We start from the raw sequence: 243,793 nt of genomic DNA, 5'->3' as shown, positions 1-243,793 counted from the left end.
GAGCAAGAACGAACCCTGGTGCTGGAGGAGGAGCAGAAGCAGGACAAAGAGAAGCTTGAGTAGTAGGGAGGGGGACGGGCTCTTCTCAGCTATTCCTGGGCCCAGGTCTAGGCCAGACCAGACGGGGCCTGACTAATGTAATAAAAGACTTTTCTACCTTGAAAAACAACAATAATAATAATAATAATAAAAGGCACATTGATTTATCCCTGTTTCATGAAACGCCGGGGTATGTGTGGGGTTGGGTGAAGCTTTCAAAGAAGGCTTTTTTAATTTATTTATTTATTTAAGCTGCGTCCTATGGCATATGAGATCTTAGTTCCCCTACCAGGGATAGAATCTGTGCCCTCTGCATCAGGAGTGTGGAGTCTTAACCACTGGATTGCCAGGGAAGTCCGCAAAGAAGGCTTTTTAGGTAGTTATTGCTATATCCAGTCTATATGGTATTCAGGTATTGCCCATATTTTAAAAAACTGCCTGCGACATCCCTGGTGGTCCAGTGGTTAAGACTTCGCCTTCCACTGCAGGGGGTGCAGGTTCAATCCCTGGTCAGAGAGCTAAAATCCCACATGCCTCATGGCCAAAAAACCAAAACATAAAACAGAAGCAGGGGCTTCCCTGGTGGTGCAGTGGTTAAGAATCCGCCTGCCAATGCAGGAGACACGGGTCTGAGCCCTGGTCCAGCAAGATCCCACATGCCACAGAGCAACTAAGCTCGTGCACTACAACTACTGAGCCTGCGCTCTAGAGCCTGTGAGCCGCAACTACTGAAGCTCGCATGCCTAGATAAGGGACACCTGCGCACCGCCACGAAGAGTAGCCCCGGCTCACCGCAATAAGAGAAAGCCCGCACGCAGAAACAAAGACCCAACGCAGCCAAAATAAATATATAAATAACTTTATTTTTAAAAAGAACAACAACAACAAAAAAAACAGAAGCAGTATTGTAACAAATTCAATGAAGACTTAAAAAAAATAAATTTATTTATTTATTTATTTTTGCTTGCGTTGGGTCTTCGTTGCTGCACGTGGGCTTTCTCTGGTTGCGGCGAGCGGGGCCTACTTTTCGTTGAGGTGTGCGGGCTTCTCATTGTGGCTTCTCTTGTTGTGGAGCACAGGCTCTAGGCACGCGAGCTTCAGTAGTTGTGGCTCGTGGGGCTAGTTGCTCTGCAGCATGGGCTCAAACCTGTGTCCCCTGCATTGGCAGGTGGATTCTTAACCACTGTGCCACCAGGGAAGTCCTTTCAATCAGGACTTTAAAAATGGTCCACAAAAAACAAAAACAAAAACCTTTGCCAAACCTTTGTCCTTTGGTATTCTGTATATTTTCATTTTTACAGTTTGTGCTAACATAAACCAGTCCCTCTTTCTAAATCTATCTATCTATCTATCTATCTAGATATCTATCTATTTATTTATTTATGGCTGTGTTGGGTCTTCGTTACTGCGCGCAGGCCTTCTCTAGTTGCGGTGAGCAGGGGCTACTCTTTGTTGTGGTGCGTGGGCTTCTCTTGTTGCAGAGCTCAGGCTCTAGGTGCACAGTCTTCAGTAGTTGTGGCGCATGGGCTAAGTTGCTCCGTGGCATGTGGGATCTTCCTGGACCAGGGCTCGAACCCGTGTCCCCTGCATTTGCAGGCAGATTCTTAACCACTGTACCACCAGGGAAGTCCCAAACCAGTCCCTCTTTTTGTTTTCTCTCTTCTGTTACTGGTCCATCAAGTCTTTTAAACACCCTAGCAAAAAACTGCATCAGTTTTGACTTATCCTATTCCTTGCCTTCCATATTTAATTCCTTAGCAAGCCCAGAAGGTGCTATCTCCTCCATCCATTTTCTTTCTGATTATGTTTTCATGCTCTCACCAACTCTCTTGCCTGGATTATTGCAAAAGCTTCCTAACTGGCTTCTTTACTGTCAGATCTGTCAGTGACTGTCTTCCCAATTATTGTATTCATCTCTCCCAGATTAATTCTTCTAAAACATAGCTGTCACCAGTTTCTTATTAGCCACTAAATTAAGTCTAAACTCTTTAGCCCAAGATTGAAACTGTTCATGATATAACCTTGACCTATTTCTCTAATGCTGTTGGTCAGTGGTCTGTCATACAAGTGTTGGGGAGTCAAGGAGAGGGGGTCAAGAATCTTAAGACAGGCAAACTGGACAATTCTTTGTTCTTTGACCAAGCTGAGTTTCCTTATTTGTGTGTGTGTGTGTGTGTGTATGTGCACCTGTGCATGCATATGTATACATGTATGTGTGTTTGCCCTGGCCCATGCTTGGCTGTGTCAAAAGCCTGTTCAATTACCTTCTTCCCTGATGATCTCTGACAAACATGGTCTGTTTTCTGCATCCCTACTTTTTATTTGTGTATGTTATTTATTTAACTATTAGATTCACATTCATTCCATGAAATAGTACATTCATTGAGGGAAGGGATTCATTTTTCTCCATTTCTTTAGCCTCTGGCCACTTGTTGCTAGATATTCTAGCAGTGAAAGACAGATATAGAAAGACTTGGTCTTTAAGTAGAGGCACCACTGTATATCATCTATTCAGTGTCAAGTGACATATCAAATGAACAAAACAGATAATTCCTACCTTCATGGAGCTTACATTCTAGTGGAGGGAAACTAATAATAAAAACATTTTATATATATTATAAGCACTGGTAAATACTGTGGAAAAAATTAAAGGAGAGAAAAGAGATAGTGAGTTTTGGTAGGGGTGAGGGTGGAGTGGGTAGTAATTTTAAATATTACAGCCGAAAAGGCCTCCTTCAGAAGCTTACATTTGTGTAAAACCTGAAGAAGGATATAGAAAGAGGAAGTTACATGGAATATCTAGGGGAAAAGTAGTACAGGTGGAAAAAACAGCATGTGCAGAGGCCCTGAGGGAATCATGCCGGGTGTTTATGAGGAACAAAGAAGCTGGTGTGACTGAAGGAAGTTCGAGGAGTTGAGGCCAGAGATATAACAGGAAACCAGTAGACCATTTTAAGAATTCCCCCAAGTGATATGGGAAGCCATTGAAGGGTTTGGGGATAAGGTGTGACAAGATTTGTTTTAGGTTTTAAAGAATTGCTTTGGCTGCCATATTAGGAACAGAAAGTAGGAAGCAAGAGAAAGCAGGGAAATGAATTAGGAAATGACTCAAGGTTTATGGACTGAGGTTGGAGATGTGATTTAATGAAATGAGGAAAGATAGCAGGAGTAGCATGTTTGGGAAAGAAGATGAGGAATTTAGTTTTGGATATGATAAATAGACGCCAGTTAGATATACAGGTGGAGATGTGGGAAATATGGATCAATAGATTTGGAGAGTGGGTGGGAAGGGCTGGAGATTAGCAGTCAACCCAATGACTACATATAAATATATTTCAAACTCTGAGGTTGGGTAAGATCTCTGAGAGTGAGTGTAATAACATCTGTAGGTTGAGTAGCTTAGTTCTAACCAGCTGAGTAGAGAAGAAAACATTGGATGTTTAAGTCACTAGACTTGTCGGTTATCATGTATATAAACTTTCCATCCTAGGTCTGGATTGAGTTTTGGAGTTGAGGGCCATTACGTGATAAATTAAATCTGTAAGGTGCATCTCATTTGAAACGGAAATGGATTAGAGGAGATACTAGTACAGCTTACAGGACAGATTTTTAACCATTTTTAAGTGCACAATTCAGTAGTATTAATTACATTCACAATGTTGTGCAACCATCCCCACTTTTGGGAGCTTTCAATTCTTCACGTTAGACATGCAAATTATAAATAATGATATTATTATATGAGTCTGTATTTTCTGGTAGAAATTGAATATTGGGAACATGGGAAAAAATAAATTTGAAATCTGGACTCACCATTAATGATAAATGTCAGCTAGAAACACCTTGCAGAGGCATATCCATAGAAAGAGAAAGTGGGGACCAGTGTCAATAATAGGGAAGATTGGAGTAAGTATTAACAAAAATTATAACAGGGAATTTCTGAAAAAGAGGAAAAAAGTTCAGAACAACTTTGGTCACAAAGAATAGGAATGAAGTTTGCTCAAGTAGGAGGTGATGAGGGACGCGCAGTAAGAGAATAGGGCTGGGTAAGGGGTGGTTTGAAAAAAATAGTCTTGTAATACAGCGGGGTCAGGGAGAAGAAACTGGGAGGTTCCTGAGAGTTTAGGAGTTGGTGGGGAGTAGAGCGGTGGAATTTCACAGCTAAGCACAAAGCACAGATTCAGAAAGTCCTGGCAAGGCAGAAGTATTTGTGTAATTCGTAGCGCCCCAAAGAAAGAAGAACTTGCTTTAGCAATTATTTCTTTGGCAGAGGGGTTGGGGGTGGAATAGAAGCTTAGTTGGCGGGGGGTGGGGGCGGTTAGGGAGGCTGAATGTGAGGTTCAGCGAGAAGATCTGAGAAGGCAGAGCTGATCAGGTGGGAGACAGTGCAATTTCAGAAGTTCCTGGAAAGAGTGAGGAACCAAAGGTTGGTTCTGGAAAGGGTTCATTTTGGGCAGGTCAGAAGGCAGCCCGATGGACGGTTACATGTCGATCAATGATCAATATGGGTTGATGGGCGGGGTAGAGCTTTCTGAGGTGGTGGGTTTTGGAAAGACCTTCTCGCTGGCCATGCTTCCCTTTTTCCGCCTGCACAGCGAGGCCAGAAGTAGAGATGTGGGGCGAAGCTGGGGAGAGGGGGAGGTGTCCAGCCCCGGCGACTCTCACTTCGGGCCTTGACCCAGGCCCCGCCCCTGGCCTACGCCATCAACCAGCGCCGCGCCGCCCGTGGTGTTCTGTCCCGCCGTGCGGCGGTCGGTACCCTGTCACCGCCTGCTCTGGCCATGGCTAGGGCGCTTGGGTTATAAATTGGCGACCAAAGCTCCCGACGCGGCCCTGGTCCTGATGGCGGCGGCGGCGGCCCTGGCAGCAGCCGAGCCACCTCCCGCGATGCCGCAGGCGTCAGGAGCCGGAGGGCCAGCCGCCCGCAGGGATTTCTACTGGCTGCGCTCCTTCCTGGCCGGAGGTGGGTTTCCGTCGGGAGGACCTGGCCGCACACGGAGTGGCCGGGGCGGGATCCGGGGCAGGTCGGGTGTATGCGGCCGCGATGACATTCTTGGACTCTGGCTGCTCCAATGCCCTGCCAGGTGTTTGCCCGGACCCGCTGTAACCTCTAAGAATCACTTGACTAATGACAGCAGGATCCTAGGGAGGAAGGGCCTCAAGCTGTCGAGGAGCGGCTGGAGCCGTGGAAGGGCTGAACCAGGCACCAGTTCTTCAGGGTTAGATAGCAGGAAAAAGAGGGGAGTCCCTTAAAGGACGTCAGGGTTTCAGTGCAACATGCTGAGCACTCCTTTCTTTTATAAAGACTGTGCACGACCGAGAGTAGAATTGGATTTTGCTGTTTGCTTAAAAGAAAATAAACATTGGAGGTCAGCTTTTTAAGGATGACTGGGAAATTGTGCAAAACTGTCTACAACCAAAACTGGTTCCGGTGATTCTAGAAAACTGTGCCACAGGTACTTGACAGGTAGCTGGTGCAGCCCTACTATTGGTGTGACTGTCGGGCCAGAAGTTTCATATTGTCTCTCAGAAATTTCTTCTGCTTTCCCGTAAAGAGGTGTTTCAGTTTCTACCCTCTCTTAGTTGACTGTCTGGGTTGTCATCACTTAATTATTTGTAAAGGCTGGGAATTTTTTTTTTTTTTTTTCTTTTTGCGGTACGCGGGCCTCTCACTGCTGTGGCCTCTCCCGTTGCAGAGCACAGGCTCCGGACGCGCAGGCTCAGCGGCCATGGCTCACGGGCCCAGCCACTCCACGGCATGTGGGATCCTCCCGGACCGGGGCACGAACCCGCGTCTCCTGCATCGGCAGGCGGACTCCCAACCACTGCGCCACCAGGGAAGCCCAAGGCTGGGGATTTTTAAAATTCCACATTATGAGGACTTGTAGAAGGATATCTGTATGCTGCAATAGTATTAAGAATTATTTTGTTCTGCTGATAAAAAGGTCATTCATTTATTTATACAAGGAATATTTGAGTGTCTGCTACATGCTCAGTGTACATCAGGGAATAAAACAAAGATCCTAGAGTTTACATTGGTTGGGGACTTGTTGTGAGAAAGGCGATAAGCAAAATGAAAAAATAAGTTATATAGTATATAAGAACATGACGAATGGAATGGGAAGAAGTAAAAAGGAGAATGGGGCAAGGAAATGGAGAGGCTACATGGGTACAGTATTAAATAGGATAATTCGTGGTAAGTCTCATTGGGAGGATGACACTTGAGCAAACTTGAAAACGTGAGGGAGTTTAGAAAGTTGATGTCTAAGAAGGAGCCTTCCAGGTGGGGAGAAAAGCTAAAGCAAAGTCTTCAAAGTCAGGGAGGACCTTATCGGTTCAAAGAACTGCAGTGAGACCTATGTGGCTGGAGCCAGGTGGTGCTGATGGGGGAAGGAGGTTTACTTGGAGTGAAGTAGGGAGCCATTGCAGGTCTTTAGTAGAGAAGTGACATGATATGATATGTTTCCAAAGGATTACTTGGGCTGCTCTGTGGAGAATAACTGCAGGGGTGTAAATATGGAAGCAGGGAGACCAGTTTGGTGGTTATTGCAGTAATTCAGATGATAGATGATGGTGGCTTGGATCAGGTTAGTAGCAGGGGAGGTGGTGAAAAATTGTGATAATCTGGATATAGATAGAATAAATTATGTTCTGACAGATTAGAGATGGGTAAAGAAGAGAAGTCAAGGGGGACTTATTTTGGTTTGAGCAGCTGAAAGGATGAAGTTGTCATTGACTGAAATGGGAAGCCTGTAGTTGGGACAACGTTCATGATGGTTGTTGGGGGAGATCAGGAATTCAGTTTTGGACATGTTACATTTTATGATGTTGACTAGACATTGGAGTAGAGTCTTGGTAATGTGTAGGCAACGTTAGCAACCAGGTAATGCAAATTGGTACAACCTCTTTGGAGAACTGGCTGGGTAGTTATCTATGAAGCTGAACATTTGTATACCCGCAGTTGATCTAGCAGTTGTATGATCCAGCAGTTCCACTCCTAGGTATATACCCAACATATCTATTTCTGCTCTTATCTGTGATATTCATAATATCCCCAAAGCAGAATCAACCCAAATGTCCATCAATGTTAGAATGTATAACAAGGGACTTCCCTGGTGGTCCAGTGGTTAAGAATCCGCCTTCCAGTGAAGGGGACACAGGTTCAGTCCCTGGTCGGGGAACTAGGATTCCACCTGTGGGGTAACTAAGCCCGTGCTCCACAACTACTGAGCCTGTGCGCCACAACTAGAGAGCCTACGTGATGCAACTACAGAGCTCACATGCTCTGGCCACAACTAGAGAGAAGCCCATGCGCTGCAATGAAGAGCCTGCATGCTGCAACTAAGACCCAATGCAGCCAAAAATAAATAAATTAATACTTTTTTTTTAAAAAAAGGAATGTACAACAAAATATGGTATAATCATACAGTGAAATACTATGCAGCACTGAAAATGAGTAAATTCCCGCCACACCAACAATGTGTATGAATCTCACAAACATAATGATGAACAGAAGAAGCCAGATACAGTGTAAACTGTGTGATTTTATTTGTATAAAGTTCAAAAACAGCCAAAACTAAATCCATGTTTTTAGAACTCAGAAGGCTGATTGGTTGTCTCTGAGAAGGAGGAAATAGTGATTTGAGGAGAGGGACTTCTGGGAGGCTGGTAATGTTCCATTTTTTGATTTGGGTGGTCTTTATGTGGGTGTATTCACCTTACTGTAATTCATTAAGTGGCATACTTGTGATTTGTGCACTTTTCTCTATGTATCTTATACTTTACTACACAAAATCTATTAAGAGGAAGAAAGAAATGGGAGACAGCAAGTATAGGAAACTCTGCAATGGAATCTTGATTAAGCTGTGTACTTTTTAAAACCTTGCACAATATTTTTATTTGTTTTTATAGTTTTTTTAAATATCAGGTTAATTAAAGTATAATTTATATATAGTAAAGTTCACCCTTTTTCGTGTGTACAGTTTAATGAGTTTTAACAAACATGTTTTGTAATGACCACCACAGTCAAGATACAGAATAGTTCCCTAACCCCCAATTATTTCCACTTTCCTTTGTACTCATGCCTTTCCTCTCACCTCCAACCCCTGGCAGCCACTGATCTGTTTTCTGTCTCTATAGTCTTGCCTTTCCCAGAATGTTATATAAATGTAATCATACAATATGTAGTCTTCTGAGTCTGGCTTCCTTCACTTAGCAAAATGCATTTAAGTTTCATCCATGTTGTATGTATCAGTAGTGTGCTCCTTTTTGTTACTGAGTAGTAGTATTCCATTGTATGGATTTACCAGTTTCATCTATTGTGAAAATTTGCTTTGTTTTCTAGTTTTTTGTTATTTGAATAAAATGGGTATTAAAAAGTTGCTCACAGATTTTTATAACCATTATAGGCGCTCCTGGTCCAAGTGATATGAGAAAATACCATTGGGCAAGTTACTTAACCTCCCTTTGCCTCAGTTTCCCCATCCTTTAAATGGGAAAATAAGAGTACCTACCTCAGAATGTAATTGTAATGATTAAATGCGAAAGTACCTGTAAAAGCCTTGGCATAGTGCCTGCAGTTGAATCTCGTAGCCTAGTACCTGGTACAAAGGAAACCATACGTGTTTTTTATTGGTGATTAGCAGTGGTCTTTGGCAAATATCTTTTTTTTAAAATAAATAAATTAATTTATTTTTGGCTGCATTGGGTCTTCATTGCTGCATGCGGGCTTTCTCTAGTTGCGGTGAGCGGGGGCTACTCTTCATTGTGGTGTGCAGTCTTCTCATTGCGGTGGCTTCTCTTGTTGAGGAGCACTGGCTCTAGGCGTACGGGCTTCAGTAGTTCTGGTATGCAGGTTCAGTAGTTGTGGCTTGTGGGCTCTAGAGCGCAGGCTCAGTAGTTGTGGCGCACGGGCTTAGCTGCTCCGCAGCATGCAGGATATTCCCGGACCAGGGCTTGAACCCATGTCTCCTGCACGGGCAGGTGGATTCTTAACCACTGTGCCACCAGGGAAATCCTCTTTGGCAAATATCTTAAGTTCAGCTGTTCAAAATGAAGATAAAGGCTACTTGCCCTTACTCAGTGGACTTGTAATGATTAATTGAGCTATAAAGGGAGGTGATAAGCAAGTAAAGATATTATTAAAAGAAACTACTTATTCAACAGTTTCTAAATATTTTTATATGGTTATTTCATAATGAATGGGAAGATAATAATATAAAAACCTATTCTGAAACCAAATATACCTGAATGAAAATTAGTTTTAGCTTATCCTCAATTTTGAGTAGCCATGACTGTTATTTCCATTAGTTCAGATAAGAGAAGCTTGATATAGAAACTTATATGTGGATTTAATATTTGAGTACAAATAGGCATTTTATTTTTGGGTGTTTCATAATATGCATTTTAGCATCAGTTACATGCTGAGCTATTAAGTAAATGTGTGTGGATTTTGAGTGATTTTGTCTTATATTTTTAAAAGTTTGTAAAGTAAGACTCTTCATTCATTCAGTAAACAGGTATTGAGTACCTGTTAGGTGCCAGGCCCTGAACTGGTCTCTGGGGATGCAGAGATGCACAATATCCCAGTCCTCTTGTACCTTCCTTAACAAATATGCAATGATGAAGAGCTTAACATAACCATAAAAAAGACACCAAGGACTTTTTTGTCCACCTTTTTATAATAGTAACAACTCATTTGGTTGAGTGCTTACTACATGTAAGGTACTTTACAGAAGTGTCTTAGATGGTTCAGGCTACTATAACAAAAATACTGTAATCTGGGTGACTTATAAACAACAGACTTCTTTCTCATAGTTCTGGAAACTGGGAAGTCCAAGGTCATGGTGCCAGCAAATATCTGGGGAGGACCTACTTCCTCATAGCTGGTGTTTCTACTTGGTGGAAGGGGCCAGGGATCTCTCTGGGGCCTCTTTTTTTTCTTGGCCGCACCGTACAGCCTGCGGAATCCTAGTTCCCCCTGCAGTGGAAGCACAGAGCCTTAACCACTGGACCTCCAGGGAAGTCCCTCTGGTGCCTCTTTTATAAGGGCATTAATTCCATTCATGAGGGTCCTAATCACCTCCTCTAATACCACCTCCCACCTCTAAATACCATCACTAGGAATTAGTTTTCAACGTATGAATTTTGAGGGGACACAAACAGTCCATAGCAAAAAATCTTTATATATTGTCACCTTAGAAGCATGCCAAGCTATTAGGGCTCACCTGGATTCTGATTTATGCTAAAGCCCATGTATACACTTTACCGTCATCCACATGTCTGCACAGTGGCATGTGGTAGGGACCAAATACATAATTGCTGAGTGGATGAATGAATGACTGAATTTTACAGGTGAAATTTGATTATTTCAATGAGAAGTCATCCAGAAGAAGAAGATGTTATTTCAAACAGAGGCTTATAGGTGGGTAAATCCCTCCAAGTGTCTGTCTCCATAACCACATTTAGCAAGATTCCAGTGTTCATCAGGAATTAGGGGACAGATTTACACTCTTCAAACTTATTAGGTCTGACATGCTCAATAATTAAACTGTAGAGAATGGGGGCCCATCATCTACATATCCCTGCTACTGGGCAGTTCTACCCATGGAGATCAAATTAGAGATTAGAGGGTATGTTAGCCTCTAAATAATGATTTCCATCTGGAAAGAAATGGTATGGAATTTCTTCCTGATCTTTTCAAATTTTTTAGGTATTGCTGGATGCTGTGCCAAAACAACAGTTGCTCCTTTGGATCGAGTGAAGGTTTTATTACAAGCTCACAATCACCATTACAAACACTTGGGTGAGTTAATGGATGCTAAAGAGAAAAATGAAAATGTTATCCACCTGCTATCTTTGTTTCTAATTGTGAATTATAGCGGAAAGAGGACACAAAAGGGAGTTCAAGTTTGGGGGCAGATTTTACGAGGGATGTATCTCTTACCTATTTTAATCGTTTCATTTGCAATAGTGGTTATATATGTTTATCATATTAGAGTACTAATGTACTCTAAAATCTTTGAATCATTGAAGTAAGTACTACATATTTGTTTATTGAGATTAACAAATCACATCCTTAATGGACACATATAATAGCTCAGCTTGATTAAAAAAAATCCAACTAGTGATAGAGATAAGGTTTATTCCTTTAAACACTTCAGCATGTGCTGTAGATATCTTAGGGCAAGCAGAATCCAATGCAATTAGTATATATGGATAAACTTGCATTGTTAAAAAATATCGAGCCCTTAGTTGTTCCTTGTAAACATAAAAATCAGCTATTATAATTAACATGGACACTCTAATATATCATTGGTGGGAGTAAGGATTTTTTATAGCCTTTTTGGAGGGTATTTTGGTAATATGCATCAAAAGTCTTGAAAAGATACATATTCTTTGGCCTTGCAATGCTAGTTCTAGGAGGTTGTTTCAAGGAAGTAATCAGAAATGTGCTCAAATATGTATATACAAGAATCAAAGCATTATTTATGTTGGTTAAAAAAAAAAAGAGCCAACCAAAATGTTTAATAATAGGGAATTGGCTAAGTTAAATAATAAGTATTACTTAAATAAATAAGTCCATATTATAGACTATTTTGCAATCATAAAAAATTGTAAAAGAATATTAATTGACTAGGAAGAATGTTCATAATATATTAGTTAAATGAAAAAGTGTTGCAAATGGTTTAATCATATTGCATTTTATCTAAGTAAACGTGTTTAGACAAAAGGCTAGAAGGAGAAAGATGAACATTAAGTGGTTAATTTTCAGTGGTGAGATTATAATTATATAATTTTTAATATAATTATAAAATATAACTATATATAATTATATAAAATATAATTATATATTATTATATAAAATATAATTATATATTATTATATAAAATATAATTATATATTATTATATATTATTATATAATTATATATAATAATATATAATTATATAATTAAAATATAATTATATATTATATAATATAATTATATAATATAATAATTATATTATTATTTTTTTCCTCAAGGCTAATTTGTAATACATGTTGAACATATATTAAATTTTCAATTAGAGGGAAGAAGATTTAAAAGAAAAAATTTAATGTGGATAGAGACCAAGAAAGAAGTTAGGTCAAGGCAACTAACTCATACTACTCCATTGCTTTACAGTTTCATGCTTCAGTAATGGGAATGATGTGTGCTCTGCATGATCTATGCATCATTTTTAATGAGGATATTTAACAGGGTGAATAAGAATCAATTATTTTAACAATTAGGTTTTTAAAATGTGATTTTATATTTATTGTGTTTCATTTTCCTGTCAATATTTTTAATACAAAGTAAGTCTGTTCTTTAAATTGAAAGAAAAATTTTGCTAGTATCTTTGTATCCAGAAATGAATTCTATATCTTCTCAGTGTACTGCTCATATATAGAAAGAATCAGACCTTTGAACTTACTGAGAGATTATATAAAACTGGAAAGGAAGGAAATGATTTTCTTTTGTAGTCTAAATTGAGGGTGAAAAGTAGATGAATTATATTACCCAGTATCTCGTGGTGTTTGACAGTGACCCAGCATATGAATGTCTGAGCAGTATTGTTTTATTCTTTTAAACTTCTCCCCATGCTGATGTATGTTGTTTTGTTTCCTGATTTGTAATCGTTAGTTTACATATTCACATTAGATTTCACGCTCTACAGGGCTGCATGCCACGGGTTACAGTGTACCCTACAAGACATGCAAAATTTGAAACAGAATTCCTGTAGTGCAACAATGAACTCTTGGTGTAGTGTATGGAGTTTCATGTATCTTTAAAATATACAAGGCAAAAGAAAAGTATTAATGGCTTATTAATTTATTTTTAAAATATTGTTGGGCATTTTATTCTAGGTGCCTCCCTTTTTACATGCATAACAGTTTTTCAGTTTTGCTTAAATTTAAGAACGTGATTTTTCACAAATTAAAGATGATAAAGATATGCTATTGAATAAAACTTTTACTTTAGCTTCTTTTAAAAAGTGTATGGCGGGGCTTCCCTGGTGGCGCAGTGGTTGAGAGTCCGCCTGCCGATGCAGGGGACACGGGTTCGTGCCCCAGTCCGGGAAGATCCCACATGCCGCGGAGCGGCTGGGCCCGTGAGCCATGGCTGCTGGGCCTGTGCGTCTGGAGCCTGTGCTCCACAACGGGAGAGGCCACAGCAGTGAGAGGCCTGCATACCGCAAAAAAAAAAAAAAAAAAAGTGTATGGCGGGGCTTCCCTGGTGGTGCGGTGGTTGGGAGTCCGCCTGCTGATGCAGGGGATACGGGTTCGTGCCCTGGTCCGGGAGGATCCCACATGCCGCCGAGTGACTGGGCCCGTGAGCCATGGCCACTGAGCCTGCGCGTCCGGCACGTGTGCTCCGCAACGGGAGAGGCCACGGCAGTGAGAGGCCCGCGTACCGCAAAAAAAAAAAAAAAAAAAAAAATTATTGTGGCCAAATGAAAAGGAAGGGGTAAAATTAGAATTTCTTCTTCCCCAATTTGCACCGAGTGTAAAGAAGTTTTTCCTGTAATATATTAAAAATCTTTGACCTCCATTTAACTTTTTACAGTCAATGTGATATAAAAATAGGTAGCTGAATCATGATAGGATTCTTTAAAAATCCTTTAAATTTTGTTATTTTTACATTTTATTTATTTTTATTTTTTGAATGTATAGTATTTTCACAAGTTCATAATTCAAAAAGTACAAAAGCAAACATCTTCCTCCTTGACCCCTCGTTAGAATCAAGCATTTACAGTTTTCTTCCCTTTTCCTTCAGAGCTTATGTACATATACACAAGCATATGCTTATATTTTACCAACTGTTAGTTCCTTGTAATCCTATCTTGACAAAATAAAGATACAGAAAAGGATCTAAATAACACACAATCTTGATATAACATAGACAAGAGGACTTTGCACCCTGCAGAGAATACATATTCTTTCCAAATATGCTTGTAACACATGCAAAAATTGGTTCAGTGTTATGCCATAAAGAAAATCTCAATTTCCCAAAGTAAAAATAGTACAGACTATAGGTTGAAGGAGAAAAATAACGTAATATCTCAATTGATATTTAAATGCCATTTGAAAATATTCAACATTCAGTCTTCCTCTGTTTGTCTTTCTGTGTTATTGTTTTAGGTGAGATTTTTGTGAAAAACATTTGGTTAGACATTGCCTTTTAACAGAATTTGAGAGTCTTTGGCTTTTAATAGAAGAATTTATATCTTTTTTTAATATTTTTAAATTTTATTTATTTTTCACTGTGTCAGGTCTTAGTTGCGACATGCGGGGTCTTCGTTGTGGGTTCTTTTGTTGTAGCACATGGGCATAGTTGCCCCGCAGCATGTGGGATCTTAGTTCCCCAACCAGGGATTGAACCCGTGTCCCCTCACTGGAAGGCAGATTCTTTACCACTGGACCACCAAGGAAGTCCCGGATTTGTATCTTTTAGATTTTTTTTTCAATCATAGATTTCTGTTTTCTGTTCATTGTGCTTTTCTTGTATCCTCCCCAGCCACCCTCCCCTGCTCCTTGTTTCCTGGATTTCCTTTTTAAAAAAAAAAAATTATTTATTTATTGGCCCCATGGCATGTGGGATCCTAGTTCCCCCCGCAGGGATTGAACCTGTGCTCCCCTGCACTGGAAGCGCAGGCTTAACCACTGGACCACCACGGAAGTCCCTGGATTTCCTTTTTTTGAAACAACTTTATTTCACTTCTACTAATGATTTCTCTTTAAATATTTGTAACAATCAAAGAGTTTTAGAGAATAATATAATAAACATATGGGGAGCTGCACAGAACTTCAGAAATAAACATCATCAGTACAGTTGAAACCTCCTCTGTACTCTCATCGTCAGCCTTCCTGTTCCTGCTAGGTGGCCACTGTTCTAAGTTTGATTACCCTTAAATTATTACAAACACATTTAAATAAAATTAAACTGGGCTTATCATTAGTCTTCTCTTCCAGCAAGAGGATGTCTTTGATAGAATTATTTTTAGGGAGGGGTGAATATATTTAGTTGTATTATTCATGTGTTTTGGAAGAACTTTATATTACACATATAGCTGTGTGTGTGTGTGTGTGTGTGTGTGTGTGTGTGTGTGTGTGTGTGTGTGTATATATATATATATATATATATATATATATATAGTAGAATTCTATTTTTTTTCCCCCCGGCCGCTCCAGGTGGCTTGCAATATCTCAGTTCCCTGACCAGGGATTGACCCCGGACCACGGCAGTGAAAGCCTAGAATCGTAACTACTGGGCCAGCAGGGAACTCCCCAAATAGAATTCTTCTTAATACATTATTAGTCCACTTAGATATCTGCTTATTAAAAATGCTTTTAGAGTATATCTTTTCTTGGATGTTAGTAAGTACCTACAGTTTTGATTTCTGCGAAGGGATCAAAAGGTTACTTGAATTCTAAACTTCGAAATGAGCCCAGTGATTTGCTTTCATATTTGATCTAATTTTTGTTTGAAAAATTTGGAAAGGAACCTGAATTTAAATAGTTTAATATTGGAATTTAAATAGTTTAATAATGGAATGTAGAAGTCTGTACTGCAAATAGGATTAGTGATTGACATTATTAGAATAATAAACATATCAGTATATTGGATCAGAACTCAGGCCTTTGTTTATCTGTATTCCTAATTAAAGTGTACTACTAATGAAAATTTGCCCCCCAATTTAAATAGTTTTTTTTTTTTGCGGTATGCGGGCCTCTCACTGTTGTGGCCCCTCCCGTTGCGGAGCACAGGCTCCGGACGCGCAGGCCCAGCGGCCATGGCCCACGGGCCCAGCCGCTCCGCGGCACGTGGGATCCTCCCGGGCTGGGGCACGAACCCGCGTCCCCTGCATCGGCAGGCGGACTCTCAACCACTGCGCCACCCGGGAAGCCCCTAAATAGTTTTTTAATTGGTAGGTTTGTTATTTGTTTCTTTTATTTAGCAGCTTCTTTCGTAAACAAACCACACAGGTATCCGGGTCAGTCTGGGAAACCTTCCTTCGTCCTTTCAGATAGTCATCCACAGTGCATTATCTGGATGTTGAATATATTTCTATTAATATTCTTTTAGGTTGCTAGAGATTAATTAATTTACAATAATTATAAATATAATTTACTATAATTTGTAGCTGTTCTTGCTATAGTATGTTTTATATTTTTACATGAAGAATATTTACATAATTTGGACATATGATGTATTTTAAGTAGCTTTAACTGTTATACAGAAATTACTATTCATGTAATTCCTCAAGCAAAATTATATCATGAATGATGGCATAGTAATCTTTATCTGTGATTGTCATGAAAATTTGAATTTAGGTAGTTTTCTCTGTTTTAATAGTATTTTTCTTCTAAAAATCTTTCTAAAAATAGGAGTATTTTCTGCATTGCGTGCTGTTCCCCAAAAGGAGGGATACCTTGGATTGTATAAAGGGAATGGTGCAATGATGATTCGAATTTTTCCTTATGGTGCAATCCAGTTTATGGCATTTGAGCATTATAAAACGGTACTTGAACCTTTATCTTGTTTTCCTCTTTTGTGTCTTTGAATATCATACTTAATTGACAAGGCATTTGCTTTGACCTTTAAAGTTACTTTGGATGAATGGATAAAGTAATGCCTTTTTGAAAGACTAAGGCTTGTGATAGTTTAAGTTTTTAAATATAACTTGGTTTTGGAGTTATCTGTTCCAGGATTGTTAGTCATTTTTGAGTAAATTGTTTATGTTCATACTTACGAAGAAGAGCCAAAGTATCCTTCAAGTAGCTAATAATAAATCCATAAAATATTAATAGCTTTTTGATATGCTTTTTGTTTCTCAGTTGTAGGAGAGGAACATTGCAACTTTGGATTTTCTTATTAAATAAACTAGTGAGACCATATTGTGAAAGTCTGTTTTTGAGTAATGCTGTAAGTTAACAGCTTTTCCCATCATACTAAGTTTCTCTTTTCTGGCTGACTGAAAGTTTATTCTCTCAAACATCTTAACACAGAAAGGAGTTTAATGAATTAAATTTCATAGGGTATCTTAAGAATAATTTTTAAAAAATTATCATAGGGTATCTTAAAATGAAAAGTAAGCAGTATCAAGACTTCACTGTCTATAGTAGCATTTTATTCCTACTACTCCCATTCACACTTTGAGTATTTGTGATCATCAATGTGTAATATAGTACATTTGGCAAATTGCTTCTGTAAAAGTGCATAATTTGATGTTTTTGGTTTCTAGTTAATTACTACAAAACTGGGAGTTTCTGGTCATATACACAGATTAATGGCTGGGTCCATGGCAGGTAAGAGGAATGGGTAATTTTTTGTTTTTAACTGAAGTAGAGTTGATTCACAATGTTGTGCCATCTCTGCTGTACAGCAGAGTGACTCAGTTATATACACAGAGACATTCTTTTTTTAATATTCTTTTCCATTATGGTTTATCACAGGATATTGAATATAGTTCCCTGTGTTATACAGGAGTGGGTATATTTTATTTCTACAAATTAATTTTCTATTAAAATACTTAATTTGCTTTAGGTAATATGTGTGACATTGATTAAGTAGCACACATTTGTTATCTTCCTATGCTCAATTATGCAAGAAATCATTAATATACCAACTCAGAGTGTTTTACAGTAGGAGATGTAAGGAGTAGTCTAAACTTACAGCTATGTGAAAATCATATGTTCCCTTTGACAGTTCTCCTTCTGGAAATGTTTATTTTTTTCTTTCAAAAAATTAAAAAAAATTATAATGACTATAGTAATACATATTCCTATACAATGAAAATAGTTCTGCTCCCTAGAAGCAATCGCTATTAGCAGTTTCTTATGTGTGCTTTTTTCCAATACTATTTTATAGGATTAGAACTTTTATAGTTATCTTCGGACTCTCTTCTGTATCAGTACATAGATCTTTCTTAATTTTGTGAAGAACTGTGTTATATTCTAAGGTAAAAATAGCCCATTATTTATTTACTCAGTCCCCTATTGATTGATGTTTCGGATATTTAAAGTTTTTGTTTTGCAAATAACACATTGTACTTGTGTGAATGTAGAAAAATTTTCAGAAGGGAAATTACTTTATCAGAGGATATGTGTATTTAATTTTTGATAGACCTTTCCAAACAACTGATCTCCTTAATGCTTTCAGTAGCCCTTTCCCCTACATACCATATCAACACTGGGCCTTATTAAATTTTTAGTATTTGGCAATTAATTATGAGTAAGCTTGGTCAGCTTTTCAAATGTTTATTGACCATTTGTATTTCTTACTTTCAGCCTTGAATTGTTTCTATTCTTTAAATATTCATTTTTATGAGTTTGGGAATTAGGACATTATTTTTTTTTCCTGTCAAATATTGCTATTATTTTATTTCCCAGTTCTAGATTTGTCTTTTAACCTTATTTGAGATTTTTTTGGAAAAATCATCCAAAAGTTCCCCCCCCATATAGAAATATTACATAGCCAAATGGGTTATTCTTTTTCTCTGTGGCTTCAAAATTTTTTGAATTGTGTTGAGAAATGCCTTCCCCATTCTAAGATAAAAACATTTATTCATGTTTTCCACTAAAACTTTTTTTATATTGATTTTTTTAATGTTAGATTTTCATTGTTTTTTTGTTTCTCACACCAAAAGGTAATTTAAGTTTGTAGCAATAGAAGAGTGGTAAAAAAAAAAAAAATCCATGTCAGAATTCTATACTTCCAGTACTAGATTTTTTTTGTACATTTGTAGAATTGTATTTATTGACAGAGAAGGATGTTTACGTCATGTGTAGAAAGAAAGGAAGTTACAAAAGAGAATGTTTAATATGCTATATCATATTTTGATTTTTAAAAAATAAATACATATGTAAATATTCATTAAAAAAATCTGCAAGGTTATAAACCAACATGTTAACAGTTTTTATTTCTGCTAAGGTGGTATATCAAAATCTTAACTATGTGGTTATCACAAGGTTTGTAGGATTTCAGTTGGTTTTTTTGGACCTAGATTTATAATGTCCAACCTGACCTACCTTACCCATGGTTTTGCCTTACGCAATGTTTATTTAACTCTTTTTGACTTCTGGCAGACTGACCCAAGATCAATAAGTATTAGAAATAACCAGGAATAGTATCTAAAATATTTAGCAAACCAACTGTAGAGGTACTAACAAATAGGACAGGCTCTGAAAGCCTCCAACTGACTTTTTCATGGCTGGATCAGGACACAGTATGTGATGGTGGTGGGAGCTCTGGTTGGGGGAGAGGCTACCAGAGTCATGATGTGGGAGATCTTGGAAGCTGGAGCAACAGCTATTTGTCAACTGCTATAGAAATATTTTAGTATTTTACACTGGCATGGTAGTGCCGGTGAGTAACATTAGCTAGCATGTATTGTTCACTTGCTTTGTACCCTTCACAGACCTGAGCACTTGCCATGTAATCTTTGAGTACTTGACATGTAGTTCACAGAAAGATACTGTGAGGAAAGTGCTATGATTATCTCTCATTTTACAGAAGGAAAATTTTAGTAAAGTTTCCAAATCTTAAAATTTATTATTTCTTACATCACTTAAAAATTTTTTTGTCTCTTAAATTTGATTTTATAAGTGACAGGTCAAATTCTTTCTTTTAGGGTTGTAGGAAAGATGAAGTAGGATTATGAATATGAGTAAAATCCTAAAGACTTTGTATTATTTCCTTTTCATGGCACTTGATTATTTCTTGACTAGTGTGTTCAAATGGTGCTTTTAGCTTCATATTTCTGAAATGAAAGACGTGTTAACATCAAGCTTTCAATATACACTAGAAAATAATAATAAACCAAAGGAACTTAAAGTATAAATTTTAATTTTTAAAGAAAAGAGTTTAAAAAAATTCTAGCTATTGTAGATAAGACTAGTGCTTCCATTAACCAATATTTCTCTTTTTATTACCATGTTTAAGTAATTATAATTTACATTTTGCTTTTATGATTTTAAACAGTTGAAATAAATGTTCTGGTTAATTTTATTTATATCTGGTATCTTTGCTTCTGTACCTCTGGTGGTCTTTGAACATAAGTTTGGAAATTTTATATTTGCCAAAATTAAAAATGGTATGTTTTTCATGATCATTTCAACAGAGCTTATTTTAAAGCTTTTTTGAACTTCAACCTTTTCCCTCATCCTACAACTACAATCCAGTACATGTTGAATCTCAGTCATTCAAAAAGGAAAAACTAGAGACTGAGAATCAAGGTTTGTATATTTAAGGAAGGCCTTCTCCTTTCTTTCTGTATGTTTCACTTGTTTGAAATAAATCTTGATCTGCCAGTTCCTATGAAACTAAGAGTGACAGGATAGAGAAGAGGACAAAGAAGGAAGTTGTCAGAAACCAGAAGCAATGAGCTGAGTTCTGCTTGTGGCCATTTCTGGTCTACTCTAGTTTAGTGCTTGGCATAAGGCTGGGAGGTCAAATGGACAGAACACTTAACTGCCTGGGATCGTGGCTGGCCTCCATTACATACATGTCCTTTGACTATGGGCAGGTCATCTGAGCCTTCCATAATTCATTTATCCATTTGTTAAAGTAGAACTTATGATTGCGCAACTCGCTTTCTTTCCTAGTTGTTCTGAGGGTCAGAGTAAAGAATTCTGTGAAAACATTCTGAAAGATCTGAGGTCCTCCATAAGTATGGGGGAATGTTATTAAACTTTTCATGCCAGCGGCTTGTTACATTTCTTGAGCCAGCCACTTGAATTCCTTAATCCTCAGAAAATGAACAGCCCAATCAAAAAATGGGCAGAAGACCTAAATAGACATTTCTCCAAAGAAGACATCCAGATGGCCAACAGGCAAATGAAAAGATGCTGAACATCGCTAATTATTAGAGAATCGCAAATCAAAACCACAATGAGGTATCACCTCACACCAGTCAGAATGGCTATTATCAAAAAGTCTACAAATAATAAATTCTGGAGAGAGTGTGGAGAAAAAGTAACTTAATGATGTGGTATTTTTAAAAAGCATTGACACAGTCATCAGGAAGTGAATCAGAACTTGGTTGGAGGGACTTCCCTGGTGGTCCAGTGGCTAAGACTCTGCGCTCCCAGTGCAGGGGGCAGGGGTTTGATTTCTGGTCAGGGAACTAGATCCCACATGCTGCAACTAAAGAACCTGCATGCCGCAACTAAAAGATCCCGCATGCTGCAACTAAGACCCAGTGCAGCCAAATAAATAAATAAATGTTTTAAAAAAAGAACTTAGTTGGATATCCTCAAACTTACTTTACAATGCATTATTGTTTTTCATTTGAACAATATAAGATGTCATAATCTTTTCTGTATTTAGGGCTTTTAGACTTTTACGGCTTTTGAAAGTCTAAATCCAGCCTGTAGAGGGCTTCATAATTTTATACTTAGAGTGAAGGGTAAAATATGACTATCAGAAGAATAGTTCTCACCTCCCACTTATTCCAAGGATAAATAAACATTTAAAATCTTAAGGAGTTTTCAAGATTTATCGGAGTACAAAATTATTAAAAATCTTCTTGCTAAATTCTAAATTTTAAAATTACATTTAAATCACTGAGTTGCTTTTACAAATAGTGAACAACAGCAACAACAAAAAACTTTGTAAGTTTTAAACATCCTGGTTAAAAGGTTTTGTTTTTCTTTAGGAAGATTTGATTGCTCAAATTCAAAAGAAATATACCATATAAAAACATAGTGAAGTAAACTGGCCGAAAAATTGTAAAACTAGATCATCAGTTTAGCATTATAGTAATCATTGGCATTATTTTTACCATTCTCTGATGTACAATTAGGTTATGCCAGTTCCTCAGCCTGACTCATGGTCTTACAGCTTTTAAACGAATGCCTCCCTTACCTTTAGAAATTTCTGGATGTCCTCATTTTCTACCAATTTACTGTTTTGATCACTTCGTTAATTCAGTTATTTCATGTTAAGCCACTTGAAACCAGTAAGAAGACAATGAGAAGGCTTGGAGCATGTGAGAGGAAAGAAGAAATAAATGGAGTCAGGGAGAACAAATAGGAGAGGCAAGACAAAAGTGATCCAGATAGGGAGTAGAAAAAAAATATGGGAGTTGTAAAAATGTACAGAAGCATAAAAAAATAAAATGAGTAGTGATGATCTGGGCAAATCCTAGCAAAATCTGATGTTCAAATTGTGTCAGGATGATCAAGCCTTAAAATGGTCAGCCTTCTGATTCTTTTCTATATTTGTTAAACTCCTTTTCAATAAACATGGAACTAGTTTATAGATAATCTCTCCTCATTTTATTTTGTAAAATTTTCCCTTGCAAAATATTTAGCACAAGCTGCAAAAAATTAAACCAAGCTGCGCAATATGTAGTTTTATAAATATCTGGATAATAAGGTATTTGGTGTGACTTAAATGTGATATTATTGCCAAACCTTGTCTTAGGAACATCACATTTGTACTGTATTAGTTTAGATTCAGCTTCAAAGAGGCCATTTAGAAGAGTCACTGCCTTGGCTGCCAGACATGGCTGCTTGGAATACCAGTAGATAAAAAACAAGTTAAATAGTTTGAAAATGAATAGCTTGAAAACAAATGGCTCAGCTGAACAGCTCAAAATCAAATTGGCTGAAATGAGGGACTGACATTTCTAATCACTGAACTGATGGAATTTCTGAACTAAAAATTTAAGTTTAGAAAGTACTAAGTAAATGTTTGTGAAAAGAAGATTACAGGGAAGGCAGTATATGTTGTGATATGAGCCAGAAAATTTAGTCTCAAATTCTACTCTGTGATACAGAAACTGTGAATTTAGTCAACTCACTTAACTACTTTGAGCCTCAATTTTCTACCTTGTAGGATTGTTGGTGGTACTTGGTATGTGAGGATTAGAGGTGGTATTTGTAAAGTGCCTGGTATGGTGTGCTTGGCACATAGTAGACAGTCTTTATTGTTATGTGCAAACTAAAAAAAGGAAGGTTTAAAATATCACTTACAGCTAAATCACAGATAAGTTAATCATAAATCAGCCTTTCTTCTATGAGTCTAACCTGTTCTGAGTACCATTAGGCTAATCTTGATACAAAGTATTCCTTGCTTTTAAAATTAAACATATTCAAACTGACTTGCTGCTCATTGTCTAAAGGAATTGAGGTCATTCTCAAGAGAGAACTAAGGGGGGAAAAAGAGAATGAGGGGTTGCATGTGTTTGCATTAAAGTATTAACAGTATATTAGCTGTGTAGATTTTTAGCTCAGAGATAATGTTATAATCACCCAGGTAGAGATGCCGTGAGAGATACCTAGATAATAACATAAAGAACATTGTTTTCTAATCCATGTATAAGGAGTGGCGAACTGATTTAGATTTTTGGGAGAGTGGCAGAAGCTCTGAAAATTAGTATAGATTTAAGTTTGGGCTAATAAAAATGGATGCAAGTTACAGCAGCATTTGCTAAGTAAATGGGGTAAGGTATCTCAGGTCTATTTAAATAATATTAAACAAATACTAAAAATTTAACACTGGGAATTCCTTGGCAGTCCAGTGGTTAGGACTCTGTGCTTCCACTGCAGGGGGCACAGGTTCGATCCCTGGAGAGGGAACTAAGATCCCACAAGCCATGTGGTACAGCCAAAATAATAATAATAATAATAATAATAATAATAATAATAGTAATAATAATAAAATGTCAAAAAAATTAAAACCAAAAAGTTAAATTAGGTTAAGAATACAGAAATCACTTAAATTGCCACTTTTATATGCCTAGTATGCTATTGTAGGCCAAAATTGTGGCAAAAAATTATATTTTCATTTGGTAAGACTAATAAAAAGATGAAATTATCATGTTAAAAGCCTACAGAGAAAATACAGAGACAATACCTCACGCTCTTCCTTTCCAACCTGGGTCTGGCAGGATGGCTCCTGCAAAGAAGGGTGGTGAGACGAAGTGTCGATCTGCTCACCACTAACTCACCACTAACATTCACAAGCACATCCCTGGAGTGGACTTCAAGTGTGTGCCCCTCAGGTACTCAAAGAGATCCAGAAATTGGCCAGCAAGGAGATGGGAACTCCCAATGTGCTCATTGACACTATGTTTAACAAAGCTGTCTGGGCCAAAGATATGAGGAATATCCCCTACCATATCTGTGTGCAGTTGTCCAGAAAACATAATGATGATGAAGATTCACCAAACAAGCTCTATATGTTGGTTACCTATGTACCAAGGAGGTAACCACTTTCAAAAATCTGTCACCACTCTCAGAAATCTACACAGCTGATGTGGAAGGGAACTGACCACTGATGGTCAAAGAAAGTTATAAAACTGCCCCCCCCAAAAAAGAAAAAGAATGTCATATGAGAAACAAACCAAAATAACACAGTGTTTTTTTGCCCATCCAGTGTTGGAAAAATTATCTAATAATTGAATATTCTGCTTGTCTAATAATTATCTAATACTTCTGATAAGTTAGAGAAATAGGACTTATATTCTAACGGATAACATTATAAATCAGCACAATCATTCTGAAAGTCAATTTCTATTGAAAGCCTTATGCATTGTAATAATTTTATTTTAGGAATTTATCCATAATGAAATATTTTGTTATAAGGACGTTCATCAAAGCACTGTTTACTATTACAATATCATGTAGCAAATAATGGAGACAACCTAAATGTCTAAGAGGATTGTTTAAATAAATTATAGTACATCCAGGTAACGTTTTTCTCATGTGGAAAAATGTTCACAATATAATGTAAAGTAGGAAAAATTGACTACAAAATAGAATTACACCATTATCATGTTTTTTAAAAAATAAATTTATTTTATTTTATTTATTTATTTTTGGCTGCATTGGGTCTTCGTTGCTGCACGTGGGCTTTTCACTGGTTGCGGTGAGCAGGGGCTACTCTTCATTGTGGTGTGCAGGCTTCTCTTTGTGGTGGCTTCTGTTGTTGGCAGAGCATGAACTCTAGGCATGTGGACTTCAGTAGTTGTGGCACACAGGCTCAGCAGTTTCGGCTCACGGGCTCAAGAGTGCAGGCTCAGTAGTTGTGGCGCACGGGCTTAGTTGCTCTGCAGCATGTGGGATCTTCCCGGACCAGGGCTCAAACCCGTGTCCCCTGCGTTGGCAGGTGGATTCTTAACCACGGTGCCACCAGGGAAACCCATTGTCATGTTTTAAATGTGTGTATGTGTTTAGATGTGTGTAAATGCCCCTGTATAAAAGGTTTGTAATATTATATATTTAGGTGGTTATTACTGGAGGATGAATATGTTTATTTAAAATTTTTTGATTGTCTTTATTTTCTAATTTTTTTTATCTTGAGCATATGTTTCTTTGGTACTTTACAAAAATAGAAGATTATTTTTAATTTTAAAAATAACTGATACATAACTATACCTCAGTAAAAAAGATGCAAATAAAAATTCAGCTGGGGGACTTCCCTGGTGGTGCAGTGGTTGAGAATCCACCTGCCGATGCAGGGGACACGGGTTTATGCCCCAGTCCGCAAAGATCCCACATGCCGCGGAGCGGCTAGGCCCCTGAGCCACGGCCGCTGAGCCTGCACGTCCGGAGCCTGTGCTCCGCAACGGGAGAGGCCACAACAGTGAGAGGCCCGTGTACTGCAAAAAAAAAAAGAGAGAAGCCACCGCAATGAGAAGCCCGTGCACCGCAACGAAGAGTAGCCCCTGCACACGGCAACTGGAGAAAGCCCCTGCACAGCAACGAATACCCAACGCAGCCAAAAATAAATAAATAAATAAATATTTTTTAAAAATTCACCTGGATAGTTTATGGAATTTGAAATCATATATTGATGAAAATCTAGAACTTAATACTAAATTTGTTTATCAGGAGATTTTATTCCTAAAATAAATTGTTTCTATGACCTTGGACATTTATGTTTTTATTATGTTTAGTCAGTAACAAATTTATGTAAATTTTATTTATTTATTTATCAGAATTCCTGTTTGTTTGGGTTTTTTTGGCCTAGCTGCTCTGCTGGCAGGATCTTAGTTCCCCGACCAGAGATTGAACCCAGGCCCTTGACAGTGAGAGCATGGAGTCCTTCCTAACCACTGGACCACCAGGGAATTACCCTTACCTAAATTTTAAAAAGAAAATAGTGACCATGCTTTGAATTTTTTTAAAAAATGCCTTTATTTTGTTTTTAAAAGAATTCCTTAGGTAGGTTAAGCATCTCTCCATTTTAGGATTAGAGAAAAAAAGGAAAAAGTCAAATATCCTGCCTAGTGCTTTGGAGATAGTCAGTTTTTCTTTTCTGATATTTTACCTGTGAATAGGCAAGTAATAGGATTTTAAAAATGCTAACATGATCCGCTAACACTGCACTATTTTGGTGCCAACATTATAACGTCACAGTGGGAAGAACTTGAAAAGACTTTACAAACTGACCCTTTTACTTACAAGTGTTTCAGCTGATAATATTATGGTATAATTCTGTCAGTAATATTACTTTGATTTCATTGGATTTTCATCATTACTGTATAATTTGAGAGCATTACTAATGATAGGGAAGGTATATATATATATATATATATATATATACACACACACACACATAATATATGATTCTTATACATTTAAATCTCTGCTTTCTTTTCAGGTATGACAGCAGTTATCTGTACTTACCCTCTTGATATGGTTAGAGTACGCCTAGCATTCCAGGTGAAAGGGGAACACACTTATACGGGAATTATTCATGCATTCAAAACAATTTATGCAAAGGTATTTCATTTTTGCTTTTCTTGTCTATAACATGTCCTTTTATATTTAGGCAAGTGTTTTGAATGTCATTGTTTTGAATAGTTATTATTTTACTTATCATTACTGATACTAATCATAATTGTGAAAACACATCTGTGTTTCAGTGTGGGTCCAGAATAATTTTTCCTATATAATGTTTGCTTTTGTTCTTTTGCATTTATCATAATAAGCCCAGTGTAATTTCACTTCTAATTTTTCTTCACTCAAAAGGAAGGTGGTTTCCTTGGATTTTACAGAGGCTTGATGCCTACTATATTAGGAATGGCTCCATATGCAGGTATGTTTTAAATTTGGCAAAATCTTCGTTTTTCATTTTCTTGTAGGAATGATTTTAAAGTTTAGCATTTTATATTTAAGCCCCTAATCTGTCCAGAATTACTTTTTTTCCTCCCTAAGGATAGTCATTGATTAATTTCTCCTTTCCCCGGTGATCTGTAGTGCTAGTTCTTAAAACAATAATAGAATGCAGTTTTATAGTAAGCCTTTATATTTGGTAGGACAAGGCCCTTGCTCCTTTTTTTCAGGAATGTAAGGACTGTAGATATCTTGCTATTCCATGTGCATTTTAGAATCACTTTTTGATGTTGCGCAAAAATCCTTGCTGGAATTCTGAATGAAATTGCATACAGATCTTGGACATTTTTGATAGATATATTCATAGACACCTTATAAGTTTTGTTGTGTCTTTTAGAAAATTACATTTTCAGTTTATTGCTTGATTTAATTTTTATATGATTTTATAGCTAGCCATTATTCTACTTGTTGATATGATAGCCAGCTACCATGTTACTTGTAAATGCTTTGGATTTTCTGTGTGAACCATCACATCCTGTGCAAATAACATCATATTTCTTACTTCTGTTCAAATCCTTATTTCTTTGTCTATTTATGTTTATCTTATCTTACTGTACCAGCTAAGGACCTACAGTGCAGCAGTCGATAAAAGTGATGATACTTGGCATTTTGGCTCGTTACTGATTTTATAAATTTATTTATTTTATTTATTTATTTTTGGCTGCGTTGGGTCTTCATTGCTGTGTGCGTGCTTTCTCTAGTTGCAGTGAGCAGGGGCTGCTCTTCGTTGCAGTGCGTGGGCTTCTCATTGCAATGGCGTCTCTTGTTACAGAGCACGGGATCTAGGCGCGCGGGCTTCAGTAGTTGTGGCACGTGGGCTTCAGTAGTTGAGGCTCGTGGGCTCTAGAGCGCAGGCTCAGTAGTTGTGGCATACGGGCTTAGTTACTCCGCAGCATGTGGGATCTTCCCAGACCAGAGCTTGAACCCGTGTCCCCTGCATTGGCAAGCGGACCCTTAACCACTGCGCCACTAGGGAAACCCAACATTCTTTTTTTTTATATATATATTCTTTTCCATTGTGGTTTATCATAAGATATTAAATACAGTTCTCTGTGCTAGGCAGTAGGATCTTGTTGTTTATCCATTCTATATATAAAAGCTTACATCTGCTCACCCCAACCTCCCATTCCGTCCCTCCCCCAGCCCTCTCCCCCTTGGCAACCACCAGTCTGTCCTCTATGTTCATGATTCTGTTTCTGTTTCATAGATAGGCTCATTTGTGTCATATTTTATTTTATTTATTTATTTATTTATTTATTTATTTATTTTTGTGGTACGCGGGCCTCTCACTGTTGTGGCCTCTCCCGTTGCGGAGCACAGGCTCTGGACACGCAGGCTCAGCAGCCATGGCTCACAGGCCCAGCCACTCCACGGCATGTGGGATCTTCCCAGACTGGGGCACGAACCCGTATTCCTTGCATCGGCAGGCGGACTCTCAACCACTGCGCCACCAGGGAAGCCCTGTGTCATATTTTATATTCCACATATAAGTAATATCTTATGGTATTTGTCTTACCATTATGAAACTTTCTTAATATCATCTAGTATATTGTCATTGTTCAAATTCCCCCATTCATAATTTTTTTTTTGCCCAGATCCAAGTTAATATTTGCCTGGGATATCTTTTTTCATTCTTTCATTTTCTACTTTGTCATGTTTTTGTTTTAGGTATTTATTTTGTAGTCATTATATATATATAGCTGGGTATTTCTTTAATCTGGTCAGTGAAATCTTTTAATTGACAGTTAGTATACTTAATGGTTATTGTGATTATTGATATATTTGGACTTGTTTCTTTACCTTGCTTTGATTTCCACTTGTTTTTCATTTTTTTATTCTTTTTAATAAATTTATGTGTTTTATTTATTTATTTTTGGCTGCATTGGGCCTTCGTTGCTGCACGCCGGCTTTCTCTAGTTGCAGCAAGCAGGGGCTACTCTTCCTTGCAGTGTGTGGGCTTCTCGTGGTGGCTTCTGTTGTTGCGGAGCTTGGGCTCTAGGCGCGCGGGCTTCAGTACTTGTGGCACGCAGGCTCAGTAGTTGTGGTTCACGGGCTCAAGAGTGCATGCTCAGTAGTTGTGGCACACGGGCTTAGCTGCTCTGCAGCATGTGAGATCTTCCAGGACCAGGGCTCAAACCCATGTCCCCTGCATTGGCAGGCAGATTCTTAACCACTGCACCACCAGGGAAGCCCTGTTTTTCTTTTTACGTTTCTTTTTATTCCTTTCTTATCTTGTTTGCTTATTTTTCTGAATCCTTAGACCCCCCCAATATTTTATAAATATATGTTTATTTGCTTCCTCCTATGCTTGATGGTCTTTATTTAGTTAGTTAGTTCGTTGTTTGTTTTATTTCTTGTGGCTTTTTTTGAGTGGTCTTTAATTATGAGTCCATTACTTGATCTTAACCTCTGAGTTTCTGACCCAATGATTCCATCTTCTGTAGGCCCAGTGGCGGGATCTGTCTCAATGGCTTGGCTGCTATTGCCATCAAAACGTAGAGTCAGGCTTCCCTGGTGGCGCAGTGGTTGAGAATCCGCCTGCCGATGCAGGGGCCACAGGTTCGTGCCCCGGTCCGGGAGGATCCCACATGCCGTGGAGCGGCTGGGCCCGTGAGCCATGGCCGCTGAGCCTGCGCGTCCAGAGCCTGTGCTCCGCAACGGGAGGGGCCCCAGCAGTGAGAGGCCCGCATACCGCAAAAAAAAAAAAAAAAAAAAAAGTATGGGGACTTCCCTGGTGGCGCAGTGGTTGGGAATCCGCCTGCCAATGCAGGGGACACGGGTTGGAGCCCTGCTCTGGGAGGATCCTACACGCTGCGGAGCAGCTAAGCCCGTGTGCCATAACTACTGAGCCTGTGCTCTAGAGCCCACGAGCCACAACTACTTAGCTCATGTGCCACAACTGCTGGGGCACGCGTGCCTAGAGCCCGTGCTCTGCAACAGGAGAAGCCACTGCAATGAGAAGCCTGCGCATCGCAACAAAGAGTAGCCCCCACTCACCGCATCTAGAGAAGGCCCGCGTGCAGTGACAAAGACCCAATGCAGCCAAAAATAAATAAATAAAAATAAAATGAAAGATTAAAAAATAAAAACCACTTCTTTAAGAAAAAGTGTATGAATATTCTAAAGTTGTATAGCATCGTTATAAAATACTATAAGATCCTAACAATTTAATACAAAGAATAAATGCATATATTGAGGTGTTATCCTAGACTGAATTTTTGTTAGTGCTTATTTGTTCTTAAGAATCAAGTATCGGGACTTCTCTGGTGGTGCAGTGGTTGAGAATCCACCTGCCAATGCAGGGGACACGGGTTCTAGCCCTGGTCTGGGAAGATCCCACATGCCACGGAGCTACTAAGCCCATGGGCCACAACTACTGAGCCTGCGCTCTAGAGCCCGAGAGCCACAAGTACTGAGCCCACGTGCCACAACTACTGAAGCCTGTGTGCCTAGAGCCCGTGCTGCGCAAAAAGAGAAGCCACCGCAATGAGAAGCTCGCACGCCGCAACTAGAGAAAAACCACATGCAGCAACAAAGACCCAACAGCCAAAAATAAATTTAAAAAATAATAATAAATAAATTAAAAAAAAAAAAAAGAATCAAGTATCTTTTTCAATACGTTTTTTAAATTCAGTAGATAGCAAGATGTCTTGAGTAATGTTTAGTTAATAAGTATACTTGAGTTCTGTTAATTTTTTTAATGTATGACTTTAATCCTTTTATTATAAAATGGTGTAAATATTCAGTCAGCACCAGCTGCACATTATCAGTAACTTAATTCAGTATTCATTAGATTCCATGTGTCTGGTGAGTGTCTCTCTCATTGTCATAACTCTTCCTCGAAGACAGCATTAGACACTGAATTGAAATAACAATGCTTTATCACTTTTGAATTTCTTGCCTCTACCTTACATTATCACCATCATTGTTATTGTAAATATGTCATGTTTACTTAAGGTTACTAACCATTAATTTAACTTTTACTTATGTAAAACCTTGGAAAACTGTTCAATTCTATTCATGTATAAGGTGGCATTATACTCAACTACTACCTTTATTCAGTGAACTGAACATTATGTTAGTGTGTGAAAAAACAGTGTATAATTTTTTATAGGTGGTAATTTTGTTATCTTTAAGTTATTTGTAAACATTAATTAAATCTTTTTATCTTAGGTTAAGCCAAACATTGGAAATCAGGAAATGCATAGTTAGTCCCTTGAGTTAATTGGTTATTATGTAAGAATGGTGTATTCTCACAGCTCACATTCTGTTAAGCATCGTGGTGAATTTATATTTTGTTTTTCAGGTGTTTCATTTTTTACTTTTGGTACCTTAAAGAGTGTTGGGCTTTCCCATGCTCCTACCCTTCTTGGCAGACCTTCATCAGACAATCCTAATGTCTTAGTTTTGAAAACTCACATAAACTTACTTTGTGGAGGTGTTGCTGGAGCAATAGCACAGACAATATCGTAAGTTTCTTCATCAACTTAATTAAGTCAAATTACATTTATCCAATACTGATTTTTAGCATTAGTTAGTTGTCTTATTTTTTCTAATAGATTAATAAAACACAGGATCCCTTGCAAAATATAAATATTAATTTAATACATTTTTTCCAAAGTGCCTGCACTTTAAGCATATTATAAATAACTTCGTGCCAAATTGACCAAATTAGTTTGAACCTATTCAATTTCTGTGGATTTTAAAAGAAAGGAAAAAGAAACACTATAGTTTTCACCCATATTTCCTCATGAATTGCCTGTATGAGTTTTCTGAAATTTGAGCCATTTATTGTGTGTGTGTGTGTGTGTGTATGTGTGTAGGTACAACTTCTCTTGCACTAAATCTTGAAGGCCTACTTTGTGCCAGTCAGTATGCTAGGCATTGGGAGTTTCACTGAAGGAAAAACAAAAGTATTGCCTCAAGAAAGAAGCCTATACTCTTTTTTTTTTTTTTTTGGCTGCTTTGGGTCTTTGTTGCTGCGTGCAGGCTTTCTCTAGTTGCAGCGAGTCGGGGCTACTCTTTGTTGCGGTGTGGGGGCTTCTCATTGTGGTGGCTTTTCTTGTTGCGGAGCACAGGCACTAGGCTCACAGGTTTCAGTAGTTGTGGCTCACAGGCTTAGTTGCTCGGCGGCATGTGGGATCTTCCCGGACCAGGGCTTGAACCCACGTCCCCGCATTGGCAGGAGGATTCTCAACCACTGTGCCACCAGGGAAGTCCCAAGAAGCCTATACTCTTATTAAGACAGTAGCAATGCAAAGGAGTTTTATATTAATATAAATGTATTAGGGACATAGATAAATTAGATGGAAAGTGTAATTGGAAAGTTGGCTTTAGAGAATTTCTGTAGACCAAGAGAGATTGGATAGATGAGATAAAAAAAGGCTGGAATACTAAGAAGCAGGAACTTTTCAGGAACAGGAGGAAGGGAAGCTCTCTGTGACTGAGGAGTATCCTGAGAAACAGGAAGACAATAGGAAATAGTAGTGTCACAAAGGCTCAAAAAAAGAGTATCCAAAGGAAAAAGAAAACTCAAAGTAAGATAAGTACTGAAAAGTAAGGTATTCATCAGATTTCACAACGAAGGATTACTTTTGTGAAGGCAGATTCAGTATACTTGTGTGTGGGAGCAGATTATACTAGACTGAAAGTAAAGGAAAAAAGGTGTAGGGACTTCCCTGGTGGTCCCGTGCCTAAGACTCCGTGCTCTCAATGCAGGGGGCCCGGGTTCAATCCCTGGTCAGGGAACTAGATCCCACATGCCGCAACTAAGAGTTCACATGCCACAACTAAAGATCCCAAATGCCACAACTAAAAGATCCCGCACGCGTCAAGAGTGATCCCGTATGCCACAACTAAGACCTGACACAGCCAAATAAATAAATAAATATTAAAAAAAAAAAAGGTGTGTAGTTTACTTTTAGAAACATGGCTGTGGAACCTTGTTGATTTGCAGAGACATTATTACCTCTAGCTATTCTGATTCTTTTCTTGGTTTTACTGCCTCTTTTCTTCATTATTTACTTCCAATTTAGATCTTTAAAATCTGTCTTCTCTTTTCCACTTACTTCATAAGCTATATTCTACACCCACTGACTCTTTTTTTAAATATTTATTTATTTATTTGGCTGCTCTGGGTCTTAGTTGCGGCACACGGGATCTCTGGTGCTGCATGCGGGATCTTTAGTTGTGACATGAGAACTCTTAGTTGCGGCAACTTTCCCTTTTCAGGTATCTTGCTAATTCATGTCTTCCTCCTCCTACCTATCTGTGCTGATTTTTTTAAGGCCTAGCCAGGCTTTGGTCCTCTGCTCTTCCCGTAAACACCCAGAATAGCTCATCTATCTTTATGGTTTCAATGGTCACCTCTGTACAGATAACTAATTCTATTTAAATCTTCATTGCTGACTCTCATTACTTCTCTAGCAAGCTCTTGGATGTTTCTACCTGGACTTCTGTCCTTAGTTCAAGCTCTGTAATTCATATACTGCTTTCTTGTCTTCTTTTTCATGTGTGTCCTCGGCCCCCAACTTTCCTATTTGTTATTGATCACCATTAATCTTCTAGTCCTGATAATTCCTTGAGATCATTTTTCACATTGTACATATCCAAATATTTTTGTCATTTTTTTGCTTAAAAACATTACCTAGAATGTTTCTTTTTTTTTTGCGGTACGTGGACCTCTCACTGTTGTGGACTGGCTCACGGGCCCAGCCGCTCCGCGGCATGTGGGATCTTCCCAGACTGGGGCACGAACCTGTGTCCCCTGCATCGGCAGGCGGACTCTCAACCACTGCGCCACCAGGGAAGCCCTAGAATGTTATTTTCTTTCTTTCCCATTGTTATTTCCCTAGTCCTGATCCTTGTACTTTGTCTTCTTACTTTCTCTTTGTTAATCAATTCCTTCTACCCAGACACATCTTTTCCTTCTTGGAAACTGAATCCTTCAGGTTGAGGTTTTGGTCCCTTTATTCCCCATAAAGTTTTTTCCTCTCTCCACCTCCCATTGAAAGATAATTCAGGACTTCCCTGGTGGCGCAGTGGTTAAGAATCTGCCTGCCAAGGCAGGGGACATGGGTTCGAGCCCTGGTCCGGGAAGATCCCACATGCTGCAGAGCAACTAAGCCCGTGCGCCACAACTACTGAGCCCACGTGCCACAACTACTGAGCCCATGTGCCACAACTACTGAAGCCCGCACGCCTAGAGCCCGTGCTCCACAACAAGAGAAGCCACCACAATGAGAAGCACGCGTACCACAACGAAGAGTAGCCCCCACTCGCCACAACAGAGAAAGCCTGCATGCAGCAACGAAGACCCAACACAGCCAAAAATAAATAAATAAATATTTTAAAAATTAAAAAAAAGATAATTCATGGAGGGGAATTCCTTGGTGGTCCAGTGGTTAGGACCCCTCACTTTCACTGCAGGGGGCATGTGTTGGATCCCTGGTTGGGGAGATCAGATCCCGCAAGCCGTGAAGCAGGGCCAAAAAAAAAAAAAAAGGTAATTCATGGAGATGCTGCTTATATGCATAGAGCTCTTCATCTATTAGTAATGTTATTTCTTAAGCTGTTTGGTTGGTACATGGGTGGTTTTTTTATTATAATTATTTCATAGTAAATTTAAATGTATATAAAAGCATATAATTATTTTTGTCATATATCACTTATGTATATATTATATATATGTATGTATGTATATATACATATGTGTGTATATATATATATGTATAAATGAGAGCTTTGAATAGGGACGTAGAAAGCAGCTTTATGACATGGAAAATGTCTCTAAGACTCAATTTTCTTTTTTTTTTAAATATAAATTTATTTATTTATTTATTTATTTTTGGCTGTGTTGGGTCTTCATTTCTGTGCGAGGGCTTTCTCTAGTTGCGGCGAGCGGGGGCCACTCTTCATCATGGTGCACGGGCCTCTTACTATCTCGGCCTCTCTCCTTACGGAGCACAGGCTCCAGACGCGCAGGCTCAGTAGTTGTGGCTCACGGGCCCAGTTGCTCCGCAGCATGTGGGATCTTCCCAGACCAGGGCTCGAACCCGTGTGCCTTGGCAGGCAGATTCTCAACCACTGTGCCACCAGGGAAGCCCTAATACTCAACTTTCTTATCTTAATATTGAGATAACAGTACCTACTTCACACAGTTGTTGTAAAGATGGAATGAGATAATGTACATAAATTGCTTAGCACAAGACCTAACATAAGCAGTCAACATTAGCCCCAAAAAAGTAATTAAAAAAAAAAATCACCTGGGGTCCCACTCCTAAGAGATTACTTTTGTGTATTTCATTTTAGACAATCTTTAAAAATTTTTTTAAATTGAGGTATAATTAACATACAATATCATATTAGTTTCTGGTATATAACATAATGATTTGATATTAAGTCTAGTTAACATTCGTCACCATACATAGTTGCAGAATCAGGCAATCTTTTCACATAGAATTTTCTCTATCCTCTAAATGCAATTATCTGTATTGTTAATTTTAGCCCTTAAGGAGAATTTTTTGTTGGCCTACTGTATACAGGGGCGCTTGCTGAATACTCTTAGGGTAGTGGTTCTTAACTGGGGTGGTTTTGTCTCTAGTGGACGTTTATTAATGTCTGGAGACATTTTTTGTTGTTACAACTGGGGGTGTGCTACTGGCATCTAGTGGGTAGAAGCCAGGGATTTACCTAAACACCCTACAATGCCCAGGACAGCTCCCACAACTAAGAATTTTCCAACCCAAAATGTCAATAGTGCCAAAGTTAAGAAACCCTGCCTTAGGAATACAATGGAAAGCACCCTGTCTATTTCCTCAGGAAGCGGCATTTAATTTGGTTTGGGGGAATAAATAGAACTTGATATTGGGTGATGAAAGAGAAGAATCATTTAACCCAAGGGAACCTTTTAGGCAAAGGCAAGGAGATCTCTGTATTGTTATTTGATTTTATTCATATGCCTATATCCTGACTCCCAGATTAGACAAAACAGTAAGAAAATAGGAGCACATTATTTCCTAGCATGCATAGGGCTTTGTATTCAATAATTGCTGAGTAGAAAACTAAAAATCATTTTTAAGTCCTTCTATTTCTTCTTTTAGCTACCCATTTGATGTAACACGTCGGCGAATGCAGTTAGGAACTGTTCTTCCAGAATTTGAAAAGTGCCTGTAAGTTCTTCATTTGTCATTGTTCAATTTCTTTAGGAAATGTAATGTGTATAGTAAGTAGGGAGATAGGACTGTGATCTCACTAGTAGTCTAGAGCTTTCATTTTATCTCCCATAGTATTCTTTGTAAACTGAATTTAATCAGGTCCTAATCCTCCTGTTAAAGTTTTCATTTTAGGGAATTCCCTGGTGGTCCAGTGGTTAGGACTCGGTGCTTTCACTGTGGGGGCCAGGGTTCGATCCCTGATCAGGGAACTAAGATCCCACAAGCCTTGTGGCCAAAAAAAAACAAAAACAAATTTAATTTTAGAGCAGCTCTGTTAAATAGAAATATGATGTGAGCCACATATGTAATTTAACCACATTAAAAAAGTAACCTAACCACATTAAAAAAGTATAAAAAGAAACAGATGAAATTGTTTTAAAATATTTTATTTAAACCAATATATTTAAAATTTATCACTTCAACATTTCAGTATTTTACATCCTTTTAAAAAAAACACTAAGTGTTTGAAATCCAGGGTGTATTTTACACTCACAGCACATCTCAAATTTGGACTTGCCACATTTCATGTACTCAGTAGCCACATGTGGCTAGTGGCTACCACTATTGCATAGCACAGCTCTAGAGTTTTCTATAATCTGTAGAGATTTCGAATCATTCTGTTTGATTGGTGATGTGTTGTTCCTCAGGGGAAGAGCAGAATGTTTATTCAGGACCATGAATTGCCTTCATTCACCCAAAAGATTTTTTGAATATTTCAGTCTACATTGCATATTGAACGAGAAAGACAAAGCCCAAAATGTTGGTTTGAAAGGAAAGAACACTGAAACAAGAAAGTCTTTATTGATGAAATCTGGGAGATAGTCCTTCAAGCTTTAGTTCTATAACCATTTGCTCATTGTAGCATAGAACTTGAGCAGAAACTTGAGAGTTTAAAGGGCAACTGCTCATATATCCTTTAAAAAGACTACATCAATATTTCAAATATTATTATGAAATAGTGTTGCTAGTAAATGTCACAGACATAATGCAAACAAAATACATTGTCTTAATGAGCCCCGGAATTCTATGCATAATGCTTGTACTTGTTTGGAATGAATTGCTCTTTTATTATGAATTTTTAGCTTGGTTTTTTTTTTAAATTAATTAATTTATTTATTTTTGGCTGCATTGGGTCTTTGTTGCTGCGCGCGGGCTTTCTCTAGTTGTGGTGAGCAGGGGCTACTCTTTGTTGCAGTGCGTGGGCTTCTCATTGCGATGGCTTCTCTTGTTGCGGAGCATGGGCTCTAGGTGCATGGGCTTCAGTTGTTGTGGCTCTCGGGCTCTAGAGTGCAGGCTCAGTAGTTGTGGCGCATGGGCTTAGTTGTTCCGCAGCATGTGGTATCTTCCGGACCAGGGATCGAACCCGAGTCCCCTGCATTGGCAGGTGGATTCTTAACCACTGTGCCACCAGGGAAGTCCTTTAGCTTGTTTTAACACTTGCCTTCCAAAAGCTACTCAAGATGGCATTTTTAGCTTCTTTTAAAAATGCTATTATGGATCCTGAAATTGTCTCTTCGTGACTGGGCATAAAGGTGTCATCATTTAACCATTCTCTTTCAGTACCATGCGGGAGACTATGAAGTATGTCTATGGACACCATGGAATTCGCAAAGGATTATATCGTGGTTTATCTCTTAATTACATTCGCTGCGTTCCTTCTCAGGCAGTGGCTTTTACAACATATGAACTTATGAAGCAGTTTTTTCACCTCAATTAAAAAATATCGTTATTTCTTTTCCTTAATAAACTCTCAGAGGGAAAAATAAAATGTTAATTTAATTTGGGGAGAACATTACTTGAAGGGGGATATTTACCCTGTCACAGGAACCACTGGTATTTTAGTACTTGAGTTTTCTATTCATCACAAATCAAAAGTGCTTACTATACTTTTACGCCAAAAGTTATATCTTAGAACATTGCAAAAAAATCCTAAGCTGATGCTGGCTAATCAGTAAGGTTATTTGAAACCATTTTAAAGTATTATTTGGATAGAACTAACTTAAAATGGGATTCAAAAAGTTGCCATTAGTTTTATCATGCTATTCCAAGCTTTTAATTGTAATCATGATTTTCAAAGACTCTAATGTTGGTTGCTGTTATTGTTATTATTATTATTATTATTAACAGTCTTGGTTATATTGCAGCAGAATGATGAGAGCTGAAATTTTAAGTTATATAAAACATAGGTTAGAAGCCAGCATTGAAGTATTATTCTTAATATTTCTCTTCTCATAATTCTGCTCCACTGGATAAAAGGACAAACACTTTTTCTCTTCATTTTTTGATAAATGTTGTATTCAAAAAGTAACCGTGTAGAGACTCATCAGTAAGTCAAGAATTTTCAGGTATTGCTCAAATGTCATTCCCAGTTTCTGAGTGATTTAAATGTGTTTTTAAAAGTCAATGTATTTCCCAAAGGCAGTAATAGTAAATACTGAATATCTTTGCTCTCAAAACAAGTTAGCATTATAGATTTGTTTTTGTTAGATGATTTGATGTATACTAGAAAATTTATTTAAATGGACTGTGAAATATATCCATTAATATAGATGTGAATGTCAAAGAATGTTTCCGAGTATTATGTTATGACATAGCAACTAGTTCTTCCACGTAAAATAATTTTAGTGCAATATAAACTTAAGTAGAAATGTAAAACATGATCTGAATTGCTATCATTTATATTAAAATGGTTTAAAATGTAAGAATTCCAGTTATGTTTAGAGTAGTTTTTATGTTTTATTATAAGCATGACAAAAATGGGAGGGGAACAGTTATAGTTCTGTCCTCAGAAACAGCAATTTGTAGAATTGATGTGATTTTTAAGACATTAGAAAACTAAATTGAAAGTGTTATTTCTGCTTCAATTTTTATTTTTTTTGCATAAAAGATTTCTTGTCATAACTTGGTAAAAATTTTATGAACTGGTTTCATTTTCAAAGTCTTTATTTTAAAATAAATGTGTATCTTTGTATGATTTATAATGTACCCACAGGTAAAAATACATGTGTTCCTAAAACTATTTTGTATATTTTCATTTCTCGGCTACACTGTAGCTAAATACTGCTATCAAATCTCAAGATAATTTAAATGTATAAAATAAGTATCTCAGTTATGTTAACAATAAAAGAGGACTGCAAATATTTTTTTAAATAAAAATTTGCATTCTGTGTCTGTTACAGAATACATAGGTTATTAAAAATAAATTTTATTCATATTTCAACAATTATTCCTTTCTTTTAACTATTTACATATTGAAGCACAAATATTAAACATAATGGAAGAATACTTAAAATAATGACAGTATTTTTATCTGATTTATTTCAGATTGATAATGTGAAGTGAATCTTTTTTTTCTTTTTTTTTTTTTTTTTTTGCGGTACGCGGGCCTCTCACTGCTGTGGCCTCTCCCGTTGCGGAGCACAAACTCCGGACGTGCAGGCTCAGCAGCCATGGCTCACGGGCCCAGCCGCTCCGCGGCATGTGGGATCCTCCCGCACTGGGGCATGAACTCGTGTCCCTTGCATCAGCAGGCGGACTCCCAACCACTGCGCCACCAGGGAAGCCCAATGCAAAGTGAATCTTGACGGATTATCTTCAGTTTGAATATTGACTGTTTCTGTTTTGATCTCCATTGTAATACTTTCCTTGCCTTTTATTGGGTACAGCCCTCTGATCTATAGAATGGGGCAGTGATTTTGTTTAGGGATTGATGAGTGAGGTACCATTCCTAGCTCTTAATGGTGGTCTGTATGGAGATGAAAAGGTTAGTGGGTATATATAATAATATCTTATAACATTTTCCCCCAGATTACTCAACATCCATTTATGCAGCACCCATTGTGTGCCACGGATTATATCAGCATTATGGGGGCATATTTTGAGAGGTCTGTTAGCTGTACTTGCAGTCTGATTTGGATTCCCAATAGCATCTATCACTGGGTATTTCTCTAACAGGGTATGTACCATACTTTTTGGTTACTGCATGTTTACTTGTCCTCCCAATTGGTTCTTTCATGGGCAGAGTCATACCTTCATCCCCTTTAAGGAGCACAGGGTATGATATCGTAATAGTTGCTCAGTGATGTTTACTGATGGGCAGAAGGAAGGTTTGGTCCCTGTTTTTGGAGAAAATGTTCTAGTAGAGAGAAACGAGGCACAAATATTTCAGGGAAAGAGCAATTTAGAAGGAAAGTTATTTGTTTTTTCTTCACAGAAATGTCTTGTTGCTAACTTGAGCCAGGATGAATGGCAAATAATAATACCTATATTATATGAGTATGCACTGCCTTGCAGAGTTGGGCCAATGATATCTGACATACTTGTACAGCAACTGTATACTTAAACACTTATGTCAGTTCTTTGAATGTTAGACATTGTTACAAACTAGAAATCAATGACAAATAATAAGTCATGTATATTTCCTGAGGATTTACTATGTTCCATTCCTTATTTTAAGGACTTTTGATGCCTTAACTCTATAACAGTAGTATAAGATAGGCACTGTTAAATATTCCTTTTTACAGTTGGGATAATTGAGACCCAGGGATATCAAGTAACTTGCCCAGGTTCACACAGTAAGTGGTGGATCTAAGATTCAGCCTACAGCGTAGTCTACTAGCCATGATGCTATAGTTCAACACAGTAGTATCCTTCCTATTCACATAAAGCTCTAATATGTAATAAATACAAACCAATTAATAGAATGATTATAGTTTTTGGAAAGTGCTTTAGAAGTTTTTTTTGCCCCGCCCCCGGCCCCCCTCCCTCCAGCAAGTGGCTTGTGGGATCTTAGTTCCCTTAATAGGGATTGAATGCAGGGCCCTCGACAGTGAAAGCACAGAGTTCTAACCATGAGACTACCAGGGAATTCCTAGAAAGTGCTTATTAAGGAAGTAAATAGATTACATGATAGAGAATAATTGTTGGGTGTAAGGATCAGAGTGCTACTTTAGAATGGTCAGGGAAAAGTTTCTTTGATGTGCTAAACTTTAAGCCTACACATGAAAAGGAAGTAGTCCTGCAAAGAGCTGTGGGGGAAGAATGGCCCAGGTGAAGGGAACAGCACAGTACAAAAACTCTGAAACAGGAAAAAGTTTAGTTTGACACAGGAATTGTCAGAAGCCCAGTGTGAATGAAGCTCCCTGAGTGAGGGAGTAGCAATAAATAGGTTGGAGAAGTAGACAAAGGGCAGATCAATGTATTTAGGGCTCTATAGGATATAGTAATGATTTTGTCTTTTATTCTAAATGCAGTGGGAAGCCTTGAAGGTTTTCAGTAGGGGAATAAAATTGCCTGATTATATTTTTACAAAGATCACTGCTTTATCAACAATTATATGCACTTAAAACAGAAATCAGGGAATTCCCTGGTGGTGCAGTGGTTGACTCTGTGCTTCCAATGCAGGGGGTGTGGGTTCGATCCCCGGTTGGGGAATTAAGATCCCACATGCTGGCACAGCCAAAACAACAAAATAAAAAACAACAGAAATCAACAAAATTAAAAACAGACAATAGAGAATAGAGAAAATAACAAACCCCAAAATTGGTTTTTTGAAGAGATCAACAAAATTGGTAAGCCCCTTAGCTAGACTGATAACTAAAAAGGGACATAAATTACCAGTATCAAGAATGGGGAATTCCCTGGTGGTCCAGTGGTTAGGACTCCATGCTTTCACTGCCGAAGGCCCAGGTTCAGTCCCTGGTTGGGGAACTAAGATCCCACAAGCCATGCAGCGTGGCCAAAAAAAAAAAAATAATGAAAAAGATGACATTACTATGGATCCTGTGGATGTTAAAAAGATAATACAGGATCTCTAAATAACTGTTTGCTAAGGAATTTGATGACTTAGATGAAATGGCAGAGGCTTTGAAAATCACAACCAAAACTGATGTATCTGAAACAAAATCTGCATAACCAATTAAAGAAACTGAATTTATCAAAAATCCTTCCACAAAGAAAACTCCAGGCTCAGATTGTGAATTCTATTGGACATCTAAGAAAGAAATAATTTTATACAAACTTTCAGAAATTAGAAGAGTACTTTTATGATGCCACTATAACCTTGATGCCCAAACCTGACCAAGTTGTTACAGAAAAATAAAATTACCAACCAGTATCCTTCAGGAACAAAGATGGAAAAATCTTTAACAGCATATCAGCAAATCAAATCCAGCAATACATAAAAAGTTTATTGTATTGTGACGAAATTGGGTTTATCCTAGGAGTGCCAAGTTGCTTCACAATCTTAAGTCAATAGTGTAATCTCCTGTAATCACAGAATAAAGGAGAAAAACACATGATTCTTCAATAGATGCAGAAAAATCACTTGGCAAAATTCAAAATTGATACATTATAAAAATTAATCACATTAGGGTAGACCTTCCTCAATCTGATAGAACATTTTGTCAGATTAATTTTCCAACCGTACATCTCATCTCACATGTTCTTCTCATGTCATTGACACTCATCCCATCAAGAGGTAGAGACCATTCCCTCCCCTTACATCTGGTTGAGTGGGCTTGTGTCTACAGTGGAAGTGATGCTGTGTTGCTTCTGAAGTTACGTCATAAAGCTGAAACAGCTTCCATCTGGTCTTTTGGAATGCTTGCTCTTAGAATCCTCACAACATGCTGTGAGGAAGCCAGGCAACCCCTGTAGAGAAACTGTCAGCCAGCCTCAACTTGCCAGCCATTTGAGTAAACCATCTTCAAAGTGGATCCTCCAGCTTCCAGCTGATGCTTCATGGACAGAGAAAAGCTTTCCTCACAGAGCCCTGCCCAAAATGAAAATTCATAAGCTAAAAAAATTATTGTTGGGAACTTCCCTGGCGGTCCAGTGGTTAGGGCTCCTCGCTTCCACTGCAGGGGGCACAGGTTTGATCACTGGTTCGGGAACTAAGATCCCACACGCCACAAGAATAAATAAATAGGGCTTTCCTGGTGGCGCAGTGGTTGGGAATCCGCCTGCCAATGCAGGGCACTCGGGTTCGAGCCCTGGTCCAGGAAGATCCCACATGCCGCGGGGCCACTGACCGAGTGCACCACAACTACTGAGCCTGTGCTCCAGAGCCCACGAGCCGCAACTATTGAGCCCAAAGTGCTGCAACTACTGAAGCCTCGCACCTACAGCCCGTGCTCCGCAACAAGAGAAGCCACTGCAATGAGAAGCCTGAGCACCGCAACGAAGAGTAGCCACCGCTCGCCACAACTAGAGAAAGCCCACGCGCAGCAATGAAGACCCAGCGCAGCCAAAAATAAATAAGTAAAAAAAAAAAAAAAAAAAAAAAGAATAAATAAATAAATTTAAAAAAGATTGTTGTTTAAAGACACTAAGTTTTGGAGGTTTGTTTTTGTTTTTTACATAGATTAGATAACCATAGCAAATATTCATGAAAAACCTACCGCTAGCATCATATTTAATAGTGAAATACTGAATGCTTTCCCCCTAAGATCAGTAGAAGGCAAGGATGCCCAGTGTCAGAACTTCTATTTAACCAGTGAACTTAAGAAAGAAAGTGAAATAAAAAGCATAAAGATCAGAAAGGAAGAAGTAAAATTGCCTCTATTTGTAGATGACATGATTATTTACATAGAAAGTCTTAATGAATCCACAAAACAACTACTGGCAAAGTCTCAGGATATAAGGTAAATTTTATTTATCTTATTTTTTTGGCTGCACCATGCGCCATGTGGGATCTTAGTTCCCTGACTAGGGTTCAAACCTGTACCCCCTGCATTGGAAGTGTGGCATCTTAACCACTGGACCACCAGGAAAGTCCTCAGGTAAACTTTAAAGATTGTATTTTTAAATACTAGCAGGAAGCAATTGAAAACAATTTCATTTAAAATAACATAAAAAAATATACTTAGGACTTCCCTGGTGCCGCAGTGGTTAAGAATCCTCCTGCCAATGCAGGGGACACAGGTTCGAGCCCTGGTCCGGGAAGATCCCACATGCCGCGGAGCAACTAAGCCTGTGTGCCACAACTATTGAGCCTGTGCTCTAGAGCCTGTGAGCCAGAACTACTGAAGCCTGTGTGCCTAGAGCCTGTGCTCCGCAACAAGAGAAGCCACCACGATGAGAAGCCCACGCACCGTAACGAAGACCCAACACAGCCAAAAAAAATGTAAATAAAATAAATACATTTTAAAAAAACTTATAAAAATATATATATACTTAAATTTAACAAAATATATGCAAGAGCTTTACACTGACAATTACAAAATGTTGCTGAGAGACATTAAAGAAAATCTGTATAAATGGAGAGATAAACCAGGTTAATGCATTAGAAGTCTCTATATTTTAAAGAAATCAATACTTCTCAAATTGATTTTTAGGTCTAATGTAATCTCAATCATAATTTCAACAGGCTCTTTGTAGAAATTCACAACCTGATTCTAAAATTTATATAGAAATGTGAAGGACCTAGAATACCCAAAGCAATCTTTAAAAAGAGCAAAGACATACAGTACCTGTCTGTATGACTTACTGTAAAGCTGTAGTAATCATGACAATGTGATACTGACATAAAGAGTCACAAACATCAAAAGAACAGAATAGGGGCTTCCCTGGTGGCGCAGTGTTTGAGATTCCGCCTGCCGACGCAGGGGATGCGGGTTCGTGCCCCGGTGTGGGAAGATCCCACATGCCGCGGAGCGGCTGGGTCCGTGAGCCATGGCCGCTGAGCCTGCGCGTCCGGAGCCTGTGCTCCGCAACGGGAGAGGCCACAGCAGTGAGAGGCCCGCGTACTGCAAAAAAAAAAAAAAAAAAAAAAAAACAAACCACCAGAATAGAGAGCCAGAAATGGACCTATACTTATATAGTCATTTGATTTTTTTTTTTGTACGCTACGCGGGCCTCTCACTGCTGTGGCCTCTCCCGTTGCGGAGGACAGGCTCCGGACGCGCAGGCTCAGCGGCCATGGCTCACGGACCCAGCCGCTCCGCGGCATGTGGGATCTTCCCACACCGGGGCACGAACCCGCATCCCCTGCGTCGGCAGGCGGAATCTCAAACACTGCGCCACCAGGGAAGCCCATTTGATTTTTTTTTTTTTTTTTTTTTTTTCGATACGCGGACCTCTCACTGTTGTGGCCCCTCCCGTTGCAGAGCACAGGCTCCGGACGCACAGGCCCAGCAGCCATGGCTCACGGGACCAGCCGCTCCGCGGCATGTGGGATCTTCCCAGACCGGGGCACGAACCCGTTTCCCCTGCATCGGCAGGCGGACTCTCAACCACTGCGCCACCAGGGAAGCCCCTCCCATTTGATTTTTTTTAACAAGGTGCCAAAGCAATCCCATGGGGGAAGGGTAGTCTTTTGTACAGGTGCTACTGGAAAAACTGGATATGCACATGCTTGGGGGGACGGGGAGGGGGTAACACGACTCATTCTCTACCTCACACCACACACAAAAATTAATTTTAGATGGATCATAAACCTAAATGAAAAATAAAACAATAAACTTCAAGAAGAAAACAAAGGAGAATATCTCTACTTCCTAGGGGTTGGCAAGGATTCCACAGGTCACAGAAAGCGAAAAGCATAGAAGAAAAATGGATAAATTAGACTTCATAAAGATTACAATTTACACATATCTAAAGATCTTGTTACTGAACCAAACTTGGGTCTGCTCACCACTGCAGTAAAGCTACTGACACTGGGTTGTGGTGAAGGAAAGTGCAGCATTTACTATAAGGCGCCAATACAAGAAGGATGGAGGGCTCATGCTCTAAAAACCCCAAACTCCCCGAAGGGTTTCAGCAAAGCATTTTTAAAGGCCAGGTGAGGGGGGTGGGGTCGCAGGGTATGTGATCAGCTTGTGAGGTAACAGGGTGGTGTCACAGGGGTTAACATCATCAGTCAGGCTCCCTCAGGCCTGGGGGCTATGTGTTCATGATCATCAAGCAGTTAGCACCTTCCAGGGAGTTCCCTGGTGGTCTAGTGGTTAGGATTCCGGGCTTTCCCTACTGTGGCCCAGGTTCAATCCCTGGTCGGGGAACTGAGATCCCACAAGGTGGGGGGTTTTCACGTCTATAGAACTACTCAGGAAATGTGTATCAGATACTATTATCTAAGGACTTCAGAGAGGAGCTAAAGCAGAGGATTTGGGGAAGGCCCCATAGGGTCCTGCTGGGTTACAATCTTGTTAAGAAAATGAATAGGCAAGCCACAGATGGGGAGAAAATACTCACAAAACCTATCTGACAAGTCTTTTATTAAGAATTATATAAAAGATTCCTGGGGAATTCCCTGTGGTCTAGTGGTTAGGACTTCGAGCTCTCACTGCCGAGGTCCTGAGTGCAATCCCTGGTCGGGGACCTAAGATCCCATGCCGTTTGGCACAGCCAAAAAAGAAAAAAAAAAATTTGTAACTCAATAATAAAAGGACAATGCAGTTAAGAAAAAAATGGGCAAAGGATTTTTTAAAAGATTTATTTATTATTATTTTAAAATTTATTTTATTTATTTACTTTTGGCTGCGTTAGGTCTTTGTTGCTGTGCTCGGGTTTTCTCTAGTTGCCGCGAGCGGGGGCTACTGTTCATTGTGGTGCACGGGCTTCTCATTGTGGTGGCTTCTTCTGTTGTGGAGCATGGGCTCCAGGCGCGTGAGCTTCAGCAGTTGTGACTCACGGGCTCTAGAGCGCAGGCTCAGTAGTTGTGGCGCATGGGCTTAGTTGCTCCGCGGCATGTGGGATCTTCCCGGACCAAGGCTTGAATCCGTGTCCCCTGCATTGGCAGGTGGATTCTCAACCACTGCGCCACCAGGGAAGCCCTATTTATTATTTATTTATTTTATTTATTTTTGTCTGCGTCGGGTCTTAGTTGCGGCATGCAGGATCTTCGTTGAGGTACGCGGGGTCTTTCCTTGTGGCATGTGGACTCTTCGTTGTGGTGCTCTGGCTTCTCTTTAGTTGTGGCCTGTGGGTTTTCTCTCTCTAGTTGTGGCGCGGGCTCCAGGACGCGTGGGCTCTGTAGTTTGCAGCACGTGGGCTCTAGTTGAGGTGCGTGAGCTCAGTAGTTGCAGCGCGTGGGCTTAGTTGCCCTGCGGCATGTGGGATCTTAGTTCCCTAACCGGGAATCAAACCCACATCCCCTGCATTGCAAGGCGGATTCTTCACCACTGGACCACCAGGGAAGTCCCTAGGCAAAGAATCTGAACAGACATTTACAAAGGGCGATATACAAATGACTGAGCACATGATAAAATAATTTCATTAGTGATGGGGATGTGCAAATTAAGACTGAAAAGACTGATAGCATCAAATATTGTCAAGTATATGCAGAAACTGGAATTCTGAAACATCGTTGGCAATAGTGTAAAATGTTACAACCACTTGCATAAAAGTCTGGCAGTTTCTTATGTTAAACCTAAATATAAACCTACCCATGGCCCAGAAATATCACCCCAAGGTATTTATTCAAGAGAAACAGAAGCACACATCCATGAAAAAATGTATACAAGAATATTTGTAGCCACTTTATTCAAGATAGCAAAATACTGTAAATAATCTAGGTGTTTGTCAACTGGAGACTGACCAAGTAGACTACTATTCAGCAATAAAAAGGAACAAACTGCTGGTTTATGTAACAAAATGGATGAATCTCAAAAACATTATACTGAGTGAAAGAAGCCAGATACAAAATAGTACATACCATGTGATTTTCATTATATGAAGTTGTAGAATAGACAAATCAGATCTCGGGTGAAAAAAAATCAGTTTAGTGGTTGGGTTTCCAGTAGGGATGGATGTGGGAATTGCCTGGGAAGGGGTAAGAGAGAACTTTCTGGGGGTGATGATAACATTCTGTATCTTAATAAGTATTGGTGTCAAACATGTTTGTCAAAATTCATCAAATGGTACACACAAGATTTGTGCATTTCATTTTATGTAAATTCTGCGATTCACATATGAAATTTACATAAAACATTTAAAGTACCACAGACAAAATATTGAACTCTAGCTAATGATGTGCATGCTAAAGTGTTCAGGGGTGAAATGCACTGATGTCTGCTATTTTGAAATGCATTTACAAAGAAAAACTTGAATTCATGGATGGATAGAGGGGATGGATAGATAGATATACATTGTGATAATGAATGATAACATTTGCTAAAGATAGCAAATGTTAATTGTAAAATTTAGGTGATAGGTATATGGTGTTCATGATATAATTCTTTTAACTTTTCTGTACATTTGAATGTTTTTATGATAAAATATTAGGAAAGGGAAAAGAATAAATTGCAGGGAGACAAGAATGGAAGCACATGTGAGAGATAATGATTAGGTAGTGACAGTGGAAATGGAAAGGAATGAAGAGATTTAAGATAGTTTTAGAGGCAGAATCTACGGTCTGCCTCTGGATTGGATGTGGTTAGTGCTATTACTGAGAAGAATAATAGGTTTGTTGGGGAAATATAAAGTTCTATTTTAGGGAATTCCCTGGCAGTCCAGTGGTTAGGTCTCGCGCTTCCACTGCAGGAGGCCTGGGTTTGGGGAACTAAGATCCCCGAAAGCCTTGCAGCCAAAAAAAAAATTTCTTTTTCCGTTTTGGCCATGTTAAAGAAGTTTCCCCCTTCCCTCCAAGTATAGATGTCAAGCAGGCAGTTGGACTCTTGAATTTGGAGGAAAAGCCTTGCCTGTAAATATGAATTTGAGAATTGGCAGGATAGAGATGGTATTTAAAGCCATGACAGTGGCGCAGTGGTGGAGAATTCGCCTGCCAGTGCAGAGGACACGGGTTCGAGCCCTGGTCCGGGAAGATCCCACATGCCGCGGAGCAACTAAGCCCGAGCGCCACAACTACTGAGCCTGTGCTTTAGAGTCCGTGAGCCACAACTACTGAGCTCACACGCCTAGAGCCCGTGCTCCGCAACAGGAGAAGCCGCCTCAATGAGAAGCCCATGCACCGCAACAAAGAGTAGCCCCTGCTCACCGCAACTAGAGAAAGCCCGCGCACAGCAACGAAGACCCAACACAGCCAAAAATAAAATAAATAAGTTTATAAAAATAAATAAATAAATAAATAAAGCCATGAAAATGGTTGAAATAACCTAGGGAGCTAGTAGACAAATAAAATTTTCAGGACTGAATTCTGAGGACTTTCAACATTTAGAGATTGGGCAGAAAAATGAAGAGACAGTAAAGGAGATTGAAGAGGGCCTGTGATGTTGGCGGAAAACCAGTTGATTGTGGCATCACAGGTACAAAATCTGTAACTACTACAGGCAAGGATTTTCCATTCTTGTTTTTCCAGGAAGTTGATCATAACTTCTTCATACTTTTATATGAATAAACATGAATGTGAAAGATAACTCTTGATAAAGATTATTTTAAGTTGGGTGAAACCCTTAGGAAGTGATCATTATTTTTTACACATTTCTGAATTAAAAAAAATATATATATATATATTTATTTATCTTGCCTGCTCTGGGTCTTAGTTGCTGCATGCAGGATCTTCGTTGCTGCATGTTTAGTTGCAGCATGTTTAGTTGCGGCATGAGGACTTCTTAGTTGTGGCCTGCAGGTGGGATCTAGTTCCCCCACCAGGGATCAAACCTGGGCCCCCTGCATTGGGAGCTCGGAGTCTTACCCACTGGACCACCAGGGAAGTCCCACATTTCTGTATATTTTAAATATTCTGTAGCATATTATTATTATTATTATTTTTAACATCTTTATTGGAGTGTAATTGCTTTACAATGGTGTGTTAGTTTCTGCTTTATAACAAGGTGAATCAGTTATACGTATACATATGTTCCCATATCTCTTCCCTCCTGCGTCTCCCTCCCTCCCACCCTCCCTAGCCCACCCCTCTACGTGGTCACAAACCACTGAGCTGATCTCCCTGTGCTATGCGGCTGCTTCCCACTAGCTATCTATTTTACGTTTGGTAGTGTATATATGTCCATGCCACTCTCTCACTTTGTCACAGCTTACCCTTCCCCCTCCCCATATCCTCAAGTCCATGCTCTAGTAGGTCTGTGTCTTTATTCCCGTCTTACCCCTCGGTTCTTCACGACCTTTTTTATTTTTATTTTTTTCTTAGATTCCATATATATGTGTTAGCATATGGTATTTGTTTTTCTGTTTCTGACTTACTTCACTCTGTATGACAGACTCTAGGTCCATCCACCGCACTACAAATAACTCAATTTCGTTCCTTTTTATGGCTGAGTAATATTCCATTGTATATACGTGCCACATCTTCTTTATCCATTCATCTGTTGATGGACACTTAGGTTGCTTCCATGTCCTGGCTATTGTAAATAGAGTTGCAATAAACATTTTGGTACATGACTCTTTTTTTTTTTTTGCGGTACATGGGCCTCTCACTCTTGTGGCCTCTCCTGTTGCGGAGCACAGGCTCTGGACGAGCAGGCTCAGCGGCCATGGCTCACGGGCCCAGCCGCTCCTTGGCATGCGGGATCTTCCCGGACCGGGGCACGAACCCGTGTCCCCTGCTTTGGCAGGTGGACTCTCAACCACTGTGCCACCAGGGAAGCCCTGTAGCATATTATTTTTAAAGGTGGTTTTTAATATTCTGTGTATGTAAAAAAATTGACTTTTAATTCAAAAAACTAAAAGCAAAAGGAAAGTGAATAGGAGTTCAAATTGGATATACCCTTGAAAAAAATTCTTTAAAGAAATTTTCCTCAGGAGGGTGGCCAAGAGAGAAAAGGTTCCATCAAGGTAACATCATTTAAAGATGAGAGATACTGGGACGCATTACAAGCCAGGGAGCGATCCAATAATGAGGGCCAGATTGAGGATAGTAGATAATGAGGGAATAACAGAAGAAGTAATGCCCTTGAGAATGCAAGAGGCCTTGGGATCCCAAGTAGAAGTAGAGGGATTGCCCACTGATAGGAGGAACGCTCTGTCCACTGCTGAAAAAAGTGGGAAGAGGTTATAAAACGGGGAGGAGATATTAGTGGTTTTGTAGATTTAGTCATGGCATGATGAGGAAGTTCTTTTCTGACAGCTTGCATTTTCTCAGTTGAGCCAGAAAAAAAGGAGGAGAGGTGGTTTTCCAAAGAGGGAAAAATTCCGGAAGCTAACAAGGGACGCCTTGGTTTGGGCAACTGCAGTTTTGTTCATACTAAGTGCTTGTGTAGGACATGGGTCGGCGTGTCGAGAGAGTGGGAGGGAGGGGAAGGGGGAGGGGGAGAGACAGAGACAGGGAGAGACAGAGGAGCCGGAGTATTTAGTCTGGGCCAGATTACGAAGACTCCCAGTTTTCCAAACCCTAAGGCAAAGGAGCAAAAGCGCCTCACGCGCAGGGCGCGGGAGGGACTGCCCGCGCAGGTCTCTTGGGACCTCGGCTGGTCGGCGCATGCGCGCGGCGCCACGCGGCCTCGCGCTCCTTTTCCCCCAGTGTGTTGCTCCGGGTTCCCCTGGTTTCACTTGGTGGCAGTTTGAGGTCTCTGCGCTCGGGATGGAGCAGGTGGACGAACTGGAGCTGCTAATGGGGAAGAGTTTCGGAGATAAGGCTGCGCCGCCGGCGGAGCTGTGAGCGGAGCGGGGGGAGGGTCTGGGAACAAAGCGGGAGATTTGAAAAGAAGGGAGCGGGAGAGGCCGCACCCGCGCCTCCGCGGACCGGGGCTGGGGCAGAGTAACCAGGCTCACGTCCCGGGGCTCCCGACGAGCCTCCGGAGCTGGGGTCTGTTTCCCAGGGCTCTCTTTGGGGCCAAGCCCGGGCCAGAGCTTGAATACTCTCCCTCACCCAGCAGTTCATTCTTAACCTTGATATCACCACTTTCCTGAATATGGGGAGTCCTAGCCACCTTAAATGTCTTCCTAAAACGAAATTGCAACTGCTAGATGCTTTTCTTCATGTTTAATTGGAGAAAGTTATCCCAGGGAGAAATCTGTACCCTCAGAGAGACTTAAATGGTCGGGGAAATTGACCCGCAAGCCTAGTGTAGAATTGTCAGTAGTAATGATATTGAGGCTAATTATTGTTGACGGATCTTTGCGCTTTGAGTTTTGATCAGCAGTTCGTTTTGGGAGATCCTTAAAGCGTCCCAGCTGACCTTGGGAAATTCATGGCCTGAGGCTGCGTGGGGTAGGTGAATGAGGAACATAACCTAGGTGGGTAACAAAGGTTGGGTGACAAAGACAGTTTTAGGGTAATAACTGGAGAGATAATGACTTTGGACTGTCACTGATAAAGACTGCAGTCAAACTGGAAAGATTTAAGAGGGACTTAATGTTTTCTAGAGGAGATTATTTTGCAGTTTTCAGGCGGATAGGATCAGTAGATAAAAGAATTGTGAAATCGACTTGCCCATTATAAATAAGAAATTTCTGAGTTACTCTATGAAGGAATGGTTAAGGTGACAGGTATTAATCTTGCTTTCTCTGCAAAGCATAGGCTAGTTGATCCCCAATGAGGTTTTATAGAATGATTTCCTGCATTAAATAGTAGGTTGGACTAGGTGATTGCTAAGTACTCTCCTAATTGAAAGATTAATATAATAATGAAGCTCACAGTAGGTCTTCCAGCAAACCACCCACACTATATTTTTCCATAACAAACATCTTTTATTTACAAAAAGATAGTGTCCTAGACATTTCCTTTCACTGTACTTTGGGAAGGTTTGCACCAGTGGTAGGAATTTGTGTCTAATATTTTTCAGTTTACCATTCGTCCTCATAATCATAGATGTCCCAAAGAGCTCCTCATAGAGCTTATATTTGGAAAATTCCATATCATAAGTATGTTTTAAATGGCATTGCTTCTGGGAAGTTTTTATAATAGGAATTCTGCTATGCCCTTGCTCTCTCTCTCTTTACCTCTTTTAGCCAATGGTCTTGTGATAAGCTTACCGGAAGAAACAAACCTAGAAAACTAGAAGATTGGTTTGTAGATAAAAGAGATTGGATGGCTTCTTATTTCATGCTTGTGCTACAGTAGTTTTGTATGTGTATGCTTTAGATTTCAGAAGAAGAAGGTGGAAGCTTCCTTTTCTACAACAGTTCTGAGCCGAGGAATGGATAACCGGTACCTGGTATTAGCAGTCAATATTGTACAGAATGAAGAAGGAAAGCATGAAAAGCACCTAATCATCACTGCTTCGCAGTCGCTAGAATGTAAAGAACTGTGTATCCTTAGGAATGACTGGTAATTTTTGTGTGACTTTGGGCGTTGATTTGGCAGTCTTAAGGGTGCCATCTTACAAACTATCACATGGGCTTGTGTGGCTGTTGCAATAATTTAATTGTTAATAAAGAGAGTAGATATGAACCTGAATTAATTCTGCATAAGGATTGTGCCTATTACACCAGCATCTCAAGTCCCTTATTCCAAAACTTGATTTTTATTGTCATTTGAAAATCAAGTACAAGGGGATTTATTAAATCACTACTTCCTATTTCCCAGTACTTTCTGGGACTGCAGCTTAAACCTCATTTAGTTCTCACTAAGAGGACAACTAATCACAGCATAAGAACATCCTTAGGGCTTCCCTGGTGGCACAGTGGTTGAGAGTCTGCCTGCCGATGCAGGGGACACGGGTTCGTGCCCCGGTCCAGGAAGATCCCACATGCCGCAGAGCGGCTAGGCCCGTGAGCCATGGCCGCTGAGCCTGCACGTCTGGAGCCTGTGCTCCGCAACGGGAGAGGCTACAAGAGTGAGAGGCCCGCCTACTGCAAAGAACATCCTTAGACTCTAGCTGTTGCTTCTCAAGCAGTGTGTGGTATGTGAGGGGTGAAGGGGAGATGCAGAGAAGGTGGAGGTCTAACTTTGTCTAGGCTGCAAGTTGGATGGTTTGAACTAGATAAATATGATTTTGTTCTTGGTACATTGTGTTTGGCTTCATGCCTCAAGGCTTATAGAAGCTGTAGGTATAAGTCTTAAGAATGAGAGAATTATTATTAGAACAACCTCATCCATAATTGAAGCTATACACTGTTAATAATTTGATAGCTTTTGCAGTAGATGATGCAAGACCCAGAAATTTAGAAATACTTATTTCTTTACATAAGATATCCAGTTATTTGTTTATTTTTAAAAAATATTTATTTATTTGGCTGCGCCGGGTCTTAGTTGCGGCACGCGGGATGTTCGTTGCCGTGTGCGGGCTCTTAGTTGCAGTATGCGGGATCTAGTTCCCTCACCAGGAATCGAACCCGGGCCCCCTGCATTGGGAGCACGGAGTCTTAACCACTGGTCCACCAGGGAAATCCCTCCAGTTATTTTTGAAGCCTCCTTAATATGTTTAAATGTAGGAATCTAAACTATGTATACTTTAATCTTGCTTTATTTTTAGGTGCTTTGTACCAGTAGAGCCAGGGGACATCATTCATTTAGAGGGAGACTGCATATCCGATACTTGGATAATAGATGAAGATTTTGGATATTTGATTCTGTATCCAGACATGCTGATTTCTGGCACAAGCATAGCCAGTAGTATTCGATGCATGAGAAGAGCTGTCCTGAGTGAAACATTTAAGGTGAACAGTATTAACAGCCAGTGTTTCCACAGGGTCTTGAGAGTTTACAGAGCACTTTTACACTCTTACTTAATCCTCCCAACAAGCCTGTGAAGTAGATGGTATTAATCAGCTGCATTTTACTGATGGGGAAAATCAGGAAGTTAAGTAACTTGCCCAAAGTTACTGTAGCTAGTAAGTGGCAGTGTTGGGATGCAAGGCCAGGTGCCCTAAGATCCTTTGAATCTTATTCAACATTTTGTAAAATAATTAATTCTAATAATAATATAATTAATTTCAGTGATAAAAATTTTAATTTAATATATCTGGGCATTTCCAAACTTGGCTTCATGTGATTCCCAGTGAACTAAAAGTAAATGTGAGAGTCTCTTTTAAAAACATTATTATGGAAAGTTTCAAACATATGCGAAGAGATGATTATAATAAACTCCCATGTACCCATTTTGCTGTTCCCAGACATTGTATTATTTTGCAACTAAATGAAAGCTGAGGATTTAAAAAAATATATAAACACACTATCTTTATCATAGACAATAAAATAAACAGTAATTCCTTAAATTAATCTAATAGTTTTATCTCTAATGTCTTTTATCAAATATTTTTTTTATTCAGTTCGTTTGTTAGCGTCAGTATCTAAACAATATTATGTTTGGTTGATATGTCTCATAGTTTCTTTTAATCTATATTCTGCCTTACATCCACTCCCTTTGTTTCAATGCCATTTCTTTTTTATTTTTTGATTGCACTGCACGGCTTGTGGGATCTTAGTTCTCTGACAAGGGATTGAACCCAGGCACTCAGCAGTGAGAGCACGGAGTCCTAAACACTGGACCCCCAGGGAATTCCCAGTGACATTTATTTTTGAAGAATGTGAGTTTTATTTGTTAAGTTTCCTCTTCCTCCCAGGGTATTCTTTTAACTATACAATTAGCCTCTATGTCTGTAGAAAACCAAAAAATACAGCTAAGGGCTTCCCTGGTGGTGCAGTGGTTAGGAATCTGCCTGCCGATGCAGGGGACAGGGGTCTAGAGCCCGTGCTCCTCAACAAGAGAAGCCACTGCAATGAGAAGCCTGCACACCACAATGAAGAGTAGCCCCCGCTCGCTGCAACTAGAGAAATCCCGTGCATAGCAATGAAGGACCCAATGCAGCCTAAAAAAAAAAAAAAAAAAAAAAAAGCAGCTAAGCAAGAAGAGTAAAAGAAGGAAAAATACCTAAGTAGATTTTCTAATCGTCTTAGTTATCACTTATTTATAGTTTTTTTTTTAAATCAGCTTTTTTCTTCAATTGTGGGGATACTATTTACTTCTCTTTTAACCACATATTATAAAGCAGACCTGAATATTAATATTTTAAAAACCTTATTTTGAAATAATTTTAGACTCACATAGAACTTACAAAAATAGTACAGAGAGTTCCCTGTAAATTAATTTTTAAAATTCCTGATGGGTGTCTTGTGGACTTTTTCTTGTTTTTTGATAGTTTCAAGGGGATGATCCAGGCTAATAAAAGAGTTAATTGAAAACTACTGTTTCTTTTTGAGTGGCGAGAGTTTGTCAAAAATCTCTGCTGGGGACTTCCCTGGTGGTACAGTAGTTAAGAATCCACCTGCCAATGCAAGGGACACGGGTTCGAGCCCTGGTCCGGGCAGATCCCACTTGCTGCGGAGCAACTAAGCCCATGCGTCACAACTACTGAGCCTGTGCTCTAGAGCCCGCGAGCCACAGCTTCTAAAGCCTGTGCACCTGGAGCCCGTGCTCTGCAACAAGAGAAGCCCCTGCAATGAGGAGCGCACGTACTGCAACAAAGAGTAGCCCCCGCTCGCCTCAACTAGAGAAAGCCCATGCGCAGCAACGAAGACCCAACACAGCCAAAAATAAATAAATTAATTAATTAAAAAAATAAATTTGAAAAAAAATCTCTGCTGTAGAGAATTCCCCGGTGGTCCAGTGGTTAGGACTCAGCGCTTTAACTGCCAGGGCCTGGGTTCAGTCCCTGGTTGGGGAACTAAGACCCCACAGGTGTGTGGGGCAGCCAAAAAAAAAACCTCTGCTGTAAGTTTGTTTCATGTTTGAGTAGTTTACTCACATGACTTTGTGATCTATGTGTCTATTGACTTTTCTATGTGGGTTCATTATAAAGTGAAATTAGAGATGAATATGTTAAATATTTGAGACCACATTGAACTTTTTCATATAAGTTATTTTAATTTTTTTCAAAATGGAAATATACTGATTTGAAAAAAATAACTTGTAGAATAATTCAGGTAATTCTAAATTGAAGAAAGTGAAAGTCACCTATAATTTCACTCACCAGAAAAAAAATTGTTTCATATTTTGGCATTTGTCTCACCAGTGTACTTTGGTTATGGTGGTTCAATAGGTTAGGTAATAAATGTACAATCACATCTGTTGATACGTTGTGAAATAAGATGTTCGTATGATTTTTGTTTTTTTCTGGTAGAACTCTGATCCAGCCACACGCCAAATGCTGATTGGTACGGTTCTCCATGAAGTATTTCAAAAAGCAATAAGTGACAGTTTTGCCCCAGAAAAGCTACAAGAACTTGCTTTTCAAACTGTTCAAGAAATAAGGCATCTGAAGGAAATGTAAGTAGTTACGAGAGGAACTATAGATACAGTTTTGTTATATAACTTCTTTCCTAGCGTCTGTAAGGTATTTGGCTATTAGACTATTAAATATAAATCAGTATAATACTAGAATGCAGATTTCAGGGTTGTAGTGTCCCACTGCAATTCTGCGAAGAGCTTCTGAAATTGCAGAACAGCAATTCTTTGGCTAAATATCTAAATATTCTCTATATGCATAATAGGCTCCACAGCTGCACTCAGAGAGTGTGAACTTTTTGTTTTACTTCTAGAAACAATGTGACATCCTGAAAATTGTATAGGGTTGGGAGTCAGATGAACCTCCTTTCAAATTCTAGCTTTGCCAATTTTATGATTGAACTAGTTACTGAAAGATTCTGAAAAGGGTGATAATACCTATTTTGCAGACTTTTTGTGACAATGGAGATAATATATGTAAACCCACAAATGGCTAGTCATTGGCGTTTTATGAGTGGCTACCTGCAGAGGGATTGGCATATTCTCTATTTCTTTCTTGACTCCTACTGCAGTCCATCTTTTTTTCACAGAAATTCTTTTATTAGTGGTGATTTTGCTTTCCAGACTAATTGATACAAACTTACCTTTCCCAGATATAATTCTACATTTCACTGTTTAAGTGAGAAAAATGTGTTCCATAATTCTACACTTATTTACTAATGATGTACAATCTATTGTTTTAAAAACATTTTAGAGCCCTGCCCTATGTCAGGCACTGTGTTAAGTGCTTTTTAGCTATCTTATATAATCTGATAGCAACCTGTTATAAAGGAAGAAATAGAAGCACAGAGAAGTTGTCACTTGGTCACAACCACACAGCATGGCATTCAGAATATGAATAGATATAATAAAGTTTTTGCCTAAGAGTTCTACATATTGCTTTAGTTACCACTTTGGTTTTCAAATTAAAAAATTTTTTTTGTCTCACCCTAACCAGGATCTGTTGTGTATTGTATGGATCATTGCCCTGAAACAAAACACATCAAAATTTAGTGCCTTAAAATGACAAACATCTAACCTGTTATCTCATAGTTTTTGTCAGTCAGGAATTTGGAAGTAGTTCAGCTGGGTGGCTCTGGCTCAGGGTCTCCCATGTGAGCTGCATCTGAAGGCATGACCCCGGCAGGAGCATCTGCTTCCGTGATGACTCACTCACATGTCTTTTGTGGCGAGGACTCAGTTCCTAGCTGGCTGTTGGCAGGAGGCCTCAGTTCCTTGCCACATGGGCTTCTCTAGGGGGCTGGCTGATGTGTCCTGGGACACAATCTGCTTCCTTCAGATTGAAGGGTCCAAGAAAGAGAGCAGGAAGCCACAGTGCCTTTTATAACCTAGTCTCTGATTGCTACGATGTCACTTCTGCTTTTTTTATTCATTAAGTACTCATTACTAAGTCTAGCTCTCCCGTAACAGTAGGGGAATTAGGTGCCATCTTTTGAAGGGGGTGTCAAAGGATATGTGGACATATTTTAAACCACCACAAGGTATTCAGGTATCAGGTAACCTGATCAGTCCAGAACCCAACGTGAATATAAGGATGAAAGAAAACAAAGATTTTGAGCAGCCTTGCTCAGAATTCATGTCCTTGTATTAAACCCTGTGCATGTTACATAATGGAATGTCTCTTATGCCCTCAGCATCTGTTATTTTTCATTAATATCTAACAGTCTTATCTGGTTTCTAAGATGCGGGAGAAAGGTACCTTCATAGTCATATAATAGGAGAGCTGATAGCTTCATTACTGTATAGGAAAGGAGAAACTTTTAAAAAATATAAGAACCATGAAGATCAGAATTTTTTTTTGTTTGTTTTGTTTTGTTTTTGGCCGCACAGCGTGACTTGAGGAAACTTAGTTCCCTGACCAGGGATCAAACCCGTGCCCCCTGCAGTGGAAGCACAGAGTCTTAACCACTGGACCACCAGGGAAGTCCCTTTAATTAATTTTTATTGGAGTATAGTTGCTTTACAGTGTTGTGTCAGGAATGTATTCTTAGCAGATCCTTGGGTATCACTGAATTATATATATATATATATATATATATATATATATATTTTGAAGTATAGTTGATTTACAACGTTGTGTTAGTTTCTGGTGTATAACAAAGTGATTCAGTTATTTATACATATACATACATATATATTCTTTTTTTTTTTTTTTTTTTTTGCGGTACGTGGGCCTCTCACTGCTGTGGCCTCTCCCGTAGCGGAGCACAGGCTCCAGACGCGCAGGCTCAACGGCCATGGCTCATGGGCCCAGCCGCTCTGCGGCATGTGGGATCTTCCCGGACCGGGGCACGGACCCGTGTCCCCTGCAGCGGCAGGCGGACTCTCAACCACTGCGCCACCAGGGAAGCCCCCATATATATTCTTTTTTTTTTAAATTAAGTAACTAATTAATTTTTATTTTTGGCTGCGTTGGGTCTTCCTTGCTGCACGTGGGCTTTCTCTAGTTGCAGCGAGCGGGGGCTCTAGGCACGCAGGCTTCAGTAGTTGTAGCACGTGGGCTCAGTAGTTGTGGCTTGCAGGCTCTAGAGTGCAGGCTCAGTAGTTGTGGCACACGGGCTTAGTTGCTCCGTGGCATGTGGGATCTTCCCAGACCAGGGCTGGAACCTGTGTCCCCTGAATTGGCAGGCGGATTCTTAACCACTGAGCCACCAGGGAAGTCCCTATATATTCTTTTTCATATTCTTTTCCATTATGGTTTATTACAGGATATTGAATAGAGTTCCCTGTGCTATACAGTAGGACCTTGTTTATCTATTTTATATATAGTAGTTTGTATCTGCTAAATCCAAACTTCTAATTTATCCCTGCCCCCCTGCCCCCCCTTCCCCTTTGGTAATCATAAGTTTGTTTTCTATGTTTGTGAGTCTCTGTTTTCTAAATAAGTTCATTTCTATCATATTTTAGATTCCACATATAAGTGATATCATATGATAGTTGTCTTTCTCTGACTTCACTTAGTATGGTAATCTCTCTCCATCCATTTTGCTGCATTATTATTTTTTTTAATCATTATATCCTAAGTCATTAAGGGAAAATATGTTTCATTTCAGTTATGAAAATACTAATTCTCTCATGAATCTTGCCCAACCCTGTTCAAAAGGATACTTTTTAAAATTCCCAGAGCCTAAAAATAACAGATCCAAAGTTCTTTCCTACCCTCTCTCATAGGCCCTTCTACTTTATTACAGATCTTAGAGCAGATTTTTACCTGTTCATGCTCTGTCCTCTCATTATACCTATAAAAGTCTAGGCTTGAAGATGCCAAACCTTAAGTATCTCTGTAGTCTCAGGAAAGAACAGGTGGTTACATGTCATTTTGCTGTGATTTGGCTTGAAATTAAAAAGGCAGAATTTAAATGCAGAAGACTTTAAATAACCAGTGTGGATTGGTTTGGAAAATTAGAAGAGTCCTGGTCTGTAAAAAGTATAACACTAGGAAGAATCTGCCTAAGGAGATGGTGACAATGAAGAATGGTTCCAGGATGGTTCATGAAGGTTATTTAGGAAAAAGATTACCCAGTTGTGCAGGGTTTTTTTTTTAATAGTAAATTATTATTTCTAAATAGGTTATAAATTCACATACACCACGTGTTGTTGTAATAGTACAAGAGGGTATACAGTGAAAGTAAGTCCTTTCTACCCCTGCATCCCTGGTCAGTCACTACCTAGCTCCAGAGGCAACTTCTGATATCAGAAGTTGTATGTCCTTCCGTAGAGATTTCAAATATTTACATGTGATTGTGTGTGTGATTATTTATGTTTATATATTATTTGTTATATAAATGGTAGCGTACCATAAACATTATTGTATATAAATATTAAATCTTGGGAGTTCCCTGGCGGTCCAGTGGTTAGGATTCAGTGCTTTCACTGCCATAGACCCGGGTTCAATCCCTGGTCAAGGAACTAAGATTCTACAAGTCGGGCAGTGTGGCCAAAAAAAAAAAAAAAAACTTGGTGATTATTCCATATTAGTACTGATTGAGCTATCTCATTTTTAATTAAGAGTGGCAAAATGTTTCATTGTATGGATGTACAACAATTTATTTAAGAGCCCCTGGCATTTCAGTCTTTGCTTTTATTAGCAACACTGTAATAAATAACTTTGTACATTTTAGTTTTAATAGCTGTGCAGGCATATATCTGGGCTCAATACTTAGAAGTGGAATTGTTGGGCCAGAGGATATTTACATTTAAACATTTAAAAAATCTTAAAAAAATTTTTTTTCATTGAAGTATAGTTGATTTACAGTGTTGTATTATTTTCTGCTGTACAGCAGAGTGACTCAGTTATATATATATATATTTTTTATATCCTTTTCCATTATGGTTTATCACAGGATATCAAATATAGTGCTATACAGTTGGACCTTGTTGTTTATCCATTTTATAAGAGCTTACGTCAACCTCCCACTCCGTCCTTCCCCCAACCCGCTCCCCTTGGCAACCACAAGTCTATTCTCTATGTCTGTGAGTTTGTTTCTGTTTCGAAGATAGGTTCATTTATGTCATAATTTAGATTCCACATATAAGCGATATCATATGGCATTTGTCTTTCTCGTTCTGATTTACCTCTCTTAGTATGATAGTCTCTAGTTGCATCCATGTTGTCGCAAGTGGCGTTATTTCATTCTTTTTTATGGCTGAGTAGTATTCCATTGTATATATGTACCACATCTTTATCCATTCATCTGTCAATGGACATTTAGGTTGTTTTCATGTCTTGGCTATTGTGAGTAGTGCTGCTATGAACATAGGGGTGTATCTTTTTGTTAAAAAATCTTTTTATTTGAAAATAATTTTAAATTTAGAGAAAAGTTGCAAGAGTAGTACAAAGAACATCCATACACTGTTTACTCAGATTTACCTGTTGTGTGTGTGTTTTTCTAAACCGCTTGAGATTAAGTCGTATATATGTTATTTTGACCTTTAAATACTTAAATGTGTATTTCCTAAGAATAAGGATTTTCTCTTATGTAACCACAGAACAGTTATCAACTTCAGGAAATTTAACATTGTTATAATACTTGTGTCTGATCTACTGTGCACATTTCAGTTTTGTCCAGTAATGTTCTTTGTAGCATTTTTTTCCCTCCAGGACAGGATCCGGTCTGGGTACATTTAAAGTTTTGATATATATTGTCAAATTGCTCTATGCAGACATTGTTCTGTTTCTTTCTTCCATTCATTGTTTTCCAGTTTTGTTGAGATATCATTGACATAAACATTGTATTAGTTTAAGGTATACAACTTAATGATTTAATATGTGTGTATATTGCAGAATTCATTTTGCATTTCTGTAGGCAACATATGGGTCCTTGTTTCCCCCATGTCCTCACCTATATCATCTTTCATCCACTGGAAGTTTTCCAGGTTTCAAACAGCCTTTTTCAGACAAACACCCTTTGCCTTATGTGGGCTAATTGTGTTTCTGTAGGTCATTCGGGGCACTTTGGTGTCAGCAGTTGCTCCCTGGTTTGAGATTCTTCAGCTTTGCCTTCAACCTGAAGTTGCTTTTGTGCTCAGGACAAGCAATCTTGGCAGAGCTAGGATTGCTAATTTTGTCTTCCCTGCTGAACTGGCTCTCCTAGAGGACTGATAGGGCTCTGCTTTCTTAGTTCTGGTAAGACAGAGGTAGCAGAAACCTAGGAAAGTAGGAGCTTATTAAATTTGGTATTAGAAATGTTACAGAGTTATTATATGGTAAATTTGTAGCATTCTGGGTCTCAGATTTTGATGAATATGTTATTGAATATTGTGCTATCTTCAGAAGGAGAGAAAAATGGTAAGTTCTGTTTTTTTTGTTTTTGGCTTTATGCGGGCCTCTCACTGTTGTGGCCTCTCCTGTTGAGGAGCACAGGCTCCGGACGCGCAGGCTCAGCGGCCATGGCTCATGGGCCCAGCTGCTCTGCGGCATGTGGGATCTTCCCGGACCGGGGCACGAACCCGTGTCCCCTGCATCGGCAGGCGGACTCTCAACCACTGCGCCACCAGGGAAGCCCAAGTTCTGTTTTTTGAAAGGAGTTTGCAGATTGTTGGAGGCTATACCAGTACTCAGGTGAACTCAGGCCTGCAGGGAGAAAATTATGGCAGTAAATTATTAAAACACAGTGTAGAAGGGAGCATAGGGGTTAAGAACTTAGGTTCCCAAGCTAGAGCTGTGTGTCCTTTGGAAGTAACTTCTGAGCTTCAGTTTCCTTAGCTCTAAAGTGGGGTGACAATAATAGTATCTCATAGAGATATAATGAGGGTTGAAAGTGTTCATGTTAAGCACCTAGAATAGTACCTGGCCTAGAGTCAGCATTATATGAGTATTTACTGTTACTATCTTCATACCTTATTTGGTTCTTATCATAAGCCAAGTATTAATACTTTACATAGGCTGTTTTACTTAATTGTCAAACTAACTGTGTGGTAGTTATCAACTCACCTTACAGATGAGGAAACTGAGGCTCAGTTAACAGTGAATCGCCCAAAGTTACACATCTAATAAAGAGTTAGGATTCAAACCTAGGTGTGATCTGACAGAAACATGTGTACTCTTAACACCCCAGAGTAGTTATTAAGATTGTGATGCTTAAACATGCAGAAGGAGCTGGGAGAACCATCCTGGGAAGGGGACAGCAAGTTTCAAAACTTTTTGGTCTCAGGACCATGTTACACTAAAAAAATTATTGAGGACCCTGAGGAGCTTTTGTTTATGTGGGTTATATCTATAGATAATTAACTGTACTAGAAATGAAAACTGAGACAATTTTAAAATGTTTACTGGTTAATTTGAAAATAACAATAACAATCCATTCCATGTTAACATAAATAACAGTCTAATGAAAAATAACTGTTTCTGAAAAAAAATGTAATGAGACAAGTGGCATTGTTTTACATTTTTGCAGATGTTTTAATTTTATGACTTAATACAAGACACCTGTATATATAAAATAGATAACTGATAAGGACCTACTATCCAGCACAGGGAACTCTCCTCAATACTCTGTAATGGCCTATATGGGAAAAGAATCTAGAAAGAGTGGATATATGTGTATCTATAACTGATTCACTTTGCTGTACACCTGAAACTAACACAACGTAAATCAACTATACTCCAATAAAAAAAAAAAGACATCTGGTTTCTTATATCTGCTTCTTCATTCTCTGTATTGCTATATTGTATGTGTGTATGTGGACTCAGAAATCTCCACTGTGTACTCATGAGAAAACAAGAGCAAAAAAGGCAAATAATGTTGTAGTATTATTATGACATAGTTTTGACCTTGTGGGCACCCTGAAAAACTGAGACTAGATTCTGGTAGTCTTTGCTGACTTCTGACTTAAGAAGTTAACATTCCTATAAATTGTCCTTTGATTCGGTAAGGCTGATGTGACTTTTCTGTTCCTACAGTCTTTTTTCCTCTTTTACTTTTCTACTTTCCGTTGCTGGGTTTCAGGAGCAACATCTTCTACGGTTTCTTTTTTATCCCAAAAGTGTAACTGGGACCTATTAGACCTGAGATGATAGGAGTTGGAGCAGATCTGAAATTTGATGTCATGTCACTGTTATTTGGATTTTTTGTGTGTGGTAAAATACGCATAGCATTAAAAATCACAATCTTAACCACTTTTAAGGGTACAGTTAAGTGACATTAAGTACATTGACATTGTTGTGCAAACATTACCATCATCCAGCTCCAGAACTTTTTTTATCTTCCCAGACTGAAACTTTATATCCATTAAACAACTCCCCCCTTCCCTCAGTCCCTGGCAGTCACCATTCTTTCTGTCTCTATGAATTTGACTATTCTAGTTACCTCACATAAGCGGTTATGCAGTATTTGTCCTTTTGTTGTTGGCTTATTTAGTCTAATGTCCTCAAGATTCATCTATGTTGTTGCATGTATCAGAATTTCCTTCCTTTCCAAGGCTGAATAATATTCCATTGTATATACCAAATTTTATTTATCCATTCATTAGTTGATGGGCACTTGGGTGGTTTATTTGAATGTTTTTTTTCCTTGTTTACTTTTTCAATATTTAAGTTTTCATATTTAATATCTCTTACTTTGGTAGGTACCGCCTAAATCTGAATCAAGATGAAATAAAACAAGAAGTAGAGGAGTATCTTCCTTCATTTTCTAAATGGGCTGGAGATTTCATGCATAAACATACTTCAACTGACTTCCCGCAGATGCAGCTCTCTCTGTAAGAAACCCATTTTGTTTATATGGTGTTCATATCTTTAGACCAGGATCTTATTCAAGATGTTGAATTAAAGCTTTTTAGAGGTCAAGTTATGACAACTAGCCTTTTTGTTTGCTTACTTTATAAATTACAGTCCTGAGTATAATTCTTGGACAAAAAAAATAATCTACTGAATAGAAAATTCTATTTTCACTATAGTAAAATTTATAATTTTTGGATATAGGTATGGTTTTTTAATAAAATCTTCAGTTTATAAATATTTGGGAGGGCTGTCCTAATTTCATATATATTTTGCTATGTTACTATCATATATGGACTGTCTCGTGTTGATTACCATCGACTTATGCTGTATGTTTATTTTTATTTATTTTTAATAAATTTATTTATTTATTTATTTTTGGCTGTGTTGGGTCTTCGTTGCTGTGTGTGGGTTTTCTCTAGTTGCGGTGAGCGGGGGCTACTCTTCATTGTGGTGTGTGGGCTTCTCATTGTCGTGGCTTCTCTTGTTGCGGAGCATGGGCTCTAGGCGCGCAGGCTTCAGTAGTTGTGGCACGTGGGCTCAGTAGTTGTGGTGCACGGGCTTAGTTGCTCCGCGGCATATGGGATCTTCCAGGACCAGGGCTCGAACTCGTGTCCCCTGCATCGGCAGATGGATTCTTAACCACTGTGCCACCAGGGAAGCCCTGTACTGTATGTTTAAATAGTGTGTTTAGGGCTTCCCTGGTGGCACAGTGGTTGAGAGTCCGCCTGCCGATGCAGGGGACACGGGTTCGTGCCCCGGTCCGGGAAGATCCCACATGCTGCGGAGCGGCTGGGCCCGTGAGCCATGGCCGCTGAGCCTGCACGTCCGGAGCCTGTGCTCTGCAACGGGAGAGGCCACAACAGTGAGAGGCCCGCATACCGCAAAAAAAAAAAAAAAAAAAAAAAAAAATAGTGTGTTTAGGCATTCAATGCTGTTTGGCATTTGGTTTGTTTTTTACCTTTTTTCCCCTTAAAGTAGCATTGATACAAATTTGTAGGTTATCCTTTTTTCCCCCCATTATTTGCCCATTCAGCAAATATTTATTAAGTGCCTAATATGTGCCAAGTAATGTTCTACGTGCTGGGATCACAGTAGGAAAAAAAAAAAAAAGCAACTGACTTTATGGTGCTTCTGTACTACTGAACAAGTAAACAGCAGGGTGCCAGATTGTGATAAGTGCAGTGTAGAACAATGGGGAGGATAAGAAAGAGGAGTTGGAGGGACATATTATTTCCCAGGAATGGTCATGAAAGGCCTCTGTATATAAGGTGACATTGAGCAGGAGCCTGAAGGAAGTGAAGGAGGGAGCCATGCAGCTGTTTCCAGGAAGATCACTCCAGGTAAAAACCCTGTGGCTAATGCACTCCTGATGGTGTGGCTTGAGCAGAGTGAGGTGGAACAGGAGAAGCAGCTGTCCTGGGGCCTCATAAACCTTACAGGATATTGGCTGCCATTCTGAGTCCATGACCACATGTAATCTGGCTACCATGGGAAGCCATTGCAGGGTTTGTACAGAGGGTTTTGATCTGATTTCTTTCTTTCTTTTTTTTTTTTAAACAGGCAACATTTTATTTTTCTTTAAGTAGTCATAACTTCCTTTTATATCAATATTCTTATCTTTTTCTCAATATTCTCAATATTTTATCTTGTGACATTTTGTGATCTGAACTTGTTTTAAGATTTGTGAATCAGAAATCTTGGGAACAGTCAGTTCTTTGCACCAGTGTGTTTTCTCAAGTTCAAAGGACATACTGAACCTGGATGTGAATCCCAGTTTTGCCACAATTTATCTGTGCAACTTTAGTCAAGTTCCTTATTCTCTCTGTGCTACTTTCTATATTGATCTGATTTACTTTTGAAAGAATCAGTCTTTTAAGACTATGTTATAGGATAAGGGCAGAGGTAGAGACACCAATTTGAAGATTCTTGCAGGAATCCAGGCAAGAGTTGGTGGCGGCTTAGACCAGAGTGAGGGTTGTGGAAGTGATGAGAATCAGTTGGATTACGGTCAGATTTTCAACGTAGAGCTGATAGGTTTTGGTGCAGGGTGTGAGGGAAAAAAAAGTCAGTGGTGATTCCAGGGGAGAAAATGTGATGAGAATGGAGTCAAGAGAGAATGGTAGAGGAGGATTTGGAGTCAGGGAATGTAGACTACTATATTGACAGGTTGTTCTATGAAAGGGTATGTAGAAATGGAATGGCTTATGTGGGGTTAAGAGAGCTTTGTTGTTGTTTTGAAGATGGGAGGTATTTTTATATGCCAGTGAGAAGAATTCCATAGAGACGGTAACATTAACACTTAGAAGAGATGGGAGGAGTCTTAGAGCTGTGTCATTGAGTAAAAGAGACGGATTAGAGTACACAAGTGGAGGGGTGGACCTTACAGGGACAGTTATTTCTGTGCATTAAAACCTCATAACTGGACTACTTCATCCAAGGTACTTGGAAAATTTACAACCTTTTGCATATTGCTAGAATTCTTTGAGAATTTTTTAAGTCATTTTAGAAAGTTGCTAGCAATGTTTAAATGTCCTGTGTCTGCCGGTAAGATTTTATTTATTTTATTATTATAATTATTTATAATTGAGTATATTCATAGAGTTATACAACCATCACCACAATCAGTTTGCCAATAGGACTTTGATATATCTATTTTAAAAATACTTAGTGGTTGTGCTCGTTTTGGCAGCACATACAGTAAAATTGGAATGATACAGAGAAGATTAGCATGGCCCCTGCACAAAGATGACACACAAATTCGTGAAGCATTCCATATTTTTAAAAAGAATACATATATATCTATAACTATATCACTTTGCTGTACACCTGAAACTTACACAACACTGTAAATCAACTATACTTCAATAAAAAAAAAAACTTAGTGGTTAAAAAAACCCAAAGCTTATCTTGCTGTTAGAATTGGGTTTATTTATCATATTCTTTACTTCTGTTGTGGTCATAAATTTACCACCAAGTCCTTACCCTAAAAAAAATGCTAGAGTAAATTGGTTAAAGTTTCTCGTAGTGTTTTTTAAAATAAATTTATAAATGCTTTGTTCTTTGTTATTTCTTTGGAGCATGTTGGTATGTCTGGTATAGGGGGTGGATTTTGGTGCATTAGTTGTCACTGTGATAATCTGCTGTTTATTAAGCAGTCATTCTTTTCCTGGTTCCTTGCTTTGTTTTGTAGTATTTTTGTCATTCTGGTCTCTTGATTTTCTGTAAAAATAACAAACTTAATTTTGTTTTCTATTGTTCCTAATTCTTTCTTTCTTTTTTTTTTAACATTTTGCTTAGCAATATTCTTTTTATATATATATATTTTAATTAATTTATTTATTTGTTTTTGGCTGTGTTGGGTCTTTGTTCTTGAGCACAGGCTTTCTCTAGTTGCAGTGAGCGGGGGCTACTCTTCATTGCAGTGCACAGGCTTCTCATTGTCATGGCTTCTTTTGTTGCAGAGCACGGGCTCTAGGCACGCAGGTTACAGTAGTTGTGGCACGTGAGCTCAGAAGTTGTGGCTTGTGGGCTCTAGAGCTCAGGCTCAGTAGTTGTGGCGCACGGGCTTAGTTGCTCCACAGCATGTGGGATCCTCCCGGACCAGGGCTCGAACCCGTGTCCCCTGCATTGGCAAGCAGATTCTAACCACTGCACCACCAGGGAGGTCCCCCTAATTATTTCTTTTTCCTTGTTTACCTTCCCTCCCTACCTTTCTTTCCTCCCTTATTATTTCTTTTGGAGTCATTTAAATTTGCTTGAGATTTAAAATTGTGGTGGATATCCATTTCTGTGGTTGTTTTATCTTTTTTTTTTTTTTTTTTGTCTTGCCCATGGCTTGTGGGATCTTAGTTCCCCGACCAGGGATTGAACTCAGGGCCACAGCAATGAATGCGCCAAGTCCTTACCACTGGACCACCAGGGAATTCCTTATGGTTGTTTTAGATACTAGCTTTTCTTTCACTGTTGTTTTAGCATTTTGTTTGCATGTTTTTTTCTTTTGGCTAAAACTTACTTGTTGTTTTTGCAGAGTTAATAAGCTGCCATATTCTCACAGACTTATGGACTTATCTATTCAGCAAACATGTATTACATGCTGCATCTGTGCCCAGGATTGTTCTAGGTGTTACAGGGAGACTAAAACCCTCCAGGAACTCAGTGTATTGGTGGTAGTTGAAAACGTAGAAGTGGAGGGGATTGCTGAGAGAGAACATCAATCTGCTGAGGGCAGCAGAAGAGGCATAGAACCCTGGGAGATTACCTTGTATAAGGACAGAGGGAGAGAGTGGAATCCATCGAAGGAGGCTTGGAGTGGACCAGCAAGGGACTTGGTAGCTTGGAAGAAGTTATCATGGAAGCCTACGAAAGTTTGGGATTCAGAAACATCTTTGACCTGAAGGGGATTTTTGAGATTTCAGTCTTAGATTTCCAGTAAGGAAATTGAGGTCCAGTGAGGTGGTGTGACTTGTCCAGGTTTTATGTGAAAAACCAGTGGTAGAGCAGAGTCTAGAACAAGGAATTTCTTGATTCCCAGCTTGGTGTTCTCATCTCCGTAGCTTGGTGTAAGACTCTTCTTTGTTTCAGTTATTTCTGATGGGGTTTTATGTGTCTGTCTGTGAAAGGAGGCGCTTCTTTGTACTTTACTTTGCATAATTTCCCCAGCAGTCTATAGCTAGTCTTTAAAAGAAACAACAAAACTTTAGACTTTAGAGCAGAGAATGAGACCTTTAAAAGCCATTTCAAGACAGAACCTTTCTCACCCATAAGTAGTAAATGTGTATTTTCTTAATCTTCATGACCTCTTATATTCTCTATCAGGTGACTCTCAAAGGAGTTTTTTTTTTTTGCGGTACGCAGGCCTCTCACTGTTGTGGCCTCTCCTGCCGCGGAGCACAGGCTCCGGATGCGCAGGCCCAGCGGCCATGGCCCATGGGCCCAGCTGCTCCGCGGCATGTGGGATCCTCCCAGACCGGGGCACGAACCTGCGTCTCCTGCATCGGCAGGCGGACTCCCAACCACTGCGCCACCAGGGAAGCCCTCAAAGGAGTTTTATAGCATTATGTTGATGAAAAGCATAGAAGTTAAATTGAAGTACCTGTCATTTGTTCTACAGATCTAAGTCTAAAACCACATTACTTCTTTTTCTAGGGGAAAGAATTTTAATAGTAATGTTAAAAGTTTCATTACCTATCTTCTAAGTATACATGTGACATATCTAATAAAGTTTGCTTTATTTCATATAAGTATATTTAAATACATGTCATGATCAGATAACATCCATCAGAAAAAACAAATTAATATTTAAGAAATTTCTGATAAGTTGTGGCTTCCCTGAATTCCTCTATTGTCCTCTTCAAAGATTGCAGAAGTATACATATATTCCTGGAGATTATATTTGAAGCATCCTGAAAAAGTTTTTAAAAAATTACAAAAGATAGCATTCTTCCTCTTAGAAAATATTCTCATTTGTTAAGAAATAGCTGCTGATCTAAATAACATGAAATTAGCAAAACAAGTCAACTAAATCATGTATTCTGACAGCCAGAATTCTTATACTTTTTGAATCTTAATTATTATATGATATAAAATGTTTTATTACTAGAAAATTTATCCTTTTTGTTTAAGATTTACGTTACATTTAGTATTTTATATGGCTTTGAGTATAAAATAGGATTAATAAATGAAAGACTGTTCCTATCTGACCTTTCTTCTGCAGAATAACTTACTGCTTTGAAAATGAGTAAATCTTAGATAAGAGAAGCGCAAGAGGCTTTAAAAGTTATTTTCATCTCTTCTAATTCCTTTGACGTTCATAAATTCCTTTTTTCCTCCTTCCTGTGCTCTTGGCTTATTTAACAGGTAACATACTAAAATCAGAACCTCTTTTGTAATATAAAACAACAATGTTGAGTACTTAGTGTTAAATATTGATAGTGGCAGAGCTGGATTCATTTAATGATTAAGTAAAGGATATAATGAGTAAGTGCAGGAGCACCTGAGCTTCTCTGAGGGTTGTCGTGGGGTTGGGGGTAGGGGTGAAGTGCTGGGTGATCAGGGCCCGCACAGCATAGATAGTGGGGAGAGACAGCTCATTCTTACTCAGGTTAATATGGTGTTACATGGAGAAACACATCCCTTGTTACCGAGGGTGCAACCACGTGCAAGCCATTATATGTTAATCTGTGTAATAATTGTACATCAGAAATTCAGACTGTCATAGTGGCTCCAGCAGTCCAAGGAGTGAGACTTTTGCAGTAATATAGATAGACTTGAGGAAATAAAGGCCTGAGTTAGGAAGATTATTGTGGGAATGAACTGAAAGGGACAGACGATAAATATTAAGAAAATTTAAATTATATGAGTTAGCAGCCACAAAAAGGAATGAAATTGGGTCATTTGTAGAGACGTGGATGGACCTAGAGAGTGTCATACAGAGTGAAGTAAGTCAGAGAAAAACAAATATCGTATAGTAACGCATATATGTGGAATCTAGAAAAATGGTACAGATGATCTTATATGCAAAGCAGAAATAGAGACACAGACGTAGAGAACAAATGTATGGACACCAAGGGGGCAAGGGGTGGGATGGGAGGAATTGGGAGACTGGGATTAACACATACACAGTATTCATACTATGTATAAAATAGACAACTGATGGGAACATACTGTATAGCACAGGGAACTCCACCTAATGCACTGTGGTAGCCTAAATGGGAAGGAAGTCCAAAAGGGAGGGAATATCTATCTGTATGTATATGGCTGATTCATTTTGTTGTGCAGTGGAGGCTAACACAGCATTGTAAAGCAACGATACTCCAATAAAAATTAATAATAAATAAATAAATTATGAGTTAGAACTGATAGGATTCAAACTTGACTGTGCATCAGAATCACTTTGAGAGTTTGTTAAACAAATTCTGGGCCTCACCTGTTGGTCTGGAATGGGGCCTGAGAATTTGCATTTATGACAAATTCCCTGGGTGGTGCTGATGCTACTCATCCAGGAAGCATACTTTGAGAATTACTGCCATAAATGTCTGTAGACTCTTTCCCATCCCCACATTCCGTGTGTGCTGTAGAGAGTCAATGCCAGCATATAAGAAATGAGCTAAGTGTTCTAATTCAATTCAATTAAATATTTTCGTTAAATATTTCTAATTAAATATTTTTGTGTTTTGTTTTTTAGGCCAAGTGATGGTAGTAATGGTAATTCAACATGTAATATCGAAGTTATAAACTCACTGGATATTGAAGAAAGCATTTGGTCTCCTAGGTTTGGATTGAAGGGCAAAATAGATGTTACAGTTGGCGTGAAGATACATCGAGGACGTAAAACGAAATATAAGATAATGCCACTGGAACTTAAAACTGGCAAAGAATCAAATTCTATTGAACACCGTAGTCAGGTATAAATATTAATAAGAAAATTATGAGTGTGTAATATATTTAAATTTTTTTAATATGTTTGAAAAGTAGTCGCTTTATATATTTTGATTCAATTCAGGTGATTTTTAATTTAATCCAGCATTTCCTAAACCTAATTTACCACAGAGCTACTGTTTTCATGTAACATCTACATAGGATACTCTTTAGGAAACAGCAGTGTAAATTTATTCTTTTACTTCTGACCTTTAATCCAATTATGTTGATTTTTTTTTAAAAGGTCCCATTGTTCTTTTTCAAAAAATATATTTATTTATTTATTTTGGCTGCGCCGGGTCTTAGTTGCGGCAGGTGGGATCTTCGTTGCAGCATGTTTAGTTGCGGCATAAGGGCTTCCTAGTTGTGGCATATATGTGGCATCTAGTTCCCCGACCAGGGATTGAACCTGGGCCTCCTTTGTTGGGAGTGCGGAGTCTTACCCACTGGACCACCAGGGAAGTCCCAATATATTGATTTTTATTTAAAATGAAATATAGAACTGTATCGTACCATTAAGTTAAATTCCAGTTTTCTTAATCACCTTCTCATTGGTAAATATGTCTTCTGTTGTCCTTCAAAATGACCTGAAATTTATATTAATTGTAGTGAGTTAACAAATCAAAGTAACTAACATAAAGTTCTATTTTTTCTAATTATTTCCATTCCCTCTGCCAACATCCACATTGGCAGTCTATGGTATGTTCTAGACACTTTTATTATTTTTTTAAATTCATTTTATTTTATTTTGGCTGCACCCGTGGCATGTGGGATCTTAGTTCCCCCACCAGGGATCGAACCCGAGCCCCCTGCAGTGGAAGCGTGGAGTCTCAACCACTGGACCACGAGGGAAGTCCCCTAGACACTTTTAAATAAGCAAAGATAAAACTAAAAGTAGTAACATTATTGTATTTTTATGGTATAATAAGTATTAAAGGAACAAATAATATAACAAATAACCTAGCATTTGTAATATAACTTAAATTTCCTTTTGCCCATGGAATTTCACATTTTATTTCAGCAGATTTTATGTAAAATAGGTTCAGATTCAAAGTACTGAATTGTATAATCAGGGATTAACAAGATCTTCCCTTATTAAATCTTTCTTGCTATTCTTAATTGTGTACCAAGCACCAAAGTTTCTCACAAAGTTTCTCATTTGGGAATGAAAAATAGGATAACCTTGTTGTTTCACCTATCATTGGGTTTTACAGATACTGGAGGTAGAGGAAAAATTAGGCTTCCCCTATCAGAAGACTTGAATTTTTCACTTTGGTAAAACAGAAATGGCTGAAATTATGAACAAAGACTTGGCTAGATTAAAGCCTTCTTGAGAAAGGAAAATCATATCTAGATAGAAGAAAAGCTATTTTTATTTTATTTTATTATTTTAATATTATTTTATTTTATTTTTTTATTTTTGGCTGTGTTGGGTCTTCGTTGACGCGTGCGGGCTTTCTCTAGTTGTGTCGACGGGCTTCTCATTGAGGTGGCTTCTCTTGTTGTGGAGCACGGGCTCTAGGCGCACAGGCTTCAGTAGTTGTGGCAGGGACTCAGTATCTGTGGCTCGCAGGCCCTAGAGTGAAGGCTCAGTAGTTGTAGCGCCCGGGCTTAGTTGCTCTGCAGCGTGTGGGATCTTCCCAGACCAGGGCTCGAACCCATGTCACCTGCATTGGCAGGCGGATTCTTAACCTCTGCACCACCAGGGAAGCCCAAGAAAAGCTATTTTTGAAGTCAAAGATTTGAAAAAATGTGTTTTGTGTACATGAGGCTGAAAATTTTTACTTGTGTTTTTAAGGACAAGTTTGAAATCACTTCTGAATGCTAAAAGGAAGAGAAATGCAGAAGCATTTCAGCATCTAAAGTGGTCTAGATTTAAAGACCTTTCTTCTAAGGCCAGTGCTCTAAATTGTAGTGCCTTCAAGGCAAAGAATATTACTGTATTTAATTTTGTTCAGTTGGAACTTTTATCTTTGCAAGAAGAGAAGCTGCAAGAAGAACTTTTAAGAGTACAGTGGTGTTTATCATATTTAAAAACAGGAAAAATGATTTAGACAAGGCTCAAACAAATATATTGGAGTGCATATTGCATATTCATTGTGCAAGAAACAAGGAGACATTGAAAGAATAATTATAGTAATTCATTGAGATATATACATAGATAGATAGATAGATAGGTAGGTAGATAGATAGATAGATATTGTGGATGAGGAAAGACATAGATTTCCCCTTTTAGGAAATTTTTTTTTCTTCAAATTAAAATTTTAATGAATATAATTACTAGTGCATAAGCAAAAGAATATTAAATCCAGGTATAATTTTTCATAAAACGTTTTAAATCACTTCCTTTTTGTTATGTATATATATATATTTTTAACATCTTTATTGGAGTATAATTGCTTTACATTGTTATGTTAGTTTCTGCTGTATAACAAAGTGAATCAGCTATACGTATACATATACCTTTTAGGAGATTTGACTTCTCACTTTGGTAATACAGAAAAAGCTTATGTTATAAACTAACTTTAGTTAAGGAAGATCTTTATTTTATAAATGGATTGTGTTCTAAAAATTCATTTCTAAGTCAGTAATGTGGCATTAGAAATATTTTCTTTTTTCTTTTTTTTTTTTTTTGGCAGTGCTGCACGGCATGTGGGATCTCTGTTCCCTGATCAGGGATCAAACTGTGCCCCTTGCATTAGGAGTCTGGAGTCTTAACCAGTGGACCACCAGGGAAGTCCCCCTGAAACACATTTTCTAAAGGAAAAATATTATATGGAGCTGTGATCTCTAAACCAGCTCACAGAAACCTATTTCACTTGTGATATAGTTGGATTATAACAGTGTTGTAAAATTTCAGTCCGGCTTCCTTGTATCATAATATGAAGGGAATTTCATTTCAGATATTTTTTCCTTTTAATAAGTCCCAGAAGCAGAATTCTCTTCCTTCTGCCTCAGTTCCCCTGAAGGGAAAAACTTAACTTAGATGGACCATTAGTTTGGGTTGATTCCCTTGGTCCACAGCCCCAAGGCTCCACCCTGTCATTTATGAGTTCATTTTAATTTTTAAAAGTTTTATTTGGTTACTTATGCTGTATTAGGCAACACAAATGGAGTGGTTATAAGAAGACATCCCAAAACATGCTTCTACATAGGCTCAAATGTTGCTGCTAAGGTGTTTCCATGAACTAAAGGAGCTATTTCTAACTTGTCTTAGATGGTTTCTCTGAAGAGCGCCACATAAACTTAAAGCACTTAATGCTCCCTCCTGTTCTGGAAAAAAAAAACAGTAAACTGTTAGTGGAGTTAGTCTCATTTAGTTGTCACAGTAACTATGATATAAATAATACGCATTTTAGTGTTTACTCCACTTATTTTAAACAGGGAAAATAGTGTCTGAAGACAACTTCAAAATGTAAAACATAGCTTGATTAATTTCCCTCTTTAACTTATTGGAGATTATTAACCATCTAAAAAATATTCTAAATATTTCTTTTTTGTCTGTGTAAAACTGAGAAGCATATACTATGTTTTATGGAAATTGAATATTTGACTTTGAATTTATTGTATTACCTTTACTAAATTTGGATCATGTTATTTTCAAAATGGAAATAACTTGATTCACCTTTTGATTTTAAAATTATAATATGTATTGATTGCAAAACATGTATGTAAATATAGAAAGTTAAAGTTTTATTTGATGAAATATACCATGTTTTCACAGCTTGTTCTGTACACACTGCTAAGCCAAGAGAGGAGAGCTGATCCAGAGGCTGGCCTGCTCCTCTACCTGAAGACCGGCCAGATGTATCCTGTACCTGCCAACCATCTCGATAAAAGAGGTTGAGCTATTTTCTCTCAATTTTACTTCTCTGGGTTTTGTTGGTTGGTTTTTTCCTTCAATTTTTGGTGACACACATTTATACCTGACAATCACTCACTGCCATTGCTAGGCCTAAAACAGGTTGTAATTGGTAAGTTGTGGTGCTTTTTTAAAAAAAAGAATTTTAGGGAACTCTCTGGTAATCTAGTGGTTAGAACACCCTGCTTGCACTGTTGAGGGCCTGGGTTCAATCCCTTATCAGGGAACTGGGATCCTGCAAGCCGTGCGGCGTGGCCAAAAAAAAAAAAAAAAAAAAGATTTGAACAATATACTGTATAGTTGAAAATACTATTAACCTTTTTACTATATAAGTTCATTTAGGTCATATTTTAGATTCCATAATAAGTGATATCATATGGTATTTGTCTTTGTCTGACTCATTTCACTTAGTATGATAATTTCTAGGTCCATCCATGTTGCTGCAAATGGCATTATTTCATTCTCTTTTTACGGCTGAGTAGTATTCAATGGGTGTGTGTGTGTGTGTGTGTGTGTGTGTGTGTATCACATCTTTTATTTATTTTATTTTTGGCTGTGTTGGGTCTTCATTGCTGTGTGCAGGCTTTCTCTAGTTGCGGTGAGCGGGGGCTACTCTTTATTGTGGTGCACGGGCTTCTCATTGCAGTGGCTTCTCTTGTTGTGGAGCATGGGCTCTAGGCACGTGGGCTTCAGTAGTTGTGGCACACAGGCTCAGTAGTTGTTGCTTGTGGGCTCTAGAGTGCAGGCTCAGTAGTTGCGGCGCACGGGCTTAGTTGCTCCACAGCATGTGGGATCTTCCCGGACCAGGGTGTCCCATGTATTGGCAGGCGGATTCTTAATCACTGCGCCACCAGGGAAGCCCCGCATCTTCTTTATGTAGTCATCTGTCAATGGACATTTAGTTTGGGATTAGCAGATGCAAAGTATTATATATAGAATGGATAAACAATAAGGTCCTACTGTATGGCACAGGGAACAATATTCAGTATCCTGTGGTAAACCATAATGGAAAAGAATATGAAAAAGAATGTATATATATGTATAACTGAATCATTTTGCTGTATAGTGGAAATTAACACAACATTGTAACTCAACTATACATTTAAAAAATAAATTTAAAATATGTTACTATATAAAACTTTATTTTAAACTTGCTTACATTCAAGACACTCTAGATAGCTGTATTTGTCCGTAGTATTCAGCCAATAAAACACCAGCTTCACAATATTTACTACTTATGAGATTCATGGTTATTCAAAGAACTTATCAAGTGAACAAAAATTGAAGGAAATATACCAAAATGTTATCAGTGGTTATTTTAGTATAGTGGGAAATATGAATGTTGTTCTTTCCTTTTTTATGTTTTTGAATCTGAAAGTTATATATAATGGAAAAGATGTATAATAAACTTTACTTAATTCTTAAAAAACACCCATCGTTTTTTCCCTCATAGAATTATTAAGGCTAAGAAACCAAATGGCATTCTCTTTGTTTCATCGTATTAACAAATCTGCTACTGGAGGGGAGAAGACAAAGCTTGCTCCTTTGCCACAAATAATTGAGGAACAGCAAACCTGTAAATATTGTTCACAGATGGGCAACTGTGCTCTTTATAGCAGGTAAACACACTGTCTTCCAAAAGTATTAATTCCAGTTAAGTAAGTATTCAACTCAGAATGATTTTACATTGTTGGCTGGTCTGGCATTGATGGTTTCATTTTGGTTATTTAAAACAAAGGGAATAGAAAAAAAAAAACAAGCACAGCTAGTTCATATTATATAATAAGCCTATTTCCTTGGAGAGATAGAATGCTTTTAAAACTTTTTCCAAAAGTGAATATTTTAATCTTGCTGCATATAGTTCCTGAGGAAATGAAATAACTGTAGAACTTATGGAACCTATTTAAGAAAGATGTAGTATAGGCATTGTGAACACAGCTTTTCTTAAATGATATTTCAAGGAATCTTCCCTTTCTTAGTTTATGTTTTAATTTCAAACCTTTTGTAGTTCAAAATAGGGAAATTTGTTCTTCCAGACACTTTGATATGATTCAGTAGACTTGTCTTATTTATATATGTCTATTTTTCTACATATGGGAAGTTTATTAGCTGTCTTGTGAGCAATCATATGTATTTACACCTTCATAGCCAGTGAGAGTTTTGGAGGAAACAAGAAGGTAGTTAGATGTAAATTCAGACTAGGAAACAAGATCAAATCAGAACCAAAGTTCTAAATCAGCCTGAAAATTCACATAAAGGGGTTTTAAAAGTACAGTTGACCCTTGAACAACACTGGGGTTGGGGGTGGCAACCCTCCCTGCAGTTGAAAGTTTTAGTATAACTTATAGATGGCCCTCCATATACGAGGTTCCTCCACATTCCTGTATTTAGCCAACCTCAGATCATTTAGTACTGTAGTATTTACTATTGAAAAAAGTCCATGTATAAGTGGACCCATAGAGTTCAGTCCCATGTTATTCAAGGGTCAAGTGTATTGTATCAAAAGATCTCTTAATGGCAGAGACTGTGAACCATGGGAAATCTGGGCCTATAATACAAGCACGTATTTTTGAACTCAAGTTTTACTCTCCATGTTTTGTATGCTATCCTATAATGTATTTGTTTCTATATAAAAGTTCAAAATTAATATTAAGCCAAATTGATAGTCCACATGGTTCTCCATGTTTTTATGTTGACTTTCTTAATGGCACAGAGCTGGATGTACAAATATTGTGATTTTGAGAAATGCAGTCCTACAAAAAGCCGAAACTTGCTACATATAGGAACGAAGACTGGACTATAACGAAAATTCAGCACTTGTTAGGGGAACAGTCATTCAAGGCAAAATAATGCAGTATTGAGTTTCTAGTGCATTTTGTTTTGTAACAAGCCATTTGGCTTATGAAATGTTGAAATGACTTTAAAAGAAAATTAGGGGCTGTGGTTATAAGTTATGATGATTATCATATGTGTGTATTTATTTTAGAAATACCTCATTTCATAACCAGCCAGTGAAATGTTTCATATGCATCTCTGACTTGGAGCTTTATCTTTAGAGCGGTTGAACAACAGATGGATGACAGTTCAGTCCCGACCAGCATGCAGCCCAAAATAAAAGAAGAAACCCAGCATCTAAAACTTACACACTTAGAGTATTTCAGCCTTTGGTGTCTAATGTTAACCCTGGAGTCACAGTCAAAGCATAATAAAAAAAATTACCAAACTATATGGTTAACGCCTGCTTCAGATATGTAAGTGGTCCATTTAATACAGTAAAACTTCAGTAATTTGGATTAGCCAGCGGTATGAAATTTGTAATTCATGACAGATACAGGTTATGTAGCATGTTAAAGCCATGCAGTTTCGTATATTCATGCCAACTCCAGATGGCTGTCAGTGAATTGTTTCTAAGTAGAGCACCATTGTTATTTTCAGTAGATTAAATATACCTCGGGACTTCTCTGGCGGTCCAGTGGTTAAGACTCGGCGCTTCCACTCCTTAGGGGGTGGGGCGGGCGGACGACTAAGATCCCGCATGCCATGTGGCACGGCCAAAATAGATAAATAAATACACAAATACGTAAATAAATAAACCTCAAGAAATCTTAAAAAATTACTAGTGAAATTAAATCCTTTTTCATCAGTGAAAAGACTAAACTTGAGTATATCATAAGGTGAATTTTAGCATATTGGTACAGTGGAAATTAATGAAGTTTTACTTAATATTTTAAATACTAGCATTTTGAAAGTCTTTATTTTTATAAGTTTTGATAGAGATTCACATTTTCTAAAGTGGGTCAATATTGTATTTTGTGAGATCCATTTTTTTACAAGTTACTTGTAAAGTTATAACTTTATATATCTTTGCATAGTATATTTCTTTATGTAATATTTAGTTGCTTTTGATCCATTTCTTTCTTTCCAGAATGAATATTGATAATAATGTGACTTTAGACTTTAGATCGTTATTTCCTTAATACTAGACTTTAACACAAGGCACCATTAGAGTGGAGAAAGTTTAAGTTGTTTTCAACAGACTACATAACTACAGTAAATACGTCCAGTGTACGTGCCAGCAAGCTTCTTTAGTATAATAGTAATGCCTGAGAGACTGTAAATGCTTCATGCTTATTTCTAAGAGGCAGTGGACTTATTAATTTGCTTGCCATTGTTTTAGTAACAATAATTATAAATTCTCTTGTAAACACTAAAGAAATACGTTACTACTTTCTTCACTTCAGTTTCAGTCAGGTTATTACGATTTGTCTTCTGTAGTGTTACATGTGTATCAGCACAGGAGGTGGGGTGTCAGTCAAGAATCAAAGTGCTGATATGCAAGTTGTTCAGAAATCTCAGGGACTTCCCTGGTGGTCCAGTGGTTAAGAATTTGCCTTCCAATGCAGGGGATTTGGGTTCAATCCCTGGTCTGGGAACTAAGATCCCACATGCCTCAGGACAACTAAGCCCGAGTGCTCTAGAGCCCGCGCGTCACAACTAAGACCTGATGCAGGGCTTCCCTGGTGGCGCAGTGGCTGAGAGTCCGCCTGCCGATGCAGGGGACACGGGTTCGTGCCCCGGTCCGGGAGGATCCCACATGCAGTGGAGCGGCTGGGTCTGTGAGCCATGGCTGCTGAGCCTGCGTGTCCGGAGCCTGTGCTCCGCAACGGGAGAGTCCACAACAGTGAGAGGCCCACGTACCGCAAAAAAAAAAAAAAAAGACCGTATGCAGCCAAATAAATAAATAAATATTTAACAAAAACAAAAACAAATCCCAGACTGTGGTGCAACAAGGGAGGTGCTCCCTAGCACCTATCTAGAGATCTGGTGATGAGAGATTTTCTTTTTATTTTTATTTTTGGCCTTGTCGCACGCATGCGGGATCTTAGTTCCCCGACCAGGGATCAAACCTGTGCCCCCTGCAGTGGAAGCATGAGTCTTAACCACTGGACTGCCAGGGAAGTCCTGAGAGATTATTTTAAAACTAATTTCTCTTTTTCTTTCTCTCTCATAGGGAGGAGAGTGGCAGTTGCATTGGGAACCTGATTAGAACAGAACATGTAAAGACAGTTTGTGATGGACAATATTTACATAATTTCCAACATAAAAATGGTGCCATGCCTATCACAAATCTAATGGCAGGTGACAGAATTATTTTAAGTGGAGAAGAGAGAACATTGTTTGCTTTGTCTAGGGGGTACATGAAGGAGATTAACATGACAACTGTAACCTGTTTATTAGACAGGTAATGAAATGTTCCCTTTTTGGGTGGGGGGGTAAAGCTTTATTGATATGTAAACATATACCATATGGTTCATCCATTTAAAGTGTATAATTCAGTGATGTTTAGTATATTCACAGAGCTGTGCAGTCAGCACTAAAGTCAATTTTAGAGCATATTCATCACCCCCAAAAGACTCCCTGTAGTCACTCCCCCTGCCCTAGGCAACCACCAATTCCCCTTCTACCTTTATAGATTTGCCTCTTCTGAACATTTCACATAAATGGGATCATACAATATGTGGTCTTTTGTGACTGGCTTTTTTCACTTAGCATACTGTTTTTGAGGTTCATCTTCATGTAGTGGCATGTACCAGTACTCCATGCCTTTTAAAAAAATTTAGATAAAATTCACATAACATAAAATTAACCATTAACCATTTTAAATGTAGAGTTCAGTGGCATTTAGCAATTATCCAACTGCTAAACTTTTGTTTAGTACATTACATTCCATAGTGCTAATGTGGACGTAATCTTATCAGATTCTCACAACCACGTGTACAGCAGGCAGGACAGACGCCCTGTGTTGGCTGTAAAGCTTATTTCTCCTTCTTAGCACTCTGGGCACTCACCGTTTCATTCTCTCCTTTTTTTTAATATTTTATTTTTTATAATTTTATTATTATTGTTATTATTTTTATTATTTTTTGTCTGCATTGGGTCTTTGTTGCTGCGTGTGGGCTTTCTCTAGTTGCGGCGAGCCAGGGCTACTCTTCGTTGTGGTGTGCGGGCTTCTCATTGCGGTGGCTTCTCTTGTTGCGAAGCACGGGCTCTAGGTGCGTGGGCTTCAGTAGCTGTGGCACGCGGGCCCTAGAGCGCAGGCTCAATAATTGTGGTGCACGGGCTTAGTTGTTTCGCGGCATGTGGGATCTTCCCAGATCAGGGATCGAACCCATGTCCCCTGCGTTGGCAGGTGGATTCTTAACCACTGTGCCACCAGGGAAGCCCTCCTTTTTTTAAAGAACATGCTTTTTTCCATTTATAGTTGTAAATACTTTATACTTATAAAGTATAAATTAAAACAAAGTGAGTTAATTTAAAGAATAATATTAAGTAAATAGAAAAGTCGGTATGAAAATTTGTGGTAAAACTAAAATCCATGTTCGTTAATATCCATATTCCCTTCTTCCTGGACCCCCAGCCTTTCTTTCATTTAAGTGCCGGCATGCGTCACATTTCTTAGTGGATGGAGATCAGTAATTGGGATGTAGTGGAAATGTCCAGGCTTGCTCTCTGCTAATCAGTAATCCTCGTTAAGCCATAACCAGTCCTAGCCTAGGTTTCATGATATTGGAGTATCAGCTGTGATATTTCTGTTGTTTCTTAGGAATCCCTGCAGTCAGTCCTTTAGGTATTTATTTGGCACCTAACATGTATTAGGTGCTTTGTAAACCCTTAAGGAGCTCATAGTCTTGTGGGTAACAAATAAATAAATATGTTTTTGGTCTAATATGACAAGTGTTTGAATTGATGGGAACACAGAGGAGAGGCATTTAACCCAGTTTGAGGAGGCTCAGGGAAGGCTTTGTGGAAAAGGTCATTCCATATCTTCACCCTGTGGGTGAATAAGTTAGCCTGATGAAGTAGTGTGAGAGGAGTATATCAAACAGAGGGAACAGGGTGTGGAAAGACCTGATGGTGTGAAGTGGAGTGTTCAGCAAAGTACAGGTAATAATTAGTTTCTGGAATGTAAAAGATAAAGAAGGGAATGATTGGAGAGGTCAGGTCATAGAAGGTCTTATATACCATGTTAAGAAGTTTTGACTTTACTTTTTCAGATGTACTGAAGAGCTTTAAACAGAAGAATGATAATAATCAGATTGGCATTTTTCTGTGGATGCACTATGGAGAATAGAGTTAATTAATGGAGGCAAAACTGAAAGCCGAGAAGTCAGGCACCTGTTGTAGTGGCCCAGGCTTGAGGTGATTGAGGGCAGGGTAGTTTTTTTTTTTTTTTTTGCGGTACGCGGGCCTCTCACTGCTGTGGCCTCTCCTGTTGCGGAGCACAGGCTCTGGACGCGCAGGCTCAGCGGCCATGGCTCACAGGCCCAGCCGCTCCGCGGCATGTGGGATCTTCCCAGACCAGGGCATGAACCCGTGTCCCCTGCATCGGCAGGCGGACTCTCAACCACTGCGCCACCGGGGAAGCCCTGGCAGGGTAGTTTTGACAGAGAAGGTGGAATGACTTTGAGAAGTATTTAGAAAGTAAAACTGTCTGACATGGGATCCTGATCGAGTGTGCAGGGTTGGAAGAGAGTGAGGGAGAGGGAAGGATCAAGACAGCTGTGTGGATGCAAGAGCCATTAATTGAGGTCAGGACCACAGAAGAAGGATCGAGTTCAGCAGGAATAAAGAGTTGTTCGGTTTTGAAAAACTGAACTTTCATAGCCTGGGTTTTAACTAAGTGGAAATAAATATCTTGCTGCTTGCTGGATATCCAAGCCTGAAGCTTGGGTGAGAAACAGGGTGGGAGAGGAATGTGAGGTCAGGCCTGAAGATGTAGAGTTGGGATTTAGACCCACGTGGGTGCATGGGACCAGAGGGAAAATGACAAGAAAGAAGAGTACACGGGACCAGGGAGGGGACCTAGGGAACATCATGGTTTAGGGGCTGATAGAGGAGTGGGAGAAGCTGTCGGGAAAGAGACCTGTACTCCAGGCTGGAGGAGGGAGGAGCCATATGCTCAGGACCCTTCTGGGGTGGTGAGCCCAGGCTGAATTGCCCAGGTAGAACTTGCCCAGGTCCAAGTGAATTGTTAGCAAATGTTGTAGGTTCCCGATTATTAACTGCTTTGACTTTGGTGCCTTGTGCCTTCCCCTTCTCCCTTTTCCCACCAATCCAGGGCCTCATCCTGTCTTTGGTTGGCAAGTATGTATTAGGGGCTGGTAGCCATTTTAATAGCAATTTTGGCTCATTTATTCTTTTAGCAGACAGCAGCATATTTCTTATACAGATCTACTGACTATGTTAAATGAAAAACATTCATGTACATCTGTTTGCTGTTTTAGGAACTTGTCAGGACTCCCAGAATCAACTTTGTTCAGATTGGACCAGGAAGAAAAACATTGTGATATAGATACCCCATTAGGAAATCTTTCTAAACTGATGGAAAATACTTATGCCAGGTTTGTAACAATAAATGAATCTGAATTTTGTTCCACTTTCCTAAGGAACGTGGAGTAAAAAAAAAGCTTTTTTTTTCTTTTCAGCCAAAAACTTCGAGATTTAATCATTGACTTTCGCGAACCACAGTTTATATCCTACCTCAGTTCTGTTCTTCCACATGATGCAAAGGACACAGTTGCCTGCATTCTAAAAGGTATGTTATAATCAGTGTGTATGCATCCATTAATTTTTCTTGGTTCTATTTATAATTTAATCTATATTATAGTCCAGTATTTTAATACTTAAAAAAAATAAATTTATTTATTTATTTATTTTTGGCTGAGTTGGGTCTATTTTTGCTGCGCACAGGCTTTCTCTAGCTGCGGCTAGCTGGGGGCTACTCTTTGTTGCGGTGCATGGGCTTCTCATTGCTGTGGCTTCTCTTGTTGCGGAGCACGGGCTCTAGGCGCCCGGGCTTCAGTAGTTGTGGCTCGTGGGCTCTAGAGCACAGGCTCAGTAGCTGTGGCGCATGGGCTTAGTTGTTCCACAGCATGTGGGATCTTCCCGGACCAGGCTTGAACCCGTGTCCCCTGCATTGGCAGGCGGATTCTTAACCACTGTGCCACCAGGGAAGTCCTTTAATAATTTATAAACTTGTAATTACAGCTTTTAGACAGCATCTCTTTGGAATTAGTTAACCTGTGACCTTTACTGTCACCATGACATTTCCTTACTTTGAAAAGACGTATTGAAGAACAGACTAGAATAGAGTCAGCTTTTCTTGTAAAATAGTTAAGATGCTCAGTAAAATTCAACACTCTTTTCCCTGTTATTTTTAAATTTAAATGTAGGTTTGAATAAGCCTCAAAGGCAAGCCATGAAAAAGGTACTTCTTTCAAAAGACTACACCCTCATCGTGGGTATGCCTGGAACAGGAAAAACAACTACAATATGTACTCTTGTAAGGTTATTATTCTTTTGCTTAGAAACTGAATATTTAAATCAGCTTCTCCTTGGTTCAGAGAATGTGATATTGGATATCAAAAGGGCTGAATTTTAAGTCAAAAATGCCTTTATTTCAAACTAAAAGTGACATGAGAAATAGAAAACCTAAATTACCAATAGTTGTAATCACCTTGTAGATATCTTGCATGTAAGATTGTCTAAAATCTCTTTCTGTTGTTGTTATATGTATGTTTTCCTTCCCTTTAAAAAATGATAAGTTGTACAGAGGCGGTTGAAATAGAGTTTTCTTGAATTTTTTTTCATGTCAGTAAATTACTGAGCAGTCTTAGAATAATCATAATGATGGCAGCAAATATTTATTGACTGATACTGTGTGCCAGGCACTAGTCAAAGTGTATTTGTATTCAATTTTATTATGACATAATATATTATTAGCATATCTTTAATAACATGATAATAATGCCATGTTATTTTCATAAAACATTTTGGCTATATAGTTTTTTAAAAAGTTACTTGGCTCAGCTCTTAGATATGCTTCCTATTAAGTTTTCTAATTCTATTCAAAAAATATAAATGTTAAAAATTATCGGGAGTTAAAAGTAATGCTGTTTTCCTTTCTTTTATTCATTATTAGGTAAGAATTCTCTATGCCTGTGGTTTTAGTGTTTTGTTGACCAGCTATACACACTCGGCTGTTGACAATATTCTTTTGAAGTTAGCAAAGTTTAAAATTGGATTTTTGCGCTTGGGTCAGACTCAGAAGGTACATCCAGATATCCGGAAGTTTACAGAGGAGGATATTTGCAGATCAAAATCCATTAGATCCTTAGCTCTTCTAGAAGAACTCTACAATAGTCAAGTAAGTACAATTATTGTATAATAATACTGGCAGTAATTTTTGTAGCCAGAATGAGGGGAGAAATGGTACGTTGGGAAATTTAATCGCATTGACCAAATTTGCACGTGATTAATTTATATAAACCACAGGAGCAGTTTATGAGTTTATAGTTTGTTCTTTGCTTCTGAACTGAAATACGGTTTCTGGTTTATTATTCAGGGCTCCCATCTTCTAGTTTAAAATATCCTAGTAAAGGAAAACTCTGTTTCTGTCTACTCACACTTCTGACACTGACTACGTGGAGTTAGTGCAGACTCCACAGGTTAAGGACTCAGTCCCACAAGACTGCCCCCTACTTCAGTTCTCAATTGCGAGTTCAAGCCTCCTGTGTCCAGCTTGGGGGTTCCTGTGTCCTCCTCCTTGGATTCTATAATTTGCTAAAATGGCTCACAGAACTCAAGAAAGTCAGCTCATTAGCATAAACTCAGGTATGATTAGAAGGGACTTATGAATAACGAAAGATGTTCCTGTCACCCCATCAATCAGGAAATTCCAAGGGTTTTAGGAGCTCTGGGTCAAGAACCAGAAGGAAGACCAAATGTGTATTTCTTATTATATTATAGTGTCACACCTAGAAAACTAATAATCAGGATTTTTTAGTGAGTTTGAATTAGAAGTAATGGTATATGAATAGTCTTGTGATAGGTATTTTTAGGCTTTGATATAGAACCTAATTTTTATTTAATGTCTATATATTTTTACTGGGAAGTCTTAACTGATATTTTTGTCTTAAAAATTATCTAAAATAGATTTTAATAGACTATTCTTACAACTCTTTTGTCTAATGTCTATCCCAATTATTGAAAAATTTTGAAGTGGCTAAGATTATGTCTGATTTACTTTTTTAAATTAAAGTTTTTATTTTGAGATAATTATAGATTCACATATAGTAGTCAGAAATAATACAGGGAGATCATGTATACCCTTTGCCCAGTAGTAACATTTTGCAAAACTAAAGTAAAATATCACAACAGGGATATTGAAGTGTTACAGTCTACATACAGAATAGTTCCATTACCACAAAGATCACTCTCGTTGTACTTTTATAACTATGCCCACTTCTTTCCTGCCTACTCATTCCTTGACCCCTGATAACCACTTTTCTGTTTTCCATTTCTACAGTTTTGTCATTTCAAGAATGTTATATAAGTGGAAATATATGTTATCAAGCAAAAGTTCGTGTGCCGGACACACAGGCCAAACAAACTGAAACGTCAGAGTTTGGAGCAGAGAAATGTTTATTGCAGGGTCAAGCAAGGAGACCAGGCAGCTCGTGCTCAAAAACCTCAAACTCTTTTCAGGGAGAAGTTTTTATAGGCAAAATTTGGGGTGAGGGCTGCAGGGTGTGTATCTTTCTTCTGGTTGGTTGGTGGTGAGGTAACAGGGTGGTGCTCCAGGAATCTTGTGCTCAGCCTGAAGTTACTATCCTCCACCTGGGTGCTGGCCTTATTTCCTGCAGAAGACCTCAAGGGAGCAGGGGAGGGATAAATTGGGAGATGTGATTGACATATACATACTACTATATATAAAATAGATAACTAATAAGGACCTGCTGTATAGCATAGGGAGCCCAATACACTGTAATGACCTATATGGGAAAAGAATCTAAAAAACAGTGGATATATGTATAACTGATTCACTTTGCTGTATGGCAGAAACTAACACAACATTGTAAATCAACTATACTCCACTAAAAATTAAAAAAAAAAGAACTCAAAGATATTTGTAACATATTCCTTGAGGAAGAACCAGGATCCTTCTTTAATCCCTGCACTATAGTTTCTTGATTGTTCCTCCTTTGTTTCTGCATCCCCTATTTCCCTGATTAGTAGCTGTTTGAATATGCCCTTTGGAACTCTGGGAAGATCGAGGAGGCTGAAGCTTTTATCCTACAAATAAGAAATGGGGGACCCGGAAAGGCTTTTGTTCCTAGGAGGGCCCCACAAGGTCCTGCTTGGTTTCACATACAGTATGTAATCTTTGGGGATTGGTGTTTTTCACTTAGCCTAATGCTCTGTAGATTCAGATTGTTACATGTATCATCAGTAGTTTGCTCCTTTTTATTGGTGAGTATTGTTCCATAGTATGGATGCGCCACAATTTGTTTAACCATTCACCCATTGGAAAACATCTGGGTTGTTTGCAGTTTTTGGCTATTACGAATAAAACTGCTATAGACATTCATGTATAGGGTTTTGTGTGAACGTAAGTCTTCATATCTCTGGGATAAATGCTCAGGGGTGCAGTGTCTGAGTCATTTGGTAGTTGCATGTTTAGTTTTTAAAAAATCTACCAGGGCTTCCCTGGTGGCGCAGTGGTTGAGAGTCCGCCTGCCGATGCAGGGGACACGGGTTCGTGCCCCGGTCAGGGAAGATCCCACGTGCCGCAGAGCGGCTGGGTCCGTGAGCCATGGCCGCTGAGCCTGTGCGTCCGGAGCCTGTGCTCTGCAACGGGGGAGGCCACAACTGTGAGAGGCCTGCGTACCGCCAAAAAAAAAAAAAAAATTACCTATCTGTTTTCTAAAGAAGCTATAACATTTTACATTCCCACCAGCAAAGTGTGAGTGATCCTTGTCAGCATTTGGTGGTGTTAACTATTTTTCATCTTGGCCATTCTGATAGGTGTATAGTGATATACAATGTGAGAATGTCTCAACTTCCCCTTCATTCCTGAAGGATAGTTTTGCTAGTTATAGGATTCTGGGTAAATATGTAATTCTTTTCTTTTATACTGGGAAAATATTCTGCCACTTTCTTCTGGCTTCCGTGGTTTCTGATGAGAAATATGCTGACGTTTGAATTGGAATGTTTTGCCTTATAGCAAGATGGTGTTTACCTGGGCTGCTTTTCAGAATTTTTTCTTTTCTTTAGTTTTTAGAATTTTAATTATGATATGTCTTGTAGTGGATTTTTTTCTATCATGTTTGGAGTTTTCCCAGCTTATTGAATCTATAGATTTAATGTCTCTTGCCAAACTTGGGACATTTTTAGCCATGATTTCTTCTAGTGCTTTTTCAGCCCCTCCCTCTTTCTTTTCTGCTAGGACTGTGAAGACACGAATGGTGGATCCTTTATGTCCTGCAGGTCCATGAGGCTCTGTTTAGTTTTTGTTTTTTCAGTCTACTTTCTGTCTGTTATTCAGACTGTATAATTTCTATTTTTCTATGTCTTTGTTCACTGATTCTTTTCTCTGTCCCTTGCTGTTGAGCCTATTCCATGATTTTAAAATTCTAGTTATTCTAGTTTCAGTTCTAAAATTTCCATTTGGTTCTTCTTTTTACCTTCTGTTTCTTTGCCAAGACTTTTATTTTCTTGAGATTTTATATCTTTTTCTTTTCATTCAAGTGTGTTCATAATTGTTCATTGAAACATTTTTATCATGGCTGCTTTAAAATCTTTGTCATCGGGCTTCCCTGGTGGCTTAGTGGTTGGGAGTCCGCCTGCCGATGCGGGGACGGGTTTGTGCCCCAGTTCGGGAGGATCCCGCGTGCCGCAGAGCGGCTGGGCACGTGGGCCATGGCCGCTGGGCCTGCGCGTCCGGAGCCTGTGCTCCGCAGCGGGAGAGGCCACAATGGTGAGAGGCCCACATACCGCAAAAAAAAAAAAAAAAAAAACAAAAAACTTTGTCATATAATTCTAACATCACTGTCATCTATTGATTGTCTTATATTCATTCAGTTTGAGATATTTCTGGTTCTGTATATAATGAGTGATTTTTTATGAAATCTGAACATTTTTGTATTGTGTTATTTAAAACTTTTGTTTTAGCTCGCTTCCCTAACACTACCCTGGTAGGGCAAGAGGGTGTGCCACCTCATTACTGCCAGCTGGGAGCTGAAGTCCAGGATGCCTACTTGGCATCTTTTAATGCAGAAGGTGACGGGCTTCTCATTACTGTTTGATAGGGGTGGAAGGAGTCTAGGTTTCCCACGCAGTCTCCACTACATTGCTGGGTGAGGGTTACTACCAGCCAAGAGGGATGAAAATCCTGGCTTGACCTTCTCTGACACCACCCCGGCAAGGTATTGGGGTGCCTTATTCCAGCCTCAGGCAGGTGGAAGTCTAAGATCCTCCCTTGACTTTTGCTGGCATTGGTAGGGGGGCAAGGCCATAATTTTTTGTTTTTATTTTTTTAGATTTTCTAAATTCTTTATTAGATTGAACATGTGTTTCTTTTTAATTTTTATTATTTTTTTCTTTTCCTTTATGGTTTATTACAGGATGCTGTATATAGTTCCCTGTGCATACAGTAGGACCTTGTTATTTCTCTGTTTTATATATAGTAGTGCATATCTGTTAATCCTACCCTCCTAATTTATCCCTCCAGCCACCCTTTCACCTTTGGTAACCGTAAGTTTGTTTTCTATGTCTGTGATTCTGTTTCTGTTTTGTAAATAATTTCATTTGTATCATGTTTTTAGATTCCACATGTAAATGATATGATATTTGTCTTTCTCTCTTTCTGGCTTACTTCACTTAGTATGAAATCTAGATCCATCCATGTTGCTGCAGATGGCATTATTTCATTTTTTATGGTTGAGTAATATTCCATTGTATACATATACCACATCTTTATCCATTCATCTGTCGATGGATATTTAGGTTGTTTCCATGTCTTGGTTATTGTAAATAGCGCTGCGATGAACATAGGGGTACATGTATGTTTTCAAATTAGACTTTTTTCCAGATATATGCCCAGGAGTGGGATTGCTGGATCATACGGTGACTCTATTTTTAGTTTTTGAAGGAACCTCCGTACTGTTCTCCACAGTGGCTGCACCAATTTACATTCCTACCAACGGCGTAGGGGGGGTTTCCTTTTCTCCACACCCTCGCTAGCATTTATTATTTGTTATTTGTAGACTTTTTAATGATGTCTATTCTGATCTGTGTGAGGTGGTACCTCATTGTAGTTTTGATTTGTGTTTCTCTAATAATTAGCGATGTTGAGCATCTTTTCATGTGCCTGTTGGAGATCTGTGTGTCTTCTTTAGAGAAATGTCTATTTAGGTCCTCTGCCCACTTTTTTTTTTTTTTTTTAATAAAGGAGATGTAGTTCTTTTTTTTTAACTTAATTAATTTATTTATTTTTAGCTGTGTCAGGTCTTAGTTGTGACATGCAGGATCTTCGTTGCAGTGTGTGGGATCTTTCGTTGTGGTGCACAGGCTCTTCGTTGTGGTGTGCGGGCTTCTCTCTAGTTGCCGCGCTCGGTCTTCTTTCTAGTTGTGGCATGCAGGCTCTCCAGTTGAGGCACATGGGCTCAGTAGTTGTAGCATGTGGGCTTAGTTGCCCCTCAGCATGTGGGATCTTAGTTCCCTGACCCGGGATCAATGCAGTGTCCCCTGCATTGTAAGGTGGATTCTTTACCACTGGACCACCAGGGAAGTCCCTCCTGCCCATTTTTTGATTGGGTTTTTTGTTTTTTTGTTATTGAGTTGTATAAGCTGTTCGTATATTTTAGAAATTAAGCCCTTGTTGTTTGCATCATTTGCAGATATTTTCTCGCCATCTGTAGGTTGTCTTTTCATTTTATTTATGGTTTGCTGTGCTGTGAAAAAGCTTATAAGTTTGATTAGGTCCCATTTATTTTTGTTTTTTTATTTCTATTGAGACCATAGTTTTTTATGTGGTGTTTGGCTAGAGTTGAGTGATTATTGTATAAGTTTTCTGTCTGCTAGGCTATCCCTTTCCTGTTCTTTTGGCTTTTGTTGGAGCTTCTTTTGGTCTGCATACATTGGCATTCCTGTGTTCCTAGTCTTATCAGCTCCAAATCTGGGATATGTGAGGCAAAAGGAAAACCCAGGGAACTGTGGTGTTCCTCGTGTCCCAAGGTTCCTAGCTGGTCTACCTTTTCTCCACCTTTCAGTCTTTATGTTTATAGTTTTATATTTATATAATGTCCAGGGTTTTTCATTGTACTTTGTGGGAGGAGTAGGGAAAAGTACTCCATCTTCCCAGAAGTAAAGTCCTGGTTGACGTTAAAAAAATAAATTCATTAACTTACTGCTTCTTGAATGTTTCAGATTTCCATTTTGAAATATCGAAATTTGAGCATTGTTATAGTGTCTGGAAAATTAACTTGATTTAAAAATATTTATAGTAAAAAATTAAAATTTTTGCATGCTATAAGTGTTTCTGCAATCATATTGGGGGATTCCTGTTTTGGGGGACAAAGAGTTCTTTTTTGATCTTTTAATTTCAAAAATGGGAAAAACAAGGTATATTTCTTAGACATATTAAATAACTGATCTATTTTCCCTATTTGTTTTTAGCTTATAGTTGCAACAACATGTATGGGAGTAAACCATCCCATATTTTCTCGTAAAACTTTTGATTTTTGTATAGTGGATGAAGCCTCTCAAATTAGCCAACCAATTTGCCTAGGGCCACTTTTTTTTTCGCGGAGATTTGTGTTGGTGGGGGATCATCAGCAGCTTCCTCCCCTGGTACTAAACTGCGAAGCAAGGTAAGCAGACGTTGAGGTTTCAATTTTAAACTAGATTCTTTTTAAGGGACAGTTTCAGTACACTGATAAGCCTGAACTGGATTTGTTGACAGAGCTCTTGGCATGAGTGAAAGCTTATTCAAGAGGCTGGAACAGAATAAGAATGCTGTCGTACAGTTAACCGTGCAGTACAGAATGAACAGGTATTTGTAACAGTGTCAGCTACGAGTGATTTTTGTATTTGTGTTCATAACTAAAACTAAAATTATTTTGTAATTCCCATAGTAAAATTATGTCCTTAAGTAATAAACTGACATACGAAGGAAAGCTGGAGTGTGGATCAGACAAAGTGGCCAATGCAGTGATAAACCTACCTAACTTTAAAGATGTAAAGCTGGAACTGGAGTTTTATGCTGATTATTCTGAAAATCCTTGGCTGGTTGAAGTTTTCGAGCCAAAAAATCCTGTTTGTTTCCTTAACACAGACAAGGTAAAAAACAAAAAAACAAACATTTTCTTTAGTTTTTCTCCTTTTGCTCTTTTATTTGTATTCCTCAGTTTTCAGTAGCGATTGCTTCCTTAGGGCTTATCAGTTAAAACTAGTGTACTTCTCGTACTTTAACACAAAAGAATATTTTCTTTCTATAGACTCACTGTCTTTGGGAGGAGGTTTATTCTGGTGATTGATAGATGTCAGAATTGACTTTTGAAGTCAGAAAGGTGAATTCAACTGTATAACTACATTTCCTCAAAAAGAAATTGACATTGATATTGTCAAAGGTCTGGGTTTACAAATGGACAGCAGATACGATAAATTGATGTCCTTTTGAGGACCTTTTTAAAAGAATTGACTTTATTTTCTAGAGCAGTTTTAGGTCCACAGCAAAACTGAGCTAAAAGTACAGAGATTTCCCATATATCTCCTCCCCGCACCATATGCACCTAAAGATCTCTTTGCAAATCTGTCATTAAACAAAAAATCTGCACAAGGACTTTAAATGACTTGTCTTATTTCTAAGAACTAAGAACAAAGTTTTGACCCTATGTTCCTACAGTTTGTTTTATATAGTGCTTCTCATTATTGATTTGGAAGTCTATGTAAGTTCAAATAAAAATATAATGACCAATTATATGTATGCATGTTATTCTAAAATAGTTATATCTCTTGTTATTAAGATGGGTGGAGCCAGGTGGTTGTTAAAAATAGGGCCTTACCATGTGTGTACCATGGTGGGATTTTCATTCTCTTGGACATTGCCTTAGTGTTTCAGGATGAAGAATTAACACCTAGGGGCAGGCAGGCTCTGGAATATTTAGTCACATAAACTGATCTCACAAATGACTGCTTTTATAAACCAGAACTCTAATTTATTAGTTATAATTTACCATTTTTTAACCTCACCAGTGATAGTTCAGATTCTTTTTTGCTACTCACATTTCCTCCTTCTTGGCATCAGGATTCCAAATAAGTTGTATTAAAATTAATCAAGGTTACTAAGGAATGATGTAGGAGCAAAACAATCCTTTGAAAGTTCTACTAGGTGTGGTAGAGACTGGGGAACCTTATCGCTCCATTATTTGTATAAAAATCAACAAGAAAATGGAAAGGGCACAGATATTAGAGCCAGATCTAAGTTTGAATCCTAGTGCCACGATTTATTGTGAGGCTTGGGCAGGCTACTCATCTTTTCTGACCTTTGATTCCTATAAAATGGGGGATAACACAGTAAAGTTTGTGAAGCCCAGTGTATGGTCGGCTTTTATAGAGATTTTAGTCTGAACTCTATGTAGCATGTTTAAGATGGGTTGCCTCTGGGTGGCTTTCTGAAAGTGACTAACATCATTCATTTTTGTTAATTCTTTTACCTTCAACTTTAAGATGAAGATATTTTTCATCTGTTTCCACATGTGGTAGTACCATCTCTATGGCCACCTGTGTACTGACAGTACTCTTAACTTCAGAGATTGTTTTGCAAGCAGGATGCATATTTTTTCTATTTAGGTTCCAGCACCAGAACAAGTTGAAAAGGGAGGTGTCAGTAATACAACAGAAGCCAAACTCGTTGTTTTCCTGACCTCAATTTTTATTAAGGTAACATAGAATTTAATTTTGAGGGCTAATTAATATTAAGGTGCGGAGTAATAGAATATTAGAATGCAAGGAACTTTAGATCTAAAGTTAACTTTTGTTTATTAAGATAAAGAGGAATGAAGCCTGATTGTTTTTATTTTGAGAACATTTATCTAAGACATGTAATTTTTTATACAGTAATGGCATTTTGAGTTTCCATTTAGGATAACTTTTTGTAACATCAGATAATTCTGATTGTTTCAATTTAGTGCTGAAGTCAGTATGATTGGCAATTGGAAACATCTGGTGTAAGGGATAGCAGAAAGTAAAATGTATTTCTTTGTCCTTTTTTTGGTATGGCAACACTGTTTTGGTGGCATACAAACCATTATACTGCCATGGACTTCTAAATATCAAGGGAACAATGTTTGAGGAAATTATTTCATTTCAGCAAATGTGGATGTAGCCTTAGAGTGAATTCAATAATTGTATTTACTCCTTGTGATAGGAATATGTATTATAAACATCAATTGGGCACATTATGTAAACATTTAATAAATTTAGTAAAGCTTAAATAACAAAAGTCAGGATTTTTTCACTTTAAATTGTGTTCTTTTCTGTTTAGGCTGGTTGTAATCCCTCTGATATTGGTATCATTGCACCATACCGGCAACAGTTAAAAGTCATCAATGATTTATTGGCACATTCTTCTCTTGGGATGGTCGAAGTTAATACAGTAGACAAATACCAAGGAAGAGACAAAAGTATCATTCTAGTATCTTTTGTTAGAAGTAATAAAGATGGAACTGTGAGTTAATTGTATTTTCTGCTTTGTTGTCTGATTCGTATTTTATATTTGTTTGGGACATTATTTACCTCTCTTTTTTTTCTCTCTTTTTTAATTGTGGTAAAAAACACATAGCATAAAATTCACCTTCTTAACTATCTTTTAGTGTACAATTCACAAGTATTAAGTATATTTACAGCGTGTGCAACACATCTCCAGAACGTTTTCATTTTGCAAAACAAATTCTATACCCATGAACAATTCCCTAACTCCCACTCTCTCCTTTCCCTGGCAATCACTTTCTGTCTCTGTGAATCTGACAGAATTTTATGAATTCTGTGAATTTTCCATATAAGTGGAATCATACGGTATTTGTCCTTTTGTAAGTGGCTTATTTCACTTTTCATAATGTCCTCAGGGTTCATCCGTGTTGTAGCATGTGTCAGAATTTCCTTCCTTTTAAAGGCTGAATATTATTCCACTGCATGTATATACTGCATTTTGTTTAGCCATTTATCCATCAGTGGACATTTGGGTTGCTTCTACCTCTTGGTTATTGTGTTTGGAGCATTTTAAACATATAGGCTTCCCTAGATATACTTTCAAATTTATAGATAATTCCAGGCTTTGTTTTGGTTTTTTTGCGTTTTTATCTCTCCTTGACTCATTTTTCTTGACTATGCAATACCTTCGTTTGGTTTTTAAGATACACGTAGTAGAGGGACTTCCCTTGTCATCCAGTGGTTAAGACTCTACACTTCCAATGCAGGGGCTGCGGGTTTGATCCCTGGTCAGCGAACTAAGATCCCACATGCCACACTGCACAGCCAAAAATAAATAAATAAAATAAAATACACATAGTAGAAAGTCTCCCTTCTTCCCTGTTCCTCTACTCAGTTCTTACCCTCACAGATAATCACATGTTTCGTTTTTAGGTTTTGTTTTGTTTTTGTTTTTTTGGTAACCTTCTAGGTTTCTTTAAGCATATGCAAGCAGATATGAATCAGTATTCATATTTCCCTCCTTTTTTGCACAAAAAGTAATATATACACTATTTCTGGACTTTGCTTTTTCCACTTAACAGCTTGGAGATCTTTCCATGTCATTACACAGAGATTTCATTCTGTTCTTACAGATGCATAGTTTTCCACTGTATATATGGGTCACGTTATATTTAACCACTCCTCTGAGTCTTCTACTATGACGTGTTTCTATTACTGTTAAAAACAATGCTACACTGGGGCTTCCCTGGTGGGAAGTGGTTAAGAATGGTGGTGGTTAAGAATCCACCTGCCAATGCAGGGGACCAGGGGTTCGAGCCCTGGTCTGGGAATATCCCACATTGCTGCGGAGCAACTAAGCCTGTGTGCCACAACTACTGAGCCTGCGCTCTAGAGCCCATGAGCCACGACTACTGAAGCCCGTGTGCCACAACTACTGAAGCCTGCGTGCCTAGAGCTTGTGCTCCACAACAAGAGAAGCCACCACAATGGGAAGCCTTCACCCTGCAACAAAGAGTAGCCCCCGCTTGCCACAACTAGAGAAAGCCTGCGCACAGCAAAGGAAGACAACACAGCCAATAAATAAACATAAATAAAATCTATTAAAAAAAAAAAAATTAAAAAAAAAGAAACGGAGAGCTTGTTTCATAGATATTTTTAAAAATGCAACACTGAGTGGAGATAACTTCAATCTTTTTTTTTTTTTTTTTAAATATTTATTTGGCGGTACTGCGTCTTAGTTGCAGCACTTGGGATCTTCGTTGCTGCGTGCAGGATCTTTAGTTGTGGTATGTGGGCTCCTAGTTGTGGTATGCGGTATCTAGTTCCCCGACCAGGGATCGAACCCGGGCCCCCTGCATTTGGAGCACGGAGTCTTAACCACTGGTCCACCAGGGAAGTCCTAACTTCAATTCTGTATTATATATATTTAATATTTTTAATTTTTTAATATATTTTTATTATATGTATTTAATAATTTAAAATTATGGCTAGGATATCATACCCACGATAAAATACTTGAAGTTGGCACTGTGGGCAAGTTTTTCCAACTGTCTGGATTTTAAATGTGTTGATGAATCTTTTTTACAGTATATGTTTTTGAAAACTGCTCAAAAAACTCAAATAAGAAAACTCAAAGAATGAAAATTACAATTTCTTTCAGCTTGGTGAACTATTGAAAGATTGGCGACGTCTTAATGTTGCTATAACCAGAGCCAAACATAAGCTGATTCTCCTGGGATGTGTGCCCTCACTAAACCGCTATCCTCCTTTGGGGAGGCTACTTTATCATCTAAACTCAGAAAAATTAATATCCTTTTTGTTTTATATATGGTCACATTTGATTGTGCTATTGTGAGTATTTCATTTATGTATTTGTATAAGCTAAAACTCAGTGTCTCGTGTTTTCCATGGGCATATTTCAAAAGATCTGATTCTGCAAAGGAAAGAAAACAATTCACAGGAAGTAATTTTAAGCAAAAAGTGAAATAATGAATGTGGTGGAGAAGGATAGTTTGTGAAATGAGAAAGGGGAAAAAAAGGGACTTGATTTTTTGCCTTAGGAACAGGGTGCATGTTTCCTAGAATACATCTAGGAAAACTGTTTATCCCTTCTTGTTCCTCTCCCCTCAATTTATAACCTTTTTTAAAAAAAATCTAGGACAAAGTATTATATTTAAAAATGGAGATTATTACTTGTCATATTGTATTAATAGATTATTTTAAAAATAGATCATCTCTTTAAAAAATTATATGTAGGTCTCAGGCTAAGATATGTAAACCATATTGCTTAAGTATATTATTATCTATAAAATGCCATAAAAATCTTTACAATTTTTTTAGCAGCCCTGTAAACCAAATTACAGAATGTTAGATAATAATGTCATATATGTTTTTATGTAATTCCACATTGTGTTAAATATATCTTCCTTAATTTATTTTACATCATTGATCTTCCATCGGGAGAACATGAAAGTTTTTGTCATATATTGGGTGATTTTCAAAGAAGATAAAGCGTTGTTTTCCTTGCTTTCTCCAAACCATCATGACTTCTCTAACTCTTGCCTATTTATAATTCGGATATGCTGTAAAATCAGTGCCTGTTTACACTGTGAAGATAACTTTTATCCCAAGGGTAAGAAATGATGTAAATATACTCTTTCAGAGTTCCAGTTTTTTTTGTTTTATTTATTTTTCGGTATAACTTTGTTAAACATAAAGGTCTATTACCATACAAAATTTAACATAGTATTTTTTAGTACAGGTGTACCAAAACTGAAAAGTCTAAATTTATAGCTATTATAAATGTGTTTTTGTATGATCTAGAGTTTGATAAATTTCTACCACCTTTTAAAGCTGGGATGAATTTTTCAATCTGAGGTTTAAACCTTTAAGTCTACATTTTCAAGATTAATTTGATCTTTTAGATTTTGTATCATATTTTGTTTATTTGAAAGATTAGTTAAGAAAATTGATTTGCTTTTGTCATTTAAGGACAATCTTGTGATGATGAGAACATAAGTAAGACGTTTTTCTGTATTTTGAGGTCCCTGATTCAAAGGCCATTCTGCTGGTTTTTTTCCTGACTTTTGCTTTCTCATATCAGAGATGTTTTCACTTTAAACCTAGTCTTTTAAATTATCACTGATAAATGTATTATTTCCAGTTAATTTCTGATCCTCCTTACTCTCCCACTTGTTATTTTCACTTTTCAGTATTCTAGTGAAAGAAAATAATTCCTACTGTTCTTTTTTTTTTTTTTTTTTTTTTTTTTTTGTGATACGCGGGCCTCTCACTGTTGTGGCCTCTCCCGTTGCGGAGCACAGGCTCCGGACGCGCAGGCTCAGCAGCCATGGCTCACGGGCCCAGCTGCTCCGCGGCATGTGGGATCCTCCCGGAGCGGGGCACGAACCCGCGTCCCCTGCATCGGCAGGCGGACGCTCAACCACTGCGCCACCAGGGAAGCCCCCTACTGTTCTTTTGAGATGAAATTTTGTTTGCTTAATTGATGACAAATTAAAAAGGTGTATTCCTATTTTCACTTATTCATGTTCATATGCCCCTTTGTTTTAGGGCATTTCTCAATTTTCTCTTTTGGTATAAAAATGTTTTGTAAAATAGTTACCTCAAAGTGCTTGATTACTTATATTGTGACCAATTTTAACCTTAGTGTATCCATCTTTGGCAGGGAGATCTCTCATTTCTCTCAAATTTTTTCTTTTTAATGAATGTTAAGTATGTTAAAAATTGCTGCCTCTACCTCACGTTTTTTAAAAAATATTACTTGAAGATTTTATTAAATAAATTGTTCTCTTACTGTTAGATCTTACTGTGTCAATTATTAATACTAAATAATAATTAAGTTCAGGGTTGTCCACCGTTTTTTCCAGTATTGAGAACTGAAATACTGATAATACTCTAAAGCTGAAACCAAGGAGTGTTGACATTATAAAGAGATTTATGAAGGACACACAGGATGGAGTTGATCATGGAGATACTATGGATTAGACAGGAAAAACTAGGAAATTTACAGAGATAAGGCTTAAATATTGGTTAGATATCATGAAGTTATATAACAGGAAGGAACTGAAGATAATTTCAGTTCCTGGGAGTGAGATGAATAATGTAAATTCTTTTGGTTCGATCAGTGGTTGCTTTACAGATTTGTATGGCCTGCAAAGCCCCGTGGAATAAGAGCCCTGGGAGGGGTTCCGTGTTTCTTGTCATTTGGGACTCTGTCTTGATTACAAGAGTCTAGCCACTTAGTTGAAAGAGTTAGGGTTTGTCTTTTATATATAAGATGCTGTGAGTTGGAGGCTTGGGGTGAGCTGTAAGTTGAACCCAGACGGGGCCATCAGATTGCTAATAGTGCAGTTTAAGTATAACATCCATGCCAAAGACTAAGACAGCAGTGGCTACCAGTCTCTAATGTTATTGGGCAGTCACTTTGTGCAGGTCCAGATCAAAAGCACCATTAGCCTAGACAAGGTCTTCCTTATAGTGTAAAGCCAGGATGTGATGACAGTGTAGCCATTCCAGTGGCCCCATTCCTGAAAATCAGTTCAGAGTTCCTACCCCCTTACCTCTCTTGCTACCTCCTCTGATTCCTTTCTTTTCTTCCTCATCTCTCACTCTTTAGAGACGGGTCTTTCCCAGAGCTCTTATGTTTGGTCTGGTCCTGTTCTCCCTCCTTGGACAGTCACTGGCTCCAACCGTCACCTATGTAGCTGTTTACCAAATCTGTATACCCTGCCATGTCTTCTGAATTCTAGTTATATCTGTGTTCCAGCTCCTGCCTTCAGAGTCTTCTGTGAGCACTTCCGAGTCAGCACATACAAAATGTAAATTTCCATCTTCATCTAATGCCTTCCTCTGTAATCTCTATTTCTGTCAAGGACACCATCTACCTCTACATCTACCATTTTCTGAGAGGTCAAAAGTCTTGGCATAATTTTCTTTCTTTAATTTTTTTTTCTGTCTAATTATAGAGTAGTACATGATTTTAGTGAGAATTTCAAACACTACAAATTTTAGAAAATTAAATTTCTTTGTAATCTTATCATTTAGTTATAACTACTGGTAGTTTGGTGTATGATAATCTGGACTGGTGCTTAAGAATAAAAATTGCCACAACCCACAACAAGAAACACATTTTGCATCATGACTCAGCATGAACATATGTATGTGCGTGCACCTTAAACAGTACTTTAACAAAATATCTACCCTTTTTATATGTGATATACCCTAATATTTTCCACTATTCCATTAAAAACAAAGCTGGTTGCGGGGCTTCCCTGGTGGCACAGTGGTTAAGAATCTGCCTGCCAGTGCAGGGGACACGGGTTTGAGCCCAGGTCCAGGAAGATCCCACATGCCACGGAGCAACTAAGCCCGTGCACCACAACTACTGAGCCTGCGCTCTAGAGCCCGCAAGCCACAACTGCTGAGCCCGTGCACCACAGCTACTGAGTCTGTGCTCTGTAGAGCCCGCGTACCACAACTACTGAATCCCGCGCACCTAGAGCCCGTGCTCCGCAGCAAGAGAAGCCACAGCAATGAAGAAGCCCACGCGCGACAACTAGAGAAAGCCCGCGCGCAGCAACGAAGATCCAACGCAGCCAAAAATAATTAATTAATTTTAAAAAACAAAGCTGGTTGCAACCTACTAATATTCTTTCATATCCCACTAATAGGTTGGAACGTGTGGTTTGTAATGGAGGTCATTCTCCAATATTTCTTTGCATATTTGTTCTAATGTACTTTTTTTTTTCTGGCTGCACTGCACAGCTTGTGGGATCCTAATTCCCTGACCAGGGATCCACCCTGGGCCCATGGCAGTGAAAGTGCAGAGTCCTAACCACTGGACTGCCAGGGAATTCCCTAATATACTATTTTTGCTCTTCCCTATACATGTCTTTTTTCTTGTTTGTTGTATCCTCTATCTATATTTGTCTATTTCTCCAATACCATTTATGCAACTTCACCCAGACTGAAAGACTAGTATGCTACCTTCTCCAAAAAGCCTTTTCTGATTTTTTTCCTTCCAAAAAGAATTACTTCCATCTTTATATATAGCTTTATACCACTTACGCTTTTTTAGCAGCGGTAATAATATGTAGTATGCTTTATAATTTTCATAGATATTCTCTCAATTGAATTAAACCCTGCAGAGTACCTAGCATAGATATTTCACGTTAGCATATGGCTCTGGGCAAGTCATTGCTAGAACCCAGATGTTCTGATTAGTAATTCAGCAATTTTCCCAGGTACTATGTGTTTCCCATTCAGTGTTGTGTACATTTTCCAGGTGCTATACAAATGTTTAGAAGCATTACAATTGTTGGGAATTCCCTGGCAGTCCAGTGGTTAGGACTCCTCGCTTTCACTGCCAAGGGCTGGGGTTCAATCCCTGGTCAGGGAACAAAGATCCCACAAGCTGCACAGTGCAGCCAAAAAGGAAAAAAAAAAGCATTACAATTGTTACTGTAAGCAAATCACATCTCAGGCCAGCTGGAAACCTTGTGGCATGATTTGACCAGCTGGTCTGTGTAGATTCAGTGGACAGCTTTGCTCATTAAAAAGACTGCTTGTAGCTAACAGGATAGGCCCATCCAACTTCACTCAAATCACCACTGACCCTTGGATGATTGGGACTCATGATCCTGGAAAGTATGAACCAAGATGGACCCAGGGGGTGAAGTCTGCCTTTCCTGACTCGGCTCTTGTATAGATACTGCTTTGGCTTATTATGAAAGATTTTTACATAAAAAATATTTTTAAGGCTTTAACTAGCTTTCTTTTTATGATGAGATTTAAAACATTATTATAAAACTTTTAAAAACACACACAAAAGTAGTATAATGAACTCCTATATACCCATCACCCATATTCAACAGTTAGATTTTGCAGCAATTTTTTTTTTACCTTTTTTTCCTTGCTGACATGTTTTAAAGCAAATTTTAGACATCATTCAATTTCATCCCTATATTTCAGTATGTGATGAGTTTTTTTTTTTTTTTCTTTTTGCGGTATGCGGGCCTCTCACTGTTGTGGCCTCTCCCGTTGCGGAGCACAGGCTCCGGATGCGCAGGCCCAGCAGCCGTGGCTCACGGGCCCAGCCGCTCTGCGGCATATGGGATCCTCCCAGACCGGGGCACGAACCCGTATCCCCTGCATCGGCAGGCGGACTCTCAACCACTGCGCCACCAGGGAGGCCCCTGTGATGAGTTTTTAAAAAACAGTATTTTGTTACATGATTACATCCATACGTTTAAAAACCTAGGTTCTTAGTTTTAGTACATCAAGAGCTCAGAATAGATTAATATTCTAGTTTAAACCTATTAAGTGTAATAGGTTTTAAACATACACCCTAATTCCAATTCTGTTCAATACAAGGTGGCTAGAGTATCCAGCAAATATGTATTTTGGAGTTTAAGAACATCTTCCTCAAAGGAAGAAATATTTTTTGCTTTAAATAAAGCTAGTCTGTTACTGAACTAAATTTCTTTCCTACATGTTACCTATAAAGTCACTGGAGGGAAAGCAGTCCAGAAAATAAAGCTCTTTTCCTTTGTTCTCATGGTTTTATAAAATAAATAAATATATACTTAATATTATTTGCTTTTCTAAATGCACTTGGAACACAAATCTCTCCTTTTTCACTCATCATTTGGAGAAGAGAAAAATGAACAAGTCAGTCATTTCAATGTTTAACAGCAAGATGTTGGAAGGGGTTAGACTTGTCATCAGTTTTAGGCTCCTTCAAACACTGTAAAAACCACAGACGTATTTTGACATGAAAATGGAGGCTAGTTTTGTACTGGTTCAGATTTTGGCTCTGTTCCTTAATAGTACTGTGATTCTGGGCAAGTTATTTAATCTTTGAGGTTAGTTTCATCTGTAAAAGAGGTAAATATTCATTCCTCATGAGGTGGTTCTGAAGATCAAATGAGGTCTTGGCCTAGGAACTGATCTTCACATACATGCTCACTGACCTTTACTTCCATGCTCATGGGCATGGAAGATGAATGGTGAAAGGGTGATGGGATAGTTGAGGAAATGAAATTTGACCCTATCTCACATCATCACTAAAATTAATTCTGGGTGCACTAACAGGCCTAAATATTAAAGGCAAAACTATGTAATTCCTTTTTTTTTAATGTTTATTTATTTGGCTGCATCGGATCCTTGTTGTGGCATGTGGGATCTCTCGTTGCGGCGCTCGTTTGGCCGTGTGGGTTTCTCCCTATTTGTGGTGTGCGGGTTTTCTCTTCTCCAGTTGTGGCATGCAGGCTCCAGGGTGCGTGGGCTCCAGAGCGTGTGGGCTCCGTAGTTTGTGGCACAGGGGCTCTCTAGTTGAGGTGTGCAAGCTCAGTAGTTGTGGCGCGTGGGCTTAGTTGCCCCACGGCATGTGGGATCTTAGTTTCCCAACCGGGGATCGAACCTGCGTCCCCTGCATTGGAAGGCGGATTCTTTACCACTGGACTACCAGGGAAGTCCCAAAACTATGTAATTCTTAAAAGAGTATCTTCATGACCTTGGAATAAGGAGGATTTCTTAAGACACTAAGGCATAAACTATAAATTCACTACAAGAAAATTAAGAACTTATATTTAATCAACGGTTGCCATAAGGAGAGAAAAAAAAATTAGCCAGAAGATAGTGGCAACACATAACTGACATCAAATTAGTATGTAGAATATTAAGTAACTTGCACAAGCCAATAAGAAAAAGATAAGTCAATAGAAAAACAGGCACCATTTCTTTGCAAAAGTGAAATTCCAAATAGTAAACATAGGTAAAGTGCTCAATGTCATCAGTAATGAGATAAATAAAAAACAAACCTGCCATGCAATCACCTACCCACAAGACGCAAAAAATGAAGAAATCCTCAAAATTCTAAGCATTAGAATGGACACAGCAACAGAAAAACAACACTGCTGATAGGAGTGTAAATTATGAGAAAATTTGAAAACAGTTTGGCATTATCTAGTAAATCTAAAGAAAGGCATACCTGATTTCTAGTAATTGTATTCTTATTTACAAGCCCTAGAGGCTCTCCTGCATATAGGGACCAGGAAGTATGTAAACCTGAAAACACCCTAACCTGGAAACTCCTCATGGACACGGATGATGTTGGACAAAAGAAACAAGTAATGTTCGTAATGTTATTCCACTTGTGAAAAGTTTTAAACAGGCAAAAATAAACTACATTGATTAGGGGCACATACTTACGTGGTAGTAACATGCAGAAAAGCAAGGAAACAATTGCCATAGAAGTCAGAATCGTATTTATTAATACTTCTAGGGGGATTGTGGCTAAAGGCCTTTCCCCCAGGGAAGATGACTCTCCTGTTCTATGGTCTCTTGATCTGGTGGTGTTTTCCCAGCTGTTCACTTTATGATTCTTTAAATGTATATATGCGTTATAAATTTTTATCCATGTATGATTATCTCACAATAAAGAAAATTAAAAACCAAAAGAAGTAAAGAAACATAATAGAACTGTATGCTGGCCAATGTGATGAAGAGATAAACATCGCTCCATTTCCTCGAAATATCAGTCTATTTCTAACTCGGCCACCGTTTTAACAATTGCTGGGCTTCCCTCGTGGCGCAGTGGTTAAGAATCCGCCTGCCAATGCAGGGGACACAGGTTCAAGCCCTGGTCTGGGAAGATCCCACATGCCGCGGAGCAACTAAGCCCGTGAGCCCCAACTACTGAGCCTGCACTCGAGCCTGCACGCCACAACTACTGAAGCCCATGCGCCAAAACTACTGAAGCCCACGCGCCACAACTACTGCAGCCCACACGCCTAGAGCTCGTGCTCCGCAACAAGAGAAGCCACTGCAATAAAAAGCCCATGCAGGGCTTCCCTGGTGGCGCAGTGGTTGAGAGTCCGCCTGCCGATGCAGGGGACACGGGTTCGTGCCCCGATCCCGGAAGATCCCACATGCCGCGGAGCGGCTGGGCCCGCGAGCCATGGCCGCGGAGCCTGTGTGTCCGGAGCCTGTGCTCCGCAACGGGAGAGGCCACAGCAGTGAGAGGCCCGCGTACAGCAAAAAAAAAAAAAAAAAAAAAAAAAAAAAAAAAAAGCCCATGCACCACAACGAAGAGTAGCCCCCGCTCGCCGCAACTAGAGAAAGCCCGCGTGCAGCAACGAAGACCCAACACAGCCAAAAATAAAAAGTAAAATAAATAAATTTTAAAAATATATTCTTTAAAAAAAAAAAATTGCCGATCTAACTAGGTAATAGCTCAGTTTCCCCAAATTGATATAACTTAAACCTAGTGTCATCTGACCACGAGAGTTTTTACTCCCTGAAATGAGAAAACGCTGGCTTTATCTCTGCACCTTGCCCTCGATTACTGAGACCATTCCTCGTTGCTTTTTATAAACCAGTGGATTCACTGCTGGTCCCCTGCGAGCTAGTTGGTGAAGCAGGGAAGAGGTCAGGTGTGTTCGATTAAACCCGGCCGGACCTAGTGGACGAAAACGTTTGCACGTGACTCGCATCCCCTTGGAAATGCAGCCCTAGCGCTCCGGCGAGGCCCCCAGGGTGAGAGACCAGGGTCCGCCCCCCTGCTTCTCAACGTGAGGTCCTCCTCAACGTGAAGTCCTCCTCAACGCGAGGTCCTCCTCACGCTTCTTTTCCTTCTCCTTCCGCTCCGGCTGGACCCGAAGTGGCTCAGAGAGGGCGGATTTCTCCGCTGCCGGCTTCAGGCTCCGCGCCCCCCCGCCCCACTCGGGCGCCGCGGGACCGCCCGGCCGTCCTCCCGCCGCCGGGAGCGCTGTGGGCCGCAGCGGGCCTGGTCGCGGACGCCGTGGCGGCCGCCGCTCGCCTGAAGGGAGCTGCTGGCGGGGCCCAGGGAGTCCCCGCCCGAGACCGCGCCGCCGCCTCCGCCATGGGTAAGAGGAGCAGACCGAGAGCGGACGCCCGGCCCTCCGTGCTGGGCCGAGGGCTCAGCCGGGCCAGGAGGACTGGTGGTGTGGGCATGGAGGCCTCGGGGTCGGAACTGGGGTCCGAACCCGGGTTTGGGCCTGGGCGGGGGCAGCCGGGGACGCAGGGGCGCCCGCGGTCGCCATGGCAACGCGCGGCCGCCCCTCGTTCCCCCCCGCCCCCTTCCCCGTTCAGGGGCCTAATGGCAGAGGTTTGGTGGTCCGTCGGCTTACAGGGAGCGAGGACAGGGCCGGCCGGGGTGCAGCTCCCGGGTCGGGGGAAATAGTCGGGGACGGGCGATGACTTTTCAGGTTTGGGGGTGGCGGAGGGAAGCGTCTCAGGTTTGGGCTTGGGTTCCAGACGCCGAGGGCGGGAGAGGGGCAGCGATGCCAAGCAGGACCCCGGGTGAGCCCTCCGTGAGGGTGTTGGGCGCGCCCCGAGCCCTTGGGCAGCCTTGCTGGCTGGGAGGCAGGGAGGCAGGGAAGGGGTTCTACAGGCAAGATGCGGGAACCGGCCCTTGGGCGCGTGTGGGGGCCGCAGCCCGGGCGGGGCGCGGCTGGGGTGCAAACGCTCCTCGGGAGCTGCCGGCGCCCACCAGGACCTACCTTCGAGCAGTTATAAAGGCGCCCTTTGTCTGGTTGTCGCATCGTACATTACGGATTGTGATGGGCACTGTTAAGAAAAATGAGAATTGCTGCAGATTATGAAACACCTACTATTTTCGTCCCCGAAAAAAGAGGGAGTCATACCACGATGCAGATTTGAAGCAATGATGTCTTGTGTGGAGATTCTCCACCAGCTAGCAGTTGTGACTGTTTGCATTTTAAGTTGCTTAGGATTCAGTGTCACGCTTAACGCCTGGCTATCTGTGGTTAGAAGTAAAATACTCGATCATTGGGAACCCTGGACTTTTTGTCCAGTGAAGGAAAAACGGACATTTGGTTTACTTGGACTAGTAAATTTGTCAGGGATTATGAGACAGTATACTAAGTGCTTTATTTTTTTACACCTCATTTTGGCATCTGTGTTTGCTGAAAATATTTCTGCCAGTCACAACAGTGATGAGAGTATGGGGAAGCATCTGAATTTATAAGAAAACTGAGAATAAAATTTGTGGGAAAGAAAAATTTTTGTGAATTAAAAGTATCAGGTAAAATCAATTTTTAAAAATGCATCGATTACCTTGATATCCAACTGGATCAGCTGTGTGGAAGGTCAGGGAACTTTAAGGTGAAACTGCACCCTGCTTTTATTTCCTCTGGGAAAATAAAGGAGTCCTGCAATACAGAACTACAATTGCAATGAAAAGAGACAAGATAGAAAGAGGGTTAAAATGAGTGAGAGTTGAATGGCTTCTCTTGTGTCCCCCTATTTTATTTACCTGTCATGTTTGTTATGGGTGAAATTGGAATCCTAGAATTTTAACTACCTTTTATTTTATTGCCAGTTTATTCTGAACATTTTTTTGCTTTTGAATTCATCTTTGATGGTTCCTGCTGTCTGCCTTTGCATGAGACCCTTAAACATGTTGTCCGTTACTCTTATCTCCAGAGAAAGATTTAAAAAACTCATTCTCCCTGAAGAGGTACCACAAAAGTAAGATAAATACCCTAGAATAGCCAATTTGCAGGATCTTGAGAATAATTCATAAACTTTGGCTGGAGTGAGCATTGTTCTATGGTATGCATGAGAGACATAAAAAGAAGTTAACTAGGGGTGTATGTTAGGAAGACTTACTTGTCCACCAAGGAAAAACAAACCACTGTTGGTTTTACAGGGGAAGGAAAGGGTTTGTATAGTTTACAGTGTCAGTTCTTGCAAGTGATGTTGGACTCCTTTCTTGTGCTTTCAGCTACAAAAGACCCTACAGCTGTAGAGAGAGCAAACTTGTTAAACATGGCTAAACTCAGTATTAAAGGACTCATTGAATCTGCTCTAAGCTTTGGCCGCACTTTGGATTCTGATTATCCCCCCTTGCAGCAGTTTTTCGTTGTTATGGAACATTGTCTGAAACATGGTCTTAAAGGTATTGTGAGATTTTTTTTTTTTAAAAACCAACTATAGAACCTCCCCCCTCCCATCTTAAATATCCTTGAAAATGTGATTTTTTTTGAGGCCATAATTACTGTTATTTTAAAAATACTGGGTGGGTTGGTTTTAAGAGAAAATACCCTACTACTTTATGTTTTCTAATGGATGGTCTTCAGAAAATCCTTAGTTGTTAGTGTTTTTTAAGAAGTGTATTTGTATACTCTTGTTTTAAAAAAACTATTTATTTGGCTGCATCGGGTCTTAGTTGCAGCATGCCGGCTCTTTGTTGCAGCGCATAGGCTTCTCTAGTTGCGGCGTGCGGGCTCCAGAACACTCAGGCTCAGTAGTCACAGCACGCTGGCTTAGTTGCCCTGTGGCATGTGGGATCTTAGCTCCCTGACCAGGGATTGAGCCCACGTCCCCTGCATTGGAAGGTGGATTCTTAACCACTAGACAACCAGGGAAGTCCCTGTAAAAAGTGTATTTGATTTAAAAATGTTTTCAACATACTCTGAGCTGATTTCCATTTTCTAGGACAACTATAGAGTTATATAGAAAATTTTAAGCTTGGTGATTCTGGTATGAACTATAATTACTAGTTTGAGCTCTCTTGAACAAATACATTAAAATAGTTGGTTGTTGAAATATGAACCTCCTTAGTGCATGAAAACATATCTAGAAAAATTGTCTTCTGGATTGGGTTATTGTAGAAATGTGAGCGCTCCCTGAAAATGATGATAACAGTGGATATTGTATTCATCTATACATTTCATATTGAATTATTTTTATGTGTTTGTATTATATTACTGTTCTTTTACTTATAGTAACTACTTTGATCTCTGGTTCATATGATCAGAGCTGTGTAGAGGGCTATGTAAGAGTTGTGTACTAAGGTGACTATTAAAAAGGAAGAGAAGCTTGCTTTTATGTTGGTATACCAGAAGCCTGGGTAAGTTGGAAAGTTCTTTTTTTAAAAAATTTTTTATTGAAATATAGTTGATTTACAATATTGTGTTAGTTTCAGGTGTACAACAAAGTGATTCAGTTTTATATATATATATGTATATTTTATATATCTATATTCTTCTTTAGATTCTTTTCCATTATAGGTTATTACAAGATACTGAGTATAGTTCCCTGTGCTATACAGTAGGTCCTTATTGGTTATCTATTTTATGTATAGTACTGTGTATATTTTAATCCCAAACTCCTAATTTATCCCCCCTCCTTTCCCCTTTGGTAACCATAAATTTGTTTTCTATGTCTCTGAGTCTATTTCCCTTTTGTTAAGTAAGTTCATTTGTATCATTTTTTTAGATTCCACATATAAGTGATATCATATGATACTTGTCTTTCTCTGACTGACTACTTCACTTAGTATGATGATTTCTAGGTCCATCCGTGTTGCTGCAAATGGTATTATTCTATTCTTTTTTATGGCTAATATTCCATATTCCATTCTGTATATATACCACATCTTCTTTATCCATTCATCTGCTGATGCACACTTAGGGGGAGTTTCTGACTATGGCACATGAGAGTAGGGGTAAATGTGAAAAGCAAAAGAGGAGATTTACCTAAACATGGTTTTAATAAAATGTACTTTAAACTGAGAAGGAGCCTTGGCATCGAAATTTGAGAAACCGTATATGTGATGTTATTAATGTATTCATTTTTAAATAAAAATTTGTTTATATTTATTGAGATATAATTGACATATAACGTATTAGTTTAATGGGTACAACACGATTCAGTATTTTTATATATTGTGAAATGATCACCACAATAAACCTAGTTAACATCCATTAGCACACATAGTTACAAGATTTTTTTTCTTGTGATGAAAACTTTTAAGATTTACTCTTAGCACCTTTCAGATATACAATACAATCTACAATACAGTAACTGTAGTCATTATGTACATTACGTCCCCAGTACTTCTTTTATAACTAGAAGTTTGTACCTTTTGACCATCTTTACCCATTTCATCGATTCCCACCCTCCAACCCTGGCAACCACCAATCTGTTCTGTGTATCTATGAGTTTGGTTTTTTGTTTTTATTTTTTCAGATTCCACTTTTTCTTTAATTAGAGTTAACATAATTTAAAAAATTATATATAATAGTGAAATATGTTCTTTTTATACATGAATCAAACAACATAGAAGCACATGGAGCAAAAACATAATTTCCCTTCATTCTCTTCCATTCATCTCTCTAAAGGAATCTTTGTCATTCTTCCAGCTCTTTTCTGTTTTTCTTTCTTTCTTTTTTTAATTGAATTATAGGTGATTTTTTCTTTTACTCTAAATAAAATCATGCTGTATTATTCTGTGACTTTCTTTTTTTCCCTATTTAAAAAAAAGAAAAACTTAATGGTATGGTTTGGAGATTTTGCCATTTACATAGAGGTCTTTATCACATTTTTAATGGTTGTAAAATATTTCATAGTGTATGTATACCATGACTTATTTAACTACTTTCCTCTTAATGTACACTTAGGTGTTTCCAGTTTTTAATCATTAAAATTATGCTGTAAGGACATCTTTGGATATATATGTTTGTACACATGTGCTAAGATTTCTTTAGGATTCTTAGGAGTAGAATTATTGGGTCAAAGGATATATGTCTGTAAAGGCTTCACTGATTAATCAAACAACAGTGAATGTGTTTGTTTCCCCACATTTTTGCCTACTCTTGATATTCTCAGTCTCTGAATACGTCTTTTAATACATCAGGAAGTCAGCAGTCTTATCTCAGGCCTTGAGTTTTAATTTGCTTTTGGAAAACTTCCTTTTTATTAAAAAAAATAATAATAGCAGTGACATAGGTCCTTATTTTCCCCCAGCCTGCTGAAATGGAATTTGCCAAATGATGGCCACGATAGTTAACATTTTAAACTCTTTTCTGAATATATTTTCCTTTACTTCCCAAAATATCATGAGGCATACCCTAACAGTCAAATGCCTATCTTGATCAACCATTATAAAGCTACTTTGTGCTGATTGATTTTTCTCCCCCAGGGAAAAATTGCCTATCTTGCTGGCTTTTGGGTGGTGCATATGATAGGCACACTGGATCTGGTCAGTATTAGAAGGAAACAGTGATTTCATGGTTTTATATTACCCGAATCTCACATTCAAATAAAAGGAAAAGTAAAGTCACAATTTTTTGTGTTTAAAAGTAAAATAACTATTTGTCCTTGGTTTATTGAATAAACTGGTAAAGATCAGCCTGCTAGGGCCACCAGTCTTATTTTTGTACTGGTAAAGAATGAGCCCATGGGACTTCCTTGGTGATCCAGTGGTTAAGAATTGGTCTTGCAATGCAGGGGATGCCGGTTCAATCCCTGGTCGGGGAACTAGGATCCCACATGCCGCAGGGCAACTAAGCCCATGCACTGCAACTGCTGAGCCTGTGCACCACAACTAGAGAGCCCGTGTGTTCTGGAGCCCTCACGCCACCAACTACAGAGCCCATGTGCTGCAACTACTGAGCCTGTGTGCCACAGCTATCGAGAAGCCTGCACAAAATAAAATAAATAAATATCTATTAAAAAAAGAAAGTTTGGGGACTTCCCTGGTGGCGCAGTGGTTGAGAGTACGCCTGCCGATGCAGGGGACGCGGGTTCGTGCCCCGGTCCGGGAAGATCCCACATGCCGCGGAGCAGCTGGGCCTGTGAGCCATGGCCGCTGAGCCTGCGCGTCCAGAGCCTGTGCTCCGCAACAGGAGAGGCCACAAGAGTGAGAGGCCCGCGTACTGCAAAAAAAAAAAAAAAGAAAGAAAGAAAGAAAGAAAAAAGAATGAGCCTAGTTGTTCTTCTACTTTAATTACCTACTTGCATATTTCTGATATGGAAAAATGACCAAGGTGCATATTTCTGATAGGGAGAATATCAGAATCCTGATGAACAGGCTCCTGATCAACAGGGCTGTGTAGTGATAAGAGAGGAAAGGTCTGTGAATAATTGTATGTTAAGTTAGAAATGTTGAAACTAAGTATTTAACATGAGGTTACTACAGTTTTGTAAGTTGAAGTTACATGCGTTATATTTTCTTTTTAAAGTAAGAAAATCATTTTTGAGTTATAACAAAACTATATGGGGCCCTTTGGAACTGGTGGAGAAGCTGTACCCAGAAGCAGAGGAAATAGGAGCTAGTGTCCGGGATTTACCTGGTCTTAAGTAAGTAATCTTATTACTTGTTCCTCCCTCACCGTAGAAGTATATTTACTATTCCTTAAAAGTACCTCACAGTCTAGTTTATTATCTTCTCGCAGCCTTATGTAGCCTTCTTGCATTCTCTTCTAATAAACTTCTGTTTATTCTTTATGGCTCAGCTCAAATTTCATTTCCGTTATGAAATTTTTCTTAGCCCCCTCAATAAGAATTAAGTACTGTTTCTTTTATACTGCTATCATTATAATCACTCTTATATCACTTACTTAAATTCTGCATTGTATTGCAGGAAATAGGCAAGTTCTTTTAAGATAGGATGTATCAATTATGCATTTCTGTTTCCTAAGTATTAAGCTAGTTTGCAGTAGTAGGCAATTGTACTGTTTGAAGACTGATTTAAGCTAAATCCAGGGCAAAGTATCAGGAGATTTGAGTTCTCTGATAAGCCATTTATGTACCACAGGACTTGTGCAAATTACTTTTTTTTATTCTTCAAATTGGGATCTATATTGTCATCTGCCTGTTTGACTAGATGAAGGTGCAGCCAGCCCTCGATATCTGTGGGTTTTGCATCTGCAGATACAACCAACTTTGGATCAAAAATATTCAAAAAAATTTTTTTCAGAAGGTTTCAAAAAGCAAAACTTGAATTTGCCACACCCTGGCAACTATTTACATAGTATTTACTTTGTATTAGGTATTATAAGTAATCTAGAGATGATTTAAAGTATATGGGAGGATGCGCATAGGTTATATGCAAAATACTATGCCATTTTATTTAAGGGACTTGAGTATCTCTGGATTTTGGTATCTGAGGGGGTCCTGGAACCAATCCCCCACAAATACTGAGGAAAAACTGTATATGAAATGTCCTAAAAGCTGAATGTTCTAGCTAGTGACTCATGAGTGTTGAAAATTTTTTGCAGGTTTTTTGCTGTTAAGGCTAAGGTCTTATGTTCTTCAGGGTGTGATTAAAATAGAAGAGCTTACTTTAGTTTATCTTAATTCTTGAGAATGAGATAACTTTTTTTTTATGCTTACCATTTTTGTCAGATTATCAGTTTGCTTTCTCTTAGCTTTACAATTTAGGGTTTTGTATGTTATAGGGAATATGGTAGTGTTTTCTGTTGTCACAACATCCAAATGTTTGCAAGTTGTACTTAATTGAGTGATAAAAGTAAATAGCTTTTCATTGAGTACTGTATCAGGGTAACAGGATAATTGTTTTACATGAATTATCTCATTAAGCGCTTAAATCAACCTTAGGGTAGAGATTATTATCATGATAATTGTATAGATGTGAAAAGTAAAGATCAAAGAAGTAACAGTTAATAAGTGGCAGAGCCAGGATTTAAACCCAGTTTTTAGAATTAAATAGCAAGTGATGTTCACACTTCATATTTCTTATAATGGTATATAAGGTGTAGCAATTTTTAATAAAGAGAGGAAAAGGGGAATTTAACTCTCAAAAAGAGAAACATAAGATTTGGTTTCATTTTAATATGAAAATACATGTTCATATTGTTTTTAAAAAGCCAAACTCTACAAAAGTAAAAAAATGATTTCTGAAAAATAGTATTCATTAAAATGCTAAGCCCGAGGTGGGTGGGTGATAAAAATAAATAAATAAAATAAAATAAAATAAATAAAATGCTAAGCCATAAGAAATTTGTTAGCTGTTTGAAGTGAAGATTAAGTTTCCTCCCACATTACCTGCCAAAATGTTCTCTGCATAAGAAAATATAAAAGTGTGAATGATGTATTTCTCTTTAAAAAAGTCATACATGTTCTGTAAAACTTGGTTTTATTTTTACTAAATGATAAGAATTTGGATAAGAGAGATATGAGATTAAATTTTTTTTAGCAAGAGAACAAATCCACACTTTTATTTATTTACTTTTCAATAAGTTTAAATCCTTGAGGGGTATAGCATCACACCGATTCTGTGTCCAATGACCTTAGCAGGAAGGTTGCTTCAGAATTTGGTGCAAACCATGCCACTGTTACCATGAGCACAGGTCACCTTTCCCCAGATGGCTGGTTTTGTTCAGTTTGCCATAAGGAGTTACTATGTTGTTTTTTGCTTTGTACACATCAGCACATCTCTTGCCTAGATAGAATTAGTTTTCATCTTGAGCACAAACACCTTCAGGTTTTTTTTTACATCTTTATTAGAGTATAAATGCTTTACAATGTTGTGTTAGTTTCTGCTGTACAACAAAGTGAATCAGCTATATGTATACATATATCCACATGTCCCCTCCCTCTTGAGCTTCCCTCCTACCCTCCCTATCCCACCACTCTTGGTGGTCACAAAGCATCCAGCTGATCTCCCTGTGCTATGCAGCAGCCTCCCACTAGCCATCCATTTTACATTTGGTAGTGTATATATGTCAGTGGTACTCTCTCACTTTGTCCCAACTTCCCCTTCCCCTCCGTGCCCTCAAGTCTGTTCTCTACATCTGCATCTTTATTCCTGCCCTGCCACTAGGTTCATCCATACTGCTTTTTAAAATTCCATATACATGCGTTAGCATACGGTGTTTGTTTTTCTCTTTCTGACTTACTTCACTCTGTATGACAAATTCTAGGTCCATCCACCTCACTACAAATACTCAGTTTTGTTCCTTTTTATGGCTGAGTAATATTCCATTGTATATATGTGCCACATCTTCTTTATCCATTCATCTGTTGATGGACACTTAGGTTGGTTCCATGTCCTGGCTGTTGTAAATAGTGCTGCAGTGAACATTGTAGTTCATGACTCTTTTTGAATTATGGTTTTCTCAGGGTATATGCCCAGTAGTGGGGTTGCTGGATCATATGGTAGTTCTGTCTTTAGTTTTTTAAGGGACCTCCATACTGTTCTCCATAGTGGCTGTAACAATTTACATTCCCACCAACAGTGCAAGAGGGTTCCCTTTTCTCCACACCCTCTCCAGCATTTATTGTTTGTAGATTTTTTGGTGATGGCCATTCTGACTGGTGTGAGGTAATACTTCATTGTGGTTTTGATTTGCATTTCTCTTCTGATTAGTGATGTTGAGCATCTTTTCATGTATTTGCTGGCCATCTGTATATCTTCTTTGGAGAAATGTCTATTTAGGTCTTCTGCCCATTTTTGGATTAGGTTGTTTGTTTTTTGTGATATTGAGCTGCGTGAGCTGCTTGTATATTTTGGAGATTAATCCTTTGTCAGTTATTTTGTTTGCAAATATTTTCTCCCATTCTGAGAGTTGTCTTTTCGTCTTGTTTATGGTTTCCTTTGCTGTCTAAAAGCTTTTAAGTTTCATTAGGTCCCATTTATTTATTTTTGTTTTTATTTCCCTTACTCTAGGAGGTGGGTCAAAAAGGATCTTGCTGTGATGTATGTCATAGAGTGTTCCGCCTATGTTTTCCTCTAAGAGTTTGATAGTGTCTGGCCTTACATTTAGTTCTTTAATCCATTTTGAGTTTATTTTTGCGTATGGTGTTATGGTGTGTTCTAATTTCATTCTTTTACATGTATCTATCCATTTTTACCAGCACCACTTATTGAAGAGGCTGTCTTTTCTCCATTGTACATTCTTCCCTCCTTTGTCAAAGATAAGGTGACCATATGTGCGTGGGTTTATCTCTGGGCTTTCTATCCTATTCCATTGATCTATATTTCTGTTTTTGTGCCAGTACCATACTGTCTTGATTACTGTAGCTTTGTAGTATAGTCTGAAGTCAGGGAGCTTGATTCCTCCAGCTCCATTTTTCTTTTCCAAGATTGCTTTGGCTATTCAGGGTCTTTTGTGTTTCCATACAAGTTGTAAAATTTTTTGTTCTAATTCTGTGAAAAATGCCATTGGTAATTTGATAGGGATTGCACTGAGTCTGTAGATTGCTTTGGGTAGTATAGTCATTTTCACAATATTGATTCTTCCAATCTAGCAGAATGGTATATCTCTCCATCTGTTTATGTTATCTTTGTTTTCTTTCATCAGTGTTTTATAGTTTTCTGAGTACAGGTCTTTTGCCTCCTTAGGTAGGTTTATTCCTAGGTATTTTATTCTTTTATTGTTTCCTTAATTTCTCTTTCTGATCTTTCATTGTTAACCATAAGATCATCTCAATAGATGCAGAAAAAGCTTTTGACAGAATTCAACACCCATTTATGATAAAAACTCTCCAGAAAGTGGGCATAGAGGGAACCTACCTCAACATAATAAAAACCGTATATGACAAACCCACAGTAAACATCATTCTCAGTGGTGAAAAACTGAAAGCATTTCCTCTATGATCAGTAACAAGACAAGGATGTCCACTCTCACCACTGTTATTCAACGTAGTATTGGAAGTCCTAGCCACAGCAATCAGAGAAGGAAAAGATATAAAAGGAATACAAATGGAAAAGAAGAAGTAAAACTGTCACTGTTTGCTGATGACTTGATACTATACATAGAAAATCCTAAAGATGCCACAAGAAAACTACTAGAACTAATCAACGTATTTGGTAAGGTTGCAGGGTTCCTTCAGTTTTAAGAAGAGCTGTGTGCTCCCTCTGTCCCAGAGACACTGCTTATAGCCAGCAAAAATGGCCTGGTCCACAGCATTTCAGACAAATTTGTTGTTTTAAAAGTTCTGTTCCCATCAGGCCTCCACGTTAAAGAGAAGATTTAATGTTTTAAACGACAACTGGATAAAAGAAGCATTTGAAAAATAGCAAGCAGTGATTCTTTCTAATTAATTAGCATCTAGATACCTTCTTAGCTTTGTCATGATTTTTAAAATTCAGATATAATATCAGTTATTTTTTGAGAGCATTATATTGCATTTATTTATGCATTTTGCATAATCATATTTAGAGGGCTAAGCCTATTCTGATAAAATATTTCTTGTGGAAATATCCTCACTACTTAGAGAGTCATTTTTTCCAAGGCATAAATGGTACCTAGATGTCCTGTAGGTGCAGATTTATCTTAGAGACTTAAAAAGCTCCCAGGGATTGGTTTGCATGCTCAAAGAGCTGACTTGAAGCTCTAGAAACTAAGATGAAACCATGATAAATTGCCTTTTTTCTTTATTAATGTGTACTTCAACAAAGATAGAAGATGTAGTCTATAATCTTTGGGCTGGGGCTCTTTTCTGACTGTTGGGTTTTGCTTTTCAGGACCCCCCTGGGTCGTGCAAGAGCGTGGCTTCGATTAGCCCTCATGCAAAAAAAAATGGCTGACTACCTGCGTTGCTTAATTATTCAAAGGGATCTCTTGAGGTATTACCATTAAATCATGTTTATTTTCATTTTTTATTTCATTTATATCCTGTTTCCCAAAAAGGATTGAAGATATAGTATGAAAGGATATGATGGCATAAAATAAAAGGAGGAGCAAAATGAGATAGAGAAGCATGGTGGGGACATAATGTGGATCAAGAACTAACCTAAAAAATGAATACTGTAAGATTTTTATTGGCTGACAAGGTGGAAATTTATATGTCATATTTCTAAGTTTTAATTTTTTCCTAAATTACAGTTAATTCTATGAATAAAAATTTGTATTGGAATTTGGGGCTTTAATTCAGGAGGTTTCTTTTTAGATCTTGAATGTCCAAACTACTGCTTTGACTGTATTGTGGGAGCTTTTTAAACTGTCAGTTTAAATTGAAGACTAAATGTTTAAGACAGACTTTCAAAGCAAGGATATCAGTTCTCAAAAGGAGTGGGCCCATGGCAGCCCCTCTCTTCGCCCTTGTTCTCTTAGAGTGCCTCTGTGATATTTTGGAGAATCTGGTCTTTTTTTTTTTTTAATGTTTTCTTCTTTTAAATTTATTGATGGATTTTTATTTTTGGCTCCATCGGGTCTTCATTGTGGAATGAGGGATCTTTTTTTTTTTTTTTTTTTGTGGTACGCGGGCCTCTCACTGTTGTGGCCTCCCCCGTTGCGGAGCACAGGCTCCGGACGCGCAGGCTCAGCCGCCATGGCTCACAGGCCCAGCCGCTCCGTGGCATGTAGGATCCTCCCAGACCGGGGCACGAACCCGTGTCCCCTGCGTCGGCAGGCGGACTGTCAACAATTGCGCTACCAGGGAAGCCCTGAGGGATCTTTTTTATTGTGGTGCTAAGGCTCTTCGTCGCAGCGTGTGGGCTTCTCTCTAGTTGTGGCGTGTGGGTTTTCTCTCTGTAGTTATGGCGCGTGAGCTCCAGAACACGTGGGCTCTGTAGTTGTGGTGTGCAGGCTCCAGAGTGTGTGGGCTGTGTAGTGTGCAGCACGTGGCTCTCTAGTTGAGGCACACGGGCTTAGTAGTTGTGGCTTGTGGGCTTAGTTGCCCCTCGGCACGTGGGATCTTAGTTCCCCAACCAGGGATCAAACCCTCATCCCCTGCACTGGAACGTGGATTTCTTACTACTGGACCACCAGGGAAGTCCCTGGTCGTTTTTTATTTTACTTGTGACTCCATTTGTACATCTTGGTTTTCCCATTTGTTAAATGAGAATGACCATGCTTTAAACACCTTCAATTTCTCAACGATATTCTGAAGGTTAATTAAGGTGATTAAGTAATATACATGGGACTTCTTGAGGAAGGCATGAGACAGTGATAAATAGTTTTCTGAGTATTAGTTGTCAAGTCTTAGTTTTTAGGCTGTCCTATTTCTTTCACAAGTCTCTTGTTTGAACATGTTTTGGGATCTAGATATCCATAAATATCTTTAATGCTTATCTATTAAGAGCACTTGCAATAGATATACCAAATGCATTGACTTGAAAATGGAGTTGAAATGTTTCTTATGTTCGTTTCCCCACATTAGTCTTTATCCTAAGCGTCTTAATAAATCCTGGGATGAAAATTCAACTGTACTAAAAAGTATCATAATCAGATCAGCAGCAGTCACTGTATCTTTTGAGAGTCACAAACATTCCAGGCCTCAATGCTGCCCCCTTTTTTTTTTTTTAATCTCTGTTTGCTTCTCTTTTCTCTCTCTCAAAATTCCTTTTCCTCTTTTATCTCCTTCAGTCCGTTTCTTCTACGTTTTCTTTATAGACATTTAAATCTCAAAAATTTTAAGTTATTTGCATATAGAAAGGCTAATTTCAAGTTACCTAATTTATATTGGTTCCATGCTGTAATAAGGTATTGAGATTTTAAAATTTAGTTTTCGAAATAAATTTGTAATTTAAGATTTTTATTATTTTAATTTTCACAGTGAATTCTATGAGTATCATGCACTAATGATGGAAGAAGAAGGAGCAGTAATTGTTGGGCTGCTGGTTGGCCTGAATGTGATAGACGCTAATCTGTGTGTAAAGGGAGAGGATTTAGACTCACAAGTAAGTGAGAATGACTAGTGCCAAATGCAGAGTGTTTTCAGTTTGTACTGTTCCTCTTTGATCCAGGTATTACTCTAAGTTGTAAACAGTGCTGTTAAACACCAGAGGAAAATTAGGGATGAAAGTCAGTTGTATGTTAAAGGTACTTCTAGAATTTTCACCCTCTAAATAAGAATAACTTTATTTACTTTAGGTTGGAGTGATTGATTTTTCCATGTATTTAAAGAATGAAGAAGATATTGGAAATAAAGAAAGGTATGATTTTCCTAAGTTATTTCACATGTTGTATTTTATATGTAGCTCTTTACAAATCAGTATGAGGTCCATCTATTTGCAATGTGGTTTTTATTTCCTTTTTTTCTGTGTAGTTCCTGCTTTGTTTTGTTTTCACTTCCATTTACAAGGTTTACAAAGCAAAAATCACTTAGAAGGAGGTTTTAATCTGAAGTATGACTTTTGGTCATACCAGTAGTTTAGAGACCCATTTTATTTTTTATTTATTTTTTGGTTGTGCTGCACGGCTTATGGGATTTTAGTTCCCTGACCAAGGATTGAACCTGGGCCCTTGGCACTGAGAGCGTGGAGTCCTAACCACTGGACTGCCAGGGAATTCCCCGGAGACCCATTTTAATAGTCAGCTCTGTTTCTGTGATAAAAAGAAATGAAGGCTTATTATTCATAAGCTTACAAATGCTGGTTTATTTTAAGACATAACATCAATCATTTCACAATATTAAATGTATTATATTAACATGTTGTACACCTTAAATTTACACAATGTTATATGTCAAATATATTTCTTAAAAAAATAAATGCAAAAATATTTAAAAACAGGGCTTCCCTGGTGGTACAGTGGTTGAGAGTCCTCCTGCCGATGCAGGGGACACGGGTTCGTGCCCTGGTCCAGGAGGATCCCACATGCCGCAGAGCAACTAGGCCCGTGAGCCATGGCCGCTGAGCCTGCACGTCCGGAGCCTGTGCTCCACAACGGGAGAGGCCACAACAGTGACAGGCCCGCGTACCGCAAAAAAAAAAAAAAAAAAAAAAAAAATTAAAAACATAGTAATGGTATTGTTTAATATTAGCAAGTAATTTATTTAACAAAAGTTATAGTTATTTAGTACACAGCTTGCTGCTATATGATTATAAAGATTCTTGAATTTTATTTTAAAGGCAAGATAACGTTGTGTTACCATTATGGTTTAACAACAATTTTAGATAATTTAGATCTTTTGTGTGGTTTTTTTTTTTTTTTTTGGTCACCCAGTAAATACCTTTCCAGTTAGCACAAAGCTACTTTTTCCCCTCCTCTAGGAATGTTCAAATTGCTGCCATATTAGACCAGAAGAATTATGTTGAAGAATTAAATAGACAACTGAAGTAAGTATTATGGACACATGGATACTTAGAACATTTTGGATGTTGTCTTAGGTTTTTTTTTCCCCCCCTTCAGGTCATCTTAAGCCTATTCCTTTTTTCTAAGCATCTTTGAAAAGGGGTTGAGCGGATAGAGAGTGAATGGAAATTGAGAATACAGAGAATTATTGGAAATAATTGATTTTCAGCAGAAAATGAGAGTCATATTTTTAAATAGAATCTTCAGAGACATTTAAAAATAGAATTTCAGGGCTTCCCTGGTGGCGCAGTGGTTAAGAATCTGCCTGCCAATGCAGGGGACATGGGTTTGAGCCCTGGCCCAGGAGGATCCCACATGCTGTGGAGCAGCTAAGCCCATGTGCCACAACTACTGAGCCCGCATGCCACAACTACTGAAGCCTGTGTGCCTAGAGCCCATGCTCTGCAATAAGAAGCCATCGCAATGAGAAGCCCGCACACTGCAACGAAGAGTAGCCCCCGCTCACCGTAACTAGAGAAAGCCCAGGAGCAGCAATGAAGACCCAATGCAGCCAAAAATAAAAAGAAAGAAAATAAATAAATAAAAAAAAAAAATAGAATTTCAGACTTATCCCTCTACCCTTGAGAAAAAAAGGCTAGAGAGGGTGAAAGTTTATATCATTTTGGTGGAAATGAAGTAGGAAAAAAATTCATTTTTCCTACTTCAAAGGACTTCACGTGTCAGTGTGACTGTCATCTTCCATGGTGGAAGTTTTCTCCTTACAATGTCACCTGGTCATTGAAGCTGTTAGTGAATACTCTATCTGGGAAGAATTTCTGAGATCTTGTGTGTAAAATAGTGTAGTATAGTTCTGTCTAGTAGAAATATAATGTGAGTCACAAAGGTAATTTAAAATATCTAGTAACCACATTAAAAAAATAAAAAAGAAACATGAAATATGAGATATTTTATATATTTTGTTGTACTGTTTTCAAAATTCAATGTGCATTTTACACTTACAGCACATTTCAATTCAGAGAAGCCACATGTGGCTTATGGCTGCCATACCAGATAGCACAGGTATAGTGAATAATATTTACTACATTGTTAGAAACAGACTGTTCTCATTAACTAAGATGAATAATTCAAAAATGGCTATCTCTGGGTGATATTATGAATAATAAAAAATAATTAAAAAAAATTTTAAATTTCTTTATACTTTTCTGTATTTTCTGAGTTTCACTCAATAAACATGCATTACAATCAGAAAATACAGTTAAACATTTTCCCATTTTAGAAAAAGAAACTAATAAGTTGTAACTCTTGCTTTCTCTCTGAAGTTGGAGAGAGAAGAAAGATCTTATATCAGTGTCTTTTCTTTTTTTTTATCATGGAGTTTTAATAATTGGTATCGGGCTTCCCTGGTGGCACAGTGGTTGAGAGTCCGCCTGCCGATGCAGGGGACACGGGTTTATGCCCCGGTCCGGGAAGATCCCACATGCCGCGGAGCGGCTGGGCTCATGAGCCATGGCTGCTGGGCCTGCGCGTCCGGAGTCTGTGCTCCGCAACAGGAGAGGGGCTACAACAGAGAGAGGCCCGCGTACTGCAAAAAAAAAAAAAAAAAAAAAAAAAATTGGTATCATAGGAAATATATGCATATATATATATGTATTTTGTAATTTGTATTTCTGAGATTGTATATATGAATGCAGTCTTGTACTGCTTATTTATTTACTTTTAAATTTTTATTCACTATTTGGGAATGGGGAATATATTCACATGGTTTGAACTTCAAAAAGAACATAAAATGAAAAATTTCCCTCTTCCCTGATCTCCAACCATCTGGTTTCCCTCTTTGGGAGTAGTTAATACACTAGGTTCTTGTATATGCCTCCAGAGATACATAGGGTAGCATACTTTTTACACTAGTCTGTACTTTACTATTCCTACTCAACTGTTTATCTTTAGAGTTTATTTCATTCAGTTCAGAAGAGCTTTCTCATTCCCTTTTCAATTATGTGTATTATTCAGTTACAGCAATACTGGTACCTTACTTTTGTATATTTTATGTATTAACTTTTTTATTGTTTGTCTCTTTAGAAAGTAGTTCTTGTACATTTAGAATATTTCAAAAGTATAGAAAACAGAAAAAACAGAACTCACTTATTATCCTTCACTTAAAGAAAACAACTGTTGAGCGTTTATTGTTTTTAAGTGCTTTTTGATTATTATTTTATTGATTCTCACATAAAAGTAGGGCAAATATCATTGTCTGATTTTATAGATAAGGAAACTGAAGCTCAGAAAGGTTTTACAGCTTTGAAGGTGAAACAGTTAGAAAGTAGAAAAGCAGGGACTATAAACTTGGTCTTCCATCTCCTAGTCCTGTACTTATTACATATCACCATCAGGATACCCTTGTGCTGTTTGTGAAAAATTCAAGTTGTTTACCTAAGAATGATTGTATTTTAAAAATGATTTAATATGAGTAGAAAAACATTTTTCTTGTTTCATCAGTTAAACTAATATGCCATTACTTACTTCTGAGGCTAGTATAAAATTTGTTGAATCTATTATAGATTTTACTGTAACGTATACAGCATATTTCATTTTATTAGAGAAAGTTTGAGATGGTAGAATCAAGCAGGCCTTGAAAAACGACTCAGTAAAATGTACAATAATGTCCAATCTTGATCGATTTAAGTAAAAATTCACAGAACAAATTTGTTCATATACTGTAACCTGACTTTTGACTCTATCCTTGAAAGACGGGTGATTGCTTAGTTGCAGGCTGATTGGATACCTGATGCTGGGTGTCTCATATTCACATTTCCCAAACCATGGGTGACTTGGGAGGTCTTTAAGTTATTATGAAAGTGGAGAGGGTGACCAGAGGGAGCTTGTGTTGAAGACCACTATTTACAAGCTTCATTAAGCCACTTAATTATAAAGTGGACATTTAAAATTCATCCTAAACTTAAAATAATTTTGAATTTAGTTTTAACAATATTTAGTAATCTTTGTGTGGAATTTTAATTCCTAAATGTTATAAGTTAAATATAAGAAGGACCCTAAGAAGACAGCAAAATATAATGAGCAGCATCAAATGGAATTTTAATAGAAAATTTTATTCTTTTGCTACAGATTTTATTGCTGTTAGTCAGCTCAAGTTCTCCAACTTAATGAAATTTCCCACAATCAAAAATTCAGACAGGGCAGTTGGTGCATGTCAGTCAACATGATGAGTCCAGGATAACATACTTTTTCTTGCCTTTGTGAGTTTGTGTGATTCTGAATGAGTTTTTTCTTTATTAATTTCAGCAGCACAGTCAGCAGTCTCCATTCAAGAGTTGACTCTTTAGAAAAGTCAAATACTAAGCTGATTGAAGAGGTATTGTCACCTAACCATGGATAATTGCCTTTCATGGACCTAGTATTGGTGATCCTTTTCCATTTTAAGTATGAATGCATTAAACGTGCACGCACACACACAAACACATTTTCATCATTATGATGGAATACTTATAGTATAGTTGTAATTGATGATCATAAGTTCTAAAGAAACCATGTATTCTCTGGCAAATTCTTAGGTGAATCTGTGAATTGTTTGAGATACTCAGCTTCTAGAAATGAGCCCCAAAGATGAAATGCATACAACTCTTCTATAAATAAACCATGAGTCTCATTTTTTAATCTGGATGACCTGTATCACCTATAGTTAGAAATTACCATTAAAATGATCCTGTCCCTCGTGTTCTCCTATTCAGATTACTTTTCCTTACAAGCATCACTCCATGATCATGTATGCCCTTTCTCCACCCTCCCATGTGTAAAACTCATCCCATGTGCTCTGGTTTCCTGCATTGTCGAAGTAGTTGTCTGGTGGTTGCAGAACCAGAAATTTACCTCAGCTCTCTTTTTTAACTTTTTAAAAAAACTTCAAAAAAAATATTTTGGCCATGCTGCACAGCTTGTGGGATCTCAGTTCCCCAGCCAGGCGTTGAACCCGGGCCACAGCTGTGACAGTGCCGAATCCTAACCTCTAGGCCACCAGGGAACTCCCTCAGATCTCTTTTTAATACTATTTGTAAAGTTACTTTTGAGATAAGTTTTTTTTTTTAATCTATCTAACCATAGAATTATTGCTTTCCGGACTTCCTTGGTGGCTCAGTGGTTAAGAATCTGCCTGCCATGCAGGGGACACGGGGTCAAGCCCTGGTCCAGGAAGATCCCACATGCCGCGAAGCAACTAAGCCCGTGCGCCACAACTACTGAGCCTGCGCTCTAGAGCCCACGAGCCTAGAGCCCATCCTCTGCATCAAGAGAAGCCACTGCAGTGAGCAGCCCACGCACCGCAACAAAGAGTGGCCGGCACTCGCTGCAACTAGAGAAAGCCCGCGCAGCAATGAAGACCCAATGCAGCCAAAAATAAATAATAAAAATAAAATAAATTTTTAAAAAATTATTGCTTTCCATTTTCAGAATTATTTAGGCTAGAGGAAGAAATCTGTTGTTAGTGCTATGAGCCCTACTTTACATGTTAATTAAAATTCATATTTCTTTTAGAACTGGCCTAATTTTCCCAAACCAGGAAGCACATGACTGTTTGCATGACTGCATTTTCATTTTGATAGTTTAGGACCATTTGATAGTTTGATAGATTGGGACCCTTAGAGAGAGCTCCTCACTAGTTTGTGCCTCTTCTTGACCATAATAGGCACACTGTGAAGTTCGAGTTGCCTTTCTGACCAAGTGTTCAGAAATTTATTTGCAAGCCAACATTGGGGAGTAGTTCCTGCTTTCCTTTCCTAGGATCCCTCTTTTCATTCTAGGCTTCAGAGCCAAATCACTTAGTCATTCATATTTAACTCTGAGAGTGAGAGCTGTCTCATATTTGTGATCATCAGTCACTCAGCATGCCCAGATTTCACAAGGGTGTCCTATTTGATTATCATGAATGTCTGTGTTACATTTTCAATAATAGCAGAACTTTCCTTACAGATGTTTTTGTCTTTACACAAGTCTTTACAGTCTTAACTGTTTACCGTATAATTCTTCATATGCTTACTCATGCACTTTGTATTCAGGACATATTATAAATCAGATAAGCAATATGTTTCTACTAACATACGATTTGACTGGCTAACAAAAGGAAATAGAAATAAGAGTATAATTTCTTTAATTGGTATCTTGGGATAATAGGAGCACATTTTTCTTATGAAAATTTCTGTAGATGTGAGAGATATTTTACAAGTTTTCAAATTTTATTTTCGGTTGTTATAGTCATGAACATAACCTGTAAAGCAAGTACAAATAAAGATGTTTAAAATCTTTTTTTCTTGCCCCTGTTTTATTTTTAGTTAGCAATAGCAAAGAATAATATCATTAAACTCCAAGAAGAAAATCATCAATTACGAAGTGAAAATAAATTGATTTTAATGAAAACACAGCAGCACCTAGAAGTAAGTATAGATTGATTGCAGACAGATTGTCTTGCATCAGAAATAGCCCTTTTGGGGACCTTTGCATAGACTGGATATATCTGTGCTGTATTAATTAATAGTAGTGATTATAGAAATTAAAAGTTTTATGTTTTCTTCCTAGGTTACCAAAGTAGATGTGGAAACTGAGCTTCAAACATATAAGCATTCTAGGCAGGGGCTAGATGAAATGTACAATGAAGCCAGAAGGCAGCTTCGAGATGAATCTCAGTTAAGACAAGTAGGTTACATTACAGTTACATTAGTAAAAATGATAATTTACCCTTAAGCACCACTTAAAATCTCTATCAGCCTTATCTTCCTTGGTGTGGGATAGCAATCTGATCCCCTTAGTCCCTTCAAATTCTTTTAAACTCCTGTTGTGTCAGTGGTTTTTAAACAGTGGTTTTAAACTATGTTACAGTCTGTGTTTTTGAAATGAGTAGTTTGTGACCAGCATTATGAAAAATAGAATAGAATGATGTATTCAGATATCAATATTCAAATAGTAAAGTCATATTTAAAATTAACTTATTTTTTAACCTTTCTAAATTATGAAATACTGACAGAAAAATACAAATATGTAGCTTGATGGATTATAACATAAATACCTGTGTAACCAAACCAGGTCAAGAAGAGAGTATTGCCAGCCTTTCCATCCCTTTTGCTCTTTGTCTTTAATGTTAGGATCCTTCTGATGTAAAATTCTTGAAGAGAAGAAATTAAAACTTTGTGAAATGGGATTTTTGATTTATCTTTGGCCTTTACTGATATGGACTACTTCATTTCTTTGTTTAAGGAAAATTAATACTGAGTTTATGAGGCATAAGAATACATAATTCTCTAGCCATTAAAATAGTGATAATTAATATAATGTGGAAAATGCTTTCATTTTACAAAATGTGCATTTGAAAATATTTAGAATGTTCTTATAGGGCCTAGTTAATTCCCTATAATGGGGCTTATAACTCAAAAGGAGTAGTCTGCATAATAAATAGTAACTCCTTTTTGTTGTCATTAACTGTTGTGTATCTGACTTTGACATCCTGGAGCAGTGTGTGAATTGAGGCTGTATTGAATTGCAGGATGTGGAGAATGAGCTGGCAGTACAAGTTAGTATGAAACATGAGATTGAACTTGCCATGAAGTTGTTGGAGAAAGATATACATGAGAAACAAGATACTCTGATAGGCCTTCGACAACAACTAGAGGAAGTTAAAGCAATTAACATAGAGATGTATCAAAAGTTGCAGGTAAGGAATGTTCTCAAATTCTTGGAACTTCTTGTTATATAAATTGAAAATGAGGGACTTCCCTGGTGGTCTAGTGGTAAAGAATCCACCTTCCAATGCAGGGGATGCGGTTCCGTCCCTGGTCGGGGAACTAGGTTCCCACATGCAGTGGGGCAGCTAAGCCCTCGCGCCACAAATACTGGACTTAACGTGCCTCAACTAGAGAGCCTGTGTACCGCAAACTACAGAGCCCATGCACCCTGGTGCCTGCGCATCACAGCTAGAGAAGAGAAAACCAGTACCCCACAACTAGAGAGAAGCCCACGCGCTGCAACGAAAGATCCCATGTGCTGCAACTAAGACCTAATGCAGCCAAAAATATATATATAAATAAAAAATAAATTGAAATGAATGTTTGTATGAAAATTCGGTTTTTAAGAGATATGAGCCCATTTTAATTGTGCCATGTTGGTAGTAAAAACCAGTGACTTCCTAAATGGAAGCTGAAGAAATGTAGCAATGTCAAAGAACAAACAAAAAAATTACCTGAGTTTGTTTCTTAATGCTGAAAGATTAACAGATGAGGCTTAAATCTTTTGGGAAAATTCAGTCAAAATGTGCAAGACATTTTTGTAAACTTCTTTACACAGTATAGTTCTAAGAGATTTAATTTTGATTGAAATGCTTTACTATAATTGTTACAAATTTTCTAATAAAGTGACATTGCTGTTAAGTAGATTTGTTGCCAAAAGCCCTTTACAATTTAATTTGAAAAAATAGCGTATTTTACATGAGTTTATTCTGTCATCTTCTGAAAATATTGAAGGCTGAGGTTTTTTTTTTCCTTTATTACTTTTTTTTTTTTTTTGACCTTGCTGCACAGCTTGTGGGAGCTTAGTTTCCCGATCAGGGATTGAACCAGCGCCCTCGGCAGTGAAAGCTCAGAGTCTTAACCACTGGACCACCAGGGAATTCTCCCTTTATTACATTTTAAATGAAGACTAGTTGTAGTAGTACTGCTTTATTATATCTAGGAGTATTTTATTTTTAATTTATTTTTTATTGAAGTATAGTTGATTTATAATGTTGTGTTAATTTCTGCTGTATAGCAAAGTGACTCAGTTATACACACATATACATTCTTTTTAATATTTTTTTCATTATGGTTTATCCCAGGATATTGAACATAGTTCCCTGTGCTATACAGTAGGACCTTGTTGTTCATCCATTCTATATGTAATACGTTGCATCTACTAACCCCAAACTCCCAGTCTCTCCCTCCCCCACTCCCCCTCCCCCTCGGCAACAACAGGTCTGTTCTCTGTGAGTCTGTTTCTGTTTCATAGATAGTTTTCATTTGTGCCATATTTTAGATTCCACATATAAGCGATATAATATGGTATTTGTCTTTCTCTTTCTGACTTACTTCACTTAGTATGATAATCTCTGGTTGCATCCATGTTGCTGCAAATGGCATTCTTTCTTTTTTATGGCTGAGTAGTATTCCATTGTATATATGTACCACATATTCCTTATCCATTCATCTGTTGATGGACAGTTAGGTTGTTTCCATGTCTTGGCTATTGTGAACAGTGCTGCTATGAACATAGGGGTGCATCTAGGAGTATTTTAATCAACAAATAAACTCTGCTCATTTCAAAGAACAATCCCATAGCAAAATGGTATACAAAGCTTATAGATATTCAGGTTTAAAAATCAAAACCGGGCTTCCCTGGTGGCGCAGTGGTTGAGAGTCCGCCTGCTGATGCAGGGGACAAGGGTTCGTGCCCCGGTCTGGGAGGATCCCACATGCCGCGGAGCGGCTGGGCCCGTGAGCCATGGCCGCTGAGCCTGCGCATCCAGAGCCTGTGCTCCGCAACGGGAGAGGCCACAGCAGTGAGAGGCCCACATACCAAAAAAAAAAAAAAAAAAAAAAATCAAAACCACTGTAGCTTTTATGTTTTTCTAAATAGGGCTCTGAAGCTGATTTGAAAGAAAAAAATGAAATAATTGCCCGACTAGAAGAAAAAACCAATAAAATTACTGCAGCCATGAGGCAGCTGGAACAAAGGTACAGCATTTCCAGTCTTAGTTTCTTTTTTCCTTTCTTTACCCCTCTTTTCTTTATTCAACTCTGACACCTGCCACAAAGACCATTAGGAAAATTTAGATTAGGAATTTTTTTTTAAAGCCCAGCAGAATTTTGCCTTTTTTGTTTTGGTTGTTTCATGGAATCAAGTTGCTTTATATTAGCCTGATTCATTTGAACTTGCCATTTTGTAGATTATTTAGAAAGGCCTAATATCGGCAGTTTCATTTGGTTCAATGTATTACATAAAACAAATACACAAAAAAAAACCTCGAAAAAGTGAAAAATGAACAAAATCCATGGTGGAATTATCCCTGATTGATTTCCATGCATATTGATTGTCATATCCCTTGTCATTCACCATCCCTTTATGTGAAATCAAGCTTTCTGAGTTGGCAGTTTAGTGGTGTTTCTTTGAGCTAGGACCCTCAGCCTAACCCAGGAAATAATTTTGTTTAAATTGAATTGTTTTATATTGGCATTTTTCACTTTTATTGTTGGAAAGTGTAATGTATTTCCATTGACCTGTCATGTTGGTGTCAACATATGTCTTATCATTGCTTTCTTTGAATCTACTTATGAAAAACATAACTATTAATGCTTTATTGACATGAATATTCTTTTATTGACATCCTCTTTCTTCTTTTTTCTTTTTTGTTTTCTTTATCCCCATTTTTACATTTTGGACATCTTTATTACCTTTTTCTGTTTTTGATTTCTGTCCATTCCATTATGAAGTGACAATGATTTGTTAACTCAAACTAGAACAATTGCAATGTCATTGGTGAAATGTGCCAGCAGTGACACTCAGGACCAGTACAAGCTGGTCAAAGATATATCTTTCTGAAAACCACTTGTATTCAAACAGACTAAAAGAGAACCAACAATTTTATAATATATTAAATTGAAAAAGAATTTATGCTATTATGTGTTCTGAAAGGGTATTAGGAACCCTGTACACTTCTTGATCAGCTGCTGTGGTAATACACTGCCATAAAGCAGAGTGGGTGCACTTGGATTTCCAAAAATTCCTCATACCTTGTGCACAAGGGCTTATTTGAGTATTGACCCTTTGAAGGTCAGAATTTTCGAATGCAGTTTTATCTTTTTAGCTACTTTTTGATGGAAAATATAAAAATTGTTTAATAATAAGTTAATCTTTGGTTTCACAATGTGTTGGCACAGACCTTTTTCCCCATTGGCCCACTCTTTGCCTACTAGCTCCTTTACTGGTTTTTTACTATGTTTTAAAATAGTTTATAACCCAGATTGGCCATCATCTTATGCTTTAGCTCCTTGATTTTCCAGTTCCCCTTAGCCCTCTTCTGTGATAGCACAACTTCAAGGCCTACCTCACTCTGACTTTTATTTTCATTTCTGTACCCTTAGAGAAAAGCTTGGGTCTCCCATCTCTCCATCTTAATATTTTAAATTTAAATTTAGATTTAGAGATAACTTGAATGTTACATTACTCTCTTTTTTTGGAAGTGGCCTTTATACTTTTGAAATGTGTGAAGGTCGCGCCATTGGCATGGTTTTAAGGAAGAAAAGAAGAGGTAATTTTTTTGGTTAGTTGAATAGAAATTTCTCTTTTGATTCCCTACAAGGACTTAATGTCCCTTGAATACTTGGGAGATGTTTTCTTATAAAAGTAGTGACGTTAAATCTAAGAAATCCTAGATGGCCATAGGAGGCAGGGAGTGGAGCTAAGCACAGGGAGAAGCAATGACTTACAAATAAAAACAGAAAAAAAGAAATTCACATTTTAAGCTAATTTAAAAAATTCAGTGATGAGGAACAAAAATGATCTCTAGAGAATGTTGCCAACTAGTAATAAATTCTTTTGAATCTTAAAACACATATAAACACACACAGAACATTGGCATAATTTAGTAAATGTATAAAGATTCTATAGGGAGGACTTGGCTGTTATTTGAAGTAATTGCAGGTCTTTGCTCTTGGCCTCGTAGCACACTTGATTCCTAGCATACACATCCTAGCATAATATATAACAATGTGGCTTCTTCACCTAGTGTAGACATAAGTACTATACTTTTCATGGTTTTGTAAAAAGGCAGTAACACACGTATTATACTTTGAAAGTTAACTCATTATGCTTTACGTAAGTGGTAAAGGCTATATTGCTTTGCATTGTTAATTATCAACAAGAAATAAAGCACATTTGAAGATAGTATTCTGGGTATATTATGTGTTATATTGAAAAAAATCACAAAACAATTTCTAGACATTGTGTGGCTCTTTCACGTTTGAGTTTGTGAGTTTTCCCCCAAACTTTGTTTTCATTTAGAAATGTTTCTATTTCCCCATTTTTCTTTTATTTGTCTTCTTCACCCTTTTACACCCTAGTTCTAGCCTCAGTTTTACCCAAAGTTGATTTGAATTACACCAGATTGCAGCAAGCAGAGAAGGCGCAAATGGACACTGAAGATGAGGACAAGAAATATCTACAAGAATGCCAGAGTAAATTCGATGGTCTGCAGAAACAAATCTCCCAAAAGGAGAAACAGCTGTGAGTATACTTGGAAATAAATACTTGTATTAACATAATTTCCCCCTCTTCCCCCCCCCCAATTTTTTTGCACATAATGGTAGACAACCTATATTTTTATTTATTTAATGATGCTGGCTAGGTTGTGGAGTTCTCCTTCCAAAAAGAAAAAGAAAAAAAGAAAACTAGAAAGCATAATTGTGATAAAACTTATGTTTTTGCTCCCTTTATTGTTTGTAGAGTACTTTCAACTGTCTTGCTATCTTCTTGCTCAAGGAGAGTTTTATTCTTTTTGCTGTTGTTCAGCATTAAACTGATGGCCATTATGTTTCTAGATACTGAGTATAATAGGCCTTTGTAACTCAAAGGAACTTATGTTATCAAAGAAAGTGATACTTTCTGAAAACATTTTTATTAGTACTTCATATGATAGATCTATATATTACCAGCTAGGAAAGATGTCAGTATATGTCACTGAATTGAAAAAAGTAAGTTGCAGACAGTATGCTAAGTATTATCTCATTTTTTATAAAATTAAAACTGTATATGTGTGTATTTACATATACATAGAAAAGAGTTTAAAGAATACAGATTCTGGAAAATGATTATCTCAAGGGAGTGATGGTAAATTGACAGGGGTATTTTACTTTTTACTTTATAAACATCAGTATTTTTTTCCCCAATAAATATGTACCACCTTGTTATTAAAGAAAACAGCAAAACAACAATAGAAAATAAAGAGTTATATATTGGGTTGGCCAAAAAATTCGTTATATATTGGGTTGGCCAATAGAAAATAAAGAGTTATATATTGGGTTGGCCAAAAAATTAGATGCTCCCAGTTTCCTTCTTTGTGTCTGAAGAACTTCATTTAGCCATTCTTCTAAGGTAGGTCTGTTGGCAACAAATTCCCTTAGTTCTCTTTCATCTGAGAATGTCTTGATTTCACCTTATTTCTGAAGGATATTTTCAGAATATCCTTAAAATTCTGAGTTGACAGTTCTTTTCTTTCAGCATTTGAAAAGTGTTGTGCCACTTTCTTTTGGTCTTCGTAGTTTCTGATGAAAGGTAGACTGTCATTTGAATCATTGTTCCTCTAGTTACCCTCAAGATTCTTTCTTTGGATTTATCCTTTTTTGCCTTTGGTCAGCTTCTTGGGTCATTAGGCTTATCTTTGCCAAATCTGGAAAAATTTCAGCCATTATTTCTTCAGATATTTTTTTTCAGTTCCACCTGCTTTCTCCTCTTCTTCTGGGACTCTCATATCATGAATGTTAGATCTTTTTTTTAGTAGTCCCATAGGACCCTGACACTATTTTTTTTTTTCGGTCAGTTTTCTTTCTGTGTTCAGATCGGGTAATCTCTGTTGTTCTGTTTTGAAATTCATTCATTCTTTCCTCATCATCTTCATTCTCCTGTTGAGACCATACAGTGAGATTATTTTATTTTTCAGTTCTAAGATTTCCGTTTGACTGTTCCTCCCTTCTAAAATTTCCTTTCTTCCTTTCAAAACTTCCTATTTATGAATTTGTTTCAAGCATATTCTTTTTTTTTCAGAGGAGGTAAAATATAAACTATTTTAAATGATACCCAAGAGTCTAAGTCACTATCTGGGCAGGAGAGGGAATTTCCAGGTAGAGGAAATGACATTTTGGGAGTTTTTTGTTTTGTTGTTTTAGTTGAACTATAGGTGATTTACAATGTTGTGTTAGTTTCAGGGGTACAGCAGAGTGATTCAGTTATACATACATCTATATATTTTTTCAGATTATTTTCCCTTATAGGTTATTATAGGTAATTACAAAATATTGAGTATACTTCCCTGTGCTAGACAGTAGGACCTGTTGGTTATCTATTTTATATATAGTAGTGTGTATATGTTAATCCCAAACTCCCCCCTTTCCCCTTTGGTAACCATAAGTTTGTTTTCTATGTCTGTGACTCTATTTCTGTTTTGTAAATAAGTTCATTTATCTCATTTTTTTTAGATTCTACAAGTAAGTGATATCATATGATGTCTGTCTTTCTCTGTCTGACTTACTTCACTTAGTATGATAATCTCTAAGTCCGTCTGTGTTGCTGCAAATGGCATTTTATGGCTGACTGATATTCCATTGTATAAATATAACGCATCTTTATTTAGTCATCTGTCGATGGACATTTAGGTTGCTTCCATGTCTTGGCTATTGTAAATAGTGCTGCAGTGAACGTTGGGGTGCATGTATCTTTTCGAATTACTGTTTTCTGCAGGTATATGCCCAGGAGTGGGATTGCAGGATTGTATGGTAGCTCTATTTTTAGTTTTTAAAGGAGCCTCCATACTGTTCTCCATAGTGGTTTTACCAATTTACATACCCACCAACAGTGTAGGAGGGTTCCTCAAGCATATTCTTAATTGGTCATGGGAATATTTTTATGATGGCTGCTTTTAAAATTCTTATTAGTTAAATCCAACATCTTGAATTATCTGACATGTTGCCATCTGTTGATTTTTCCTGGAATCTGTTGATTTTTCCTGGGTCTTGGTATGACAGGTATTCTTCAACTGCATTCTGGACATTTTGGGAACTATGTTATGAGACTGCATCTTACTTAAATCTTACATTTTAGCAGTCCTCTACTGAAACCACACCAGCAGGGGAACGTGGACACTGACTCTTCATACCAAGTGGGGATAGAAGCCCAGGACCATCCTGGATGGAATGGAGAAGGGTGCCTAACTAGTGGGCAGGGATTGAAATCTGTGTTTTCCACTCAGTCTCCATTGACACTGTGGAGAGGGAGAGTGGTGCCTTGTTACCATCAAGTGGGAGTGGAGTCCATGCTTCCCTCTTGGTCTGTGCTGACACCATCCTGGAGGGGAGTGGGAGAGGTACCTCACTAACCCCAGGCCAGGGTTGAAATCTAAGCTCCCCACTTGGCCTTTGCTGACACTGTGGGGAGGGTGGGAAATGCCTTGTTACTGATGCATAAGGATAAAGGTCCACGCTCTCCATGTGACTTCCACTAATACCGTAGAGGTGGATGGGGAGAGATACCTCATTACTGCTGGGTGGTGGTAAAAAAGTCCGCACTTGGCTCTTTCTCTGAATCTACAACAGTGGGAATTGGGAGGGATGCCTCATTATTGCCAGGTGAGGGTAGAAACTAGGCTCCCCATTTGGCTTTTGCTGACAGTGGTTGGGGTGGGCATGGTTTTTTCCTCTGGTGTTTTTTTTTTGGAATAGGACATTTATCGTACAAAAGGTTTCTATCACGCTAGGCTACTTCTTCCTAGCTCTTTGGCAGGAGAGAGTAGGCTTTTCTTGGGGCTTTTTTTGTCTGTGCCCATTGCTGTTTGTGGGTTGTGGGCTTCTTCTACATCCAGTCGGAGCTATAAAGAAGGCAAAAAGAAGCCTCAGGGAACTCATCACCATGTTATTCCTTGAATCCTGGCATTCCTAGCTGGTCTGCTTTCTTCTCTCCCCCTTTCAGAATATTCTTATGTTTGTTTATATATAATGTCTAGGAATTTTAACTGTACTTAGTTGGAGGGATAGGTAGAAATGTGTTTACTCCACCTTGTTCAGAACCGAATTAAGTTCCTTTTAAATCTACCACAAAAATAACATTTTGAGAAATTGGTATATAGAATAAGGCTTTAGGCCAGGGAGTATTACCTTGGTTGGAAACTTACATCATTTGTAAATTGTGAAACTAAAACTCACACGCACCCCCCCCACACCAAAAAAATCCCACCACTTGGCAAACGAACATTTTCTCTTAATTTTAAGACTTCCACAAAAGCACTTTCAGGACTCCCTTGGCAACAGAAATCACAAAGAACATTTAAGTCATCAAGTTTATTAATGGTGCCAAGGGTTTTGTTGTTTAAGTCCCTATACCCTGAAATATGGAAAAATGTGAAAAGCAAGACTGGGACACTTTGCCAGTCAATAGAATACAATCTTGAAACTTCAGTACTCTGTGTTACTGAATCATTTTTCTAGAGCTTGACAAAAGGGTAGGTAAGACAAGTCTGATATTAATTCTACAATGATGCCTCTATTTGATCCCTGCCTAAAGGATGACCCGAATAATGCTCCAGGGACCTGGTCCTTCCCTGTAGGGCTAACCTACTCAATAGGTCTTGGGTACAGCTGTGGAGAGAAGATGTTTGTCCCTGCTGAAACTGTGAAAGTAATTTCATTTCTCATTGGGTGCCATTTTGGTAGAGCATAAACATGTTAACAATTTGGAGATCAAGGGGGTCCATCAGAAAAATTGGAACTGTTTCTGTAGAAATAGGCAGTTGGGACCTTGTCCAAGAAAAACAAATTCCAATTTTTCACCTAAAATGGAAATAACTTTCTTTGGTTTCTGATTATGAAAACATTACATGCTGTTGACCAAATGTAAGAAAATGTGGAAAAAAGTGAAGAAAATAAATATGGGAGATACCTTTTTTTTTGGCTGCTCTCGTGGCATGAGGGAATCTTAGTTCCCCAACCAGGGATCAAACCCAAGCCCCCTGCAGTGGAAGTGTGGTGTCCTAACCACTGGACCGCCAGGGAATTCCCTGGATATACCTTTTTCTCACATTTTGATGAACATTCTTTTTGGGTATGCATAGATATTTTTTGCTTTTTATCAGTAGAAAGAGGATCATGCTACATGCTCTTTAGTAGCTTGTTTATTGTATTTACTACATTATGGACATTGTATCATATCAGTTACTATAGGTCTACACTATCGTATCTCAGTTAACCTAAAGGAATCATTTAGCCTGAAAAATTGTGCTTTATTGTTTGAGTTTGCATATCTTTGATTACTAGTAATAGCCTTTTGTATTTCTTTATTTTGTGAATTGCCAGTTCATAGCCTCTAGTTTTTCCTCTGTGGTGTTCAGTTTTTAAATATTTATTTATATAAGAGCTCTTTATGTGTTTACTGTGGGTTTTTCACATACAGTGAAAATGTTTTCTAAGTTTATAGTTTTTTTGTGTGTGTTTTTTAAAAATTAATTAATTTATTTATTTTTGGCTGCGTTGGGTCTTAGTTGCTGCTCACGGGCTTTCTCTAGTTGCGGCTAGTGGGGGCTACTCCTCTTTGCGGTGCGGGGGCTTCTCATTGCGGTGGCTTCTCTTGTTGCAGAGCACGGGCTATAGGCATGCAGGCTTCAGTAGTTGTGGCTCGTGGGCTCTAGAGTGCAGGCTCAGTAGTTGTGGTGTATGGGCTTAGTCGCTCCGCAGCATGTGGGATCTTCCCGGACCAGGGCTTGAACCCGTGTCCCCTGCATTGGCAGGCGGATTCTTAACCACTGCGCCACCAGGGAAGCCCTATAGTTTATTTTTAAACTTTGTTCATAGTGGTTTTTTTTTCATTTAGACGTTTTACATTTTTATATAGTTCTATTTTCCCTTTTTTTTCCCTTTATGGTTTCTGCCCTTGGTGGTCAACATGTGTTTTGACAATATATTTAAAATAACTTGGGCTTCCCTGGTGGCGCAGTGGTTGGGAGTCTGCCTGCTAATGCAGGGGACACGGGTTCGAGCCCTGGTCTGGGAAGATCCCACATGCCGCAGAGCGACTGGGCCCGTGAGCCACAATTACTGAGCCTGTGCGTCTGGAGCCTGTGCTCCGCAACAAGAGAGGCCCGCGCACCGCGATGAAGAGTGACCCCCACTTGCCACGACTAGAGGAAGCCCTAGCACAGAAACAAAGACCCAACACAGCAAAAATAAATAAATTAATTAATTAAAAAGAAAAGAAAAGGAGCACAAATAAATAAATAAATAAATAAATAACTTAAAAACAGAATTTTTCCTTTGCTTTTTCACTCAGTTTTTTCTGATTCTGGATGATGCGGCCACTCAACAATGCACTCACTCTGTACTTTGCTTACTTCAGTGTTAGTAACATATACCTGTTCCTCTGTATCCCTTTTAAATTTGTGGTGAAATGGTATTTATCAACAATTTGTAAATTCCATTTTGAGGTATCTTGTCTCTTCAACCTTAATTATAAAATCTAAAATTGCTTCACTGAAAATAATTTGGCTGTAGATGGAAATGCTAACTTTATGAGGAAACAAAAGTAATCATATTAACACAAAAAATATAATGTAATACGGTGATATTCTCAATATTATGACATAACATTATAATTTAAAATGTATAGTATTAGGAACTATTGTATTATTAGTATATACCTCACCTGTTACAACTACTTATGAGCCATAATTATTGGAATTATTTTGGGGGGGGTTCCTAAAATGTAAGAATACTACTTTTGTTTTTCCAGCTAGCACCTGTTGTTTGAATGATGAAATAGAGCTTTCAAATGTGAACTGGCATTTTCAGGCAGTGTGGATTTTCCTCTAGTGTCTCCCTGGTCTTAGCTCTGTACTGTAATGGGTCAGCTTCCAACAGTAATCTGCAAAGTAGCACTTGGCACCAGGGCTGATTTTTCTGTTTCTGATGTTGAATTGATTTTGTGGTTGCTGTAATCCTTATATCAGAACAATACTTTTCATTAGTTTGTGGTAAAAATTTTCTCATGGCCCAGAACATGGTTCCATTTCTAAGATATAACCAGTCTTAATAGCATGGTGTGCCCTTCCAGGCATTTTCCATGCTTATACAGCATTTATGTATACAGAGTTAATAAATGACAAATTGTTATTTAGCAAGAGGTTTTTGTGATTGACAAATTAACTGAGACTTTGAGATCTGAAAACCCTGTGCTACTGAACTTGTTTTCTAAAAAATATTTGTGAAAGAAACTACCTGAAGAATTGCATTACAAAGGTGAAAGTAATCAACCAAAGAGATGCTGTTAATGAAGAATACGTACAACTGTCATGTGAGAAATAACACTGAACTTCTCTGTATTATTTGTCATTTAAGGGTGCAACTGGAAACCGATCTGAAGATTGAGAAGGAATGGAGGCAAACTTTGCAAGAAGATCTTCAAAAGGAGAAAGACACCTTATCTCATCTTAGAAATGAGACCCAACAAATCATTAGTCTTAAAAAAGTAAATAATGGTGGTAAAACTTTAAAAATTCTATCTTGATGACAGTTAAGTTATTTAAAAAGAGAATCAAATAATAATTTACATTTATACCAAGGAAACAGAGTATACTGGTCTTCTTTAAAAATATCAGTAAGGAGATTAAATGAATGGAAAATAGCTGATAGTTGATAGAGCAGCTTTTTTTTTTTTTTTTAGAGCAGCTATTTTTTATGAAATGCTGAAGGATACATTCCTATCCTTTAATTGTATGTATGCAGCGTGGAGTTTGTTTCTTTTAAATTGCATTTTCTGTCTTTTATTGTTTTGAAGGAGTTCCTTCACCTCCAGGATGAAAATCACCAGTTGAAAAAAATATATCACGAACAGGAGCAAGCTCTTCAAGAACTTGGCAACAAACTTAGCGAGTAATTTCTCTTTTTTTCCTCCAACTAAGTAGTCATTGACCCTTATTAAGTTATGAGTGTGCCAAACCAAGTAGACAGAAGAGTTTAAATATAAAATAGAAAGATATGAACTATTAAAAACAAAGCCAAACAACAACTTTAAAGATTAACAAATAAGGGTGTGGATTGGAGAGATTTTTTTTAAAGTTATGTTCATTTTAGTAAGTGTTAGCTCTAAACATTTTCCAGTAGATGAAATCTAAGCCTCTTGTTTAATTTCTTCCAATCAGAGAATTCAGAAGTTCATTTAATATATTTTTCTCAGAACAAAAGTCAAATTTTCAAAATATCTGGAGAGAGCTTTTTGAGACTGTTCTGAGAAGGAGCTGGCATTGTGAAAAGTGAATGGTGTTTGATGTTGTCTGGAGTTGAGGCTTGACTTCATGCATTGTGGTTGTTTCTGTCACAATGAAGTGTTACTGGGTTTCTGTGAAGACAAGAAGGAGAAATGGCGTTCTGTCGTTCTCACATTTTCCTCCTTAGTCCACATGGTCTGTGTTTTGGATTAGCTTCATCTTTGTGCCCTGATTGAACATATTGTCAACTATCTAGGGGAAACTCTGGAGGGTTTAATTTAGTATCGAATGTACCACTATGATGTTAAAAAAAATAGTGTCATTTTTTTTTTTAATACAGAAAAGTAAAAGAAAGCCACAATGACCCATAAGCCTATCACCTATATAAATCCCTTTGATGTTTTATATGGTTAGAAAATTCAGAGAGCACCAAAAGGGGACTTCCCTGGCGGTCCAGTGGTTAAGACTCTGCGCTTCCACTGCAGGGCACGTGGGTTCGATCCCTGGTCAGGGAATTAAGATCCCGCATGCCATGAGCAGCATGGCCAAAAAAAGACAAAGAGCACCAAAAGGTATAAAATAAACAGTTGCCTCCCTCCTCCCAAGTATCAATCCCCAAAGTTAGCTAACCTCAGAACAAATCTATATATGAGGATTTCATTATATATATGGATATGATTAGCTATATATATATGTCATATATATCTCTTGTAATCATTAAACTGAATAGAAATCATACTGGAATGGAGAATTAATTGTTAAAGTTGGGATTCCATTAGGAAGTTTTGAGAACAATTACCAAGGGCGTAGTAAAGAGTAGTTCCCTGGGACTTCCCTGGTAATCCAGTGGTTAAGATTCTGTGCTTCCAATGCAGGGGATGCAGGTACGATCCCTGGTCAGGGAACTAAGATCCCGCATGCTGTGAGGCTCAGCCAAAAAAGAGTAGTTCCCTAAAACCACAAAAGGAAATACCAGCTCTCAAAAAGATTTTTGTTTCTACAAAGAACAATTTGCATTGTGATTTCAATAAGCAAGATTTTTATTCTAATCTGGCATCCATTCATTGATCATTTTGAGCCAGACCAGGTGTTCATTTTCCATTTATTCATCCAACAAATACTATGTTCCAGGCACTATTCTAAGTGCTAGGGACTCAACAGTGAACAATCCCCACAACAAAATATATATTTACATTTATTTAAGATCATAAAGGTTTAATATTAAAACAGGTTAGAATAGTAAAACAAGGAATGTGTATGACTTTTCACCCATCTCCCACTCAATACTAGAGACTTTATAGTTGTATTAAAGGCATGATCATTTAGATGTCCAGATAGCTGAATTCAGAATTTCATTGTTTTCCTTTTTCCTTTATTCTGGTTCATTGATTCTCAAATTATAGTTTGCATGAAAATTACTGCTCAATGTTATTTTGAGCAGTGATTTTCAAGGTTTTTTTTGACTACTAAATTTTTCCCTTGTATACTGACCGCATACCTAATCCCTGTGTAACGGCACTGTATGCATGTTCTTTTGAAGTTTGCTGGTTTGTGTGTGTGTGTGTGTGGTAGGATTTTTTTTGTTTGTTTGTTTGTTTTACTTAAGAATATGAGTTAAAAAAAATGAGTTAGAGGTTTTTCCATATCATTACATAAAGATATTCCATAGGATGAATGTGCTTTAATTGACATTGTTTATCATTTTTTTCTTTTATAACATGCTTCTGTGTCCTTGTACATGTGTGTTGATATATCTTGATATACTTTCTTTTTAAAAATATTTATTTATTTATTTTATTTTTGGATGTGTTGGGTCTTAGTTGTGGCAGGCGGGATCTTCGTTGTGGCATGCGGGATACTCTGCTGTGGTGCACGGGCTCCTCATTGCAGCATGTGGGCTTCTCTCTAGTTGTGGCACATGGTCTCAGTAGTTGCAGTGCACAGGCTCTCTAGTTGTGGCGTGCAGGCTCCAGAGCGTGTGGGCTCTGTAGTTGTAGCATGTGGGCTCTCTAGTTGTGGCCCACATGCTCAGTAGTTGTGTCGTGAGGGCTTAGTTGCCCCACGGCATGTGGGATCTTAGTTCCCCGACCAGAGATCGAACCCGTGTCCCCTGCATTGGAAGGCAGATTCTTAACCACTGGACCACAAGGGAAGTCCCTTGATATACTTTAATGTGTATATCTGAAGAGTAAGTTCCTAGAGGTGATTGCTGCCCAAAAGAATTTAAATTTTTTGATTATAGCAATGGATGGTAACTAGACTTTTGGTGGTGATCACTCTGGAATGTGTACAGGTTTTGAAATATAATGCTATATACCTGAGACTTACATAATAAAAACATAAAAATAAATTTAAAAAGGGGCTTCCCTGATGGCACAGTGATTAAGAATCCGCCTGCCAATGCAGGAGACACGGGATCAAGCCCTGGTCCTGGAAGATCCCACATGCCACGGAGCAACTAAGCCAGTGTGCCACAACTACTGAGCCTGCACTCTAGAGCCCATGAGCCACAGCTACTGAAGCCCACGCACCTAGAGCCTGTGCTCCACAACAAGAGAAGCCACCGCACCGCAACTAGAGAAAGCCGCGCACAGCAACAAAGAACCAACGCAGCCATAAATAAATAAATTAATTAAAAATAAATAAATAAATAAATTTAAAAAGATTTTGTTAGTGCCAGATTACCTACCGTCTCTGCTGTTAGACCCCCTCCAGTAGTAGGAGAGAGTGCCTGTTTTTGCCAGTCTGACCGGTGAAAATCTTAAGTGTTTTGATTTGTATTTCTTTAACTATGAGCAGGGTTAAGCATCTAAATTTGTGTTCCATTTGTATTTGTATTTTATTTTCTGTAAAGTGCCTGTTCGTATCCTTTGCACATTTTTTGGTTTTGGTTGATTGCTCATCTTTTTCTTATGGGGTCTTTGTAAATTATTTGTTGTACAAGTGTACATCTTTTTTTCCCAGTTTGTCTGTTGTCTTTTAGTTTCATTTTATTTTTTTTTATTTATTTTTTTTTTTTTTAATTTCTTTTATTTTTTTTGCTTTATAACAAATTTAATCAGTTATACATATACATATGTTTCCAAATCCCCTCCCTTTTGCGTCTCCCTCCCACCCTCCCTATCCCACCCCTCCAGGCGGTCACAAAGTACCGAGCTGATCTCCCTGTGCTATGCGGCTGCTTCCCACTAGCTATCTACCTCACGTTTGGTAGTGTATATATGTCCATGCCGCTCTTTCACTTTGTCACAGCTTACCCTTCCCCCTCCCCATATCCTCAAGTCCATTCTCTAGTAGGTCTGTGTCTTTATTCCTGTCTTACCCCTATGTTCTTCATGACATTTTTTTTTCTTAAATTCCATATATATGTGTTAGCATACAGTATTTGTCTTTCTCTTTCTGACTTACTTCACTCTGTATGACAGACTCTAGGTCTATCCACCTCATTACAAATAGCTCAATTTCATTTCTTTTTATGGCTGTAGTTTCATTTTATATATATATATATATATGTTTTTTAATTAATTAACATATTTTTTGGCTGCATTGGGTCTTCGTTGCTGCATGTGGGCTTTCTCTAATTGCAGCGAGCGGGGGCTACTTGTCATTGTGGTGTGCGGGCTTCTCATTGCGGTGGCTTCTCTTGTTGCAGAGCACAGGCTCTAGGTGCGCGGGCTTCAGTAGTTGTGGTTTGTGGGCTCTAGAGCGCAGGCTCAGTAGTTGTGGCACATGGGCTTAGTTGCTCCACGGCATGTGGGATCTTCTCGGACCAGGGCTTGAACCCGTGTCCCCTTCATTGGCAGGCAGATTCTTAACCATTGTGCCATCACGGAAGCCCTAGTTTCAATTTTGATATGTATGTTTTTTCCTTGCTGATGTTTGAACTTTTATGTTTCAGATTTATTAGCTTTCCTTTACTGTTTCTGAAACCATAGTCTCTAAGACATGGTTAGGGCCACTTTTGAGTCAGAACATATTTTATCCTTCCTCAACTCTGGTTCTCTTCTGTTGTGATAAGAATTTAATCAGGGCTGGAGAAGGGACCATTGGCCCCTAAGAGTATTTGTACCTGTTTATCTGCTGAAACACTTTTGGCCTTCCTCTTTATCCTCCTACTCCTATGACTGTTTTCAGGTTGAAATTAAGTAAAAACAAATTCTTCCCTAATACACAGAATGATGTTATCTCTTTAATTTTTTTGCCACACGGCCACATGTGGGATCTTAGTTCCCTGACCAGGGATCGAACCCGCACCCCCCTGAAGTGGAAGCGCAGAGTCTTAACCACTGGGCCACTCCCAGGGAAGTCCCTGATGATCTCTTTAAAAATCTGTTGTGTGCGCATTCCATTGTCTTTTTTCTTTATGTCAAGAGAAAAGATATTTCTGAGGTGCTAAATAAACCTTTGGAGGTAAATTAGCAGCATGACTAATTTAGCCATTGCTGTGAGTCACCTTCAGACAAAAAGAAAAAAGAAAAATTTGTTGATGATGAGGGACAGAGTTGGGACCAGTACTTTAACCTTTGCTCCTAATTTACCAGAATTGGCTTTATGTAGACCACTTGGGTGTTATTTTAAATGGGGTTGGGGGAACTTCCTGGTGGTCCAGTGGTTAGGACGCCACGTTTCCACTGCTGTGGGCACGGGTTCCATCCCTGGTCAGGGAAATAAGATCCTGCGTGCCACACGGTGCAGTAAAAAAAAAAATTTTTTTTTAATAAAATGGGGTTGGGAGGGGGAAGGTCATACAGAATACTATGAAACATTTAATTTTGTTAAAAGGGAAAATTAGGGCCTCCCTGGTGGCACAGTGGTTGGGAGTCCGCCTGCCGATGCAGGGGACACGGGTTCGTGCTCTGGTCTGGGAAGATCCCACATGCTGCGGAGCGGCTGGGCCCGTGAGCCATGGCCGCTGAGCCTGCGCGTCCGGAGCCTGTGCTCCACAACGGGAGAGGCCACAACAGTGAGAGGCCCGCGTAACGCAAAAAAAAAAAAAAAAAAAAAGGGAAAATTAATATTTCAGAAAATAGTTTTCAAGCTTACCATTCAAGATCTGCATTTTAAGCAATGACTAGGAACTTCACTGGTGGTGCAGTGGTTAAGACTCGGCACTCCCAATGCAGGGAGCTCGGGTTTGATCCCTGGTCAGGGAACTAGATCCCACCTGCATGCCACAACTGAGATTTCACATGCCACAACTAAGGAGCCAGCTGGCCGCGACTAAAGAGCACACATGCTGCCACCAAGACCTGGCACAACCAAATAAATAAAATGAATAAATAAAACAAATATTTTTTAAAAATCTATGACTAAATTCAAAAATTAGTATTCATTAATATCACTCACAGGAAAAAGTATCCCTCCTACGGTTTATCAGCTATGTGACTTAGGGCTGTTTATTTAACAGCTTTAGGCCCATTTCTCCATTTGTAAAATGGAGAGTTATAAAATCCGTATAGGGCTCTTTTTCTGATTAACAGAATAAGTATGGGAAGGCACCTAGCCCAGTGCCTTTCCTCATCACAAGCAGAATATCAGTTTTCGTGTCTGTAAGATGAGCAGGATGGATCTGAAAGTTACTTTCCCATGCCTACTTTCTGAACCAGCAATTTTAAATGTAAATGATTACTTTTAATTAGAAAAATACTTTTTTTTTCTTTTTTTGCTGTACGTGGGCCTCTCACTGCTGTGGCCTCTTCCCGTTGCGGAGCACAGGCTCCGGATACGCAGGCTCAGCAGCCATGGCTCACGGACCCAGCCGCTCCGTGGCATGTGGGATCTTCCGGGACCGGGGCACAAACCCATGTCCCCTGCATCGGCAGGCGGACTCTCAACCACTGCGCCACCAGGGAAGCCCCTAGAAAAATACTTTTAATAATGAAATATTTACTCTTAATTGGTTTCTTATTGAAGGATTCTTATAAAGAGAAATTTTGGTAGATTTTAAAAGGCTTTATTTTTTTATTTTAGTTTTTTATAAGAGCACTTTTTGTTTTGGTTCTGTTGGGTCTTCGTTGCTCTGCACGGGCTTTCTCTAGTTGCGTCGAGCGGGGTCTACTCTTCATTGCCGTGCATGGGCTTCTCATTGCAGTGGCTTCTGTTGTTGCAGAGCACGGACTCTAGGTGTGCCGGCTTCAGTAGTTGTGGCACGTGGGCTTCAGTAGTTGCGGCTCGCAGGCTCTAGAGCGCAGGCTCAGTAGTTGTGGCTCACGGGCTTAGTTGCTCCGTGGCATGTGGGATCTTCCTGGACCAGGGCTTGAACCCGTGTCCCAAGAATTGGCAGGCGGATTCTTAACCACTACGCCACCAGGGAAGTCCCTTAAAAGGCTTTAAATGTTAATTATTATTCTGAATAAGTTATAATTGTAGTAGATAGACTGTCTAATTTGAGGATTAAAGAAATGAAATAAACTTGAACTATTCATATTTGAAGAAAACATGGAATATATGAAATATTAGGATGAAATATTCAAGTAAGAAAATCTAGACTAATCTGTGTCATAATGACTGACAGTTTAGAATACCTGAAGGAGGAAAACCAGCTTTTCCCTTATCCTCATTGAGGCTTAAATTCCAAGGAGAAAAACTTTTAGTTTAAAAAAGAAATTACCAGGACTCTTCCAAATGTAGTATTCTGTAAATGCTATTCTTTCCATATAAAGAAACTTACAGATTTTTTTTCCTCAAAGGAGGGGTTTCAGGATTATCAGAGGCTTTGTATAATTTATGGATGTTTTCCTATAGTGTCATAATTGTATCACATTTATTACATTCTCATGTTTTATTTTGACCCTTCTCTATGCTGTTTTTATGCTGTGGAAATATTTTCACAAACAAATACATATTTCTAAATAGAATTTAATTAAAATGAATAATATAGACATCTGTTCCTTGTCTAGGACAAGGAAAAGGTGTTCTTGTACATTGTGTTTATTGGAACTGTAACTGATACTCTTTTTCTTTAGGTACTTTGGCAATTCTTATCAGAAGGGGGCAAGCTTTTTAGAGTCCATATTTATGAATAGAGGCATTTTAACCAGAAATATATCAATACCAGTAAATTTTCATATAGAAAGTATTTCTGTAGTGAATGCCATTAAGTAAGCTCTTTTATTCCATACTCAGTTTTTCTATATAGTAGTTACTGTTTTGGCCAAAATTCCCACCAGCATCAATTTTCCTTGGATACATTTTGTACATGTGAATTCAGCCAAGAAAATTTGATTACTCTGTTAATATTTTTATACTGTGTAATTTTACATTGATTATTCCCACTATAAGAGTCATTATGCGCCAGATAAAAGACTAACACTTTGGTTTTTTTTTTTTTTTGGATTTTTTTCCTTCCAGTTTTATTAAGGTATAATTGACATACAGCACTGTATAAGTTTAAGGTGTACATTATAATGATTTGAGTTACATACACCATGAAATGATTACCACAGTAAATTTAGTGACCATCCATCACCTCATATAAATACAAAATAAAAGAAATAGAAAAAAAATTTTCTTCCTTGTGATGAGAACTCTTAGGATTTACTCTCTTAACTTTCATATGTAACATACAGCAGCGTTAATTATATTTATCCTGTTGTATTTTACATCTCTAATACTTATTTATCTTATAACTGGAAATTTGTACATTTTGACCACCTTCATCCAATCCCCCTTCCCCTAACCCCCACCTCCAGTAACCACAAATCTGATCTGTTTTTCTATGAGTTTGTTTGTTTGATTTTTTTTTCTGCTTTATAACAAATTTAATCAGTTATACATATACATATGTTCCCATATCCCCTCCCTTTTGCATCTCCCTCCCACCCCTCCAAGCGGTCACAAAGCACCGAGCTGATCTCCCTGTGCTATGCGGCTGCTTCCCACTAGCTATCTACCTTACGTTTGGTAGTAACACTTTGTTTTTATGTCTTGGAACAAAGAGCATTTGTAGGACAACGCAAGTTTCCTAATGTTCTGCTTCAGTAGCAGAGACTTTAGTATTTTATGTACCTTTTGATCCAGTAATTTTATTTCTGAGTTGTTATCCTAAGAAAAATAATACAAATGTTTTGGTCATTTCAACTTTAATGAACAGTTTTGTGGCAAAAAACTTGAAACAAGTTGAAAGTTCAGCACTGGATAATTATATAAACTACATACTTCATATTCTTTTTCATGGTATACCATGTAACCATTTAATATAATGATGTGGCAGATAGTTAATAACAAGTCAGTAGTTCTAAGCCTATCAGGATATGTTGTTAAGTCATGTGGGAAACTGTGTAAATAATTTTTCCATTTGAAATACACATCCTCATTGATATTTAGAGATTATCATCTCTGGGTAGTGGGATCACAGATAATTAAATATTGTTATTTATAGTCTGTATGTTAATATGTATTTTCAAAAGGTGAAAAACTATCGCAATTATATCTTCCTTAATATTTCCACTCTCACTTACCACTCTTTTGCATCTGCTAGAGAAATAGTGTTCATAATGGTTAACCTGTCAGCTTTGGGGTCTTAGAGGACCAGGGTATGAATTGTGGCTTCCCCAGTTACCACCTAAACTTCAGCAGGCCTCACTTTTTTCATCTTTGTAAGTGTTTTTGAAGACTAAATGACATTATGCATGCAAAGTTTATAGCATAGTGTCTGGTACATCATAAGCCTACAGTAAATGATAGCTGTCATTAGTAGTCATAACCGCATGAAAACACCAATATGCTTTCTTTTTTTTTTTTAATTTATAAATTTATTTATTTATTTTTGGCTGCGTTGGGTCTTCATTACTTCACACAGGCTTTCTCTAGTTGCGTCAAGCGGGGGCTACTCTTTGTTGCAGTGCCTGGGCTTCTCATTGCGGTGGCTTCTCTTGTTGCAGAGCACGGGCTCTAGACGTGTGAGCTTCAGTAGTTGTGGCTTAGTTGCTCCGCGGCATGTGGGATCTTCCCAAACCAGGGCTCGAACCCACGTCCCCTGCATTGGCAGGCTGATTTTTAACCACTGAGCCACCAGGGAAGCCCAATATTGTTACTTTAAAAAAGCAAATTTTAAATCTGAAAACTATTTCTGCTTTAGGACATTTTGGAAATATCGGAAAATATTAAATATAATCCCACTAGCCAAAGAAGGTCATTAGAATAATATAGTATATACAATTTTATATTCTATGAAAATTCAATACCTTTCTAATGAATTACTAGATGGTCTATATTTTAAAATGTGTACTGAAATTTGGACCTATTTATAATCTTTTTAGATCAAAACTTAAAATAGAAGATATAAAAGAAGCCAACAAAGCATTGCAGGTGAGTGTAAGTATTTTCCTCAAGTAGGAAGGTATGGATATATGTGAGTCTCCAGTAAAGGTAAGGCCCTGTGTACTATTATTGAATCCTGGGATATATAGAAGCAGAAGCAGTGAATGGGGAGCTTGTATGATGGGGTCCATCTCTTCCCTATAGCTCTAGAACACATTATTAAAATTCCTCATGTTGGAAATGACCTTGGAAATAATTTTGTCCACTTTCCTACAAAGTGTGGCATGATAGAGTGAAATTGCCTTTGAATTTGATAATCCTTAGATTCCTGTGCTAGTCTATTACTTACTAGTTTTTGACCTTCATCAAGTCAAATATCCCCTTGGAGTCTCAGTTTTCTCTTCTGAAATTGGCTTATGATTTTGCATAGGGTTGCTTTGAATATTGAGTAAGTTAATGTATGTGAAAGTGATTTGGTACAATTTGTTAGTATATGGTTCTGAATGTATCTGGATGCAAGAATCTCTTTACAACACAGGAGAAAATACAGTCCCTGTGTGAGTACTTCAGTGACAGATGGCTTCCTACTACACAAGCTACCCATTTGGTTTATCAAAGTGTTACGTGAAAGTAATTTAAAAAGTCAAATTGTACTAGGAAGACTTAAAAAAAAAAAATGGAAGCAGTCTCTTGTTTTCACCCTCTTGTGCCTTATCCACCCCAGCTCCTGCCACCAGAAGGAGGCTACTTTTAATTCCTTTAGTTGCTTCTTCTGGTATTTATTCCCCTTTTTCTTAAGTACTATTTAGACCTATCTATTGCCTCATTAGCATGGTGGATGAGGAATTTTGCTCAGTCTCACCCTGGTCTGTCTTCTCTTCACTGCCCTCCCAGTATAATTAAATAAAAGTTTTTGTGACATTTATTTACTGTGTATTCTTTATTATGACTATTTAAATATTGTTCCTTGCTGGACCAGGTAGTATATTGCAATTATATTTTCTTTCTTGAACTACTTTTTATTTTCTCTGGAGTTAATATTTACTCTCCCCTACCCGCCCCTTTAAGTTTTGTTGTATTTGAGCATCAGAGTTTTCTTATACTTTCAAACAATTCTGTAAAGTGCTTCTTGATAAAAGGTTTTCACATGGTAAAATGAATCGGGTAACTGGTTAGTTTTCTTTTTCCATCGGAGTCATCCCTCCTGGAGTCTCTGCTTTCCTGCTCCTGTCTGGTCTGGTCACTCTTTTTCTTTTCTTTTTTTTTTTTTTAATAAATTTATTTATTTTATTTATTTTTGGCTGCGTTGGGTCTTCGTTGCTGCGCATGGGCTTTCTCTAGTTGAGGCTAGTGGGGGCTACTCTTTGTTGCGGTGTGCGGGCTTCTTTTTGCAGTGGCTTCTCTTGTTGTGGAGCACGGGCTCTAGGCGTGCAGGCTTCAGTAGTTGTGGCGCACGGGCTTAGTTGTTCTGCAGCATGTGGGATCTTCCCGGACCAGGGATTGAACCTGTGTCCCCTGAATTGGCAGACAGATTCTTAACCACTGCACCACCAAGGAAGTCCCTGGTCTGGTCACTCTTGTCTTGGTATTTCCCTTTGCTTCCATTCGTTCTTTCAACTGTTTTTGGTTTTTTTTTTGGCCATGTCACACGGCTTGTGGGATTTTAGTTCCCCGACCAGGGATTGAACCCTGGCCCTCTGCAGTGACAGTGTGGAGTCCTAACCACTGGACTGCCAGGGAATCCCCACTGGGCAATGCTTCCTTTAGTAGCCTCCTAGGAAATGGTGAATGAAGATAAAGATTTTATGAATCTGTATGCCTTTATTCTGCTTTCACACTTTTTTTAGGAGATATGTAGGGATGTCTGCCCAACTGTCGTTTTTTAAAACTCTGTAAAAATTTTTTCACTGTTAAATATATATCATATATGCAAAAGAGGACACACATAGTATAACTTAAAAACACTGGCATACTCTGTTTTAGCTTATAATAGAACATGTGTGCTCCCTGATTGCATTCCCCTCCCTATAGTAACAGTCCTCTATTTTTTGTTAATCATTATGTTGTTTTTCTTATAGTTTTATCATTCATGTCTAGCTTTAACAAAATATTATCCAGATTTCCCTGTTTTTATATGTATGAAAATGGATTTATATGTGACTTTGTCTTTTTTTTTTTTTGGTCCTTGCTATTGTCCAGTTGATGGGTCTGGAACAGCTGTCCTACAGTTTCTCACATTTCAGATTTTATCTGATTGCTTGTTCATAGTAGTCTTAAATTTGTTACTCTATCCCCTTATTTAAGCCTGTAAACTGGAAATTAAATCTAAAGGCTTGGTTGGATTCAGGTTCAGCCTTCTGTGAGACTTTTTTATTTCTGCTACCATATTTTTAATATTCAGCAGGCTCTTTTTAAAATTAATTTATTTATTTTTGGCTCTGTTGGGTCTTTGTTGCTGTGTGCGGGCTTTCTCTAGTTGTGGTGAGCAGGGGCTACTCTTAGTTGTGGTGCGCAGGCTTATTGCGGTGGCTTGTCTTGTTGCAGAGCTTTCTGCAACTGTGCCACCAGGGAAGTCCCTCAGCAGGCTTTTATTCACTCATTTTTCCTTTTTAAAATAGCATCCTGGGCTTCCCTGGTGGCGCAGTGGTTGAGAGTCCGCCTGCCGATGCAGGGGACGCGGGTTCGTGCCCCGGTCCAGGAGGATCCCACATGCCGCGGAGCGGCTGGGCCCGTGAGCCATGGCTGCTGAGCCTGCGCGTCCGGAGCCTGTGCTCTGCAATGGGAGAGGCCACAACAGTGAGAGGCCTGCGTACCGCAAAAAAAAAATAAAATAAATAACATCCTGTTATTTCATCTCTGAGGATATTCATTATAGTTTCTTTAAAGTTTTCTTTTGCTACTGCCATTCTGTTTCTTCTGAATTCCATTCTTGGGTTCGTTCTTTGGTTGGAGTACCTCATGCCCCAATCTTTCCTCAAATAAATGTTGGGTAATCTCCCAATTTCAATAAAAGACACAAAAAAAGTCTTGAAAGCCCTGTGTGTGTTGGTTAGGTGGATGGGGGTGGGTTGTAATAGACTGGTAGGCCTCAAGCATAGAGAAATCTGTTAACTACCAAACTGATGTGTATCCTTTCTCAATGTTAGTACCTACAAGACTTCTCTCTGGGGCAGTTGACTTTCTCTAGAGAAGGATCCTCTAATATTCCTGTTTGGAGGATTTAAGCTGGGTGGCTGACATTCTGGAACTGGGCAGAGAAAAATAGCCATTTGTTTGCCGAGCAGTAGTTTCCTCCCTTCTAGTTTTGGCTCTGCTTGTAAACAGCTTTGTTTCATTGAGGAAGCTCCTTCAGCTGTCTGGGTCTCAAGTTTTCTTATCTGTAAAATGAAAGCTTGAAGGTGCTGATCTCTGAGGTCCCTTCCAGCTAATACACTAGGCTTACCCTACAGTGTACAGCTTTTCTCTTTGGGAGAGGGGCAGGGTAAGTTCAGTCAAATTAAAATTAAAATAAGTCTGGAAATAAGGTTGGAAGCTCAACCCTGATGTCAGAAGGTTACTTCTGAACCAAATGATACTGCTTGGAAATCTGCTTCACATCAGGCTCTCCATCCCTTACAAATATAGCTGGGCAGGAAGCAAAGTTGCTTCCACTAGGTGGCTTTGGGACATTTGGCAAATCACTTTCCTTTTTATGGTGTTCTTCAAGTTGGATTGAATTATCTTTACGGCCCCATCTTGCTTTAAAAAAAAATTCCACGATTCAAGTCATATGACTCTGCTGGTGTGTCTGATATGAGCTGTCTAGGTTTTCCCTTTTTTTTTTTTAAACCTTCACTTCTTACAATTCTGTGTTCTAAGGAGCCTTAGACTGCCTGAAGTGCAGTAACCCAACACCATTAGTCTCACCTCTGCTATATCAGATAATAGCTGCTGGTTAAGACTGTGAAATAAAAACAGCTGATATTAACCTTGTGACCTTGATCTGTGAATACTTAGTCCTCGTCTCACTTTCTTCAAAGAATTCTGTCAGGTAGAAAAGGCTTTCAAGACAACTCAGGCTTTTGAGAAATATGTCTGTGGGCTCTTCTGCTTGGAAGATTTTTCTCTCATTAGCTGGTAAAGGTCTTATGCCTTAGAGGTACACTGTTGTAGGTGGCACTTGTTCCATCTCCCAAGTGGTAATCAGATATACTTGGTTCTTTGGAAGCAGTGGCAATGTAGCTTAGCCTGGGCTGTTTCTGAAAGGGGGATGTGATGAGATTAATCAGAAGCAGAGGACTCTTCTTTCACTTAGGTCTTCTTGAAATAAAATGGGCACCACCTAACAAAGTTGCTTTCATAGGGAAAAAAAATGCTTTTTCTAGCCAAGAGCTTGGGTAGTTAAGAATAGGTCAAAATTTTCCCTCCATATTCTTCAATAATTGTTTTCAATTTAAATCAACAACAACAACAAAGAATGGGTCAAGTTAGAAATTTTAGGTATCAAGTTAACTTCCACCTGTTCAACACTACTTATATTTGCCACTAAAGTTTACATAGTAACTATTAAATTTGTGAGTTACAGAAGGTGAGGGAAATTAATAGCAGTGTAGAACTGAATTTAAGGTGAAGTCTTACCTAAAATAACGAACTCAATCATCTGATTTCCAAAATCTCTTCAAATTTTGTGCATTTGCTGTATATAAGGTATATATACATAATGCCAGATTCATGCATTTCACATAATGAAAATTTATCCTTAAGTGTTTTTGGACTGGATATTCTTTAGGGTTCTTTTTTTTGTGTGTGTAAAGGGTTTTTTTTTTTAAATTATGTGTAACACAGACTGAGTTATTTAAGTCAATAAATTTTTAAGGAATTTCACATGTTCTGATTCTTTCCACTGTCAATCACCTTAGTTCCTCCAAACTCATAATCTTCAAGATAAAACAGCCCCTTCAAAAAGAATTTATCATGTGAGTCAGCCCACAATTCTTTTAGTTAGGCTTCTTTGATCTCCAGTGAAATATGGACACACTTCAAAATTCCCCGCCTGTCATCTTTGGGATCCAATTTCCTCAAGCGATTTACTTTAGGACCATGTTTAGTGTCAGGAGATCAATCTGCCTGGTTCTGAATTTGACACCCTCTAAAAATGTATTAGGTTCAAATCATATTCACTCCTTAGCCATCACACCCTAGAACAGTACAGATCATTGGGATATGCCAATACCTAAGATAAAAAGTTTTGACTGTTACGTTTTTCATAGTTTACTTGGCAGCTCTGTCTTGTAGTTCTTTCCCACAGATCTAACAGGTAGTTCTGAGTAAAGGAAACCACACAGTTAATCTATGAGGCATTTCCAACGATGTAGGTTTACTAGGGTTCTTTCCTTAAAGAGAATTACTATCCATAATAGATTTTTGTTAAAAACACTTGTCATGGAAATGTTCAAATATTCTGTTGTAAAGAGAAGAATAAAATGAACCATGACCCACTTTCACTGTTTGTCAATATATGGCCAACCTTGCTTTATTTATATTCAACCCACATCCCTTCTTCCTCACCCAGATTATTTTGAAGCAAATTCCACACTTGTTAAATATACAACTATTTCAGTATATCTCTCAAAGAAAAGGGCTCATTTTTGGCTAATCTACGTATCTATTCCTATAAAATGCTCTTGGTTGAAAATATTTTCACATGTAAGTTTGTTACCAACTTGAGCATTAATATTTGTATTTTTCCTCCTACTAGGGACTGGTTTGGTTGAAAGACAAAGAAGCAACACATTGTAAACTTTGTGAAAAGGAATTCTCACTCTCTAAGAGAAAGGTAAGGGAGATAGGAAGTGAGTCCAAAAGTTACGTTGCAAATATGGCTAATTTTACTCAAAATTTTTTTCTCTGATTTTTCCATTTAATAGCACCATTGTAGAAACTGTGGGGAAATTTTCTGTAATGCTTGCTCTGACAACGAACTGCCTTTGCCTTCTTCACCAAAGCCAGTACGGGTTTGTGATTCCTGTCACGCGTTACTGATTCAAAGATGCTCATCTAACTTGCCATAATACTCCAGAACTAAATTCTTATGTATGAAAAGTACCTACGATGAATGTTATGTATGAACGTGTATACAGCGTATTCAGACAGTCCTTCTTAAGCAGCTTTCAGACAGCATTGGTACCAGTTTTACTTTCCACATATTCAACTCACGGGAATTATAAGTTGTATAATTTGACATTTCCTCCCCACTGTAATTCAGAAAGAATTTGATAGGGCATGCTTTACAGTAACTTTATCCTAATTCCTGATGTAGTAATCATGTAACTCTTTTCTTAATGCCATTGAGAGGTCAGATAGCATAGCTAACACATTTGCCTTATTTTGTAAAGACCTTAAAAATAGGGCTTCAGATTGTTTTATTCTCCAGATTGTCAAACTGATATTTGATGGTGCCTGTAATTTTCTTAATGCACTTTAAAGCTTCACAGTTCTGAAAGATTGGAAATGCACATTTTAGAAGTATTTATATTTCAACACATTTTTCATTACCTTGGTAAGATTTCAATATTTATTTGCTCTGCCTTCCTCTGCCCATTTTGCATTAGAAAAGGCCTTCCTTCTCTAAAAAGTCATTGTGACATTTGCTGATAACTTTCAGATAACAGTGCGTTAGAGGTATTATTTTGCCTGAAAACTTATTTTGAAAGTAAGTTAAAATTCCATATGCATTTCTTAGGGAGGACTCACACCCCCTTTGCAAGTCAAAACATAAACCCTTCCCCAGAAAAAAATGTAGGATAGCAGGGATTACAGGCTACTGACTTGATTCTCCCCTAAGCATTTAAGAAGAAATCTAAAATGCAATAAAACTTTGCTTTTGATATGACAGTCTTGAGTAAAAAAATTCTGTATTACGTTTCCATTCCAGTAACTTTTAGGAAGCACTACACTGTAGCAGTCTACTACTACAGCATATATACAGAATAACATATTTACCATTTACTGAGCACCTCCAAGCCAGGGCCTGGAGTAAAGATGTAGTTTTAGCCCTGCCATTAAATTCATACTTGAACTATTTCAAGCATGAAGGTCAATAAACACTAATCCCTGCCATAGCAAGAATTTAATCCAGTTACCCTTGTATAATTAACCATTTGAACAGCCTCACCACTTGGGGTTCTACTTTTAAGCCTAATTTAAATCACGCACTTTAAGTCTGAGAACCTTTTAAACATGTCATAGGTATCTACATTACTCCTAAGAGCATTAATGAATCATGGCTACCTCCCTCCCCGCTAGGATATGGTTGCTTATTCTATAGGATTGTTTCCTGAGTACATTCTTCCATTGAAGTTTAAAATTATTTAATTTTTTTAATTGCCAAAGTATGAAACCATTGTTTTACTTTCAGATTTATCTTCTCCCTAATCCAGTTTTCGGTGTTGTTAGAACTGACATACCAATTTATAGGTGGTCAATGCTCTGATAGGAATATTTGAGACATGAATTATATTCTTGGAACTATTTTGTACTGATGAGATTGGATTAACATTTTTATGATTGCTGAAAATGAGAATAAGCAAAAATGAAAAGTTTCAAATACTGTTTTTTATAACTGCTTAAATTTAAAATGTGATTTTCTTAAATTCCAAGGCTGGTTTCATTCAACAAATAAACCATGATTTTTAGTCCCCCTTTAAATTCTTTGCCACTCAAAACTCATGTCATCGCCATTGATATGGGCTTTTTGTAGGCAGGCTTTTATGACCGTAATACAAGTTGCTCCATTTTGTTTTGACTTTTATCTAGAAACCATTCTACTAATTTTGGATTTTATGTTACAGAACTGTCAATTTGTACTTTGTGAACTTCACATACCATTCCCTCATCTAGGAGTACTACCACAGTGATGCTATCATGGTGCCAAGGAATTGTGATTGTAATTCTTCTATCCACAGTTTTAAAATGTGAATTTTATATAACAAATAAAAGATTTGAAAAATTAGCCCACTTTAGAAGGTGTACGTTTTAATAGGTAATCCTGGGGAAATAAAAGCACGTCATCTTTTTTTAAAAAGTGGTATGAGCCTAGTACTTAAATAGGTCATTAAGGGAGTACAGGCAGTAAGATGAATCACTGCTCCAGTTGATAGGCTCCACTTATGTTATCAAGCTGCCTTCTCTAACAAGCAGAAATCATTCCTTAGTCACTCTGTCTAATCTTCAATTAGACACAGTACCTTCTACCAATTTGATTTATAATCAGTAACTGACACAAAGCATTCTAGGACAGACGCCATTACTCTTATCTCCCACAATATTTATTAATAACATTTCTAGCAAAAACAAGTAACAAGTTCAATAACTGAATTCACATTGACAGGTTTCATTTTGATCCATTAGCCAATTTGGAAAAAAGCCATATTGATCAAAGGGATTAAAAGTAAAAAAGCACCTTTTCCTTGCTACATTAATAATTTTTTAACATAATGGCTCTAAAACTCCAAACATATCAGATGCAAAATCCAATCGCAAGACTCTCAAGACATGGACTTGTGTCTTACATTTTTTTAAAGTAGTCATCTATACAGTTATTAAAAAACCATATGCTTTAACTATTGGGCTGGAAACTGAAGAATACATCTGTGAGAATTATACTCCATGGTAAATATCTTTGTACTTGCACTGAATTCTCATGTCACTGAGAACCTTAACTTAGTCTAAGACATTTTGAGAACTTACAACTATCACTTTTGGGAAACATTTTTTTGGTATGTCAGTCAAGTGCTGAGGGGATTTATTCTAAAATCTAGGGCTAGAATTTAAACTTTCAACACTCCCATCTGCAGGTAACATAATTATGAATATTCATATAGCCAGATACCTCCTCTTAGATCATTAACATTTCAGAGCTATGCCTGATAAATGACTTTTGAAAAAGAATAATATAGAATTAGCTGAATTTACTCCTGAAGCCACCTAAACTCATCTTTAAGGTTTTATATTTACAGTATTGTCAAGGAGAAATTATTAAAGAGTTACACTAATTATTTTCCAAGCTCTATTCTAGATGTCTGCTTGTTAAGACTTGTAGTTTATGCAGAGGTGAACCACTGTCCTCTAAGATTACACTAAACTACTTCTTGTAGAGCTAATAGTAAAATACATCAACCCAAATCTTATGAAAGCAGCACATCCTCAGGAGTAGCTAGTATATAAAAAGTATCAACATCAGTGGTTTGAATATAAAAATTTATTTTTTTAAGTCAAAGTATGCAACAAATAAAACCTACAGAAAACAGATTTTCCCATCACAATCTGTTGCTTTACCAAATAATAGTTTGAAAACACATTCCTTCAGTCATTATAAAGTTCTTAAAATACAAAAGAAATTAAATCTGTAAGAAAGTCTAGTAGACCAGATGCTGTTGTCAGGACTTTTATATCAGTGGTTACGCTTCAGTACATCCCACGCCATCCACCTCCACTCATGCCACCTTGCCCATAGTAACCGCCACTGCCTCCACCACCACGGCCTTAGGGAAAAAAAGACATTAAGAACCGTTTAGAAGATATAAAAAACATATACAACATTGTAAATCAACTATACTCCAATTAAAAAACAAAACAACAAAAAAAGGGACTTCACTGGTGGCACAGTAAGACTCCGTGCTCCCAATAGCGGGGGCCCAGGTTCAATCCTGGGTCAGGGAACTAGATCCCACATGCATGCTGCAACTAAGAGTTCACATGCTGCAATTAAGGAGCTGGTGAACCACAACTAAGGAGCCCGCCTGCTGCAACTAGTAAGGCCCAGTGCAACCAAATAAGTAAATAAATATTTAAAAACAAAAAGAACAATAAATGAACTTTAACTCTGCACCACATAAGGGGACTAACACAAACTGAACCAGAGTAACCAGACACTTACCATAACCACCCAGGCCATCAGGAGTACCATATCCTCCACTGTAATTGTTCCCCATTCCCATTCTTCCAACAGATCCATAGCCTCCCTGATTATCTTTAAAGAAAAGAAAAAAAGTTTGAGACTGATTGCTAAGTGTCTAAGTCAGCTTATTTTAAAAACTTTACATACCCATTCCATCTCTGCCATAGGCTCCCATTCCAGAACCTCCCATTCCAGAGCCGCCTCCAGGAGTTGAATTCAAGAAGAGTTCAATGTATCGATGTTCTTTAGGGAAAAAAAAGTAATATGGGAGAAAGGAATGATGGATCAAATTTATCCTAAGTGTGAAAAGGTTGACTCGCTAATATTAACTTGAAAAAGTATGCTTGCAAATTCCTAGTGGAGTGACAAAGTGAAGGCCAGATAGGACTAAAATCTAAGTTTTGTTCAAACTGTTCAAGCTTGAACAAGTAACAAGTGTTTGACGCCTCAGTTTCCTCATCTATAAAAGGGCTGACTCATTATTTTAGAACGTGCTGGTATACGTCTTAAAAATATATTCCAGGGGCTTCCCTGGTGGCACAGTGGTTGAGAGTCCGCCTGCCGATGCAGGGGACACGGGTTCGTGACCCGGTCTGGGAGGATCCCACATGCCGCGGAGCGGCTGGGACCGTGAGCCATGGCCGCTGGGCCTGTGCATCCGGAGCCTGTGCTCCGCAACGGGAGAGGCCACAACAGTGAGAGGCCCTAGTACTGCAAAAAAAAAAAAAAAAAAAAAAAAAAAATATATATATATATATATATATATATATATTCCAGGCCCATTCATAGTACTGAATTAGAATATTGAGGGTAGCTTGAGGGTAGGGTCTGGAACAACTTATTAAGTATCAAGTGACTGATATGTGGCCAGATTTGATGACATGCAGGAATAACTTACCCAAGTTATCAATGAATACGTTAAGAAACAATTTGCAAACGGCATAGAAACTCAGGCAAGTACAAAAAACATACTTTTTTTTCCTCTTTAGTAACTTAAACTCTAATAATCTGTCAAGTATTAAGAGTCTGAGTAAACTTCAATAGAAAGCCCCCTAGAAAGCCACTGAAGTCTTAACTTATTAGAGGCCACATGGTTTCAGGCCCCAGACTGCTAAGAGTTACCTACAGATCCCAGAACCTCTTACATTTGAGGAATTACAAATGAGAAAGTTATACCACTTACGCATGTTATTCTTATCTTTAGACATGGCAGCTACTGCATCTTCATGTGTCACAAACTCTACATCTGCTTCTCCTGTTGCTCTGCCATCAGCTCCAATATCAATATGCACTCGGATTGGATTTAGTGGTGAGAAGAACTAAAGAAAACACTTATTTTACTTTTCTATTTAGATTACTGAAAGCCAATTACCACTTTGGTTTTAAGTATATTAAAACAAATGCAAAGAGATGTCTTTTAAAATAAGCCAGGGGGTATTAAATTTAAAAAACATTTCTAAGCTAGAGAACAGTTTACCTTAAACAAATGAAAAAGCCATATTTTCCTTACTATACTGAGAAGGAGAAGAATAAGCTCCCTTGGCCCACTCCCAAGAAAGGTATTTCAAAACTGTTTGAAAAAAGTCACCTGACACTGACATATGCAGAGAAATTGGGTGTTAAATGACTCAGAACAATGGAGTTTGATAAACCTACCCACTGTATATGCAGAGCTCCCAACATACATCATTTAGTTCTAATCACAAGTTAACCAGATTTAAGTGACCCCAAAAGGCACCTGGAACTTAGTCCAATTGGTTCCCAGTAAGATCAACAGCAAAATTTTTCTTTAAGTGCTAGTTGATAAATAAGTACCCTCAGCTTTGTAGGCCACTGGGTCTCTATCACAACTACTCAGTGACTGACTTGGCCCCATGGGCTGAAATTTGCTGATTCTCTAACCAATTTGAAACAAACCAGTTTCAAATCAGTAATAGCAGCATCTACCACCATTATTTTCAGTTCAATTTCTGATCACCACATAAGCCTAGAAAGCCAAACCACACCACTAAAACTTACTGACTTGTCACATATTTACAACACTTTCAAAACTTGACACAACAAGGAAATAATCTTCCAGTCATCACCACTCTGCTCGTCAGTCTTTCACGAAATTATTAACTGGACTTTATAAATGTAGCTTTTAACTTGCTTGAATCCTATGTAGGCTGGCACACAACGGACACATACATATTCATCAACTAGTGAAGGTAAGGACCTAAGTATTTTCATATTAAAGGGATTTTTAACATTAAAACTAAAAAGACAAAGATGAGTACATTAAAGAGTTTTCAAAATTTAGAGACTATGATTATGCATAAAGTCACTAATGAATTACTAAAATTACTCACATTAGCGATGTCATTTTCAGTTGCACGGAAAGGTAATCCCCTCATATGTACAAAATGACCACCATGAAAACCTGAGCTTGCATCAGCAGCTCCACCATAGCCATGTCCTCCCATACCTAGCGAATAAAATTTCCAAAGATTATTTCTTCCCTATACACACTTTTCCTATTTACACCCCCTTTTTTTGACAATCCCAAGAAATCTTAATACTTATAGTTGTTCTAAATATCAAATGGAGAATTTTCCTGTAAGTATACATCTGTATAAAGCCCTATGCATGAATGCACTGAAATATGCCTGAGTTGACTTTTATATACAAGTCACCTATATTACCACTAAGTGCATGTAAAGCAAATACTGAAATTCACCTAAAAATGACTATGTCTTTAATATTTATGTTACCTCTTCCATCTCTCATTCTGTCATCAAAGCCATCATTTCCATAGCCATAATTATTATAGCCACCATAGTCATCAAAACCTCCATAACCTGTGTAATTTAAGGAGAAATACATGAATAAGCTTTGAAGAGACAAATTCTATAATCCAGTTTACAAAAGCATGTTTTGTGGCAAGCAGTCTGGCAACTCCGCCCTCCCACAAAGTTTGCAACTTCCAACTTAGTGCATATGAAAAAATCAGTTAACACTTGGTGGAAATTAAAAATATGAAAAGGATACAGTTAAGACATCAAAATTAATTTTCACTCTGATGCCAAACAGAAAATGTCAAAACGTAACAGTCTTTTAAAAATTTTTGCGTAAGTAAACCAGGTGCCAATATGTGCATCAATCAAGTCCCATAGCTGGCCATGGGAATCCATCTTTTCATGAACAGGTTTTAAAACCTAGTAGGTACTGAATTACTGCCATTTCTGTATTTCTTGACAAAGTGTCAGGAACATTAAGAAAATGACAACAGAACCTTTGTTCATTAGATACACATACCACCATCATATCCATCACCTCCTCGTCGCATTCTGTCATACATACTTCCACGCCCAGCTCCATAATAACCCCCTCTTCCTCCTATTGGTCTATCATATGGTCCCGGTCGCTGGCCCAGCAATCTTCTTGGTGGATCATAAAATCCTTTGATTTCACTCCTGCTACTTCTGAAGATCTCAATATACCTATTTGAAAACGGTTTAAGGTACAGGTTTCAGCATAAACGTACTAGAGTAAATAAAATATTGGGCAAAATGCAGTAAGTTTTTCTACATCTAAATATAACCCAATTTAAATTGCCTAAATACACCAAAAGTTAACATTTTTTACACCTACAAACTTAAATAATTAATATTTAAGTTTTACATACAAATCATTTGAAAACAATTCACAAAATATAATTTTAAGCTTGTTTCCTTTAGTATGTAATAGGTGTTTAGAGAAAACAGGTGATTATACAAAAACATTTATCAACATCCTACAAAAATGGAAACAATCTAATTTTAATTTAAGCAAACTATTATAGCATTAATTCCCCACCCAAATCTGTAGTTTCCAAGTTAAATTTAGATAATTATCAATTCTTTTAAACTACCCCAGAAAAATGTTACTGTTACCCCCCCATTTAAGCAATAGTGACCCACAACCCCCAAAAATAAAAATTTAACACCATCCCAAACTCTCCATCCCCACCTGTGCCCTATTCTTTCCTTGTGTTTCCCCAGAGCATTTTCTGCTATCTCCTTTGAAGCAAACTGCACGAAGGCCTCCCCTGTGCTTCTCCCCTGGTAGTCCATCGTCAATGTTATCCCATTTGGCACGATTTCCAACCCTTTAACCCAAGGACAAATAACCCCATCAAGGGGAACAGTGTTAAAGGCTGAAACATTCCCATCTGAATCAAATATTTAAAACAAGTCTAAACAAAACAAAACAAAAAAGCTTAGTTTTCCCATCACCCCATAATATAAAAGGAAGATTTTTTCAAATATTATTGGATTACATAAAAATTTTTCTGCGACCAATGTCTTTTAAAATTACACACACTCTAAAAGCCCACCTAATATTACATGGAAAAAAAAAAAGAAAGCAAACTTAACTATGCTCCATATGCTACTTCATGATTCATCACATATAATTACTCAATTAAGTTTATTGCCTATTAGTTAGGTTTCATATATTTTTACACATTCTGTATTGAATATTAACTGGAGCACATTTTGTAACTTAATACATTAACCCAGATATACTCAAATCAAAAAGTCCCCCAAACAAATGGGTTTTACAAACTAAAAACTGAGTAATAGAAATATAAAATTAAAATACTACTAAACTTTGACTAATACTAGAGGTACCTTGAAAGAACTGAACTATTTCCTCTTTGCTGCAACCAAATGGCAGTCCACGAAGTCGTACTGTCCCATCACTAGCGTCATTTGGACCATTATGTTTCATAACCCAATCCATCTCAATACCGTTTGATTTAAATGCTATAAAAAATAAACAAGCACATAAAGCAGTCAATCAAAATATACTCTTGCCAGAGGTACTGAAGAAACACCTCTCAGTGGTGCACAACAGGAAATGTTAACTATGGTTCAGTGACAGCGTCACGATACAACGGTACAACACCTTTCTATTTGGGGGTAGGCAAAAAGACTGGGAAAAGGCAGTGAAACCTGACCCCCCTCCCAAAGTACTGAATTTCTAAGTATCAAATATTATATATTAACCAATTTTAAGAAAACTTACATAATTCCACCATCAGTCTTCAAACTCTATTTCTTCACCCTGTCATCTTAATGTCAACTCTAGCCTCTTCCTCACATCTCAAAATTTCCAGGTTTTATTATTCACTTGAATAGCTATGCAAATTCTTTAAAACTTAGTTACCCAAAAGTTGTACATAGTACCATCATTCATTCACAGTAAGAGCCTAAGTCACAAGTACAATGAGTATTCTCCTTTGATGTTGGAAAAATGGTACTAAAAGTCTCAACTTAATAGATGCACTATAATTCTGAACACACCAAATTGTTTTCGAAGGGGGAAAAATTCCTATCTGTGTTTAAACCTGATTTAAACACTCCCCAAAAGCAAGTTTTACAATTACTGAGTTAATTAGGCTGAGTTTTAAAATTGAGATAAAAGGGCACTCAAAAGTGAATGGCTTTCAATCAGTTTTTTGAAGATAGTAATATTAAAAACCAGTTTACTCACTACTTTAAACAGAACTTTTAAAAGAGTAATGCAATCACATTCAAAAAGTATTAAAAATGGTACGAGACACCCTCCTTCCCCCCCCAAAGAACCCATCCACCAAATTCCCTTCCCAAGAGACAATCATCCTTTCTTTTAAAATTCCCGAACATTTTAAAGAGGTTAATGCAGAAGTCCTTCAGCTGCAGAAACTTACCACATCTTATAAATTTCACTATGCAGCTGTAGGAATCCTACTCACCTGAATATTTCAAACCTTTCCCTCACCACCTCCTCCCCTGTAAACAAAACAATTTGTTCACTTGATTCCTTTAAGCTTGAGGATTATATTTCATATAAACAGTATTCACTAATATTTAATTTCACACAATCTAATTATCAGTGCAACTGTTAGGGGTAGCATCTCAAAAGAGTAAAAAATTTTCCCCTAGAATCCACACATTTAAAATAAGCTAATGTAGAAATTATCCAAATGTGATTAAGCAAATACCTCTGGCATACGAATCACATGAATCACATTTGGTACTTGTTTCACTGTTTTTTTTTAAACGCTAAGTGCCACTCTAGACACAGATGTTCAAAATAGGAATACAAATTTTTATCTGACATTACAACTAATTATTATACACACAAATAACTGGGAAGAACTTTTAAGAGAAAGGAAACCCTGGGTTTGAATCCCTAGTCTGCCACTCACTGGCTACTTAATTTAAGCAAACTACTTAACCTCTGCATTTAACTGTGAAGTGCAGCAGTGGTACTTATACCTCACTGGACTGTTAAGGAATCCGTGCTTGGTCTGCAACATGGTAATCATTCAATGGTGGCCATTGTTATTGGATTTTAAGGGGCCCTGTAAAACTAATGAAATAACCCACAAACAAAATAACTGAACCTTAAAGGATAGGAAACCATCCTGAATTTTGAAAGGAAATAAGGACTGTTACAAGTCTTTCAAAGTCAACAAAGGCTTAAGTTTTCAAGTGTCCTTAGGAACTGTCTAAAGCAAAGAGAGAGGAAAAAAAGGGGTCTCTGGAAATGTTTACTAGGATATGTGATTAGCTAGACAATTAAAAAAATAGCTCTAGAGTCACCCTGAAAGTGGGCTTTGAGAAAAAAGTTGAGACATTTTGGAGATCTTTATCATTTTCTTAACAAAAACAGGCAGCAACCTAAAAACTGTTTTCTACAAAGGGGAATTGAAGAACAGAATGGGAAAAAATAGGGAGACTCTAACCTCAAATGTTAACTTCCTCATGAAAAACTTAAGAACTTTGCAAAGCCAATCTAATCTGTTGTGAAAAGACCGTAGATGTGGTGGCTTTATTTCATTTAGAACATTCCTTTTTTTTCAATGTAAAGGTACTGTTTTCAGGAACAAATACCAAAAAGAAAAAAAAAAAAAAAAGAAAAAGAAACCTGACGTATCTTTACTATAAATCTTATTAGCACTTTCCAAGAAATACTTGGCAAGCAAACTAGTTCTGATTTTTGGATCAGCTTATATCAATGAGACCTATATAAAAACAACAAACATAGCCTATAAAAAAATACCAAGCTGTTAACACAAGTTTAAATCAGGATAAGTAAAGCAGATTCGGAAGACAAACTATTTTATAGGGTGACTCTCCATCCCATGTGTATGAAGAGTACACAATAAAGAAAGCCATACTCTAATCTCTTCAAAACTCAAAATTTGAACCTAGAATTCTATTTATAAAACAAAACCAAGACGAACTCTAAACACATAAAGAAAGACAATCTGTTCTAATACCTTAATAAAGCTGTCTCGGCAACTACCTAAATGGCATTTCCTAATTATTCAGGATAATCCACCTCAACCCTTCTTTGCAAGTGTCATAGCTGATCACAATGCTTTTTAAAGAATTCCTAGTGTTAGCACCAATTAAAATACCAGCAGTTGAAATACTAAAATAACTTTAGTCAGTTCTATATGAGATTTTAAATATAATTTCCTAAACATTATGCCAAGTGAAAAAAGCCAGTCACAAAAGACCACATGTTGTGTGATTTTAAATGGGTGAAGTCTATGGTATGTGAACTGTATCCCAAAGCTGTTAAGAAAACGCATCTAACAGAGGCCAAGAGATAAAATTCCTTTTAACATAGAGGCATATACTATTTTCCGAAGTATAATACATTCAGTAAGGGTTTGATGCATTAATAACTTTTTAAATGGTAGTCCACTGCTGCTAAAAAAAATGAGAAGGAACTTCAAAATTTGGTCAATATGTGGTGATGAAATGCTTAACATGGTAATTTTACATCACTTCCCTTTCACTGTACTTGCTCCTTAACTGAATTTTTTATTTTTTTGGCCGCACCATGAGGCATGTGGGATCTTAATTCCCCGACTAGGGATGGAACCCGTGCCCCCTGCATTAGGAGCGCGGCGTCTTAACCACTGGACCGCCAGGAAGTCCCATCATTAATTTTAAATAAAAACAAAATTAGAGACACCTCTAGTACCTAAAGGTGGTGAGGTCTCTAAAATGATCAAGTTCTTCTCTAGAACAATGTTACCAGCCACTGCAGTTCAGCCAAGAACACCAGAAGAACAGTTATGAAAAATATAAAAGCAATTAGATGGATTTCCAGATGATGATGGAGATGAAAAAGAGGGCAGAAAAAAAAGGTTTCTAGAGTAATCCAATCAGGGAAACTGTTACATCACATACTAGGAAACTAGTATAGGCAACTCTGGGCTGTCTTTTCAAAGTACACAAGAATCATAAAACATCTTCAACAACAGGAAGAGTTTTTTGTTTTTAAAGCTGGAAAAATAGACAGCCTGCCTGTCCCTTTTGTACGGTCTTCAGTGAAAATTACAGAACCAGTTCTCCGACTGTTCTAAGGACCGAAAATCATCACAGCATCACATGACTGAACTTGCAGTTTGTCTTTCTGTTGAGCAGGCTTATTTTCTTGGTCAAAACGTTACTACAGTCCTACACCAAATAGAAAACATGCTTAGCTACCAAAATAAACTCTAACTGTATTTTGAAGTATCTTACTTCTACAGCCTTAATGCCCAAACAATCTCTGCACAAAATACAACCCTTGGAGATTTAATAATTCCTATACACACAGTTTTGCCATCACTGGTTGTGTTTTAACAACCGTTTCCTCAAAATAAAACTCCTACTTAAATTCTAACCCAATCAATATTTACCAAACTACACAAAACCATTGCTAAACCATCCCACCCCCACCCACAGGTTCCAAAAGCCTAGTTCCACAGTTCACTGGATCTAGACGACCTATTTGAAATAAGTTCGTTTCACATTCCTATCTGGTAAGTCACCCGCTTTTCTGCTTACAAAACAATTACCCACAAAGTATTTCGATACGTTTAAGAGAAGCGTGGAAAAAAAAACCCTTTGGAAAATGAGTACGTACTCTTTTCGAAGTTCCAAATCTGGACTATAAGGGCCAGCTAAGCGTCCTTTATTCCGCCCCGGAGACTTTTCGTTTATCTAGCTGCCCTAGAGACCAAAGAGCTAGGGAGAGTACGCCCCTTCCCCCCCTCCCCGCCCGGCAGCCAAGCCTGGCTTAAAAACCTTCGCCACCGGGCGGCGGAATTACAAAGGAGGCCGTCTGGCTCCTTTGTCCTGGATTTGGGAGTTGAGCGCCTTCGTCGCCATTGGCTTTCCTCCCCCAGCTCCAGCCTCTCTCATCTTGGGAATCTGCGTCAGAAGTCACTCGCAGTCCCGCCGGCCCAGGTAGCCCAGCCGAGACTGCGGAGGAAGGGAGGCCGCGGTGGGAGACCAGGCCCATCTGGCGCCATTTCCATCGGGAGCGCGCCCGACGGCCCAGATCCTCCCGCCACCCAAGTGCCCAGCCTTTCCGTGCTCGCTTCCTTCCCCACCCTCATCCCTTCCACGGACCTTTAACCACCCCCCGGACTTCTAAATCAGTTTTCGGAAGCTGAGGGACAAAAAACAGAAAGAGAGGAGAAGGGCGGGAAGCTGAGGTGGCCGCGCCGCCGTACCCAAAATGGCGGAGGCCAAACCAGCAGGGAAAGGAGGGGAAGTGCTGGATGACCCCCACTTCGGGGCTCGGTTTCGTTCACTGAATTCCACCTGAGTAAATCCTCCCCCCGGCAGGCCGCCCTCCTTGAAGTGGGAGATCGCCTGGGAGGCGCAGCCTGGCCGCCTCCGAGCGGCGACCTCCACACTTCCCCCCCCGCAGCCCCACCCCCTCCCAGTCGCTCTTTCGTCCTTCTCCCGACTCCGCTCTCGAAACCACCAGCCCAACCTACCCCCTTTTACTTCAGATACCCTGTCGGGCGACAGTAGCACCGACTCCGGTGCTCGGGGGGTCCGGTTGTGAGCAGGGAGAAGTCGCCCGCCTAGTGCAGCGCTCCCACACGGTTCTTCCAACCGTCTCCGGCGGCGGCAACCGCTAAGGGAGCTGCGCAGCAGAGCGACTGGCTTGGGGGGATGGGAGAGAGCGAGCGAGGAGGAGGGGGTGGAGCGAGAGCAAGGAAGACCGGCCGGCCCCACTCACGCGAGACAAGAGAGTCGGCCCAGCCTTGGCGCGGACGGCAGGAAGTGCGCTTGCGCGTTGGTGAGAAGCCCGGTTGTTGGGGGGAGAGGTGGAGAAGAGCCCGGAGCTAGTCCAGTTAAAGAGGTTGCGAACTCCACTTTTTTGCTTCCCATAAAACTGTCAGATCCTCAGAGATCACCTTTCTGCTCTCTCGGGGAGGATGTGAAGAGGCAATAGTGGTCCTATGTTGCAGGAACCGTGACGTCGGGGTGTGGAAAAGTTCTCTGCTGCTCTGCCGCACCAAGAACAAGTTCGGTAAAGGCCCCGCCCTTACCTCAGCGTCACCTGCGTGGAAAGGGAGCCACGTGGTTCGGCCGCCAAGCGCGGGGAGGGCTTTTCTTGTCCACCATGTTTGTATTATGCGGTAAAAATAGGGCTTCTCAGCCGGGAAGATACAAGTGTCCACCAGGCCCTGATTTGGGTTCTCGGGCTGGGGCTCCTTCCCCCGGCTTTGGCACTGCTGGGCCAGCCGCCCCAACGTGGGCCTCGTTGGGGGCGAGGAGGAGGATGTTCATGATTGAAGTTTCCCTGCAGATCACTCCTCGTTTCCTCTACTCGCTTTCGCATTCTCTCTCTTTTAATGTCTCCCATTTTGTAATCTCAGTGACCCATCAGCCGCTTGCGGCACCCGATTTCGGGTTGTTTTCTGAATAGTGGTTTGCATTCTTGAAAACTGCGCGAACAAGTGACGCCTAATAAGTAATTTTTGGTTGTGCTGGCTCGCATACCACCGAGGTTCCTAGTGACAGCTTTTAGGGAAAAACGAAAACAAACCCCAAAAAATAAGCAAGCCTAATTTCTGTAAGAAGAGTGGAGGGCAGTCCTGGTACCTAGATCAATGCAAGTTAAACTGCAAACGAAGGAACGTATGTCAAATGCGAGGGAGAGAAGGAAATGAGTTCGAGTACACGGATGTTCCCGAAGGTTGCAAATGTGGACGAACCTAAGTTGTACACCTTCAGTATCCAAAGACTTTTTACTTTGTACTACAGGCACTAGGAAGCCCGTCGAGAGTGGGATGAGGGGGCGCAAGGAGTATTAGCAGTGGAGAAGCTTGAATAATTTTTCCTTCATGAGGTTTGCAGTGTGTAGGGTGGAGACAGGAGGCCAGTTACCGTCATATAATGGAAACTTCCATTTCGTGGCTTTAATTCATCCTCAAACCTGCGTAAGACAAGTGTGCGACAGTAAGAATTGTCTGGGTCATAATGCCCTACTGTCTTTCTTGAGACCACTCCCTCAAAATAACCCTTAGAGAAAGGGGGAAGGGACAATGTCATCATTTACAAGAGATAGAAAAACGAAACTAGATAATGTAATAACGATAGCTCACAATTATTGAGAGCTTGCTTGAGCTAGGTGCTGTGCTCAATTCACTGACTCTTTATAACCCTGAAAAATAATAATAATTATCCCCATTTTACAGATGGTATGCCTGAGTTCTAGAGAAATGTAAAAAGTTGCCCAAGGTCACACACCTAGTGGCAGAAGCTAGGATTTAAACCCAAGTGGTTTTTACTCCAGGGGCTTAGGGCCTTAAAGCACTATGTACCTACCTGGAGATGTAAATAACCTTTAAGGGAACAAACATCATTTTAGGCAAATTGAAGTTACTTCTTTTTTTTAAGATTTTTTTTTGATGGGGTCCGTTTTTAAAGTATTGAATTTGTTACAATATTGCTTCTGTTTTATGTTTTGGTTTTTTGGCCCCAAGTCATGTGGGATCTCAGCTCCCTGATCAGGGATCGAACCCGCACCCCCTGTATTGGAAGGCGAAGTCTTAACCACTGGACTGCCAGGGAAGTCCCCAAATTGAAGTTATTTCTAACTAACACTGCAGTTAGCATCTCTGGAGACCTGCAGTTAACGGTTTATTGGCTGGAGACTTTTGAACAGGACTGAAACTTGATATCTTGGTGTCTGACACTGTGAGGCGGTCGGAGGAGCTTTCTTTCTTTTTTTTTTTTTCCTCTAATAATTGCTGTATTAGTAAGACTCCAAGCTCCCGCTTCAGATGGTGTTCTTCCCTGGATTCAAATTACATCACTACTTTATCCTTTCTGTCTTTCAGCCTGATTTGGTAGATGGAATTCTGTAATCCCTTTTAGCCCTTGTGTGAATTCAAACAATCTGTTTACTGCCTGAATGAGTTTGGCATTCTCTCCACATACTTTTATTGTTACGGGCCATAATCCTAAAATCATTCTTAAGACTTTTCACCACCAAACTGCTTTCTTTGTTTTTTTGGCCACATTTCGTTGTATTGGGCATTCTGCTGTTTGCCAGTGTGAATGCTTGGGAAGGACTTGAAATTAGCACATGCATGCCTTTGGCTTTTTTATTATTACAGCAAGTAGGAAGTTTTGAGTTTTAAAAAAAGTACGTTATATAGGGGTAAACTTAATTTTTATTTGGCTTCCTATTTTATTGCTTTTCTCAAAAAAAAAATGTCTATCAACTATTCTGATTTGCAAGTTGAATCCTGTAAGGCTTGGTGAGATTGGCTCACCATTGCTCCAGTGGTCCGTACTGAATTGTTTCCAGATTGGTCTCTGTGGAATTGTTTCCATAGAGATGGTTAGAACTAAGGACTCCCAGTTGCTTTTTTTTTTTTTTTCTCTTTGTCTTCCTTTTCGTCATTTCAGTGCTTTCCTATTAGTACAGAGATCAGAGGGACCCTGCAGAGAGGGTCCTGTTAGAGGCCAAAATGAGAGAAGAGATGAAAAAGGAGAAGGAAATAGAAGTACCCACACGGCCCAGAGGAAAACAAGACAGCTAACACGTGATCCTGATTATACCACCAGGATGAAGGGAACAGGAAAATTCCATGCAGAGCCTGAAAAAGAAAGAAAGAGAAATTGAAAGAAACTGTACTCTTTTGGGGGAGGGAAGGCATATTAACTAAAAATTGGCTAAGATAGTTGTTCACATACCCCCCACTGGCATTCTGAAATAACGTAAAAACTGGATTACAATATTTTTGTCTACAGGAAAATAAAATAAGCTAAAAACGTAACAAACCCACAAATAAGTTTCTAGGAGTGTGTCTAATTAAGGTAGTTAATGCCTTTTGAACACTAAATGTCTTACTAAGGTTTTGTGAAATGCTTGTTCTTTGATTTATATCATATATATCTACTCTCTTTAGAAAGCAGTAGTCTTCTCCATCATAATTCAAAATTATTTCTCAAGACAAGACTTAATTACAGTTTACATTCTTTTTTTTTTTTTTCTTTTTTGCGGTACGCGGGCCTCTCACTGTTGTGGCCTCACCCGTTGCGGAGCACAGGCTCCGGACGCGCAGGCTCAGCGGCCATGGCTCACGGGCCCAGCTGCTCCACGGCATGTGGGATCTTCCCGGACCGGGGCACGAACCTGCGTCCCCTGCATTGGCAGGCGGACTCTCAACCACTGCGCCACCAGGGAAGCCCACAGTTTACATTCTTGATACTTTTTTTTGTATCTTCAAGTCACCCTAGTGTTCATTCTGGGATTAGGGAAGCCAAAAGGTGTCACCCAATTGGAATAATTATACACTAAGTAAACTAATTGCAACTTAAAAGGAAAAAAGCACCTAGCACACTTTCTCTAATTTTTGAAAATTAAAAGTGTTGAACATTATTTCTGTCCCAGTGGATCGCTGTGAAGAACAGGGAAAGCAGCTACAAAAGATAGCTACTTAAGGAATTTAAATCAAACTATTGTACTGCTTTTCATATTTTATAAGCACATTGATAACTTAGAAAACACTATACCGTTAAGAGTAACAGACCATTCCCCTCTCCCCCCACACATGATTTTAAGCTTCTGAGTGGTAGATAAAAAGATGTTTCTTCATATATGTACCTATGCCTCTTAGTGTACAAATAACTATGGTTATATTGGGGTGGAGGCACTTTAAGTAACTAATTTTCACCACAGTCTAGCAAAGAAGGCCCAGCAGAGATGATGAGCTCTTAAACTAGAACAATGGTACTGGGATAGATACAAGAGGATGTCTTTGAGATATTTAGGAGCCATTATCAGCAGGATTTAGTGATTGATTAGAGAAGCTGTGGATGGATGAGTAAAAAGTCAAGGATGAGTTATTTTTGGTTTAGGGTTTGATGGTGGGGATAGTAACTGACACAGGGAATATAGGACTTGAGTATACTGATTTTGAGGTGCCACATACAATCCAAGTGGATGTGTCTAGTAGGAAATTAATATGTGCTAGGATATATAGCTGGCATTCACCAACGTATATTTTGCTTTTACATTCTGATAGTTTAGGGAGGTAGGCTCAGGCTAGGTAAATTTGGTCTAGAATCTCTTGTAAAAACTGGAATGAGAACTTATTAACTTACAATGAGGAATAATGAGAAATATAAGTCAAACAGATTGACTGCATCTTGTCCCTATGTTTTGCAGTGGCTGCTTCTGAATATCATATATAAAAAAATTATACTTTACAAGCTAAGTACTGGGGTTGTAATATACAGCATGATGACTATAATATACAGCATGATGACTATAATTAACACTACTATATGATGTATGAAAGTTGTTAAGAGAGTAAATCCTAAAAGTTCTCATTACAAGGAAACATTTTTCTTTTTTTGCTTTCTCTTTTAATGTATTTATAAGAGGTGATGGATGCTAACTAAACTTACTGCAGTAATCATCTCAGAATATATGTAAGTCAAACTATTATGCTATATACCTTAAACTTACACAGTAATGTATGCCAATTATATCTCAGTAAAACTGGGGAAAAAAAGAAATCATACTGTATTACTTAGTATTGCTGTTAACAAATTACCCTAAAACTTAGCAGCTTAAAACAACAGACTTTTATTATTTCATTGTTTCTGTGGGTCTGAAACCTGAGGACAGCTTAGATGGGTGCCTCTGGCTCAGGGTCTCATATAAAGCTGCAATCAGAAGTGTCAGCTGGGGGCTTCCCTGGTGGCGAAGTGGTTAAGAATCCGCCTGCCAATGCAGGGGACACGGGTTTAAGCCCTGGTACGGGAAGATCCTACATGCCACGGAGCAACAAAGCCTGTGAGCCACAACTACTGAGCCTGTGCTCTAGAGCCCGTGAGCCACAACTACTGAGCTGGTGTGCCACAACTACTGAAGCCTGTGCGCCTAGAGCCCATGCTCTGCAACAAGAGAAGCCACCGCAATGAGAAGCCCACGCACTGCAACGAAGAGTAGCCCCCGCTCGCCGCAACTAGAGAAAGCCCATGCGCAGCACCGAAGACCGAACGTGGCCAAAGATAATAAATAACTTAATTAAATAAATTTTTAAAAAAAGTGTCAGCTGGGCCTGCAGTTACTCAAGGCTCAACTGATGGAAGATCTGCTTCCAAGCGCCCTTACATGGTTATTGGCAGGCCTCCATTTTTTTTTTTTTTTTTAATGATTTAAGCATTTTAGAATAGTTGTAGGTTTACAAAAAAGTTGCAAAGATAGTACGAAGAGTTCCTGAATACCTCTCACTCAGTTTCCTTTGTTGTTAACATCTTACATTCTACGGTGTGTTTGTCACAAGTAATGAACCAGCACTGGTCCATTGCTATTAACTAAACTCTGCACTTTATTTGGGCTCACTTGTTTTTCTGTAACATCCTTTTTGTGTTCCAGTATCTGATCTGGGATGCTAAATTACATTAGTCAGCATTCTCCTTAGCATCCTCTAGTGAAGTATTTTGTAGAATATCCTTCAGTTGGAATTCCTCTGATGTCTTTGCCATGATGAGACAAGAGTAATGTGTTCTTGGGAAGAAGACTACAGAAGTAAAGTGCCATGCCCATCACACCATATCAAAAGTATATGCTGTCAACATGACTTATCACTGATGGTATTAACCTTTAATCACCTGGGTGAGGTAGTGTTTGCCAGATTTCTCCACTGTGAAGTTGCTTTTCATCCTCTTCCTATGGTCTACTCTTTTGGAAACAAGTCACTGAGTGCACCCACACTCAAGGGGTATTTAAACTCCATCTCCTGGAAGCCACCGCAAAGAGAAGTCCGTGCACATCGACAAAGAGTAGCCCCCACTCTCTGCAACTAGAGAAAGCCCACGCGCAGCAGCGAAGACCCAATGCAGCCAAAAATAAAAATAAATATATTTATATAAATAAATAAACTCCATCTCCTGGAAGAGAGAGTAGCTAGATAAATTATTTGATATTATTCTGTAAGGTTTTTCTTTCTTTCATTCTTTCATCTTTTATATATGTCAGTACAGACTCATATTCATTTTGTATTTTGGGTTATAATCTACTACTACATTACTAACTTTGTTGCTCAAATTGTTCTTGCTTAGGCCACGGGGAGCACTTTGAGGTTGGCTTCTATATCCCTTTGACATGCCCCTATCCTTTTTATTTTTTGAGACTGCCTTACTTTCTGGTACTAGAAGGTGCTGCCGGCTCATCTGGTATGTTCTTTACCCTGGCCCTAGAATGGGCCATTTCTCCAGGGAGCTTCACTTCCTTTTATTATTGGGGAATGATGTTTAGTTTCCACATTTCCCAAATTTCCTTTTTCTTTTGTTATTCAAATGTAATTTTATTCTATTGTGGTTGAAGGACACACTTTGTATGATTCCAGGCCTTTAAATTTATTGAGACTTGTTTTATGGGCTACCTAACATATGGTCTATTCTGGAGAATGCTTCATGTGCACTTGAGAAGGATGTGCTGTTTACTGCTATTGTGGGGTGTACTAGAGATGTCTGATAGGTCTAGTTGGTTTACAGTGTTGTTAAATCTTGTTGATCTTCTGTCTAGTTGTTCTATCCATTATTGAAACTAGGCATTGAAGTCTCCAACTATTATTGTTGATTTGTCTATTTCTTCTATTCTGTCAGTTTTTGCTTCATGTGTTTTGGGGTTCTGTTGTTAGGTGCATATATGTTTATAGCTGTCATATATTCCAGATAGATTGATACTTTTATCATTATAAAATGTCATTCTTTGTCTATAGTAACAAATATTGTCTTAAAGTCTATTTTGTTTGTTACTAGTATAGTCACTCCAGCTCTCTTTTGGTTATAATTTGCATGGCATATCTTTTCCCCATTTTTTTACTTTCAACCTATTTGTGTCTTTGAATTTAAAGTTTGTCTCTTATAGAAAGCATATAGTTAGATCATGTCTTTAAAAAAAATTCCTTTGATGTGAATTTAGTCCATTTACATTTAATGTAATTAAGGTGGGGTTTAAGTCTGCCATTTTGCTATTTGTTTTCTATATGTCATGTCTTTATTGTTTCTCTATTCCTCCATTACTGCTTGCTTTTGTATTAACTAGATATTATATATATATGAATATGAATATCTATAAAGAACATATGTATATGGCTATTATCAAAAAGAATACAAATAACAAGTGTTGGCAAGGATGTGGAGAAAAGGGAACCCTCATACACTGTTGGTGGGAATGTAAATTGGTGCAGCCACTGTGGGAAACAGTATGGAGGTTTCTCAAAAAACTAGAAATAGAACTACCATATGACTCAGCAATTCAACTTCTGGGTATGTATCTGAAAAAAACCAAAAATACTAATTTGAAAAGATACATGCACCTCAGTGTTCATAGCAGCATTATTTGCAATTGGCAAAATATGGAAGCAACCTAAGCGTCCATCAACAGATGAATGGATAAAGAAGATATGGTCTATTTATACAATGGAATACTACTCAGTCATAAAAAAGAATGAAGTTTTGCCATTTGCAACTATGTGGGTGGACTTGGAGGGTATTATGCTAAGTGAAATAAGTCAGACAAAGACAAATACTGTATGTTATAGCTTATATGTGGAATCTAAAAAATACAACAAACTAGTGAATATAACAAAAAAGAAACGGACTCACAAATATAGAGAACAAACTAGTGGTTACTAGTGGGGAGAGGAAGCGGGGGACAATAATTTGGTTGATAAGTGGTAAGTCATGATGATAAGATGAGAACAGTAAACTTTAACAGAAAAGTGAAAAATTTCCATCCAAAACAGTGGGTATTCAAACATAAATGTAGTTGAAGAAATCAGAACGAGTCTAAAAATATTTGAACAAAGGAAGTGTTTCAGAGCTTCTGTTAAGTCTAGGAAATATGGGTAAAAGTAAACACAAAGTAGTTGAATGCCATATATGTGTGTGTGTGTGTGTGTGTGTGTATGGTCTTAGTAGCTAAATGAAACTAATTTAAAAATAGATTTTCTTCCAAATTTTTATTTAAAAACTTATTTTACTTACAATTTGTAATTCTTTTTTATACTCATTTTCTTTTCACCAGCAAGTAGACAGTGTTCAAGTACACTTTGAATGCCAGTCAGTGCTCTATTAGTTAGTATTTACATTTTCAAAGAACTAAACTGGCATTTATTAATGAGTATCCTTGTTTTGAGGCAGTAGTCATAAGCAAAAGCTAAGTGGATTCTTTTATGCTAACAGCTACAGAATAGCAGAAATCAACTTTCTGTTGTCTGTAGCCACAGGAGACTGTAAACAAGCTAAGACAGTTACAGAGAGACAAATAAGCCTCAGTGTTCCCAGGCATACCCATGGGCAGGTTTAATGACTAAGCTATTTGAACAAGGGAGGTTTATGATTTCCCTACATTTACATGGTAAATGGAACCAAGATTAGAATTCAGGAAGGTGTCTACTGTGTTCTCTGAAACAAACCCAGTGGAACTCCGGGGAAGGTAGTGGGACAGGGAATTGTGAAATGGGATTTTAGTTTTTTCCATACTATTTTATTGTTTATAAAAGGATTATATTCATATACTAATTTGATGATTAAAAACTAAAGAGTTAAAAAAGAAGTATGAATAGTTGGGAAGTCATATGAATTTATAAATTTATTTTATGTATTTATTTTTGGCTGCGTTGGGTCTTCGTTGCTGCATGCGGGCTTTCTCTAGTGGCGGCGAGTGGGGGCTACTCTTCGTTGTGGTGCGCGGGCTTCTCATTGCGGTGGCTTCTCTGTTGTGGAGCACGGGCTCTAGGCACGCGAGCTTCAGTAGTTGTGGCTCACGGGCTCTAGAGCCTGGGCTCTAGAGCACAGGCTCAGTAATTCTGGTGCATGGGATGCTCCACAGCATGTGGGATCTTTCCCGGCCAGGGATCAATCACGTGTCCCCAGCATTGGCAGGCAGATTCTTAACCACTGTGCCACCAGGGAAGTCCCGAAATCATATGAATTTAGATTTATGAGCTTGTACCCTCTGGGGGTAATTTCTTTTTAAACAGCATATTTGCTTGGCATTATTGAGGGACATGTAAAGTCACTCTAGGTGTCCAAACGGAACGTCAATGAAACTAGAGAAGGATAATTTAAATTATTTGGATCATTTGAAAAACACCGTGCTGGATAGTTGCTCAGAGCCCTGTCTGATAGCTGCACCTGAGGACCAGCCATTTGACTGGATGCCAAAATTTGTGCAAGCCCATTTACTGGGTGAATAAAGGCAAGTTGCTCAAACTTTACCTGCCTCAAATTTTCTCTGAGCAATTCAGGGGGACGTTAAACCTGCCTTTTCCTTATAGGAATGAAACCAAAACTAATTTTAAGGAGAGAGAGAGAGGAAAAAAAAAAGACATCTTCAAAAATAAATTCTAGATTAGATCCTCAGGGTAGAGGTGTATGGCTCATTCATGAGATTCTCTTCTCTCCCTAGTGCCTAGCATTGGAGTCTGCCTGCCACACAGTAGCTGTTGAACTGAACTTTGGATTTCTGAACCCACAAAGATAAAGAACAAATCATGAACATTGGCTCCAGCAGATCTTTATAGCCTTATCTCCACCCTCTCCTATCCTCTTGCCACATCTATTTCCATATTGAATTGCTTACCCTGGGATTAATCCATGCACTCTGCCCAAGAAGCCTGTTCCCACCTTATGGAACTGCTGGACATATTTTTGTGTATGTTTTTGGACCCATTCAAATGTCACCTCATCTCTGGAGCTCCCTCTGACTGTCTCCTGGGCAGAGTTATTGCTCTCTCCTTGTGTTCATAAGCATTGTATCTTTATCTTTTTCTTTTATATTTTATAATTTTTACATTGGTCTCCTCACTGACTGAGAATACCTTGACAGAGAGTTAGTGACTTGTTCATCATTTTATCCCCCAAATCTAGCATGTGCCTGGTGTTTAGGAAATACACAGTAACTTTTGAAAATTAAATTGTTAATGTTAACCCTATGTTAAGCATAATTGGTTACCATAGAGCACAAACAGGAATATTAATCAAATTAAATGAATAAAAATACTTTTTCTACCCTTTGAGAACAAAAATTAAATTTATAAAATACATTTTAGAAAGATAGTTTTAATACATTTATGGTGCTAGAAACTTCATGCTCTTTTTGTAGTGATTCTCCAGGTACAGCATCGGCATCACTTGGGAACTTGTTAGAAATGTAAATTCTTGGGCCCCACCTTAGACTTACGAAATAAAAAATTCTGGGCATGGAGTCCAGCAATTTGTGTTTTAATACATCCCCACAGGTGATTCTGATGAATGCTAAAATCTGAAAAGCACTGTTCTAGAACAAATAAAAATGCTTAAGAAACTTTCACACTTGACCAAGAACTCTTTTTACTTAATCAGAAATCTTGCTTAGTTTTCATACATAGTACAATTGTTTAGTGTTTCTTATACCAGGGTCCTTTGTATTCTTGAGTGTCTGCAAATTCTAAGAGAATTTTTAAACTCTTGAGTTTTCATTTCAGAGATGGTCTAAAGTATTTTAACACAAGACAAAATTTCTCTTATGCAGTGGTAGTTTACAGTTTCATGGAATTAAGATTTTAGTTCCTTAAGTAAGAGTTCCTCAAATTCTGGTCCTGGGATATATTCTAAGGCATGGTGGTTAACAACATGGACTCTGGAGTTAGACTATTTGGATTCAAATTTAGGCATTGCCTAAATGTGTGACCTTGGGCAGTTACTTAAAATTTCTGAGCCTCTGTTTATTCACCTGTAAAATGGAAATGGAGATTATAATAAGGATCTATCTCATGAGATGCTCTGAGGATTAAATGCTCTTAGAACCATGTCTAGCACATAATAAGTGCTCAGTAAGTATTTATTATTATTGTTCTTGGAAATTTGTGCAGCAGTTAGGATTTTGCTGGGCTGCAAGTAACAGAATACTGGATTGTGTTCATTTCCTATTGCTGCTATAACAAATTATCACAAATTTAGTGAGTAACAATAACACAAATTTATTATTTTATAATTCTGAAAGTCACAAATCCAAAATAGGTCTCACTGGGATAAAATCAATCTTGATCTGGGACTTCCCAGCCTCCAGCTTGTGAGAAAAGAAATTCTGTTGTTTAAGCCACTCAGTCTGTGGTTTGTTATGGCATCCTCAACTGACTAATCCAGATTTGTTCCTTCTAGAGGTTCTAGGGGAGAATTTGTTTCCTTGCCTTGTTCAATTTTTTTGGCCATGCTCCATGGCATGGGGTTGGGGAACTTCCCTGACCAGGGATCAAACCCATGCCCCCTACATTGGGAGCACGGATTCTTAACCACTGGACCACCAGGGAAGTCCCACCTTATTCAATTTCTAGAGGCTACCTATATTTCTTGGCTTGTGTCTCCTTCCTCTGTCTTTAACTCAGCAGCACAGCATGTTCAAATCACTGCCTTGAACTTTTTTGCCTCCCTCTTCCACTTTTAAAGACCCCTGTGACTTTTAGTCCACTGGGATAATCCAAAATAATCTTATTTTAAGGTCAGTTGGAACTTCCCTGGTGGTGCAGTGGTTAAGAATCCACCTGCCAATGCAGGGGACCCGAGTTTGATCCCTGGTCTGGGAAGATCCCACATGCTGCGGAGCAACTAAGCCTGTGCGCCACAACTACTGAGCCTGTGCTCTAGAGCCCACAAGCCACAACTACTGAGGCCAGGTGCCACAACTACTGAAGCTCGCACGCCCAAGAGCCCGAGCGCCACAACTACTGAACCCGCGTGCTGCAACCACTGAAGCCTGTGCACCTAGAGCTCATGCTCCGCAACAAGAGAAACCACCACAATGAGAAGCCCGCGCACCGCAACGAAGAGTAGCCCCCACTCACCACAACTAGAGAAAACCCACGCGTAGCAAGGAAGACCCAATGCAGCCAAAGATAAAAATAAAATTAAAAAAAAAAAGTCCTGCCTTCAAATGTTAAAAAAAAAAATCAGTTGATTAGCAACCTTAATCCCATATGCAACCTTAATTCCCTGCTGCCATGCAGCATAGCACATTAACAAGTTCTTGGAATTAGAATGTGGACACCTTTGGCTACTTTGGCCATTATTTTGGCTACTCCATGGACTGACAATAGTTTGAACCTTAAGGATATTTGCTGTTTACTTAAGAAGTCTGGAAGTAGGGGGGTCTAACATTGATTTAGCAGGTTAACTACATTGTAAAGAACCTATACTATTTCTTCCTTACCTAGTTTGTTAGCTTTTCCTCTTCGTATTTGTCACCTCATGGTCAAAACATGATCGTTGCATTTCCAGGCATCAGCAACATATTCAAGGCAGAAAAAAGAGGAGGGGGAAAAAGAGGCTGTCCATTTTCCTTTCCCGTCTGCCCCTTTTATCAGAAAGCCAAAGATTGTCCCTAGAATCTCTCCAGCAATCTTGCTCTGAATGGGTCCTATGGCCATCTCTAGCTGCAAGAGGATCTGGAAGAGGGAGCATCTGGCACAGGAGAATGAAATCATACAGATTGGCTTAGACCATTTATGATACATTGTTGGGGCTGGGCGCATTGCCTCCCCAAACAAAATCAGAGTTATTTTAGAAAAAGAGAAGTGCAAGTGTGTGTGTGGGAGGGGTGGGGTGGAGAGGGGTTGTTGTCAAACAGGCAAATGATATTGGATGTTAGAGTCTTGGAGGATTTTTCCCTTTAAAGAAATGTTTTCTCTTGAGAAGCCATGCAGTATTTCTAGAAGCCTGATAAAGTACTTAGTTGTAGAATTTTATTTTTCTGTACCAAATTAGAGCAAGAAAACAAGACTAAAGAAACATTTTAAAAACCTAAACATGTAATTTGTGATCTCTATAGAAAAGTTAGACAGTCTTTTCAATATAAATTTTCTCATCCAATTGAACACATAGCTGATGGCTGAGACAAACGGGGCTGTAGTTCAATGGGGCTAAAAACTTGCTCCTTTTGGCATACCTATGATTTCTGTAACAGTGTCAATTCTATTTACGAAAACTATGCTTCATTTTCAGAACTTTAATTTGTTTCTGGTCTCTATTCAATTTTTCTAAAATATTAAAGGCACTCTATAATAAAATTTCCAAATAATTACATTAACAAACTGCAATGTACTGTCAGTAATGGTGATGCTACTGAAACTGAAATGTTGGCTGGCAGATGATACCATGTTGAGAAGCCCTAAGTATTTGCCAGTCAATGTATGAAAGTTCAGTTGTGATGCATGCTCAGTGTATTATTTACTTAATTCAATAAACATTTATTGTGTCAGGCACTGTTCTAGAAACTGAGATTTTAGTAGCAAAGAAAAACACGAAGAGGTTCTGACTTTATGCTCTTTGCAGTCTGGTTAGAATAATCCAAGAAACATAAATGAAAATTCAAGGAATTTTAAAATCTATCAGATCACCAATGGTGGGACATTCTCATATGCTAAGTTGATACACTCTCTGAAAATAAATTTTTTTAATAAATTTATTTATTTTTTAATTTTTGTCTGTGTTGGGTCTTCATTGCTGTGTGCAGGCTTTCTCTGGTTGCTGCGAACGGGGGCTACTCTTTGCGGTGCGTGGGCTTCTCATTGTGGTGGCTTCTCTTGTTGCGGAGCACGGACTCTAGGTGCGTGGGCTTCAGTAGTTGTGGCTCACGGGCTCTAGAGCGCAGGCTCAGTAGTTGTGGCGCACAGGCTAAGTTGCTCCGTGGCATGTGGGATCTTCCTGGACCAGGGCTTGAACCCGTGTCCCCTGCATTGGCAGGCGGATTCTTAACCACTGCACCACCAGGGAAACCCTGAAGATAAATTTAAGTGTATGTGTAAGTTAAGATGTCTGTACACTTTGACCCAGAGATTTGGTTTTTGGAAATCTATTTAAAGAATCAGAAATGCAGACCAAGATTTACAGTCAAAAAATTTGATCACTACATTATCTTTATAAGTGAAAAATTAGAAATAAATACTCACCAAAGGGGAAATAGTTAAATAATTTATAGCATATGCATGAGCCTATTGTAAATCGATTAAAATGATGTTTTTGAAGCATTTATACTCATGCTATACTCTTAAAAGGGTAAAAATTATGATTAAAAACTGTATATCTAAAATATTAATAATGTTATTGCTTGGAGGTCAAAAGGTGCAACCTTACTGAAGTTATTGAAGGGGGTCAAAAGATACAGATTTCCAGCTGTAAAATAAATAAGTCCTGGGGATGTCATGTACAGCATGGTGACTATAGTTAACAATAATGTATTGCATATTTGAAAGCTGCTAAGAGAGTAGATCGTCAAAATTTCATCACACACAAAAAACCCCCTTTTTTTTGTAACTTTGTATGGTGATGGATTAACTAGGTAGTTAATGATTGTGGTAGATCATTTCCCAATATATAAAAATATCAGATCAGTATGTTGTACACCTGAAAGTAATACATCAGTTATACCTCAAAAAAAAAAAAAAAGGCAGAAAAAAGTAGGCATTTGGCAAGATAGTTAAGCAAAACACTTGTATAATAAATTAAACACAAAGAAAAGAAAAAGAAACCTGTAGGCTTGGGAGCTGCCTAGTGGGCTGGTGCCAGGTGTGGCTGCCAGCAAGGCGTCCCACTGTTATTTATCTTAATCTTGAGAACAAGAAATACATGTTAGGATAGGTTCGTTTCTTTTAGATTTAAACAAAGCACCTTCTAATTTGCTGAATTTTTTTAAAGTTCTATAACTTTGGGAGGGAAGAATCCCTCCATACCTATGACAAAATCCATGCTTTCTAGTAAAGCAAAGGAAGCACTGAGAATGTTTAACAGAATTTCTCTCCGTAGGGCATGAGAATACAGGAGATCCCCTCCCCACCCTGCTTTTCTATATTTTACAGGTTTTCAGTAAAGAGAAAGTGTTATTCTTATAATGAAAAGCTTTACTGTAACAAATCTATATCACGAGTTAAAAAGTCTCTATCTGCAGATTTATAAAATAACACAAAATTAAAGCATGAGGCTCCTTTGACTATGTTAAGTCCAAAAAAAAAGAAGTTATTGCTGATTTACATGGTTATGAGTCACTTTTTGATTTTCCAAGTTTTTTTATAATGGGCATTGTAAAAAAATATAATTTATTTATTTTTGGCTGTGTTGGGTCTTTGCTGCTGCGTGTGAGCTTTCTCCAGCTGCGGCGAGCGGGGGCTACTCTTCTTTGCAGTACGTGGGTTTCTCTTCATGCAGAGCACAGGCTCCAGGTGCATGGGCTTCAGTAGTTGTGGCTCATGGGCTCCAGAGTGCAGGCTCAGTAGTTGTGGCACACGGGCTTAGTTGCTCCGCGGCATGTGGGATCTTCCCGGACCAGGGCTTGAACCCGTGTCCCCTGCATTGGCAGGAGGATTCTCAACCACAGCGCCACTAGGGAAGCGATAATGGGCATATTTTTTATAATTAGAAAAAATGCATTATTATAAAAAGGCAGTAATATTCATTGGGAAACTATAAGCAACATATATGCCCCTTGAAAATTTCATGCACTTCATTAAAAACATAGCCTAATGTAGTTTTGGCTACTCTAGGAATATGACTATGTTGTAAAGTACATGTACACTATGAAAAAAATATTCTATTAATCCAGGAATTTAAAACAAATTCAATTTAGAGGCTTAAAATCAGAGGATCACTTTAAATGTAGGTGTGTTAGAATAATTGCTTGACTTTGTACCTGAAAAATGCTAGTTGCTTCTGTACATCAAGTAAAACATTAACTTTTTGATTTTTTGCAGCAACAAGCATGAAAGCAGGCTACCAGCAATTTTGAGAGCTTGCAGAAACAGCTTGCAAGGAAAATGAAGTTCCCTATTTTCATAGTAGATGCATTCACAACAAAAGCATTTCGTGGGAATCCTGCTGCTGTTTGCCTCCTAGAAAATGTAAGTAGTATTTTGTTTTGAAATGCAGTGCTTCAAATCCTAGATTCCTGTAGAACCAAGTATTTCCTAAAAAAAAAAAAAAAAATCAGACCCACCTATTTTTGTACCTCTCTGGCTTGTGTTCTTTGTCAAATGATATCAGCAATGTTCATGTCTGCAAGTTGGTTTTGACCAAATCTTATGATGAGACTGCTTACACCTAGATGCTTAGGTCTAGAGAAATGAAGATTCATGTAAAGAAGAACTAGAGCCAATTAAAAAAAAAGTGGGGGGGGATTTCCCTGGTAGTTTGGTGGTTGAGACTCCCCCCACCCCCCCACCCCAGCCAAAAAAAAAAAAACTCGAGCTCCTTGTAGCCTCTGTGTTTTCATTTAGTTAGCACCAAATGGGGAGGAGAATGAAACTAGATGAGTTTTATGTGACTGGACATGGCTGATACTACATTTAGCTTAAAAGATTCTAGCTGGATATTTTTAACCTTACCTATAGTTCAGACAGTTAGAAATTCTTTTCAGGACCAAAGATGAGACATTTTGCAAGGAATTAAGTAATGTAGTAGAAAGATAGAAGGAATTAAGCTCTAACCTAGGGAGAACTCAGCTTACTGAAAGTCTCATTTTAAAAATGGCTCTTTGATTGGATAAGTTTTAACAGAATACTTAAATTTTCTTTGATCTTAGATGCTTTGTGTTGTTACCTGGGTGTTAGGAAACAAGCCAAGGTACACTTCTACTCAGAGCAGTTAGTACAAGAGTAGATTTTCTGAAAATTTCTTCAGGAACACAGTAAGCAACTGATGATCTTAATGGGCAGGAATAGAAAGGCAGAGATAGCGAACACGGTGGGGAGTAGGGGGAAGGGGAGGGTGGGATGAATTGGGAGATTAAGTGTGACATAAATACACTACCATGAGTAAAATAGATAACTAGTGGGAACCTGCTGTATAGCACAGGGAGCTCAGCTCGGTGCTCTGTGATGACCTAGATGGGTGGGATGTGGGGTCGGTGAGGTCCAAGAGGGAGGGGATATATGTATACCTATACCTGGTTCACTTCACTGTACAGCAGAAACTAACACAACATTGTAAAGCAGTTATACTCCAATAAAAGAATAACACATTAAAAAAAGTCTTATTGGGTTTCCCTGGTGGTGCAGTGGTTGAGAGTCCGCCTGCCGATGCAGGGGACACGGGTTCGTGCCCCGGTCCGGGAAGATCCCACATGCCGCGGAGCGGCTAGGCCCATGAGCCATGGCCGCTGAGCCTGCGCGTCCAGAGCCTGTGCTCCGCAGTGGGAGAGGCCACAACAGTGAGAGGCCCGTGTACCGCAAAAAAAAAAAAACAAAAAAAAAACCTCTTATTAAGTTGGGGCCTTTGAGTGCAAACATCAAGCTGGCTGCAGATTAAAATCACCTGAGATGCTTTAAAAATTCCTATGCCCAACCAATCACAATAGAACCTCTGGGGGTGGGACCCAAGCAGCACTGTTTTTTAAAGCTCCCCGGGTGATTCTAGTGTAAATCAAGGTGGAGAATGGCTGAGGTTTTATTGAGACAGGTGAATATTGTTAATTGAGTCTTTGGTATACTTATTTTCTCCATGAAATGGAGCAGCAAAATGGTGATCAAGAGTCCTCATCTTACATTGGGCTTCCCTGGTAGCACAGTGGTTAAGAATCCGCCTGCCAATGCGGGGACACGGGTTCGAGCCCTGCTCCGGGAAGATCCCACATGCCATGGAGCAACTAAGCCCCTGCACCACAGCTACTGAGACTGCGCTGTAGAGCCCACCTACCACAACTACTGAGCCCACGTGCCACAACTACCAAAGCCCCTGCGCCTAGAGCCCGTGCTCCGCAACAAGAGAAGACCCCACAAGAAGCCCACACACTGCAAAGGAGAGTAGCCCCCACTCGCTGCAACTAGAGAAAGCCCGCCCATAGCAACAAAGACCCAACGCAGCCAAAAATAAATAAGTAAATAAATAAAACAAAAGAAAACAAAGAGTCCTCATCTTACCTAGATGATGTATTCATCATGCAACCTTGCAGTTGGCATTTTCCAACCACAAGGTGCAGAAAGTAATAAAGTTAATAGGCTTTGTCAAGTAACATAAGAGCTTAGGAGTATTAGTGAGAGAATAACAGCCGGATTCTAAAACGTGAACTTTGTTTAGAAACAATATGGCAAACATAGCTTCACGTCAAGGACTTGTGAAATTGACTAAATCTGCTTGTCAAGAGTCTTAATATAGGTGCTTCCCTGGTGGCTCAGTGGTTAAGAATCCGCCTGCCAATGCAGAGGACACGGGTTCAAGCCCTGGTCCGGGAAGATCCAACATGCTGCGGAGCGACTAAGACTGTGTGCCACAACTACTGAGCCTGCACTCTGGAGCCCATGAGCCACAACTACGGAAGCCCATGCACCTGGAGCCTGTGCTCTGCAACAAGAGAAGCCACGGCAATGAGAAGCCTGAGCACCGCGACGAAGAACAGCCCCTGCTTGCCGCAACTAGAGAAAGCCCACGTGCAGCAACGAAGACCCAACGCAGCCAAAAATAAATTTAAATTTAAAAAAGAGTCTTAATATATTTGCCCCATGTCCCCATGTAATATTCCTGAAGAGTTGTGGAAAAGTTTTGAGTGATTTATGTTCTCAGTTTCACCAGATGACAAGAATCAGTATTATTCCTCAATTTACTCCTTTTTACCTCCAGTACAGTCACTAAACTCCAGACTTAAGATCTCTCTCTCTCCCCTCTCTATCTCTCCATTAAAATATATTTTGCAGGTTATTTATATATATGGAAAAGCTAGGAAATAAAAATTTAAACAAAAAACTTAGCATAGTTAAAAGCAATATGCTTTAGTACTGAAGGAAGGAAGAAAAAGAAGATGAAGTCTGTGATCCGTCTGGGGACGCTTTCTGAAGAGTCTCTCAATTCACTTCTGTGCCTTAGACCTGTGAGACCAGGCTAATTTGATGGCCTGTCAGGGACAACTGAATAGATATCTAAAGACTAGTTTGCTAGTTTTCTATCCTGTGGACACAAGAATCCTGCTCTCCTGGAGGCTAATTTAGCACTTTCCCCAATGCGCAATCAATAAAAATTAAAATGGAAGTATAAACTGTTGTTTCCACCCTTGGATTCTTTTACACATGGCTGGAGATAGTGGACACCTGAAACACGTAGAGAGGACACAAGTGAACTCAGGAAAATATCATAGACAGTTAAGTGCTAAACCTTATAATGCTGACCACAACTCAGTAGGTATTCAGCCTGTCATTACATAGTCTACAAATATTTGTTGACATCTACCGTGAGCCAGGCTCCAGGGTAGGGACGGGAGGTATAGAGATCAGTAAGTTTTCCTGTCCTTGAGGTGCTCAGAGTCTAGCAGGGGAAATATACTTTTAAACCTGATCATTATCCCATAGTTACCACAGAGGCTGAAAGACCAGGTACCGGGTACCATGGGGACTCATGCCAGATCCCATGGGGATGCAGAGATGGAACAACACTGGATTTTTATGGGGGAGAAAATGCTTCAGATTTTAAGTGCAGGGCTGCAAAGGAATATTCTTTTTTTTTTTTTTGCGGTACGCGGGCCTCTCACTTTTGTGGCCTCTCCTGTTGCAGAGCACAGGCTCCGGATGCGCAGGCTCAGTGGCCATGGCTCACGGGCCCAGCTGCTCCGCGGCATGTGGGATCTTCCCGGACCGGGGCACGAACCCGTGTCCCCTGCATCGGCAGGCGGACTCTCAACCACTGCGCCACCAGGGAAGCCCAGAAATATTCTTTTTCATTTTGTTTTGTTTAAAATTATTTAAAATTTGACTGAGATGAGACTAGCTAGAGAAAAACTTGGTGGACAGACTAAAGACTAGATAATTGTACTTTGAGCTTTTTGAATACTTGATAAGAGACTGCTGGAAGGAAAGGAAAAGATTCTGGGTAACAACATTCCCAGAGCTTCTAGAATATTCTAAAGTTTTGTTTCCCTTTCTAGACAAGTCCATTTTAAAAATTTTCACATGAACTTATAACACTGTACATTAGGTGAAAGCAAGAACAGATTAAGGGCTAAATGGAACATGAAACAGATACTTGAAAAAAAATTTTTAGTTAAAGAAAATCGATGGTTTTCTCAAATGCCTGACAATTTTACAATAAAACTGATGTAGAGACATGGAAAATGTATAGAAACAATATTTTAAAAAGTGAAATAGATACGTTACAATGACAGCGGTATAAAAACTATAGGAACTCCCGACCAACTATTGGAATAGGTCAGAAGGCTGTGGTAGTGAAAAGGGGTGGTACTTTGTTTATTTTTCTGTAAACCAACTTTACTGTTTAGTGAAAATAACATATCAACAGAGGTAGGGAGCCATATTTATTCTCCTTCATATCCTAACAAAGCCTTAAGGTTTTTGTTTTTGTTGTCATTTTGTGTGTGTGTATATGTATGTGTATGTATGTGTTTGTGTGTTTTTAGGGCAGGGCTTCTCAGTAGCAGTGTTATTGACATTTTGGACTGGAAAGTTCTTTATTGTGTGAGGCCGTCATGTAAAATGTTGGGCAGATCCTGGGCTTTGACCCACTAGATGACAGTAGTCTCTCCTCCTCCCCCAGACATGACCATCAAAAATTGCCCCCTCGGGGCTTCCCTGGTGGCGCAGTGGTTGAGAGTCCGCCTGCTGATGCAGGGGACACGGGTTCGTGCCCCGGTCCGGGAAGATCCCACATGCTGCGGAGCGGCTGGGCCCATGAGCCATGGCCGCTGAGCCTGTGTGTCCGGAGCCTGTGCTCCGCAGTGGGAGAGGCCACAGCAGTGAGAGGCCCGCGTACCGCAAAAAAAAAAAAAAAAATTGCCCCCAGTTGAAAACCATTGTTTCAGAAGATACCTTCTCTAAAGAGAGGCTTATTCTGGAGTTTTCCTGTTTAAATTATTCGTAAAAACAACTTCGTTGTGTGCCCCGTATATTTATTTATCCCGATTCAACTGGCCTTTACTGGCTGTCTACCATAAGCTGGACACTGTGCTAGGATTAAGTGTAATATTCATATATGTGTGTTTCTATTCTTTTAAACACTACTAATCATTTCCCGTGACAGCAAGGAGGATCGGCTTCACACTTTTTTTTTTAAGTTTTTATTGAGTCTGTTACAATATTGCTTCTGTTTTGTTTTGTCTTTTGGGCCCTGCCTGAGGCATGTGGGAATCTTAGCTCCCCAACCAGGGATTGAACCCGCACCCCCTGCTTTGGAAGGTGACCTCTTAACCACTGGTCCGCCGGGGAAGTCCCTGGCTTCACACTTTTAAAGAGGAATGCTTAATTTTAGTTCCTAAAGTACTTGCTGTTCTGGTTTTTCTGGTTAAATTTAGGGATGACCAAAAGCCCCTTTTACAGCTTGGTGGGTTATATATTTAAAGAAAAACAGGTGTATAGCAATGCTGTGTTCAATCCATGCTTTAACTCATGGGCAGTGGCCATTTCCAAACTTGCTGCCCTTCCTCAGAGAGAGGATCACTGGCTCAGCGTGACCACACTGGGTCAGAGGCTCCTGGGGTTTCTAGAGGGTTACAACCTCATTTCTCATTTTTATGCCCAGAAAAATGATGTAAAGTGCAGAGAAGATTCTTCTAGGACATTGAAGTGTTTTCCTTTGCCGAGTATTTGAGGGAAGAGAGCAACGCAAAGGAAGAGGAAATGTTAATGTGGGAATTTCTGCTTCCCAAGTATCCTCACTGGCTTCTAGAACATAACTCTCAGCTTTGAGGGCAGTGACTTCAGGCAAGTTCAGCCAGATACATACTGTGCTAATTTCTTTTCGTATATTATTTCATTTCACCCTCACAACCACTCTATGAGTAGGACTTATTATTATTATTATCCCCATTTTACAGATGAGAAAATGGAGGCAGAAGAAGCTTAAATGGCTAACTTCAGAATCCCACCCCAGGTCTGCCTGACTGCAGGGCCCATGCTTTTAACCCACTCTACTCAATACTAGACTAGATGTCTTCCCCTTTTATGTGCTCCCATGGCACCCCTTCCCAGTTGATAACATGCATCACTCTTGTTGTAATTCATTCAATGCCTGTCTCTCTCACTACTGTACATTCCATGAGATCTTAATCTATTCTGACTTGTTCCAACACACAAGGCCTAGCACATGGGAGGCACTAAATAGATATCTGTTGAGTGAAAGTGAAAATATTATAATCAGTGATATTATGGCAAAATCTCCTTCTAAGAGTTCTAGTTAGCCAACAGTTATTCATCCTTTGTTCTCATTGGTAGGGTGGGGTGGGCAGGGTATGCAAAGTGAGTATGTGCTTTGGGTTCTGTGATGGAGCTGGAGAGACTAAGCATCCATAAGATCCATTAGAAGCAACTGAAGATGGCCTGCAGTTTGAGTGCTGCATTGTGTGGACATAACTTTACAATCGGAAATCCAAGTGCCTCGAAAGGAATCTCCCATTCCTAGATGATTTAGAACTTTCTACATACAAGTGCTTTTCCGTTGCTGGAAGGAAAGCAGAGGGACAAATGAACAGAGCAGGACTGTCCTGTTTAGGCTGTCATATTTCTAAACTGCCACAAGGTGGGAGTATTTTAAAACTTTACTCTGATTTTCTGATCATTAATCTTTTGCGGGCCATACAGTGATGGAATCTCAGTGTCCCAACGCAGTACATTGGAAGACAGAAAAACAAACATGGCTCTAATTTTGCTGCTGGAAGCTTGACTTATGTGAAATTGGCAAGAGGAAATGGATATTAAAGCAAGAGAACTAACAGTTATCGGTTTGGTTTGAAACTATTATGTTACATTTAAAAATAAGCTTGTAGTGTAAAATGGAAACATCATTGGAACCAAAATTCAGTATTTTGAATGAACGTAGTCTCATTCTTTTTTTCCTAAAGCTCTCCAAGTTGGAGCAATATTAATGTTCTCATGATTCACCATTATTTTGATCTTTGGTTCCAGTGTAGAAATTTAGCCACATGTGGTGCACATTGAGGGCTGCTACTATCATACTTTCTACAATGTCTCTGGCCCCTCAGGCAAATAGCAGGTGCATTTCAGTGTTCTGGGGCAGAAATTGCACTTATAGAAATTCAAATTGTAATTGGTGAAATATACCAAAGCAGAGAAGATTAAAGAGTTGATGGTCAGTGAGGTGTGTGTTTTAGCTGATGTGCAAAAAAGCCCATTTGCAAAGGAATCTATTACCAATAGATGGTGAGCTTGGCTACAATGTGAAATGCTTTAATACTTTTAGAGACTCTGATCCTAAAGGTCACGGGAAGCAATAGACAAAGAAAGGAAGGACAAGGATAGGGAGTTTGGCCAGATCAGATACAGGAAGGACTGGCAGGCACTGCAGGTTCCTGCAGTCAAGGAGGCAAATCCAGGCTCTTCTTCATCAACCCTTCAATCACCTTTGAGGCCTGTGACTGCAGACTCAGCACTGGGGAATTAAATGGCTCTGAGTTTCTCTCAGGTGTTATATGCACAGGCAGGTGGGCCAGTTTCCATGGAGAACATTCAACAGGCCAGTGGCCTGTTGAGTTCACTTCTGAACATTGTTGCTTTGTTGGCCTCAGCAGCACCCAACCCCCTCCTCTACTCAGGTGGGACTTCTCACTCCCCAGGCCCACAGGTGCCCAGAGGTGTGACATGTGCTCGTTCCACTTCATTCCTACCATCCTAATTCTCTTTACCTTAGCTTACAGAATCCTAGAGTGTCAAAGATTTAACAGAAGGAGAAAGAAGTGAGGTCAAGTGATTTGCCCAAGAAGCGTCCCCAATACAAAGCTTTTTGCCCACATTTTCCTGTTCAACTCACCAAAATCTTCCCTTTTTCTACGTCCACATCAAGTCCTCACCTTTAAAGTCCTAGAGTACTTAATGTCAAAATCCATTGCTGATTTCTGTATGTATCTTGACTCCTCAACTGAGAGGCTCAGGCCCTTGACCACAGGACCATACCTTATACACCAGGGCTCCCCAGACTTTAATGTGCTCACGGATCACCTGGTTTCTGGTTAAGATGGAGATTCTGATCCAGAAGGTCTGGGGCAGGGCCTGAGACTCTCCATTTCTAACACATTCCCTTGGGAATGGTGCTGATGCTGGTGGCCTAGCATGGCACTCAGTGATTGATTCTGCTTGCAGGAGTCCATTTTATCTGATAGACATTGGTTTTCTTGCCTGCAGCCTGTTAAAGGGATAATAATAATTTCCTTGAAGCAGTGCAGTGTGGCAGGTTAAAGCACTGGCTTTGAACCACTCAAAAAGGTAATGTGGGCTTCCCTGGTGGCGCAGTGGTTGAGAGTCTGCCTGCTGATGCAGGGGACACGGGTTCATGCCCCGGTCTGGGAAGATCCCACATGCCATGGAGCGGCTGGGCCCGTGAGCCATGGCCGCTGAGCCTGCGCATCTGGAGCCTGTGCTCCGCAACGGGAGAGGCCACAACAGTGAGAGGCCCGCGTACCACACACACACAAAAAAGGTAATGTTTATCAAGTACTTACTATGCGTCAGGCACTGTGATGAGCACTTTATACGCATTATTGGATTCAATCTTTTGAAAGAAGAATGTTAAGTAAAAAACAAACAAAAACCCATTGTGTTATTTTTTTCCGAAAATAAGTATCTATTTCTTAAGTGATTTCTCTTTCTGTAGGACTACAGAGCCTCTACAGATTTTTAATACAGAGCTCCTTTAAGAAAACCTTAGTAAGTCTCCTGTTAGGATTTTTACATCAGCTGATATTTTAAAAATCATGACTGATTTTTCACAACTGCTGTTTTATGCCTTTTTTTCAATACAGAAACTTTAATAGGTAAACATATCTGTAATGTTATATGAGTATATGGAAAGTGTTTCAAAAGAATTTGAATCAACTAAAAGACAAGGGTGTTTAACTTGCATAACTCAGATAAGTGAATTATGAATTTATTAGAATTTATGAATTTATTATTTATGATTTATGAATTTATTTATTTATTTATATGAATTTATTAGAATAAAGTATAATTCTTATTTCTGGGTCTCAGGAGCTCAAGAATAGTAAGTTTTGCCAAAGCAAAAATGCATTTGTCTTGAGATTTCTTTTTTTTAAAATAAATTTTTATTGGAGTATAGTTAATGTCTTGAGATTTCTTTAGAATTCAAAATCTAAGTAGTGATCATTTTGTTGATTAAAAAATTGCTTTTCATTCTCAAAAAGAAAATTCATGCTTCAGCAAATTTTTTCCCCTTGAGTTAAGAGGAATGTGTGTATGCATGTGTATGCATGTCTATGTATGTATGTGTCTTCACAATAACCCTTTGACCTAAGTACTGTTATTCCCACTTTAAAGGCATAGAAGCAGAGGCTCCAGGAGGTGAAATGACTTGCCCACTCTTGCACTGTTTCTAGGAGCTGACCCAGGATACAAATCCAATTATGTCTGTTTCCAAAGCTCACTTTATTTTTTATTTTTTTTTTTTTTGCATTCACTTTATTTTTTTATTTTTTTGCTTTATAACAAATTTAATCAGTTATACATATACATATGTTTCCATATCCCCTCCCTTTTGCGTCTCCCTCCCACCCTCCCTATCCCACCCCTCCAGGCGGTCACAAAGTACCGAGCCAAAGCTCACTTTAAAAAAATTGTTTTATCTTGGCTGGTCCGAAGGTAGTGAGTTATCTCAATTGATTGTTCTCAGTCAGTTACAGATCGAACTCCTCGTTCTACTCTTTCCCCCCTTCTCACTACTGCACTTGACTAGTCTTAAAAAAAAAAAAAAAAAAAAAAAAAAAAAAAAAAAAATTGTTTTATCTTGAAAAATTAAAAAACTTAAGAAAAATTTCAAGAATGAACATCTCTATACTTTTCCTCTAGATTCACTGGTTCTTACCATTTGCAAAGCCCACATTCATAATCACTCTACCATTTATTAGATGTATTGTGTTCTTAGGATATCACACAAGCTTTCTGTGTTTAAGTTGTTTATCTGTAAGTGGATAAAAATATCTATATTGAGGGTTTTTAAAATGAAGGTTAACTGGATAATTGTTCTCTTAGCAAATATTTATTCTCCTTCCATCCCAGGGTGAAGAAAAGCATTGTTCTAAATCAGGACAAAGCAAAGTAGCACCGTTGGTGCTCTCATAGAGCCAGAGCCAGAGGTGGGGGGAACAGACATTAAAAGGACATAGCAAGTAATTTCAGGTGGTCTAAGCACTGGGGAAGAGACAGAGTAGCCTGGAAGGCTTTCTGGAGGAGGTGACCTCTGGCCTGAGGCCTGACTCATGAAAGGGAGTGAACTGTGCGTAAATGGGGGCAGAATGGTCCAGCCTGCTCAGAGTGGGCACCTAACATCTCTTCATCCAACAGGAAAGAGAGATTGTGGAGTTTCCATTTGCAGAAATTATTTTTAGAAGAGAACACATGCTCTCAGACAGACTAGATAATAATCTGACAAAGGATAGCCCAGACCGGTAGGTTTTTATAATCTGTTCTAGCTTTTAACCTCCACAGCTCTTTCACATGGTTGCATGCATGGATTTCTGAAAAACCATCTTTATAAAAGTGCCTTGAATTCCTTGGCGATTATTTCCTTTTAGGCATATAAATTTTAATATTAATAAACTGTTATTTACTAGTGGCAGTTGCTATCCAAGGAAGTCAGATTTTTGTTTCTGGAGTCTCAATAACCTTTTGTTTCTAATTTAGAAATTGGATGAAGACATGCACCAAAAAATTGCAAAGGAAATGAATCTCTCTGAAACTGCTTTTATCCAAAAACTACACCCAACTGACAACTTTACACAAAGTAAATACGCTTTTTTTTTTTTTTTTTTTTTAACCATTCCTGAATGGCACAAGAAGCTGCTTTTCCAGTGGGGGAATGATAGTTAAGGGAAATGTCCATTTACTATTTGCATGCAGATAGGAGGGAGAGGGGTAGCTTCTAATCTGGTTTTCATTTCATCTGGGGGAGCAGGTGTTGGTGAATTTGAGTGTTTCAGCTCCAGATCTAGCACTGGGGGGCCCTAGGAGTCTTGCCTAGACTTTGCTCCTCCTTTCACATGTTTCAGTGATGAATCATGCTAATGAAATATTTAGAAAAGAATAAGAAAATGAAAAGTTCATGACCCCCTTGTATGGGAATGATCTCGTCTCTCTTTGGTTTTTTCTCCTCTGAAGGTTTCTGCTTTGGATTAAGGTGGTTTACACCAGTGAGTGAGGTTCCTCTCTGTGGCCACGCTACCCTGGCTTCTGCAGCTGTGCTGTTTCACAAAATAAGTAACGTGATTTTCTTTTATGAACTTACCATTTAGCAAATAGCAAATATTTTTTAAAACTCTCACACATTCTTTCCTATGAACTAAAGTGACTGGTATAGAGACACTGCAAAGTTTATTTCATGCGATTTTTTATGCAGAAACAAAAACAACAAGCTTCTCTAACACTTTGATCTTTCAGAGTATGTACCATGCATGTTGGAAAGCCATGGTCATTGTTTCCTGGAATGCCATTTTCTTCTAAATAGGAGCTCTCTGGTCTCTGTGACAGACAGGAGCAGAGCTTGCAAGGCAGAATAGTTGTCTAACATGATCTGATATTGGGGAAACAAAAGACATAACTTTGCCCCGAATGTGTCCCCACCCACATTGAAATTCATTTCACAATAGGAGCTTTTTTACTCTGAACTTTAAATATTAATGAGCCCCAGCTGTATACATTTACCCTGTGAAGAGAGGATGCAGCACCTTAATCCTACCTGTTTCCATCTCAGCTACACTTAGTATAATAGATAAAGATCAGGGCTTTGTGGGAATGGGGCAGAGTGATGCCTGGAAATGTCCTAAAAGTGAAGATGGAAGCAGCCATGAATAAGTGTAGACAACAAACAGAAAGTTAAACAAGGAAATAAACAGGATGATACGACAGAGGGGTAACTGTGGAGAGTAGGGTGTTGGAAAAAGAAGTTCTCTGGGGGAGCAACTTAGGTGGGGATGATAAGGGAAGGTGTTAATAGGTCAGGTTTGCCCAGAAAGCAGACTCTGAGACACACTGGCATGCCAGAAGAATTGGGGGCAGTGTTCTTGAGATCAGTATTGTTAAGGGAGTAAAGAAAGCAGAATTGAACACAGGGAGAAGTTGAACTGCAAAGTGGTAGCACCAAAGAAAGGCCTGATAGGCCTCCACAGGGTGGGCCTCAGGTTCGATGAGAAAACGCTTTGTAAATAATGATGTCTTACACCAGTTATAATGAGAAGAATTAAACTTTGGGTTTCAGAATGTAAATTTAATTTTGTGAAAGTTAATCAGCAGTGCTGAATTTTCTCACCTTTGAGATACGGTTAAGCATTACAGAAATATTAGGGAAGAGAAAAGAATTAAGTCACAAATCTTTGTTTTCACTAAAAATGTTACCCACACTGAGGTAAGTGGCCCAAGTTGTATCAGTAACATGAAGGGATATTATATCAGGTTTGGTGATCTAATCTTTAAATCAAGATTTTATGTATAGTTTGGTTTGTTTATGGTAAGCTTGATTTGTTCATCTCAGACTGTTGTACATAACCTGTATGTTCTATTTGTCATCCCTTTGGCTTATCTTAAACTAGTAGAGTTTATAACTCTATAGTATTATAGGGGGATAGTTAAAAATCTGCATTAGAAAACATTATAGCATCCCTATGAGCTATGTTTAATTATTACCCCCAATTTATTGGTAAAATGAAATTAGTATAGTTTTAATTATTACCCCATTTTATTAATGAGGAAATTGAGGTTTAAGGAGATTAAATAATTTTTTCAAGGGCACAGCATGATGTCAAGTCCAATCAGTTATGTTCTTGGTTCTCAAGTTAGAATCCAGTGAGAGTTTTCTCCACTTAGGACCCCAGTAACCCAAACCTGGGACCCCTTTACTGGAAAGGACAACACTGCCAGAGAATCTAAGACTACATAACAGTGATCAAAACAGACATGCAACTATATAACAATGTTTATTTTCCTATTTCTTGATTCCTTTCAAAAAGTTTTCTAGTTGACAAAATAGAATTCTTTTTTTGGTCAGAAAACATGAATAGCACCCTAACCTTTGTCACTCTGAGTGGGGAACTAAAGGCCAGAAGAGAAGAGGATGGTATTGTCCTGGACCTGCCTCTTTATCCAGCCCATCCCCAGGTCAGCTCTTTTTAATTTTTTTTTTCTTTTGGCCGCCCTGCACGGCTTATGGGATCTTAGGTCCCCGACCAGGGATTGAACCAGGCCCTCGGCAGTGAGAGCATGGAGTCCTAACCACTGGACTGCCAGGGAATTCCCAGCTCTTTTTAATTATTGCCGTAAACTGACAGCTTTCCTGTTTTACAGTAGTTTTGTCTTTTTTCCCAATCTAGGACTTCCGTGAAGTGGAGGAATTGATAAAGGTTGGTGAAAAGAATCAAACCTGAGCCGTGTGATATGATCATCTTTTATCGTTTGAACAAAGATTTGGTACTATTTGATCTCAACAGATAGGCCTTCTACCAGTACAAGTGTTCCATTCTAAGCTTGGTTGAATACTGCACTGTGCATTTGAGATTTGAATTTAATATTGAATCTAGGGACTTCCCTGGTGGTCCAGTGGTAAAGAATCCACCTTACAATGCAGGGGATGGGTGTTTGATTCCTGGTTAGGGAACAAAGATCCCACATGCCTTGGGGCAACTAAGCCCATGCACCTCAACGATAGAGCCATCGTGCACAAACTACAGACCCTGAGAGCCACAACTAGAGAGAGAAGACCCACACGCCACAACTAGAGAGAAGTGCGTGTGCCACAACTAGAGATAAGCCCTTGCGCCACAACAAAGACCCGACAGCCAGAAAAAAAAAAAAAAGAAAAATAATATTGAATCTATTTAGTGAGAAGGTTGACCAGTTTTCCCTGACTCTTCATTATCCGATTAGCCTCCATGGAAAGGTGGGGAAGGGGAGACTGTCGTGTGGCAGGCTGAGAGTGAAAAGAAAGAGTGGAAATTGCCTGGCAGCTGTTGGTGTCCTGATGTCTTTAGTAGAGAATACGCCTGAGATGACAGGGCTGTGCTTTGATGGAAGAGAGCAGGAAAGCATGGGAACCTCAATAGAAAAGACAAGATACATAGACTGGCCTCCTCAAGGGTCTGTGTGGGGATGGGGCTTGATGATGACGATGATGACAATGAACATTTTTGAGTCTCCCCTGTGCAGTGCCACGCACTAAGTGATTTTTCATTTTTTTATTTATTTTTTTTGCGGTACACGGGCCTCTCACTGTTGTGGTCTCTCCCGCTGCGGAGCACAGGCTCCAGACGCGCAGGCTCAGCGGCCATGGCTCACGGGCCCAGCTGCTCCGTGGCATGTGGGATCCTCCCAGACTGGGGCACGAACCCGCGTCCCCTGCATCGGCAGGCGGACTGTCAACCACTGTGCCACCAGGGAAGCCCTAAGTGTTTTAATGTATTATCTGATTTAATTCTCACTGCCACCCAGTGCAGCAGGCACTACAGTTGTCTCCCAGAGATTCCAGAAGGCCAGAACAGCCTTGGATGGCCAGGTGCTTAGTTTGTAGAGCAGGAAGGGCCCAGGTCAGGACCAGGCCAAGGGCAGCCATGAGAAAAAATGATTCTGTAAAATGGCATATTATGGTATTTCTCAGTGAATTTTCAACTCAGCATTTATAATCTCTTTAGTGTTTTGCTTTAAGTTTTCAGAGTATAAGCAAGTATCATGGATTCTGATTTTACCCTCAGCTCTACCTATGGCTTGGGTTTTGGGAGACAAGCCAAATTCATAAATGAACTACTTTAAACATATTGGCAAGAAAATGGAAAATATTCACAGTGCTAGACCTTGTTCATGGTAGAAAGAGCTTAACCTGATCTCTCTAAGCCTCAGGATCGGCATTTGTAAAATGAGGATGATGAAGGGTTATTTATTGTGAGTATTGTCATTTCGTGTTCCTAGAAACTGGCAATAAGATTCTCAGCTGAGAATTAAACTTTCAAATTGACATAAGAATCCATGCAGAGAAGGGCTGGATGACCCTTCAGAGAGACTGAGAGGTCCCGGAGAGCAGATGGGATCGGGCTGTAGGCGTTCCCATTTCTGGGTGGGGGGAACGTTGGTCAGCAGTGGTCACAGAGGCAGACATTCCAGGCATCACCCATGGCAGAGGGAGTCTTGGCCATAGGACCTAGAACACCTCAGTCCCTAAAGAAGATTAGAGAACCTGAAGCCACCTAGTGACAACCAGACAACTACCGTGTAACTCTTGTCTGTTTTGAAGGCAGCTGGTGGTGGTGCCACAGGATGACTCAGAGGGGCTTTTGTCCTCTCATAATCTCCCTCAACACCCCAAGCCAGCAAAGACAAGACAAACATACAGTGTCTTGGATATGAGTGAGGCTATGTGCAGCCCGGTAAAGGGTGAATCAAGGTATCTCTAGAAAATGTTGCTACGTTCTTGGTCTGTAGCATACAGTCTGCGTGAGAACAGCGAGCTTGCCAAGCAGAGCAGCACTGAGACAAGTGCCCTCGTCCCCACTTCCAGTCAGACTGCTGGCCCTGAGTCCTTCCCATGTGGAAGCTTCTAGTTACTGCTACAGGAACTCCACATATTATTTCACTTAATCCTCACAACAACTCCAAGAGGCAGGCATGAAGCCCCCACCTCTACAGATAGTAGACAGTAGTACTTCAGAACTTTGACTCCAGGGCCCCTCAGACCTGGGTCAAGGGGTGTGTGTGTGTGTGTGACCTTGGGCCTCTCTGAATCTTCTTATCTGTGGGGAAAATACCCACTTGAAGGAGTTGTGTGTTGAGGCACGTAGTAACACGTGTGAACAATGCCTATCTTTGGCTAAACTCAGAGGGTAAACTCAACCGTCATCAAGGTCTCTGGCTGCCAGGAAACTGGCCTTCTTGAGCAATACCTTGAGTCCTGAAACTGACCTGAAACTCCTGGGATTGGAGATGTTGGGTGTGCCAGGCACAGAGCAGACGCTCATGGGAGGTTGCTCTCCAAACATGGGTCAAATTCATAAATTCCTGAGGAGGTTTTGGTCTGTCTCCATAGACTGCCATAGGTGACACACTGGTTCAGGACATCCGCTATTCCCCAGATACCCGAAAGCTCCTGGTCCGGCTCAGTGATACTTACAACAGGTAAACAAGATTTTTGGCTTCGTCAGCACCCTGGGGAAGACCGAGCACCCAGATTTATAGCTCTGGCTTGGTCTGGCTGTGCCATGTTCCGTCAAACCATGATTTACACAGCCAGAGAGTTTTGTTTCCCTCCTGGTGAGCCATTTGGCAAGCTGCATCCTGGCCTGCTTTACAGAGTGTGGGTAGTGGGTAGTCTATTGAATGGCTTTGTCCTGATCCACCCCGTTTATGAACAAGGTCATTTCTGGAGAGCCTGAAAGTGAACACACAGAATCTGCCGCAAGTGGAAAACACGGGGAAGGTGAAAGGACTCATTCTCACCATCAAGGGAGAGCCTGATGGGCAGACTCAAGCGTTTGACTTTTACTCCAGATATTTCGCTCCATGGTTTGGTTTGGCTGAAGACCCCGTAACAGGTACTTTTGACTTGAGTCCTGAAGAGGGCTAAACTGTGGGGAGGGAGGAGGATAACAAGTAGCTGTTTATGTGCCCTCCACGTGACCTTTCAGGTTGTTTGGTTTTTGAGCTGCCTTTGTTTCCCTACCTCCCCCTCCCCCATCCCTTCACTGAAGTCTCATGTGAAAAACACAGAGTTAAGGAGACAGTCTAGCAGGATTAAACTAGTGTCAGACAGCCTGGGTTTGCATCCTAGCTTCTTAGCCGTTGACCTTGGGCAAATGACTTAACATTTTTTTTTAGATTTTTTTTGATGTGGACCATTTTTTAAAAAGTCTTTATTGAATTTGTTACAATATTGCTTCGATTTTTATGTTTTGGAGTTTTTTTTTTTTTTTCTGGCCGCGAGGCCTGTGGGATCTTAGCTCCTCGACCAGGGATTGAACCCACACCCCCTACACCGGAAGGCAAAGTCTGAACCCCTGGACCACCAGGGAAGTCCCTGACTTAACTTTTTAAAGCTTTTGTTCCATGGCTATAAAATATGGATAATACCTCATAGGTTATGTAAACACAATGCATGTTAAGTGCTCAGCACAGTGCCTGGCACATGGTAAGTGCCCAATAGCTATTAGGTATTTTAATAATAACAACAAAACTGGCTCCCTGAGCCAACACTTCTAGAGCTGCCATTTGCAAAATCCAGTGGCCAATGTCCACTACATTCCCAAAGCCTTTTTTCCTTTTCAGTGACCAGCCTGCATGATCATTGATCTAGATAAGAATTGGTTTTTGAAGAATCAAGCCCTGGACTGCTGGTGGGAAATTGGGACAGGCATAGTGGTTTTGTTTTTTCCTCCCCTCCTCATTTCCCTGACCTGCCCACAAAGTGGGTGGGGTGGGTTCAGGAACGTGGGTATTCAGGATCTTCTACCAGACAGAAGCAGAGGGATGAAATCAAAGATGGGCAAAAATATGAAGCCTCGTACTTTCATCCTCCTTGAGAAGAATGGGCTGAGCCGCAAAAGGGGGGATGCAGGATGGAGGAGGCTGGTGGATGGGATAGTGGCCAGGGTAAAAGGAGGCTGAGCAGAGACTGTGAGCCTCCTGTTCTGGTCAGATGGCAGGGGCTGGGATGGTTTCAGGGCCTTGACTTAGTTATTCTGAGGAACAAAATATGTGAAATTCAAAGCTCAGCAAGCAAGCAAGCACTTTTAAAGACTCAGGAAAATGCCCAGCGGCTGTTGGTCCAACTCAACCCTCCCCAATAGAAAAGAAGTTCTGAGTGGACTTACACTTGCACAGCTGCTTCCCAAAGATTTTAATTACTACAGAGGGCAAGTTTTTCCCCCTGTAATAATGCTTTTCTAGAGTGGGAAGGGCAGCGATGACCAACCATTTCAGTTTGCTTGAGACTGAAGGACTTCTCAGCATACAGGATCTTCAGTTCTAAAACCAGGACAGTCTCAGGCATACTGGGATGCTTGGGCACCCTATGTGGACCTCCCATAACATTAGTAAGTTTTCCTGAAGGAGAGACCTTTTCCAAACCATTTTTTTTTCTCCCAAAGACTTTTCTGTCAGTTATTACTTTACATTTTGTTTCTTCATTTTATTTATTTATTTATTTTTGCGGCACACGGGCCTCTCACTGTTGTGGCCTCTCCCATTGCGGAGCACAGGCTCTGGACACGCAGGCTCAGCGGCCATGGCCCACGGGCCCAGCCGCTCCGCGGCATGTGGGATCTTCCCAGACCGGGGCACGAACCCGTGTCCCCTGCATCAGCAGGCGGACTCTCAACCACTGCGCCACCAGGGAAGCCCTGTTTCTTCATTTTAATATCTATTCTCTGATCTAAACCTAGGGCACAATCATATGAAAAAATACCTCACTAAAAGAAAGTTCTTCTGGCACCGAAAACCTGTGAATGCTGACTTGGTGGGAAATATAGCCTTTTGTCAGAATTCCACCTTTTCTTTCATGTTTGTCCTAAGAGGAAGGAGATATTTTTCCCTTGAAAGATGTAGGCAGATTTATGTGAAGACCTTGATTCTACCATGGGCTGACAATGAACTGGTAGACAAGACAAGAATTAAAACCTACAGTTTAGTTCAGCTTTCAGAAAGTATAAGACAGCGGATACATCGTTTGGAGGAGTTAGCCGTAAATTCTATGTCTTCCTTTCTATTTCCATCCTTAATTCCACACTTGGCTTTGGCCACGGCCAACATAATGACTAAGTCATCTAAGGTTTAGTCAAAGTGAATAGTTGATTGTTTATGAACTTAGCACAGAGTTGCCCCTGTTTTCTTTGGTATTGTACCATAACTTTTCACTTCTTTTAAGGGTCTGCACATACTGTTCTCAGCAGCTACTGGTCCCAGCAACTGGGGAAGAAAGCCATGCACGGTAGGACAGTTCTTTTTCAAATTTTAAAAAATTTGATTAACTTGAAGCTAGTATCTCTTCTCATATGTACTATCCACTTGAATATGTAATAAAATGTTAACTATCACCCACGTGAAAACGAGAGGTTTCAAATTCCTTCCCCCTGAACCTTCTACTCAAAACATCCTCCACCCCAAACATCTTCCACCTCTGTCTCTCCCAACACAAGGGCACACTTCTAATACAGTAAGTACCCAATAAATGTTTGTCGAATAAAGTTAACTAGCTGTGTAACTTTGGCCCAGAAAGGTTATTTATAATGTGACAAGTTGAGACTGGATGATTACCAAGGTTCCTTACTGCCATTGCTAGTTATGAGATTAAATCAAACAAACCGCTTTGGAACCAAGTCTCCTAGTGATTTACATGTTGCCTGAGGCAGAGATAATAAATGGCAGCCAGTGGAATTTACACAGCTAGTACTACGTAGCTAGTTGTATGTGGTACCGGCTACACAATCAAAGTAGGAGTTTGACTTTCAAGGATGGAGGTTCTTACTTAGTGGGATGGTTAAGCCTCTGTGACCCTGATTTGGGAATAGCACGGTGGCTGTTCTCTTTCTTTGGTGAGCCTAATTACTCCCCTAAACTTAGGAAGCCTGAGGCTGTGCCTCATGGTTGCCTGACAAGTGTGGTTGCTTGCTAGCCGCAATGAGTAAAGAACTCCCTTTGCCTATTCAGACCTCGGAAGGTGGGGCCTTTTCAGAAGGGCCAAGAGCACCCCTCTTTATCTTCTTAGACTTTTAGTCCTAGCCTCTGTCTTTTCACATGTGCTTGCCTTCTCCTAGACAGAGCCAGGGAGGATGCTATATGGGCAGGGTATGTCTGGGGCATTACAGGAAGTAATAGAGGAAGTGGCTCAGAAAGCGAAGCTGTAGAGCTGTGTATTTTGTGGGTCAAATTGCGTCTGTGGTCTCAGTCCTCAGGAGAATGGGGTGGGCTGGGCAATACCATGCACAGATGAAGGAATGCATTCTATTTTAAAAAAATTTTAAGATTAATTGATTTTTATTAAGGTAACATTGATTTATAACATTATATAAGTTTCACATGTACATTGTATTCCTGCTTCTATATATACCCTACAACGTGCTCACCACCAAAAATTTATTTTCCATCTTTCACCGTACAGTTGATCCCCTTTACCCATTTTGATCTCCCTGCCCCTCCCTGACCCTTTGCCTCTGGCAACCACCCTCTGTTCTCTGTGTCTATGTATTTGTGTTTGGTTTGTTCATTTATTTTGTTTTTGTTTGTTTGAAGGAATGTGTTCTTTAAACTGACCGGGGAGGATTCTAGAGCTTGTAATACATGGTCTCTCACTATGTCCTGTTAATTAAAAAGGGTGAAAATGATCTTAATTTGTGACTTGTTTTGTTTTCTTTAGCCTTTCAGTGTTCCAGCCGGGGAGGAGAATTGAAGATTTCCCTGCGTCCTGATGGACGAGTTGACATCAAGGGAGGTGCTGCTCTTGTTTTAGAGGGCACGCTGACGGCCTAGATGCGCTTGTGCGCGACGCTGCAATCTTGATTTACTAAGTATTTTCCACGTAGAAAGAAATGTAAAGGGCTGCTTTGAATAAAGTTTGCACAGTAGTCTACTTAATCCTCACCTTAGACATAGAACAGCAAAGACATATTAATGGAAAGTTAATAATGCTTCCTGACTAATTAACGAATGGAGTTTTGGCTCTACCTGTGAGTATATTTGAAATGTAAGTAAACAATAACGAAGAATAATCTTGTCACCTTTGATTATGAGCACCAATCACAAAATGAGGAACAAATTTATGAGGAGCAAGATCAAACCATTTAAACTTCGGTGTGAGTACCAGATAGACTATTTTGCAGCCATTGAAATGACCCAATAACTGTGAGGAAATATAAAAAAAAAATTCATGATACAATACCAAGAAAGAAAATCACAGTAGAGTATAAACTGTTAGCGATGTTATGCTGTGTCTGTGGAGAAAACGAATTTATATGGACAAAGATGGATCACGAAGATAGAAAAGTGAAAAGAGTTCACGCGTGGAGGGTAAGATTGGAGTAATTTTAATGTACCTAAAAAGTTATTTTCTTCATTGGAACACACTCATGTTTAATAACTAAAAATCAGGACATGTAACTAAATAACTAAAAAGCCCAGAAATTTTTAAAAATGTATGTGTGATAGAGTGGTAGTAAATTTAAACACGAAAAGTAATATCTTGCCTCTTTCCAAGTTCTTTTTGGGGTGGGAATTCCCCTTGCTGTGGCTCCCATGTATTCTGCAAGTTAGGTGCCCAGCTGGGATCTGAATTCCCAGCCCATGTGTCAGATCTACTGCTCAGCAATCTGACATGGTTGGTAAAAAGCAATTTGCTGTCTCCTGTGTATAAGACACCGGGCTAGAAGCTGGTGGGGTGGAGAGCTGGGGGCCAGACTGCAAAGGAGATTAGAGGGGAAGCTTATAGAGCTCTCAAGGGACTCTAACTGGGAAAACCAGGCTCATCCTTTCATGAAAAGATAATGAGCACTTGCACTGGTCTGTGATTAGGGTCTACATATGGCAGACGCTGAATGCTATGGCGTAGTCTGGGGAGTGTTGAAGGACAGGGCTTCGAAAGACTGGGGCATGAGCAAGGCTTCAGAGATGAATGCACATGGCATGTCTGGGTTTTGTCTAGAGCCTCTACATCTTGAAAGTAGTTAGGTTCTATGGGGGCTGAGAGAAATAAAAGAAAGTACTTATTAAACTTACAATCCAGTTGAAGGATAGATAAATAATACTGTAAGCTGTTTTTTTGTTGTTGTTGTTGTTGTTGTTTTTTGCGGTACGCGGGCCTCTCACTGTTGTGGCCTTTCCCGTTGCGGAGCACAGGCTCCGGACGCGCAGGCTCAGTGGTCATGGCTCACGGGACCAGCCGCTCTGCGGCATGTGGGATCTTCCCGGACCGGGGCACGAACCCACATCCCCTGCATCGGCAGGCGGACTCTCAACCACTGCGCCACCAGGGAAGCCCTGTAAGCTATTTTTATTGTTGTTTTTTAAACTATTAAAACCTATAGAAAGGACATAGGAATCATGGCGATTGTGAGTCATCCCCAGGGTATGAGAAAGGGAGAACTATGGTTCTCCAGGTGTGGTTCCTAGACAAGCAGCATCTGCACCACCTGGGAGCTTGTTAGAAAAGCAAATTCTCAGGCCCCATCCCAGACCCACTGAATCAGAAGCTCTGGAGATGGAGACCAGAAATCTGGTTTTTAACAAGCCCTCCAGGTGATCCTGGTGTACACTTAGGTTTGAGAACCACTAGTATTCAGCCACTGTTTTCTTCCCTCCCAAATGGCAATTGCCTATGTAGCTCAATAACTTTAAATGTGCATTATCTCAAAATCTCCTTGACCATACCAATATACTTGCTGCTTAGTGCAGTTTTGGAGGAGCTGGGTTTTTTTTTTTTTTTCTTTTAGTTTCCAGTTCTGTTCAGCATAGAAAAATTAGCTGTGCTCAGGTGGGAGCTGTTCAGTAAAATGTTGGTAATATACAGATTAGTTAATCAGCCATGATTTATTAATGATGAATTAATTACACCTGATTGTGCAGTTCTGCTAGCTAAATGGAGCTTTAAAGGAGTTATTTTATTAATCATCATGGTGCTAATTGCAGACACTTACAGAAGGATCACTAATTAAACATGCAACCATATGCAAAACAAGTTGGGCTGCTGAGACCTGCAAGAATAAGAAACCCTGATTTTTAGGGGAGCCAAAACATTTTATTTTATGCAATATTAGGGAGTTGGCTTGGCAATATTAATCATTCACTGCAAGTGAATATTGTAATCTTTCCCAGCAGGGATGGATCCCTATATCAAAAAGTGTACAGCACTCTAGTGAGATTCTAGTACAGGGGAAGATCATTCAAGCCTATTTTCTCTTTTATACACATGCAAAATGGCTTTTGCTGAACAGAGACCATTGATTGATGGGATGGGACTTACAGCAGAGACAGTCAAAACCACAAACCAGTCCTTCGTGTCAGAGAGCATCAGGTGAGTGCGAGACTGAACTCTTGGAGACCATGAACACCCTGTGAATTGAATCACAATAAGAGGAGTCACAGCCTTGTACTATTGGAGCAGAGAAAGAAATGAGACTGTCCAGCTGAAGGGCATCAGGTAAACTCAAGGATAGCAAAAGAATGGGAAAATTGTTTTCAATTTTTAGCTCAAGATAGATTAAAGCCATTTCCTGACTTTTTGTTGTTATGATTATTTGTTTGGAGTTATGCAGCGTCATTGTGAATAGTCAAGGAGGTACTGGCCAACTTCCTCCAAGGAAGCCAAGGTGGCCAGGTGCTACCTCTCTCTGCACCTCAGGGGGCAGTCATGCTACTCGGGCTCCGCCAAATCAGAAACCATCTCTTGGGAATGTGGATCCTGAACAAGGGAAGCAGTACTGTAGAGGTGGCTAGAGACCTATACTATAGAGATCCATACTATAGCTCATTCTAGCTTGTTCTAACATTATTAGCTGTTCCACCATTTAATCAATCCCCTCAGTCTCCTATTTATTTTTATTTTTATTTTTATTTTTGGCTACACCTCACAGCATGCAATATCTTATTTCCCCAACCAGGGATCAAACCCGTGCCCCCTGCAGTGGAATCACAGAGTCTTAACCACTGGACCACCAGGGAATTCCCCCCTCAGTCTCCTATTGAAGACCTTTGATTTTATTTCCTGATGCTTTACCATTAGAAGCTGTACTGTAGAGAGAAACTTTATTTTATTTTCTATGTCCTGGTACTTTTATTTCTTTAGGATAGACTTGAGAGAGAGAGATTTCTGGTTTGAATAATGTGTGTATTTTGGGGGACTTCCCTGGTAGTCCAGTGGTTAAGACTCCACGCTTCCAATGCAGGCGGCATGGGTTCGATCCCTGGTGGGGGAAATAAGATCTCACATGCAAAAAAAAAAGAGGAATGTGTGTGTTTTTCATTTTAGTAGGTATTGTCAGATACCCTTCCAAAAGAGACCGCAGCTGTTCATGTTGCCAGAGCACTGTATCCTTTTCACCACAACCCACCAGCAGAATTTTGCTAATGTGATAAGTGATAGCTTAGTATTCCTTACTTTGCATTTACCTGATTAGGAAACTTAAACATCTTTTGTTACAGTAACATGCTACTTATATTTTATCTTCTCTGAACTCTCTATTCATGTATTTTGCTTATTTTCGATTGCATTTTGTTACCAGTTTCTTTATTATGAGCTTTTATCTGTCATAGGTGTGGAAATATTCTCCCCAATGTTTTGATGTATATTAAGGCAGTCATTATTATCCTTGTTTTATAGATGAGGAAAGTAATGCTCAGAAAGGAAATTGACTTGCTTAAGTTTACTTTGCTAGTGAGATGATTAGATCTGGATTCAAAACAAGGCTATGTGATTACAAATCTAGTGCCCTTGCTATACTTCAAGGAATATCCCTAGAGGGTTGCTTTGGTTACTGTCCTGTATAATATTACCCCCAAATTTACATGTATGCTCGGAGATTCTGTGGGTCCCCAGGAATTTGCACGGGACATATTCGGAAGGCTTGTTTCTACTCCACCTGGTGTCAGCCGGGGTGGTTCAAAGGTAGGGCTGGTATCATCAAAGGCTTGTTTACACACATTTGGAGCCTGAGTTGAGGACAGTGAAACAGCTGAGAGTTGAAACAGCTGAGAGTTGGAACAGTAAGGCCTCCTTTTTCTTTTTTAATTTTTATTTTATTTTATTTATTTATTTGGTTGTGCCAGGTCTTAGTTGTGGCTGGTGGGCTCCTTAGTTGTGGCTCACTGGCTCCTTAGTTGTGGCACATATGCTCCTTACTTGTGGCATGCAAACTCTTAGTTGCAGCAGGCATGTGGGATCTAGTTCCCTGATCAGGCCCCCTGCATGGGGAGTGCAGAATCTTAACCACTGCGCCACCAGGGAAGTCCCCAGTTAGGCCTCCTTGAACACCTTTATCTCTACATAATCTCTCCACGTGATGTTTCCAGCATGGTGGGTTTAGGAGAGCTGGACTTCCTCCATGTAGGCTTGGCTCCTAAGGCCCCAAGAAAACCAAGTGGAAGCTGTCTCACCTTTTATGACTATACCAGGAAGTCACATGATTTTACTTCTGCCACATTCTATTGGTTGAGGCATTTATGAAGGTCTCTCCAGGCTCATGGGGCAGGGACACAAATCCCACCTCTTAATGGAGGATTGTTAATGTCACATTGTAATAAGAGCATATGAGATGGGGTATATCTGACTGCAGCAATCTTTGGAAAAATACGATCTACCACAAGAGTGTTTTGGGGAATTTCCCATATTCTCGGGAAATTGGAGACATAAATGGTTAGCAAGGACAAGAAATACCTCCATTTAAAAGAAGAAAACTTGGTGTTAACCCTGAATCTCTTTTTTTAATAGAGGAACAACAACTATAGTCATTGAGCCATCATCAACAAACATATGGATGTGTTTATAGATCGTCATCAAAAACTTATGAAAATGTTCTTAGCCTACTGAAGATACTTTCAAGGAACCAGAAACATTTAAGTGTCAGATTTTATGGACTTTGTGGGCTCTCAAGCCTACTCTGCAAAGGAGATGGACCAGACTGGATCTATTCCACACTCAGAGTTAAACAGTGTTCCTTGGCTTAGTCTTTACCTTCATTTGTTTGGGCTGCTATAACAAAAATACCATAGACTAGGTGGCTTATAAACAATAAACATTTATTTCTCATGGTTCTGGAAAGTAGCAGTCCAAGATCAAGGCAGTGGCAGATTTGATGTCTGGTGAGAGCCTGCTTCCTGGTTCATAGATGGCAATCTTCTTGTTGTGTCTTTTTTTATAAGGGCACTAATCTGATTCATGAGGGCTCCACCCTCATGACCTAAGCACTTTCCAAAGGCCCCACCTCCATGTACCATCACACTGGGGATTCAGTTTCAACATATGAATTTTGGGGACACACAAACTTTCAGTCTATGGCAGCCATTCTGGGGCAATGGCAGACGTTCTGGGGCAATGCCTTGTAGTTACTGTTTTCTGATGCTGCCAAATTCTTCCAGAGAGGCCAGAGTGGCCATTGTCGGGGATGAGTGTTTTGGGTTTTTTAAAATATTTATGTATGTGGCTGCACCGGGTCTTAGTGGCCACACGTGGGATCTTCATTTTGGCGTGCGGGATCTTTTTAGTTGTATGCAGGCTCTTAGTTGCAGCATGTGGGATCTAGTTCCTTGACCAGGGATCAAGCCCAGGCATCCTGCATTGGGAGCATGGAGTCTTAACCACTGGACCACCAGGGAAGTCCCGGGATGAGTGGTTTATGACTTTGTGCAAGAACCGTTGAGGTTATCACAATACCTTTGGGCCAGGTTATTTTAAGTTACAATAGACCGTTTGTGAATTTCATCAACCAACTGGAGGCTCTTCGTAGCTAAAGTCATGATTTCAGCAAAAAGAAAAGAAAAGGTAAGTTAAAAGTGAACACCTGTTCTTCTAAAATTGCTCTACTGCAGGTACCAGCCCTAGAGAGTTGGCAGATGGTTTTGTGTTTCTAAGCCTGACCTTAGCAGCCCTTCATCAATCTTAAGCTGATTGATTCTCAAGAAAAAGGAGACTCTGGTTTCCCAGGGTACCCAAGACACCTTTGATTTAGTTACTACCTGAAGACCAATTAATTAGTCCACACTGGTTCTCTCAAGTTTTCCTAACAAAGCTAGGAAATCCTGGGCACAGCCTGACTGGGGAGGCTTTTTACTAGCTCATTAATTACTGTCACCCTAGACATGGATAATTCTAAAAGAAAGAAAAACCATCATTCTGCACTGGGGAAGATAGGTGATTTCCAAGGCCTGCAGCTATCTTGCATTGTGATTCCTGTAGCCAAGGGGCTCCCGTCTTTAAAAAACCTCCACCCATAGGACTGAAACTACCAACTTCTTTTCCCATTGCATCTTAACTCATGGCTGCCAGGGGAGCTTGTCAAACATGAGAGAATCTGCCCCTTGACTATCAGGTACTTCTTAGTTTTTAAATTTAGCAGTGTTTACTTAAGTTATTTTTAAGTCAAATGGAATTGTACTGGTTTTTTATGACTGTATGGTTAGGCCACCCAGGCCACTCAAGGTGTCTGTTCTCTTGCTCTCTGTTCATCCCCTTGACCAGTGCCTGCTTCATCTATACCTACTCCCATGACTGACCTTCCTATGTATGTACTTGCCCCAGACCCCAGCTAGTAACTGGTCTAATCTTTAGATCTGAACATCTTTACCTGATAGCTTCTCAAAAGGGCGGTGAGGGGCGTGCCCTTCTGCTAGTTTCCCCGGTAACCAATGAGCCAACCTGATATCTCTTCCCTCCGCCCCGCCCCCCAGGAGCCAAGACTGCGGCCATCTTGCCCGCCAGCCACCGCACACAGTGGGGGCTTGGCTCCAGGACCTTGCTTCAGACATGTAAGCTCTGCCATCCATCAACCCATAGATGTCTCTGCTGCTGACTCCAGGCTTTCTTGAAGCTGGTCAAGTACAGGGCTTGCAAGCCTGCAGGGTGCAGCCCAACAACGACATAGAATTAGTTCATAATCAACTCTCAGTTATCCTCTGGATGGATACCTGGGGATCTCACTCTTCTCACCCTCTCAGCTGGTTTCCCCTCTTCTGTCTCTTACCTGGACCCATTTCTCTCCTGGTCTCCCTTCAGTCTTTGCTCTTCATTCCAAGCTGGGGCCTAACTGGGAAGAGTCAGGGTGGGATGTGGGGGTGTGTTGTTAATGTGATAAGAAGTAATAGAACAGCATACTCATGTTAACCAGTAGGTGCTCTATGACTCTCCTCCTTTACGAGGATAACCATAAGTTGGCTTTTGCTACTAAGAACTTCCTTCTCATGGTCAATATTATTTCTTGGTAGTAAAAGTAAAAGATAAAGTGGGGGGCTTCCCTGGTGGCGCAGTGGTTGAGAGTCCACCTGCTGATGCAGGGGACACGGGTTCGTGCCCTGGTCCAGGAGGATCCCACATGCCGCGGAGTGGCTGGGCCCGTGAGCCATGGCCACTGGGCCTGCGCGCCTGGAACCTGTGCTCCGCAACGGGAGAGGCCACAGCAGTGAGAGGCCCGCGTCCCGTGAAACAAAAAAATAAAATAAAAGATAAACTGGGGGCTCCCCTGGTGGTGCAGTGGTTAAGAATCCGCCTGCCAATTCAGGGGACATGGGTTCGAGCCCTGGTCTGGGAAGATCCCACATGCCACGGAGCAACTAAGCCCGTGCACCACAACTACTGAGCCTGTGCTCTAGAGCCCGCGAGCCACAACTACTGAGCCCGTGTGCCACAACTACTGAAGCCTGTGCGCCTAGAGCCCGTGCTCCGCAACAAGAGAAGCCACGTCAATGAGGAGCCCGCACACCACAATGAAGAGTAGCCCCCACTCGCCACAACTAGAGAAAGCCCACGTTCAGAAACGAAGACCCAATGCAGCCAAAAATAAATATATAAATTTATTTTTTTTAAAAAAGATAAACTGGGGCATATTTTAAAAATTTAAGAGTTTATTTGAGCAAACATCTATTCCAATCAGGCAGTGCCAAACCAGAAGTGGTTAGGGGCACTTCACTGCCAGGGCCTGGGACCAGACTTTATTATCGAGAAGACTTTGAAGCAGAGCAAGGAAATTGTTTGATTGGCTACGCTCAAACATCGTTTGGGAGAGCCTAGTTGGCTGTCTGTGATTGGTTGTCCTTAGGTTTTGACTTTTTACCCTTGAGGCATTTATGGGCTTAGGTTTTGGTTTGCTTATGTAGCTAAGTATGAGAACCACCTGAGTCTAACGACCTCCTTGTTTATTTATTTTTTGTTTATTTTGAAAGGCCTCCTTGTTTAATTAACAGTATTGTACACATTAAAATTTTTTATTGTGGACAATTTCAAGCATGCACAAAAACAAAGCAAATATTGATACTATAGTTACTACTCCTGGCTTTCTTCCCTGCTGCTCCCCACCCCATGCACCCATCATGCAGCTTCAACGTTTATCAACTCATAAACAATTAATTCTGTTTCACAGATGCCCCCCAAACCCAGGTGTTCTGTGCTCCGTGTTTGGGGTCACCTGAAACACCATTTTCTCAGCTGAACATGCCCAGGAGGCAACCCTGGGTAAAGCAGACTCCTGCTGGTCTGTGTCTTCCACTCCATCCTGTGGACTGAGGCTTGAGAACACCTCGAGTGTCACATTCTATTATATTGATGGGGAAACTCGAGGAGTCCTGGTGTCAGGCTGGACAAAAGGACAGCTGTGCTGGGCTGCCCACAAATTAGGGCATCTTTGGAGGCTGTCCTCCAATTCCCAGTTAATTTTTAGGAGAGCTTTAATTATGCCATCAACAGTCCTCACTTAAACAATCACACACGCTCTGGCTGGGGGAGAAATGAGTGACTGACTAGATTTGCATAACCATTTACCCTAATTAGAATGTCAAAAGTTGGTGGCAAAGAGGCCAAGTTGTGCTGTGACTTAGTATCATTTTAATTTAGTCCAATTTCCTATTATTGCAACTGTCTTCCTCCTTGCATCTCAGATCCTCTTCTAAACCATTTGTAGCAAAAACAGAATGGAAAGCAGAACAACTAATAATAACTCACTTGAAGGCTGAACTCCTGAAAAACTCTAAAGGTTTCTTTCCTTAATCCAAACCATGATTTTAGTTTTCATCTAAACTTATAATTGCATGAACATTTAGATTTAGGTAATTTAGGCAGACACTTAGCTTTGAATCCAGAAGCCTCCTCTTTACGTGTTTGTGTGTGTGTGTGTGTGTTGTATAAAGTAGTAGAATCATCTGCAGGTTGTCCCATGAGAAAAAATATTGTCTTTGAATAGTTACTTTTATTCCAATGTTTTAACACAAGGATTGGTGTGTAATAATAATAATTGTAAGATATACTCATTAATAGGTAATATTATTTTAAATAATGTGTAAAGCTTCTATGACACACGTTTTGAACTATAAGATTTGAAAACTATAAACTATACAGAACACCAGGTCTCAGGCATAGAGCCATCCTGACCCATTAGAGACTGTTTAGGCATGCATCGGTGGTTTCTGGGTCCGGCTGTTCTTCCGCCCTCATTCCCTTTTAGCATCAGGAGGCCACCTATTTAATTAGTTGGGGGTGGGAGCGCCTGTAATCTCTTGGGGGTAGCTTTAGCCCCAGAGTTGGATAAGAGGGTGACTCCATCCCGGGGCGTGGCTGGCCTCTCCCCTGCAACATATGGGGAGCCCGCCACGCCTACAGCCCAAGTTCTAGCAGCAAGCAGGAGTGCAGTGGCCTTCCCTGCTGGGAACACTCCCTCCAAAGCCAAGGGCAGGTGGCGTCACTAGTAGAGGTCAAGCAATTCTTAGACCAAACAGCATCTGCTGAACTATGCCAATTGGAAATCAATGTCCCCTCCCTGGGTGGGTTTAATTTTCTGGTTGTTTGCACAAACTTACAGCTCCTAATGGGCAGGGCAGAGCTCAGAGCATCCTCCCAGGATTGCTCCAATGGAGTCTGATGTCTTCACTGCCCATCGATAAGCTAAATTAAAGAGTCTGTTTACTAGAGGCTAGTGTTGGAGCCTGGCTGTCAGGCCACTATTTATCCAAGACCTGGAGGCCTTGTGACAGGAAGGGGGAACCCTTCCAGGGCCCGAGAGTGGGCTATTGTCTAACACTCCGAAATGAATTGTCCAAGGAGACACGTATGCTGACAACGCAAGAGACTTTATTGGAAAGCAGTGCCTGGACAGAGAGCAGCAGGGTAAGGGAACCCAGGAGAACTGCTCTGCTACATGGTCGTAGTCTCAGGGTTTATGGTAATGGAGTTAGTTTCCGGGTTGTCTCTGGCCAATCATCTTGCTTGGCCCATAGTCTTGACTCAGGGTCCTTCCTGGTGGCACGAGCATCTTTCAGCCAAGATGGGTTCCAGAGCAAAGGACTCTGGGAGGTTGGTCATCTCCTCCCTCTTTTGGCTCCTCCTGAATTCTCCCGGTTAGCTTTCGAGGCAGAACCATGTTCCTTATCAGGACCTCCTGATGTGAGACAACTCAGGCAAGTGGGCCTGGCCAAGGCAGGTGGTTTTGGTCAACAGTTCCCTAAAGGTCTGACCACAAATGCAGTACATGTAAGCCCCCAAAGCTTTACCACAGCCTGAGGGAGACATGTGGGTTCCTCTGCCTATGGCAATATTGAATCATTATCAATGTTCCGACTCCGATTTTATGGTGGTTAAGAGGCTATGTTCTGCAGTCAGACAAATTCAGTTTCCACCACTCACCAGCAGAAGGACCTTGGGGCAAGTTTCTTAACTTCTCTGGGCCTCACATTCCTCATCTGTAAAATGGGGATGATAATTGTACCCACCTCACTGGGCTGCTGAGAGGATGGAATAAGATAATATGGTGAAAGTGTTTAGTATAGTGTCTGGTACATGGATGTACTTTTAATACATCTTGGGTATCAAAAATGACAATAAGGATAATGATAATTTCGGCCAAATATGAACAAGATAGGCATGTTAAAATAGGCAGGAAAAGAAGACTTGAGTGAGCAGTGCTGGTTTTAAAATCTTAAATTTTAACATTTTACCATCAAACTCCACAGTCTTAAAGTTGTATGTGAATTCTGTAACTTGCTCATTTCTCCCTTGTTCTCATTCATGAGTCTTTCTTATTTTTCAACAAAGAGATAAAGATCCAGGCATAACACCGTATTTTGATTCACCCTGCGATGAATGGGTTGTTGCTTTAGAAGTGCTTCATGCCAGTCCCCAGTCCTATTAGAACCAGAACTCCAGGGAACCCAGCAACAGCCCTGGCAAGGACTTCTGTTGTGTTTCTCAGGTGGATCATTCCCAGGAGGCAGTTGGATAAGATTCCCAGGAGAGATCAAGATCAAGTGCTTACTCACATGGGAGAAAAACTTTTGTGTAGCTGAGGATGGGGTTGCATTCTTCAGGGCCAGACACTCTGATGGTGCATGGGCCTGCCTGGCCACATGTACTCCAAGCTCTCCTCTCCTCCGTCAGAGGCAATTTTATTGCAATAGACAACAAGGGAACAGGGATGAGGAGCCCTGCTTTTGAGTGGAGCTGGGTGAGGAGAACAGAGGAGAGGAAGGGCCATTTCTCCCAGATGAAGAGAGAGCAGTGGTTGGCTGAGAACTGTGTTACGGCCAGAATCTCAGTTTCCATGAGATGCCTGATTACTCTTTTTCTTTATCTACAGTTTCTGCTGGATCCCCGTCATTGGGGCAGGATGAAAGTGTCCCCCTTTCTCTAACAGACGCAAACTGCAGTGGCTTCTAGCTCACAACCAGCCCCCAGTGACCATGTTACTGTTTCCTAGCCATAGCTAGAGATGCCTGACGAGCTGGCCAGTCCATTTCTCTCTCCCGGGAGTTTGAAAACTTGACTGGAATAGACAAGCAAGTTGGAGCAGAGTCATCTCGTGATAATGCTCCAGGGCCAAGAGCAATGGCTGCTAAGGTCCCAGGTCACCTTCATTCACGTCCTGCCGGAGAATGGGTTGTTTAAGTTTCCTTTGATTTAGTGAGCTACTCCTCATATCGTTCCATATCTCCTTTTTGCTTAAAGACTGGTTCCATTTTCTTTTTTTCTTCTGCAAGAACCTTAAGTGATGTTACCTACTGAAAACTTAAAAAAAAAAAAAAAAAAGGCAGAGAGGGATAAGTTTTGTACAGTAAGTTTGTGATGTTTGCAAGTGGTTTAATCCAAAATCTTTGGGTTCTCCAACCTTGAGAATATCATCATAACATAAAATTTCCCCCACAAAAGGCATCTTCAGCCACAAGAGCTATAAGGCTGCATGGAGATGCATGTGCCAGATGGTTAGCCAGCTGGATCTGTTCTTTGGCTAAGCGATTTACATCTATGTCTGGTAACCTGGGATTTAAATTTGTGCCTACACAAAATAACCAAGTGCGCTTCCTCAAGTATATAGGTGACACTGTAGCATTAATTTTGCAAGTGCTAAAATCTGTGAAAAAAAGGCCCCAGGCTCATCTAACCTGCACAAACTTGTACAGCTAAGTACATTTAAAAAAAATGAATTATAACACTACCTTCAGTGATTAATTGAAACAGCCTCGGCTGTCCCAATCATCCAGTGAAGCAAGCCATGGGTTTCTTACAGTTATGACTGGAAATGGCTTCTTCCATAGGATCCATGCTTCTAATCCACATTCAGGCACTGATTCAGACTAGGAAGGCTCTGGTCTCATCTTCTGCAAAGGGCTTCCTCTGAGAATCCAAATGTGAGGTTGGGTCCACTTATCAGTGATATCTTTGAAGCTGGGCAAAATCTCTGAGCAAGAGAACAGTCTCCCTCCTAGCTCCCTCAAATAGGGAGACTTTCATACGATGTCACCAAGGGGTGGGTAACTTTGTAACAGAGCTAAAGACACGAATCCCTGTTAGGGCCAGTTCAATTCCTGCTCTTTTCTGGCCATGGAGTGCATCCTCCCCCTATGGACATGACCAGCCTCCACCCAGATAGCTGCCCTTGGCACAACCCATCCTCACTTCTGCAGGAGCCACTTGGAGCATCAGTGGTCTTTCTTTAGCTTATTAGACTTCACGTAATTCACCAAAACTTCTGCCAGCCTCCCGGAATTTTCATGTTTCCACGTCATAAGTTAGCAGTTAGAGCCTTCTCTTATGGGAGCTTCCTGCTTGAGGACTCTAGTGCCTTCCGTTTGTCTCTCTAAGTCTCCCACTCTTCTTCTCCTCCCCACACAGTAAAGGGACTGGGATCAGACCGGGGGAAGCAGTTAGGTGTATCTCCAGGCAGGTCTTGGATAAAACCAGAAAAGAGTTGGATCAGCTTCAGTAGCAGACTTGGTGGTTTGATTGAACTGGGTCACCTCCTTGACCCCAAGGCGCTGATGCTCTCCACCAGCACCTGAAACCTGAAGACACACGCTGCTACTGTTATGAGTTATGTCCCCATTTCTCTCTCTTTTTTTTTTTTTTTTGGCCCCCAGGGTGGCATGCAGGATTTTAGTTCCCAGACCAGGTATCGAACTTGTGCCCCATGCAGTGGAAGCGCTGAGTCCTAACCACTGGACCTCCAGGGAATTCCTGAATTATGTCCCTGTTTCCAGGCCAGTTATAATGAACCATAATATCTCCATCACTCAGCTTCAACAACTATTAACTCATAGGCAATTTTGTTTTACCTATACGTCCACCCATTTCCCTTTGCCCTAGATTATTTTGAAGCAAATCCCACACATTATATAATTTCATTTGTGACTATTTCAGTATGTATCTCTAAAATATAAGGACTTGCGTCTTCCCTGATGGTCCAGCAATTAAGACTCCATGCTCCCAATGCAGGGGGCCCAGGTTCGATCCGTGGTCAGGGAACTAAGATCCTGCATGCCGCAACTAAGACCCGGTGCAGCCAAATAAATAAATATTTAAAAATATATATATATATAAGGACTTAATGTAACCATGATATTTTTATTACCCTGAAAATAAGTAGCAGTAATTCCTTATCAAATGTGCAATCAGTGTCCAAATTTCCCACATTGTCTCATAAATATTTTTAGAGTTGGTTTGAGTCAGTATTCAAACAAGATCCACACATTGTACTTGGTTGATATGGTTCTAGCCTCTTGTTCTAATTTCCTAAGTTCCCTCTTCACTTTTTCTTCATGCAGGATACTTGTTATCAATGTGTCAGTTGTCCTACTGAGATTCTCAGTTCTGGATTTTGCTAATTGTGCCCCCCCCCCCCCGACGTGGTATCTCTTAACATGTTACTCTGTCCGCTGAAGGTCATGCAAATTGATTGTTCGAGGTGGAGGCCTAATAAGATTCAGGTTCAACTTTTTAGTAGATACACCAGGTGCTGTGTTTTTCCATCAGGAGGCATACAATGTCTGATTCTGTCTGTTTCTATCTCTTTTTAGTTGGTTAACTGGACAATAGTTAGAAACATTCAAATAACACTGGTAGGTTATTCACAGGCATGTGTTACCACCAGGCCTTGGGCAGTAAACTGTGGGTTAGGCTGGAGTTTGAATCTTACCCTGCCACCAATGCCCTTCTCTCTGTTGGCACTTCCTTTCCTGGGTCCCTTTATGTATAGTCACATTCTGGGCTCGCTGCCATCTGAGCAGTGATCTCTGACCATCCTGCTCACCAGCCAGTTTTTTGCTCTGAAAGTTTTCTCAGCCCCAACAGTCTTCTCCCAGCACATCCACCTCATCCTCAGCACTACCTGGAGCGTTTGCATGCTCACAAGACACTTTATTTATTTTATTTTATTTATTTATTTTTTTGCGGTATGTGGGCCTCTCACTGTTGTGGCCTCTCCCGTTGCGGAGCACAGGCTCCAGACGTGCAGGCTCAGGGGCCATGGCCCACGGGCCCAGCCGCTCTGCGGCATGTGGAATCCTCCCGGACCGGGGCACGAACCCGCGTCCCCTGCATCAGCAGGCGGACTCTCAACCACTGCGCCACCAGGGAAGCCCACACAAGACACTTTATAAGAGAAATCTTCAGGACTCAAAAGAATGACTAGAATGTCAAAGAGAAGAGGTTGGTTCCTTCATTTCAAAATAGCAAGTTAAACTTTTGAGTGTAAAGATATACAGATTAAAAAAAAATAAACAGATATTTTTAAGATGGCCTTTTCCTTAATGTGAGAGTGTGGACTCAGGTTGCATTTTCCAAAAATGTTTCTGTGGGTACTGCTCTCTGGATATCCTCTGAGATGAAGAGTTTCCATGGCCACATAATTTAGGAAACTCTGCATTTCCCATTCTGAGAAGGACCATGATCATAGTAAAGCCTGTATACCTTTGTTTAAGCCAGAATTTCCTTTTTTTTATTGAAGGGTCAGAGTTTCAGGACACACTTTGGGAAACATACTTTGGAGGAACAAATAAAGCTGATCTTCTGGGTGAAGTGAGGCACGGGAGAAAGGGGGCACTGAAGGTTGGAAACAGCACTCTGGAATTTCTCTGACCTATTTGTGTATGGAGACACTTGGGAGATCGAATTGGTAAAAGGTTCTTATAGTGGGCTTCTGCAGAAAACTTGTGTTCCAGGGTGTTTCTTGGCCTAAAGTCATCAAGTAGTTAAGTAAACTTATGGCTTCCATCCGAGATGACTTACCTGCATCCTGCACGACACCAGGGAGCATGGAGGCCTGAACCAGTGTAACCTGGGTCCAAATTCACTCTTCATCAGTTAGTAGCAAAGCAAACTTGCTAGGGTGAATCAACTTACCTAGATGACCTAGAGTGACAGATTATATGGCAAATGGGCATTAGCCACTGGGGAACAGGACAAGTGAGCTGAAAGGAAGGGGTTGTGGGCATTACTTGTATTCTGAGCACTGCAGTCAGCAGTGGTTTTATGACTGGCAAAGCATCAGGTGCTCAGTTGTCTGGTCCACTGAAGCCTCGAGAGCAGGCAGTGGCGGGGAGGTGAACATGCAAGCAGTGGAAGGCTGGAGTTGGAAGAGCTGACTCAGTGGTGAAACTGGCCTATGAGGAGGATGGTCAGGAGCCCAGTGTCAGAGAGGTATTGCAGACTTAGGCTCCCTCTCCTTTGGTACCGACTTCTGAGGATCTGAGACTGTGTGAAGAGATGCAGAAGCAGGAGGCTTTATGTGTGGCGAAATGTGGAAATGATCAAGTGGTGGGTCCTGGGGCTCCAGAAGAATGTGTAGGATGAAGCAGGCCCCTTGTCCTCTTCTGAGAGAAGAGCAAGTGACCAGTTCTTGGGAGAAGAGAGCTCATGGTAAATGAGGGACCCCACTAACCAGACTGAGGGTCGTACAGGCTCCAGGAGCCTGAGGAGGAGGGCATACAGTGACACAGTGGGAGACGGGAAGTGGAGGGTGAGGGTGTTGCAGAAGGGTCCAAAGAGGAAGGCTGAGGTCAATGAGTCCTTAGAAGCTTCTGATCCACCCCGAGGCACATCAGACACCAAGCTCAGCACTAGGTACTAATTCTATACCAGCAGTGGGAGATGGTGCTCCAAGGAGACCTCAGACTTGATTCGCAGAAATAGTCTATTCGTGCCTGCCAGTTACCCGCCCCACTGCCTACTGTTTAGCAGGGCTGAGACTTGCTGGGACTGACACAGTGCTGTGAACATGTCACAGCACTTTAATGAGGATCTACTATGTGCCAGGCATCATTCTAGGCACTGGGGGCCCAGTGATGAATAAGTCTCTTTCTCTGACATCAAAGCTCTTCTAGACAAGACTCAGTGCAGCATGGCGCATGGACTCTAGGAAGAAAGAGAACTGGGTTTCAAATCTAGTCACCGGCTGCATAGCTTAGTTTAACCAGAGCCCTCAGTTTTCTTGGCCACAAAATGAAGGTTGTAACAGTCCCTACTCAAAAGATATGATGAGGCTAGGAGCTAAGACCTGGTAAGCATTTGGTGTTTCCCGTTGGTGTTAATTTATCTATGGTGATGATATTGGTTTCCTTTGCTTAAGATCAGCCTGAGTAAGACCTTCAGTCAGCAACAATAGCAAAATATGTATTCACTGAACACCCTAGACCCAGATATCTAGAATTTGCCCCTTCCCTCAAAAAAACTTATAACCTGTCTGGAGAAACAGAAAATAAATTCATCAGAATATAGCAACAATACCAAGTTTTAAATATCCATGAGGGTGGAGATTTTTGCAGTGTGGTCAACACTATTTCTAGGGCTTACAACAGTACCCAGCACATAGTACGTGCAATACATATTTGTTCAATAAACAAATGAATGAAAATTAGTTTGAAACAATGAAACAAATTGGTATATGGTTGCCAAATGAATAGAAAAGAGTATATACTCCTATGACTACCAATGTCAGACTCCACTTAGACAGAGCCTAGGAATCTGATGGGTACAGATATCTGGTCAGCTAGGCATGATTTCTTTTTGCTCCCCACTCAGGGGAAGTCAGTAGGAGGCAGGAAAGTAAGACTCAAACACGATGGTGAGGAGGGACAGGGACACAACCTCAGAATTAAAAGACCTGGGTGTTTGGACATTTAGAATAACTTGTGCAGCCAAGCTGCTGAAACTGCACAAGGAAACAAAAAAGCAACACCAGCTCAAATCAACAGAAAACCGCTTCCCCTTGGGGCAGGGAGCTGGCATCAGCGGCTGGCCTGGGCCGACGAGGCCTCTGGGCTTTTACTCTGCGCTGACTCAGGTACTGCCTGAAACCTGGATTGTAATGAGAGCCACCCTTTGGGGGAGTAAGCCACCTGCTCACTGTGAAGCAGCAGATATCACAATTTCAGAGCAGAAACAAGCAGCAGGCCTGTGGTCCTTGCCTTTGGAGGGCGCAGTTTCCCCCCAGAGAATCCTATTAGCAGGAGGAAAAAGAGCTGGGTTGCTAAGGGGGACAGTTTCTACTCTCCCTTTGTGTGTGGGGTCCCTTCATCTCCCTTTTCCTCCTCCCTTCTTTTCCTTCGTTCCTTCAACCAGTATTTCTTGAGCATCTATTATGTACTAGACACAATTCTAGATACTGGAGATATAGCTAGGAACAGTAAAGAGGAAGCCTCTGACTTCCTGGAGTTTCTAAACAAACAACTAAGGACATACAGCATCAGATAGAGCAGGAGCTGAATGATACAACAGAGCCAGCCAGGGAAGATCTGGGGAAATGGCATTTGAGGCTGGGGGAGCAACCAGTGAAGAAGCCCAAAGGTGTGGGTGAGTGTGGTCAGTGGGGGAGGAGTAGCCTCTTGAGCGGGCAGCAGTAAGAGAGGTAGCCGGAATCCTTCTTCCTCCAGAGCACAGCGAAATCTCCTTGCTCTGAGCTCCTAACTGTACTAACCACGCACTGCCTCATGCCTGGGACAGTGGTCCCAATTTTTCTGCTCATGTGCTCCTATCAGTTAAAAAAACCAAAAAGCATTGGTATATACTCACATATAAATATATGTATATACTGGTATATATATGGTATATACTGGTATATATATGGTATATACTCACATATAAATATATGTATATGTCTCATACCCTGAGACAGAAATGAAAAGAATGAGACAAAATAAATATCAGCAAAATTTCTAATCATTTCCCATACTCTAATGGACTATCTAATGCACCTCTTGGGGGCCATGACCCTGGTTTACTACTCAGGCTAGTCTTTTTTTTTTTCAAGTTTCTCTTTATTATTATTATTAGGCTGCACTGCAAGGCTTGCTGGATCCTGAGCAGGAATCGAGCAGGAATCGAACCTGAGGCGTCAGCAGTGAAAGTGCCAAGTCCTAACCTCTGGACCGCCAGGAATTTCCCTCAGGCAACTTTTTTTTTTTTTTTGCGGTACGCGGGCCTCTCAGTGTTGTGGCCTCTCCTGTTGCGGAGCACAGGCTCCAGACGCGCAGGCTCAGGGGCCATGGCTCACGGGCCCAGCTGCTCCGCGGCATGTGGGACCTTCCCGGACCGGGGCATGAACTCTCATCCCCTGCATCGGCAGGTGGACTCTCAACCACTGCGCCACCAGGGAAGCCCCAGGCAACTTTTTTGATGTGTCTTGGATCTTATCTCCACAACTAGATGGTGAATTCCATTAGGCTAAATGCTGTCTTATCCCTGCTGTTGCCTGGCACAGGGCTGAACAGATGGAAATCGTAATTACTGTCCAAGAGACAAAGGCTCTAATTCTGGCGGGCACATAGACCATGGGACACCAGTGTGGAGGGTCTCTGTGCAGGGATAGGTCCTGTGGCCTTTCTGTGGCCAGGTGAAAGATTCCTTGTATCAGTCAGGGTTCAACCAGGGAAGCAGAGCCACTGTGAGTCTTATAGAAGAAGGAATTTATTATAAGGATGAGTCCTTATACAATTGGGGAAGGAGCTAGGGACATATAGTTCCAAAAAGGGTTGTTGAAGGATGAGAGAACAGTCTCTAAGCAGCCCTGGCTGGGCTGAACGAGTCAGAGCTTGCAGGGGAGTCTGGAAGCCAAGCATGTCCAGCTGCAGGAGTAAGACTTGGTGGGGGCACTGGTGCAGAAGTCCGCTTCTCTGAGGCCACCACCTCTGTGAGTTCACATGAAGCATCTGATAGTGGGCCTGAGGCCGCTGTTGGTCAGCAGGGCTGGCGGTTGGGAGGGAGCACTGGATGCAGCATGGGGAAGAGCAAGGACAAACGGGGATCTACCAGCACCTCTGCATCTATCTCTCACGGCCTCTAATCTACACTGATCTTCAGACCATGGTGGCTTCACTTCTGCCTCCCAAGCTCATGCAGCTTCACTTTTGCCTATCTCAAACCCAGAAGCACACAGGGAAGGGCATTCTAAAAAACATAGCTCCCAGCCCCAATTTACCATAGAACAGTCCAGCACACCCCTGAGACTGATTCCCTTTGTTATGCATCTATCTATGTTCATGAAAAGAGACATCATGATTATTACTTTTTTAAAAAAATGTATTTATTTAGGCTGTACCGGGCCTTAGTTGCAGCACGGACTTCTTAGTTGCAGCATGCATGCAGGATCTAGTTCCCCATCCAGGGATCAAACCCAGGCCCCCAGCATTGGGAGTGCAGCGTCTTACCCACTCTGTACCGACAGGGACGTCTGAGAAACATCATGATTACTGATTCATCTTCTCAGATACCTCAGTTCTAGGAAAGGAAGGACCCTGGATGGTGAGTGCAAACATTTCAGTCACTGGAAAAGTGGAGCATCTCCTGAAAATTAATGCTTTAAAATATGTGTCTGGGCTTCCCTGGTGGCACAGTGGTTGAGAGTCCGCCTGCCGATGCAGGGGACACGGGTTCGTGCCCTGGTCCGGGAAGATCCCACATGCCGCAGAGCGGCTGGGCCCGTGAGCCATGGCCGCTGAGCCTGCACGTCCGGAGCCTGTGCTCCGCAACGGGAGAGGCCACAACAGTGAGAGGCCCGCGTACCACAAAAAAAAAAAAAAAAAAAGTGTCCGTCATTGTGAGATTGAACCTCTAAGTACAATGAAAACACCGAATCCACTACCCAGTAAGGCCCTGAGCTGCGTTTTTTTTAGCCTCTGATATTTCAAACTTAGATTGCTCCAGTATCAAAGGCAGAAGGAACTCCTTTGAATTTAACCTCGTCTCCCTGTCCCTATTCACTCTGTGGGTCAATCACTGAAGAGAAAGGAAATAAAACAAAATGATCTGGATAATTGCAACAGGTCTAAACAAGCACCTGTATTGCATTTAATTGTATGCCAGGCATAGGTCTAAGTGCTTTACAAAGCATAACTAACTCAATCCTCATATCAATTCTATAAGATCTATTATTAACCCTCCTTACAGATAAGGTAAGAGGCTTAGAGAGGTTAGGTAAATTGCTCAAGGTCACACAACTGGAATTCACATCATGCTTAACTGTAGCTTTTTTTTTTTAATTGGAATATCATTGATTACAATGTTGTTAGTTTCAGATGTACAGCAAAGTGAATCAATTATACATGTACATGTATCTACTCTTTTCTAGACTCTCTTCCCATATAGGCCATTACAGAGTATTGAGTCGAGTTCTCTGTGCTATACAGTAGGTCCTTATTAGTTATCTATTTTATATATAGTAGTGTGTATATATATCAGTCCTAATCTCCCAGTTTATCCCTTCCCCCTTAACTGTAGCTTTATGTGTAAAAGGTTCAAAAATTATTCATTAAAGTCAAAAGCTGCAGAAATTGATGATGAAATATCATTTTCATTATCACTTGTAAAGTATTAGATGTCATTTAAAGAGTGACTTTCTTAGGGACCTTGGCAGAGGTCTTTATTTAATAAAACCTCGGACTTCCCTGGTGGCGCAGTGGTTGAGAGTCCGCCTGCCAACGCAGGGCATGTGGGTTCGTGTCCTGGTCTGGGAGGATCCCACATGCCGCAGAGCGGCTGGGCCCGTGAGCCATGGCCGCTGAGCCTGCATGTCCGGAGTCTGTGCTCCGCAACGGGAGAGGCCACAACAGTGAGAGGCCCGCGTACTGCAAAAAACAAACAAACACCTCATTTACTGCTCACTACTGCCCTGTGAGGTATGTATTATGATTCCACTTTGAAGATGGAGAAATCAGAGAAGTGATTTGTGCAAGAGTACACAGCTAGTTGAAAGGAGATCCAGGATTCAAAACTGACTTCAAAGATGCTGCTCAGCCCAGACACTAAGAGGAGGCTAAGACCTACCACCCAGAGTCCAAACCCTACAAGTCATTCTGGCTCTTGGCACTAGAAGCTAAATCAGACTCCCAAGCCGGAATTCTCAAGCAGCATGTGCTGGGGGTTGGAGAATCAGCTGGGGCACTTTAGTGAGCCCGTATTTTCTGGAGGTGAGAAATCATTTCTGGGGCCTAGGACAGGGCCTCCCATCTTTTTCATCTCTCTCTTGGCCCCATTGTCAGTCTCTGTCGCTCCTTAGTTTCTTCCCTCCACTGGGTTTTCTCTTCCCTGGATCATTGAGGGGCAGGCAACAGAGATGCAAGACTTTGCCTCTCCCTTCCTTTCTCTAAACACTTAAATCCTTTTGCAGTTTTTTCCCCACTTGGTAACTACATAGCACGTTATAAAATCACAAGAATGTTTAAGACCTTGCACTTCTGGTCTTTAATGAAATTTAAGTGGAACTCAACTTCATTGTTCCTTTGTCTTTTGCTGGCTCAACTCTGATGTCTTTCAGGTACTCAGGGTCCCCCAACTGCCATGCTCTCCAGAAGCAAAACCCATTCTTCATATTCCATTTTTTTTTTTTTGCAAATTCAGAATGAATAAGTATTCCCCTCTCTTTTAATTGTTTCTTTGGAGAGTTTTTATTTAGAAAATTATAGTTTTGGATAATTAAGATGTTTACCCTTTAACCTAGTCTATCCATTTAATGTAGTAATTTCCAGCTATTGATCTTTTACTGCTAAAATAATGTTTCTCCTACTTCTCTGCTCCTACAGGTGTAAGCTCTTTCTATCTTCCACTCTCCCATCTCCATCTGCCAGTTTTGATTTCTGGCCAACCCTAGACATATAGTAACTGCCAATTCACCTGGTAGGATCATGCCCTCAGTATAGAAACATGGTAGAAATTAGTCTGACATGCAAGTTCTTATGGCTCAAATGGCTATAGATGTGTTTCTTCATAAGAAAGGATCAATTCTGCATTCAAAATGTGGATCTAATGTGTGTTCTTTACAAAGTGACGGAATGTAAATTATTTGTAAAGGTTATTCACTGGCAATACATGCATTCTGATTGGCATTTATCTATCATTTACGTAACATTTTTTTCAGCCGCTCAGGCTGGGTTGTTTATTACTTGTTATTTTCTATGCACTGTGCTAGACACTAGGGTTATGAAATAAGTGACACTGTCCTTTAAGCACAAAATTTCTAATTCTATTCCTGAAACTTTTACTAGTGACTCTGCTGACTTTGGGAAGTCATTAGTGGATCTCAACTGCCCCAATATAAACTGAGGGGCTTGTATTATGTGATCTCAATTTTAAAACCTCTAAAATCAGAGGCTACAGGAGATTTGACTTCTTAATTCAGTCACTAAGTTGCTCAGTGCCTTTGAACCTAATGTTTAGTCTCTGGATCTCAGTCTTCTCCTCTATAAAATAAATGGAAGGTATTAGAGCAGATTTGGAAACGTATATTCCAAGGAACTTTGTTAAAAGACCTTTCTAGGAAGGAAGGGTTCTGTGTTTGAGAAGGTCTAGGAAACGCTGGAGTCAGAAAGTTTCTTTACTCCAGGACTTCTCAGAAACTTTACTATACCAATTTTGCTTCATGACTCTTAAGCAGGAGATAGCAGATGTGTTTCCCAAATTTACTTGACAGTGGAATCCTTTTCCCCCAGAAGCATCTTTGTAGTACTAATAAATTGTCCTTCAGAATACATTTGGGCAATGAATTACTATATACCTTCTAAGGCCCTTTATTGCAGAAATACTGTCTATCCTTGGATCAATTTCATGTCACAGATATCTGCTAGTTTGTTCTAATATAGCTGTGTGGTGTGCACACTGCTGGGCTTCCTTTTTCTCTTCAAGTTGTGTTTACAATTCTCTTGGTGCACAGGCTATAATCTCACCAACCCTGAATACATGGCCTGCAAATCATGCATCTCATTAACACTTTGGTCAATAGTGTCCAGAACAGTATGTTTTTTAGGGAAACATTCCAAAGGGTAACACCGAGGAGGCTCCTTGGGGGAAACAGATGAGATAAATGAACATGAGAAATAATAGCATTAGTAGGGCTGATTTCCATGAAAACTCGAAAAAATGTATTTAACATTTTGATGACTAAACGTAGTCTCTCCTGTCATAGGACTGCTGTTCCTGACCAAGACTTTTAAGAATCACAGTAATAGAGCTGAGTGTCTCCATGCTAAGGTCTGTGTTCAACATCTGTCATGCTGGTCATTAATGTCCAATTGCATTCTATTGTCTTCATGTTACTCAACTTCATTTCATTGTCATTGCTTCAGCTGGGGATTAATCAACTATTTATGGGAAGACAGGACTTGGAGTCAGGGCAGTCACAATGGGGTTTTAGTCTCAAGCAATGGTAAGGGAAGTAAGACACAGTTAAAAGACTCCTGATTTCTGGGAGCTTGTTGATAATTTAATTAAACAAAAATATCTGAGAATAATGCCTACATAATCCATATTTCAAAAGGAGAAAGAACAAACTTGGTCTTAGTAAAGAATCCAGAAATGATTCTGGCTTGAATCTATTTGGAACTGGTTTCTTTGCCACTTTACTCTTCCTTAAGAGCTAGAAAGAAGCTGAGATAAGAGAATCAAGTTAATGGTTTCTCTATAAATCAGCACATTACTATCAATAGTGGAAATCTTGCTTCATTATTGTTCCTGAGGACAGCTGACACAACTGAAACATCCAAGTAGTATGACATATTTATAGCTTTATGAGGTGGGGGAAAAGTCTTCCACTAGGAATTATTTTTTAAAACCTCACAAATCACTTATATATTCCCATTTTGCACATGTATGCACACTATGATTAGTTTTATTAGATTTAAAAGTCAAATTAAATAATTAAGTGATTATCATCTCAATATATGTCCCGAAAACATTTATAAACCGGTGTCAGGGGGAATTGAGTATAAATTCTGACTTTGCCTAAGTATCCAAGCTCATGCAATCCAATTATATAGTAGGATAATATACATCTTTTACATACACATTAATATCTTTTTAAAACCATTTTTTAAATTGAACTATAGTTAATTTACAATGTTGTGTTAGTTTCAGGTGTACAGCAAAGTATTCAGTTTATATATATATTCTTTTTCAGATTTTTTTCCATTATAGGTTACTACAAAATATTGAATATAGTTCCCTGTGCTATACAGTAGGTCCTTGTTTATCTTTTTTATATATAGGAGTGTGTATATATTAATCCCAAACTCCTAATTTATCCCCCGCCCAATCCCTTTTTGTAACCGTAAGTTTGTTTTCTATGTCTGTGAGCATATCAATATCTTTTAATATACTGTAATAAATTATTCTGCAGAAAACAGCCAAATTATTTGCACAGTAAAATTTCAGGTCTGAAATAATATTAGGACCTCCTAGTTTGTCCCAACTTGCTTAATAGCTAAAATAAAATGAATATACTCAATTGAATACATTCAATCAGCATTGTGCAAAATTGCCACACATCTTGACAAAGCAAAATTTTCTGACACTAAACGTCTAAATATCTTAAAATTTCAAGACAAACATATTCACACAAGTGATTTCTAATAATTTTAAAACCTTGGTTCAGTTTTTGGTAATGTAAGCTGCTCGCTGATATGGGAAAGGATGAACCAAGCCCTCCGCCCACCCCCACCTTGTTATTCTTTTGGGGACAGCCCGGCCACTCCAGATGGTGTGTTAGTGTTGGACATAGCTTTGGAGAAACTTCCAACAGACGAAGGCTGTAATGTCAGGATTTTGCCGTGCGTCGTCCCCCTTCCCCCCTGCAGTTCCCAGGGTAGGAAGGTGCTGAGATGGAAGCCGAGGGACGCCCGCCCACCTGCCACCACCTGTTTCCCTCCTTCAGCCCTCTGCTATAAATTCTCCTCCTTCAAAGATTCATCCAGCACTCTCCGACAGCTACTTTGGAAGAAGCGCTCCTTTCCTCTCTGACCTTGGGGAAAGATTTTGTTTTCCAGAAAAGAAGTCTCGGGCTTTCCCAGAGGACTTGAAAGACATTTCCCGAACCAGCGACACCAATTCTGCTGCCGGAAAGTTCCCTTCTCTTTTTCAACTTCACATTGGGAAAATGACTTTCTCTTCCACATCTCAATTTCCCCTAAACTTTGGCAAGTGAAGAGACATCAATCTGGTTATCCAGTAGGACAGAGGGCGGGGCCCCGCACTCCCACTACAAACTTCGATTCCACACGGTTGCTTTGTGCATGACTTATTTGCTACGAAGAGCCAAGCTGCAGAGCGGCTCCATACACCAGCCCACGCACAGGTCCTGAGCAGACCAGAGAGCTCGGCGCCTCCCTCTGTCCAGCGGGGGATGAAGTCCTGCAAGCCCAGCAATCCGGCGGCGGGAGCGCGTGCCGCGCCCCCGTGCGCGGGCGGCGCCGAGTGCGCGGGCACGTGCTCCGGGGAGGGGCGGCTGGAGAGCGCGGCGCGCAGGCGCCTAGCAGCCAACGCGCGCGAGCGGCGCCGCATGCAGGGGCTTAACACGGCTTTCGACCGTCTGCGCAGGGTGGTACCCCAATGGGGCCAGGATAAAAAACTGTCCAAGTACGAGACCTTGCAGATGGCGCTGAGCTACATCATGGCTCTGACCCGGATCCTGGCCGAGGCAGAGCGATTCGGCTCCGAGCGGGACTGGGTCAATCTCCACTGTGAGCACTTCGGCCGAGACCACTACCTTCCGTTCGCGGGCGCTAAGCTGCCGGGCGAGAGCGAGCCCTACGGCCAAAGGCTCTTCGGCTTCCAGCCCGAGCCCTTCCAGATGGCCAGTTAGGACGCGCGACCCTGCCGGAATGAGACGCCCAGTGATCCGCGCTCTGGAGCCGTAACCTTCCCCCAAGTAGCTGGTCGGGTTATCGGTGGCGTAGGATGCATTCTTAGAATAAAATTAGCAAATTTCCAGGTTACTTTTATTCGCATCCCCAGTCCTAGGGACGCAATGACTTTATTGCTTTTCTTTTATTCCTCCTTAGTATGTTGTAGATTTCATTAATGGATCTTGGAATGGTTTTGATTGCTGAAAGTAACGCCCCCTCCCCCTTTGCTGGACTACCTTGAGAGAAAACAATCTTAAGAAAAATAGGATTAGGTTATACTGCAGGTTTAGCCCTTACTTTCTTAAACTTTGTAAGTTTGTCCTGTTAGGGTGAAGTTACAGTATCTATTACTTGTGTATACTTAATACAGAGCTGCCTTCCTGTCTTGTAAATGCAGTTATGCTTAGTGCATTGTGTGTGCATGCATGAAGTAGTAGAAAGTTTTCTTCTTTGTTTTGGTAGAGTACATGGGTGTGAGTGCTCTGTATTTTTTAAAACTATGTGTACATTATTAAAATATAGATTTTGTAAAATATAATTAAAAACGTGGGTTTGTTTTTCATGCCAGGTGCCCTGCTAGTTTCCTGATGGCACTAAAGGCCTGTTTGTTTGGGGGGGGGTGATGATATTGAGTGCTTATCTGAGTAAAGATGTGGAGTGTTTAAATCTAATCCCACCAATTGGCAAAGTGCTGTCTTGTAATACTTCATCAAAAAAAGACAAGCTGATGAGCGTACAAGTAATTAATTTGAAAGTTTTCTCTATCAACTTGGAAATATAGATATATTTTTCATGGTTTTTAAAAAGATTAAATTAATTGAAATAATGTTTAGCTTTTAAGTAACTAGATTTACAGTTCCTTAATATTTTATTTTCCTTATTAAACCAATTACTAACTACTAATTCCTTACAAGTACCCAAATATATATATTTGCATATATACATTTGTGTATATATATATATATATATATATATGGCTTTTGGAAGTGATTTTCTTTTAATCAGTACCAGTTGAGCAATAAGGGCTTCATTACCATCAAGGCTAATCAAAAAAGGAGCAATATAATACACGTGATATTGGTTTGAATTACTTTTATAAATTTGCTTAACCATTGGATGAATAAACCAAGTCCTTAATGTAAAGAACGACTTGGTCAGCAGCACTGCACGCTTTTGGGAGATTGTCTTGCTAATAATTGGAAAAAGCAAGGCTCTATGCATTTGGAACTTGTCACAAGTCAACAAAAACAGCATTTCCCAAACCCTTTTATTATGTGTTCCAACACCTAACATCAAGGCACAGCCACCTATTTGCAGTTTATCTACAAAGTCTTCATCAAAATTTTTACTTTCTTAGTTATCCCTGATTATCAAAATCCTTTTAGTTTGTAATGAGGAGAAGTATCTTCCCCATAAACTAAAACTTACAGAATCACAAGTATATCACTAGAAATCCATTGAGAGACTAATGCTGAATTTCCCTTTCCTTCTGATATCTGTTAATAAGAAACTGAGGTGTGCTCAGGACTTTCCTTCCTCGGTGCAAATTAGAGAATAAAATGTTTAACCTCTTGACTTCAGCAGCTCTTAGAAGACATTATAGTTCCAGCAGACAACACAGCTCTAGAAGTGATGATGCCCAGACCACTTTCTGGTCCTACTCCACTCTGCAGTGGGTACTGGGGCTATGGCAACCCTAAGGGCACCTGCCTTCCTCACTATTTGGGCACAATACTCTACTTATTTATACTTAAAATTCTTCATTAGTAACCCCAGTAAGTTTCTGGAGTTTGTAGAATGAAATAAAATCAGAGCTAAAATAGAATGTGTTAATCAGAGAGGATCTCACAGATGTATTCAGATGGTTAGTCCTTTCTTCAGGTAGGGTGCACATTCCTCTCTCTGGACTGTAAATACCTTGCAAAAGAGAACCATACAGGGATAAACATGCAATATATATATTTGCTTATCAACTTAACAGCAGTTTCTTTTTTTAAAATTAATTTTTATTGGGGTATTGTTACTTTACAATGTTGTGTTAGTTTTTACTGTACAGCAAAACGAATCAGCTATACATATGCATATACCCCCTCTTTTTTGGATTTCCCTCCCATTTAGGTCACCACAGTGCATTAAGTAGAGGGAACTAAGAGGGAACATTAAGTAGAGAACATGCTATACAGAATGTTCTCATTAGTTATCTATTTTATACCTAGTATCAATAGTATATATGTGTCAATCCCAATCTCCCTATTCCTCCCACCGCCCCCTTTCCCCCTTGGTATCCATACATTTGTTCTCTATGTCTGTGTCTATTTCTTAATGAAATCAAACAATTTAATTAAAATGATGCTATTCTAATCCTATGCCTCTTCTCCCCCATCCCCATTCCCCCCAAAGAGTGGGAATCTGTTAACTGTTATGCTTTTAGTTGCCCATTTCCGTGGTTTGGAAATCTCTGGAAGCAACTTAACTCTTACCGAATTCCTAAGCTTTCCACCCCACTTGATGTACTATTTTTTTCCTGAAAGATATTTGAGGGAAAAGTAAATGGGTCTCAGTGATCAAATCCAATCTATGATAAAACTCCTCAAACTGTATGTTGGGGAATCCATCATGGTTTATGGATTAGGAGCTTGGATAAAACAAATGTAAAATATTTGTGGAGTTAAGGTTCATTTATTACTATACATAATAGAATTTAGATTAGCAAGCAACCTAAAAGTTGCTACAATATACTATATTGTCTCACCTTTGAAAATATGTTCTTTCTAGTTTGATAACAGAACATATTGAAATTCAAAAATATTCTTTTATTTGGGCTTCCTTTTCTTAAGAAATCAACAAATGTTATCAGGCATCTACCCATACCCTACCTTCTTCAACATCATCCTTGTCCTTGTGTAGGCAGCCAAGAAGAATACACATGTACTAATCAATAAGCGGCCCTGAACAGTGTGTAGCTGAGTGCTTCAACTGTATAGTATCGGTAATATGTGCCATAAGAGCTCCTAAGAGAGATATTAAGTAATAAAAGAAGACCCACTCCCAGGCAGGGTTTTAGTCCCATTAGTTATTATATGTGGGCTCTCCCTAGGTGCCAGCTGCAGGTTCAGGCCAAACCCCAAGGTCAGAAGTCTTGAAGAACCCTATACAAATGAATGGGGCTATCAGGATGGGAAAGGCCATCTAAGCTTGTGGTTCTCAACCCAGACTGCTCATTAGAATCTCAGGTAGGGAGTCTTGAAAAACATACCAGATCTGGGGCCCCCAGTTCAAGAATTGATTTAACTGCTCTGAGGTGAGGCCTAGGCATAGATATTTTTTTCAGTACTCTCCCAGTGATTCTAACTGGCTGATGGGGTTGAGAACTGCTTAATTAAACAATATCTACTATGACACCATTAACCTCATTACCAAAAACTGATTATATTGTTGTCACAGTCTTTGTATTTGCAGATCTTAAGAAGGATTAAGCTATCTTTCTTAACATCCAGTTACACCCAGTTTCTTAGTTAATGAGGTGACCATTACATTAATGAAGATCTAAAATTTCTGCTGGATATGAGCCAGATGGAATGTATTTGGGTTGTGGTTAATAGCGCTACAGGATTCAACAATTAAGGCTCAGTTCACTAAATTTTGCCATCTTAGAGTAAAAGCAAAGTGTTATTTTGGACTGAATTTGGCTCTGCTCTCTGATTAGGTTTCACTAAAGATATCTCTTTTTGCTACCTGTGGGTGAAAGAAATTTCAAAGCACATATAAGACCATAAATATATGACCAACCTTTTCACATGTATACCCATTCCTTTCTCTGATCATGAATATACTAGAAGGTGCAAGCTTTTTTTTTTTTTTTTTTTTTTTTTTTTTGTGGTACGCGGGCCTCTCACTGTTGTGGCCTCTCCCGTTGCGGAGCACAGGCTCCGGACGCGCAGGCTCAGCGGCCATGGCTCACGGGCCCAGCCGCTCCGCGGCATGTGGGATCTTCTCGGACCGGGGCACAAACCCGCATCCCCTGCATCGGCAGGCGGATTCCCAACCACTGCGCCACCAGGGAAGCCCAGAAGGTGCAAGCTTTAATGAGTGTTTTATTGAATTAACACAGGACTTTTGGATTGCTGTTTCAAACTGGTAGTGTATCCCCAAAATACCCAAGCCGACAAAAAACTACCGAGAGCAAGAACTTACCCATCTCACATAACAAAGTCTGGGACCAAAACACAAAACAAACCCAATAACTAACTGCGAATAAATAAAATTTTATTTAATGAATAAAGAAACAGTCCATCACATCCCCTAAACTGCTTTTTAAAACACCCAGGTTGAATTAAATACTGGTTCTTAATTTTTCTTTTTCTAATTGCAAAGTTTCCAAACAAAACACAACCTCCAATAAATCTTTACGAAAGCACAACTAGGAAACAGCAACGGGTGTCATCGAGATGATGTGGGCTACTGGAATACAATACCATATACTTCCTGGAGAAAGACACAGTAAATGCTCACATTTTGGCTTAAGCGATCATTGGTTTTCATTTCCAAAGAATATCTAACATGCACGATGCAGAGGAAAGGAATAAAAGCCAAGATCCGTTAATTGCTTTCTAGTAATAGAGATGAAATATACAGTTTATATATTCACACGTTTCAAAAAGGTTAGTAAAATAGTTTTTCCATTAGGATTTCAATAACCAAAAAGGTACTTTAGAAAATAAGTTGACTCTAGCTTCCTGAGATGGAAGCATATCATGTTTGTGAGCCTTCTGGGACCTGGTGTGTTTTCAAGTGGAAAGAACTCATGCAGGAAGAGAAAGGAAAAGCATAAGATGTGTCCCTTGACCATGATTGAATTGTTAGCTATGGGTGTGTGTGTGTTGGTGTGTGTGTGTTGGTGTGTATGTGCACATGCCTTCGGGCACAAGAACTTTGTCAGTTCTCATGGCTGAAATGAATCATGGAGTTTAAATTCAGACTTGATGTAGCTAAGAATTTGAAAACAGAGACCAAAGGATATGTTCATTTTTGAGGGTCCATATCCATCTGTTATCCTAAGGTTGATTCATTTCAACATAAGGCTAAAGACATGCTAGTATGGTACGTTTCTTCATTAGAGCCTAGAGAAATACAATGGAGTTGTCCTGAACTGCATAATCCAGAAAGGAATATGGGGACTCTCTTGCTATTTCTCTGTGCACTGCAGAGTCATTATTTCCACTAGCTTCGATCATAGACGCAGGACTCTGAGTTCCCTTAGGCTATTCTGCCTATGTTGAAATAAATTTCCCTGGAATCTGCCTGTAGAAAGCAGATAGGATATTTCTTGAATTTATTTAATTTTTTTCTCCAGATTTTTTTCAACCACATAGCATCTTTTTTTTTTTACATCTTTATTGGAGTATTAATTGCTTTACAATGGTGTGTTAGTTTCTGCTTTATAACAAAGTGAATCAGTCATACATATGTTCCCATATCTCTTCCCTCTTGCGTCTCCCTCCCTCCCACCCTCCCCATCCCACCCCTCTAGGTGGTCACAAAGCACCGAGCTGATCTCCCTGTGCTATGCAGCTGCTTCCCACTAGCTATCTATTTTACGTTTGGTAGTGTATACATGTCCATGCCACTCTCTCACCCCGTCACAGCTCACCCCTCCCCCTCCCCATATCCCCAAATCCATTCTCTAGTAGGTCTGTCTTTATTCCCGTCTTACCCTTAGGTTCTTCACACATAGCATCTTGGAAGAAGAAATTCCCCCACTGTGTACTACCCTTCTCAGGAAATACAAAGTAGGGGGACCAGGAAGAAATGTGAACTTTTTAAACAAATTAACTACTTACTTTGGAGAAAAATATTTTTACCATTTTCTTTGGATTGAAAAAATCCCTGCTATCACTTTTTTAAAGGGTCTCTACAGTAAACTTCATAAGTATTTATTTATCCTACCCTCCATCGTGGGAAAGTCTCAGATATTTTGTTTATTTCACAGATAAAGAAACAGAGACTCCAGAGTTATAGCAAAATTAGAGAATGTATCTGAAATTCATCTGAATGATTAAAATCCCTATTGGAATTCACCTGAGAATTCCTAGACATAAGGAGCTCTCCGAATGCTATTAAATATTTTATAGATTTTTATCTTGACAGGAAGATAATGAGAGAGAAGAGTAGGTCATGAAACTTAATGCTAAAGCTTGGAAAAAATAAGTGAAATTTAATCAGAAAAGAGGATATGGTATCTCTGAAATCAAAATATTGAGAAAGTAAAAATTAACCAGTGTGTGTTAAAAAATACAGTTGCACTCAAATTATCTCATTTGAATTATTTCAGGGTTTTACCTCTCCTTAAAATACACAGTAAAATGGGACTTCCCTGGTGGCGCAGTGGTTAAGAATCCGCCTGACAATTCAGGGTACATGGGTTCAAGCCCTGGTCTGGGAAGATCCCACATGCTGCGGAGCAACTAAGCCTGTGCGCCACAACTACTGAGCTTGCGCTCTAGAGCCCGCGAGCCACAAGTACTGAGCCTGCATGCTGCAAGTACTGAAGCCTGTGCTCCTAGAGCTCGTGCTCCGCAACCGCAATGAGAAGTCCGTGCACCGCAATGAAGAGTAGCCCCCACTCGCCACGACTAGAGAAAGCCCGAGCACAGCAACGAAGACCCAACGCAGCCAAAAAACAAACAAACAAACAAACAAAAAACGGTAAAACTGTTTATACTGTGTGCACATACATTTAGTAATTTTGGTAGTGACTGCTATGGTCAATACTAGAATGTAGTTAGTTCACTGAATTCTTGCCCCACTAATTGTGGGGAAATTATAGGAATCTGTCTCCAGTTTTCAGATAATTCACTGAATATGTGTAGAAACATCAGGTTCTTTGGAATTTTGGAACATTGAGCAATTCATTCTTACCACATTATATGAAAGTCATTCATGTTTCTTAGTGGGTATTAAAGTACTTCTTATTGTAAGAAAACTATACTTGTAACTCCATTAATTTCCAATCGAAACTGGTCAAGCACCCCCCATCCTGCCACCCCCATCTTTCCCATCTTTAAGCTTCATTTTAATGTGTCCCTGTTTTCAGCTAGGAGGTAGAATGAATTTTTATCTTAGAAAGTAAAAAACATTCTATGAGAAGTTTATTGGACTTGCTGGATATTTTAGGAAGACTAAAACCCAGTTAATCTTTCTGTTCCTCTAGAGATATCTGACCAGGTTATAATGTATGTGGTAATTTTTACAATTTGAATAATTTTAAAAATCTCTTTTAATTATCGAATATATGTATTTGTACATTAAAAAATCAGTTCAATCATCATCAAAAAAACAATCTTTAAACCTGGAAACTAGCACTGTTTTCTGCATTTTAAAGAAAAATGCCCATTTATGTCAACTGTCAGATATTTATTATCAAATAATGTTGAAATATTTTAGTTTTTACTATTAGGGAAACATTTTCTACTCACTTGTATGTTAATTCTTCTAGCAAATTAGTATATATGCCTCTACAGTACAACAATTTTCTTTATTGCTTACACTCAGCATTTATGGCACAATTCTCAGAGGATTGAAAAGTGTGTTCTTTCTCTATTTCTTGCAATTTCAAGGCTATTGCTCTTCGGAGTTTGAAGTGACCATTACTTACATATTAACAAAAAACAGCCTGTTTATGGTTCTATAGCACCAAGTATGCTAACTAATATAATTAGACAGAAAAAGGAGGCAAACATATTTTTAACAAATATGCATTTTTTTTGCATCGCACAGATTTTTAAAAAAACATGGTAGTAGCAACTTTTTTTTTAGCATACTGATGACCACTGCATTGTCAAAGTTTAGAAGATGCTTGGCATTCTTCAAGCAATGCTTCAGTAATTAACTTTCTGAAATATTGATCCACTTAAAACAAGAAAAGCCAATCAGTGGTGAAAAGAACTCAACAAGCTCTATTGCAATCTAAGTATCTGTTCATCTTACTGGTGAGGCCCAGTGATTTTCAACTCGACTGTAAGTGGAAATACTTTGAGTCCAGATTACCCCGGAAGGGACCTTGAATAAAGATCATTATGAGTAAATTTGCCTTTGAGTTTACAACCAACTTATAAATAGCCCATATACAAACAGACTCAGGCCAGGATCTCAGCTTGGAAGGTTCTTTGGGAGTGTGTAGGGAGGAAGAGGACAGGAGGAGGCTGTGATCAACCAGAATAATTTGGATGTCTGACTCAGTTTTCTAGACCTCCCCTCCTGGCCTGATTTTTTTTTTTCCCTTTTTTTTTTTTTTTTTTTAAAGAGCCTCTTTTTATTAATTTATTTTATTTATTTTTTTGCTGTGTCGGGTCTTCATTTCTGTGCGAGGGCTTTCTCTAGTTGTGGCAAGCGGAGGCCACTCTTCATTGTGGTGCACAGGCCTCTCACTATCGCGGCTTCTCCCATTGCGGAGCACAGGCTACAGACGTGCAGGCTCAGTAGTTGTGGCTCACGGGCCCAGTTGCTCCGCGGCATGTGGGATCCTCCCAGACCAGGGCTCGAACCCGTGTCCCCTGCATTAGCAGGCAGATTCTCAACCACTGCGCCACCAGGGAAGCCCCATTTTTTTTTTTTTTTCCTTTTGCCAGCAGTTCCATCTATTAGAAGTTGACGGAAGTAAGGAAGCAACTGCTTTTAAAAGCGCAGCTCCTGTGTGAAGTTAAAAGACTCTCAGGCATTTAGGATTTGTTCAATTGGACTGCTTTCTTCTGACCCCTAAGCCAAGATGCATGGAACAGGAGTTAGGTCATTTTGGAGCATGAGACATGTTGGCAGGTTGTGGGGAAGGGGTGAGGGGATGGGCTACAGCATGGGGGGTTACAGAACATGGGGCACAGGGCATCTCGGAGAAAAACACGGAATGGGGATAGAAGCAGAAAGGACCTCAGACACTGTAGCTTGGACATGTAGACACAAAAAAGGAGGAAGTAGTCTTTCTTCTATTAGCTGCTTGGCGGTTTTGTTTTTTTTTTTAATTAATTAATTAATTTATCTTTGGCTGCATTGGGTCTTCGTTTTGGTGTGCAGGCTTCTCATTGCGGTGGCTTCTCTTGTTGCGGAGCATGGGCTCTAGGCATGCCGGCTTCAGTAGTTGTGGCGCATGAGCTTAGTTGCTCTGTGGCATGTGGGATCTTCCTGGACCAGGGCTCGAACCCATGTCCCTGCATTGGCAGGGAGATTCTTAAGCACTGTGCCACCAGGGAAGTCCGGCGGTTTGGTTTTAATGCTGCATTTTCTTTCTCCATTTTCCCTCTGATCCCCATTTCCATGACTAACCAAGTTATGAAAAGCCCTTCTCTTGTTTGGAAAGAAGGGTGCTTATGGGAT

General features: G+C 39.4%; 5 protein-coding genes across 15 annotated transcripts; 4 read left to right on the top strand and 1 right to left on the bottom strand.

Annotated features, from left to right (window-relative positions):
- Positions 1-4,749: 4,749 nt before the first annotated feature.
- SLC25A16 (solute carrier family 25 member 16) lies at positions 4,750-98,912 on the top strand. 4 transcript variants are annotated; one of them, XM_082603008.1, is made up of 27 exons: positions 4,750-4,999; positions 10,748-10,840; positions 16,446-16,579; positions 17,303-17,366; positions 26,671-26,792; positions 27,042-27,108; positions 31,492-31,654; positions 36,287-36,355; positions 53,340-53,525; positions 54,673-54,856; positions 57,320-57,465; positions 65,551-65,682; positions 72,888-73,107; positions 76,845-76,962; positions 78,436-78,601; positions 80,039-80,233; positions 81,994-82,224; positions 85,268-85,384; positions 85,469-85,578; positions 86,216-86,330; positions 86,970-87,189; positions 93,501-93,694; positions 93,787-93,876; positions 93,959-94,163; positions 95,676-95,765; positions 96,370-96,552; positions 98,695-98,912. In XM_082603008.1, the coding sequence occupies exons 1-27, from the start codon at positions 4,879-4,881 to the stop codon at positions 98,887-98,889; spliced, it is 3,930 nt and encodes a 1,309-aa protein (XP_082459134.1). In that variant the 5' UTR covers positions 4,750-4,878; the 3' UTR covers positions 98,890-98,912. The 4 variants fall into 4 exon arrangements, with proteins under 4 accessions (XP_082459134.1, XP_082459135.1, XP_082459137.1 ...); XM_082603009.1 differs by lacking the exons at positions 53,340-53,525; positions 54,673-54,856; positions 57,320-57,465; ... (14 more) ...; positions 96,370-96,552; positions 98,695-98,912 and adding an exon at positions 37,961-39,527; XM_082603011.1 differs by lacking the exons at positions 53,340-53,525; positions 54,673-54,856; positions 57,320-57,465; ... (14 more) ...; positions 96,370-96,552; positions 98,695-98,912 and adding an exon at positions 37,933-39,527.
- Positions 98,913-108,076: 9,164 nt separating this feature from the next.
- Positions 108,077-159,126, top strand: RUFY2 (RUN and FYVE domain containing 2). The gene is given in 19 exon segments (XM_082603071.1): positions 108,077-108,257; positions 108,259-108,283; positions 109,825-109,998; positions 114,068-114,185; positions 119,317-119,418; positions 121,350-121,473; positions 121,667-121,728; positions 122,788-122,853; positions 126,131-126,200; positions 128,170-128,271; positions 128,414-128,530; positions 129,375-129,542; positions 131,495-131,592; positions 134,021-134,140; positions 141,007-141,136; positions 141,446-141,540; positions 151,136-151,184; positions 156,874-156,951; positions 157,043-159,126. Coding segments are annotated over 19 exon segments (1,983 nt in total). The 5' UTR covers positions 108,077-108,116; the 3' UTR covers positions 157,187-159,126.
- A 1,233-nt stretch (positions 159,127-160,359) lies between these two features.
- HNRNPH3 (heterogeneous nuclear ribonucleoprotein H3) lies at positions 160,360-171,200 on the bottom strand. Of its 4 annotated transcripts, none has more exons than XM_082611446.1 (10): positions 171,121-171,200; positions 165,726-165,860; positions 165,064-165,202; positions 164,371-164,555; positions 163,827-163,913; positions 163,425-163,540; positions 162,257-162,392; positions 161,221-161,316; positions 161,053-161,145; positions 160,360-160,657 (listed from the first exon to the last, which is right to left on the bottom strand). In XM_082611446.1, exons 2-10 carry the CDS (start codon positions 165,835-165,837, stop codon positions 160,581-160,583), a joined length of 1,041 nt encoding a protein of 346 aa, XP_082467572.1. In that variant the 5' UTR covers positions 165,838-165,860; positions 171,121-171,200; the 3' UTR covers positions 160,360-160,580. The 4 variants fall into 4 exon arrangements, with proteins under 4 accessions (XP_082467572.1, XP_082467574.1, XP_082467573.1 ...); XM_082611448.1 differs by lacking the exon at positions 171,121-171,200 and adding an exon at positions 170,873-171,068; XM_082611447.1 differs by lacking the exon at positions 171,121-171,200 and adding an exon at positions 170,873-171,003 and having other exon boundaries at positions 164,416-164,555.
- On the top strand, positions 165,868-208,716 carry PBLD (phenazine biosynthesis like protein domain containing). Of its 5 annotated transcripts, none has more exons than XM_082611451.1 (10): positions 165,868-170,333; positions 187,142-187,288; positions 198,029-198,128; positions 198,503-198,601; positions 200,385-200,494; positions 200,707-200,736; positions 203,406-203,494; positions 203,732-203,910; positions 206,238-206,300; positions 207,726-208,716. In XM_082611451.1, the coding sequence occupies exons 2-10, from the start codon at positions 187,205-187,207 to the stop codon at positions 207,836-207,838; spliced, it is 867 nt and encodes a 288-aa protein (XP_082467577.1). In that variant the 5' UTR covers positions 165,868-170,333; positions 187,142-187,204; the 3' UTR covers positions 207,839-208,716. The 5 variants fall into 5 exon arrangements, with proteins under 5 accessions (XP_082467577.1, XP_082467578.1, XP_082467579.1 ...); XM_082611452.1 differs by having other exon boundaries at positions 169,869-169,906; XM_082611453.1 differs by lacking the exon at positions 165,868-170,333 and adding an exon at positions 171,147-171,243.
- A 25,209-nt stretch (positions 208,717-233,925) lies between these two features.
- Positions 233,926-234,406, top strand: ATOH7 (atonal bHLH transcription factor 7; the record flags this gene model as incomplete). Its single annotated transcript, XM_082644545.1, has 1 exon — positions 233,926-234,406. One exon carries the CDS (start codon positions 233,926-233,928, stop codon positions 234,382-234,384), a length of 459 nt encoding a protein of 152 aa, XP_082500671.1. The 3' UTR covers positions 234,385-234,406.
- Between the last annotated feature and the right edge of the window lie 9,387 nt (positions 234,407-243,793).

This window comes from Mesoplodon mirus (assembly GCF_964341445.2).
Source record: "Mesoplodon mirus genome assembly, chromosome: 2".
NCBI lineage: Eukaryota > Metazoa > Chordata > Mammalia > Artiodactyla > Ziphiidae > Mesoplodon > Mesoplodon mirus.
The sequence above is the reverse complement of the archived record's forward strand: the minus strand, read 5'-3'. Positions and strand labels throughout refer to the sequence as shown.

Coding starts and splice junctions, on each gene's coding strand:
- SLC25A16 (XM_082603008.1), top strand. CDS start 4,879: ATGGCGGCGGCGGCGGCCCTGGCAGCAGCCGAGCCACCTCCCGCGATG. Junction 16,580..17,302: donor CATTTGAGCATTATAAAACG/GTACTTGAACCT, acceptor TTTGGTTTCTAG/TTAATTACTACAAAACTGGG. Junction 76,963..78,435: donor CAACCATCTCGATAAAAGAG/GTTGAGCTATTT, acceptor TTTCCCTCATAG/AATTATTAAGGCTAAGAAAC.
- HNRNPH3 (XM_082611446.1), bottom strand. CDS start 165,837: ATGGATTGGGTTATGAAACATAATGGTCCAAATGACGCTAGTGATGGG. Junction 163,541..163,826: donor CAGAATGAGAGATGGAAGAG/GTAACATAAATA, acceptor TTTATTCGCTAG/GTATGGGAGGACATGGCTAT. Junction 160,658..161,052: donor TGATGGCCTGGGTGGTTATG/GTAAGTGTCTGG, acceptor TTTTTCCCTAAG/GCCGTGGTGGTGGAGGCAGT.
- PBLD (XM_082611451.1), top strand. CDS start 187,205: ATGAAGTTCCCTATTTTCATAGTAGATGCATTCACAACAAAAGCATTT. Junction 198,129..198,502: donor AACTGACAACTTTACACAAA/GTAAATACGCTT, acceptor TCTCCTCTGAAG/GTTTCTGCTTTGGATTAAGG. Junction 200,737..203,405: donor AAGTGGAGGAATTGATAAAG/GTTGGTGAAAAG, acceptor CTGTCTCCATAG/ACTGCCATAGGTGACACACT.